We start from the raw sequence: 230799 nt of genomic DNA, 5'->3' as shown, positions 1-230799 counted from the left end.
CTGCCTAGAGCCCTGTAAGGTCTAACTTACATTTCCACACTGGCTTCAGATCTGTGCCTATTCTAAGTATCTTAGCAGAATTTACTACCCAGCTATGATGCTCCATTTAAGGTCAGTTGGATTTTTTTCTCTCTCTTTAATTATTGTATCTATTCCCCTATTCAGCTTGTAAGGGAAATCAGTGTGGGGAATAAATCTTGAATTGTGAAACAGTTTTATCTTTCCATGGGATGCTTGAGTATTTATTGCACATCTTTAAAGGCCCTGAATAGCATCTTTTTGAGCAGTTGCTATTTATCTGAGTAAGGAGCTCCTAAAGGGTTGATTAGGAGATAACTCCATAATTTTTTCCCAGTGATTATGAAGGAGCAGTAATATATTTCTGTATCATTATGATATAGGGTCTCAAGGTAGCAAGGTAGATCACATCTCTACCAAAGCAGGTACAAGGCACTCCTTCCCTCTGGTGGCCTGCAGGTCACCCTTGGGCAATGTGTAGCACCTGATTAGCCCCCGATCAGGGTCACATGAAGCCATGAGAGCAGGTGGTGCATAGCCATATGAGCAGCTGGTGCTCAAGTCCTTGTTATGCGACCACTGCCACCAACCAATTTCTGAAGAGTATCGATAATGGCTGTTGTCATTCATCTTGTCAAGACACTGCCCAGAAGATGACAATGGCAAACCAATTCTGTAGAAAAATTTGCCAGGACAATTATGGTCATGGAAAGACCATGATCGCCTAAATCATATGAGCCGGTACATAACAAAGGAATGAACGATAAGGTCTCACCCGAAATGACGTTTGTTTATTCCCCTCCATAGATGCTGCCTAACTTGATGAATTTTGTGTACGTTGCTCATGGTGTAAGACTTTCAGGTAGGGACAATTCCCATGTGTCTGCTGCTTTTCTGGATAGGGTTTGGGGCAGGTTTGAGAGGTGCTGCCCAGAAGACCCTCCTTGGTTACTGCAGTGCATCTCCATTGCAACCCATGAGCGCTGGAGAAGGTTCGGACATACAGCGAGCCAGTTGAGCAGGCTGTTGAAAGTGGGGGATGTTGATTTAGCCAAGTGACCATGAAGTTGCACTCATCCAGGCAACAGGAATATTTCAACATTCTCCTGAAATAAGTCTGGTCGGGGATGGTAAGGCTTTTGGGAGTAAGGTGATACTTCAAGTAATTTACTAAGGAGGTTTGTAGTTTTGTTAGAACACTTTAAAAATTAGCTTTATTTGTCACGTGCACTGTACATCTGAACATAGAGTGAAATGTGTTATTTGTGTCAATCACCAATGCAGTTCGAGGATGTGCTTGGGGCAGCCATTAAGTGTTGTCATGTGCTAACACAGCATGCCCACAACTTACTGACCCATACATCTTTGAGGAAACCAGAGCCCCCGGAGGAAACCCACGTGGTGACGTGGAGAAAATGCAAACTCCTTACAGACAGCGACGGGAATTGAAATCCGATCCCTGGTGTTGCAAAGCATTACACTAACCACTACACTACTGTGTCGCCCGTATGTCATACAAATAGTGTATTGAAGGCCATTTCCTCTGATTCAGCTCTTGTCCATGTTTGGGCCAAGTTGCAATGAGTGTTGGAACCAAACTGTCTCGATGGAATACATGATTATTATCGAAAATCATAAATCATTGTACTTCTGTACAGTAAATTTCTATTATAGGCCAGAATGATTTCTCCAGAACTTATGATAACTAACTTAATTGATATATTACTCACTGCAAGATCAGGCAATAACTAAGCATTGGACTCAAATCTGTGAACATCAAATTAATGTGAAGGTCTTCATCTGTGTGGCAGATGGCTGTAGGTTTTTTTTTTGTTGTACTCGAGGCTTCCCCAGTACCAGCTCCATCTATGGCTAATATGAGGGGACATAATTTTAAGCTCTTGGGAGGTATGTATAGGGGGTAATGTCAGAGGAAGACTTTTTACACTGAGTGGTAAGTGCGTGGAGCGTGCCACTAGGAATGGTTGTAGAGGTAGATACATCAAGGACATTTTAAAGGCAGGAGAAAAAGGGAGGGCTATCAATGTTCCCTCTCGTTTTTTTTTACAGCTGTACAGACCAACCATTGCTCTGAGCAGGAAATTTTTTACATGGCCTGAAAACTGCGTGGTACTTTAAATGTTTATTTTTGTAACAAGAATACTATGAATATTTAGAATGAAAATTCATAGGGTATTTCACAATTGTTACCATAGATTTCAAAATTATATTACCATAATTTCAAAATTACATTAACATTATATAAAAGAAAACTCCAGCTGTGCGGCAACAAAGACTATGTGCATGGGAGCATTGTAGTTACTGTGTGGCCGTGCACCTTAGAGAGAACGGTGGGATGTGGGATGGAAGGGTTAGATTGATCTTGATGTAAATTAAAGGTTCAACACAACATTGTGGGCTGAAGTGTCTGTATGTTCTCTGCAACAATCAGTTTAAATGAAGCTCACACATTTTGTGTTCTTTACATTTTATTTTTAGTTTCTCTTTGTACCCATGTGACATAATACACCCAAGCCATAAAGTATAAGTGAATAGTTGAGACTCCAACACAATGTTGTGCTGCAGTAGGGCAAATGTAATCCATCCTGGAAACTTTATTCAAGCCTTTACAGTCCACAGAAATGTCAATGTTCACTTTTTATAGTATCCTTAACATTGCTGTATGTTCCAAGGCACTTCACAAGAGTTTATTAAACAAGGTTTGATACTGAGTCACATGGATGTGCTGCTAATGAATTTCAGTGGTCAGAAGTGATAGAAGGTAACTGTCATCTCCAACTTTAATCACTTCAAGCACTCAGAGTTGGAGAACACACACCCCATCGGGTTTCAGGGATGAGGAGGGCTGAGGCCTGAGGCCTAAAAATCAGGAGCATTTAACAACCCATAATTCCAGACCTAGTGTCAATATAAATTGTTCAGTCTACATTTAATCATGGGAATTGACGAGTTACAATGATGGGCAATGCGTTTACAGTGAGCTAAAATCTTAGTAAATTGGAAGACAGAAACTAACCAGGGGAGAAGAATTGGTTCCAGGGACAACAAAGCTGAGGCAGGGCGGAGTCAGACAGTTACAATATTAGGCCATGCTGCAGCTACGTTGGCAGAAGCTTCTCCTCGGATCAAAGGTAACACCAAGGTTGTGAACAGACTGCTTCAGGCATAGACAGTTCCCAGGGAAAGGAATTCAATACTGTGTGTAGTTCAGAAAGAAATTGAACTGAACTTCAACAACTGTCACACTTTTTACAGTATATATTAGTGGTAAACATTTCCTACAAATATACCATCCTTCCCACTTAGAAAAAAGAATTTTAAATATATAAATCCAGTTTAAGAATCTTCAGAGAGCATGTAACATTTCATACAATGGCATAAAGCTAAGTGTCAAAGTTAAAGTTATTCTCAAAGGTGTTGTTCATTATCTCCCCACAAAGTGATACAGCAGCTCTTTGGAAACTTGATTAGAAACCACAGACATTCATACAGAAGCATATTCCCAATGAAAAGTAAAACTTGCACAGTGGTCAGTTTGTAAACCAGGACCTGCAAAGGAAGAAGGCGTGCCATTAAATTGAAATGACAAAAGTAAGTAAACACTAAGAGATTCCTGCTGTCCTGATGGTATATACAGGGATGCACCGAGGATTTATCATACCCTAACAATTCTACAGTTCCTTCTGAGCATTTTCTGGTCTTAGTATGAAAAGTATTAGAGTGAGAGAGACAGAGAGAGATGGGGAAGAAATGTCAAAAATAAGTTGATACGGTTTTGATCAGAGTAATGCAAATGTCAGTTTCATCCTTTCAAAATGTAGCTGTTGAATAGCCCTCAGAAGCACTACGCAAATATGTGAGAGAGCGGCAAACAGTTATGCTAAGTAAGCCATTAAACAGCATGGGACAGAGGATTAAGTAACAAATGCCTGGATAGAATTATCAGTGTTAGTTGCTGAATAAGCAAGGGTTAAAATGTATTACTTTAAATGTAAATTAACTTTTCATATTAAGTTGACAGATAAGAAATCATTATACAAGCAACAGAAAAGATAATTACAAGTTAGATCAACATCAGCATTTTTGGCTGAGATTAGAGAGATTAAAAAGGCCACAACCCAACAAACCCCCTTACAGCCGATATCGCAGGGTTCAAAATAGAGATGACTGCAGAGACGAAGATGTATTAATCATAATCTTCCATAATTCCCTAGATCCTGGAATATTCCCAGCAGATTGGTAGGAGTAAAAGTGACATTGCTAAAAAAGAATGAAGGGAGAGATGTATTAGCCTCACCTTAGTTATAGGGAAATTGCTGGATTCTATTGTTTAAGATCTTTGATAACAGGACACTTACGTATAATTAAAGCAGAATCAATATGATTTGACATTAGAAAATAGTATTTGGCAAGTGTAATGATATTTGTTTTAAGAATGCAGCCAGCAAAGTGGATAAATTGGAACAAATAGTTTTAATTACAGAAGGGGCTGTAAATCTCCATACCTCTGCTGGGTTATGATGTTCAGCTTGGGGGAGATTTCAGTAGATTTTTAGACATTGTCAATCATGGAATGGAGTCATTGGTTTGGAAACAGATGAACAACTTGACCTTGTTAAATGCCTGAGGCTAGCTTAATCTTGTCTCTATTCCGAATCCTCGATGTACTTACAAATCATATCCTTTCCCTCAAGGAAACCCACTTGCGCCCATTCCATCTACGTCTGTATTTCTTGTCTAGCTGCTCACAAAGTTCAAATTAGCCCAGCTAAGATGTGAATTGCTTTTGATTATTTGTACATTATTTTTCATTTTCGAACATGCAACCTTTAACATGTTCAATCCCATCCACCCACACTGGACATGCCTCCTTTTCCCCTCTCCCATTGGGTAGAAGCTACAAATACCACAAGGCTGAAGGATACCTTCTATCCTGCTGTTATAAGAACATTGAGTGCTTTACTAGTAGGGTAAGATGGACTCTCAACCTCACAATCCACCTTGTTCAGGTTGTGCATGTTCTCTATACTCCTCATTCTGTTGTTGTACTTTACTCTGCCTCAATGCACTGTGTAATGATCTGATTTGGATGAACAGTTCATTTGTGAGAGATCACGGTCTTTCCATGACCATGATTGTTCCTGGCACGTTTTTCTACAGAAGTGGTTTGCCATTGCCTTCTAGTGGGCAGCGCCATTGCAAGACGGGTGACCCCGGCCATTATCAATACTCTTCAGAGATTGTCTGCCTGGAGTCAGTGGTCGTGTAACCAGGACTTGTGATATGCACCAGCTGCTCATACGACCATCCACCACCTGCTCCCGTGGCTTCACCTGACCCTGATCAGGGGGATAATCAAGTGCTACACCTCGCCCAAGGGTGACCTGCAAGCTAATGGAGGGCAGGAGCGCCTTACACCTCCTTTGGTAGAGACTTACCCTCACCCCGCACTCAGTGTGTCAGTACATGTGACAATAATAAACCAATTCCTATTTCTTTTGCATTTAATTTTGTTTTATTATGTGGATTGATGCTGTTGTTCACATCTGGCTTCATTCTCACCCAATTCCTTCTTTTTCCAGTCCTATCAAGAACTCGTGCTTTATCCCTTGCTTATATGGGGGTCTCCCTTCCATACATATGCTGTCTTGTGTCTAAATCCCCTCACTGCATCTGTGCTTTTAGTCTGTTTATTCGGTGTTGTCCTCCAGTAGGCAGGATTTAAAGATAAGCTTCATTTGTCACGTGTACATTGAAACATACAGTGAAATGCCTCAGATCAAACAGTGACTATTGTGCTGGGCGGTCCACAAGTACTGGCATGCTTCCGGGGCCACGACTCGCTAACCCCAACCCCTAGGTCTTCGGCACGTGGGAGAAACCAGAGCATCCTGAGATCAGGGAAGGTGTGGGCTTCCCTGCAGAGCCTGGAGGGACGCTCCCTTTGCACTTAGGCCTATGGAGATATTTTGTTGAATGTTTTACTGAGATGTCACTGAACCTGAATGCCATCATACCATCCGGTGTACTTAATGAAATGCCTGATTAGACGGAAGGTTTAAGTCGGTCATTAAACAAACGAAAGAACCAAGCTAAAGCAGCAAGCAAGGCAAGGCAAGAATTCTGTCAGTAAATTTTATATCTCCCTCGTGACTGTAGGCTTGTCAAAAATATAACAACGGATAATAGCAATTAGCATGTTGTGTTCTCATTTACAGTTGCAGTTTAAAAGCATTGGGTTTGTAGGAAGTTGAAAACTCGAGATGCTGGGAAGTTTAATTTGTTTCTTGAACTCTCTGTTCTGGCCTTTTGCTGCTATTATGGAAAATATCAACATTCCTCTCTCTGCATGGATGTTGAGCTAACAGAAATGCACACACATTTAAAATTCATAGTTACCTGTTTTGATAGCTTTAGCGTTTATGAGCTTTCTTCGTGTCAGATTTAGCAGCAGTCTGTTTTAAAGAAGTAAAATAAATTTTACAGGAAGTTTGTTAAATGCAGCTGAGCAAAATACACAACTTAGTCACAGAACTCTACAGCACAGAAACTGGCCCTTCAGCCCATCTAGTCCATAATTTACATCTACTCCGATCATTCTGCTCCAAACACTGAAGCAGGAAGACACAGTTTGGATTGTACATCTATCCCAACTTCATTGTTTTATATGGACAGAAAGTTCAAGTTTACTGCAATTCAACCATACATATGTATACTTCCAAACGAAACATTCTTCTGCACAAAGCTGCACACCACACCACATCTAACTCACACACACAAAGTAATATTACCACTAGTAAATTCACAAATAATAAGGTGCATTTGTGACACGAACTGAAAAGTAAACAGCAAAACCCTACTGGTGTTTCATGTGTGATGCAACCTGAACAGTGGCAGGGAATTCAGTAGTCTGACGTCCTGCAAGAGAAAGCTGTTTCTTATCCTACCAGTTCTTGTCCAAATACTATGGTATCTCCTGTCTGATGGTAGAGTGTAAAAGGAGATTGTTGGACAGATGGGAGGGATCATTGACAATGCTAAGGGCCCTGCAGCACTCCTAATAAATACCTCTATTGGGTGAAAGAGGGACTCCAATGATCCTCTCAGTAGTCTTCACAATCCTTCGTAGAGATTTGTCTTCAGATGCTTACAATTCCCGTATCAGACGGTGATGCAGCTGGTCCGGACACTCTCGATGGTGCTCCCATAAAAATTGGTTAGGATGGGATGGGATGGGGTGGGGAAGCCTCACTCACCTCAGGAAGTGGAAAGCTGCCATGCTTTCTTCACCAAAAATTTGCTGTTGAGGGTGCAGGTAAGATCAACCAAAAGAGAATGGTTGTAAGACCACAGTCCCGGCCGTTTGCCATGTTTATGCAAACACCATCATCTGTCTAAAATCAATCAATATTTACTTCCTGTCTTCAGCTACTCTTCTCTGAGAGATGCATCAATGACCATTTAGTAACCTGGAAGCAGCTGATTTTATTGATCCTGGACAATGTTGAATTCTGAGGCAAGATGAACTCCAAGGAAAGTATTATCAATGATCCTCTATGGAACAATTAGCTCGAGTAAGTATGGTTAAGTCATTTTGACAAAATAACTGTAATGGAAATCCGAAGTTCAAAGTAAACGTTTTATCAAGGTACATAATGCCACCATATACAAACCTGCGATGCCTTTTGTTGCAGGCATTCATAGTAAATCCAGGACGCACAATAGAATCAATAAAAGACCGTACCCAACAGGATGGACAAACAACCAATGTGCAAAAGACAAAAACTGTGCAAGTATAAAATGAAAACAAAATAAATAATAATAAATAAGTAAGCAATAAATATGGAGAACATGAGATGAAGAGTCCTTGAAAGAGAGTCCATAGGTTGTAGGAACAGTTTGGTGAAAAGGCGAGTGAAGTTGAGTGAAGTTATCCTCACAGGCTCAAGAGCCTGATGGTTGAGGGGTAGTAACTGTTCCTGAAAGTAGTGGCACAGGTCCTGAGGGTCCTGTACCTTCTTCCTGATACAGCAGGAAGAAAAGAGCATGGCCTGGATGGTGGGGGGAGGGGGTTCCTTGATGATGGATGCTGCTTTCCTGCGATAGCACTCTACATAGTTGTGCTCAGACTTGGTTGGGCTTTACCCATGATGGACTGGGCTGTATTCACTACTTTTTTCGTTCAAAGACATTGGTGTTTCCATACCAGGCTGTGATGCAACCACTCAATATGCTCTCCATCACACACCTATAGAAATCTGTCAAAGTTTTAGGTGACATACCAAATATTTTCAAACTTCTAAGAATGTAGAGGTGCTGCCGTGCTCTCTTTGTAATAGCACTTACAGATTGGGCCCAGATCAGATCCTCTGAAATGACAACACTGAGGAGTTTACTGTTTCTGACCCTCTCCACCTCTCATGCCCAGATAAGGACTGGCTCATGAACATCTGCTTTTCTCCTTCTGAACTCAATAATCAACTCCCTGGTCTTGTTGATATTGAATGACAGGTTGTTGTTGTGGCACCATTCAGCCAGATTTTCAATCTCCTTCCTACATGCTGATTATTTTCACCACCTTTGATTCAGCCAATGACAGTAGTGTTTTCAGCAAACTTAAACATGGCACTGAGCTGTGCTTACAGTCTTAAACGTAAAGCAAGCAGAACAGAGGACTAAGCACACAGCTCCATGGGGAGCACCTGTGCTGATGGAGATTGTGGAGGAAATGTTGTTGCCCATCCAAACTGACCGGCATCTACAAGTGAGGAATCTAGGATCCAGTTGCACAAGGACGTACTGAGGTCCAGGTCTTGAAGCTTATTGATTAGTTTTGAAGGGATGATAGTATTGAATGCTGAGCTGTAGTCAGTGAAGCAGCACACATTGTAACAGCTTGAGCATGCGATGTATAACGTACTGAACCATCTCTGGATCAGGTTGCAAGGCTAACCAGATTTAGTACAAAAACAGATCTGTGATTAACCCAGTAATAAGTACACACTTAAAGAAATATCAACTGTTACAGCATTAATTGCTCTGTAGTTTGACGTTTACTTTGAACGGGTCTGTTTCTTTGTTTCACAGCTGTCTGCACAAAGAAGCTGGTCAGGGTTGTATACTGCATACGTACTTTGATAATAAATGTACTTTGAACTTTGATAAAGTCCTTACTTTTGATAAATACGTAGCACTTCAGCTACTTTTGCTGCTTTGAGCACAAATGACAGCTTCTCTGCAGGTCACGGCAGGGCTAATTATTCAGGGTATTTAGTCCAAGAGCTACAGTTCTAAAAAACCCTGTTTAGACCACACTTGGAGTATTGTGCTCAGTTCTAGTCACCTCATTATAGGAAAGGTGAGGTGGAGATTTACCAGGATGCTGCCTGCTTGAGAGAGCACACCAGAGGGATGTGTGCTTAGCCCACTGCTCTGCTCTCTCTACACTTACGACTGTGTGGCCAGGCAAAGGTCAAATCCCATCTATAAACTTGCTGATGATACAAACATGTTGGTAGAATCTCAGATGAAGATGAGAGGGTGTACAGGAGCGAGATATACCAGCTCGATGAGTGGTAATGCAGCACTCATTCTTACTTACTTACTGTTTTACTCACTTCACTGTCAGTAAAACCAATAAACTGATTGTGGACTTCAGCAAGGGTAAGACACGTGAACACGAACCAATCCTCACAGAGGGAGCAGAAGTGTGGAGAATGAGAAACTGCAAGTTCCTTGGCGTCAATATCTCTGAGGATCTAACCTGGTCCCTACGTATCTATGCAACTATAAAGAAGACAAGACAGTGACTGTATTTCACTCGGAGTTTGAGGAGATTTGATTTGTCACCTATAACACTCAAACTTCTAACAGATGTACCTTGGAGAGCATTCTGACGGGCTACATCACCGTCCGGTATGGGGGGAGGGGCTAATGCACAGATTTGAAAGAAGCTGCAAAAAGTTGTAAAATTAGTCAGCTCTATCATGGGTCGAGCTTCCATAGTACCCAAGACTTCTTCAAGGAGCGGTGCCTCAGAAAAGCAGCCTCCATTATTAAGGACATGCCCTCTTCTCACTGTTACCACCAGGAAGAAGGTACAGAAACCTGAAGGCACACACTCAGCGATTCGTGAACAGCTTCTTCCCCTCTGCCATCCGGTTTCTAAATGGACATTGAACCCATGAACACTACGTCACTTCTTAAAAAAAAAAATTCTGTTATTGCACAATTTTTAATTACACTACTTAATATACAAATACATTTAATGTAATTGATTTACTTTTTCTATATCATGCAATACATTGTTCTGCTGCCACAATTTTATGACATATGCCAGTAATATTAAACCTGATTCTGATCCTTTTGAGAAAAGGTTGAGCGAGCTAGGGCTTTTCTCTTTGGAGCGATGGAGGATGAGAGGTGTCTTGATAGAGATGTACAAGACGATGCGAGACACAGATAGAGTAGATAGCCAGCACCTTTTTCCCAGGGTGGAAATGGCGAATACAAAAGAGCATAATTTTAAAGTGATGGGAAGAATGTGCCGTGGGAATGTCAGAGGTAGTTTTTTTTTAAACAGAGATTGTTAGGTCCATGGAAAAACCTGCAGGGAGTGGTGGAAGAGACAAATACTTTAGGGTCAGTTGAGAAACTCTTAAATAGGCACATGGATGTAAAAGGATGGCTAAGTAGGATGGAAGGGGTAGATTGATATCGGAGTAGATTTAAAGGTCAACATGACATTGTGGGCTGAAGGGTCTGTATTATGCTGTTCTATGTTTTGTTCTGTTTGTAAAATGGACAGCTCACAAGTCTGAGATGCAGCTGTAAGCAGAGTTTCTGGATGGCAGATGCCCCACAGCTTCCAGCAAATCCATCCCGCCAGCCTCCAAAATGATCATCCCTCTGGGTCTTTCACAGGTTGGGTGTTCGTAACCTGGAGAGGCGCTGTATATTGCCCAAAAAGCTGACGATTTAAACCATGGAACACGCTAGAGGGAGGAGTGGAAACGAGCCCTACCTCTTTCTGTTGGGAGATCGGTGCCACAGAATGTGAGGCTGAAGAGGAAGTGTTGAAATCTGATGAAAGGCTATCTACCACTTCGGCCATTGTCTGTAACTGTCAATAGATGTGAACAGGTTAATGGCACCTCAGGCATTCCAGATCCAAGGTAAAATGTCAAAACGAATATAAAATCGTTCAGTTCCACCCTTCCTTGGCAACGTGCAAAGTGGCATGTCTGTGTGTGTGAGTGGGTGGGATAGGAAGGGGGTTTGCTTTCGTGTTGTTGTTGCTGCTGCTTGTGTTGTGGGCATGCTGTGGTGGCACCAGAATGTGTGGCAACACTCGCCCCCAGCACATAAAGACAGTAAGGCCATAAAATATAGGAGCAGAATTAGGCCATTTAGCCCACTGAGTCTGCTTTGCCATTTGATCATGGCTGATCCATTTCCCTCTCAACCTCACGTTCCTGCCTTCTCCCTGAAACTTTTCACACCCTGACTTATCAATAATCTATCAACCCCTGTTTTAAGTATACCAATTACTTGGCCTCCACAGCCACCTGTGGCAACGAATTCCACAGATTCACCACCTCTGGCTAAAGAAATGCCTTCTCATCTCCATTCTAAAATGACATCTCTCTATTCCGAGATTGTGCCCTATGATTCTAGACCCCCCCCACTATGGGAAATATCCTCTTTACATCCAATCAACCTAGGCCTTTCAACATTCAAACGGTTTCAATGAGAGCCCCCTTATTCGTCTAAATTCCAGTTAGCACAGGCCCCGAGCCATCAAACAGTTGTCATAAGACAAGCCTTTCATTCCCAGAATTATCATTGGGTTGTGTTGGTTGTTAATGCAAATGTTACACTTCACTGTATGTTTCGATGTACATGTGATAAATAAATCTGAATCTGAGGGAATGATGCCAACTTGTTAAAGCTAAGGCATTTTCCTCCACAATTTCAAGATTGAATGAAGTTGACATTGAATGGACAATTTACCTTTTCACTCTCTGATATTCTTTGGTTTGTTTCTTGTTTCATACCTCTCGATGTCTGGGCAAAACAACATAGTGTTCTCTTACCATTCTGTCTTCACTACAACTTAAAAGCCGCAAAAGTGGCGTTTTCCAGTCTTAAGTAACTGGAACATCATAACACGAGATTCTGCAGATGCTGGAAATCCAGAGCAATGCACACACACACACACACACACACACACACACACACACACACACACACACACACACACACACACACACACACACACACACACACACACACACACACACACACACACACACACACACACACACACATAAAATGCTAGAGGAACTCAGCAGGTCAGGCAGCATCAATGGAGATGAATAAAGAGTCGACATATCAGGCCGTGACCCTTCATCAGGACTGGAACATAATTTTTGACCCTGACCCTGGTACTAAGTGAGGTGAAACCTGGTATGGACTTCCAGTATTATCCCAAGCACAATGAGGTCATGAATGTAATCTAAACGGCAGAGTGGCAGAGAGGTGCAGCTTGTAACCCGGGTTCAATCCTGACCTCAAATGCTGTACGTGCAGAGCTTGCACCTTTTCCCTATAACAATGTGGATCTATCATTTCTCTGTATGGTGGTTGGTTGGATAAATGCTGCAATAAAATATACAGGTCAGTGGTAAAAATCTGAGGGGGAGAGGTAATGATAATTTGGGATTGGTGGAAGAGAATTCAATTCAAAGTACGTTTATTATCAAAGTATGTATGCAGCTTACAACCCTGAAATACCACTTCCCCGCAGGCAGCCACAAAACAACGAAGAACCATGGAACCAACCCGTTCCAAGTAAAACACCAAACATCAAACCCCCATTCATCCCCCACATGCAAAAAAAACACGAGAGGCAACAAAAAAAATGAGCGAAAATACAAAATATAAAATGCAAAATCAAAAGGCATATTTCAGTACAGTTCTGAAGAGATTTATTACAATGATTTAAACTCTCACTCAAGTGGAGAATAATTGAAACTTTTATGTTGTCCTTACCTTTGGCTTGGCGCCTGGACCTGTGGCTGAAGAGGCTGGTTTACCTTTATCCTGTTACAAGGAACAAAATAATCAGACACTTCTGGGGGTCTTCAGAGTAAGTTAGAATAGAAATCAGTTGGTAAAAAGGCGTTGGAAACTATTCTTTTAAAGAATACTTTTATAAGATTTGTACTTTTTAACAAACTCACATATAGGTCACACTCTCTGGCAGAAAGCGGTATAGCAGCTAAACTAACGGTTTATCACCTTTCTCATTTTTCATGGGCTAAGTATAAGCACATTACCCACATGATGTAATTGTTTTAATTATGTATCCTATTAACTAATCAATCCCTATCAAAGGAATTTCTTTTATCTTATCTATAAAAGTGATAGATTTTTCAGAAGTGCCATCTTTTACTACTTTTATTCCTTTGTCTATACACCTCTTAGCATCATTTCTCAGCTGATTATTTAGTTTGCTTAGTATTTGTATGTTAGCTTGTATTCTAAAATAATTCTTGGAATTAAGACTGCTTGCCTTATAGTAGGTGATTTTAACTTTTCACATATTGTCTGGGAATCCCATTCTGTAAAAGGACTAGATGGGATAGAGTTTGTCAAATGTGTTCAGGACAGCTTCCTTCATCTGTACATAGAAGTTCTTGTGAGAGTGTACGATACTGGAATGAGACAGGGCAGGTGACAGAAGTATATGTAGGGGAATGCTTTGCATCCAGGTGACCACAATGCCATTAGCTTCAAAGTAAATATGCAAAGGGATAGATCTGGTCTGTGGTTGAGATCCTAAATTGGTAAAAGGCCAATTTTGATGGTATCAGAGATTATCTGACAAGTGTGGATTGGGACAGGATGTTTTCTGGCAAAGGTGTACTTGGAAAGTGGGAGGCATTTGAAAAGGAAATTTTGGAAATACTCAGCTTGTATGTGCCTGTCACAATAAAAGGTAAAGATAATAAGTGTATGGAACCTTAGTTAAGAGAAAAAAGGTGTATAGCAGGTATAGGCAAGTAGGAACAATTGAGGTGCTTATGCCGTACAAGAAATACAAAAGAGAACACTTAAGAAAGAAATCAGAAAGGCAAATAGAAGGCATAAAGTTGGCCTAGCGGACAAGGTGAAGGATTCTACAGATATGCTAAGAGCAAAATGACTGCATGGGACAAAACTGGTCCTCTGGAAGACCAGAATTGTAATCCATGTGTGAAACGAAAACAAACGAGGGAGATCTTCAATGCATTCTTTGCACCTGGATTCACTCACGAGAGGGATGCATAATCTATGGAAGTGAGGCAAAGTGGCATCAACTTCATGGACAGGTTACAGAGAAGGAGGTGTTTGCTACTCTGAGGCAAAACAGGGTGCGTAAATCCCCAGGACTTGACAAGGTGTTCCCCGGACCCTACAGGAGCCAAGTGCAGAAATTGCAGGGGTCCGAGCAGGGATATTTCAGACATCCTTAGTGACAGTACAGAAGATTGGAGGATAGCCAATGTTGTTCCACTGTTTAAAAAAGCCTTTAAACAGAAACTGGGAAATTGTATGACGGTGAGTCTGACATCAGTCATGGGAATGTTTTTGGATGATATTCTAAGGGACTAGATATATAAGTACTTGGATGGACATGGACTGATTAAGGATAATCAGCATGGTCATGTATAACCAATCTTATAGAGTTTTTAAAGGAAGTTACCAGGAAAAGGGATGAAGGAAGGGCAGTGGATGTTGCCTACGTGGAAAAGGAACTGCATGTGAGGCTAGTCAAGAAGGTTCAGTCGGTTGGCATTCAGGATGAGGTAGAAAATTGCATTAAACATAGGCTTTGTTGGACAAGCCAGAGAATGGCAGTAGAGGGTTGCCTCTCCGACAGGAGTCCTGTGACTAGTGGTGTGCTACAGGGATCAGTGCTGGGTCCTTTGTTGCCTGGCATTGATATCAATAATCTGGATGATAATGTGGTTAATTGGATCAGCAAATTTGCAGATGGCACCAAGATTGGGGGTGCAGTGGACAGCGAGGAAGCCTATCATAGCTTGCAGAGAAATCTGTATCAGCTGGAAAAATTGGCTGAGAAATGGCTGATGGAATTTAATGCAGACAAGTGCGAGGTTTTGCACTTTGGTTGGACCAATCAGGGTAGGTCTTACACAGTGAACGGTAGGGCACTGAGGAGTGTGGTAGAACAATGGGATTTGAGAATACAGGTCCATAATTCATTGAAAGTAGGCTCACAGGTAGATAAAGTTGTAAAGAAAGCTTTTGGCCTATTGGCCTTCATAAATGAATGTATCGAGTACAGGAGATGGAATGTTATGTTGAAGTTGTATACGTTGTTGAGGCCTAATTTGGAGTACTGTGTGCAGCTTCGGTAACCTACCTCCAGGAAAGATGTGAACAAATTTGAAAGAATATGGAGAAAATTTACAAGGAGGACCTGAATTATAAGGAAAGATTGAATAGTTTAGAACTGTGATTCTTTAGAACATAGAAGATTGAGAGAAGATTTGATAGTGGTTTACAAGGTTATGGGGCTATAGATAGGGGAAATGAAAGGAGGCTTTTCCACTGAAATTGGATGGGACTACAACCAGAGGTTGTGGGTTAAGGGTGAAAGGTGAGAAGTTTAAAGGGAATATGAGGGAAACTTCTTCACTCAGAGGGTCATGAGAGTGTGGAATGAGCTGCCAGCACAAGTGGTCCATGCGAGCTCGATTTCAACGTTTAAAGAGAAGTTTGGATAGGTACATGGATAGTAGGGATATGGAAGGCTATGGTCCTGGTGCAGGTCGATGGGTGTAGGCTGTTTTAATGGTTTGGGCATAGACCAGATGGGTAGAATAGCCTGGTTCTGTGCCGTACCTCTCTATGACATTTCTAACTCCCAGACGAATCCTAGGGACCAGAAATTAAATAGAGATCTAAAAATAGCAGCACAATAAACCACTTTGGGTTTTGAAAAGAAAATCATTCCATTGAAAATATCAGTGTAAAATTCATTTGATAAGGATGTTGAATGTTTGGTTACTACAGTCCTGTGCAAAAGTCTTAGGCACAGACATATTGCTAGGATGCCTCAGACTTTTTGCACAGTACTGGGTTAAGTTTATGTATTACACTGTACTGCTGCTGCAAAAACAATTCCTGACAAATGTGAGTGATGATAAACCTGATTCTAATATGGGTCTCTATCGTGACTGAGAGTGGGAAAGGGACAGGGAAAGCAGAATCATGGCTGGGAAAAGGGAAAGGGAAAGAGTGGGATGCACCAGAGAGACATTCTGTAATGATCAATAAACCAACTGTTTGGAATCAAATGATTTGGGTGTGTCTGCAGCCACACCATCTCCTACCTCAGCACTCCTCTGCTCCCGCGGTGCTGCACTCCTGCCAGTCCCAACATCTTTTGTCATCTATTGTATCTAGTGATCCTCGACATTGGCGAGACCCAACACAGATCGTGGGACTGCTTTTTGGAGCACCTTCACTCTGTCTGCCACAAGATGCGGGATCTCCTGGTAACTACCCATTTCAATTTGACTTCAAATTCCCATTCTGATATGTCTGTCTATGACCTCTTCTACTGGCATGATGAGGCAAAATTCAGGTTCGAGGGACAACATCTCACATTCTGTCTGGTTAGCCTCCAACCTGATGGCATGAACATCAATTTCTCCCCTGACAAAACTGTTACGAGTTCGTCGAGGAAGTAACAAGCAGGGTGGACAAAGGGAGGCAGTGGATGTCATTTACTTGGATTTTTGGAAGCAGTTGATAAGGTGCCACACATGAGGCTGCTTAACAAGATAACATCTTATGGCGTTACAGGAAAGGTACTGGCATGGATAGAGGAATGGCTGACAGGCAGGAGGCAGAAAGTGGGAATAAAGGGGGCCTTTACTGGTTGGTCTTCAGTGACGAGTGGCATTCCTCAGGGGTCAGGATTGGGATCACTACTTTTCACTTGTTTGTCAATGATTTGGATAATGGTATTGATGGCTTTGTGGCAAAGTTTGCGGTTGATAGGAAGACAGGTGGAGGGATAGGTGGTGCTGAGGAAGCAATGCGATTGCAGCAGGACTTAGACAAATTAGAAGAATGGGCAAAAAAAAAGTGGCAGATAGAATAGAATGTTGGGAAATGTATGATAATGCATTTTGGTAAAAGGAACAATAGTGTGGACTATTATCTAAATGGAGAGAAGGTTCAAACTTCAGAGGTGCAGAGGGACCTGGGAGTCCTCGTGCAAGACTCCAGAAGGTTAATCCACAGGTTGGGTCTGTAGTAAAGAAGGCAAATGCAATGTTGGCATTTATTTCAAGTGGAATAGAATATAAAAGCAAGAAGATAATGCTGAGGCTTTAAAAGACACTCGTTAGGCTGCATTTGGAGTACTGTCAACAGTTTTGGGCCCCATATCTCAGAAGGATGTGTTGTCATTAGAGAGAGTCAAAAGGAGGTTAACAAGGATGATTCTGGGAATGTAGGGGTTAACATATGAGGAGCATTTTTGGTAGCTTTGGCCTGTACTCACTGGAATTTACAAGAACGTGAGTGAATCTCATTGACCTACCGAATGTTCAAAGCACTAGATAAGGTGGACATGGAGAGGATGTTTCCTATGGTTGGGGTATCCAGATCTATAGTGCACAGCCTCAAAATTGAGGAATGACCTTTTAGAACAGAAATAAGGAGGATTTTTTTTTAGCCAGAGAATAGTGTATCAGTGGAATGCTCTGCCACAGACTGCGGCGGAGGCCAAGTCCATGGGTATATTCAAGGCAGAAGTTGATAGTTTCCTGATCGGTCAGGGCATCAAAGGACAAGGTGAGAAGGCAGGTGTATGGGGTTGAGTGGAGTGGGATCCAGGATCAGCTACGATGGAATGGCGGAACAGCCTCGATGGGCTGAATGGCCTAATTCTGCTCCTATGTCTTATGGTCTTATGCTATTATTCACAGAGTTTCCCATCTCCACCACTGAAGCTTGTAACTCCTCCAGATTTGTCACAGTTCTCTTGCGGGCCTCCCTCACTAGTCTCCTTCTTGCACGGTCACTCCGTTTTTGAGAACGGCCTGCTCTAAGCAGATTTACAGCTGTGTCATATTCTTTCTATTTTTTGATGATTGACTTAATTGTACTCCAAGGGATATTCAGTGACTTAGAAATTTTGCAGAGTTGCTTGGAGTGTTCTTTTGTCTTCATGGTGTAGATTTTACAAGGATACTGATTCACCAGCAGTTGGACCTTCTAGATACAGGTGTATTTTTATTATGATCTACTGAAAAACCTAGACTGCACCCAGGTCTCCAAAAACAGATCTCTATTTAATTAATTATGTGACCTCTAAAACCAATTGGCCACAGTAGTGATGATTTGGTGTGTCAGGTGTGAATACTTATGCAATCAATTATTTTGTAATCTGTTTTTACTTTGACATGAATGTCCTCTGCGATTCAATGTTGTAAAACAATAAAACATGAAAAACGGGGGGTGGGGCAATACTTTGTATAGGCACTGTAGTTGGATGAACTAATGGAACACTTCTTGCAAGTAATTTTAAGATAATTTCTCCTGTTGTATTGTATGATTTTGTTAATAATCATTTTTCAAGCTGTGAACAGGAGGTCTTAAGAGTCACAGAGTACTACAGCACAGAAACAGTCCCTTTGGCCCATCTAGTCCATGCTGATCTATTATTGCGCCTAGTCCCATTGACCTGCACCTGGACCACAGCCCTACGTACCCCTCCCATCCACATACTTATCCAAACTTTCCTTAAATGTTGCAATTGCATGCCCTTCCACCACTTCCACAGGCAGCTAGTTTCACATTTACACCACCCTTTAAGTGAAGAATTTCTCCTCATGTTCCCCTTAAATATTTCACCTTTCACCTTTAACCTATCTTCTCTAGTTCCAGTCTTGTCCCATCTTAATGGAAAAAGCACCTAATGATACTCCTCAAAATTTTGTATACCTCATATCAAATCTCCCTTTTTCCTATGCTCCAGGGAATAAAGTCAACCATTCCCTATAACTCAGGTCCTCAAGTCCCAGCAACATCCTTGGAAAAAATCTCCCTGTACTCTTTTAATTTTATTGACATCTTTCCTATAGGTAGGTGACCAGAAATGCACCAACATCTTATACAACGTCAGCAAAGCATCCCAACTCCTGTACTCAGTACTCTGATTTATGAAGGCCAATGTGCCAAGAGCTTTCTTTATGACCCTCTCTATGTGTGACGCCACTTTCAAGGAATTATGGATCCCCATAGTTCCCAGATCCCTCTGTTTTACTGTACCCCTCAGAGCCCTTCCACTCACTGTGTAAGTCCTGGATTGTCCTTTCAAACACCTCACACTTAACTGCATTAAATTGCACCTGCCATTTCTCAGCCCATTCTTCTGGCTGTTCCAGATCCCACTGCAAGCTTCAATAGCCTTCCTCGCTCTCCACTATGCTGCCAATCTTGGTGTCATTTACAAATTCGCTGATCCATTAGCACCAAACCCAGACTGACAACAACAAAGGCTCCAGCACCGATCCCTGCAGCACACCACTAGTCACAGGCCTCCAGTGACCGAGGCAACCATCTACCACCACTCTCTGGCTTCTCCTGTGACGCCAATGTTGAATCCAGCTTACTTTTCAAATCTTTTTATTAGTTTTTTGAAAAAAAACAGAAGAAAAATATTGTTACAAGACATTTGAGAGTACATAATAGATTGATAAACATTCAAATATATATTGATCCATACATAGAATCTCTCAAACTCATATAATAATATAAATGATTAAGAAAAACCCCCCCCAAAACAAAAACAAAAAAAAAACAACAACTAAATAGAAAAAGAAAACTAACCAACATGGGCAATTGCATAATGTTATATATATACAGTAGTGCCTATGACTCCCAACCTCCATCCACACAATTCAGGATAGTGACAATAAGGTTCAGGATCAGACCGTATAATTCATATGAAAATGCTGAATAAATGGTCTCCAAGTTTCCTCAAATTTAACTGAAGGATCGAAAACCACACTTCTAATTTTTTCTAAACTTAAACAGGAAATAGTTTGGGAAAACCACTGAGATACTGTTGGAGGATTGGCTTCTTTCCAATTCAGTAAAATGGATCTTCTAGCCATTAGTGTAATAAATGCAATCATTCGTTGGAATGAAGCGGATAAACACTTATTATCCATCATTGGTAGGCCAAAAATTGCAGTAAAAGGGTGTGGTTGGAGATTAATATTTAAAACTCTTGAAATAATATTAAAAATATCTTTCCAATAGTTATGTAAGCAAGGACAGGACCAAAACATATGAGTCAACGAAGCTATATCAGAATGACATCTATCACAGGTTGGATTAACATACGAGTAAAATCGAGCAAGTTTATCTTTAGACATATGAGCTCTGTGTACGACCTTAAATTGTATTAGAGTATGTTTAGCACATATAGAGGATGAGTTTACCAATAATAAAATTTTTTCCCATTGCTCAGTAGAAATAGGGCAATGCAGTTCTTCCTGCCATTCCTTCTTAATTTTTTCAGATATATCTGGTTGTAGATTCATAATCATATTATAAATGATAGCAACAAGACCCTTTTGACAAGGATTAAGAGCTAAAATTCTTTCTGTAATGTCCAATGGACATTCTTTCGAAAAAGACTTTAGTTCATTATATAAAAAATTTCTAATTTGTAGATATCTAAAAAAATGGGTTTTAGATAAATTATATTTATTAGATAATTGTTCGAAGGACATAATGTTATCATCCAAAAACAGATCACGAAAACATGTTATACCTTTTGTTTTCCATAAATAAAAGGCTTGATCTATGGAAGATGGTCGAAAAAAGTAATTAGCTGTTATAGGGCTTGACAGTATAAACTTATTCAAACCAAAAAATTTACGAAATTGAAACCAGATTCGTAATGTATACTTGACTATAGGATTAGTTATCTGTTTATTCATTTTAAATAACGAAAAGGGAAGTGAAGATCCTAAGATTGAAATCAATGAGAAATCTTGCACAGATTTACATTCCAAATTTACCCATTGTGGGCCAGCAACTGTAGTCGATTCTTGTGTCCAAAATATCAAATACCGTATATTAACTGCCCAATAGTAAAATCTTAAGTTTGGTAGAGCCAAACCGCCCTCCTTCTTAGGCTTCTGTAAATATTTTTTAGCTAACCTAGGATTTTTGTTCTGCCACAAATACGACGATATTTTAGAATCAACTGTATCAAAAAAAGATTTAGGAATAAAAATTGGTAATGCTTGAAATAGGTATAAAAATTTAGGTAGTATCATCATCTTAATGGCATTAATTCTACCTACCAAAGACATAGATAGTGGGGACCACCTATTAGCAAGTTGCTTAATTTGATCTATTAAAGGCAAAAAATTAGTTTTAAATAAATCTTTATGTTTTTTAGTAATTTTAATACCTAAATAAGTAAAATAGTCTGTAACAATTCTATATGGTACCCGATTATAAATTGGAGTATGCATATTTAATGGAAAAAGTTCACTCTTATTAAAATTCAATTTATACCCAGAGAAGTTACTAAATTGAGCAAGCAAAGAAGAAATAGCAGGAATAGATCTTTCAGGATCAGATATATATAATAACAAATCATCTGCATATAATGATACCTTATACATCGTCTCCCCGCGGGTAATACCTAAAATATTGGGTGATTCACGAATAGCTATAGCCAAGGGTTCCAAAGCAATGTCAAATAATAAAGGGCTTAAAGGACAACCTTGCCTTGTACCCCGAAATAGTTGAAAAAAAGGGGATCTTTGATTATTAGTGAAAACCGAAGCTAAAGGTTTCTGATATATTAATTTAATCCATGATATAAATTTTGAACTAAAATTAAAATGTTGCAAAGTATTAAATAAATATGACCATTTGACTCTATCAAATGCTTTTTCGGCATCTAAGGAGATGACACATTCTGGGATTTTAGATGAAGAAGTATAAGCAATATTAATTAATTTTCTAATATTAAAAGATGAATAACGATTTTTAATAAATCCAGTCTGATCCTCAGAAATAATCCGAGGCAATATATTTTCTAATCTAACAGCCAGGATTTTACTAAAAATCTTAAAGTCCATATTCAGCAAAGATATAGGCCGATAAGATGCACATTCAGTGGGATCTTTATCTTTTTTAAGAATTAAAGAAATAGAAGCTTCATAAAAAGATTGTGGTAGTTTACCTATACTTAATGCATCTTTAAAAATTTTACAAAGCCAAGGAGAAAGTATAGAAGAAAAGGATTTAAAAAATTCTGCAGAAAAACCATCTGGGCCCGAAGCTTTACCCGAGTTCATTAAGAAAATGGCCTTTTCTATTTCAGACTCCGTAATAGGTGTATCCAAAATTACACTATCCTCAGCAGTTACTTTTGGAATATTCAATTTCCTTAAAAATTCACTCATTATAGAAGAGTCTTTAGTACATTCTGATTGATATAAAGAATTATAAAAATCTTGAAAGGCTGTATTTATCTCTTTGTGATCAATCGTCAGAGTACCATCTTGTTTACGAATCTTAGTAATTTGTCGCTTATCCGAAACAATTTTCAATTGGTTAGCTAGTAATTTACCAGACTTATCTCCATATGTATAAAATTGAGCTTTCGATTTAATTAACTGACTTTCAATCGAAGAGGTTAACAATAAACTATGCTCCATTTGAAGTTCCACCCTTTCTTTATAAAGTTCTTTACTAGGGGTCAATGCATAAATCTTATCAATTGCCTTAATTTTATCAACTAATGTTGATATTTTAGAGTTAGTTCGTTTCCTAACTCCGGCAGAATATGAAATAATCTGTCCACGAATATATGCCTTAAAAGTATCCCAGAGAGTTCCACTAGAGATGTCTGCTGTGGAATTTATTGAGAAAAACAAATCAATTTGCTGTTTAATAAAGTTAATAAAGTCAGAGTCCTGCAGTAAAACAGAATTAAACCTCCAACTTTTAGTACTAATATGTGAATCCGTCACCTTAATAGATAACTTCAAAGGTGCATGATCAGATATAACAATAGAGTCGTATTTGCAATCCATGACATCTGTAAGGAAGTACTGATCAATGAAAAAGTAGTCAATCCTTGAGTAATTATGATGCACATGGGAAAAGTATGAGAACTCTTTATCATTAGGGTGTAGAAAACGCCAGATTTCACAGATAGCTGAATCAATCATAAAAGAATTAATAAGAGAAGCCGATTTGTTCGGAAAAGTTTGAATGGGTTTGGATCTATCCATCAAAGGGTTTAAACAACAATTGAAATCCCCGCCCATTATCAATCTGTATTGATTCAAATTAGGAAAGGATGTAAATAAACATTTAAAAAATTCAGGACAGTCAGTATTTGGAGCATAAACATTAACTAAAACAACTTTTTGATTAAAAAGCAACCCAGTAATAAGCAAAAATCTACCTTGCGGGTCTGAAATTGTTTCATAATGTATAAAAGCAGTTGATGAGTCTATAAAAATAGAAACACCTCTCACTTTGGCTTGCGAATTTGAGTGATACTGTTGGCCCTTCCAAAACCTAAACAACCTCTGACTATCCACCTTCCTAACATGAGTCTCTTGTACAAAAATAACATTCGCATTCATTCTATGGAATACTTTGAATACTTTTTTCCGTTTAATCGGATGATTTAAACCATTAGTATTCCAAGAAACAAAGTTAATAGTCTTATCCATATTGACAATATATATTACAGTTAACATATAGGTTTAAAAGAAAAGTGAACTCATGAACTCGGAAGGGGAAAGTAAGTTCAAAGGGAAGCCGGAAGTCACAGCACCGCAGCCATTTTAGTAGTTTCATATAAGCCCATGAAGTAAAACTAAGCAAAAAGCAAGCAGAAAAAAGAAAAAAAAGAAAAATCTCCCTCCCACCACCCTCAAAACCCCAGGAAAAAAGCCAAACAGAGGCAAGCGAGCGATCTAATACTAAAATTACCCCCTTGTCTCAAGACGGCAACTCAGACGTAACAAAGTTAAAAAAAATACAAACAACCCACATTATAAAAAAAGGGTTGATATAGGAAAAATTAAAATATAAAATTAGTGTTATAAATGTATATTATCAAAAGGGTTAAAAAAATTAAAACAATAAATGAAGGTTTAACACTTTCGAACAGATCAAAACAGTTATGACGCTACAGACACTGGAGTCTGTCGGGAAGAAGAAACGCCATTTTATTCTTCCAAATCTTAATATTCAAATGCTAAAAATATAAAAAAAGAGCGTATATCGATTAAAAAAAAGAAAAAAAAAATAACCCTAATAGGTCATCTTCAACATTAATCGGTTAGTAATATATAAAAATATGAAATCGGAATAAACCCGGTAGAAAAAAGAGAGCTTTAATCGTATATAAGAAATATATATGAACCGTATCAAAAAAGAACCCAAACGTCAATCTATACCAGATCCAAATCTATAGGCTAGATTACATTGATCAGCCCGATCAAATGTCATTGTTCCAGGAAACCTTGAGCATCCGCTGGCGATTTAAACAGCCGAAAAGATCCATCTTGAAGGGTGACTCTCAGGTGTGCTGGAAACAGCAACGCTTGCTTGTAGCCTTTCTGGTGAAAATTCGACATAACCGATCTGAAAGCCAGCCTAGCCCATAGTACTTCGGGGCTATAGTCCTCCAGAATGCGAAAATTAAAATTTTGATAGGTTATCATACCTTTTTTACGAGCCGCACGAATCAGTCGTTCTTTGATGTGAGGATAATGGATCCTGAGAATTATGTGCCGTGGTTTCAGACTTGAATCTGCCCGATATCTAGAGACTCTGTGAGCCCGATCGATTAATGGGGGGTTATCCAGGACATCTTCGCCCAGGACATCCACTAGAAATTTGGAGAAGAAAACGGTCAGATCACCGCTTTCAAATTTTTCCGGGATTCCAATTAACCGAAGATTTTGTCTTCGAGAACGATTTTCCAAATCAGTAATTTTAGCTTTATAGCGTTCCATCTGTTGGGTCGTCGAAGTTTGCTCTTCTTGCATTTTTTCGATTATACGATCCTTCTTACGAGCAGCTTCTTCAAGAGCCAAAATGCTTGCTTGTTGTTCATTTGATTCCCGTGAAAAGGTCAGGAACTTTTCTTCGAGTGATCTCAAACGATTGTCATACTGTGCAAATCTTCCAAGTAATTTTTTCTCCAATTCATCAAATCTAGCGTCTATAAACTTCACAACAACTTCTAAAGTTAACGGTTCTTTCGTCTGTTTCGGTTCTTTTGCTCTAGACATTTCAGCGGGTTGAGAGTAATTCAAATAGTTTTTAAAAAAATTCTATATGTTTAGACCCCTTTAAAATAAGTTTAAGGGGTGTTTGTAGGTTAAAAAAAACGTATAAGGTTTGGAGCAAAGCCTAGATGCGGTTTACTCCATGAGCGCCATCTTGAGACTCGAATCCAGCTTACTAACCTCATCATGAATGCCAAATGACTGAATTTTCTTGACCAAACTGCATTGCAGGACTTTGCCCAGGGCCTTGCTAAGTACCATGTAGACAACACCCACTACCTTTCCTTCATCAACTTTCCTGGTAACCTCAAAAAAGCTCTATAAAATTGGTTAGACACAACCTATTGCGCGCAAAACCATGATGACTATCCCTGATCAGAAATTATAGGCTGGTGAGCCTGATGACTTCCAAAAATTTACCCAGTGCAGACATCAGGCTCACCAGCCTATAATTTCCCAATTCTTTATTCTTGGAGCCTTTCTTGAATAACATCAGCTATCTTCCAGTCCTCTGGCACCTCACCCAAGGTTAAGGACATCCTAGATATCTCTGCCAGGGTATTTTTAAACTAATTTTCTACTGAAGCAGTTTCTGACTTTAATGCAAGTTCTCCATGGACCAAACCTTTGGATCTGCTTTCTCAGTGAATCTGTAGTCAGGGGGTATGGATTCTTCAATTTCTCCCACACGCTCTGCCTTCTTCTTGGAAGCATCTGATTCCTGAAAGCATGACAAATTAATTAAAATAATCTAAATATGGCATACTGGGCTTTAAAAAAATTTGCTAAGGGCTAATCAAGTGCACTCAGATTTAGGTGATTACTGAATATTTCTATACATTTATTTATTGATATCAATATTAGTTGACATATTGCTACGAGCAGAATAAAACGGCAAGACTGTGAAAAAAGCCACAACAGGCCACGTCTTAAGTGGTTACATTTATTTCAACATGACTGAGGTTTACAATTTGACTCATTTGATGCCCTGATCAGAAGCCATTTTTCTTCTCTCCCTGATTAATCATTCCCTCTGATCTAATCTCATCTTCTCTCTGTAATCTAAAGGGTACAGTTTACACTTGGTTAATATACCAGCTTTACTTATCACTGACCAGAGCTAAAACAATGCTCGACCACTAAGGAGGCTCCCTTTACACAAAAAGCATCTCTCCAACTACCAGGTCACCCAGCACTCCCCTATTTATTTTATTTACAGATACTGGCCCTTCTGGCCCAACAACCCAGCTATTTAACACTAGCATAACTGCAGCACAATGTACAATGACCAATTAACCTACTACACAGAATGTCTTTGGACTGTGGGAGGAAACCCACGTGGTTACAGGGAGAACGCATAAACTCAGGACTCCAATGCCCTGTCCAGTGTCTCGCTGTTACATTATTGTGACGGCCCATCTTCTGCCCTGCTTCATTGTCCTGTCAGCGTCACCTCCAGCAAATCCAATAAGCTCATGACCAGACAGTCACCCTTCGCTCAGTGACGGCACCTATTCTAGTCAGTCAGGATATTGTGGCTTCAGCTTTTTACTAAGATGCAGCTTTCTGGATGCCAATGCAGATCTGCCCTTTTGGTTACTAAAGAATAGATGGTAATATTTGAAGACAGTGTAATTTATTCATTCCTCATCCATTTACAATAAACCAGAAATAAACCGATATCCATCCTCCTTTCTCCACGTTGCTTTTCCAAGTTCATCCTCTACAAGGTAATCCACCTCACGCCGAGTCCCATTAAACTGCTGACAACCCAAGTTTATTCTTGCTCTTGCATAACCTTCTACCAGTTCCTGCTGGCTAACAGGCACTAACTAGTTAATAACATAACTTATATTTCTGAAAATTACACTGATAAAAATTTATAATCACCGTCGACCCCCTTCAGCAAGCCATTGGGAAGAACCCTAGAGCCTGTCCTTACTCGAGACCAAATTAAAGGTGGTCACAGAGGTAAAAATCTGTCACAGCTGTGTACAGCCCGAATCACAATTGCATTGCATGAATAAAGTGTGACAACCTGCTGTGAAAGTGGCAAATTCAAGACATCACTCCACATCACTGTCAGTGTAAAACACAAATCACAAGTTCACAATCTGGTGCAAAATGCCATTTATGGGGTGTGTTGGTAATCTCTGTGTAACAGCACCCAACACTATTAAATGACAACTTAATAGTTTATTTATTTATTGAGATACAGTGCGGAATTGACCATTCCAACAATCCCTGATTTAACCCTAGCCTAATCACAGGACAACTTACAATGACCAATTAACCTACTAACTGGTGTGTCTTTGGACTGTGGGAAGAAACCAGAGCAGCAGGCAGAAGCTCATGTGGTCATGGGGAGAACGTACAAACTCCTTGCAGGCAGCAACGGGAATTAAACCAGGGTCACCTGCACTGTAAAGTGTTGTGCTAACCACTACACTACCGTGCACCCTAAAGTTCAACAGGCAATTTAATAGTTGGCAATCTCCATGCAACCGCACCCAAAACTATTAAATGACAATCTCAATTAAATAACAATTTCATAATTTGGTGCTAAATGGTGTCTATGGGAAGTGTTGATAATTTCCATGCAACATCGCCCAACACTATTCAGTGGTTCCCACACTTGATCCCTTGATTCCAAGATCCCCTATATTCCCCCCACCAGATACATATTTGATCTCTGCCCTACCACAAGCTAAAGGCAACCTTATTCAAACCCACAAAAAGCACAGAAACTATTTCGGATGAGGTGTCCATTCCTGGCCTCTCTGTAGCTTTTGACAAAGTTAAGAAGCATTCCTTTTGCCTGACCAGAATAGATGAACTCCCTCAGCTTTGTATCAATCATAGCCCATGTATCTTCTCTTGGTGGCTCTACATACCATCTCCACTTCATTTGGCTTGTGTTCCTAGTCTTGATAACCTCTCCATTTCCTCAACTTTCCCGTTGCATGTTCTGGCATTACTTCTCGAACCATACTTACTTATCACTCCTTATACTCTTTTAAGTATATTTCCCTGAATTGCAATGCTTTGACTATGTTTTTGTTCCCTTCTATTGTCCTTGCCTACATGTCATTTGATTTGCACTTTAAAGTTCAAGTTTATTGTCATTCAAACACATATATTGTATGTATCCCATCAACCAAATCAACATTCCTCTGGACCAGGGGCTCCCAACCTTTTTCATGCTGTGGACCCTACCATGAACCAAGAGGTCCGTGGACCACCAGATGGGAACACTTGCTCGGCACCAAGGTGCGTAACACAGTAAATATAACACCAACATCACAAAAAGTAATATTACCAGAAATAAAATTAACAAATAATAAAATATATTCCAGAAGATTGACATTTGGCATAAGGTACATTTACGGCACAAGTAAATAATATAACACTACTGGCACTTCGTATGAGATGAGGCCTGTGTGGTGGCCGGGAGTTCAGTAGTCTCACGGCCTGGGGGAAGAAGCCGTTTCCCATCCTAACGATGTCTGTCCTAATGCTCCAGTACCTCCTACCTGATGGTAGGATGTCAAAGCGATTGTGGGATAAATGGGAGGCATCTGAAATCAGCTTTAGAAGTTTAAAAGAGTTAAATGTTATTTATTGTTACTGTAGGATAATCAGGGAATATTTTTGCATCAACTTAGAAACAAGGGATGCTCACGAAAGTAATTAATGACAAAACAATTTGTGATACTAATAATAAGTTATAACATTATTATTAGTAATGAACCACTTGTCATCGGAGGATCAGAGGTGGAGAGGTTCAGCAACTTTAAATTCTGCAGTATTATTATTTCGGAGGACCTGCCCTGGGCCCAGCACTTAGGGGCAATTACGAAGTAACCACTGCTGGGCCTCTAATTCCTTAAGAGATGGCGGGGATTTGGAATGACATCTAAAACTCTGACAAATTTCTATAGATGCGTAGTAGAGATACATTGACTGGTTGCACCATGGCCTGGTATGGAAGCACCAATGCCCCTGAACAGCCCAGACCATCAGGGGTAAAGCCACCACAATGTCTACATGAAACACTGTCGCAGGAAAGCAGCATCCACCATCATGGACCCCCACCAACCAGGTTATGCTCCCTTCTCGCTGCTGCTATCAGGAAGGACGTACGGGAGTCTCAGGTCTCACATCACCAGGTTTGGAAATAGTTACTACTCCTCAATCATCACTCTTGAACTAAAGGGGATAACTACACTCAACTTCACTGAAATGTTCCCACAACCAATGGGCTCACTTTCAAGGACTCTTCATCTTATGTTCTCGATACCTATTGTTTATTTATTATTATTAATATTATTATTTTTCCTTTTTGTATTTGCACAGTTTGTTGTCGTTTCACTCTGGTTGAACGCCCAAGTTGGTTCAGTCTTTCATTGATTTTTTTAAGGTTATTATTCAATAGATTTATTGAGTTTGACCACAAGAAATTAATCTCAGGGTTGTATACGGTGAGATATATGTACTTTGACAATAAATTTACTTTGAATTTTAGCATTGCATTGACATCACTGGAATAAGGCAGACCATTGCTATCAACAGACTGACTTCATACACTCCTCCAAAAACAGGCCAATATACGATACAGGAAGAGGGAGATTATTCACAGATTGAAACTTCTGAGAGACATTTTATTCGTACCTTCACTTCTGGCCCAGTGTACTTGGGAGCTGAATTGTCCGGTGCTTCCGATGGGAGTGTTTCTGCGAGCAGGTCAAGTGCATCTTTATCCTTTCAAAGTAAAAGGCATTCATAACAAAACTCATTAGAAACATACTCTGACAGCAGGGAAATATGTTTGGGGGGGGGAGGGGAGGGTAAAAAAAAAATCTCAAATGCTTTTTACACTTGGGCAACGCGGCAGTTCTCCTTGTAACTGTGTGGATTTCCTCCGGGCGCTCCAGTTTCCCCCACATTCCAAAGACAGACGGGTTTTGGTTGGTAAGTTGTGACCATGCCATGTTGGCATCAGACGCACAGCAATATTTGTGGGTTGCCCCCAGCACAGCCTCAGACCATTTAGGTCCTTGACACAAGCAACACATTTCACTGTATGTTCAACGTACATGTGACAAATAAAGTTAAATAAATAAATCTTTAACTGGATTGCAAGACAAAGGCACATTTCCATTGGTATACGAAGGAGGAAAATTATTCACTGATCTGTGAATTCAGATCTTTTGTTGTGGATAAGATAGAAGTTTAACAAGGGCAGAATACCATATTAAACAATTTATCGATGACACAATGCTACAATGCAATAAGTTTTATTTCAAATAGACATGGTCTCTTTCACGGTTACGTTTTGCCTTTGATCTTGGTCTCAGACTCTCTTTACTGGAGTTAGCTAGAGCCTGCAAAAATGAAAGTTCACCATTCCTCCAAAAGCTGCCTGTACATAGGATTCTACAAGAAGCCCACAAGTAATAGGCATACACGTATGCCCCTGGAAAATCCAATGGGGATAAAGACAGAAGACACAAAGATAATGATAAAGATTGGCTTTATTTGTCACATGAACGTTAAAACATACAGTCAAATTCATTGTTTTGTGCCAGTGAGGATTATTCCGGGCAGTCTACAAGTATCGTCATGCTTCCCGTGCCAATATAGCATGCTCAGAACTTACTAACCCCTACCATACATCTTTGGAATGTGGCAGGAAACCGGAGAACCTGGAGGAAATCCACACAGTCACGGGGAGAACATACAAACTCCTTCCAGACAGCGGCAGGAATAGTACCCCCGATCTTACAGCTGGAGCTCTAAAGAGATATGCTAACCACTACACTACCATACTGCCGTGTAAAAGTGGGCATAAGTGAGCAGTTCCAGTGGAATTCCCACTACATGGTAAAATCTGGGCCAATCCTAGTCCTGATTGCAGTTCTTGCCATCAGTCAATGTTTAATGGCCCTGAATTCGGAAGTACTTTGTCCACAGTCTCTCCTTTCAATCCTCTAACTTACACTGAGGATCTCACTGATAAACTGGGCCATTTAGTTCTACATCTCAGTGTTGGGTGTGTTGAGGACAGCGTGTTGTAATCCAGTAATCTTACACAGAACTATCTTTTTCTGATGTCAATAAGATCGAAAGATTGAAGAAAATTTACAAGGTTGTTGCTGGAACTCGAGGATTTGGGTTTATTCCCTAGAGTGTCGAATAATGAGGGGAGATTTGCCAGAAATATATAAAATTATGAGGGATACAGCGAAGGTAAATCAAGCATTAACACAAGAAAGTTGGCAGATGCTGGAAATTCAAAGCAACACGCACAAAATGATAGAGGGACTCAGCAGACCAGGAAGTTTCTATGGAAATGAATAAATAGTTGACATCTGGGCTGAGAAGGGAAAAGATGCCAGAATAAAAGCATGAGGGTTAAGGGGTAAGCTGGAAGGTGAAGCCACATGGGTGGGGAGAGGGGGAATGATGTGAGAGGCTGGGAGAGGATAGGTGAGAAATGCAAAGGGCTGGAGAAAAAGGAATATGGTAAGAGAGGTGAGTGGACTGTGGGAGAAAGGAAACGAGGAGGGGCAGGTGAGGAGATGAGGTAAGAGACCAGAGTGGAGAATAGAAGAAAAGGGAAGGAGGAGGGGAAGACTTACTGAGTCAGACTCTGCTGGTTTGGTAATAATTGTCAGACTCTTGGACTATTGTGTAGGTGGCATGGTTTGTAAGTTTGCAAATAACATCAAAACTGGTGTGTTGGCTAGTGAAGAAGAATTCTCAGGTTACAACAGATTATGCATTATTTATTATTTTTATTTTTGTTTTATTTAAAGAAACAGCACAGTAACAGGCCCTACCAGACCAACCAGCCTGCATTGCCCAATTACACACGTGACTAATGAACCTACTAACTCAAATAATTTTGGAATGTTGGAGGAAACCACAGCGCCCGGAGGAAACCCCACAGTCATGGGGAGAGCATACAAACTCCTCACAGACAGCGGCGGATTGGAACCGGGTTGCTGGCACTTTGACAGCATTCTGCTAACTGTTACCCTATCGAGGCAGATCGAGTTCATTAGCCATGGTTGGCAGCTCATCTAGAAGGAAAACTCTGATCTCAAACCTCCGCTGTTTTGCGGCTATACTCACTCACGGAGAAGGTTTCGGGAGTAAACCCCCGAGGAAAAATCAGGAGCTGGAGTCCCATAGGCAGTCCTACGTTGAGTTCCATGCGGATTGGCAACTCCTGTAACTCTGCTGGTGCCAACCTGTATCGGTCTCAGTCGATCCTTTGGAGTAATCAGCTGTGTGGAGAAGGGGAGCCTGCTGCAGGGGCAACAGCTCACTCTTCATATCGTACTGCCTTAGCTTGTGTATCAAGTAGACAGCTAGGACACAGTATCTATGGCCGGCCTTGACCAATGGAGGCCTCACACTACTGTGTCACTCTAAATGACATTATCACTGACATATGTCCTGAAATTCCAGAAATTAACCTTTTGGTAAATTATTCTATTATTTACAGGTCTTGGTTCTGCAGTAAACAACAAATCCCACATCGCATGTTTCATCACTTACCTTAGCACCGGGTAGACTGGCAGAGACCGAGGCAGCTGTTGATGCTTGCAGTGGTGCCTTAGTGAAAAGAAAATTTCAATTACATTCATAGCTTTGCTACTTTTAGTTCATTTTCACAAGGTTAACAAAACCACTTCTAACATGTTAAATATAAAAGCAGTTGTCAAAAAGTGATACCCTTAGAAACAGAGAAGTATTATCATTATGAGTTGTTAGCCAGTATAAGACAAGTACTGGATGAACTCATTTACTGTAATCTCAGAATAAAGTGGCTTTCAACACAGAATTTCCTAACTTTGTTTGAGCTCTTACCAACATCTGTCTGCACAACCTCTCCACTAACTGTTCTGGCATTCTGGTTCCCATCACTCTGCAATTCTTGTTTAAAACCCAGAACACAGCATTAGCAAACCACCCCACTAGGATATTACTTCACCTCCAGTTTTGGAGCTTTTTGATCAGAACTGCAAAAATATATTTTTTAAATGCTGAGCTGTAGCCATTAAACAGCAGCCTGACATAAGTATTATTGTCCAACTGATCCAAGGCTACCTGAAGAGCCAATTCAATCATACGTCCTATCGCCTCCACTGTGACTATTTTGGTGATAGGCAAATTACATCGGGTTCAGGTCAATTTGTTCTCGTTAGCACACACTCATCAACAGGGGTTCCAATGAAACCAGTGACAACTACGGAGTTTTCATTCAGATCTGAAGATCAATCTTGGTATACTGACCAGTGCACCAACTCAAAGCAGTCCTGTGCCTTCCTTGTCCCAACTTCCTTGGTCCTCTTCACTGGTGCTTCAGTCTTCAGTCTCTGCCTATACTCAGGGAGATGTACAACCAGCAGATCAGACTTTCCAAAGTGTGGGTGTGGAATGGCACGGTAAGTGTTCTTGATGGTAATGGAACAACGGTCCAGTGTGTTGGCTCCGCTGGTTCCACAAGTGATAAATTGGTGATAATTATTTGGAGACTTTTCAAGCTGCCTTGGTTAAAATCCCCCAAAATGATAGGGAAGGCATCAGAGAGCACTCTTTTATACCTGGTGATTACGTTGCTCAGTTCATTCAGAGCCTGCCTGACATGAGGCAAAATCTGGAGCTGGAGTCCCTAAGACAATCCTAGGCTGACTGGTGCCAAACTGGTGTATCATTCGCTGCAATTCCTTTGGAGTAATCAACTGCATGGAGAGGAGGAGCCTGCTGCGTGGGCAACAGTATCGTACTGCTGTGGTCTGCATATCACGCAGACAGCTAGGACACAGCATCCATAGTTGACCGACCAATGGAGACCTCACTCTACTGTGTCACCCTAAATGACATTATCACTGACATATGTCCTGAAATTCCAGAAATTAATCTTCCAGAAACAGAGAAGTATTATCAGTATGAGTCGTTAGCCAGTATAAGACAAGTACTGGACTAACCCATTTACCGTAATCTCAAAATCAAAGTGGTTTACAACAAAGAATTTTAAAACATTCCACTGCAATCTAAGAACTAATTTGACTGATAATTTACAGTTTTACATGTTTTCTTTTTAAAGTAGTTACAATGTTTTTCACCTGAACTGGAAACAATTTAGAAGTGTTAGAATCAGGTTGATAATCACTGACATTTGTTGTGAAACTTCTTGTTTTACACCAGCAGTGCAGCACAATACATAAAATATACCACAAATTACAATTAGAAATGTAAATAAATATCATCATCATTATGTGCCCTGTCTGTATCACGTGGGTGATCACGTTCTTTGAACCTGATTGTTCTTGGAAACTTTTCAACATAACTGGTTTACCATTACCTTCTCCTGGGCAGTGTCTTTACAAGACGGGTGACCCCAGCCATTGTCAATGCTCTTCAGAGATTGTCTGCCTGGTGTCAGTGGTCGCATAACAACCATCCACCACCGGCTCCCATGGCTTCGCCTGACCCTGACTGAGGTGGGTGGGGGAGGGCTAAGCAGGTGCTACACCTCGCCCAGGGGAGATCGGCAGGCTAGCAGAGGGTAGGAGTGCCTTACACCGTCTCTTGGTGGAGGTGAATCTCCAAATCTCCACCCCACCACCCAAATAAATGAATAAGAAGTGCAAAAGGAGAGCAAAAATATCGAGGTGGTGTTCACTGTCCGTTCAGACTGTGCGGCTGTGACTTTCAGAACGTGATCTCGCAAAAGGAGTTGCAAAGATCACAGTCCTTTTCCTCTCTCTCTCTCTCTCTAATTCCTGTGTCTAGCCCCTGTTTTAGGGCAGAACACGTTCAATGTTATATGCATGCGCACATCTGTATCATGTAGAACAAACATGTCATATAATAGTCGACAAATAACAATCATTTTAGACTTACTCGTAGAAAAATAACAGTTTTCCCTCCTTTGTGCCTACTAACAGCCAATTTAAATGTTATTCATCACGTCGTCTGCGTGCTAGAGCTAAATGCAGCATCCACTTACCTCGGTAAAATCTAACATACAGTACACTAAACAGAATTGTCAGATTTATAAATGTGGATAGCATTGCTACTCTACTGATCTTGATTAAAACACAACTCTACTTGAGATTACAAAACTAGTAAGGGGAACTCTCCATCTTCAGTTCCCAACAGTAAACGGGAGTCATACCTGTTGCTGCAGAGAGGGCGGCGCTGCCGAGCATTTTGAAATAGTTGCTGGAGCACTTTGGACGAAGTCAGCTGACAGACACTCCAAGACATCACTTTCTGGCATAGTCTGTGACAGCAAGAAACACATATGTTTAAGCCAGACTGTTCAGAGAATACAGTATAGTGTTCAAATCCTCAGTACCGAAGTACTAATAAAGACAAGCTATAATGGTCAGAATTTACTTTAACCCTGGAATTTCACCTTTGTTCTCTTTAAATTTGAACATGTCATGTGACCTGGTGTTTTAAAATGGACAGAAATAACAGCCTGGAGGAACTTTTGTCACCCAGGTACCTAATCTGATCAGAATCAGAATCAGAATCAGGTTTAATATCACTGGCATATGTCATGAAATTTGTTATAGCAACAGTACATTAAAATGCATAATAATAAACTGTAAATTACAGTTAATATATATCTATTTTAAAAGTTAAATTAAATCGTGCAAAAAGAGAAAAAAATATAGTGAGGTAGTGTTCATGGGTTTAATATTCATTCAGAAATTTAATGGCAGAGGGGAAGGAGCTTTTCCTGAATCCTTATGTGTGTGCCTTCAGGTTCCTGTACCTCCTCCCTGATGGTAGCAATGAGAAGAGGGCATGGTCTGGGTGGTGGGAGTCCTTAATGATGAATGCAGACTTTTTGAGGCATCGCTCCTTGAAATGTCCTGGATACTGGGGAGGCTTGTGCTTATGATGGAGCCGACTGAGTTTACAACTTTCTATAGTTTATTTCGATCCTGTGCAGCACCCCTCCCCCCATACCAAACGGTGATGCAGCCTGTTAGAGTGCTCTCTCCTGTATACCTGTAGAAATTTGTGAATGTCTTTGGTGACATATCAAATCTCCTCAAACTCCTAATGAAATACAGCTGCTGAAATACTTTTTTTTTGTAACTAGACTGATATGTTGAGCCCAAGATAGATCCTGAGAGATGATGACAACTAGGAACTTGAAGTTGCTCACTCTTTCCACTTCCGATCCCTCGATGAGGACTGGTCTTACCCTTTCTGAAGTGCACAATCAATTCTTTGGTCTTACTGACGTTGAGTGCAAGGTTGTTGCTGTGACACCACTCAACCACTCAGAGTCCCACTCCTGTACACCTCCTCATCACTATCTGAAACTCTGCCAACAATAGTTGTGTTGTCAGCATAATTATAGATGGCATTTGATCTGTACCTAGCAACACAGTCTTGGGAGTACAGAGAGTAGAGCAGTGAACTAAGCACACATCCCTGAGGTGCACCAGAGTTGATTATCAGCAAGATAGAAATGTTATTTCCGATCCGCACCCAGTTACAGAGGGAGGCACAAAGCCCAAGTTTTGGAGCTTTTTGATCAGAACTGTAGGAATAATTTTGTTTAACACTGAGCTATAGTCAATAAACAGCAGTCTGACATAAGTATTAGTATTGTCCAGGTGATCCTAGGCTGTGTGAAGAGCCAATGAGATCGCATCTGCTATGCCAATTGTGGCTAGAGGCCAACTGCACTGGGTTCAAGTCCTTGCTCAGGCTGGACTTAATTCTAGCCATAAACAACCTCTCACAGCACTTCATCGCCGTAGATGCAAGTACTACTGGATGATGATTATTAAAGCAGCTCACCCTGCTTTTCTTGGGCACTAGCACCCATCTTGAAGCAGGTGGGAACAGCTGACTGCAGCAATGGGAGATTGAAAATGTTTTTGAACATTCTGGCAGTTGGCTGGCACAGGTTTTTGAGCCTGTATACCAGGCCCTCCATCAGGCCCTGTCACCTTGCAAGGGTTCACCCTCTTGAATGACATTCTGACGTCAAGGTCAGAAGATCCACCAGCTGCTGCAGGGATCCTCACAGATGTAGTTTTATTCTCCCTTTCACAGTGAACATAAAAGGTGTTGAGCTCACCTGGGAGTGAAGCATCACTGTCATTCATGATGCAAAACCTGCACTGAGATGCGTCCAATTCCGCCTCTAACCTCAATCGGAATTGTTCTTTTGCTCGAGATAGTCCTCTGTAAGTCGCACCTGGCCCTCTTGTATAGACCTGGATCACCAGACTTGAATGCCTCAGATCTAGCCCTGAGCAGACTGCGAATCTCCTGGTTCATCCACAGCTCTTGAGTCGGGTATGTACGGTGAGTTTGCGTAAGCACACACTCATTGACAGGGGTTCTAATGAAGTCAGTAACAACTATGGCATATTCATTCAGATTCGAAGATGAATCCCTAAACATCGTCCAGTGAACCAACTCAAATCAATCCTGTAAGCAGTCCTCCGCCTTCCTTGTCCATACCTTCTTGGTCCTGTTTACAGATACTGCAGTCTTCAGTCCCTGCCTATCCCCAGGGAGTAGAAGTACAACCATGTGATCAGGCTTTCCAACGTGTGGGTGTGAGATAGCCCAGTAAGTGTTCTTGGTGGTAGTGTAACAATGGTCCTGAGTGCTGGCTCCTCTGGTCCTACAAGTCAAATGTTGGTGATAATCATTTGGAGGTTGCTTCAAGCTGGCTTGATTAAAATCCCCCAAAATATTGGGTGCACTGTTCATGCCTGTTGGTTAGATCATCAGTTCATCTAGAGCCTGTTTGACATGGGCCTGAGGTGGGATGTACAAGATGATCACTGAAATCTCCCGTGGCAGATAAAAAGGATGATACTTGATCGCTAGATGTTCCAGGTCAATTGAGCAGGACTGGGACAAAAACGTTGTGTTTGTGCACCATGGGGAGTTAATCAGAAAGCATACGCCACCTCCTCTGCCTTGGAGAGACTTAGCAGTCCTATCTTGGCAGTGAATCGTGAATCCAACGAGCTGTATCGCTGTATCTCAAATGGCTGGGGATAACCAAGACTCTGTGAAACAAAAAGCACAACAGTCCCTGATGTCCCTCAGGTACAACAATCTCACTCGAAGATCTTCAATTTTATTTTCCAGGGACTTTTCATTTGCCAGCAGTAGTGGAAGTCAGAACCCTCTTCTCCTTAAATAAACTTTTAATCCAGTTCTCTTCCACTGTCTTAAAGGGTAACCACACTTCCATCCAAGATTCGTCGACTATGAGTAGTGATAGATTTTTTTTTAATGCCTTGAACTTTGACAAACTTCTATAGATGTGTAGTGGATAGTATTCTGACTGGCTGCATCACAGCTTGGTATGGAAACACCACTGCTCTTGAATGGATAATACTACAAAAAGTAGTGGATATGGCCTTGTCCACCCCAGATAAAACACTCCCTACCACTGAGCACATCTACACAGAGCGCTTTTGCAGGAAAACTGACACACATCACCAGTGACTGCCAGCACCCAGGTTAGGCACTCTTCCCACTGCTGTCATTAGGATGGTGGTTAAAGAACCTCACACCATCAGGAACAGTTATTACCCCTCAACTATCAGGCTCCTGAACCAGTGGGGATAACTTCACTTGTCCCATCATTGAAATGATGCCACAACCTATAGACTCACTTTCAAGGACTCTTCATCTTACGTTCTCAATTTTTACTGTTTATTTATTATTATTTCTTTTTGTATTTGCACAGTTTGTTATCTTTTTCACATTGGTTGAACACACAAGTTGGTGCAGGTCTTTCATTGATTCGATTATGGATTGATTGAGTATGCCCGCAAAAGAAATTCATGATTATATATGGTGACATATATGTATGTTGATAATAAATTTTCTTTGAACTGTTAGCCATTATCCTATCACTGAAAAAGGTAGAAATTAAAACAAATGCGCTAGTGATTACATTATGAGAACCACTGACTAATGCCATGTGATGCGTAAATTTTAACTGGAAGCAATGAAAGGTTTGAGCTTTATCTTCTCTGTTACCTTTGGTTTTGTTCCTGCACCAGTGGCAGAGGAGGGCAGTTTGCTTTTGCCTTTATCCTATTACAAAGAAAGAAATTTAATGAGACCCTTGCACAATTATACATTGACACAATCAAAGTATATACGTCATGCCAGTGGGAAACGGTTCCAGTGTGAACAGGGTGTTAACTGTAATGTACATGATTAGCCACAGCATTTAAAACACAGAGCACCACAGCACAATACACGCCCTTCAGCCCACAATATTGTGTTGACCTTTTAACCTACACAAAGATCCAACTAACTCTTCCCTCCCACATAGCCCCCCCACCATTTTTCTTCATCCTTATGCCTTTCTAAGAGTCTCTTAAATCTCCCGAATGTATCTGCTTCTACCACCACCCCTGGCAGGATGTTCCACACACCCCTCACTTTCTGTGTAAAAAAAAAACTCCCACTGATGTCATCCCCCTATACTTTCCTCCAATCACCTTAAAATTGTGCCCCTAATATTAGCCAAATCCACCCTGGGAAACAGTCTGGCTATCTGCTCGATTGAAGCCTCTTAACATCTTGTACAGCTCTATCAAGCCACCTCTCACCCTCCTTTGCTCCAAAGAGAAAAGCCCTGGCTCACTCAACTTATCATCATAAGACTCTCCAATCCAGGCAGGTAGTTTATTTGGTAATAAAGGGGGATAAATCAACGGAAAGTCTTAGAGAATACTGACTTTAGTTTGAGAAAAAGAACATTTCCAATTTATACTTCTGTATTGTAGCATTTTGTATTGTATTTTACATTATTATAGCAGAAATGAGCCTCAAACGAGAATAATTATAGAAGTATAAATAATAACACTAGTTTTGTTATACTAATAAGGTCCTATCTGCTCCATTCATAGAAGTAAATCTTCCTGCATCTTTGCCAGTACGCTAATGGGAGACACTGGTTTTAGAAAGGTCATTCTGAGACATGAACAAGCCCACAGTATGTCTGAGTCTTGGAGTTACAGATGGTGTCTTTGGTGTCTAAAAGTAGAGCCTAGTCTTTCTGGGATTCCCACCAATGAATCACATCTCAGCGTTTTTGTCTTGTGACCTCAACTTAGAATTGCTTTTCTGTGTCACTAACAGACAACTTACATTTAGAACAGAGATGAGGAAGAATTTCCTTAGCCAGAGGGTGACCAAACCTTGGGAGAAATTTCTTTAGGCAGAGGGTGACGAAGCCTTGGGAGGAATTTCTTTAGGCAGAGAGCGATGAGCCTATGGAATTCATTGCCACAGATGGCTGTGGAGGCCAAGTTATTGGATATATTTAAAATGTTGCTTGAAATGTTCTTGATTAGTGAGGGCATCAAAGGTTAGAGGGGGAAGGCAGGAAAATGGGGTTCAGGGGGAAAGTAAGCCATGGAACAAACTCGAAGGACCTAATTCTGTTTTATGTCTTAAGAACAATTTACATGCTTGTTCATAATATTATCTACAGTAGTTTTAGTAGCTTTTTGATAAAGCCGCTTTGTAATTGAAGGCTCTACTTCTACTGCATCTCCTCTCACTACCCATCGAGGACGTTAGATAGAGGAAGAGTTGCAGAGCCACAATATCTGAAGCCTTTTTGTCTCTGCAGCCTGCTGAGCTATTCCAGGGTCTGGAGGACCAGTGAGATTGTTCCCTCACATTTGGACCAGGAGGGCACGAAGCAGTGATCTAAGGTCGCAGGAAAACTCACCTCATGTTATCATTTCTAAAGCATTAAACGACTAATATTTTTCTTGACATAATGAAAAGCTAATTATTGTGTCAAACCTTTGGATCAACTTGCTCAGTGAATCTGTAATCAGGAGGTATGGATTCTTCCGTTTCGCCCACACGTTCAGCCTTCTTCTTGGAAGAGTCAGATTCCTAAAAATACGATAGTTTAAAAAAATCACTCAAACGCACATTTCATGCTTCATTTTCCATATTTTGTATCTCAGAGCAAGTGAAGCCAGCTCAATAAAATGATTATTTAGGCAAACAATTATGGTGACCTCTTCAAGCATCTGTTACCAATAGACATGGAAGGTAATATATACTGAAAGCAATGGAAGAAAGGTGACTTTTTAACAGGGTACCAACCTACGGTCAACCATGATGGCATAAAAAAAGTTTAGGAACTCCTGCCTTAGAAAATGAACTAAATTCCACCGTTACTTAGCTGAAAACACACAACATTCATGCACTACTATCAAGGTTCCTTCAAACCCCTCCATATCTCAGTCCTGACACAGTACTTCCTTTGATTTCTCTACACCCCACACTCTATGCCAGGGTTATCATGCATTGCATGTCCAGTCAATTACCTGGTTCCTATGTAAGTACAGATCACCTAACTTCCCTTATTAGCTAGATCCTTGCCCGGAGGAGTAGCTAGGAAAGATGGCACCAGAGGTTTCAGTAGATCCAGATCTTCCATGAAGCAGCTCATTCTTCCTTTCTTACATCTTTCTTTTCTTTTCAAGGTGGCTGGGGTTCCGTTGGAGTCCGTGATCTACAGTTCAAACTACGGTTCTCCATAAGTGGTGGGTTTTTGCACCAGCATTTCAATACCTCCGGGGGCAGCCTGGAAGACGTGCGCCTTCGGGGGGCGGCTCCACAGAAGACCTGATTCCTTGCTGATTTGTCGAGTGAAGCATCATGGGAGACTTAAACATCCGGACAGCAGGCGGTGTGTGCTGCGGTCAGAAGCAGGCCCCTGTGCTCAAACAATAACCCCTCTCTCTCTGGAGAGCACAAACCTGTTGGTCCCCGAGTTGGGGGATTTGGAGAAGCGACGTGGCAGATTACAACATTGGAACAGTGAGCCGCTGGTCACCTGCTCTCACTGATGCAGGAGTGATCTCCCTCTCCCTCGCTGGTGAACGAGGAGAGCCTGTCAGAGATAATGAAGTGCTGGGATGGACGCTAGATCCATGTCTTTTTGGGGGCTCTTGTTATTGTTTGCATGTGGGGCTGGTGCTTCTGATGGTGCAAGTGGGGGGAGGGTCAATGCTTCTGCTTGTGCATCGGAGGGGGAGGCTTTGGGGTTCTGATGTTACTATAATTTATTCTTTGGGGGTTTTTTTGTTTCGTAGATGTCTGTGAAGAGTAAGAATTTCAGGTTGTATACACTCTCTGATATTAAATTGAACCACTTGAATCCTCTAAGAACTCATTCTTCCAATGTCCAAATTTTTTTTAAATAACCATTCCTCTGGGTAGCAGGGTGGAGATAGGTGGTGTTAAACGCTGCTTCCCTCTGATAGTTTGCAGGTGGCCCTTGGGCTAAGGGTAGCATCTGCTTAGCTTCTACCCCCAAACCCATCCCTGCCGATCAGGGTCACGTGAAGCCAGCAGAGCAGGTGGTGGAATTTCATATTAGCAGATGGTGCACATCACAAACCGCGGTCATGCGACTACTCCCTTTAAGAGTATTGATAAGGAAGAATAAAAATCCTATTTATATAAAATACTAACACTATAATTACTGCGGAGGTAAGAATTTATTACAGTTACACACTGACATCACTGGAGTGGAGACAGAACAATGCAGTCTTCGGTACGGTATTGTAGCAGACCAGTTGGTGTGATGCTTTACAGCAACAGTGACTGCGATCGGCTATCAATTCCCACCACTATCAGTAAGATGTGTTCGAGGGAACAGACCTCACTGAGGGATCAGCAGTAGAAAGGGTGTGCAGCTTCAGGATTCTTGGTGTCAACATCTCTGAGGATCTATCCTGGGCCCAACATACGAATGCACGACCGAGGCTGTATTTCATTAGGAGTTTGAGGAGACTCTTGAAAATTTCTACAGATGTACTTGGGAGAACATTTGAATTGGCTGCTTCACCATCTGGCATGGAGGGGCAACTACACTGGACTGGAAAAAGCTTCAAAGGATTGTAAACTCAGCTGGGTTCAGCATGGGCACTAGCCTCCCCATAGTCGAGGACATCTTCAAAAGGCAATGTCTCAAGAAGACAGCACCCATCATTAAAGACCCGCACTACCTAGGACATCCTCTTCTCATTACTACCGTCAGAGAGGTGGGATAGAAGCTGGAAGGCACATCCTCAGTGTTTTAGAAATGGCTTCTTCCCCTCCATCATCAGATTTCTGAATGGACAATGAACCATGTACACTACCCTCACTATTATTTTTGCTCTCTTTATGTACTACTTATTTAATTTATTTATATATATACTTATTGTAATTTGTAGTTTTTTATTATTATGCATTGCAATATAGGCAGTCCCCGGGTTACGTACGAGTTCCGTTCCTGAGTCTGTCCTTAAGTCGGATTTGTATGTAAGTCGGAACAAGTACATCTGGTATTATTTAGCGTCAGTTAGTCAAACGTTTGTCTTAGTATATAGTACATATTTTATCTTTCTATGCATATAAAACACTTAAGAAACGTATGTATTCCAATAATTAAACCACTGCGTTGCTTAGGAATATTTGTAGCTTTCATTGGGGCAGGGCCTTTCACGTGCTCCATTATTCTCACTCTATCCGTTATCCTTTAAAATTGTTCCAATCATTGACCGACTGTAGCCTAACGCTTTTCCAATGACTGATGGCGTTTCACCTCTTTCCAAACACTTTATTAATTCCACTTTATTTTCAAACGCAATCGCTTCCCGTCAATGGAACCGAAACACTGCAGGCGATGGGTCCCGACCTGCGCCAGCTCCCTAGGTCCGCTGGGGACTGAATTGCCCAGGTCCTAAACAGCACTGCACTGAGACAGGTTAAATGAGACAAGTGGGGGCTGTGCTGGGTTTGGGTATTTGATCCTCCACAATATTCCACGTGGGAAGTTAAACTGGAGGTGGCAGTTTTTTTTTTTTACGAGGTCGAGTTGCAAGCTCAACATCAACCCGGCACGGGAGCAGTCTGTAACTAAATCTAACTAGGGAACCTCAGTTCCCTAGACCTGTACTGATCTGACTGCGCCACCAGCTGACCGGAACGGGGGTGGGGTCAGGGTGAATCTTACTAAGAAAAATATAAGCCAAATACAAAGTTAAACACTCAACACAGTGTCGACGGCGACTTAAAACGGCGGACGGTGTTCTCCTTCCTCGGTTCGTAAGTACGAGTTGTCCGTAAGTCGGACATTCGTAACTCGGGGACTACCCGTATACTGTTGCTGCAAGACAACTAATTGCACGACATATGCCAGTGATATTACACCTGATTCTGATTCTCCCCGAGACCACTTGAGCATTTCTGGGTTCCTTCCACATCCCAAACACGTACGTGTTAGGGTAAATAAGGACAGTTGCCAGAATGTCTGGTGACACTGCGGGACATCCCCAGTGGGTTGGTCACTGACGCAAACAGGCATTTCACTGTATGTTTTGAAGTACGTGTGACAAATAAAGCTAATCCAATTTTTACAGCCAATGGAACAACTTCAAGTGCAACAATATTTGCTTGGTAATAAATTCACAAACATAGAGTGTTGTGTCAGGAATATTATTCAGTTAGAAACTATCAGTAAATAAAAATAAATTACGGTTGTACCTTCACTTCCGGGCCAGTGTACTTGGGTGCAGAATTGTCTGGAGCTTCTGATGGAAGGGTTGCTGCAAGCAGATCTAATGGGTTTTTATCCTTTAAAAACAAAATACATTTTTCAAAATTGCTCTTCCTACTTCTGTTCGATCAACAAAGAAGTGCATTATTGAGAGTGTGGATGGATAACCATACACACGAAACAACCCCCTCAGTACATCTGCTAAGTGTACAGATGAAGGTGAAGGGTCTCGGCCAGAAATGTTAACTGTTTATTCCTCTCCATAGATGCTGCCTGACCTGCTGAGTTCCTCCAGCATTTTGTGGGTGTTACTTTGGACTTCCAGCATCTGCAGTCTCCTTTGTGTTTATACAGATAAACAGAAAATTTTGGCAGCTTGGAAATGCACCCTCGGGAAAGAAAACTTGCTGATGGATGTTGACCAAGTGGTGGCATCCACACTGGCCTTGTATAAACCCACTCACTGCGAGAGAGGAAGGGCTGGCAAAAACATCAAAACACAAAACGTGACCTAAATCTGACGTCAGAGTTATCACCATTCCCTCATTAAGTGGAATGCTAAATATTTGAATGTGAAATTGTCTGCCCTATAAGGTATTAATACTGCAACCGAGAGATCATGGGTCCATGTCCACAGATCTCTCAAAGTTCCAGTGCAATTTGATAAGGTTGTTAAGGAGCTGTATATGTTCATTAGATAGGGGAATTGAGTTCAAGAGCTGTGAAGTAATGTTGCAGCTCTATAAATCTCTGGTTAGACCATACTTGGAAAATAGTGTTCAGTTCTGTTTACTTCATTATAGGGAGGATGTGGAAGCTTTTGAGAAGGTGCAGAGGAGATTTACCAGGATGTTGCCTGGATTAGACAACATGTCTTAGGAGGATAGCCTGAGCAACATAGGTCTTTTTTCTGGAGTGACGGAGGATGAGAGGTGACTTGACAGAGGAGTACAAGATGATAAGAGGTATAGATCGAGTGGACAGCCAGAGACTTTTCCCGAGGGTTAATGCGAAGGGGCATAATTCTAACATGATTGGAAGGAAGTATGGGGGAATGTCAGAGGGAAGCTGTTTTAACACAGAGAGTGGCAGATGCAAGGATGCACTGCCAGGAGTGCCAGTACAGGCAGATCCATTAGCACATTGATAAGAATCTCAGATATGCAAGTGGATAAAAGAAAAATGGAGGGCTATATTGAAGGGAAAGGTAATCTTGATCTTGGAGAAGGTCAAAAGTTCATCACAGTATTGTGGGCTGAAGGGCCTGTACTCTGTTATGATCTCTGATGCCCTATTTTTCATTATATTCCAGCTTCGAAAACTGACATACAAAGATTTGAGTTCTGAATCAAGGCAGACACTTTCAGCGGAAAATATCACCGATGTCAAAAAATATGTGTACTGTATGTAAACATACCTCCCAACAATTTCTGGCAGCGTCTTTAAAGAACCCTTCTCACGAAGTACAAGCTCTGCCAACAACTTTACAAGTTGCTTAAGCAAAAACACTGACTGTGCTAAATGTTGTAGAAGCGAGGAGATTGGGAGGGAAAGGAGGAGGGTGGGTGGGAGGACAGAGAGAAAAGAGGAAGGAGGGCAGGGTGGTAGAGAGGAGAGTTGAAGCAGGAAAAATAACAGCGTAGTTTTGGATAGGTGCTCAATATTTAAATGGACAATTGGTTGCTCTTTATAACAGCAATACAGCATAATCATGATACCAGGATACTATGTGCAAATATCGAGCTCTGTGTCTGTGACAAACTGAATAATCTCAGAGCAATCCACCCAGCAGAGAGTTTCTGAGAGCTTTTCACAACCAGGCAAAGCAGATCTACCGTCAGTGAGCAGTGTCCATAACTGCTCCCTTAGTTTGAAACACTGCTAACGTACCCATGAGTATTTGTGTGAAGATGTGTCCTGCCGAGAAGAGCCAGAGAACTTTACAATTGCATTTCGGTCAGGGTCCCACTATGAATTTGGAAATCAGAATCAGCGTTTATCATTTCTCCCAGTTTTCCAAAGGTCTGGAAAGATGACAGATAAATGGAAGAGGGAGCTGCCAATTCCCAAAATAACTGCTTCTCATTAATCCACATGAAATGTGATATCTCCCCAGACCTGTCAGTGGGAGAGCTCCCCAGTCAGAGAACAACCCTCGACCCGACAGTGGGAGAGCTGCCCGGATCCGTCGGTGGGAGAGGTGCCCGGATCCGTCGGTGGGAAAGCCTGAAAACAAAATTCCCAGTGGAGATTTCTGGGATCTTTCAGGAAGAATCCTGCCCTGCAAGGTACAAGTTCTGTCTATAACTTCACTACTTGGTTAAGCAAAATCGTTGAATGAGCTAAATACTGTAGTAGGAGAGAGGGGATTGGGAGGGACAGGAAGGCATGTGGGTGAGTGGATGGGAGAAGAGAGAAAAAGAAAGGAGGAGAGACAGCAGGACCATGGAGAGTGGAAGGAGGAATAATAAAAACTTGGTTTTGGGTTGATGACCAATATTTAAATGGAAAAATTGCTCGCTCTTTACAACATCTGTACAGGGCAGGCGCAGAACTTTCTATACCAAAATACAATCTTCTGCTGAACATTCTGGACAAGCCATGCTGTCAATGGAATATGTGCCAGCACTTGCAGGCTGTCTCCAGCCCATCCTTGGGAATGTTGGTTGTTATCACAAATGATGCATTTCACTGTATGTTTCAATGTACAGTAAATAAACGTGAATCTGAGATAGCAGAAAAGCAAATATCTGTCAGCCTATGTTCTGATAAGAGCTCTGCCTAGCCCATACTGTGACCCTGCCCTGCACTCTGATCACTAAACATGCCAACCTTACTCCTGTTCTACATCATGCTCTTCTTCACAAAGCCCAAACTGAAGCTTGGCCCATGGTTCACCTATTCCACGCAATCAGCTCCATCCCACAACCCGTTTATGATTGCCCCCTGATGCTGACTTTCCCCACCTATTGTCTCGCAGGTCAATCGATCCAGCAAAAGGAAGAAAAGGGAATCTCTCTGCCTGGGTAAAACTCAGCAGAGACTCTAGAACTCCACCTGTACTTCTCTCTCATCCCAGTGAAGGTTATGTTGTGCAGGTGATCAGCCATCGTGGTTCAATTCCCACCGCTGTCGGTAAGGGGTTTGGACATTCTCCCTGTGACCACGTGGGTTTCCACCCACATTCCAAAGACGCATGGATTAGGGTTAGTAAGCTGCTAGCACGCTATGTTGGTTCCTGAAGCGTGGCCCAGCACATCTCGGACTGTGCTGCTCATTGATGGAAATGACACATTTCACTTTATGATTCTATAAGATATAGGAGCATAATTAGGCCATTTGGCCCATTGAGTCTGTTCCAACATTTCATGATGGCTGATCTATTTCCCCCTCAACCCAAGTTTCCTGCCTTCTCCCCTATTCCTTCATGCCCTACCAATCAAGAATCTATCAACCTCTGCCTTGGCCTCCACAGCCGTCTGTGGTAATGAATTTCACAGATTCACCACTCTCTGGCTGAAGAATTTCCTCCTTATCTCCATTCTAAATGGACACCCTCTACTCTGAGGCTATGTCCTCCAATCTTAGACTCACTCACCATAGGAAACATCCTCTCCATGTCCATTCTGTGTCTCAGTGTACACGTGGCAAATAAAGCTAATCTTTTGAACAAGGCTTGCAAAACAAAACTCTTCTAACTGGAAGATGCACCAGGAATGCACAACATCAGTTTTTGGGAATGGACTGACACTGGAGACTAAAAACTAATGGAAAACAGGATCCTTAAATTGCATATCGTGCACGTGAGCCTGTGGATGAGGAATCTGGATAAAACAACATCTCCTTTCACAGATTTAAAGCGTCACTTTTGGTTTCCACCTTTTCTGTGAAGATGAAACCACACCAAGATGACCCATTTCGGTTACCCCAGAAAACCACATATTTTGTATTTACCACTCACCTTAACAGCACTCTGACATGGAGATATTGAAGAAGCTTTCAGAGGTTCCTGTGTAGAAAAAGTAAAAGCACTTTCAACTGATGTTTCATTTTCAACTGTCTGATCTGTGTCAATCTGACTGATTTCTGGCAGAAGGAAAATTCAAAGTTCACAGTAGATATCAAAGAATGTATATGTCATGATATATTACCTTGAGTTTAATTATCTTGCAGACATTCACAGCAGAACAAAGAAATACTATAGAATCAATACCATATACACACAAGTACTGACAAAAGCAACACACAGAAAACGGTAGAGGAACTCAGAGAGTCAGGCAGTATCTGTGGAAATGAATAAATAGTCAATGTTTCAGGCTGAGACCCTTCATCAGGACTGGAAAGGAAGAGAGAAGGTGCTGGAATAAAAAGGTGGGGGGGGAGTGGAAGGAGCATAGCTGGAAGGTGGGCTGTGGTAGCGAGTCTGGGTGAGTACATGGTCGAAGAGTCGGAGGGCAACAGAGGTCGCAGAGGTGGAGCAGTGAGTGTCTCACTGAAATCCTGTTAAAAGGGAAGACTGAAACATTAAACTGACAAACAACCAATGTGCAAATATGCAAAGAAAGGAGAAAGAATCTGTCAGTCTTGTGGAGAAATTTAGCAGAGGCCTGTTTTTGACTAATTCACTGTCGTGAGGTTGCCATGCACCAATTCCTCTCAGTTTTAATTCACAATTCCCATGTAAAGACACCGGAGAAACTTTATTGGTCAATGCTTCCATTCATGTGAGTGTTCCAACAATGTGTTCTGCACACCTATCAGATCCAGCGATGTTAAAGCTACAGCACAGCTACAGGAGCAGTGTGCGTTCACATGCCAAGACAGAGACACAGGGTGGAAACAGGGCTCCCGTTATCAGACCATGATCAAACTATTCCTAATACTCCAAATGCGGGCTGAAAAATGCCTGATACAGCCTCAGCATTATACCCTTGCTTTTATATTTCAGATGGCAGAAAGTTTCTATCAAATTTCTGAATCGTCGTTGAACCCATGAACACTACTTCACTACAGTTTTTCTCCCTGTTTGCACTACTTATTAAATTTAACATTTTAATATATAGATACTCCTACTGTAATTTAGTTTTTATTATATATTGCAGTGTCCTGCTGGCACAAAACAACAAATTTCACAACATATGCCAGTGCTATTAAACATGATTCTGATATTTTATATAATCGCAGCATACTTAACCTTTGTCTAGGTGACAACCTTTGCCCCAACCTGCTATGTTTTCAGCCAGGTGTGCATGTATCACGTGACAATGTAATGACGTACACAATTTACGCATATATGTATATAATCCGTAATGGATTACTTAAAGGATCAAGAATGCTTAATCAGCCAATATATATCTAAGGCTATTCAAATATTAAATACACAACACACACAACCCAATGAACATTCTCTGAGCTCTCTCGGATGGAAGTATGTTACTCCACAAATATAAAGCAGAAAGGCTATTATGATGGGCTGGAAGTGCCAGTAATCTCAAACTTCTTGGGTGCCATTTACCACCATTTTCATGACTGAAGCTCTGACAGCGGACTCCATAGTGCAGTTGTAGAATGCAGAACAGTGACACAACGTTACGCTGGGGAATGCCATTGACAGCTGTGCATTTTCTATTTTGGCTTGCTTCGCACTACACATGACAGGATTTACATGCCTAAGGCCTTACAAATCTATATTGTTGCTTTACAAAATGAAATGTGTACTTTGCAGTGAATAAATGCACCTGGTAATGTAGGATCTTCCTTCTCTCTTCTCATGAAAGGGCCTATATTTGCTGGAGTTCTGAAAAACGAATGGGCTCTCACTGAAACCTACTGAATCTTGAAAGGCCTAGAGCGGACGTGGAGAGGATGGTTCCTACAGTGGAAGAGTCTAGGACCAGAGGGTGTAGCCTCAGTATAGAAGGGTGGCCCTTTAGAACAGAGGTGAGGAAGAATTTCTTTAGACAGAGGGTGCTGAATCTGTAGAATTCACCGCCACACTGACAGCTGTGAAGGCCAAGTCATTGAATATATTTAAAGCGGAGGTTGAGAGGTTCTTGATTAGTGGGGGCATCAAAGATCATGGGGAGAAGGCAGGAGAATGGCCTTGAGAAGGGAAATAAGTCAGCCATGAACAAATAGCAGAACAGAAGTCCTAACTCCTATATGTTTAATGGTCTTATGAAAGTTTGCTATTTGGGTAAACACAAGAGATTGTGCGGATGCTGGAAATCCAGAACGACACACAGAACAATGCTGCTGCTCTGCAGCACTTTGTGCATTTTGCTGTTTCGAGTCATGTGGTTAAATGTGAACAAACATACCGTAAAACCAAGAACGACAAAGTTCTAATTATTCCCACATGTTGCCGCTTTTTTCTGCAAAACATTAAGATTGGATTGATACCTGCTTCTTCACTGAAGGTGGGGGTGCAGTCTCACAAACTAAAGCCGGGCATTTTGAAACTGGAGCAGCAGAGCTTTGGACGAAGTCAGCCGACAGAGACTCCAAGACGTCACCCTCTGTCACACCCTGTTGTAACAAGATGGTTAATGCAGTCAAACCACAGTGACATCACTTTAACAATACAAGTACAAAGGTTCAAACTACTAATACCGCTGTAGACATTTAGGAACAACTTCTTTCGTTTGTTATGTGTCATGTTGTACGATGTGGGCAGTGTCAGTCCAAGATCGATGACCACAGCCATTATGAACACTCTTCAGAGATTGTCTGCCTGGCATCAGTGGTTGCATAACCAGGACTTGTGATATGCACCAGCTGCTCATATGACCTTCTACCACCTGCTCCCATGTCCTCACGTGACCCTGAATGGAGGCCAAGCCTTGCCCAAGGGCAACCTGCACACTAGCGGAGTGAAGGAGCCTCTTACATCTCTTTTGGTAGAGACGCATCTCCACCCTGCCACCCATAGGAACAACTACACCAGTTGTAATTGGATGTGACTGCACAAGGTCTCCATCCCCTACTCATATACACCATACCCATTGGAAAGGGTAGACTTTAACCCCAAGTCCTTATCAGTTGGAAAGGTAAAGTACATTTTCTTCACACTGAATCAAGTTTAACTATTAAAATTATTTTCATATGAAACATGAAGTACATATTTTAAACTATTTAATGCATTCACATTCAGTTTTGTTGTTGGGTTGCAGTGGGGAGAAGTCTAGGTGATGTGACCCTGTTTGAGGGTGAACTGAGTCTAGTGAGTGCCCTGCAACATCATTCCTATAGAAAACAAACACTGGTTTGGGACAAACAAACTGAACGACCTTCCTCACATTCCAAATCCTTTCATTTTCTTTGTGCGACCAAAGAAGGTCTGCAGATGTTTGTCTTTCGGCAGAAGAATGTAGAATCACTGACGTGATCACGCTGGGTACAGGTTGAGAAGCAGCGTTGCTTCTCTAGTGCAGGGGTTCCCAACCTGGGGTCCTTGGATCACTCAGTTAATAGTAGGAGTCCATGGCTTAAAAAAGGTTGGGAACAGCTGTTGTAGAGGAACTAAATAAATCGGAATCCTTCAGCAAGCTTCCGTACTGTTAACACAATGTGTTGACAATTGTCACTGATCAATGGGCTGGAAATGTAAAGAGTTTTATTAAAGGGATTTCAAAAGCCCTTCATGAAAGATCAAAGTGAATTTGATCAAAGTACATATATGTCACCACATCTGACCCTGAGATTAATTTTCTTGTGGGCATATGCAGCAAATCTGTAGAATAGTAACTATAACAGGATCAGTGAAGGATCGATCAGCGTGCAAAAGACAACAAACTAAATAAACAGCAATAATTAATGAGAACATCTAATAATGAGATACCGAGTTCTTAAAGTGAGATCATTGGTTGTGGGAATCATCTCAGTGGTGGGGCAAGTGAGTGTGGTTATCCCCTTTTGCTCAAGAGCCTGATGGTTGAGGGGCAGTAACTGTTCTTCAACCGGATGGTGTGAGTCCTGAAACTATTGTACTTTCTACCTGATGGTAGCAGTGGACTCAAAACCTAAAACTTATCTCTCTTTTACTCCCTCTCTCTCTCACCTTTGGTTGACTTCCTGGAGAAGTGATGGACGAGGCTGGTTTACCTTTGTCCTGTCATAAAGAACAAATATGAATCATCTTATTGATATTGGAATTAGAAATCTTCACAGAAGTAAAAGCAACCATCAAGCACCCATTACACCAGGGGTTCTCAACCTGTTGATGTATGGACCAGTACCACTGAATAAGGGAATCCATAGATCCCAGGGTGGGAATCCCTGCGTTACAGTAATATCACACCCACCCCAGTTATTGCGTGCCAAATTCCCATCACTTCATCCCGATTTTAATCGGACCTCAATACACTAGGAGCAATGTCATTAGTGGACATTGACCTTCGAAACCACAACCTTGAATGGGGGAGGAAGCCCACATGATCACAGAATATGTGCAATTGCCCCCTGAAATCAGAGTTTGACTCCCATCTGCAGTGGAAATTGTTTGAAATTGAAATCATTGGGTTTATTTGCAAGATCAATATGGCTAATCACTTTGAAAACTAAGAACATTTTTGCCCCAACATGAGGAAATCTGCAGATGCTGGAAATTCAAACAACACACACAAAATGCTGGTGGAACACAGCAGGCCAGGCAGCATCTATAGGGAGAAGCACTGTTGACGTTTCGGGCCGAGACCCTTTGTCCTGACGAAGGGTGTCGGCCCGAAACATCGACTGCGCTTCTCCTATAGATGCTGCCTGGCCTGCTGTGTTCCACCAGCATTTTCTGTGTGTTGTTGTTATCATTTTTGCCCCACTTGGCCAAGCAGCTGAACTGAAGAAGAGTTCATCAAAAGAACTCAGTGGTTTGACAAAGTGACTTACTAACAGTTTCTCAAGAGCAACTAGGCATGGAAAATTTAGCAGAATGTAGTGGTTAGCAGAATGCTTTACAGTGCCAGTGATCTGGGTTCAATTCTTGCCACTGTCTGAAAGGAGCTTGTATGTTCTCACTGTGATGGCACGGGTTTCCTCCGGGTGCTCTGGTTTCCTCCCACAGTCCGAACACATACGGGTTATTAGATTGTGAACATGCTTTGTTGGCACCAGGAGCCTGGCAACACTTACAGGTTGCTCCCAGGAACTCTTTGGACCATGTTGGCCATTGACGCAAACAATGAATTTTACTGTGTGTTTTGATGTAAGTGTGACAAATAAAGATAATCTTTACCTTTAATGTTTAAATGTTGGCCTTGTACTTGATGCCAGTATAAAGAACATTGATTTGTTTATATAATCTATTTTTAGCAGGATTAAACTCCTGAGGGTCTTGACATACTGTATATTGATTACATTTTATTTGTTCAGTAATGTGTCATTTGTGATTTTGCCACAAACTGTAAGTTATTTATATTAGATCAACACAACTACAGACTTCTAAAAAAAAAACAAGCTATTATGTAAGTGTTGCCAGGTGTTTCCTACATGGACATATTTTAAAGTATTCAAATAAGGTTTTGGCTCGGACTGCCTCCCTTCAAATTTAATTTTAGTCCAAACCTTTGAATCAGGCTCCTTCTTAAATCTATAATCAGGTGGTATTGTATCATCTCGTTCTCCCACACGTTCAATCAACTTCTTTGTTGCATCTGATTCCTAAAATTATGAAAAGTAAACATAAAACTGTAAATATCAAGGTTCAATATCCATACATTGTGTTTCAATAATTTTTTTTTAAAGTTAGGTGAATTATGTTATCCCTCGAGAATATGGTCAAGATCCTGAGAAAACCGGCTGTTAAGATCAGGAGCCATTGGCAGAGATGGGGCGAGTAGGCCAGGAAGTCCTATTGCTGAGTTTTCACCTGAAACTTCGGCCAAAAGAGAGGTGACCTCACAGAAGCCTTCAAAAGCAGGAAGGGGATGGACAAGGTGCTTGGGGACAGTCATTTCCCCAGGCATGGGGAGTCCAAAGCTAAAGGGTGCAATTACAAGAGGGAAAAGATTTATAAGACTCCTACGAGGTTAACTTCTTTACTTGGAGGTTGGGGGATGCTGGGAATGAGCTGTCGCAGCAAAGTGGCAGAGGCATGGAGAATCGCAACATTTGGGAGGCATTTGGATGGGTACACGAAGTCGAGGAGGTTGGAGGGTTATGGGCCAACTGGGACTAGCAGGGAAGATGTTGTGATCAGCATTGACCAGATGGGCTGAGTGGCCTATTACTGGGCTGTATAACTCTACAATACTCATACGAATTAGTTGCAGAGCTCATGTAAAAAACTTAATCCTTTATTTTCTTTCAGTGTCAGATAGTGGCTGTTCTCCCTTCCTTCAGCATTGCAGGCACAACTATGCCCAGTCTGTGCCAGTGAGTTCCTTATTACTTTATTCTGCAGTGTTATTGTTTTACCTTATTCTAGATGAGTAAATTATAATACAACTGTCAGTAAACAAAGAAAACTGACTACTGATATCACAAAGAGCAGTGCAATAAATATCATTTAGATGTGCTTTGACTAGTAAAATACACAGACATCATAACTGAGAAACAGGACCATTTGGCACATCCACCCACAATGCTCCCTTCACGTTTCAACCCCTTCAAAGTCTTGTCTGCACAACGCTTTAAAAATTTCACTTTTGTTTCCTCTCTCTTTAAATAGATCTACTTTATTGCTCTATCGATACTTTTTGCTGCCTCAAAGACCCCACCCACCCTGGGCATTCTCTTTTCTCCCCTCTTCCATTGGTCAGAAGGCACAAAAACCTGAAGACACGCACTAGGCTTAAGGGCAGCTTCTATCCCGCTGATATCAGACTCCTGGATGGAACTCTTGTACAATAGGATGGACTCTCACCCTCACAATCTACTTCATTATGAAGCTGCACTTTATCATTTACCTGCACTGCATTTTCTCTGTAACTGTTACACTTTATTCTGCATTATTATTGTTTTACCTCGTTCTACCTCAATGCAAAGATTTTATCTGTATAAATAGTGTGCAAGACAAGTTTTTCACGGAATCTTAGTACATGCGATAGTAGTAAACCAGCATCAATACTGACTGAAGAGAATTCCCCAGGCAAAGTCATTTATTGCAGCAACAATAAAAAGCTACCAAGGCTAACGTTTAGACTGTGCAGTGTGTAGTTGACCAAAGGCTCTTTGCAGAGACCTTCCAGTTTCATTCAGGTGTATCAGACGGACCGTTTTACACACAGAACAGCAATATGATTCACAGAATTTATACATCTGTGGAGCAGAATTATTTTTGAAGTGCAGGGAACATAAAAACATGTATTTGCTGCACTAACAGCACACTGGCAAAGGGTCAAAGATTATATAGAATAACCTTTACTGGCTTCCTCCTATACCTATGTTCGTACTCTTCTGCTGCTGTTGCCCATCTACCCCAGGGCTCGACGTGTTGTGTGTTCAGAGATGGTCATCTGCACACCACTGTTGTAGTGTGTGGCTAATTGTGTTGCTGTCGTCTTTCTGTCAGCCATTCTCCTCATTGACAAGGTGCTTCCACCCACAGAAATGCCACTCACAGGATGTTTGTTTTTTGTCTCTCACAATATTCTCTGCAAACCCTAGAGACTGTTGTGCATAAAAATCCCAGAGGATCAGCAGTTTCTGAGATACTCAAACCATCCCGTCTGGCACCAACAATCATTCCACGGTAAAAGTCACTTAGATCACATTTCTTCCCCATTCTGATGTTTGGTCTGAAGAACTGAACCTCTTGACCATGTCTGCGTGCTTTTATGCATTGAGTTGCTGCCACGTGATTGACTGATTAGATATTTGCATTAATAAGCAGGTGTACAGGTGTATCTAACAAAGTGGCCGCTGAATGTATTAGCAGAGCCTGGCAGCACACAGAGAGCTGACGGTGAAGAACATTGAAACACACGTAGAAGGGTCCGTCAATATTAATCCTTCGATTCAATTAACACCTCTCTACTTGCGAGCTTACTGTTCCAAATAACACTTGTCTGTAAATTTATACTTGCTTCTTTAAGCAAAATATACAATGCACTAACAAGGCAGTTACTCAAAGTTCCAAACATATTTCATTTGTACCTTCACTTCCGGGCCAGTGTATTTCGGAGCTGAATTGTCAGGAGCCTCGGATGGAAGAGTTTCTGCAAGTAGGTCGAATGCATCTTTATCCTTTGAAAACAAAATGCATTCCTTTAATTGTTGACCAACATCAGCTGGAACAGATTTTAACAGCAGCAAATGAGAAAATGCTGCATTTAATTTCTGTAATTTAACAGGTAAACAGATAAATCAGGTATTATGAAATTTTGCATAATAAGTATTCCAGGATAACACAGAATTCAGAGCAAATAATCCAGCAAGTGTTTTTTTTAAATATAATGCCTTAGTAATGATGAGGATCAGAAATATAATGCAAACAGTACTAACAGTATTGGGGCTGCTAACTGAATGCAATCAATTAAAAGTAATTGACCGCACTTGGCAAGTGTATCAATTATAAACTTTCATTTAAAATTGATCGCTTTTCACATCTGCCCTGGCCACAAGGCCCATAACCACAATGCTTGCCCAGTCTTCAGAATGGATTCAATTACTCCAAGAGAAATCTTCTCAAAGACATACAGGTTGCTTTAAGCTTGAAAAAATATCTGCACAATAAAAAGCAAAATCTCAGGTAAGCATTAAATCTTCTGTTACAGTTCTGTTAGGATTACTGCTGCAGAGGAAAACTTAAAGCCACCATTCAGGGACTTAATAACAATTCTTCCTACTGTTTAATCCAAACTGAAAGCACATTATTGCACTCCATAGAACAGACCCTTCAATCTGTCCTTTTATATTTCTTGCTGATGAATTTAATCAGGTTACCACAGGGCACAGAAAGCAGTCAAATTTGTTTGAATTATCTTGGAAACTAGGAGAAAACAATTCTCGGAGCAAGTTGAATCTTTTTAAGATTCAAGCAAAAAATTTCTGCCTCTTTGATAGAGTGAAATCTGGAGAAATGGCCACAACTCTACAGAGGGTACTGTAAAATTTCTACAATACAGTACATATATATAACGAGGGTGCCTAAAACTTTTTATGCATTGCACTCTACTGCTGCCATAAAATAAAACAATCATGACACGCTCCACCCTCACCAGTCCCAACATCCTTTGCTCCCGCCAGTTACAAACTCACTCACCGCTCCACATTGACAAATACAGTAATGTGCAAATGTCTTAGACACCTTAGCTATATATATTTATATATATACACCTAAAGTTTTTGCACAGTACTGTAGCTCTAGGAGTGCATTCGTGTTTGAAGATTAGAGCTGAAGAGAATAAAGTGTCCTTCCAGAGGTATCTAATATGCCCCCGCCCCTATCCACCTATCTTTGCCCTTACCTGGCTTCACCTATCACCTCTAGTTTGTACTTCTTCTCCTTCCTCCATCTTCCCCCTTCCCTTCCAGTCTTGGTGAAGGGTCTCAGCCTGAATTGTCGGTTATTTATTTCTCGCCGGATGCTGCCTGACCTGCTGAGTCCCTTCAGCATTTTGTGTTTGGATTTCCAGCATCGTGTGTTCCAGTGTACAACACTTTGCCCATGACAAGGAACTGCCATCCTTCACATACTGTTGTGAAAACATTCAGAATGGCAGAATAATTGGCTGGTATAGAGTCATAGTAGAAAACGTGGAAAAGAGGGCAAACTGCAGAAAAGGATTACAACTACATGAACAGCAGATGCCTCAAGGATCAACTTTATTCACCATATATATTTACATGTATTAGGAATTTCCTAATGCCCTTCCCTTGGACAACATCAGTGGCATGGAGAGGGGAGACCTGCAGCTTGGGCAACTGCCGGTCTTCCATTAAAAAAAACCCTGCCCAGGCTTGCGCCCTGGAAACTTTCCAAGGTGCAAATCCATGTCTATCGAGACTAACGGAGGCCTACATTAGGAATTTGCTGTGGTGTTGATCAGGCTGTGACATGCAACAAAAAACATTCAACAACTATAAAGAATAAAGAATGATATTAAAAAATAACATTTTCTTTCTGTTCTTGCACTACTTAATTTATTTAACTTTTCACATCCTTACTGTAAGTTACAGTTTTTATTAACATGCATTGCCAGTGCTGCTACTGCAAAACTACACATTTCACGATATATGCCAGTATTATTAAACTTAATTCTGAAGTTAAAGTAGAGATGTGGAATAAAATGGGCATAAATACATAAATATTAGCATGTATTTACAATGTAAACTGCATTATAAAAAGTGGTTTGAAGTGTCTACAGCTCAGTGCAGTGACAATCTGACTAGAATGGTTGGTCAGATTGACAGCCTGGAGGAAGAAACTGTTAAGGTGGCTTGAGGTTTTTGTTGTAGTAGCCCCATAGGGCTTCCCAGAAGGAGCTATTGGTAAAGGAAGTTCGCAAAGCAGGTAGTAACCACAATGATTTTCCCTGCTCGCTTCTTTGTCCTGGACACATACAAGCCCAGCAGTGATGGCAGAGTGCAGCCGATGACCATGCCTCAAATGGAAGACATGAAGAGCTGACCCTCTTTCTCTTCCCACAGATACAGACTGACCTGCTGAATATTTTCAGCATTTTCTTTTATTTTAGATTTCCAGCATCTTCAGGTTTTAGTTTTCACTTTGTGCTTCCCTCAAGTTTTAATTGGTTTGTATGAAAGATGACGAGGTCCAAAGTGTAAAGTGTCCTTTTACACAAACTATCCTGAATACTGGAGTTTTGTTTAAGTTGTCATTACTTCTATCCAATTGGGCACATGACCCATGTTTCTGTTCTGAAGAGGATCAACTGTTTGCTTGACACATCACCTACCTTAGCACCAGTTTGACTTGCAGACACTGAGGCAGCTGTAGAGGCTTTCAATGGGGCCTGAATAAAATAGAAATTGCAATGAGGCTTGCCGTTTCATTAGTTCACATTTGACTGAAACAGAGTTCCAGTAGCATTTCTACCATCTTGTTATATTGTTATTATATCAATTGTAGATGCACATCAAATCAGAGACTCCGCAGAAGCAAAGTGGTTCAGAATGACAGTATGTCACAGGAAATAGCTTCCCCCTCTAAGGAATCTGCCTCAGTAAAGCAGCCAGCACAACAAAGACCCCACCCACTCCAGACATTCTCTCTTCTCCCCTCTCACATTTGGCAGAAGATACAAAAGCTTGAAAGCACATACCAGAAGGCTCAAGGTCAGCTTCTAGCCCACTGTTATTGGACTATTGAATGGACCTCTTGTCAGAAAAGGGGATTCTTGGCCTCCCAATCGCACACTTATCACTTCCTGCACTGCACTTTTTCAGTGGTCCTTCACTTTATTCCTCATTTTTATTCTCGCTCAACACACTGTGTAATGATCTGATGTGCATAAACAGTTTGCAAGACAAGTTTTCACTGTATCTTGGTACAAGTTGACAATTATATACAAATACCAATACCAAAAAAGCAGCTTAATTCTGACTTTATCCTTCCCCTGAATGCAGTTACCTTCCACAGCTGTGATTGAACTCTTGGCCTCACCCTGCCTTTCACAGTGGTCAACAATGACCCACAGGCCACACACAAAGAAGACTGAGACCTTGCTCTCAAAGTTCAAAGTAAACTTATTATCAAAATGAGATTCATTTTCCTGCAGGCATTCACAGTAACCCAAAGACATACAACAAAATCAATGAAAAACTGACAATAGACAATAGGTGCAGGAGTAGGCCATTCGGGCCTTCTAGCCAGCACCACCATTCACTGTGATCATGGCTGATCATACACAATCAGTACCCCGTTCCTGCCCTCTCCCCATATCCCTTGACCCCGCTATCTATAAGAGTTCTATCTAACTCTTTCTTGAAAGCATCCAGAGAATTGGCCTCCACTGCCTTCTGAGGCGGAGTATTCCACAGATCCACAACTCTCTGAGTGAAAAAGTTTTTCCTCAACCCTGTTCTAAATGGCCTACCCCCTTATTCTTAAACTGTGGCCTCTGGTTCTGGACTCCCCCAACATCGGGAACATGTTTCCGGCCTCTAGCGTGTCCAATCCCTTAATAATCTTATCTGTTTCAATCAGATCCCCTCTCATCCTTCTAAATTCCAGTGTATACAAGACCCGTTGCTCCAATCTTTCAACATATGACAGTCCCACCATCCTGGGAATTAACCTTGTGAACCTACACTGCATTCCCTCAATAGCAAAAATGTCCATCCTCAAATTTGGAGACCAAAACTGAACACAATACTCCAGGTGTGGTCTCACCAGGGCCCTGTACAACTGCAGAAGGACCTCTTTGCTCCTATACTCAACTCCCCTTGTTATGAAGGCCAAAATGCCATTAGCTTTCTTTACTGCCTGCTGTGCCTGCATGCTTACTTTCAGTGACTGATGAACAAGGACACCTAGATCTCGTTGTACTTCCCATTTTCCTCACTTGACACCATTCAGATAGTAATCTGCCTTCTTGTTCTTGCCGCCAAAGTGGATAACCTCACATTTATCCACATTAAACTGCATCTGCCATGCATCTGCCCACTCACCCAACCTGTCCAACTCACCCTGCATTCTCATAACATCCTCCTGACATTTCACACTGCAACCCAACAACTGTACACAACATAGATGAACAAGCAATCAATGTGCAAAAGTAGACAAATTCTGGAAATATGTTTGTACAAAAAAATGCTCTCAGGCATTCTTGCTCTCAATAGCTTTTTCAAACTTATACCAATGTCTCTAGTAATCAGAGACCTTTATAAACAGTTGAAATAATCTTGTAGTTAAAAATGATTATTCAAACCAAATATTTAAGTGTTAGAAATTATTGAACACAGTATAATTAAGTAAAATATAGATTCACCTCTGTTTATCTTTCCATCCGTAGTTGGTGACCCCTATCAAGATCAACACAGCTGCACTATTTACAAGGGCTGGAGATTTTGTGCTGTTGTGGTGGAGGGGGTTGGGTTGTGGGAGGAAACACAGATACTCCTGGTTCCTCAGTTTATATGTCTGAGCTCTACACTTGTATATGGCGGGTGTCTAACAGAGCAGCAGGAGGGCAAATACACCTATTCAGCTTCAGAGGGCAGGCTCTGATAATTACATGCCTGACAACAGCTTCGTTCCCTGCTTTGGCAGAGCAGGATAGCAAGATTTTGGGTGGTACGGCCATGTAGTATTTAGCATAATGCTACTACAGCGTCCCGGGTTCAATTCCCGCCTTGTATCCCCGCGACCGGATGGATTTCCCCCAGGTGCTCTGGCTTCTTCCCACATTCCAAAGATGTATGGGTTAGTAGTTTAACTAAGTATAATTGGATGGTGGGGGGCTCATTGGACCTTACGGCCTGTTACCATATTGTATGTCTAAACATATAAATCAAGAATAAATACTATATAAGGTGAGAGTCATACCTCCTTCCGCACGGAGGGCGGTGCTGCAGACTGTGATGTTGTAGCCGAGCATTTTGAAATTGGAGCAACAGAGCTTTGGACAAAATCTGCAGACAGAGACTCCAAGACATCGTTTTCAGACAAAACCTATAACGATATTATCAACATTGTCAAACCAGCTGAAGTCAACGGCCTTTCTTCCTCAATTTTTTTTTTTTAAAATCTTAACTTACAGGAATTGCCATTAACCACAATTTCTCCTTTTTCAAGTTATGGAAATGATAGAATCAGAAACAGGACCACAATCGGGCTTAAAATCACTGACGTATGACATGGAATTTGTTGTTTTTCAGCCACAGTACAGTGCAGTACATAAAATGTATGATAAATTACAATAAATATATATAAAGCATTGAATAAGTGTTGCAAAAAGAGAGCCAAATAGTGAGGTAGTGTTCATGGGTTCACTGTCTGTTCAGAAATTTGATGGTGGAGGGGAGGAAGCTGTTCCTGAAATGTTGAACTTGCGTAATAATGAAGTAATACGAACGAGAGCATGCCCTGAGTGGTGGGGTCCTTAATGATGGTTGCCACCTTTTTGAGGCATCCCTTCTGTAGATTCCTCGATGTTGGGGAGGTTACTGCCCCTGAGGAAGGTGGCTGAGTTTGATATCCTCTGCAGTTTTTTCCGGTCCTGGGCTGTGATCTCTCCATACCAGATGGTGATACAACCAGTTAAAATGCTCTTCATGGTAGTTACCTCAGTCAATGGCATTTAGTGCAAGGAAAGTGTGGGCACTCACTCACAGTTCTACACTTCTGATGGGTTCAGCTAAACCCATGTTCCTAGGAGACACTGCCGCAGATATTCGAGTTCATAGCGAAGGTCACTGTAACAGGAGGTGCCCACGTTACAACTGGGCTTCAATCATGAGCTCTCTTTATAAGCCAAACTGTTTGAAAATGAGCAAAATGTCTGTAGGTGAGAATCGTAGAAACAGCTGTGAGCAATTGTCAGCCGCTAAACTGTCTCATTGCCAGCGAGTCAGGCCCCAGCTCTGTTCGACTCAGCCCAGTCCCTGGGGATGGTGGGAAGAGGAAGCACCATTGACTTAAGCACTCAGTCATATAATCATGTGTTTGAAACCCGAGGGATACCTCAAGTAAGTCTAACAAGCCATTTCTTGGTATATTGACCCAAACAATGCATTTCACCATACATTTTGATTTACATGTGACAAATGTAGCTAATCTTTATAGGAATATAAAATGAGATGTAATTTTCTCTAGATGGTAATGCACTCTATTTAATCAATAAATTTACCAAAAACAGAACTTGTCAATAAATCTTAACATTTTTTATTTTTAATGTTTTTGATACCTACGGTAATAGAAAGAAACTTTCCACAAATAGAATAGTGCAGATGCTGCAAAGCCGTAATTAAAAACAGGAAATGCTCGAAAACTTTTCCAGGCTGAATATTGCAGGCATTTTGGATGAAAGAGAAATGCAGAAATGGAGGGCTGCATGGGAGGGAAGGGTTAGATTGATCTGGAAGTAGGTTAAAAGAATATTATGGGCCAAAGAACCTGAACTGCTGTGTACTGTTCTATAGTCCATATGTTCTGTTTGTATTATTAAGATTTTTGTTGGTATAGAAAGCATGGGGTTTTCATAGAGGAAAATTTATTTTTCTCATCTTGTCAGTACAACTGTTCCAGATACATTTACAATGCTCTCACCTTCAACTTGTGAAGGATGAAAAAAATGCCAATCATTTCCAGTTTTAGAAAAATTATCTCGGCCCAAAACATCAACTATCTATTCATTTCCATGGATATCAGCTGACCTGCTGAGTTGCTCCAGCATTTTGTCTGTGTTGTTCTGGAGTACAAATTCAGAAAATGGGTGGCTGAGCAATGCAAAGGGGGCTGGAAATGAGCACTTTTAACCTACATCTACCCCTTCCTTTGGCCTTGCAATGGGACAAAAGAGGACAAAAGTTCTCCCAGCCACTTGGGGCAGAAAGTCCGTTTTGGAAGGTTTTGTATCAAACATGCAGACATTGCAAGGATTAGATCCCACAAGGTTTTAGGTGAATGTGTTTCGTTAAGAAAAATAATTATAACTTTTCTCATTACCTTTGGTTTTGCTTTTGCATCAGTGATGGAAGGGCCCGAGCTGGCTTTACCCTGTTTCAAATAAACAGACACAATCAGATTGGTTTTGGATGAGTCAGTATTTATCAGACAATAAAATAGCAACAAATATGACAAGACAAGTCAACATTCATTGATGGACAACGGTACCATGAACCACTGTAGAAGAAGAATTAATCAACGATGTGTACTGATTTTAGTTTTAATCATTCAGCAAACTTTGTCTTTTGTCATGTGTGACAGCAAGAGAGTTTCTACTATTGCAAGAGAATTTCATATCTCTTTTGGAATATAGACCTTGTTGGGTTTTTTTTGTATGTGCTTTATGTGGAACACTTTTAAAATACAAAGTTATTAAAACATTGGGTGGTGGGGTGGAGATACGTCTCTACCAAAGGAGGTGTAAGGCGCTCCTTCCCTGTGCTGGCCTGCAGGTCATCCTTGGGCAAGGTGTAGCGCCAGCTTCGCCACCACCCCACACCCCGCCGCCCCCCCCCCCCCCCCCCGGCACCCGATCAGGGTCACATGAAGGTATGGGAGCAGGTGGTGGATGGTCTATGAGCAGTTGGTGCATATCACAAGTCCTGGTTATGTGACCACTGACGCCAGGCAGACAATCTCTGAAGAGTATTGATAATGGCTGGGGTCACCCCTCTTGTAAAGACACTGCTCAGAAAAAGACAATGGCAAACCACTTCTGTAGGATTTGCCAAGAGCAATCACGGTCACAGATAATGATGTCCTATGTCATATTAAAATAAGTTTGTAACTTTTCGCAGCGTGATTGCTGGACCAACCTTAGGATCAGGCTGCTCTTTAAATCGGTAATCAGGTGGTATGGTGTCTTCACGCTCTCCCACTCGTTCACCCTTCTTCTTAGTAACAACTGCTTCCTGAAATCATGAGAAACAAAAATAATGCAGACTGAATCTGCAACAATATGATGATTCATGCCCTCTGTTTCATTGGAATGTTTACAAAGATAAATGAATCGAGCCAGCCCTCCAAAGTTATTCATGGCAGTGAAAAAGCTTTCTGTGCTTGATAGAAAATGCTGTCGATTTCCCCCTCCTTACCCTTCTTGCCAAGTTGAAATGCCCCGTAATGAAAGATCCTAATATCTTTGAAACCCATCCCCCCAGCAAACTCAGTTCCCAAGCCACTAAATTCCCTATCTGCCTGACATCTGTCTCAATGTGAATCCAGACTGTTCATAAACTTGGTGATAAAGATCAGCTTTATTTGTTACATGAACAGTGAAAAGCATTGTTCATTTCAAACCAAATCAGTGAGGATTGTGCTGAAAAAGTGTCACAACACTTCCACCATCAACATAGTATGCCCACAACCTACTAACCCTAACCCGTACATCTTTGGAATGGGGGATGAAACCGGAGCACCTGGAAGAAACACATGGCCATAGGCAGAACGTAGAAACCGCTACGCTATCGTGTCGCTGCCCACCCCATCTCCAGTTGAAGAATGTTTGTCTTAGTCGGTGGGCATTAACTGCACTATCATTAAATCCGCAGAGTTCTATCTCCACAAAACCTCTTGATTTTTCTCCTTCGCCAGTTAATCTGATGCCTTCATTACAGTGCTTGTAAAGTAATACTGTCTACCAAAAATGAGGATTTCTAAAGTGACATTACAGGAGCAAAACATCCCAAGAAACTTCAATAAGGTACAATTACAGAGCATTTCAGAGTCACAGAAGGTAGTATGAAAACAAAGCTGATAGTTTTATATCTCTGTTCCTCCCCAACCCCGACAATTGAATATTCAAACTCATTTGCAGATGACATTACCACGAGCACAATGAAATAGAGTTATCAACTCAAGCTTCTCCAACCGGAAGCTGTCCTTAATGATCAAATTTTCAGTATGTTTGTACATGTTGCACTTATGTGACTCAGTAAGAAATTCTCTGCATTAAAACTGTTACACACTGTCTTTGGATGTTTTACATAGATCATAGAGCACAGTATCAAGCCTTCAGCCCACAAGGTTGTGCTGGCCCTTTAACCTACTCCAAGATCATTCCAACCCTTCTCTCCTACATGGCATTCCATCTTTTTCCTACATCCATGTTCCTATCTAATAGTCTCTTAAATGACCTTAATGTATCTATCTCTATCCCCACCCTGGCAGCACGTTCTACATACCCACCACTCTCTGTGTAAAAAAAAACTACGCCTAACATACCGCCTTTACTCTCCTCCCAACATCTTAGTGTTATACCCCTTGTATGAGCCTTTTCCACACTGGGAAATAGTCTCTGGCTGTCCACTCGATCTACACCTCTCATCACCCTGTACACCTCCATCATGTCACCTCTCATCCCCTTCACTCCAAAGAGTGAAGCCCAAGCTCACTTAACCTTTCCTCAAGAGACATGCTCTCCAATCCAAGCAGGTAAATCTTTTCGACAAACTCTCCAAAGCTTCCACATCCTTCCTATAATGCGGTGACTAGAACTGAACACAATAACCCAAGTGTGGTCTAAGCAATGCTTATAGAGCTGCAACATCACCTCATGACTCTTGAACTCAAACACTGCACAAAGGAGATGGTGATGGACTTTAAGCCTGCACTGGGCCCTGTTAACTTTTGATGGTGATGATGAGGATGTGGTGAGGCCCTACAAGTTCAGACTTGAGTGGAGCACCAACACAGGGGCTGGGTACAAGAAGGGCCAGAGACGCCTTTACTTCCTGAGGAGACTGAGGTCCTGTGGAGTATGCAGGCCCCTCCTTCACACGTTCTATCATTCTGTGTTGCCAGCACAATCTTCTACACAGTGATGTGCTGGGGCAAAGGCATCAACACGAGAGATGCCAAGAGGCTCAATAAACTGATTAGAAAGGCTGGCTCTGTTATAGGAGTCAAACTGGACACACTGGAGGCTGTATTAGAACGAAGGACCCTACGGAAAATCCTGGCAATTGTGGACAAGGTTTCTCACCCTCTGCGTGCAGAACAGAGGAACAGAGGAGCACTTTTAGTGATAGACTAAGACAACTGTGCTGATTCAAAGAGCGCTATGAGGTCATTCTTACCCTTGGCCATTAGGCTCTATAATGAGTCAACCTATACCCGGGGAAGTGATGACCCCCTCCTGTTAGACTGTTCGAGGTAACTTTGTTTTTTAATTCTTTCTTATTTCTCTTCTAATATTTGTATATCTGTGCACTTGTAATGCTACTGTGACACTAATCTCCTTTGTGATCAATAAAGTATCTGTCTATTTACTGAAGGCCAACATGACAACCCCTATCAACTTGAGCTGGTATTTTAACATTTTAAAGTCAGAAGAGAACTGCCTGCTTGTTATAGTTAGTGTAGAATATTGCAAAAATGAATTCATGGCATGTTGCTGTTGTATGGAGCCTGTTTATTGGAGTAGGGTGTAGGTAGAATAGTGTTAACAATAGATCAGTACCTGCCCAGAGATTCCAGTACATCTTAGTGTGTTTGCCCTGTGGGGCAACAACAGCCATTCTTTCACTACCAGCGGGCAGTAAACATCACTGATACTTGGCTAGGGCAGCACAATTGGCTTCAGGGACAGTGGTCATCTTGTTGGATTTGGCTCCAAACCGGTCATTTATTTTCAAAGTCCTCTTCTCAAAGGTAGCCAAGGCTGTGCTGTAGATGTGCCACCGAAGTTCCCATTTGTCTGTGACTGAGTTTCCAGGCTGCTGGGCACTCAGTTCTTTCTCAAAGGACTTAGCAAACTGGTCCAGCGGGTCCGCGTGAGACAACTAGCTGACATCATTGTGAGGGTTCCCTTCTTGTTTAGTGCGATGGAATTTCTTTGACTACACCAGCATGCGGTCTGTGTCGCAGTCTACACTATTGTAACCATCATGTATGTAAACATCACAGCTCAATGCATCAGGTACAAGTGACAGGGTGTGCCGTGCTGTGGGTGGAGTGACAGTAGGAGTATGGGGGTGGGGTTAGCAATAGAGTCCAAGGAGACGTGAATGGATGGATGCAGGTGGACAATTAAAAAGTGAGGGTAAAGGAAAAATTCAAAGTTCAAAGTAAATTTGTTCTCAAAGTATGCACTGTATATGCCTCCAAATACTACCCTGAGAATCAGAGTAATAGAGCGTGTATTGCAATGCTTTTTTGTAATTAGGACAATAGTTTGGCTGGCCATTTTATCCTGCAATGACAGCAGGAAACCTGTGTGGGAGAATTTCTAAAGCTGAAAAGCCCTGGGACAGTTCCAGTCTCTCAACTCTGGAAGTCCAGGACCAGTGGTATGAGTAGTCAGCACAACTGGGGTCTTGAAGTGGATGACCATGATTTCTTCTGTGCCTTGTCATACACTTCGCTCTCCACAAAGCATCGCAGAACCACCTTCCTGGCCATTGGATCTCACTGTTGATCTCATCTGCTCAGACCGTTGGAGCTAGAGCAGGCCAGTCACAATCTCACCAGGGTATGAGGCCAGCCGGCTACCCTCACCCGGTTTAGCCTGCCTGTCGAAGGGGTGTGTCCACTGTTGCATGCAAACAGCTACCTGGAGCTACAGGTAAGAGCTGAGCGTCTAGTGGGGACCAATGGAGAGTGAGCACCCACAGAATGGCCCCTACACAAGAGGTGTTACCCCTCCCTGGATACCCGATAACTGGGACGCAGTCAGGGTATTGGATGATTTATGTAGGGAGTGGCTGACTGAGCTCAGGAGAAGGTCCTGGGATGAGAACATTGATCATGGCAGTAGATCAGCAGAATGTTACAGTGTGGGATCTTGGATTATGGTTTAATTACTGGCCCAGTCTGGTGCTGTGTTCAGAACACCACAGTGTCTCAGAAATGCCCCAACAATATGGGCTCGAGGGACTACATGGTGCAAATTCTTCTTCTGTCCTCCAGGAGGACGTCAGGCAGAACTCTGACATGGAAATCACACTTCGGGTGCAAGACTGACTCATGCCTAGAAGTGGCATGTTGAATTTCTGTAATGACAACACCTTATTACGATGCTTCAGTTTGGCACAAGTGGATTGTTCATCACACAGTTGAAAAGAAGCAGGGTTATGCAAGAAAAACTCTTACTCAATCATGAACAGACAATAGTTAGTTTCCCCAAGAGAAGCAGGCAGACTTAATTTGCGGAAAAGTGATCTAATACAAGAAATGGTACCAAGAAAAGGTTTTTATTTGTACCTTTACTTCAGGGCCAGTGTACTTGGGAGCCGAATTGTCCGGTGCTTCCGATGGAAGAGTATCCGCAAGGAGGTCGAAAGCATCTTTACCCTTAAAATTAAAGAAAAATATTTATCTGAATAAATATATTCAAATTTAATACTTTAAATTGATGACAAATTTAAACATTGTAATCTCAATGATCACAAAACTAGGTTTAGGAACAGTTATTACCCCTCAACCATCAGGCTCTTGAACCAAAGGCAGTAACTTCACTTACCCCATTATTGAAATGTTCCCACAACCAATGGACTCAGTTTCAAGGACTCTTCACCTCATGTTCTCAATGTGTATTGCTTATTTATTTATTTATTATCATTATTTTTTTCCTTTTGCATTTGCAATTTGTTGCATATGGGTTCATACCCAATTTGGTGCAGTCTTTCATTGATTCTATTATGGTCATTACTCTATTATTGATTTATTGAGTATGCATGCAAGAAAATTAATCTCAGGGTTTACATGGTAACATATATGTACTTTGATAATAAATTTACTTTGAACTTTAAAGGATACTGCTGTAAATAACCTAAGCAAGGATGAATTAGATAGGTACATACATTATTGATCCCAAAGGAAATTACAATGCCACAGTAGCATTACAAGTGCACAGATAGAAAAATTAGAAGAGAAGCGGAAAGAATAAAAAAAATGTCACCACAAACAGTCTAACAGGATGTGGTCATCACTTCCCTCGCTATATAGAGTCAAGAATTACCTCATAGAGCACTCTTTGGAGCAAAGCAGTTATCTTCATCTTCTGTATTACAAAAAGTGCTCCTCTGTTCAACCAAGGTGGCATGAAGAGGGTGAGAAACATTGTCCAGAATTACATTTAGACTGCAATTTCAAAGCTTTCTCTTCACAGAGAACAGCATTAGAAATGAGGGGAAATAATTACCACTGTTGAGTTGAGAATCCGATTTTGTGCGTTAGTTTACTTCACGTGTGAAGGAGAACAGTGCAAATAAAAAGATGATGACAGGGTTTGAGTATCCAGTTTATTTCTGGCAGTGGGTGTTGGAATTACCCTTGTGAAATAATTTTATAGGATTGAAGGCTGGGAACAATGGAAACACAGGTGGCAATGCTGGAGCTGGACTTTTGCAATCATATCTGTAAGGGGATAGATGAAACGTCTTTGTGTCCTAAATCAGTTGACTTGCACTATTTTCCTCTCATTAACTGCTGCTATGAATTTCACATTTTAGTCTTCATTTTCACTCACCGTGGAACCGGCTTGGCTCGAAGAAACTGGGGCAGCTGTCGAAGCCTTCAGGGGTGCCTTTGCAAAAACAAAATATTTCAACTGTTATTTCAGATTCATATGTTAGATGAACAGCATCAAGATTTTCTGCCTTCAGTGATATAGTACTAATGGTAAGACTCTTGGCAATGTGGAGGATCTGAGGGTTCTTGGGGTCCGTGTCCGTAGGACACTCGAAGCTGCTGCGCAGGTTGACAGTGTCATTAAGGTGGCGTAAGGTGCGTTGGCCTTCATCAACCATGGGATTGAGGTCAAGAGCCATGAGGTAATGTTACAGCTATAGTTAGACCTCAGTTGGAGTCCTGTGCTCAGTTCTGGTCACCTCACTACAGGAAGGATGTGCAAACTGTAGAGAGAATGCAGAGGAGATTTACAAGGATGTTGCCTGGATTGGAGGGCATATCTTATGAGAATAGTTTGAGTGAACTTGGCCTTTTCTCCTTGCAGTGACGGAGAATGTGAGGTGACCTGATAGAGGTGTATAAAATGATGAGAGGCATTGATTGTGGATAGCCAGAGGCTTTTTCTCAGGGCTGAAATGGCTATCATGACGGGGCATAGTTTTAAGGTGCTTCGAAGTAGGTAAAAGGGGTAAGTAGGTACAAGAGGTAAGTTTTTCACCCAGAGAGTGGTGTGTGCGTGGAATGCACTGCCAGCGATGGTGGTAGAGGCGGATACAATAGGGTCTTTTAAGAGACTTTTAGGTAGGTAAATGGAGCTTAGAAACATACAGAGCTATGTGGTAGGATATTTCTAGGCAGTTTCCAAAGTTACATGGTCGGCACAATGTAATGTGCTGTAGATTTCTATGTTCTATGTCCTATAAGAGGCTTCAGGCCTGTCGAAGGAGATGGCATCAAGCCAGACAGAGAAGTGGATGTGTCATCTAAAGATGTCAATGCAGGATAAGCAGCATTTTTGCATTTTCCACTGGCTCTTTTATTTGTGTTGAGAGGCTCGGCACTACAGGGTTGGTTATTACTTAACACCTAGCCAAGTTGATGCAGCCAAATGCAAGCAGGTGGCAGGCTGGAGATACGTCTCTACTAAGGGAGGTGTAAGGCACCCACTCCCTCCTTCACCCTTGGGCAAGGTGGAGCACCTGCTTAGGGTCACGTGAAGCCATGATGCAGGTGGTGGATGGTCGTATGAGCTGCTGGTGCATATCACAAGTCCTAGTGACACCAGGCAATCTCTGAAGAGTATTGATAATGGTTGGAGTCACCCATCTTGTAAAGACACTGGCTGGAAAAAGTTAATGGCAAACCACTTCTGAAGGAAAATTTGCCAAGACCATGATTGCCTACATCATCCGAGAGTGATAATAATGATGATGAAATGTAAGCTCAGTACTCAATGCACTCCCTCCCCTGAATCTGCACTCGAGCTAGATCTGGAGAGTGGTCCATTGAGTCCACTGGGGAAGGCGGAGACCCATAGTCTGTGATAGGCTCTTAGACAGGCACATGGATGATAGAAAGACAGAGAACTACAGGCTTTTGAACGCTCACTTTGCGACAGCTCGCTCTTATGAAAGACCTACATTAGTACCTGTTTTTACTAACCACAGAGCATTTTCACTTTTACAAAAAAAAAAGACACCCGCTTTATACATGTGTTTACCCCAGGAAAAACTACCATGACCGTGAAGCCTTGAGCAGGCAGTTGTTTGCACATGTGTGTGTGTGCATATGTGTGTACATGTGTAGGCATGTATGTGTGCATGCATGTACGTGCCGATTTTTCCTCCAAATCGATTTTTGCTCGCTGTCTTCCCGATTCTCTTAAGTGTAACTACACCGTACATACAATATTTCTACTTTATATAGGCTGTATATTTATCAGATCATTCCTGCTTTTACTATATGTTAGTGTTGAGCAAGGCACTTAACAACACATTGCTCTGCGACGTCACTGGTGCCAAGCTGCATGGGTCCTAGTGCCCTTCCCTTGGACAACATCGGTGGCGTGGAGAGGGGAAGGCCTGCAGCCTGGACAACTGCTGGTCTCCCATACAACCCTGCCCAGGCCTGCGCCCTGGAAACTCCAGGCACAGATCCATGGTCTCTCGAGACCGACGGATGCCACCACCAGTGTTATTTTAGGTTTTATGTGTTACTTGCCGTGATTTGGTAGGTTATTTTTTGGGTCTGGGAATGCTCAAAAAATTTTCCCATATAAATTAATGATAATTGCTTCTTTGCTTTACGACATTCCGGCTTACAAACGGTTTCACAGGAACACTCTACCTTTGGATAGCTGGGGAAACCTGTACGTGGGAGGGAAGGGGTAGATTGATCGTAGAGTAGGTTAAAAGAGTAGGTCGGCATTACATCATGAGCTGAAGGGTCCACTGGGGAAGGTGGTGAACCATTGTCTGTGAGTCCACAAGTCACCTACTGACTAGAGGCCCAGAATCCGGTCCTGGGCTTGGGGGGACTGTGTGTGTGTAGGTGGGTGGGTGGGATGGAGGAAAGGGGCTTGCTTTGCTGTTGCTGTGTGGTTGCTTGCTAGCTTCCATTTTGCTGTGCTTGTTGTTCTGCTAACCACTGTGGGCATGCTATGTTGGTGCTGGAATACCATAGGCTGGGGGCAGCGCGCAAGTATCGCCATGCTTTCGACACCAACATAGCGCCCACAGCATACTAATCCTAACCCATACAACTCTGGAATGTGGGAGGAAACCCACGCAGTCGTGGGGAGAGCGTACAATCTCCTTACAGACAGCGGCAGGAATTGAACCCTGATCTTACAGCCGGCGCTAACGGCTACACTGCCATGCTATCCAGTACGCCATTTACCCCAACTTTGTTAATTGTGATCATTGAGAATGCAAAACCAGGAACAGGACGTGGCCACCCTCTGCCTTCATTCTCCCAATCTTCACACTCGGACTCCTACCTCTTTCTGCACGGAGGGTGGTGCTGCAGCGTGAGCTGTTGGGGCTGAGCATTTTGAAATTTGAGCTGGAGAACTTTGGACAAAGTCTGCCGACAGAGAGTCCAGGACATCACCTTCTGTCATGGCCTGTGAACAACAACAGTTAATGTCAGTTCCTTGCAGCACAGAGGCAACACATTCAACGCTGAGTCAATGCTAGTTCTGAGAACTTTAGGAAAGTTCTATCACTCTTTGTCAGAGGTTCCCAACTGTCTTTATGTCATGGACCAATACCATTAAGCAAGAGTTCTGTGGACCCCAGGTTGGGAACCCCCTGCTCTATGTAAATGATTCCCACTCACAAACCCATCAATTCCCAAATTCTCTCACCACCCAGTTACACTTGGGTTAAGCTGGCAGCAGGGATTTGGAATGCAGGAGGAAATCATGTCCAGGAGGAAACTCAAACGCCACAGGGCAACCATAACAGAGCTCAGGATCAAACTATGGGACACTGAAGGTAGGTGACAGCAAGGCTAACTGTTGTCCCACTTAGTCACCCTAATGAATGCAAAACAATCCAGTAATTTCCTTTAAATGGAACAGTCCCATTATTAAAATTGCAAAATCTGAAAATAGCAACTGGGGATAAAACAGTTGTTTTAACATCTTTCATTAGGATGGCTATAGAATAAAGAAACTGCTTTGGCATTTAAGTGAATGAGGTGTTATGATGAGCCATGATGAACGAAAAATGGTGGTCAAAAGACCACGATCACCCACCCACAACATTTGCTCCAAACTCCTTTAAATGGCCATTCTACCATTTACATGACTAACCAAAAGGATTACATGAACAGGGATCAGTAATGTGAAAAGAAAACCTTCACTCACTTCTAAAGCTTTTTAATTTAGAAAATTATATTAGAAATTTTTATTTCTATTACCTTTGGTTTTGCTCCTGTACCAGTGGAGGAAGAAGCCAGTTTATCCTATTGCACAAAACAAAATTATCAGATCCTTATTAGAGATAATAAGAGTTATTCAAATTTGAAAGCAACTCATAAATCAGTAAAACAAATAAAGCAAGATTGAACGACATAAATATTTATTATGTTGCAGTATTAATTACTAGAGTATAAATACGCACACTGATTTATGTTTTAACAGTTGTGGAACTTCATTATGATTCATAACTTCAGGAACGTATTTCTACTGCAAATAAATTATATAAGTATCACATGTTTTTTTGAATTTAGAGTGTTGCATTTTTTTTGTTTTAGCTGTGTCTTATATGGCAATTAGAACAATTCTGAAGCATCTCAAAGGGATTGTTCAAAGCTTACCTTAGAGCCAGGCTGCTCTTTGAACCTGTAATCAGGTGGAATTGTGTCGTCTCGCTCGCCAACTCGTTCACCCTTCTTCTTAGTTACATCCGATTCCTGAAAGTAGAAGAAATAAAACGTATTTATTTATTGAGCTACAGCACGGTCCTTTGAGCAATCCCCCAATTTAATTCTCGCCTAATTTACAATGATCAATTAACCTACCAACAAGTATATCTTTGGCCTGTGGGAGAAAACCCAAGCACTCGAAAGAAACCTACGCAATCACACAGAGAACGTACAAACATTGGTGGGAATTGAACCAATTCCTATACTGTAAAGCATATACTGTACTTTATACAGTGTCGCCTATACTGTAAAGCACTTTGCCAACCAGACCAAATTTAACATAAATGCAAGGATTCAAAACAGATATAAGGTGCTTTGGTGCATCCGCTGTTTAAATCAAGACGTAATTCAAGCCTGAAAATGTTGTCCGCAGGTGTCATTAGAAGCTCAGTCTGCAGGAGGTCTGTAATTCTCTCTTGGGGAAATGTTCAACAGGTCAGACAGTATCTTCATGGATCTGTAGCGGCTGCCTGGCCTGCTACACATACCCAGCAACTTTTGCTTCTCCATCATCTGCAGTTCTTTTCTTAATTTCATGCATTTTCTGTGTCTAAATCTTCAAGTAAGACTCATTTCTAAACTAATTCTTTGAATACTTTTTTTGTAATAGGAAGGGTGAGTGTTAAGTCTGTGGCCTAAGGTAGAAGGAGTCAATTTTATAAAACCTAGCACATTTATTTTTCAACATAGTTCCCTCCTACATTTAAACATCTAGTCCAGCAGTCGTGTAGTATACGGATCTTGGACCTCCAGAAAGTGTCCACAGCAGGGGCGATTGATAAGTTCGTGGCCTAAGGTAGAAGGAGATGAGTTATACAGCTCTCGTTACGTGCACGTGCAGGTCAACTCTTTGAGTGATTATGTAGAAAGTTTGAAGTTAATAACTCATCTCCTTCTACCCCAGGCCACGATCTTATCAATCTCCCCTGATGAGTTATTATAAATCACTCAAAGAGTTGATCTGCATGTGCATGTAACAAGAGCTGTATAACTCACCTCCTTCCACCTTAGGCCACGAACTTATCAATCACCCCTCATATACAGAATTAGTGAGCATACTTGAAGAGGATGGGTTAGGTGAACTAGGGCTTTACTCTGCAAGGAGGAGGATGGGAGGTGACCTGATAGAAGTGTACAAGATGCTAAGACTGGACAGTCAGAGACATATTCCCAGGGGTAGTGAGAGGGGGCATCATTTTAAGGTGATTGGAGAAAAGTATTAATGGATTATCAGAGGTAGTTTTTCTTATATACAGGAAGCGGTGAATACATGGAATGTATTATCAGGGGTGGTGGTAGAGGCAGATGCATTAGGGACAGTTAAGATACTTTTAGATGGGCGCATGGACAATAGAAAAATGGAAACTTGTGTATGAGGGAAGGATTAGATTGATCTTAGAGTAGGTTAAAAGATTGACACAACATTATGGACTGAAGGGCTGTTATGTTCTGTGTCCTATTTCTTAAATGACTCATTGTCAAATTCTATTTTAGTACTGGTGTTGATATATTACCATAAGACCATAAGACAAAGGAGCAGAAGTCGGCCATTCGGCCCATTGAGTCTGCTCCGCCATTTCATCATGAGCTGATCCAATCTCCCCTTTAGTCCCATTCCCCGCCTTCTCACCATAACCTTTGATGCCCTGACTGCTCAGATACCTATCAATCTCTGCCTTAAATACACCCAATGACTTGGCCTCCACTGCCGCCCGTGGCAACAAATTCCATAGATTCACCACCCTCTGGCTAAACTACCATCACATGTACGAAGATAAAGTGAAAAGCTTTGACAGATCATGCAACGAAGAACTAAAAAGTAAACTGAATGGAGAATTTTGTGTTGCCTTTACAGAGAAAGTGCAGTGCAGATAGACAGATCCAGTTTGTTATGTGTTCCAGTGAAACCACATGGGATACTACTCTTTAGCTTGTGCACTGGATGGAGAACACTGCCATGGTTCGATGTTTATACCCATCTAGCATCCCGATCCAGGTTCCCGCTCTCAGCAACAGCACCCTCTGTATTTCAATCTATCCCCTTCATCTTCTCGAAGTTTATCTTCTCCACCATTTGCAGGTTTGTCATTCAGCTGCTAAGACACAAATATCTGAAATCCCTCCCTCCCTCTTTTCACTTCCTTACACCACAGGAGCCCCAGTGGCGTAGCGGTTAGTGCAACGCTATTAGAGCTCAGAGCATTCTGAGTTCAGAGTTCAAGTCCTCCTCACGGAATGCCAGGGTTTTCTTTGGGTTCTCTGGCTTCCTCCCAAAGTCCAAAGACCTACAGGGAAGGTAAATAGTCCCGTGGTTAGGATTGGGTTAATCGGGTAAGTCAGGGGGTGCTGCGACAGCACATCTCAAAGAGCCGGTAGGGCCCACTCTGCACTGATTCACTAAATAAATAAACGTTCCACCTTCATCAAGCTTTTACTGACCAATCAGGGCATCTTCTATTTAATGTGACTTATTGACAATCTTTCTGTGAAACAGCATGTCATGCTAAAATTACTTTAAAATTATAAGCTGTTTTTTCCTCTGTTCTTGCACTGGGAACAGAGCGGCATTATCAACAAAGCGACTTTATCTTATTGTCATTTATTCTTCAGCAAGAAAGAAACAATGCAGTAATAACAATGTTCATACACACTAGAAGTTTCAGCAGATCAACCTAATCTGTTCTAACCCAAAGGCATGAATATAAAATTCTCTAGCTTTCACTAATTTCTCCCCCCTTGCCTTCTGTATCTTTCGAATCTCATTTCAGGTGTCCCTCCCATCACTTCTCTTCTCACTTGCTTATCACCTCCATCTGAATCCCCTCCTTCTTCCTGTTCTTCCATGGTCCTTTGTTCTCACCTATCAGATTCCTTCCTCTTCAGCCCTTTAGCTCTTCCACCTATCACCTCCCAGCATCTCACTTCATCACCCACCCATCCATGTACCTTCCCTTTCACTCAACATCACCTATCACCTTCTATCTAGTACTCCTTCCCCTCCCCCAACTTCTTATTCTGGCTTCTTCCACCCCCCACCCTTTCCTGATGAAAGATCTCGGCCTTATTCCTCTCCGTAGATGCTGCCTGACCTGCTGAGTTCCTCTAACAAACTGTGCAGGTTGCTCATCAGATGCATTGACGTACCTTCACTTCCGGGCCAGTATATTTCGGAGCTGAATCATCGGGAGCCTCGGATGGAAGAGTTGCTGCAAGTAGGTCAAGTGGATCTTTACCCTTTAAAAAAAAGACCACTTTTTTCAACAGGTGAAAAGCCTTTGCAGAATATAACATGACAACAATGAAATATGTTACTGTGAACAACCCTAGTCATAGACATTTACAGTTAAACTTTAATTTCCTATTCCTCCTTCATGTACAACTGCCCTGTCAAGGTGTGAAGGTGAATAATTACTACTTTAAACTCCACTATTAATAATGACTATTATTAAAACTCACCTTTATTACTTGTGGGAAAGCAGTCACATAATAACAATCAGAGAGCTTTAACAATGTTAGCAATAAACTAAACACCTATTTGATGTTTGCGATGTTTTTGTAAGAGTGGGTTAGAGTTATCCATGTGAGTGTGATTTGGTTAAAACGGGAGAAGATTTTGCTACATTACAGGATGAATTCTGCAATTCTGGGTAACAGAGTTTTTAAGAGCTCTGTCATTATACTTGATGAATAATCCACAAAGATTTCTTGTACAGTACATGCATGAAAGAAAAATTGAGGGCTATGTGGGAGGGAAGGGTTAAATTGACCTTGTAGTAGGTTTAAGAGTCAGCACAACATTATGGGCTGAAGGGCCTATATTATTCTACATTAGATTTTATTTGCACATTTTAGGATTCTTACCTTACCACCAGGAAGACTTGCAGAGACTGAGGCAGCTGTTGAAGCTTGCAGAGGTGCCTTTGCAAGAAAAGAAAGAGCACTGCAATTAATATTTAGGATTTTCAGGCTAACATTAACAACTTCAAGTTTCCAGTACAATTTTGACTATTTTTATAAGACTTTAAAGGTGAATTCTGGCTGGCATATGTACAGGATAATTCTTACTGGGGAAACCTGAGAGGTTGACGAGCTCTGTTTCCATGTCTGATTCCTCAGGGTTTCCTTCCACAGAACAAAAAGGTGCATGCTGATAGGTTAATTAGACACTACAGATCAGGAGTTCCCAACCTGGGGTCCGTGGTTCCCTTACTAACGGTATTGGCCCATGGCAGAAAACAGGTTGGGAATGCTTGCTGTAGATTGATCCCGGTGTATAGGTGAGTCTTAAAAACCTGGGAGGAGTTGATGAGCACAAAAATTGGATGAATGAAAGATTAAGGAAACTTTATTCACCATTTAATTTCCATGTATTAAGAATTTGCTCTGTGCGTTGAAGCAACATGCAGCCAAAAATAACTTACAACAGTAATAAAGAACAAAAAAAAATTACATCAAGTAAAATACATAAAAATAAAGTTAAAAGTACAGATAAGGAATAATTAATGTAAACGTGTGGTGATTGTCTGGACAGACCAAGTACAGTGAATAGTCTGTTTTTATGTTTTATCTCTATGTCTCCAGGAAAAAGCCAGTGTTTCCATAAGGTTGCCCTCACTGAAGTATGACAACTGAGGAACTGGAATTGGTTTATTATTGTAGCGAGATACCATGAAGAGCTGTCTTTCATACTGTTTGCACACATCAGATCAATGCACGGTGCATTGAGACAGGTAGTGAGAGAATGTGGAGGGAGCCCTTTGCAGTGAGCCGCTGAGTTCCAGTGCCACAACTGCCAACCCTGGAGCGGGACTAGGATATCACCACCTGTGGTTTGCAGGATGACTAAATTTTATAGAACTGTCTCAGTCCAGGGAGGGGGGTGGAGATTTTTTTTACCACCTTCCATTTGCTAGCAATGCCGTAAAAGAGAGATCACTGATGATTTCTAGCCAATTGGCGGGGGGGAGGGCTAAATTTTCTTCCATCTTTCTAGATGCTCATAGGTAACAAGAACATGCGGTCCTGTTAGGTTTGGTGGCCTACACATGGGACTGTGGAAGCTGATGTAATTGATAGATCCACAGGAACAACGGAGGACCATGGGTAGATGGTCTGGGTTTGCCTGAGTGAAGGAGAAAGATGAGGAGACAATCGCACGTGGTGGAGAGTAAACAGACGGTAAAATGAATCCCATGCTACACAGCCATGTTTCAGTCTGCGATAGGAGTGATACCTGTTTCTGCAGAGAGGACGGCGCTGCAGAGTGGGAAACTGCAGCCGAACACTTTGAAATTGTTGCCGGAGAGCTTTGACCAAAGTCAGCTGACAACGACTCCAGGACATCGCTTTCTGTCATAGTCTGAGACAATAAGAAACAATAGTTAAAACACGTCAACGGTATCTCAGTAACATAAATCCAAAGATGTCCATTTTTATTTGACAAACAACTGAGAAAACACTTCACAAGTAGTACATAGAACACTGAAAATTGTACATGACAGCACAGTACAGGCCCTTCGGCCCACAATGCTGTGCCAAACTTTTAGCTTATTCTAGGATCAATCTGGCCCTTTCCTCCTATATAGAACTCCATTTTCTATCATCTGTGTGCCTATCTAAAATGTTTCTGTCTCTACCTCTGGCAAGTCATTCCATGCACCCACCATTTTCTGTGTAAAAAAAAATTACCCAAGTAATTTCCATTAGTCGCACAAAAATTCCTTCCTTCCCTTTGGATTCATTGTACACAACAAGAGGGGCCTGAAAGCCTGCCATTGCTGTCCATTACACATCCTGAGCAGCTGCATCACTGCCTGGTTCGGAAATTGCACCGTCTCGGATCGCAAGACCCTGCAGCGGATAGTGAGGTCAGCTGAGAAGATCATCGGGGTCTCTCTTCCCGCCATTACAGACATTTACACTACATGCTGCACCCGCAAAGCTAACAGCATTATGAAGAACCCCACGCACCCCTCATACAAACTCTTCTCCCTCCTGCCATCTGGCAAAAGTTACCGAAGCATTCCGGCTCTCACGACCAGACCGTGCAACAGTTTCTTTCCCCAAGCCATAGCCATCAGACTCCTCAATACCCAGAGTCTAGACTGACATCTACATCATTTATTATTATATTTAAATTTGTCCTCTACTGTGCCTATTGTCTCGTTTATTATTTATTTATTTATTAATCATTGTACTGCCCTGCACTGTTTTGTGCACTTTATGTAGTCCTGTGTAGGCCTGTAGTCTAGTGTAGTTTTTGTGTTGTTTTACATAGTCTAGTGTGGCCTTGAGTTGTCTCACATAGTCTAGTGTAGTTTTGTGTTGTTTCATGTAGCACCAGGGTCCTGGAGGAACATTGCTTCTTTTTTACTGTGTACTGTTTATGTTTGTGGTTGAAATGACAATAAAAAGTGACTTGACTTGTCTTGACTTGACTTACAGCCAAACCAGTGCCAGTTCCCAAGCTGGCCCTTAGGTCCCAGATGGAGCATCTGGGATCATTAACATGGAGATGAAATTTCCAAGTAAGGAGACCTGGATCACATCAGGTCCTGCACGAGTACTTATCCACCTAGACTCAGGTGTTTGCAATTGGTAGGCACATCTCTATCACTATAACATGGGTACAGTACTGACTGGGTACAGGTCTGTCGATCATATATAGAAAGGAAGTAGTAGAGGTAGGTAATGTGGCACGCTCCCAAAAGAGTAAAGTATTAATTGGTACAGGCTTGCCACAATATATCACTAGGGTACAGAATTGTTGAACACAGATCTGGCAAGATTTAAAAAACATTGAAGTTCTAGCAAACGATGCATTAAGAAGACAGCAAGTAGCTAGTAAATGATGCAGAGAGAACTATGGCATGTGTGCCTTCACAGATGCCAATACGTATCAGTATCAGATCACTTGCAATGTTCTTAGTGAATGTATCTGGAAAGTGACTTGGCTTTGGAAATCTGGCACCCTGACAACCAGCTGTGAACCACTCCTTCAGGTCACGTGTGACTGCTGTCCAATGGAGAGGAGGAAGTGATCTCTGTCAGTCTTGCTTCTGGAATCCCAAAGAATATCTCTTTCACATGTATATAGCTAGGGTGCCTAAGACTTCTACGCAGTACTGGAACAATTTAATATATTACACTGTACTGCTGCCATAAAAATGTATTTCATGAAATATGTGAGTGATGATAAACCTGATTTTGATACGGGTCTCTACTGTGGACTGAGAGTGGGAGGGGGCAGGAAGATGGGAATCATGGTTGGAAAAAGGGGAAAGGAGAGGGGAGGGAGTGGAAAGCACAAGATAGAAATTCTGTAATGATCAATAAATCAATAGTTTGGAATCAAACAACCTTGCCTAGTGTCTCAGGCTGGGTGTGTCACTATCTGTGCCACCACTCCCTGCCCCAGCCTTCATGCTGCAATTCAGTTTTCATTTCTATATATTACAAAGTGCTGCTGCCATACAACAACAAATGCCAATGATATTAAACCAGATTCTGATTCAGAAAATAAACTTCATTCTGCTTCCAGATTTTGGCAATAACTGAAATACTAATGCTGATCCTAAGAACATAAGAAATAGGAGCAGGAGTAGACCATCTGGCCCATCGAGCCTGCTCCACGCTGCACTTTGTCCTGTTCAAAGAAACAGACTTCATCAGATTCGTCTTACACTCATCAGAATTATTTGGAATTGAAATCAAGAATTAAGCTGCAACACAAAATGTCAAAGTAATAAGACCATGGCTGATCTGGCCATGGACTCATCTCCACCCACCTGCCTTTTCCTCATAACCCTTAATTGCCCTACTGTGCAGAAGTTTACCCAACCTTGTCTTAAATATATTTACTGAGGTAACCTCCACTGCTTCATTGGGCAGAGAATTCCACAGATTCACCAACATCTGGGAAAAGCAGTTCCTCCTCATCTGCAACCTAAATCTACTCCCCCGAATCTTGAGGCTATTTCCCCCAGTTCTAGTCTCACCTATCAGTGGAAACAACTCTACCTTATCTATCCCTTTCATAATTTTATGTTTCTATAAGATCCCCTCTCATCCTTCTGAATTCCAGCAAGTACTGTTCCAGGCAACTCGATCTCTCCTCATAGTCTAACACCCTAATCCTGACTTGGAGATGAGACAAAATAGGAACATTCATCAATACAGTCTATAAGGCAATTGTGGCTTAAATGGCAGTGCTTTCACATGCGTTAATGTCCACATACAGAACCGTATCCGAATGAACTTTACCGCGGGGAACGTATTTGCACTATTGCTACCAGTTACCTTTGGTTTTGCTGCTGGACTATCAGAAGACGCAGGTTGCACTTTGCCCTGTTCAAAGAAACAGACTTCATCAGATTCATCTTACACCTACCAGAATTATTTGGAATTGAAATCAAGAATTAAGTTGCAACACAAAATGTCAAAGTAATTCAGAATTCGAAGCACATTAATGCACTACTACCATTAATCACATCACATCAGTGTTCAACAGAAAATGTATCTCAGTTGGATAGAATTAATTAAAGGAATTTTAATTAAAATTATTCAGTGAGTTGTTCTTTGATAACTTTCCATCAAATTCCATAACCTGGAATATTTGTTTTCCACTGGAAAACTACAGAATTTTCCCTAGTTGTTCCATGCATAGATAGAATTTTAAAATTCAAACTGTAGAAGATTATTGACTTAGTTCAAAGCAGTTGTTAGACCAGACCTTCATATCCGGCTGCTCTTTAAATCTGTACTCAGGCGGTATAGAGTCTTCTCGTTCTCCCACTCGTTCACCCTTCTTCTTAGTTGAATCTGATTCCTAAAAATTTGAAAAAACAATCAGATGAAAGCAAAATTCACTTGATTGTAAATATACATTGACAAATATTTGTGCTTTAGTAGATTATTTTTGGAATTAAAATGGTAAAACTAGCATTTAGGAAATTAGTGAGGAACTGAAAAGACTGCCCAGCAGATTAACAGTTAAAGTTCAGCAATTCCTTCATCAGACCGTGCTGCTTTAATGCCTCTATCTTAGACTCTAAGAAGACAAGACACAGAAGCAGAATTAGGTCAATCAAGTATGCTCCGCCATTCAATCATGGCTCATTTATCTTCCCCGTCAACCCATTCTGCTGCCTTCTCCCCGTAACCTTGACAACTTACTAATCCAGAACCTATCAACCTCTGCTTTAAATATACTCATTGACTTAGCCTCCACAGCTGACTCCACAGATTCACCACCCTCTGGCTAAACAAATTCGACCTCATCTCTGTTCTTAAGGGATCCTTGTATTCGGAGGCTGTGCCCTCTGGTTGTCATGCTCTTTATTGCTGTGTAATGAACCAGGTTTGATTATGGAGCTTAAGGTCAAGGAACCCTTGGGAGGCAGTGATCATAATCACTCAACTTCTCTCAACTTCACTATCACCATCAGTGATCTGTTCCCACAATCTACAGACTCACTTTCAAGGACCTTTCATCTTACATTCTGAGTATTTAGTGCTTATCTATTTATTGTTTTTTTTCTCTTTCTTTTTGTAATTACACAGTTTGTTTTTTATGCACATTGGTTGTTGTCTGTCCTGTTGGGTGCATTCTTTCATTGATTCTATTGTGTTTCTGGTATTAACTGTGATTGTCCACAAGAAAATGAACTGCAAGGTTGTTTATGGTGATACGTATGTACTTTAATAATAAATTTCCTGTGATCTTTGATAGAATTCACCCTGCAGTCTGAGAGGGAGAAGATAAGAGTCAGATGTATTAGTATTACGGCGGAATAAAAGGAATTACAGAGACCTTAAAGAGAAGCTGGTTGAAGATAATTGGAAGGAGACACTAACAGAGATGACAGCAGAGCAGCAATGGATGAGTTTCTGGGGGAAATTTGGAAGACGCAGAATAAAAACTTCCTATAGATGAAGAAGTATTCTAATGGGAGCATGAGACAACTGTGGCTGACAAGGGAAGTCACAAAAGGGGAAAAAAGGACATATAATACATCAAAAATTAGTGGGAAGTTAGAGGATTGGGAGGCTTTTAAAAACCAACAGAAGGCAACTAAAAATCCACAAGGAGAGAAAAGATGAAATTTAAAAGCTTTTTCAGATATACATATAAAGAATAAAAGAGGGGTGACAGTGGATACCGGACCACTAGAAAATTATGCGATAGAAGTAGTAAGGGGGACAAAAACTTAATACGTATTTTACATCAGTTTTCACTGTGGAAGACATTAGCAGTATGCCAGAAATTCAAGAGTGTCAGGGGGCAGAAGTGAGTGTAGTTGTTATTAATAAGGACAAGGTGTTTGGGAAGCTGAGAAGTCTTAAGGTAAAGTCACCTGGATCAGATGCACTTCACCCTAGCAATCTGAAAAGGTAGCTGGAGAGATTGTGGAGGCATTGTTGATAAGTTCTATGTCAATGATTTGGATGACAGAATTAATGTCTTTGTGGCCGAGTTTGTGCGTGGTACAAAGACAGCTAGAGGGACAGGTAGTGTTGAGGAAGCAGGGTGTCTGCAGAAGGACTTTAGCAGATTGGGAGAACGGGCAAAGCAGTGGCAGATGGAATACAGCATAGGGAAATGCACAGTCATGCACTGTGGTAGAAGGAATTAATGGTGACTATTTTCTAAACGGGGAGAAAATTCAAAAATCAGAGGTGCAAAGGGACTTGAGAGTCCTTGTACAGGACTTCCTACAGGATAACTTGAAGATTGAGTCGGTGGTTATGAAGGCAAATGCAATGTTAGCACTCATTTCTAGATGACTCTCAAGAGCAAGGATGTAATGCTGAGGCTTTATAATGCACTGGTGAGACCACACGGAGTACTGAGAGCAGTTTTTGGCCCCTTATCTAAGAAGATGTGCTGGCATTGGAAAGGGTTCAGAGAAAGTTGACAAGAATGAAAGGGTTAATGTATGAGGAGTGTTTGACAGCTCCGAGTCTGCACTCGCTGAAGTTTTTAAACATGAGAGGGGAATCTCATTGAAACCTATTGAATACTGAAAGGCCTAGACGTTGTGTATTGTCGACAGGTTGTTTCTTATTGTGGGTGAGTCTGAAACCAGAAGGCACACCATTGGAATAGAGGGGCGTCAATTTAGAACAGAAACATGAGGAATGTCTTTAGCCAGAGGGTGGTGAATCTGTGAAATTCATTGCCATGGCTGGCTGTGGAAGCCAAATCACTGGGATATTTAAAGTGGATGTCGATAGGTTCTTGATTAGTCATGACGTCAATGGTTAGGGAGAGAAGGCAGGATAATGGGATTGGGAGGAATAATAAACGAGCCATGATGGAATGGTGGAGCAGACTCGATGGGCCAAATGGCCTAATTCTGCTCCTATGTCTTACGGTCTTAATAAAATAAGTTATTACTGATAGGTCTACATGAACAGATGAATAGCGACTTCACCATAAAACAGACCAATATATGATGCTGTGATACAAAGCATTTACAAGGACAGCAGATATCTGGAAATACATTACATTTGTACCTTCACTGGAGGACCAGTGTACTTGGGAGCTGACTGGTCTGGTGCTTCTGATGGGAGGGTCTGTGCAAGCAGGTTGAGTGCATCTTTATCCTTTCCAAGCAAAAATATAATTTCAGTTCATGAAAAACTTCGAACTACACACCAGTGAAAAAAAATAAAAGCAACAATAGTATAACTTCAGATTCTCGCGGGTGTTATTGGAAATTTTAATTTTTATTTCCATTAACAAATTTAAGCCTGTTCTGTGGGTTTGTGACTGTGAAAAACCAGAGGAAAATGTTATTTCCCAACTTCCTTCTTCTGTAGCACCCACTCTGCACCAGGTCTCCCAAGAAGAATATGAATGTCTAGTCAATTAAAACCTATGCTTGTGAACTTTCCCATGTATCAAGAAGCACAGTGAGATGTCTGACAATGCTTAGTGTAAAATATAAAACCAATCTCTGAGTGTTTAGTCTGCATCTGGAAGAGTACGCTGGATTCGTAGATGCAAATCGAAGATGATTTTGCTGATCAACAGAGGAGGAACAGAGATGTAGACATTAGACTGGCATGGAAGCACCAATATATTTGAGTGGAAAATGCTACAAAAAGTAATGGATACACCCCAGTCCGTCATAAGTAAAGCCCTCCCCACCACTGAGCACATCTACATGAAACATTGTCACAGGAAAAACAGCATCCAACATCAGGGAAACCCATCATCCAGGACACAGTCTCTTTTCGATACTGCCATTGGGAAAAAGGTACAGGAGTCTCAGGACTAATGGAATGTTGGCCTTTATTACAAAGGGAATTGAGTACAAGAGCAAGGAAATCCTTTTGCATTTGTATGGGGCCCTGGTGAGACCACACCTGGAGTACTGTGTACAGTTTTGGTCTCCAGGGTTAAGGAAGGACATCCTGGCTGTAGAGGAAGTGCAGCGTAGATTCACGAGGTTAATTCCTGGGATGTCTGGACTGTCTTACGCAGAGAGGTTAGAGAGACTGGGTTTGTACATGCTGGAATTAAGGAGATTGAGAGGGGATCTGATTGCAACATATAAGATTATTAAGGGATTGGACAAGATAGAGGCAGGAAATATGTTCCAGATGCTGGGAGAGTCCAGTACCAGAGGGCATGGTTTGAGAATAAGGGTTAGGTCATTTAGGACAGAGTTAAGGAAAAACTTCTTCTCCCAGAGAGTTGCGGGGGTCTGGAATGCACTGCCTCGGAAGGTAGTGGAGGCCAATTCTCTGGATGCTTTCAAGAAGGAGCTAGATAGGTATCTTATGGATAGGGGAATCAAGGGATATGGGGACAAGGCAGGAACCGGGTATTGATAGTAGATGATCAGCCATGATCTCAGAATGGCGGTGCAGGCTCGAAGGGCCGAATGGTCTACTTCTGCATCTATTGTCTATTGACTCACACCACTTTTGAACCAAAGGTGATATCTTCACTCAACTTCACGTGTCCCATCACTGAAATGTACCCACAGCCTATGGACTCAATTTCAAGAACTCTTCATCTCATGTTTTCAATATTTATTGCTTATTTATTTATTATTATTATTATTCCTTTCTTTTTGCATTTGGACAGTTTGTTGTCTTTTGCACACTGGTTGAACGCCCAAGTTGGTGCCGTCTTTCATTGATACTATTATGGTTATTATTCTATTATGGATTGAGTGAGTATGTCTACAAGAAAACGAATCTCAGGGCTGCATGTGGTGACGTATTTGTACTTTGATGATAAATTTACTTTGAACTTTACTTTGAAGAAGACTCTCATGGTTTTCGAATGGGATTTGATGAATGGTCTCCAAAGGCATCCTCAGTCAATCTGCTTCTGCAGTGTTACTGACAACTGTTGTACACTTCCCATTTAATTCTCTTCCACTTACCTTCTTACCAGGTTGACTCGCAGAAACCGAAGCTGCCGTTGAAGCTTGCAGAGGTGCCTTTTGCAAGAAAGAAAACAATATTTCCATTATTACTTTGAATTCACTGGGTGGGATGGCACAGTTTGCGTGCCAGTGGTCGGAAGATCGGGGTTCAATTCCCGCCACTGTCTGTAAGGAGACTCTACAGTTTCCCTGTGACCACATGGGTTTTCTCCGGCTGCTCCGGTGTCTTCCCACATTCCCAAAAGGTGTTACAGGTTAGTGTTAATAAGCTTTGGCATGCTACATTGGCAGCAGAAGCATGGCAACACTTGCGAGCTGCCCCCTAGCACATCGCAAACGATTACACAAATGATGCATATCACTGTATGCTTTGATGTTTTAAAGCAGAAGTGACAAATGAAACTAATCTTTAATCATTTCTCTTTAATCATAAGTTCTCATTAGTAATTTCATGCTGCTGAAACTATTTTTGCCCATATTCATAAGAACTCATTGTGATAAACTCAATCATATGAGGTGCTCTGGCCAGTAGAGAGACATGATTTCTATCAATAGGGGGAAATGAACCAGGGTAAATGTGGGAGATGTTTCTAAACATCTTAAAGTATTATTTTGATGTACCTACCATTGGGCTCATTTTATTTTTCTGTGGATCTGGTGAATGCTTGAGGTCAAACTACACAAGTGTAATGAATGATGTGAGTCTGCAGGAAGATATGGAAAGCGAGTGGGCAAGGGTCTGCCAGGGGGCATACGACATTCGTAAGTGCAAGGGCTTCCACTTTTGAAGAAAGTGTAGCAGATCAGATTATTATGTAAAAGGTGAAAGAATGCAACGTGCTGTTATGCAGAGGGAACTGGGCATGCTCAAGCATGAATTACATAAGGGCGGATTGCTGGTACAACAGGTTTTCAGGAAGGCAAATGGAATGTTGGCCGTCATTGCAATGGGGATTGAATTTAAGAGCAGAGAGATTATGCTACAACTGTACAAAGTACTGGTGAGGTAGGACCTGGAATAATGCATACAGTTCTGGTCTCCTTACTTGAGGAAAGGTAAAGTTGCTTTGGAGGTAGTGCAGAGGAGGTTCACCAAGTTGATTTCGGAAATGAGGGCATTAGCTTATGAGGAGAGATTGAGTCACCTGGAATTATACTCACTGGAATTCAAAAGAATGAGAGGGGAACTTATAGAAACATAGAAAATTATGAAAGGGATAGATAAGATCAAGGCAGGAATATTTTTTCAATGGTAGGTGAAAATAGAACTCGGAGACATAGCCTCAAGATTTGGGGGAATACACTGCAAAGTTCAAAAAGTTCAAAGTAAATTTATTATCAAAGAGTGAGTGAGTGTGTGTGTGTGTGTGTGTGTGTGTGTGTGTGTGTGTGTGTGTGTGTGTGTGTGTGTGTGTGTGTGTGTGTGTGTGTGTGTGTGTGTGTGTGTGTGTGTGTGTGTGTGTGTGTGTGTGTGTGTGTGTGTGTGTGTGTGTACAAAGAAAGAAGAAATAAAATAATAATAATAAATAATTAAGCAATAAGTCTTCAGAACAATGAGATGAAGAGTCCTTGAAAGTGAGAGCTGTATATTATTGTAGATTGTGGGAACTGTTCTGTGATGGGAAAGTGAAGTTATCCCCACTGGTTCAACAGCCTGATAGTCAAAGATGAGAAGAGGCTGGTTTTCTCAGAGAGTAATGAATCTATGGAATTCTCAGCCCAGAGAAACAGTAGAGCAGGGGTTTCCAACCTGCCGTCTATGGACTCCTCAGTTAATGGTAGAGTCCACTGTATAAAAAAGGTTGGGAACTCCTGTCATCGAGGCTTCCTATGAAATAATGCTTAAGACACTGTTGGATTGATTTTGCACAGCAGTGGAATGAAGGGTGACAGGGAAAAGGCTGGTAGATGGAGCTGAGTCTACAACCAGACCAGCCATGATCTTACTGAATGGCGGAGCAGGCTTGACAGGTCAGATTGCCAACTCCTGCTCCTATTTCTTATGTTCTTACATTTGACCTAAAGCGATACAGGCACAAATGATGAGTAATGTGAAGATTACATTCTTCCATCCCTATCACATCTGGCTAGATTAGGATTGGAATCTAGCTAGTAGGTACAACCTCAAGTTGTATTCAGCAAAATAAAGGAAATAATAAGCAGGTCTTCATTTACCCCCACCCTTTGCCCTGTTCACCAAGAGTGTCTGTGGTAGGAATCAGGATGAGAATGTTCTACTTCAGTTCTGACCTCAACATTTTGTGAAGGCAGTAAAATAGAACTTATTGAGACAAAAATCTGTTTTGTTGTGACTAAAGAACAGATACGTTTTACTGCAATCCATCTTCACTTATTGATCCCTACAAACTACAACTATTATTGGTCACATATATTTCTCTGACTAATTGAAAGGCAGAGTATCCCCAAGGGTCCCTACTTTATCCCGGATATTGTATAGGTATTTCACTGATTTTGTTTTATGAATCGCCAGGCAGGGTATAAACCAATAACTGGTTTTTGTTGTTTTGTTTACCAGATAGATTAAAATTGGCTCTTAAAAAAATAAAATTCACACCTTGTTCATTAGGAAGGGCAATTCAAAGTTTTGAAACCTATCTCTGACCAACCTTTGTAGAACAGGTAGAAATGGGAGCAGTTTATAAAGGAAGTCACTGAGCCAAGAGCCTGGACATTTGAAGATACAGCAACTCACAGTGGAGTGATTAAGATCGGGACTGCACAGGAGACCAGAAATCTGGGGCAGTTCTGTTGCTGGGAAGATTATAGGGATGGAGACGATTAAAACCATGGAGAGATCCAAAACAAGGAAGAGGTGTAAAACCAATGTGCTGGTGGTTGAGAGTCTATGCAGGTCAGTGAGCTCAGTGGTAACTGATTAAGGGGAACTGGTATAAGTTAAGATAGGTGGTGGTGAGCTCCTAGGTAATGATGGTTCAAGATGAGAGTCAGGTCTTAAGAGTGATGAGGTAGTTCAGAACAACAAAATAATGGCTGAGGGATTAATCAGGCAGCCGTTGGAGCTGTGTGAAGATATAAAAGCAGGAAAATTAATCTTCGTGAGTGTAGATCGGTGAGCAGTCACTAAATTACAGGTCAATCAAATTTTCATATCACCTGGTTCAGTTTTGGAAATCGAACTGAACTGAAAATGCCAGAACTGGTTGCATGATTTGTAGTTTGGTGTTTCTCTACTCTGTGTTTTTCACTCATTTATTTTTGCTATTTACGCGATTCGTTCTTTTTCTTGCACATTGGGGACTTAATGTTTTTTCTTTGAACAGTTTCTTTCTTTGTTTCATGGCTGTACGTGGGAAGAGTTGTATACAACATACATACTTTGATAGTAAGTGCACTTTGAATCTTTAGGGAGAGGGTTGGATTCAAAAGCTAGGGATCAACCTTTCTGCACGGAATCTCAAAAACTAATACTTTTGCCTTTGATATGGATTTTGATAAGTTTTCCGTTCATTCAGCACATTAATGCAGCAAATACACAGAGCTTATGGATTGGCAGAGGTAGTGACAATGGAGAACAGAATAACAACAATACTATAGAGAACCTTACATGTTTTTCAAATGCTAGTGCAATGGGGCAGTTTGTAGTGAAAACTAGGAGATACTGAATATTTAATAAGCCAGAAGAGGTGACACTCTCTGCCAGTGACACAAAAATGAAGCTATCATATGTAAAATGGAACCAGGCCAATAGAGCCAAGCAGTTGGATAACGAGGTGAGCATTTTACTTTCCGTCCCCGACGGTAAGGTACGAGCCATACCTGCTGCTGCAGAGAGGGCGGCGCAGCCGAACATTTTGAAATTGTTGCCGGAGAGCTTTGACCAAAGTCAGCTGACAACGACTCCAGGACATCACTTTCTGTCAAAGTCTGTGACAACAATAAACAATTGTAGTCAAAATACCTCAGAGTTATTTCAAGAACATAAAGATATTAAATCACTGCTATCAGTGGGAAGCATAATAAAGTCCTGTGCCCAAAAGTGTAGCACATGACAGTACCTGAGCACAGCATGTGAATGAGATATTGATTTAAACAGAGCACGTTCAATCAATATACTTACAAGACCTGTAGATGACGGCATTAAGAGTCAGCCATAGAACACTACAGCACAGAAACAGGCCCTTCCGCTCATCCATGCCAAACTATTATTCTTTCTAGTTTATCAACCTGCACCTGAACCATAGCCCTTCATACCCATCCCATCCATGTATTTATCCAAATTTCTCTTAAATACTGAAATTGAACCTGCACCCACTTCTGTTGGCAGCTTGTTCCATACTCACACCAGCCTCAGAGTGGAGAAGTTGCCCCTCATGTCCCCCTTAAATATTGCACCTTTCACCCTTAACCCAAGGAGTTTGTATGTTCTCCTTGTGACTGTGTGGGTTTTCTCTGGGTCTTCCAGTTTCCTCCCACAGTTTAAAGACATATCAGTTGGTAGGTTAATTGGTCATTGTAAATTGTCCTGTGATTAGGCTAGATATAAGTTGCAGGAATGCTGGGTGGTGCAGCTTGAACAGCTGCACGAACCTATTCTGCACTATATCTCATAGGAAATAAAATATATAACATTGCATTTTAAAGCACAGGGGCCTAGTGGCATTGATGTATTCAAGTACAGCTTGAAGAAGTTAACTTTAGGAAAACGCTTACGAAGAAGAGAAAATTTGCCTTGTACTTTCTCTGTTACCTTTGATTTTGGATCAGTAGAAGGAGGCAGCTGTCCTTTATCCTGTTACAAAAAACAAACTTCATCAGATCCCTCTTACAAACGTCAATAATTATTACGTTTAAATCAGATGAGTAGACACAAAACTATGGCAAAACATGTCAATATTCAGAAGCAAGTTGACACACAATAATTGTGCCAGCCTTATTGTGGGAATGAGCTGAATAGCAAATATATTTACCTATCATGGACAAATCATTGTTTTGTGTTTTGTAGCTTCAAAACATTAAACTAAATCAAAGGAAGTCACGGGAATCCGATATGTGAGCCTAACTTTAGGTTTACTTTAAGTGAAGCACACACATATCAGGTGGTAGTGAAATGACCTGTGCAATTCACATACAGTGCCTATAAAAATTATTCACCCTTCTTAGAAGTTTTCATAATTCATTGTTTTACAACATTGAATCACAGTGGCTTTAATATGGCTTTTTTGACACTCATCAACAGTAAAAGACTCCTTTGTGTCAAAGTGAAAACAGATTTCTACAAAGTGATATAATTTCAAATATAAAACACAAAATAATTGATTGCATAAGCATTCACCCCCTTTAATATGACACACCAAATCATCAGTGGTGCAGCCAATTGGTTTTAGCAGTCACATAATTAGTTAACCGGAGATCATCCTGTGAAATCAATTGATTGTGGTAAAAATACACCTGTATCTGGAAGATCCAACTGCTGGTGAGTCAGTATCCTGGCAAAAACTACACCATGAAGACAAAAGAACACTCCAAGCAACTCCGCAAAAAGGCTGTTGAAAAGCACAAGTCAGGAGATAGATACAAGATAACTTCCAAGTCACTTGGAGTACAGTTAAGTCAATTATCAAGAAATGGAAAGAATATGGCACAGCCGCAGATCTGCCTAGAGCAGGGCGTCCTCAAAACTGAGTGACTGTGCAAGAAGGGGACTAGTGAGGGAGGCCACCAAGAGACCTATGACAGCCATGGAGGAGTTACAAACTTCAGTAGCTGAGTAGGGAGAGACTGCTCATACAACAACTGTTGCCCGGGTGCTTTATGGGAGAGTAGCAAAGAGGGAGCCACTGTTGAAAAAAACTCACATGAAATCTCCAGGCATCATCAGATTTTCTCTTGTTCATGAAATCTCAGCTAGAGTTTGCCAGAAGTCATGTGGGAGACTGGAGTCAGCTGAAAGAAGGTTCTATGGTCAGATGAAACCAAAACTGGCCTTTTTGGCTATCAGACTAAACACTATGTTTGGCATAAGTCAGCAGCGCATATCTGCAATAACGCATCATCCCTACCATGAAGCATGGTGGTGGCTGTATCGTGCTTCGGGATGCTTCACTGCAGCAGGCCCTGGAAGGCGTGTGAAGGTAGAGGGTAAAATGAATGCAGCAAAATACAGGGAAATCCTGAAGGAAAACCTAATGCAATCTGCAAGAGAACTGTGACTTGGGAGAAAAATTGTTTTCTAGCAAGTCAATGATCCCAAGCATAAAGCCAAAGCTACATAGGAATGGCTTAAAAACAACAAAGTTAATGTCCTGGAGTAGCCAAGTCAGAGACCAGACTTAATCCCATTGAGAGTTTGTGGCTGGACTTGAAAAGGGCTGTTCACTCACGATCCCCATGCAATCCGACAGAGCTTGAGCAATATTGTAAAGTAGAATTGGGAAAAATTGCAGTGTCCAGATGTGCAAAGCTGATAGAGACCTATCCACACACGCACACGGATTTAATTGCTACCAAAGGTGCATCTACTGAATACTGACTTAAAGGGCGTGAATATTTATGCAATAAATTATTTTGTGTTTTATATTTGTAATTAATTTAGATCACTTTGTAGAGATCTGTTATCACTTTGACACGAAGAATGGTTTTCAGTTGATCAGTGTCAATAAAGCTGAATTAAATTCACAGTGATTCGATGTTGTAAAACAATAAAACATGAAAACTTCCGGGGGGGGGGGGGGTGAATACTTCTTATAGACACTGTATTTTTAAATATAACCTGTAGTTAATTATTTAAATGAAAAAGAACGCTCAATCAATAACATCTTTATGAGATCTCCGAAATACTACTGAAATATTAAATACACACTGTGGAAGATGATATTATTAAGTAGTTAACAACTTCCATTTTTTAATATTCTATCAGATTCTTTGATCTGAGGTATTAGTATAATTTGTACATTCCAATAAGAGCACTTTCTATTTAATAGGGAACAATTAGAGAATCTCCCTTGGATGTTCCACACACAGACAGATTTTGAATTTCAAATACATGCTTCAAAGTGATTGCTAGACCATACCTTCCCATCAGGCTGGTCTTTAAATCTGTAATCAGGTGGCAGTGTGTCATCTCGATCTCCCATTCGTTCAACATGTTGCTTGGTTACATCCGATTCCTTAAAAATTAGATCAAAGTAGAATTTATGTAAATGCTCCGTGCTTCTGTTAAATGGGTACCCCAGTAAAACAAATCAAGTAATCATTTAACAAGCTGTTAAAGCCTGGAAAAGCTGTCTATAGATGACACCACTGGACTATGTTGGTTGTCAGCGCAGAACGACGCATTTTACTGTATGTTTTGATGTACATGTGACAAATGAAGCTTAACTTTAATCTTTAACATTATCATTTAGTGGGTAAGGCTCAAGATTTCCTCCCTAAACCTATCTTCATCATTATATCTTTCTCTTGTACCTCACCACCCCAGTATTTCTGACCACTGATACTTGTGTACCAGTATGTTTAGCATGCTGCTCCAAAATGATCCTAATTAAATTCTGTATATCTTCTTCTTTATCACTCCTTATGAAATAAGTTTACCTACCCTGTCAATCACTCTCTGTACCAAATGCATTATGTGGGTTTATATCAAACTCCATTTGATAAAACCTGTGGTGAGACTTTCATTATTAAAATGTATCCTTCAAATATACTTGCTGTCCACTTTACTAGGTACACCTGTAGTTGATGTAAATATCTAATCAGCCAATCATGTGGCAGCAACTCAATGCATAAAAGCAGGCAGACATGGTCAAGATGTTCAGTTGTTGTTCAAACATCAGAATGGGGAAGAAACGTGATCTAAGTGACTTTGACTTTGGAATGATTGTTGTTGACAGATGGAGTGGTTTGAGTATCTCAGGAAGTGCTAATCTACTGGGATTTTCACATGCAACAGTCTCAGTTATGTAAAGAACAAAAACATCCAGTGAGTGGCAGTTCTGTGGGCAGAAATGCCTTGTTAAGAAGAGGGAGGTCGGAGGAGAATGGCTAGACCAGTTCAAACTGACAGACAGGCAGGCAACCGTAACTCAAATAACCACGTGTAACAACAGTGATGTGACTTCTTAACCAGAAGACCAGTCTGTGCAGATTGGTGATAACATATCCTCCTCGCTGACAATCAACACTGGCGTACCTCAGGGTTGTGTGTTTAGCCTACTACTCTACTCCCTATATCCACATGACTGTGTGGATAGGCATAGCTCGAATATGATCTACAAATTTGCTGGCAATACAACCATTGTTAGTAGAATCTCAGGTGGTGACGAGAGGTCGTACCGGAGTGAGATATGCCAACTAGTGGAATGGCGCCGTAGCAACAACCTGGCACTCAATGTCAGTAAGACGAAAGAGCCGATTGTGGACTTCAGGAAGGGTAAGACAAAGGAACACATACCAATCCTCATAGAGGAATCAGAAGTGGAGAGAGTGAGCAGCTTCAATTTCCTGGGTGTCAAGATCTCTGAGGATCTAACCTGATCTCAACATATCAGTGTAGTCATAAAGAAGGCAAGACAGCGGCTATACTTTATTAGGAGTTTGAAGAGATTTGGCATGTCAACGAATACACTCAAAAACTTCTATAGTTGTACTGTGGAGAGCATTCTGACAGGCTGCATCACTGTCTCATATGGAGGGGCTACTGCACAGGACTGAAAGAAGCTGCAGAAGGTTGTAAATCTAGTCAGCTCCATCTTGGGCACTAGCCTACAAAGTACCTAGGACATCTTTAGGGAGTGGTGTCTCAGAAGGCAGCGTCTATTATTAAGGACCTCCAGCACCCAGGGCCTGCCCTTTTCTCACTGTTACCATCAGGTAGGAGATACAGAAGCCTGAAGACACACACTCAGCGATTCAGGAACAGCTTCTTCCCCTCTGCCATCCGATTCCTAAATGGACATTGAAGCTTTGGGCACTACCTCACTTTTTTAATATACAGTACTTCTGTTTTTGCACATTTTTAAAAATCTATTCAATATACGTAATTGATTTACTTGTTTATTTATTATTATGTTTTATTTTATTATTATTATTTTTTTCTCTCTCTCTGCTATATTATGTATTGCATTGAACTGCTGCTGCTAAGTTAACAAATTTCACGTCACATGCCAGCGATAATAAACCTGATTCTGTTTCAGATTCTGAAGAGCATCTCTTAGATACAGAAGGTACCTAATATAATGGCCACTGCATGTATAACAAGGTATTTTTGATTCTTTTGCCCAAGACAGCACTCACAAAAACTTTGTTGACAAGCAGCTTGCAGTGTCACCCATACCCATAATGACGATACTTTACAGCCAAATGAAGCAGTGACTGATATTTTTACAATCCAAGAGCAGTGAGATGTTTTCACAGGAAACGTCTCACACTGGCTTGGCGCCAGCTAGACGGATGCAAGAACGTGTCAGTAGATGATAAGCTTTGAAATCCTTACAGACCAGTATTTGGACAGTTAACAGCTACAGTAACACTGCTATTTAGAAATATGTTATTTTTTTCAATTCTCTTTCTAAAAGATAAATACTAATCATTTTTGAACAGGTTTTCTAAATTGTTCCATTTACTTCAATCTGTCTTGGAAATACTTTTATTAATAGCGAAACAGTGAATACTGCAACTAAGCAACAGGGCTCATTCTTTTCCCTTTAAAGTCCATAATAATTGTTACTAAATCTTTAATTAATGATATGCTGCTACCATGAGAAGTTTTTAGAACGTTATGGCCAATTTGAGCACGCCTTCTCAAAAAGGTTCGCTTCTGCTGTACGAGCAGCAGAGCCATGTTACCAACAGGCAGGTTTCACATGATCAGATGCATATCCACTGCCAGGAACAGACCATGATGGAAAGCGACGATGAAATGATCTGTACCTTCACTTCTGGCCCAGTGTACTTGGGAGCTGACTGGTCTGGAGCTTCACATGGGAGTGTTTCTGCGAGCAGGTCAAATGCATCTTTATCCTTTCAAAAACAAAAGACATATTCAATTTGTGGGAAGCTTGTATCTGCAAACCTGTATAAAAGCAGAAGTAACAACAGTGTAACTTCATTTTTTGATTTTATTTCTATTAATGAGTTGAAACATATTCCTTCAAAATGGAATAAGCAAAGTGGGTGCAATCTGTAATTTCTCAGGACACTTTTTTCTGGAAGGTTCCCTCAGCACTTGCACAGGAAGAAAGATAATAGTGATTGCAAAGCCAAGAGATTCTGCAGGTGCTGGAAATCCAGAGCAACACACACAAAATACTGGAGGAATTCAGCAGGTCAGACAGCATCTCAAGAAAGGAATAAAGTGTCAATGTTTCTGGCCGAGTCCCTTCATCAGGCCTGAAAAGCAAGATGGAAGAAGCCAGAATAAGAAGGTGGCAAGAGTGGAAGGAGTACAAGCTGGCAGTTGTGAGGTAAGGCCAGGCAAGGGTAAAGGTGGATGGGAGGGGGAGAGGGGGATGAAGTGAGAAGCTGGGATGTGATAGATGAAATTGCAGCCTCCTGTTCTTGTGATTTAGCTTGTTTTCCTCACAATCAGGTTGGAGGAGCAACATGTCATAATCTGTCTGGATAGCCTCCAACCTGATGGCATGAACATAGGTTTCTCTAACTTCCAATAATTTTGCCCCCCCCCCCCTTTTCCCATTCGTCATTCTGGTTCCCCTTCTCTTCTCCTCACTTGCCCATCACTTCCTGCTAGTACCCATCCTCCTTCCTTTTTTCATGGTCCACTGCCCTTTCCTATCAGATCCCTTCTTCCTCAACCCTTTTCTTCTTCCACCAATCACCTTTCAGCTTCTTACTTCATCCCTCCACTTCCACCAGCTGCCCAGCATCGCCCTCAACTGGCTTCACCAATCAGCCGCTGGTTTGTACTCTTTCCCCTCACCAACATCATCTTACTCTCGCTTCTGGACCCTCCTACTGCAGTCCTGATGCAGGGTCTCAGCCCGAAACGTTGACCGTTTATTCCCCTCCATAGGTGGTGCCTCACTTGCAACTCCAGCATTTTGTGCGTGCCACTCAAGATTCCCAGCACCTGCAGAATCTTATGCGCATTTTGGATGAATCTGATCATCATTAGAATAAATGATAAGAAAAGCTTTGTATATTTGCTCTGCCTGTGATAGGCTGGGTTGAGGTTAATCTTTTGCCATAAATTTGACTGAAATTTGAGATGATCTTGCTGAAATAGAAGATAGGATATCAGAAAACTAGATACAGTTAACTAAAATAAGAAGAAGGGCCAGGATTACAGTTTTGTGAAAAAGCCTTTGGCACATTTGTACAGCCAGTGCACAGTACTGTAGTAATTTTATGTATTGCACTGTACCACTTCCTCAATTAAAAAACAGAATTCAGGACATTTGCGATAAACCTGATTCTGATACGGGTCTCTATTGTGGACTGCGAGTGGGAAGGGGGCGGGAGAGGGGAATCATGGTTGGGAAAAAGGGAACGGGGGGGGGGGAGCGGGAAGCATCAGAGAGACATTCTGTAATGATCAATAAACCAATAGTTTGAAATCAATGACCCTGCCTGGTGTCTCAGGGCTGGATGTGTCTGCATCTGCACCACCCCCTGCCCCTGGCACTCCTTCTCTGCCACCTGTCCCACACCCCTCCTGCGGTGATCACCCTCACCATTCCCAACATCCTTAGCTCCCACAACATGCAAACTCATTCTCTGCTCCACATTGACAAGTACAGTAGTGCACAAACGGCTGAAGTGGCTACATATATGTGCCTAAGACTTCTGCACAGTTCTGTATATCTGAAAAGGATCTATTGTAAATATTCATTTGTGAATTTGGATGTGTACGGACGTTCTTGGTGATCACTGAACATTAAGCACTAGCTCTCCTTTTATTTACCTTTGCACCAGGTTGACTTGCTGAGACAGATGCAGCCGTCGAAGCTTGCAAGGGTGCCTTCAGAAGAAAGAATATTTCAAAGTTAATTGGGATTCAGATGTGTTTTTGATGTTTCTCGAACTAGTTTAACCAGCTTTAAAAGAGCATAAAAATAATTTTAAAACATTAAATATGAGAGGGCATAATTTTATTGTGATTGGAGGAAAGTATGGGAGGGTGTCAGAGGTAGGTTTATTTTTACACAGAGTGGTGGTAAAACAGGGTTGGTGGTGGAGGCAGATATATTAGGGTCATTTAAGAAACTCTTAGATAGGCACATGGATGATAGTAAAATGGAGCACTATACAGGAGGGAAGGGTTAGACTGATGTCAGAGTAGGTTAAAGTGTCGGCACAACATTGTGGGTTGAAGAGCCTGTATTGTTCCATGTTCTGTCATAAACTTTCTCCTTTCTGGAAGCAGGATGCCCTTTTGACCCGAAAGTAATCCCCAATACCCTAAAGAAACGTTCAGTGTCAGGTCTATTGCACCTCAGACTTTACAAATGAACTTAGCGCATTTCTCAGACAATCACTATTCTCTCATATGTGAAGTTTGGAGTTATACCTGCTTCTGTGGAGGTGTCGCGGAGTGAGAAACCTCAGCCGAGCATTTTGAAACTGGAGCAGCAGAGCTCTGGGCAAAATCAGCCGACAGAGACTCCAGGACGTCACCCTCTGTCATACCCTGGGATAAATAAAGTTGAACCACCTCAGAGATATTTCAAAGTTACAGATAACAACCCTAAGTTTCAACTGAGAACAAGGCAAAAACAGCATTTTCCAGCAGCAGGAACATTTCTCTTTATTGTGTTTAGGTTAACGGGGATAAGCCTGCCACCACTCACAATTTCTGCAATAAATAAGGGAATTTGGTGGATTCAGCTACTCAACCAATCTGATGTGTTTTGGCAAACTTATCCTTCATACTTTTACGTAAAGCACATTAATAAGAGCAGTAAAAATAAAAAAAATACTGTATATCAAGGGAATGCTGATGCCTTAATATATCCATATAGGATTGACATAGTATAATAACTTCCTCCAAAAGGAACCCAATTTAATCAATAGACTTACAAAATTTGGCAAACTGTGATTTGGAATGAAGTTTGCTGGAAGTGAGGTTTCATGCTAAGCCAAGCCTCAGTTCCTACATCCACTGCAACTGCTTGGGTCTCTTATACTCTCCCCCACCACAAAGCTGGAAACCATTCACTCTACGACACACTTTTTCCTTTCTCCGTTCTGGCTACCATCTTACCCCTTCTCTTCCCACTTGCTCATCACCTCCCTCTAGTTCCCTCCCTCCTTCCCATGGTCCACCATCCTCATCCGTCATTGAGGACCCCCATCACCCAGGACTCGCCATCAATATGAAGGGGGAACAGAAGTCTGAAGGCACACACTGAGTGATTCAGGAACAGCTTCTTCCCCTCTGCCAACCGACTTCTGAATGGATATTAAATACATGAACATTACCTCTCTACTTTTTGCACTACTTATTTAATTTAATTAATAATTTTATATTTATATATAAAATTTTAAAATGTGAATTGCAATAAATAAAAATATATATATTACTGTAATTCAGCTTTTTTATGTATTTCATTGTACTGCTGCTGCAAAAACAACAGATTTCTTGATATATAACAGTGATATTGAACCTGATTCTGGTTTTATTTAACTCCTTCAGCCCTTTATTTTATTCAGCCATCACCTCCCAGCTTTTGATTTCATCCCCTCCCCCACCCACCTACCTTCCCCCTCACCTGGTCTCACCTATCACCTACCAGTTTGTGCTCCTTCCCTTCCTCCCCCCCACCCACCTTCTTAGTCAGGCTTCTGCCCCCTTCTTTCCAGACTTGATGAAGGGTCTTGGCCCGAAACTTCAACTGGTTATTCCACAGAAGCTTCCTGGCCTGCTGAGCAATTTGTGTAGTAGAAACGATGGTACTTTAATACACCTATATCAGGGTGACACATCATTATAACTTCCTGCAAATGGAATGCAAGTGAATCATTAAACTTACGAATTTGGGAGCTGCATAAAAAAAGTTTTTGGAAGTGAGGTTCATGCTGAGCCAGGTTTACCTTTCTCAATTCCTACATTCCTTACATTGTAGCTGCCTGTTTCTCTCATCCTCTTTTCCAAAACAAATTGGAGATGATAAACACTGCTACATGGGTTTGCTCCAAGCCAAATGATATAGAATTGTTGAAAATCACAATGAAATCTTTATCCTGGCGCAAACTTAAATGGAGCCTTTTCACAAACTGCCCCCACTGTCTTTAAAATAAACAAATTTCACTGACTGTTCAAAGGCATCCTTTGTAAAAGGGATGAAATAGAGCTTTCAAAAATGAGGCTTTACCTTCTCTGTTACCTTTGGTTTAGCTCCTGGACCAGCAGAGGAAGATGCCGGTTTACCTTTATCCTATTGCAAAAAAAAACCACATAATTCTAATAAACTTAAGTAAATTCTTCAGAACTGAAATCATCTGATGAAGGAATGCGATAATTGGGTGGTGGAACCGGAATCTCTCATACCATTTAAAAAGTAGTCAAAACACGATTATTATTAGCTACAACACACGGAGGGCCCGCCCTTGCCAGAAATCTCCCGATGTCCCCATGGATAATGTGTGCTCCTTCTCCAGGAACAATGGACATGGACGTAACCTGAAAGAGGTGTAGGCAGTCGGGTTAGGCAGACTGCCCGCCGTCTGGACACACGAATGGCCACCTTGGCCAGACACAGGAGCAGACACCCAGCAGACAATCTGAGCGTCCCTCTCCCTTCTGCATCGCGTGACCACAGATTAGGAGCTTGGGGCTAAAATACAACCAGAACTTGAGGGGCTGCCCCTTTAAATGTTCAAATAGAGGCTGCAACATCTCACATTCCTTATACAAGTGGTACACTGATTCCTCTCGGCCACAGAAATGACAGGTGGCTGGAGAGTCAGTGAACTGACTCAAAAAACTATTACAAGGCATTGCTCTACATAACATTGTCAGACTGAATAGGTTATGACTATATTCCTGGGAACATAGAAGACTGAGAGGAGATTTGATGGAGGTACACAGAATTATGAGGGGTATAGAATGAATAAATGCAAGCAGACTTTTTCCACTGAGGTTGGGTAGGACTGTAGCTAGAGGTCATGGGCTCAAGGTGAAAGGTTTAAAGGAAATGTGAAGGCAAACTTCTTCACTCAGAGGGTTGTGAGTGTGTGGAACGAGCTGCCAATGCAAGTGGTGAGGATGAGTTTGATTTCAATATTTAGGAGAAGTTTGTATATGTAGGGGTATGGAGGGCTATGGTCCAGATGCAGATCGATAGGCATAGGCAGCTTAATTGATTTAGCATGGGCTAGATGGGCCAAATGGCCTTTTCTATGCTGTATTTTTCTATATCTCTATGATAACCAGGTCCCCATGGTATAAAAGCCTACAAGCCAAGTGTTGACAATAGCATTCACACAGACAGGTGTTTAAAGGCTGGCCGAAGAGTCTGTCCTGCGCAATCAGAGAGCTGAACTGCAATGGTGTTATGATAAACAGCAACAATGTCTTCAACATTAGATGGTCATAGAATTTAACTCATAGTTTTTCTAATGTGAATAATATTCTAATGAAATATTATCGATTGATCTCAAAATATTTGTTTGTCTAAACCTTAGGATCAGACTGCTCCTTAAATCTGTAATCAGGTGGTATCGTGTCTTCACGTTCTCCTACTCGTTCGCCTTTCTTCTTCTTCACATCGGATTCCTGAAATCACGTGAAGTAAGCGGAGTCAAGCGCAAGTTCACATATATATTAAGATTCAATGCATATGCAGTCTGCATCTCTGAACTTATTACTGAATTGAAATTAATGCATGATTTAAAACCCTTTCCTCCAAGAGAACAACAACATTGTCATAGGGTTTGGAGGCTTGAGTGCCTCAATGACCTGAGAGAGTGATGTTGGCTGGAGTCCAACCAGGTCAAAGGATAGAGGCCAGATCGGTCCTCCAGTTTGAGGCATCAGCTCAGAACCAACAACTCTGATATTAAAAAAATACTCTTACAGAAACAACAATGAAGAATCCTTCTACATCTGTAAGCGACAGGATGCACCGCATCTGGGGCACAATAGAGAAAATGGCCAAGGACAGACAAAGATGGAGGACCTTCATCGTTGCCCTAAGTGCGAGCGGTGAATGGGCAAGTAAGTTAAAAGCCTTTTGGTCCCTTATCCTTCTCGTTCTTGTGTCAAATTATTTGTGAAAGTATTCCTCTACATTGTTGTGATTATTTTACTGTCATAACCTGCATTAGCCTTTGATGCAGCACACTATCCTATTCCCTTTCAGGACTGATGCTTGATAGTTGGGACCTGATGAATGGTCTTAGCTAGAAATGTTGACTGTTTATTCCTTTCCATAGATGCTGCCTGACTTGCTGAGTTTTTTCCAGTTTGGTTGTTTCACTCATGTTTTCCGCAGTCAGCACGTGAGGTTGTGGAATTCCCACACTAAACTTTTCAATCTTGCCTCATTTTTAAACTTACCACACTGGTTATGCTTCTGGTCATCTTGCTTTACAGATTAAAGATGAAAAGGTTAGCTTTATTTGGCACGTGTATATCAATACATCAAAACATACAGTGAAACATGTCATTTGCATCAATGACCAACGCTGACCGAGGATGCCGCCTGCAAATAACGCCATGCTTCTGGCACCAACGTAGTATGCCCACAAATTACTAACCCTAACGCATACGTGTATGGAATATGGGAGGAAACCGGAACACCCAGACGAAGTCCACACAGTCAAGGACAGAATGTACAAACTCCTCACCACAGCGGCAGGAATCAAACCCCAATCATTGGCACTGTAATGTGTTACACTAACCACTACACCACCATGCTGTGTAATGTAAATCATCTTGCGTGGTTTGGCACCAAACTGAGAAATTGCTTTGGCCGTTTGTAATACTATAGCTGCGGCGTCAATATAATAACTTCATTATAGAACCCACGAAACCAGACAGGAAGCGAGTCATCTTCAATCTCAAGGGACAATCTAAGATTGCTGTCAGCTTGCTGTTGTTATGTAAGAGACAGAGAAGCAACACAAGCAGACGGAGTTCACGTTACAAGAGATACAAATTTCACCAAGAAAGAGACCAACTAAAGGTATGTTAACACAATTCTTATCTGAAGACCACAGACATTGATTATTACCTTCACTTCCGGGCCAGTGTATTTCGGAGCTGAATCATCGGGAGCCTCGGATGGAAGAGTTGCTGCAAGTAGGTCAAGTGGATCTTTATCCTTTAAAAATACAAAAAAAGACACATTTCACCACATGGTAAGGCTCAACAGAACACATTCTGATGGTAACAGATCTTTTCCCTGTCAACAATCTAAGCAACTGACTCTAATTGCCCAGTAGGCCTCTGCTGGACAACAACCTCAGAGTTGAAAGGGTGGCAGTTATGACATAAGATTTTTAAATTTGCTCTTCTATTTCTCCAACCCCCAGAGATGTTTGTCTTCCTTAGAGCAGGGGTTCAAAGTTCAAACTAAATTTATTATCAAAGTACATATACTGTATGTCTCCACACTGAGATTCATTTTCCTGTGGGCATACTTAGCAAATCTATAGAATAGTAACTATAACAGGATCAGCGAAAGATCGGCCAATGTGTAGAAAACAAATATAAATAAACAGCAATAAACACTGAGAATATGAGACGATGAGATAAAGAGTCCTTAAAGTGAGATCACGGGTTGCAGGAATATTTCAATTATAGGCCAGGTGAGTGTAGTTATCCCCTTTTCATGCCATGGACCAATACCATTAAACAAGGAGTCCTTGAATCTCAGGTTGAGAATTCCTGTTTTAGGGGATTTCCAGTTCCATTCTTTTCTGAAGGGCAACATATGGAGAACCACAATTCCAGAGTCCAGCTGATCCACTGATTGGAATCATTTGGTTAACTCTTGGCCCATTTCTGTGCATGTCTGAATGGTTACAATGAAAGGGTTTTCTGAATTTCTTGCAGCTATCCTAGTCTATCCAGGGATATCAGCCTTGGAAGGATAGATATCTCTTGTTAACTACAAGAACTTTTGCTAAACAATATTGTTGTAAAAGAGGGTTGGGGGACAGCCCTGCAACAAACTAGAGAGTCATTAACACAAGAGATTCTGCAGATGCCGGAAATCCACAGCAACACACTCAAAATGCTGGAGGAACTCAGCAGGTCAGTCAGCATCTATGGAAATGAATAATCATACGATGTTTCAGCCCAAGACCCTTCAGCAGGACTGGAAAGAAAAGCAAAAGGAATGAAATTTGTAAGTAAGTGGGAAGCAGAGAAGGAGTACAAGCAAGCGGGATCATAGCAAGTTGTATTATGGTTGATCCAATACATGCCTTGAGTATGTTCCCCCTCTAATTCTCACATATTGGCTCTATCCCTTACAGCTCCTAAGACCTCAACAAACCTTGGTGATCACTTAGCTATCAAAAATCTCTTTAACCATATCTGAAAAATTTAAAAGCTGTTGAAATAACTTGAAAGAAATTCTTTTTTTTTAAATTTTCAATTTTAAATGCTTAAATCTCCTATGAATTACATTTTAAAAACTCATTAATAATGAATAGAACAAATTACGTACGTTTTCAAACCACTGGGACTAAACAGAAACTGCATCTTCCCCTCAGCTCATGTTGATCAACCCCAAAATCAGAGACAACTATGAGGTGGCGAACAAGAGATCAAATGCAGCTGCATCTTGCCTTTATCACAAACACAAGAAAATCTGCAGATGCTGGAAATCCAAAGCAACACACAGAGTGCTGGAGGAAACAGTGTAAAAAAGTAAACAGTCGACATTTCGGGCTGAGGCCTTCCATCAGGACTGGGGGGAAGGGCCAAGTTGCCTGAGAAAACAAGTTGGAGGGAGGGAAGGAGGTTAGGTGGAAGGTGATGGGTGAAGCCAGATGTGTGGAAAGGGCAAGGATTGGAGAGGAAGGAATCTGATAGGAGAGGAGCGTGGACCATAGGGGATAGGGAAGGAGGAGGGGATCCAGGGGGAAGTAAAGGGAGGTAAGAAGAAGTAAAAGGTCAAAGAAGGGAATAGTTGGGGGGGGGGATATTTTTGTTCACCGGAAGGAGAAATCAATCCATGCCATCAGGTTGGAGGCTACCCAGACAGAATATAAGGTGTTGCTCCTCCACACTGAGTGTGGCCTAATCTTAGCACAAGAGGAGGCCATGGATCAACACGTCTTGCTGAAGGGTCTCGGCCCAAAACGTCGACCGTACTCTTTTCCATCGATGCTGCCTGGCCTGCTAGCATTTTGTGTGTGTGTCGCTTGAATTCCCAGCATCTGCAGGTTTTCTCTTGCTTGTGAAGGAGACACTTCATGTCAGCCAGTGGTGGAGATTTTTTTTTTAGTTCATGCACCCATAAAAAGTATAGAAAATAATTTCTGAATAATTTACCTACCATCGAAGCAATGGCCACACTTGGAAAACTATTCACTTCAGGATGTCAGGGAGGAATGTGCCAAGTTGCTGGATATGCTTAACTCCTCCTCTCTAAACATAATCCATAGCACTCCTGTTAACAGACTTCACTATTCAATTCAGTCTTTGATGCATACCTTCGCTTCGGGCCCAGTGCACTTGGCAACTGGAGCATCTGGTCCCTGAGATGGAAATGGCTCCAAGAGCTGTTCCATGGCACTCAACATTGGTTTGCCATCCTTTTAAAGATAAAACAAGACACGTTTCACCATTTACCTAAAGTGTGCTGGCACTCACAAAGCGCACAACCTCTCGTGTGGAAATGCCATGTGGTGCAGTCCGCTTTAGCTAAGATTGGCTGATTTGGGGGTTGATTTGGAAACACTGGGTGGTGCAGCTCACTATACATCTTGAGGGCACAACGGCAAGTTCAGCTCAGGTTAGTGTTACAGTCTTTCAGCCCGTGCTGAGCGTGTTAGGCAGAGTAAGCTTTACATTTGAATTTCCTAGCAGGTTAGTTCCTTAAGCAAAACAGGATCAGAGATCAACCCACCACCTGATAAGAGCTGAATGGTATTGTCCATACTCACTTGGCTTAAGGCTCGGCAGGCTGTTACAAAAGAGGAGTTATCGACAAATCCAGATCACTTATCTGACAACTACTTAAATATTTTTATCTGAAAGTCACCTAGGTTAACCCACAAAGTAATCATTCTCCAACAAGTTAATAAATATGATCTCAAGGTATGCCACCGTTGCTATTGACAAAGCTTGCACATTTATCAGAATTTAATCATTGAACACTTGAGTTGTATGACAGTCCTGGATGCTCCTCTATACAGACAAAACATAATCAATAAGAACATAAGAAATAGGAGCAGGAGTAGGTTATCTGGCCCATCGAGCCTGCCCTACCATTCAATAAGATCATGGCTGATCTGTCTGTAAACTCAGCTCCATCTACCTGCCTTTTCCCCATAACCCTTAATTCCCTTACTATGTAAAAAACTATCTAACTGTTTCTTAAAATATATTTAGTTTAGAAGCTTCAACTGTTTCCCTGGGCAGAGAATTCCACAGATTCACCACTCTCTGGGAAAAACAGTTTCTCATCTCCGCCCTAAATCCTCTCCTCTGAGGCAATGTCCCCTACTTCTAGTCTCACCTACCAATGGAAACAACTTTCCTACTTCTATCTTATCTATCCCTTTCAAAATGTTCTATGTTTCAATAAGATCCCCTCTCATTCTTCTGAACTTCAGAGAGTATAGCCCCAGGAGACTCAATCGCTCCTCACAGGTTAACCCCTTCATCCCTGGAATGAACCTGGTGAACCTCCTCTGCACTGCCTTCAGAGCCAGTATATCCTTCCTCAAGTATGGAGACCAGAACTGCACACAGTACTCCAGGTGTGGCCTCACCAGTACCCTGTATAGTTGCAGCATGACCTCCCTGCTCTTGAATTCAATCCCTCTAGCAATGAAGGCCAACATTCTGTTTACCTTCTTAATAACCTGCTGTACCTGTAAGCCAACTTTTTGCGATTCATGAACAAGCACTCCCAAGTCCCTCTGCACAACAGCATGCTGCAATCTTTCACCATTTAAATAATAATCTGCTCTTCTATTATCCCTTCCAAAGTGGATGATCTCGCATTTACCAACGTTGTATTCCATCTGCCAGACCTTGGCCCACTCACTTAACCTATCTATATCCCTCTGCAGACTCTCCACATCCTCTGTACAATTTGCTTTTCCACTCAGTTTAGTGTCATCAGCAAATTTTGCTACGCTACACTCAGTCCCCTCTTCCAAATCATCAATGTAAAAGGCAAACCATAGTAGACCGAGATGACAAATCCTAGTCCTATCGGAAACTTTCTTCTACCCCAGTGCTGCAGTTTTTGGGTCAAAGAGGAAGCTCCAAGTTTATAGATTATTTTATAGTTATCAGAGCCAGTTGAGATAAGGCAGGTCCATGGAGCTGTGGAGCAGATTAGGCATGACATAACTGTATGGCGCAACAAGCCTATTGCTCCCCGCCCTCCCCGCCCATTGACTGAGAGATTTCAATTTGATGGAGTTAGGTGTTACTATTATGTAATGCTTCAACATCTCTTCTACTTTTAAATCCTTCTTTTCTCATAAATTAGTAGATAAATCTTAAGTATGTTTTTGTAATTGTACGAATCCCACAGTGCACATTGAGCCTGCAGTAACTTCCTGCTTTCAGAAATGCTGCTGACATTTTAACAAATAACCATCATCAGGATTATCCTAGGCCATTTGTAAGACTAATCCAGATAGTTCTGCTTGCCTGCCCTTGCTCTGCATCTCTGCAAGTTCACATACTCCTTTTTGAACCTGCACCCACACCTGTCCTTGGTACTGTATTACAACCCCTAATCATTCATCGCAGAGGGAATAAATTAATTATTTCGTGACAAAATAAATTGCTGAATATGTTCATCATCTAACAAAAGATTGTTTTATCTGTAATGCCAACCGAATAAGTCAGATGTCTACATCTTTAGATATGCCTCTAAATGATTAGTTTTGTACCAGTTTCATGCCCAGATCCTAAAGTTTTAACTGCAAGAAGTAAGTGTAAACTTCTTACATTTTTTTGCCTACTGTCAGCACCTGATGCATACACAGAATAAGATCATTCCCTTTTCAACTGGCCCAGCACCTTGGGTCAATTCAGCTCAAAACCAAAGCACCAGTGATACGTCTCCACTTTGGATACAAAGCAAATCCTGCAGCCCGAGACTTCCGATTCAGTGGGAACTGAAGGTAGACTTGTCGTGTACAGTTATACCCACAAGGCACTGAACATCATTTACAATCCTTGCAGCCATGAAAAGGATACCAAAAAAAATCCAACTACTTTGGGATAAATTCAAAGTTAGGAACTAATTTACAGGACAATGCCATCCACTTTATTGCATCAAATTTCAGCTTAAAGAAGCTGCTCTCATTATCAGTAATTATGAAAGATTATTTTACAGAAGTCAACCGTCTTCTTATATAAGAAAAAACCACTAGACAATGCCATGCACAACTGCATTTTATACATATATGCTTTCTATAGTGAAATGTAAAGCAGTCATTAGATTCAGTTTAACGATGCTGCTTTCCTGGTGATCTTGCTAGCACATTCTATATGAGCTCGTGAAAGGCTGTGTTAAGAGAAGGTCTCATTTATAATCAATGCTGTGAAGAACCATGCTGGAAAGTGACAGTGAATCACACAAGCCATTGTATCTTTAATGCAGAAAATGATCAGCCATTTGAATGGACTGAGAGATATTTGTGACCACATTTTGTTGTGCTCAAACAAGATCTCACCTGCAGAATCCTCTGTAAGCTCACAACAGAAAGCAAGATTTGGTAATTACCATTTACAACTCTGGCCCAGAACAGAAACAATTAATATGTAAACTCATTTACCCATGCAACAAATTGTACATGGATATATCTAAAATATCTTTTTTCCATTCCCCATTCTGGTTGCCCTTGTACCCCATCTCTTTTCCTCACTGGCCCATCATCTCTCTGTGGTTTCCCTCCTCCTTCTCTTTCTTCCAAGGTCCACTGTCCTCTCCTATCAGATTCCTGCTTCCTTAGCCTTTTACCTCTTCTCCCTAGTACCTCCCAGGTTCTTACCTCATCCTCACTCCACTCACAAACCTTCCCCCTCACCTGGCTTCAGCTATCCCCCGCCAGCTTGTACTCCTCTCCTACCTTCTTATTCTGGATTCTTCCCCCCTTCCTTTGCTGTCCTGACATACGGTCTTGGCCAGAAATATGGACTGCTTATTCTCCTCCGTAGATGCTGCCTGACCTGCTGAGTTCCTCTAGCATTTTGTGTTTATTGCTCAAGATTTCCAATATTTGCAAACTCCCTAGTGTTAAAAAATTACATTTAAAACACCTTCCACAGTTCATTTTCCTGATCCCTCTCTTTCTTAACATTTATTTATAACCTATTAATTTCTCCCACTTTCTTTCTTTATATCTGATCAGATCCTTTATCATCCCCTTTCTCCTCCTCCCTATCCAATCTTTCTTAATGCTTAAATCTCACCAGAGGTCCCATTGCCCAATGCAACCTCAGATGGCCCACTGCTGTCATGTTGCTAGTATTCACTTACACTTCCAGCTCATTGAAGTCGGGGAAAAATATAGCCATCATCCTCTGCGAGATTTGGTCCGATATTGTTTCAACGCAACTTCTTTTCAACCATTACACTTGATAGTCCACCACTCTTCACACATTACCCACAACAGTCCATTCAATAGGCAAGTTCTTTGTGGGAGGGTCAGAATTGATGGTAAAGCCAGATTCCTCCAATTGTTTGTTCTGTTGATCCTCCTGTTCAAATTCAGCTGCATTTCTCTCTGCCCTACTCCTCCCTCCTGCAGCACTGCCCCGTCAACTTTTGGCAGCTCAAAACCAGATTAATACAGTGTTCCTAAACTAGTTCAAGAATTCCAGCCGGCATGTCCTGAGTCAACTTTGTTGGACACTGTGTTTTGCAAGGATTTGGGACTGGCCTTTTTTAAATCCCATTTTTTAGAGGGAGACTGACTAATCAACTCAGTTAGGATCTTACAGTGCCAGAATCATAGTTTCCATTAGTTGGAACTAAAAACTACAATAAGTTTAAATTATTGGCAAAATATTTTACATTTTAAAGCTTATTTAGCAAAGCTACTCCTCATAGTACAATCCAGGTTAAAATCAATGCTTCGTGGTTTTCCACAGGACCAGAGAAAACCTAGTATATTGTCTTTCTTCTCTTCATTAATTCAGTAGGCAGGTATATGTTTTCCATTGAACCCATTAAAGATTGACATAAAATAAATCACCTAGTAACACATTCCAAAACATTTCATACTCAACAAAGAAAATCTGAAGTAGGTTTAGCATAAAGCTTTCAAATTCTTCGCCTATCACCAAATGAACTGTTTGATTTACCTCACCAACTTAATCACATTCTTCTGCAAAATTCCTGCAATTTACTAAAATATTACTTTTCAAGATAAGAGAGTATGATTCAGGGTACTGCAGATATTGCCTCAAAGTGCAGTTAAACCCTTGCTCATCCACCAGCAATGCTCCTCGGGTAGTAATGACTCACCTCAATCTCTGATACCATTTTCAGTGGTGCAATTACTGCTTGCTTCTGCTCAAGGCTTGCATTTTCCAAAGACTTGACAATGGTTGCTTTTAGGCGGCTTATCTGTTCTTCAATCATGAAGGTCACTTCACTCACAATCTGACTTTTCATCTCTCTTATTATCTTCATTACATCTTCTAAGTGCTTCTGCAGTAAGTCCTCTCTGAAAGGCAGACTGGTGGCATTTTCTGGATCTGTCCTGCAGGATTGCTTAGTTTTCTGAGGAGTTAGAGCAAGACTGGACAGTGACAAGTCCATAACCGGCCCTTTTGGTTGTACAGATTCAGTGGGCAACAGGAAAAACTGATACCAGGAACTAGGTACTAAATGGTCCAACTCTCAGGAAAGATGCTATCTAGGTGTGCAATTGGTTACCTCAACATCCAATAGTGAAAAATACAATCTCACTACGCCCCAGTCGTTAGGTCGTTTATTATTTTCTTCATACAAGCATCATATTATCAAACCAATTTATCTTGATTCTTAATCCCATCGCTAGGCTGATGGATTAGAATCATATACCACAGTAAAAGGCCATTCAGCCTTTTTTGCTCATGCTAGTTATTTGAAAATGCGATGCAATTATGTGCCCTTTCCTTTTGGTCTGGTTTTCTTTGTAAATTCTTTTTCATCTACATATCCAATTTCCTTTCCAGGGTCCCCACTAAACTTGGTTCTATCAGTTTTACAGCCACTGCATCTCAGATTATGAGTGGAAGGGGTGTTGTTGTACAATAATATACTGTTCAAAGTTGCCCATTTGTTCATACTGTAGTTCATGCTCAAGGATGAAACCTTTCTGTATAAACTTGGCTTTTTGGAAACGAAGCTAAAAAACAAAGTGGGAGCCACAGTAATGTAGCAATTAGCGCAACACTATTACAGATCGGGGTGTCAGGAGTTTGGAGTTCAATCCCCGTGGGATGAGTGAGTGCTTTCTGGGTGCTCTGGTTTCCTCCCAGTCCAAAGGCCTACCAGTTATTAGGTTACTTGGTGATTGTAAATTGTCTTGCAAGTAGGCTGGGGTTAAATCAGTGTTTTGCTGGCAGAGCAACTCGAAGGGCCAGAAGGGCCAATTCAGCACTGTATCTCTAAATAAATAAATCATCATAAATTATATGCAACGAAAATTCTCTTCCTAATTCCTATAATTACTGATTAATATAAACCTGTGAACGCTCACAAACCCGATTGCTTACAGATATAATTTTGCCTTTCAGATTGTTTCAAAATTTTGAACACATTAAAATCTCTCTGTTTCTTATTATTTTATTGGATCTTCTTGAGAAGTTATGTTGTTCAGAGCAAGATCCTTAACAGTGTTGATGAGCAGAGGGATTTTGGGGTCCAAGTTCATACCTCCCTGAAAGTGGCTACACAGGTTGGCAGGGTGGTTAAGAAGGCATATGGCATGCTTGCCTTTATTAGTCAAGGCAGTGAGTTCAAAAGTCAGGAAGTTATGCTGCAGCTTTATAAAACTCTAGTCAGACCACATGTGGAGTACAGCATACAGTTCTGATCACCCTATCAATGAAAGGATGTCAAGGCTTTGGAGAGGGTGCAGAAGAGGTTTAACCGGCCACATGCTTGGCCGGGAGGGCCTATTCCATGAGGTATCTTAATAAAAAATATAAATAATGAAACTTCGGTAGTTTTCTCTAGAGCAGTAGAGACTGAGGGGAGATCTGATAGAAGTTTATAAGATTATGAGAGGCATAGATAGAATAGGCAGACAGCATCTTTTTCCCCAGGGTGAAATATCCAGCACAAAAGGGAATGCATTTAAGGTGAGAGGGAGTAATTTCAAAGGAGATGTGAGGGGCAAGTACTTTACACAGAGAGTGGTGGGTGCCTGGGATGGTGAGATACGTTAGGGATTTAAAAAGACATTTCGATAGGCACAGGAATGTGAAGAAAATGGAAAGATAAGGACATTGGACATAAGAGATTAGCTTAGTTTGCCATTTGATTACTAATTTATTTGACCTGTTTCTTTGCTGTATTATTCCATGTTCCATAGAAATAATGGTGTTGATTGAAAATTGCATTCATTGACCAATTCACCAGTAGCGAAACCTAAAGTTATACTTATTTTTGGTTATTTAACGCAGCAATGGACTTGACATGTCCAAGTTTAAAATCACAGCAAACAATAGCTTTTCTGGTGGACTGAAATTTTGGAAATGCAACTTTGTGTCAAAAAACATTCACAAAAAACACAATTACAATGTTTGCATTCAAATAGACAGATCACCCATTCATTCTCATAACTCTAGATCAGTGGTTCCCACTGTATTTTCCACAGCACCAGTGTTTTCATTTTGAGTGAAAAATATGTTTTGCCAGAATTTAGGACTGTAGTAATGACTAATTGCTGTCTAACTGGATACTCCTATAGATTTTCAGTTCCACGCTCCACATTACACCTCTCGTCAAGCTCAATTCCATTAAACTTTAGAGTAAATCATGTCAAAACTTCCCTTCCTGACCCACAGGACATTGTGCATCTTATAAACCTTTGCAAATCCAATACTTCAACATGTGAGACGATATTTTCAAACATGCAGGATCAAGTTAAGTAATGAAACATTGGTGACTCCATCCAATTGCACAGACACTCCCAACACAGCCAAGACAATGGATGCAGAAATATCAAGTAACTGAGCTGCAGATAAACAATCTTCAACTGGATATCACTCCACGTACATTGCTGAAAAGCTAATTTGGGAGATAATTTTCTCATTTTTTTTACATTCACTTAAGCAGTTATTTTTATCCTAGTACAATGAACATTGGTAAAAAGATCTGAAAATCATCAGTACCTGAATCTTTGAGTCATTGTTTTTGTGAAGTGAAGTGCCTGCCACTTTTGCTGGAAGTGTTCTTTCCTTTGTGTCCTTAGAAAATGGAGAATTCTTGTTCAAAATGTTTAGATTCTACCCTGCAAGTACAGAGTCATACAGTACAGGAGACTATGCGGCCCAACATGCATATACTGGCCCCTTGCAGGAGTTACTTGTTTGGCCCTTCTACCTGCTCTCTCTTGCAATGTGGTATCCTTTGATGATAACAAAACTTAGCTTGTCAACAGGTATAGCTTATTGGGAAAAATAGCACATGATAGACTAATGGACTAATTTACTTCTTTCAATCACTCCATGCCTCCAATTAATCACATGTTTCAAGACCAATTCGTCTTGGTAGGTAATCAAGCCTTATGAACGTATAGCATTACCTCTCATGTTGCTGACATGACCTGAGTGTTTGACGGCTCTGGGACTGTATTCAATGAAGTTTAGAAGAAAGTGTTGTGGTGTGTCCTTTCAGAACAGAGATGAGAAGGAATTCCTTTAGCCCGAAGGTGCAGAATCTGCCACAGAAGGCTCTGAAGGCCAGGTCATTGAGTATATTTAAGTGGAGTTTGATAGGTTCTCGATTAGTAAGGGCATCAAAGGTTACAAGAAGGTGGCAGGAGAATGGGGCTAAGAGGGTTTACAAATCAGCCATCATGGAATGGCAGAGAAGACTCAATGGGCTGAAGGAGCAATCTTTATTTGAATTTCTACATAATTCAACATCATTCTCATGATCTCAAGTTCAAAAAGATAAATACGAGGTGCAGTCCCACAATAGCCATTCCCAAATGATGTATACTTATTGTGTGTGGAAATGCAAGCTGTAGTCAAATCTGTCGCATGAATCATTATTGTTGGGATGGTGATGTCATCAATGTTTTGCTCAGTAATGGACACAATCTGAACATATAAGATTGGCATGAATTCCATTTCAAGTAGGCTGAACATTGAGCCTCAACAATAATAGGCCAATTCCAAAGAAACTTCTATGGCAACAACTTTGGAGCCAAATTAATCTTTCATCCCAGTCCAATGAGAGAGTTAGAAAGCCAAGTAAACTGCTGAGTTATGAAAAGCCTGATTTCAGAATTACTAGGGAGCATTTAGTAAAAACTGAATTTTGAGTCATATTGCATGTCTAATCGTTCAGGATATCCCACAGCTTTTCTCAGGAAAACAGTATCTTGCATAAGGAAATGTGGCACTAATTTGCAATGAGCAAACAACAATGTGATCTACACTCAGTGGCCACTTGATTACGTACATGAACTACACCGTAAAGTGGCTGCGAAGTTTATGTTTGTGGACTTCTGATGCATTCGCCCATCCACTCAAAGTTTCATACGTGCATATTGAGATGCGCTTCTGCATATCACTGCTGTAACACATGATTACTTCAGTTACTGTTTTCAGTATATTCTCTCTGTAAACTCTGGAAATGGTTGTGAGTGAAAGTCCCAGGAGATCAGCAGTTTCTGAGATATCAAATCACCCTGTCTGGCACCAACAATCATTCCCTGGTCAAAGTCTCTTAGATTATACGTATGTTTTTCCCATCCTGATGTTTGGTCTGAACAAATGAACCTCTCGACCATGTCTGCATGCCTTTGTACATTGAGTTACTGCCATTGGATTGGCTGATTAGGTATTTGCATTAATGAGCAGGTGTATAGGTGTACCTAATAAAACGGCTGCTAAGTGTAAGATTAGCATGAACGCCAGTTTAAGTAGGCTGGATGTTGACCCTATTTTCCCTATGAACAATTTACAGGAATCCTGGTGACTGCTCTCTGAGTTAAGGTCTAGCATGTCAGCAGGCCAAAATCAAAGAAACTTCTATGGCAACAACTTAGGCCCCTAAAAAATCTTTCATCCCACTCCAATCACAGTTAAAGCAGCTGATTGGCTGAATTATGAAAAGCCTGATTTCAGAATTACTAGGCAGCATTTAGTAAAAAGTGAACTTGGAGTCATACTGCATGTCTAATCATTCAGGACATCCCACAGCTTCTCACAGGAAAACAGTATCTTGTATAATGAAATATGTCACTAATTTGCAAAAAGCAGAAGTTGCAAAAAGCCATGTGAAGTGCACTCAGTGACCACATTATTAGGTTAATCCTGTACCTCATAAAATCGCCACTGAGTGTATGTTCATGGTCTTCTGCTGCTGCAGCCCATCCAGAATGAGGATCAGGTTTAATATCACCGGCATTTGTTGTGAAATTTGTAAACTTAGCAGTAGCAATTCAATGCAATACACAATAATAACGAAGACAAACTAAATAAGTAAATCAATCACAGTAAGTATATATGTATGTATATTAAATAGTTAAATTTAAAATAGTGCAAAACAGAGATAATATTTTTAAAAGTGAGGTAATGTTCACGGGTTCAATTTAGGAATCGGATGGCTGAGGGGAAGAAGCTGTTCCTGAATCGCTGAGTGTGTGCCTTCAGGCTTCTGTATCTCCTACCTGATGGTAACAATGAGAAGGGGGCATGTGCAGGGTGATGGAGGTCTTTAATGATCGATGCCACCTTTCTAAGGCACCACTCCTTGAAGATGTCTTGAATACTACGTAGGCTAGTACCCGTTGGAGCTGACTAATTTTACAATGTTCTGTAGCTTCTTCCAATCCTATGTCGTAGCTCCTCTATACTAGACAGTGACACAGCCTGTCAGAATGCTCTCCGTTGTACATCTGTAGATGTTTTCGAGTGTTTTTGGTGACAAACCAAATCTCTTCAAACTCCCAAGGAAATAAAGCCGCTGTCTTGCCTTCTTTATAGCTGCATCGATATGTTGGGACCAGGTTAGATCCTCAGAGATCTTGACACCCAGGAACTTGAAACTGCTCACTCTCTCACTTCTGATCCCTCTATGAGGATTGTTTTGTGCTCCCTTGGCTTACCCTTCCTGAAGTCCACAATCAGCTCTTCGGTCTTACTGACATTGAGTGCAAGGTTGTTGCCATGACACCACTCAACTAGCTGGTGTGTTTTGCCTCTGCACCCCCTCTCATCTCCATCTGAGATTCTGCCAACACATGTTCTATCATCAGCAAATTTATAGATGGCATTTGAGCTATACCTCTTATGGTTATTTTTCCAATTCAAGATGCGACATGTTGTGTGTTCAGAGATGCTCGTCAATTCATCACTGTTGTAACATGTGGTTATTTGAGTTAGTGTTACCTTCCTGTCAGCTTGAATAAGTCTGGCCATTCCCCTCTGACCTGCTTTATTAACAAGGTTTTTTTTTCCCCTACAGAAATGATGTCCACTGGATATTTATTTTTTGCACCATTCTCTGTAAACTCTAGAGACTGTTGTGCCTGGAAATCCTAGGAGATCAGCAGCTTCAGACATCAACAATCATTCCACTGTCAAAGTCACTTAGGTCACATTTCTTCCCCATTCTGCTACTTGGTCTGAACAACAACTGAACCTCTTGACCATGTCTGCATACTTTTCCGCATTCAGTGGCTGCCACATGATTGGCTGATTAAATATTTGCATAAACGAGCATGTACAAGTATACTTAAAAAACTGGCCATAGAGTGTACAATCAGATTTTTTTTTAAGGTGATAATAAACGTTATCAAAAATATGAGAACAACTCGGGTGCCCTTTGAACATTTCCACAGGGTTTATTTCAAAGAGACCCTGAGCTTAATATCTCATTTAAATAATACAGACAGCGCAGAAAAGGCTTTGGTATCGCACTCAAAAGTCTTCTAGATTGGGTGCTCAATTCTGTGATGTGGGATTACTTCCACAGATTTACAAATCTGAAACATATTTTCCAATTTGAAGCAACGACTGCCACATAGCTAAACAGACGAATGTCACTTAGAGCAGACCATGGTGACCCTGCTTGTTGACTAGTCTGTACAGAAATTCAGTTTAAATCATGCTGCAGCAAGCTGGCTGTTTGGTCATCTGAGGCAATATTCCATCAGCATCTGCGTACAAACAAACGTGAGGATATAAAATTATTACTACCCTCCATCTTCCTTAATTTCCTTGGGGTTGCTATGTTCCCCTCTTCACCTTGTTTCATGCCTTCATTTAACTGTGACGTTCAGAGTTGTTAATATACAGAAAGCGGCAGACATGAGAAGCTTTGTAAGTTGCATTGCAAGATACAACAGAACTATTCAAACATCAAAATTCAAAGCAACTTTATTATTAAGGTATGTATATGTCACCACCATATACTATCTTGAGATTCATTTTGGCATTCACAGTAGAACAGAGAAAAAAATAGAATCAATGAAAAACTACACACAAACCAAGCCTGACAACCAATGTGAGAAAGAAAGGGGGAGAGAGAAAAGAGAGAGAGAGACAGAAGAGAGAAGAGAGGAAAGAGAGAGGGGGAGAGGGAGAGGGGGAGGGAGAGGGAGAGGGAGAGGGAGAGGGAGAGGGGGAGAGGGGGAGAGGGAGAGAGGGAGAGAGGGAGAGGGGGAGAGGGAGAGGGAGAGGGAGAGGGAGAGGGAGAGGGAGAGGGAGAGGGAGAGGGAGAGGGAGAGGGAGAGGGAGAGGGAGAGGGAGAGGGAGAGGGAGAGGGAGGGAAGAGAGAGAGAAGAGAGGAGAGATGGGGAGAGGGGGAGAGGGAGAGGGGGAGGGGGAGAGAGAGAGAGAGGGGAGAGGGGGAGGGGGGAGGAGAGAGAGAGAGAGAGAGAATGAATGAATGAGAATGAGAGAATGAGTTGTAGAATCCTTGAAAGTGAGTCCACAGGTTGTGGAATCAGTTCAGTGATGAGGTGAGTGAAGTGCAGTTATCCACTCTGATACGAAAGCCTCATGTTTGAGAGGTAATAACTGTTCCTGAGCCTGGTGGTGTGGGACCCAAGGACCCTGTACTTGATGGCAGCATCAAGAAGAGATCATAGCCTGGATGTTGGGGGTTCACGATGATCAATGCTGCTTTCTCGTGCAGCGCTCCTTGTAGATGTGCTCGGTGGTGAGGACGGCTTTTGCTGGGATGGACTGGGTTGTATTCACCACCTTTGTAGTGGTACAGCCCAGTGACAATATAAAGTAACCAATGATGCGATTAATATTTGGTCTTCCTGAGTCACAGATCCGTATAGTGTTTTTTAAAGCACCTTGCAGTGTTGTGGCAAAATGTGGGCAAATCTGCAAGTTCAGTAGTTGACTGTCAAAATAATGAAGTTCTAGCAATGACCTGAAAAGCTGGCATGATACACTGCTTGTAGTGACACACCAGCTTGCAGTCCATGAAGGCAAGGGATCATACAGCAGGAGAAGAAGTGGTACCTTGTTTTTGGAAGGAGCTCCCTCCAGTTATCCCTAATGGCCAGATGATTGTAGCTAGAGATGCAGACTATGAAAATCCCAGTTCCGACTCTGGTGTTTCAACAAGAAATTCTGCAGAAGTTGAAAACCACGACCTTGATATCTCCTATGTGTTGCTGTCTTAGATTGATACATGTGCTGGCGATCTTATATTGATATCTTCAAATATTCAAAGGATTCAGAGTATATTTATTACCAAAGTATGTGTGCTGTATACAACACTGAGATTCATCTTCCCACAGATGGTTTGGAGACCTAGAAGCATGGAAACAGGGTGCGAGCCCATGATTGACTCCATTTCTTGTCGAACATCAATTTTTTATCTTCTCCCTTCTGCCGTCTGGGAAAAGGCACCGAAGCATTCGGGCTCTCACGACCAGACTATGTAACAGTTTCTTCCCCCAAGCTATCAAACTCCTCAATACCCAGAGCCTGGACTGACACCTTACTGCCCTATTGTCTTGTTTATTATTTATTGTAATGCCTGCACTGTTTTGTGCACTTTATGCAGTCCTGCGTAGGTTTGTAGTCCAGTGTAGTTTTTTTTTCTCTGTGTTGTTTTTTCCGTAGTTCAGTCTAGTTTTTGTACTGTGTCATGTAACACCATGGTCCTGAAAAATTGTTGTCTCATTTTCACTATGTACTGTACCAGCAGTTATGGTCAAAATGACAATAAAAGTGACTGTACTTGACTTGTATGCTGGCTATCCCATTTGTACTATGTGTGCTTTGTGCTGCATATGACTGTTGGTACTGTGCTTTGCACATTGCCCCGGAGTAACGCTGTTTTGTTTGGCTGTATTCATGGGCATTCTTGCATAGCTCAGTAACAATTACATTCGAACTTGAGCTTGGACAAACACAAAGTGTTGAAGGAACTCAGCAAGTCATGCATATTCTACGAAGGGGAATAAACAGTCGACATTTTCGGCTGAGACCCTTTATCAGGACTGGAATGGAAGGGGACAGAAACCAGAATAAGAAGATGGGGGGAGGGGAAGGAGATGAAGGGTCTCAGACTGTAACATCAACTGTTTATTGCCCTACACAGACGCTGCCAGACTTGCTGAGTTCCTCCAGCATTTCCTGTGTGATTTTCCAGTTAACAAGGAATGAATCATGGAATGTCTCTACAGAGAGTTATGCAAAGGTCTGCTCCACAAACAACAGTTCATTACTGGTTAACGTATGCCTGGGCTGCGAACCGCCTGGTTGTACCGAAATCTGCTCCAGCAATATGGAAGTGGGAAAGTAGTACAAGAATAATTTCAACAGGAAGAGCTGACATAGCTTCAAATGAGAAAGGAAACTGCTGCAAGAACTCAGCATATCCGCCATCAATTGTGGAGAACAAAAACCTGAGTTATGATGCTCAGGTCAATGCCCCTTCTTCATCCGAAATGTTGACTTGCCTTCTCTCTCTCCATGAATGTTGTCTGAGTTTCAAATTTCCAGAAACTGGTATGTCTTGCATTTCATGGTACCAACACAAATTGCTCTCCTCTCTGCCTTCATTCATCTCCTATTTTACTCCCTCCCCCATAGAGATCAGCTGGAAATATAGCATTAAGTCAGTAGTTCCATTTCTTACCCTATTTTGATCAAGCTGACATGAAAAATATCATCACGATATTGTGCTCAATTATCGGTACATATGGTCATAAAACACAGAACACAGGACATTATAAAACATTACAGGTCATTCGTCCCATGATATTATGCTGAGTTTCTAATCCACTCCAAGCTCAATCTAACCCTTCCCTCCGACATAGCCCTCCAATTTTCTATCATCTAAGGATATCTTAAAAGTCACTAATGTATATGCCTCGCCCACGGTGCATTTCACGCACTCACTACTGTCTGTGACAACCCTTGTGTCATCTGCAAACTTGCTAACCCACCCTTCCACTTGCTCATCCAAGTCATTATAAAATTCATAAAGAACAGGGGTCCCAGAACAGATCCCTGAGGAGCACCACTAGTTATCGTCCTCCACGCGGAATACACTCTGCCTTCTACGAACAAGCTAATTCTGAGTCCACAGATCCAAGTGTTTCTGGATCCCAATGTCTCCTGACTTGCTGAACGAGCCTACCATGAGAAACCTTATAAAACACCTTCACTAATGGACTAGTTTGCTAAAGTTAGCATTTCTTAGCATGGCACATGTAATAATGACTTTATTTCAATTTCAATCTATGAACATGGATGTGAATTACCAGCTTAGAAGTAGTGGTCGCCTTCTGACCCATTTTGCTCTGATGGGTAGCTGTGGACTGTGGCTGTTTCTGCTTTGCTCCACTAGATGCAGCCAAGGAACCAGATGTAGTCTTGGACTGAAGAGAAGAAATCATAGAACTTAGCAAATTTAAGTGATTCAGATCACAAGAAAATTCACATTTAAATTTCTCATTTAAATCTCTCCCCTCTCACCTTAAACCCATGCTTCTAATTTTACACTCCCTACCCTGGGAAATAAAGCCTCGGGCAAGAGGTAGCGCCTGATTAGCCCCCCAGTCAGGGTCACGTACAGCCATGGGAGCAAGCGGTGGACAGTTGTATGAGCAGCTGGTGCATAACACAAGTCCTGGTTATGTGACCACTGGTGCCAAACAGACAATCACTGAAAAGTATTAATAATAGCTTGGGTCATCCGTCTTGTAAAGACACTGCCCAGAAGGAGGGAACGGCAGACCATTTATGTACAAAAAAATTTGCCAAGAACAATCATGGTCATGGGAAAGACCATGTTTACCCACATCATGTGACATAGCACATAATGATGATAATGATATCTCAGCCTCCTTCACATCAGGGCGAACAGACCCAGCCTTTCCTTTCTCTCCTCATAACTTAAATCCTTTTGTCTCAACAATGTCATTGTGAATCTTATCTGCATCTTTTCCAGCTTAATTACATCTTTACTCAAATTAAAATGATGTGTCCACTTGCTGGCATTGGTACACCTCACTGGCGAAAAGAGCCCTAAGCAGACTTGCAAAATTAACAGGCAACCCACCAGTCTGTTCATCATATGTAGAAAGATGAAGATGAACCTACAGTTATTTTTCCTTTACAACAAGGAATATTTTTAATTTTATTTAGAGATTCCACACGGAATAGGCTCTCCCACCCCAACGAGCTGCACTACCCCAGCGACACACCTATTTAACATTAGGCTAATCACAGAACAACTTATAATGACCAACTAACCTACTAACCAGTATGTCTTTTGACTGTGGGAGGAAACTGGAGCACCCAGAGGAAACCCACACAGTCGAAGGGAGAATGCACAAAATCCTTACAGATTGCACTGGAATTGAACTCTGAACTCTGGAGTGCCCTGAGTCTACTGGATGGCGTTTGTGTAGGTGGGCATAAAGGTTGGTATGAACATGGTAAGTGAAGAACCCATTTCTCTGTGTACAACTGATGTTATTCAAACCCATGGAGTTGTTGTTCATGGAATCACAAATTAATTGCTGGGAAGCAAGTTTGCTTTAATGCTTCATTAGAGTCAACGTTATACAGCATGGAAACAGGCCATTCAACCCAACTCATTCATGCCAACCAAAGTGCCTTTTTGAAGTTTTCCATCTGTATCCTGAAAGGCAAGTTTTTCCACACAGATTGTGGGACTGGGGGTGGGAGGGATAAGGAATGAATTCTAAATCCAGGAACCTCTACTGAACAGTGTGGTGATGGCACCTTCACCGGAATGGCTGCAGTGGTTCAAGAGGATGACCTACCAGTACCTTCATAAAGAAACTAGAAGTAGGTGGTAAATGCTGGCCTGGCCACTAATGCATGGATTCCTTAAAAAAGCAGATTGCTGATTGGTTGGATTTTTTCATCACCACCCAAAACAAATTCGTAGCCATTTGATGGAAAGGTACATTTTGTCAATTCTAGACAGGCATAGGGTAGCAGGGTGGAGATAAGTTTCTACCAAAGGTGTAAAAAAATGCTTCCCTCGCTAGCCTGCAGGTCACCCTTGGGCACCTGCTTAACCTCCCCCCAACACCCTGATCAGGGTCACGTGAACCATGGGAGCAGGTGGTGGATGGTCGGATGAGTCGCTGTTGCATATCACAAGTCCCGGTTACGCAACCACTGATGCCAGGCAGACAAACTCTGAAGTGGATTGATAATGGCTGGGGTCACCCGTCTTATGATGACACTGCCCAGAAGAAGGCAATGAATGGCACACCACATCTGCAGATAAATTTGCCAAGAACAGAGGATGGTGGGGAAGAAGGAATGAGCTGCCAGAGGAAGTGGTACAGGTGGGTATAACAACATTTAGAAGACACTTGAACAGGTATATTGATGGGAAAATTTGAGGGATATGGACCAAAAGCTGGCTGCCATATGATCATTGAGGAGTCCCAGGATTTAGACCCAACAACAGTGAGCTGACGTTTCCATACAGCAACGTTGTTGGTCTTGGATTTGAGACATCCAGCCTCAGGTGATCGACTGCCTCCTTTATTCTCGCCTCCACAATTCATGGATCGTATCAGTTCACGATATCGCTGGGTTTTTCCTTGCGCCTCTCTGTACATACGTCCTTGGTGGTGGGTAGGCTGGTGCCGGTGAAGTGTTGAGCAGTTTTGACTACCAGTTGTAGAGCCTTCCTGTCTGCCACAATGCAGTTTCTGTACTACACAGTGATACAACATGCTGGGATACACGCCACTGCTCATCTGTAGAAGGGTGTGAGTATTGGTGTATGTAGACCAGCTCATTTCAGCAGGCTGTACAGGTTCAGTCACCAAATCACCTTTCCATCAAGGTGCTGCAGAAGTATTAATTATGCATTGCAATTACTGCTGAATGTTCTCACCTTGCATGAGTCTGCCGATTTGTGTGTTCCTGCAGCTCCTGGCTTTCCCGATGTCTAGAATGGAGATAAACGGAGAGTTATTAATTAGGTGGAAGAAAATATGTATCTAACTTGGATAACTGTGTATACTGGCTGAGAAGTTAGCCATGGGATTATGATTGACTGCTGTCAGTCACAATACCACCTAAACGTAATGAGGGTTCCTTGCTCTTGGTAAAGGTAGGAAATGTGAAACAAATTTTAAGGTGTATACTGGAAGGGGAACTTGAGGCAACACACACCAGTCCTCATTAAGGGATCAGAGTGAAAAGGGTAAGCACTTTCAAGTCCCCAGCTATCAATATCTCTGTGGATCTATCTTGGGCCCAACATATTGATGCTGCTACAAAGAAGGAACGACAGTGGCTATATTTTACTTGGAGTTTAAAAAGAATTGGTATATCACCAAAGACACTTGTAAGTCTCTACAGATATAGTGTGGCGAGCATTCTATGTGGTTGTATTACTCTCTGTTATGTGGCAAGGGGTGGAGTGAGGGGGCACTGCACAAGGTTGGAAAAAGCTGCAGGTAGTTGTAAACTCTGCCAGCTCCATCATGGGGCATTAGCCTCCCCATCATCCAGGACAACTTCAAGAGGTGATGCCTCAAAAAAGCACCATCCATCATTAAGGACTCCCATCATCCAGGACATGTCCTCTTCTCTTCTTATTCGTACTGTCAAAGACAAGGTACAGGAGTTTGAAAACACACAAACATTTCAGGAACAGCCTCTTCCCCTATGCCATCAGATTTCTGAATGAACAATGAACCCATGAATACTACCTCAGTATTTTTCCCTCTCGTTTTACACTAGTTACTAATTTAATTTCTTTTTTAATATATAATTATGGTAATTTATAGATTCTATTATCATGTATTGCAATGTACTGCTGCCACATAGCAACAAATTTCACAATATATGCCAGTGGTATTAAGTCTGATTCTGATTGTTAATTATTCAATGTTAACCAGTAACACTAGCTGATTAATCATCTTTCACATCCACCTGCCAATCTTGGCAATGACCAACCACAATTTCTTACCCAATTTCATTATTTCTACTTTTCCTCAAAATGGAAGGCTCAGGAATAACCTTACCTGATTGTACCTCAGTAACACAAGATTTCACAATTTGCCGGTGTATATGCTACAGAGGCGAGAAGCCTGTCCAGTACCCCTTCGATCAAGATAAAATTATTCAGAAGAATTCAATCTGCAGATGGACAGCAGCACTGCAAAAGTTTGCTGAGAACTGAGAAGTCAAAACCAACCTTGGATCTCCTTGACCAACATGATTAAAGGACTGACGAGCAATCAGAAGAGGGACTAGAAGTGGCAGTGAACCCTATGTCACATACATAGGCTAAACACTCAGTGGCTACTTTTTAAAGTACCCCTTGTACCTAATAGGTAGCTACTGAGTGTATGTTCATGGTCTTCTGCTGCTGTAACCCATCCACTTCCAGGTTTGACGTGTTGTGCATTCAGAGATGCTCTTCTGCACCTCACTGTTGTAATGTTATTTCAGTTACTGTTGTCTTCCTGTCAGCTTGACCCAGACAGGCCATTCTCCTCTGACCTCTCTCATTAACAAGGCATTTTCACCCACAGAGTTGCCACTCACGTGTTGTGCATGAAAATCCCAGGAGATCAGTAATTTCTGAGATACTCAAACCATCCTGTCTGGCATCATGGTCGAAGTCATTTAGATCACATTTTTTCCCTATTCTGATGTTTGGTCTGAATAACAACTGAGCCTCTTGACCATGTCTGCATGCTTTTATGCAGTGAGTTGCTGCCACGTGCGGGGTTTTCTTTAGCTTCTTTATTAGGAGCTCCCCTTCCTTTTTTGTTCTCCAGAATAGGCAGACAAGCTCTCAGCCCTATTGTTAAACATACTTTAAAAATCTGGTTTCAGTTTCGTAGATTTTTTGAATTAAATAATTTTCTACTCTCTAGTAATATTTATTCTAATTTTTTTTTTAAACCATCAACTCTGGATAAGGCTTTTTTAACATGGAAAACTAAGGGAATAAATACCTCTTTAGATTTGTTCTTACAGGATTGTTTGATGTCTTTTTCGCAGTTAATGGACAAATATGACATCTCTAATACACATTTTTTTTAGATACTTACAGGTTAGGAATTTTTTACGTGATTTTCTACGGAATGATCCCTTGGCCTATCCTTCAAATTTGGTTTAGGCTATTTTTCAGTTTAAACCATTTCAAAAATGATTAATAGCTATAATTTATGAACAGTTAATGAATGCTCGCATGTCGCCTAATGATAGGGTTTAACGCACTTGAGAAATAGAACTTCAACATTCACTTTCAGATGATCAATAGAGTAAAATTTATTATCTAGTTAATAATTCATCTATCTGTGCACGCCATTCCCTAATCCAGTTTAAGATAGTACACAGAGCCCATATGTCCAAAGATAAATTGGTGCATATTTTTTCTAATATAAGCCCTATTTGTGACAGATGCCACGCAGAGGTGGCTACTTTGACTCATATGTTTTGGTCCTGTGTAAAGTTAAATGATTTTTGGAGGGATGTGTTTAGAATATTATCAAAAGTTATAGGTGTGGATTTACAACCCAATTCACTTACGGCAATTCTTGGGATTATTCCAGAGGAAGCAGGTAGAATTTCTGCTTCCGCTCAACATGTGATAGCCTTTTCAACTTTACTGGCTAGGAGAGCTATCTTGTTATACTGGAAAGATTCTAATCCGCCTACTGTTTTTTATTGGCTCTCCTCCATTATGTCATGTTTAAGTTTGGAGAAAATTAGAAGCCAGACGTTTGATACATCTTTTAATTTTGAGCAAATCTGGCGATCCTTTATTCAATATTTTAATATGATCGATCTACCTATCTATCTATCTTTATTCGCTTTAAGGAAAATCCTTATCCGCGAAGGTTCAGAGGTGACTGGAAGGATGTTTTCTCGCTTTCTTTTTCTTCTAATTTTATCCTCAAGTGGACTGCCCAATCTTTCTTTTCTTCTCTTTTTTTTTGTTCCAGTTTAGTTCAGTGGGGTTTTTTCCCCCTTTATTAAATAAAATTTCCAATCCTTTTCCTTTTATGATTTGTTAAAAGGAGTTGTGGTTTCTTGATCATATTGTGTATATATAACAGCGTAACATTATACCTATTCGATTTTGACAATATATACTTTTTTGCCATTTATACGGCTTTTGTATTATCCGTTTGCTAAACTCCTCTGATTTGTATATGTTTTTACTGGAAAATCAATAAAAAGATTGAAAAATGAAAATGAAATGCTGCCACGTGATTGGTTGATTAGATATTTGCATTAGCGAGCGGGTGCACAGGTGTACTGACTACCCCTGTATGTATAGAAATCTATACAAGAGATTATATACAACCTGTACAAAGCAGCTACACAGGTTGACTCTGTAGTTAAGAAAGCATACAGTGCACTGGCCTTCACTCGTGGAATTGAATTTAGGAGCTGAGAGGTAATTTTGCAGCTATATAGGACCCTGGTCGGACCCCACATGGAGTACTGTGCTCAGTTCTGGTCGTCTCACTACAGGAAGGATGTGGAAGCCATAGAAAGGGTGCAGAGGAGTTTACAAGGACGTTGCCTGGATTGAGGGTCATGCCTTGTGAAGATAGGTTGAGTGAACTTGGCCTTTTCTCCTTGGAGCGACAGAGATAGAGGTGTATAAGATGATGAGAGACATTGATCGTGTGGATAGTCAGAGGCTTTTTCCCAGGGCTGAAATGGTTGCCACAAGAGGACACAAGTTTAAGGTGCTGGGGAGCAGGTACAGAGGAGATGTCAGGGGTAAGTTTTTTACTCAGAGAGTGGTGAGTGCATGGAATGGGCTGCCGGCAATGGTGGTGGAAGCGGATATGATAGGGTCTTTTGTTACGCCTGTGCCCAACTCTGAGGGGCCGAAGGGTCCAAAGTAGCCCCCTCCTTTTTGAGAATCACAAGATCACTATTAATTCAGGTCAGGAGACCCAGGAAATGAGAGAGAGACGTTTGGAATGCCCTGGCCCTCAGCGATACAAAGCCACGGGAAACGGCCATTGTCTCTTGGAGACGGAATTGTGTATTGAGTACTATACTTCATGGAAGCCCTCAGGGAATGATCAGCAGGGGTTGGTTGAGGGATTGCATCATCCCGACCTGATTGACATCTGAGACCCTGTGAGTCAGGATAAAAGAGGGTCTGGGGAACAGCCCCTTTAGACGCACCCGGAGAAACGCTAGAAGTCCCGTGACAGTGTTTAATAGCGACAGCCGGTGGGGCTCGCGTGCGTCCTTTTCCTTGGCCTAGGAATTGGCGGGCGTCCACGGAACGGCTTAGCTAAAAGGACCGACTACAAAAAACAGAACTCTCGAAGGATCGACATCATAAAAAGGAAAAGCTGGCAAGTTTAAACATCTGTCTCTCTCGACTCCAACCAAAGGCTGCAGCCTGAATGAGCTAATGACTTATATTTCCATTGGACAATACGTTATCCCCTAGACAACGATAGAGCTTTTTGCTTATTGATTATTATCATACCCGCACTGTTAGAGTTAGTATTGACGACGTATATTATCTGTATGTTTGCATTGATATTATTTTTGTGTATTTTTACCAATAAATACTGTTAAAAATAGTACCATCAGACTTCAACGGACCTCTCTATCTTTGCTGGTAAGTGACCCAGTTACGGGGTACGTAACACTTTTAAGAGACTTTTAGATAAGTACATGGTGCTTAGAAAAATAGAGGACTATCAGTAAGCCTAGTCATTTCTAAGGTAGGGTCATGTTCAGCACAACTTTGTGGGCTGAAGGGCCTGTACTGTGCTGCAGGTTTTCTAAGCTTCTATGTTATATATGAGAGAGAAAAGCTGGATTAAGAGAAAGGAAAAAAGAAAAAGGTAAGAAGAGTTTAAGTTTATTACTTGGCATTTTTAAATGGTAATAAACTTTCAATTTAACACTTTATTGAAAGGGCAAGAGATGTTGATTAATGATTTTCACATCAGTAGAGTACTTTTACTTTAGTAATTACATGAGCTGATGTTCTACTCTGATTCAATGAGTAACTAATGTGCAAAACATGTAAATCTCAGGAAGATAAAAGACTGAGGGAGATGCTTTGCACAAGATAACAGGCAAGCAGCACTAAGTGGCAGTCTATTTGTGCTTATTCACAAGCCAAGCCGTTGGCAGCTGTTGGACTGGTCTGTAGAATTGTTATTTTTCTGGTAGTTATAGAGTTTCTTATGCTCGTTTGTGTTTGTATAGAACTAGACAACAGGGTGACCTGTTGGGGCACCCTTTGAGAGAAGGGTAGTGCAGTCTGAAGTGACCAGAGTGAACATTACATTTTCCTGAATGCCATTGGCATCACTTTGCTTTGGAAATTGAAGGGAAAAACCTCAGTTTATTAAAGAACGACACGTAGCAAGGCAAATATAGCTCCTCCTCGTTTAACAAGGACACTTTTGATGGCACCATTTCTGGTTGATCTGCCACCCTTGTGCCTCTCGTTGTCATTCTGGAGATGTTCAGTCCTTTCATCCGCCGTCTCTTCATCTCTTCTGCTGTTTATTCACTGTCGCTGATTCTGGAGACGTGGATTTCTTTGCTCCTTTGTCTCTTCCTCTCTCCTCCTCCTGTTCCTGGTTTTCTCATTCTGGAGACATGTATGCCTCTCCTCTTCTGTCTCTTCTTCTCTCATCTTTTTTGTCCTGATTCTTTGATACTGGAATCGTGCGGACCTGGCCTCATCCGATTCTTATTCTCTCCCTCTCCTTGCTGCTTCCCGAAGACGTTTGGCGTCATCTCTTGACCATAATGTCCCACTTCTCTTTCCACGCAGCATAATTAGGCTGACCATATTTTTTTTTACCCTAATGCTGGATAGAAGATATGAAGCAGTAACACCAAAGCTTCCAGGATGCTGATTATTCCTGATGTTGTTAGTGCTCTCCTAAGTGGACGTGATATAGTCACCGCTGTCCTTTGACTGCAGCAAAGGGTTTGATGGGTGTCTTGAAGTACGTCATTACAGTAAGATTTAATTATCTCTAATTGATGGGTGGCAGTTAGACCTGTCCCAATCCTGCACATGCTGATGGTGATTAGCAGAATGTGACTGCACGAAATATAGCTGCCCTGCCCTTTTGCTCCAGCTGGTGTCACTACTGTGAGCATCGTGAGTCGCTGCTGAGGCTGGCCGTGAGCATGCGTTGAGGTGTCGCGTCACGGTTTCCATCATGGCTGACATTGGATCTCGGGTGAAAGTGGGGCTGTAGATTTTGGGCGAGTAAGCAATTTTATACGAATATATAACCCTGAACATTGCCTGCACTCTGTAAGTTAGCGCATTTTAAGTCGATTTAGCCAAAAATAGTGCTGCTGTAATGCACCGTTTGCACTAATTGGCGGTCACAAACAGCATGAGAGTTTTAGTAGTATATAGATTACCCATATACATGTGAACATTCTAGTGGTCACAGTTACCTCAGTATCTTTCTGGAAACTTCTTTGTTTCAGTGGTGGGTGTCACATTACTTGGATCTGGCTATTTCATTGGTTAACTGCTGTCTGTTGGAATTTCAATGGGATTTACTGTTATCAGTGGTCAGTTATAAAACCAGCTAACCTTTGTTCTGTCTTCTTGTTCTCTCTCACCGCTCCTTCTCCCTTCGACTTCTTTGCTCTTGTAACACTTAATAAAACGATTGTAAGCAACAAGTTTTATGCCTCAGTCTTGATCACAAAAGCATCAGGATCCAACAAGCAAATAAGAAAGTTCATCACACGAGGAAGTCTGCAGATGCTGGAAATTCAAACAACACACACAAAATGCTGGTGGAACACAGCAGGCCAGGCAGCATCTATAGGGAGAAGCGCTGTCGATGTTTCGGGCCGAGACCCTTCGTCAGGACGTCAAGGAAGTTCATCGGTCACGTTATTGTTCAGCAAATCCTGGACCAAAGTGTGTTGATAATTTAAAATGGTGGCACCCAGGTGAAATAATCTTATTGCATGCTTCAGATGTTAACTCATGACAATGCTCATGTGGAATGCTGCAAGTCCAATTCACTGACATTGGCAGGCGGGAAGGGCCGTGGCCTTAGTCATAGCAAGGACTAGGCTTCAAGCTACGGTGTTGCCTGTTTACAGCCACCCAGGAGACAGGCATCAGAGTCAGTGCACTCCGCCGGAGGTGGGGTGGTGCAGCGTCCAAGTGCACCCTCCCCCACCCCACCATCTTCTTCACTCGGCAGAAGACAAGTCAAACTGGTTTGGCGGCAGACTTCTGCAATGTTCATGAACTCAGGATCTTGGACCTTATTTTTTGTGTGACTGTATGTTACTGATATCTTATAGGTGGCTTACTATCCTATATGTGCCTTGTGTTGTGTGTGACTGTTGGTACTGTGTTTTGCACCCTGATCCCAGAGTAGCACTGTCCTGGTTGGCTGTATTCATGAGTATTCATATATGGTTGAATGACACTTAAATGTGAATTATTTGAACTATTATTGTTGCTCATTGTGGTCCTCATCCTGATTCACGACATGACCTTTTGTTCTGATCACTCAATTTCAATTTTTTTTAAATTTTCCTCTTCTGATATTTGTTTTCCCTCATACAGTCTTATATTTTTAATAGTCCAACATCCTTCATTAAGATTGCTGATCTCTGAAATACTTGGAGTGAGGAAGCAAGTGAGCCTATGGACCAAGAACTTGAGACCGGACGGCATAACGAGCGAACAAAACAGGAGGCTGGGTGTATTAGTGGGTTGCATTCTGGAGCGGTAAGGTGAGCAATGAGCTCTTCGGTTGAGTGTGGTAGAGCTAGCTGGCTGCAACTACAGGTTGTCTGGTCAAACAAAGCATGACATTTGCGGTACAGTTATGCCTTCTGATTAGGTAGATCAGAAATCAGTCAAATCTGACGAAGAGGAGAGTAACCTTATTCAATCTTAAAACCACAGATATAGGAGCAGAATTAGGTCATTTGGCCCATCGAGTGTGTTTCTTCACCACTACCCCCTACCCCTCCACTTACCATCATCCATAAACTTAAACTCATCCAAATCATTGACATTCAACTAAAAAAGCAGTGGTCCCACTTAGAACACCACTAGTCACCAGCAGCCAACCGGATAAGGCTCCCTTTAACCCACTATCTGCCTCCTACTAATCAACTAATGCTCTATCCATGCTAGAATCTTCCCTGTAATACCATAGGCTCTTAATTTGTTAAGCAGTCTCTTGTGTGGCACCTTGTCAAAGGCCTTCAGGAAATCCAAGTACACAACATCCACTGATTCTCCTCTGTCTATCCTGCTTGTTACTTCTTCAAAGAATTCCAACAGATTTGTGAGGCAAGATTTTCCGTTGAGGAAACCATACTGACTATAGCCTATTTTATCATGTGTCTCCAAGTACCACAAAACCACATCCTTAACAATTGACTCCAGTATCTTCCCAAACACTGAGGTCAGACTAACTGTCCTATAGTAACCTTTCTTCTGCCTCTCTCCCTTCTTGAAGAGTGGAGTAACATTTGCAATTTTCCAGTCTTACGGAACCATGCCAGAATCTAGTGATTCTTGAAAGATCAATTAAACCATTTGTCTCATTTGAAGATCTTGCTGTAGTGGGGTCTCTAGCAAGCTTGCTGACAAGGCTAGTAGTCCCTTTCAGTCACAAAATCAAAATACTGTAATCAAACAACTTCTCACTCAATGTCAGCAAGACCAAGAAACTGATTATTGATTTCAGCAGGAGGAAACCAGAGATCCATGAGCCAGTCCTCATCAGGGGATCAGGGGCTGAGAGGGTCAGCAACTTTAAATTCCTCAGTGTTATCATTTCAGAAGATCTGTCCTGAGCCTAGCACATACGTGCAATTACAAATAAAGTACAGCACCACCTCTACTTCCTTAGAATTTTGCGAAGATTCAGCATGTCATCTAATACTTTGACAAACTTCAATAGATGTGTGGTGGAGAGTATATTGTCTGATTCCTTCACAGCTAGGTATGGAAAACCAATGCCCTTGAGCAGAATCTGCTACAAAACGTGATGGATGCAGCCAAGACCATCATGGTAAAGTCCTCCCCTCCACTGAGCATATCTATATGGACAGTTGTCACAGGAAAGCAGCATCCATCTTCAGGGACTCCCACCACCTAGATGATGCTCTCTTCGTGCTGCTGCTATCACAACAAAGGTACAGGCGCCTCATGACTCACACTACCAGGTTCAGAAACAGTTATTACCCCTCACCATCAGGCTCTTGAACCAGTGGGGATAACTTCACTGGCCCCATCATTGAACTGTTCCCACAGTCTAGGGACTCACTTTCAAAGACTCCTCATCTCATGTTTTATATATATATATATATATAAATATATATATATATATATATAGAAATATATATATATATATATCTGTCTTCTGTATTCGCACATTTTGTAGCCTTTTACACATTAGTTTGTTCTGTTCTTTTGGGCATGGTCCTTCACTGTTTCTATCATGGTGCTTGGATTTACTGAGTAGGCCCATTAGAAAACAAATCTCAGGGTTAATGGTGTCATTCTGTATATGTGCTTTGAAGTGAAACAAAACTTCTGCAGAAGCAACGTCAATAATTAGGTAAGGATTGAGGGTGGATCTGTCATGTTACGAGGTGGGCCAGAGGAAACTGAAATGGGTGATTCAGTGCAGGTTCGAGAAAAGAATGCAAGGAATAGGTGAGGTCGAGATGGGAAGGGTTGTTAAAGATGGTGCAGGAGTCAGAAGAGCCGGGAGCAAGTTTCAGAAACATAGCACTGGCAGGAAAACAGTACAGTTAAAATTTTTATGCTATGCCATCAATCTCAAAATGGGTATAATGAATTGCTTGCTTTGTCTAGACATTTCCCGAACAAAGATACTTCACAGACTAAGCTCAGTAAATAATCACATTTACCTGCTCTTGATGCAAATTGGTAACTTGACAACAGAATTCAAATCTTTCCTTGTAAAATAAAATCCTGCATCTTTCTACACAGTTTTTTTCAGATTTTGTATGATTCATACATCTTGAATTGATAAAGATTTCTAAATAGCTAAAGATTAGCTTTATTTGTCACATGTACATCAACCATCTGAACACACAATGCAATGTGCCATTTGCACTGTCAATAACCAACACGGTCTGAGTTACCAATCCTCTGGCACAAACATAGCATGCCGACAACTTACTAACCCTAACCTGTACGTCTTTGGAATGTTGGAGGAAACTCACGAGGTCATGGGGGGAGCATGCAAACTCCTCACAGACAGACAGTGGCAGAACTGAACCTGGGTCACTGGCGCTGTAATAGTACCACACTAACTACTGTGCTTGTGTGCTGCCTCTGTCTTGGTATTTGCGAGAGCTGATAACTTATTAAGCAACAATAATCAACTGTTTTCAGGAAATGGTACTCTAACAATAAATTTCTCTTATCTACAAACCATTTTAATGAACAAACTTACACAATTTCCAGCAGTGATTTTTTTTGTGTATTGCACTCTAGCGGTAAGCATATCACGCATGTTACTAGTCACAAACTGCTTGCGAATTAAGTATTTTTACAAACATGCCTAGACAGTAGAAAGTCAGCTTCTACAACGTACCACATCCTGTTACTATGATGACAAACCTCCAGTAATATAGGTGCGATCCCTCTGGTTGTTTAACTTACCAAACAAGCCTTTTTGATTTGTAATTGGGCAGATCAATTGTTCTAGAATTATTGATAAGAACAATAGTCCTGAGATGACTGCAAGAATAACACACACAAAATGCTGGTAGAACTTGGCAGATTGGGCAGCATCTACAGAGAGAAATAAAGAGTCAACCAGAAGGTCCCAGCCCAAAACGTCAACTATTTATTCGTTTCCATAGATGCTACCTGACCTGCTGAGTTCCTCCAGCTTCTTGTGTGTGTTGCTCTGGATTTCCAGCATCTACAAAATCACTTGTGTTTATGACTGTAACAATGATGGGTTTACACCTAGGACTGGCAATTCACCAACTATTTAATATACAAAACGCATAAGCAGTAGAATATATTCTCCCCAGAGGTAAAGGTCTTGAAATTTAAAGTGAGTATAAAAATTTTTTAAAATCTTCCTACCTTTAAGTCTGATATGAATAGCTTCTTTTCCAAACAATAAACCACATGCTCCGAGACGATGGGGAATCATTGAATCATAGAACTAGACCCCTTTCAAAAAATAAACTTACTATCCAAAACTATTTGCAGCATTAACTTCCATACTCTTGGGAGTGCAACTAATGCGCTCAGCTTCCAGACTCAGAAGGTGCCACACCCTGACCCAACAAGTGGGTGCAGAACTCTCTTTGACAGAGCACTTAATGCACCACTGATGATCAGCACCACCTCCTCTTGTTCCGCCCACACCCATGCAAACACTTTGCTCGTGTTTAATAGTTCACATCCACGAGACTCTGAGAAACGCGTATAGCTTATGAACAAGCTTGAAGAAGCAATCGATCTTATTGCTTGGCCTATTATTCTATTGTCAAAGGTACAAAAATCTTTCACAAAAATAATCAAAGATTAATAAAAACAAGCACCATTTTTCCTCTCTCTCAAGTTGGAGGAGCAACATCTCATATTCCGAAGAAAAAACACAACATGCTGGAGGAGCTATGGAAATGAATAGACAGTCGACATTTCAGGCCAAGACCCTTCTTCAGGACTGGAAAGGAAGGGGGAAGATGCCAGAATAAAAAGACAGGGGAGGGAAGGAGGATAGCTGGAGGGTGATGGGTGAAGCCAGGTGGGTGGGAAAGGTAAAGGGCTGGAGAAGAAGGAATCTGATAGGAGAGGAGAGTGGACCATTGGAGAAAGGGAAGGAGGAGGGACCCGGGGGGGGGGGGAGGTAAATTATAAGCAGATGAGGAGAGGTAAAAGGTCAGAGTGGGGAATAGAAGAAGGGGGTGGAATTTGTTTTCCCTAAGGTGAAATCGATATTCATGCCATGAGGGTTGCTGGCTATACAGATGGAATATAAGATGTTGCTCTTCCACCCTGAAGGTGGCCTCATCTTGAGACAAGAGAAGGCCGTAGACCTCATATTCCATCTATGTAGCCTCCAACCGGGTGGCATAAATGTCAGTTTCTCTAACTTCTGGTAATTTCTCCCCCTCTCTCTTCTCTCATCTTCAATTCCCCACTCTAACCCCTTCTCGTCTCCTCCACTGCTAATCACCTCCTGCAGTGTCCCTCAAACTTCGTTTTCTCCCATGGTCCACTCTCCTATCAGATTCCTTCTTCTCCAGACATTCACCTTTTCCACCTATCACCTCACAACTTCTTACCTCATCGCCCCTCCACCACCTACCTGGCTTCACCTATCACCTTCTAAGCTTGTACTCCTTCCCTTTCTCCCAACCTTTCAATTCTGCCATCTTCCCCCTTTCTTTTCCAGTCCTGAAGAAGGGTCTTGGCCCGAAATAACAACCGTTCATTCATTTCCATAGACGTTGCCTCCAGCGTTCTGTGTGTGTCGTGTCAATTTTCCTCTGCCCCTTTAAGGAGAGTGCTCCTGCCAGTTTCTGTTTTGGCAGGGTGGATGTAGCCAGATATTTAAGAATAATTACAAGAGCAATTCACCCTTCTATAAAACAAGTGCAATTTTTCACCCTGTGCACATCTGAATTAGAATCAAATTTCTTATCACTGATGTATGATGTGAAATTTGTTGTTTTGCAGCATTAGTACAGTGTAAAAACATTTTAAAAAATCATCAAGTAAAAAAAAAGTAGAACAAAAGAAAAGATTAATGAAGTAGCAATCACAGTTCACGAACTGTTCAGAAATCTAATGGCAGATATGATTGCACTGCTCCTGGGAAACACTGTCTCATTCTGCCCTGCAGAGCTGATGTACGGTTAGAATGACAATAAAGTTTTTGAATCTTGAATCTTGAAATAAGCTGCTCCTAAATCATTGGGTGTTGATCTTCAGACTCCTGTACTTCCACTCCGATGAAGTACATGCCTCAGATGATGAGGGACCGCAGTGATAAACGCCGACCTCTTGCGGCACTGCCTCTTGACGATGACCCTGAGTGTAGGGAAGGTAATGCCTGTGATGGATTTCACTGAGCCAATAACTCTCTGTAGCCCCTTGTGATCCTGAGCATTCGAGCCTCCATGCCAGGTGGGGATGCAACCAGTCAGGGCGCTCTCCACTGCACGTTTATAGAAATTCGTAGGAGTCTTTGGTGACGTAGAAATCTCCTCAAACTCCTAATGAAACAGAGCTGCTGGTGTGCCTTCTTCATGACTGTATCAAAGTTTTTGGCCCAAGATAATCCCTCTGAGAAATTGACACCTATGAGCTTGAAAGTAATCACTCTTTCTACCACTGAGGGGTAGGCAGTGCTGAGGAAGCAACGCGATTTCAGCAGGACCTCGATAAACTGGAAGGATGGGCGAAAAAGTGGCAGGTGGAATACAATGTTGGGAAATGTATGATAATCTATTTTGGTAAAAGGAACAATAGTGCAGACAATTATCTAAATGGGGAGAAGGTTCAAACACCAGAGGTGCAGAGGGACTTGGGAGTGAAACTCCCAGAAGGTCAATTGACAGGATGAGTCTGTGATAAAGAAGGCAACTGCAAAGTTGGCATTTATTTCAAGGGGAATAGAATATAAAAGCAAGGAGATAATGCTGAGGCTTTATAAGACACTAGTCAGGCCTCACTTAGAGTACTATTAACAATTTAGTGCCCCATATCTCAGAAAGGATGTGCTGTCTTTGGGGAGAGTACAGAGGAGGTTCAAAAGGGTGATTTTGGGGATGAAACAGTTAACATCTGAGGAGCGTCTGGCAGCTTTGGGCCTGTACTCATTGGAATTTAGTAGAATGCGTGAAACCTACTGAATGTTGAAAGGACTAGATAGGGTGGATGTGGAGGGGATGCTTCCTCTGGTAGAATATCCAGAACTAGAGGGCACAGCCTCAAAACTGAGAAGCGGCTCTTTAGAATAGAGGTAAGGAGGATTTTTTTTAGCCAGAGAGTAGTGAATCTGTGGAATGCTCTGCCACAGACTGAGGTGGAGGCCAAGTCCGTGGGTATATTTAAAGCAGAAGTTGATAGTTTCCTGAGGGGTCAGGGCATCAAAGAATATGGCGAGAAGGCAGGTGCAAGGGGTTGAGTGGGATCTGGGATCAGCCGTAATGAATTGGCGGAGCAGACTCGACGGGCTGAATGGCCTAATTCTGCTCCTGAGTCTTATGGTCTTTGGTCTCCATATACTATTCTTAAGAATCATTGTCTTGCAGTCATTCACAGTAGAACAAAGAAATACATTAGAATCAACGGAAGAACTATACACAAACAAAGACTGACAAACGAAAAGCTTCAGCCAAAGAAACAGACAACTTCCAGAGACAATGGACTGAAAACCTGGCAGATTTGGATTAGCAATTTAAAAAGGTATTAAAACGTCATGGTTATGTGATCACTGATACCAGACAGACAATCTCTGAAGAGTATTGATAATGGCTGGGGTCAGTATAAAGATACTGCCCAGAAGAAGGTAATGGCAAACCACCTCTATATAAATATTTGCCAAGAACGATCATGGTGATGTTAAGACCATGATCACCTACATCATGCGACAAGGCACATAACAAATGAATGAACAGTAAGCTGAATTTGAAATAAGCTGCCTATCACCTCCCTCTGGTACCCTTCTTCCTTCCCTTTTTCCTGTGGTTGAATATATCCAAAATAACTCCTTTTCCTTCCCCTCTTACACCTTCTCTTCTCACCTGCCCATCACCTTCCTCAGGTGCATTTCTCCTTTCCCTTTCTCCCATGATCCACTCTCCCATCCAGTCAGATTCCTTCTTACTTAGCACTTTACCTCTTCCACCTATCACTTCCCAGCTTCTCACTTCAAACCCCTCCCCCACCCACCAACTTCCCCCTCACCAGGATTCACCCATCACTTGTCAGCTTTTATTAGATCCCCCCCCCCCTTTCTTATTCTGGCTTCTTCCCCTTTCCTTTCCAACCCTGATGAAGGGTCTTGGCCCAAATTGATGACTGTTTATTCCAGTCTGTAGGTGAGTTCCTCCAGCATTTCGTATGTGTTGCTCTTGATTTGTAGCACCTGCAGAGTCTCTTCTGTTTCTGAAATAATTAACATCATAACATATTTGTCTTATAAAAACTCTTTTTAACGCACTTTAGTTTAGGGAATGATTTTTGCACCTGATATCGTATTTAATATCAAATAAAGGTTAAAAGTTTTATTAATGCACTGATTTTGCTGATGGTTTGGTTAATTCTTAAGGCGACGCAGATTCCTAGCTTTAATATATTTTTCAATGGCATTGGGAGTGTAGCTTTCAAAGATTAAAGATTAGCTGTATTTGTCGCACGTACATCGAAACATCCAGTGAAGTGTATATTTGCATCAACGACAAAGGCAGTGCATGGGTACCCGCAAGGGTCACCACGCTTCCAGTGCCAATAAGGCATCCTACAACTTACTAACCCTAACCCGTACGTCTTTGTTCTTATGGAAACTGAAGCACCACATGGTCACAGGGAGAACATACAAGCTCCTTATAGATAGCAGCAGGTATTGAACCTCGGTCGGTGATCTCTGGTGCTATAAAGCATTGAACTAAACAGTATGCTACCATGCCACCATCCGACGCAACGGAGTAACGTCGAGAGGTGTCTTGCCAAACCTCAGAAGAAATAATTTTATAATATGGAGTACAAAATGTTATTAGACGTACACAAAGAGATCGACAGCCACTAATTGTGGACACCCATGGGGAATCTCGCAGTTCTTTGTGGTATTTGTTCCTTGGGCAGTTTGCAGAATCAGTGGAAAGTTGAATATAACAAGTCAACTACATTCCTTCAATAGTTAATGCAGCAATATTTTCAAAAGAAAAATAAAAGTCAGATAGAAACAAACAGCATCCGAAATAAAACTTTATTTTCATTTTCTCCATGCCGATGTGTTTAAAAGAAATTAAGACACCCTTTGGGTGAGTGTGCATGTATAAACATGTTTCATGAACCAAGAAAACTAAATAATATGTTCTACTGTTTCTGAAGACACATTGGGGTGTGATCTACTGACTTATGATCTCACAGCCGCACAAACAACCACTGATCTGATTTGTGTAGAATTCCAGAAATTCTGCCGCAGTTGCTTTTTAATGAAGCTTTTCAAGGTATGGAAAATAAAATCTGCTTCTTGCTTAATAGACACAAAATATTCTCTCTAACTCTATGATCAATCAAAATGGGCAGAGTTAGTACAGAGTGCTCTATTTGTGTGTAAATATGCAAAAACTATTAACACTTTAAGTACACATAACTAAACACACATAAAATTGTGAGGAACTCAGCAGATCAAGCAGTATCTGTGGCTGAGGCCCTTCTTCAGGACTCGTGTTAATACTTTGTCTATTAAATGGCCACCCCAGCACTAAAGGAGTGAAATCTGTCAAGGAAGAACAATTAGATTACGTTATAAAGTCATAGAGTGAACTACAGTTCAGAAACAGGCCCTTTGGCCCATCTAGTCAGTGTAGAATTGCCTAGTCCACCAACCTACACCTGGGCGCTAGACCTCCATACCCATCCCATCCATGTACTTGTCCAAACTTCTCTTAAATGTTGCAATTGAACCTGCATCCACTACTGCTGGCAGCTCATTCCACACTCTCACCACCCTCTCAGGTTCCCCTTAAACATTTCACCCTTCACCCTAAACCCATGACCTCTAGTTCTAGTCTCACCCAATGTCAGTGGAAAAAGCCTGTTTGGATTTACCCTCTCTATACCCCTCATAATTGTGTATACCTCTATCAAATCTCCCTCATTCTCCTACACTCCAGGGAATAAAACCCTAACCTACTCAACCTTTCCCTCAAGTCCCGTTTGCAAAATTTCTCTGTACTCTTTCACCATGCTAGCTCCATCTGTGGAATTCTTTTCATTTTTACTTAGACTTTGTGAGCTGGAAAAGATTTCATGAACTCTGGATGTTTAAATATCCTCGCTATATCTATGCAGAGTGCACAGGCAAACTACCAATGACCAAAGAATTAATAGTCTCAATTCTACAAAGGCTCTCAACAGTTCTACATTCGCTAGATGGGCCAAGGGCCTGTTCCTCTGTTGTAGTGCACTATGACTCAATGACCCGAAACCTAATTGTTCTTCCCTGCACCGATTTTATTTCTTTGACACTGCGGTGGCCATTTAATAGATAAAGGAAGTAATTACTTTATTAACTAGTATATCATATCCAACTGTAATGCTTTTGACAGGAAAATTATAGAATATATAAAAATGCAGTATTGTTCAAAAGTCTTTGGTGCATTTATATACTGTAGCTAGACTTCTGCAAAGTACTGTAGTAATTTTATGTATTGCACTTTACTGCTGTCGCAAGAAAAATCACATTTCATGACATATGTGAGTGATGATAAACCTGATTCTGATACGAGTATCTATTGTGGACTGAGAGTGGGAAGGGCAGAGGGAGAGGAGAATCATGGTTGGGAAAGGGGGTAAGAAGTGAGGAAGGAGCAGGATGCATGCACCAGAGAGACATTCTGTGATTATCAATGTCAGTTGTTTGGAATCAAATCACCTTTCCTGGTGTCTCAGGGCTGGGTGTGTCTGTACCGGTGCCACCCATCCCTGGCACATTCTCTACCCCCTGTCCCACACAGCTCCACTCTCATCAATCCCAAAATCCTTTGCTTCTGCAAACTTTACAAACTTGCTCTCTGCAATACGGACTAAATATGCATCTTCCTTTAGTCTAGTCCCCTTTCAGTTTCCTCATAACTCCTATTCCAACATCGCAGCAGGTCTCCTCCAGATCCCCTCACCAAAGGGCTGAAGTCCAACCTCATCTTCAACAATGCCCACAACAGATCCTCTGTACAACCTCAACAACTCCATATCTGAGGTCCCAAACCAAACCTGGAGATTCCAACCAATCCTTCATCCACACCCCTGGCTTCCTTTGCCAAGAAACTAGAATTTCAAGCCCCCTCCCCCGCCTCCTTTCAGGATTATGTACAGCCTACATTCTGCAACCTCCTCTGTCCAAGGAAAGTCTTGTCTTACCGCACAGTGCCTTGGGAATGGTGTGATATTTCTGTCTGAAAACTAATGCACCAAAATGAATATTTGTATCTCACAAATGCCATTTCACTGATGATACAACCAGTGATACAAAACTATGGTAACAACATAAACATTCCTTTCAAAATATATTAGATTTTAAAACACTAGAGCCGCTTCCACCTACACCTCATTTAATCACACACACAACAGTTAAGGGAAAGGACATTTACCATTAATGGAGCATTAAACAGAATGAGGAAGGTAACCTCAAAAAAAATCTCTCAGTTTTTGTCTTAACATTTTAAAACAAATATCTGTTACAATCCTCTTAAGAGATCAGTCATTAATCAAACACAGTAAAACCCAATAACTGAGCTTTGGTGATGCGAGCTTGACTGACTGTCTGGAATACTGGATATTTTTCCTGTTAGTATATCCACACACAGTTAATTCTTTTTTTTCCTAATATTATACTGTATTATTCATGTGGTAGAGTTGTGGTGAACTACATATACCTGTCTGGACACGCCCCCTGCTGACCGCTCCTGTGGCTCCTCCCACAGACCCCTGTATAAAGGCGATTGAGGTCTGAGCCCGGCCTCATTCTCCAGGATGTAGTATGGTGGTCAACCACTGCTTGTTCCTTCTTCCAGTCAATAAAAGCCGATATCTCGCCTTTACATCTCAGAGAGAGTTATTGATGGTGCATCAAGAGTGGAGGTACATCTCTAGCAAAAGAGATGTAAGGCGTTCCTTCTCTCTGCTGGCCTGCAGGTCACCCATGGGCAAGGTGTATTACCTGCTTAGCCCACTGATCAAGGTCACATGAAGCCAAGGGAGCAGGTGGTGGATGGTCACATGAGCATGTCAAAGTCCTGGTTATGCGACCACTGACGCCAGACAGACAATCTCTGAAGAGTATTGATGATGGCTGGGATCACCTGTCTTGTAAAGACACTGCCCCGAAGAAGGCAACGGCAAACCATTTCTGTAGAAAATATTGCCAAGAACAATCATGGTCATGGGAAGACCATTATCACTTACATCATATGACATGGCACATAATGATGATGAGTACTGCGGTAAAAAGCTTTTCTTTGGACCTTGGGAGCTCAAAGGGAGGGTGGAAACAGTGTCCTGGGTAGTTTAGCGAGGTGTGGGAACGGCATGCCAGTAAACTTATAGGGAGCAAAACACACGAAATGTTGGAGCAACTCTGCAAATCAGGCAGCATTCATGTATGGAAACAAACAGTTGACATTTTGAGACATTTTGAGACCAGGACCTTAAAAGGAATGTGGGATCAGGCTTCATCGATGATAGAATGAGATGGAAACTGAGGCCTAGTGTGTTTAAACTGAGTGCGAGAAAAAAGGTCTGAGAGAACATAAAGATTGTGCGGGAAGTTCAAAGTAACTCTGTTAACAAAGTACATATATGTCACTGATATTCGTTTTCTTGCGGGCATTCACAGTAACATGATAAAATCAATGAAAGACCACACCCAATAGGACAGAAAACCAATCAGTGTGCAAAAGACATCACACTGTGTAAATACCAAAGAGAAATGATAAAAAGAAATAAATATATATATCAAAAACATGAGATGATGAGTCCTTGAAAGTGAATCCATAGGCTGGGGGATCAATTCAGTGATGAGACAAGTGAAGTTGAGTGAAGTTATTCCCACTGGTTCAGGGATAATAACTGTTCTGCCTCAACTATAATAACAAGTTGATGATAATAATAATAATAATAATAATAAGTTGAGTTTATTATTGTCAGGTAAGGACAGGTATAGAGAGGTACGGGTACAATGAAGGACAGGTATAGAGAGGTACGGGTACTATGAAGGACAGGTATAGAGAGGTACGGGTACTATGAAGGACAGGTATAGAGAGGTACGGGTACTATGAAAGACTTTCTTACATCAGCATCACAGGCATGTAGGTTCAGACAGCACACAAAACATAAATTAATACAACAGAGTGAAAAGATTTAAAAAAGAAGACAGTGGTGCATAAATACTTAGGGACAAGTCCATGATGGTACAGGAGTTAGTTCAAGGTGTTCCATTGCTTAGGAAGGATTAGGGTTGTGCTGGTCAGTTTAAAAACCTATGGCTGTGGGAAACTCGCTGTCCCTGAACCTGGATGTGGTGAGTCAGGACGGCCAGCATCTTTGATGATAGATTCTGCCTTCTTGAGGCTCCACCTCCTGCAAATGCGTTCAGTGGTGAGGAGGGCTTTGCCCGTGTGGACCTGGATATGCCCCTACTCTCTGTAGTCCCTACTCTGTGTTCCTGTGCATTGGAATTGCCACACCAGGAAATGACGCAACCAGTCAGATACGTTCAACAGCGCATCCACACAAATTCGTAAGAGTCTTTGGTGACTTGCCAAGTCTCCTTAAACTTCCAAGAAAGTAGAGGGACAGGCATGGCTTCATGATTAAACCTATGTACTGGGCACGGCGCAGGTAATCTGAGATATTAATTCCCAGGAACAGGGGCCAGATGCTGAGCCATCAGGATTTCCAACCAATGGGTTATCAAAGTTTTACTGTGCTGTTGTCAGACAATCCTTGCCACAGCTCTAACGTGAATACTAACAACATAGCTAAACTCACCTTGGCAGTCGAGCTCATTGGTTTAGAACTGTCAACTTTAACAGGTTCACTGGCTTTTGTTTTTCCTTGCTGTGGAGGAAATAAAACAACTTTTAGATCACACATCTAACAATGATATTCAATACTCAGTTTTTATTTTTTGTTCAAATAAACTAGCTACATTTATTTTCAAACATAGAACACTGAACACTCGAGCACAGCGCAGGCCCTTTGGCCCACAATGCTCTGCCGAATTTTTAACCTACTCGAACATCAGTCCCTCCCACGTAGCACTCCATTTTTCTGTTCAGCCATTTGTCTCAGGAGTTGCTCACTTCCCAGTGAAAAAACCATTGATATAAAGCTTTTGTCTTTCCCTCTCTCTCCACAAATGCAGCCAAACCAGCTGGATATTCTTTGTGTTTGCCATTTCAGTTTCAAATTTCCTTCAACTGCAGAATTTTGGATCTGTTCCAATTAGACACATTCGATTATTAACTAAATGTAAATGAATCATGTAGATGTGGAAGGGTGTTTCTGAAACACCTAAAATATTATCAGTATTTTAGAGAATGTTTTGGCATGCATTTTACACTTGAATGTAGACAGTGAAGCTATTATTCGTGACTTTGGTTTAAGGATGTGCAGACCAATAACAGAGCAATAAGATATAGGAACAGAATTAGGCCATTCAGCCCATCAAATCGGACTATTTGAAACAAAATAAAGGATTAATAGCTGAAGAATATAAGAGGTGGGCTTTATGTTAGGACCAAAGCAAACAGAAACAAGGAGGCTTCAGCCTTAAGCTAAGATTTCAGTGTAACCAAAAATATCGCTAGCAATGGCAGAGTAAAACAGCAAAAGCTTTAATGCTGAGAATTTGAAATACAGACTGCAGATCAGGCAGCATCCATACAACTAGGAGTAACAGTAATCTTCTGCCATCAGAGATTATGTGAACACCCGTAACACATTGAATTTACCATTCTCAAACACCTCAATGTAGTGATTTTGTTCACTATCAGCTGCTAAAGCTCATCATGTACTAGGCATTGCTGGATTGGGTTACGACCACTGCTCTCCTGGCCAGCCTACACTTCTCCAACTCAGTTAGCTTCAGACCATCAAATAAGTGCTGATCATTCACATCTTTCATGATATCCCAGTCTTCCATCATCTCATTTTAGTTGAATTCTATTTTCAATTACCCAATGATCCAAATTTTAAAGATTTTTGTGTATCTGACTTCATACCCCTCCCCCACTGCTGTTTGCGACCTATTTTTGCCAACTTTGCCCTTGTTTGTGAACCTTTTTTAACCTACCATTGCCAACAATGTCTTCAGCTGGTCTGTTAGCTTGGCCTACAGCAAGGGTTCCCAAACTTTTTTATGCCATGGACCAGTACCGTTAAACAAGAGGTCTGTGGACTCCAGGTTGGGACCCCCTGGCCTAAAGACCTCTCCCAATCTTCTTTGCACCTTCCATTAAATCCCTCCTCTCTGACTAAGATTTCAGTCAATATTTGATAAAGCATTCATCTTTTCTCCCTCATTGATTCTCTGTTTTGGAAACATCATTCAAAGTGACGCTATAAATACAAGCTGTTGTTGTCGTTGACGGTTAGCACTTCACTTTACCGTGCCAGCAATTACTGAGCACTTGCTGTCCGTAAGGAGTCTGTACATTCTCTCTGTGATCACGTCTCATTTCCTCCCGCATTCCAAAGGCGTACAGTGAGAGTTAGTGAGTTGGGGGTTGGCGCTGGAAACATGGCAGCCTCCAGCCCAGTTCTCAGATGGTGTTGGCTACTGATGCAAACTTTTTCCCTCTGCTAGCCTTGGGCAAGGTGAGGCAACTACTCAGCCTGTCAAACAGGGTCCCTTTCGTTCCTGGGATCATTCTCCTCTGGACACTCTTCAATGGCAGCATATCCTATACGTAAAGGGCCTAAAACTGCTCACGATGCTCTAACTGCAGTCAGACCAAGGTCTTATAAAGCCTCAGCATTGGATTCCTTATTGCTTGTTTATAAAACGTTAAACAAGTTACAGAGTTGAAACCTTTCAAAGTTTAAGGTATCATTCTGCCCCTCTTTTAGATAATATTCTATGATTGCCACCAAATTCGTATCAAGTGTGGGAATACAGGAAGAAAGTGTAGAGAAAAGGAATGCAGGACCAACTGTTGGGCTAAAAATCTTTCAGCATGTATAGAAGCAATTCAGACACACCCCAAAGGATGACATACAGTGGATTACGTTATGATCCAAAGCCTTCCTCATCAAATTATATTTAATATCTACAAGAGATGCTGTAAATCCAGAGCAGCACACATAAAATGCTGGTGGAATTCAGCAGGTCAGACAGCATCTAAGGAGAAAATTGAATAGTTGATGTTTCAGGCTGAGATCCTTCACTGGGACGTGAAAGGAAGAGGCAGGATGCCAGAATGAGTCGGTAGGAGGAGGAGAAGGGGCATAAGCTGGCAAGACTCATTTAACATTTCTATGTGAACACCATTAGGGTCATAAAGCTAAGTAAATTAAACAACTGAGAGCAGAGTAGAGTCATCAAGAGAGAAGCTGTTTTGGACATTTGACAAAAATGCAACTCAAATAATGTCTTGGGTCTGATTCACATTTTTGTGTGGCAGTCTCAGCTGTAATAATGACACAAAACACAAGGTTTTATCAAGCAACAGTCATCTCTACTCCTCAATGTACTTTTACGAACAATACAAACAACAGTTTAAGTTTTAGCAAATTTTATACAATGTGGTCATATTGTAAATCATAAAGCCCGGTCAAGGCAAAACACGTTTTTCATCCTGGCATGTTGCTAAAGATTGCATAACTCTCTCAATGCAGCCTTGTGCAAAAGCCTCAGTTGCCCTGCCTATACACCTGAGCCTAGACTTTCACACAGTACCGTATGCTGGGGAGGCAGACATCAGCGTATCTGAGGGATCTTGTGGGAACAATATTTGCAGTGTCTTCCCAGTGCTTGAGGTGCCTGCAGTCAGTTGTCTAGCTTTCAGAAGCATAATGAAGAGTAGAGATGGCGGTTGCTTGATAAAACCTTGTGCTTCGTCTCAGATCTGAGGTACTGATCCTGGAATGTATTGCATTTCAATCGACCAGCTGCTCTGCCGGTGCATTGATAGCTGGGGCGAATTTCATCACTGATGTCAAACTTCCAAGTTAGGGGAAGTGGTGATGTTTTGCAAAATCTCACTGAGACTTTTATTGTCAGAGGACAGTGTGGTGCAGCTGGTGCTGGTGGAGGTTAGAGGCCTTGATCTTGTGTAAGAGCCACCTGCCCACGTGTTGCAGTGAATGTCAACAAAGCATCACATCCGGTGCTGAGGTCAAGAGGGTTGAGAGCTTCAAGTTTTAGCCTGACCTGGTCCAACCACATCACTGTCACAGTCAAGAAAGCTCACTAGCACTTCTTCACCAATTCTCTCACCAATTTTCATCACGCACCATAGATAGCAGCATGCATCAGTATGCATGACATTAAAAACTAGAGTTCTGGACACAGATCAGCTCATTGAGGAAACCAGCTTACCTTCCATGGACAATGTCCACATTTCTCACTGTCTTGGACAAAACAGCCAAAAGGCAAACAGCCCAACCACCCCGGACATTATCTCTTCTCCCCCTCCCACTGGGCAGACGATTTAAAAAAACCCTGAAAACACGCACCACTAGGCTCAAGGACAGCTTCTACCCCACTGTTATAAGATGGCTGAACAATCTCCTGGTACAATAAAATAGACTTTTGACCTCACAACCTATCTCATTATGATCTTGTACAGTGGTGCTAGAAGGTCTGTGAACACCGGTAGAAATTTCTCCATTTTTGCACAAATATGACCTAAACTGTGATCAGATTTTCATGTCAGTCCTTAAACTAGATAAAGAGAACCCAATTAAATAAATATCACAAAAATATTACATTTGTTCATTTATTTATTGAGAAAAATGATCCAATGTTACATGCATTTGTTGCAAACAGTATGTGAACCTCTGGGGTAATGACTCCTACAAAAGTTATTTGGAGTCAGGTGTTCCAATTGATGAGATGCCATTGGAGATATTGGGTTGTAGAGGTGCTCTGCCCTATGAAAAAGACATACAAAATCAGGTTACTGACAGAGCCTGCTCTTCTCAAGAATTATCTCTTTAGGCGCATCATGCCTCAATCAAAACAACTCTCAGAGGACTTCAGATGTAGAATTGTAGAGATGCATGAAGCTGGAAAAGGTTACAAAAGCATTTCTAAAGGAAACTCAGTACTGTTGCTACTTTCCCTAGGAGTGGACATCCTGCAAAGATCACACCAAGAGCACAATGTGCAATGCTGAAGGAGGTGATAAGGAACTCAAGGGTAACAGCAAAAGATCTGCAGAAAGCTCCAGAATTTGCTAAATTCACTGTTCATTAAAACACTGAACTAGAATGGTGTTTGTGGAAGGACACCACAGAGGTAACCACTGCTCTACAAAAAAATCATTGATGCACGTCTCAAGTTTACAAAAGACCACCTGGATATTCTACAATGCCTCTAGGACAACGTTCTGTAGACAGATGAGACAAAAGTTGAACTTTCAGGCAGAAATGCACACTGCTGTTTGGAGGAAAAAGGGCAATGCACACCAACACCAAATCCTCATCCCAACTGTGAAGCATGGTGGAAGGAGCATCATGGTTTGGGGCTGCTTTGCCACCTCAGGGCCTGGGGCAGCTTGCAATCGTTGAGGGAACAATGAATTCAAAATTGTATCAAGACAATTTACGGGAGAATGTCAGTGCAGCAGTCTATCATCGGTAGCTTAATAGAAGTTGGAAAATGCAACAAGACGATGATCCAAAAATGTTTGGTTGAAATTATTGCTGTGCCATGGGGTCACACCTTTACTGAAAGCAAAGGTTCACATACTTTTTCCAACAAATACATGTAATATTGGATCATTTTTTCCCAATAAATAAATGAACAAGTGTAATGCTTCTTGTGATTTTTTTAAAATTGGGTTTTAGGATTTCCATGAAGATCTGATTTTAGGTCATATGTATGCAGAAATAGAGAAACTTTTACAAGGTTCACAAACTTTTGAGCACCACTGTTGGTAGAATCTCAGACGGAGATGAGAGGGTGTACAGGAGTGAGATATACCAGCTAGTGGAGTGATGTCATGGCAATAACCTTGCACTCAACATCAGTAAGACAAAAGAGCTGATTGTGGACTTCAGGAAGGGTAAGACAAAATAACACAAGCCAATCTTCATAGACTGATCGGAAATGGAGAGAGTGAGCAGCTTCAAGTGCCTGGGTGTCAAGATCTCTGAGGATCTAACCTGGTCCCAACATAGAAAGACAGCGACTATACTTCATTGAAGAGATTTGGCATGTCAACAAATACACTCAAAAACTTCTACAGATGTACCGTGGAGAGCATTCTGACAGGCTGCATCACTGTCTGGTATGGAAGGAGGGGGTTACTGCACAGGACCAAAAGAAGCTGCGGAGGTTTGTAAATTTAGTCAGCTCCATCTTGGGTATTAGCTTACAATGTACCCAGGAAATCTTCAAGGACCAGTGATTCAGAAAGGCAGCATCCATTATTAAGGACCCCCAGCACCCAGGGCATGCCCTTTTCTCATAGTTACCATCAGGTAGGAGGTACAGAAGCCTGAAGGCACACACTCAGCGATTCAGGGACAGCTTCTTCCCTTCTGCCATCCGATTCCTAAATGGACATTGAACCCGTGAACACTACCTTACTCTTTTTTAATACATATTATTTCTGTTTTTGCATTATTTTAATCTATTCAATATAAATATACTGTAATTTATTTATTTCAAGTCAAGTCACTTTTATTGTCATTTCGACCATAACTGCTGGTACAGTACATAGTAAAAATGAGACTTTTTCAGGACCATGGTGTTACATGACACAGTACAAAAACTAGACTGAACTATGTAAAAAACAACAAAGAGAAAAAAAAACAACTACACTGGACTACAGACCTACCCAGGACTGCATAAAGTGCACAAAACAGTGCAGGCATTACAATAAATAATAAACAAGACAATAGGGCAGTAAGGAGTCAGTCCAGGCTCTGGGTATTGAGGAGTCTGATAGCTTGGGGGAAGAAACTGTTACATAGTCTGGTCGTGAGAGCCCGAATGCTTCGGTGTCTTTTCCCAGACAGCAAGAGGGAGAAGAGTTTGTATGTGGGGTGCGTGGGGTCCTTCATAATGCTGTTTGCTTTGCAGATGCAGCGTGTCAGTGATGGCGGGAAGAGAGACCCCGATGATCTTCTCAGCTGACCTCACTATCCGCTGCAGGGTCTTGCGATCCGAGATGGCGCAATTTCCGAACCAGGCAGTGATGCAGCTGCTCAGGATGCTCTCAATACAACGGGTTGTATCTTCTATATCATGTATTGCATTAAACTGCTGCTGCTAAGTTAACAAATTTCTCAACACATGCCGATGACAATAAACCTCATTCTGACTTTATGTTCGGAAGATCAATTCACACAAATTTGATTGAGCTTTTTTTGGGGAGTTAACAAAAATGATAGATGATGTTGACAACATTGACTTCAGTAAAGTATATGGGAAGGTCCCTCATGGTGAAGATGAAGTCCATGGAATGCACATGGTGACTAGATAAGTTAGACTCAATGTTGGCTTGGCTTTAGAAAAAATGAGGACCATGGTGGAGGGATGCTTTTCTGACTGGAGATCCATAACCAATGGTGTTCCACAGGGATTTGTGCCAGGACTTCTGCTGTTTGCGATATGTATGTAAATAATTTAGCCAGAGGGAATAGTAAGCTCACAGACAAATGGTCATATGGTGGATTTGCAAACAGTGAAGAAAGTTGTCAAAGGACTTAGCAGGATATAATCAGTTGGAAATTCAGGTGGGGAAATGGCATTTGATCTAATCAAGTGTGAGGTGTTGCATTTTGGAGTTCAGATCTAAGAGGAAAGTATACAGTAAATGGCAGGACCATTGGGAGCAGTAGCATACAGAGTGACCTAGAGGTCCAGGTCCATAGCTCACTGAAAGCAGCAACACGTGGATAGTCCTGAGATGAAGACAAGTGGTACGCATGCCTTCATTGCTTCAGGCACTCAGAGCACAATCTTGCAAGTCATGTTGGCAAGCTGTATAAAACTTTGGTTAGGCCACATCCAGTTAAGGACAGTGCGGAAGCTTTGGAGAGGATGCAGAAGAAATTTACCAGGAATTTACCTGGACTGGAGTTATTAGTTAAAGGAGAGGTTAGACACACCCAGTTGGTTTTCACTTGCATGTCAGCAGCTGAGGGGTGAATGGCAGATTTATACAAATTTATGGTAATTACAGGCAGGCTAGATGGTCAGAGTCTTTACCTCGGATAGAAATACCAAATACTAAAGAGCATAGGTTTACAGTAAGTGGGTGAAAGTTTAAAGACTTACAAGGAAAGTGTTATTTTGTTTAATCAGAGGGTAGTAGATATCTGCAACACGCTGTCAAGGGAGGAGATGGAAGCAGATACAATAGCAACATTTTAGAAGCAGGGATTAGATCATGTACAAGTTAGTGGACTTAGTTTAGATTGGCACCTTACTTGGCACAGATATGTTTGGCTGAGGGAGTGTTGTTCAGGCAAATTTTATTCCTGTTGATACAGGTACTAAATTACCTCACTGAATATTGTTCACCGGCTGATCCCATGATCTGATTAATTTTACTCGATGAGATAAAAATCCTCTGATTACAGTTGTAATATCACAAAATAGCATTCAGCTAAAACTAATTTAAACAATGATTTTTTTCTAAAGTTGTATGGTGGGAGAGTCCAGGACCAGAGTGCCCTGTCTCAGAAGAGAAGGATGTCACTTTAGGACAGAGATGAGAGGAAATTCTTTAGCCAGAGGATGGTGGAACTCTGGCACAGATGGCTGTGAAGGCCAAATCATTTGATATATTTAAAGCAGGGTTGATAGGTTCTTGATTAGTCAGGGCATCAAATGTTATGTGGAGAAGGCAGGAGAATGGAGTTGAGAGGGATAATAAATCAACCATGATAGAATAACAAATCAAACTCGATGGGCTGAATGGCCTAATTCTGCTCCAATGTCTTATGGTCTTATAAGTAGATTTGTGTGGAGAACTCGGAAGTCTGATATTCATTCCACCAGAATCTGATTGTATGCATAGTCAAGAAAGGAGTTAAAATTGAGGAAAACAAGCCCGCCACACCCATCATAAATTATTCTCGGGAGTGAACCAGCAAGCCCCACCTATCAACAGTTTTAATTTACATAACTACATTCAAACCAAAGACTAAAAATAACTCTGGAAATCTACATTGAACTGAGAAAGATTAACAGCTACAGACTACGTAAATGATAAAAGCGCAGATGCTGGAGAACAGGACATTTTGGAAATAGCAGATCTAGTTGCGTATGTGAAAAGGGAGACAGGGGAGGATACAGCAAAAACAGTTTTGGTATACATTGCAGAGGTTAGATAAGAACAAAGGAGACTCTCTCTGAGAAGAGGAAGCTAGTGTTGCCATGGGGATAAACTGGAGGTGTAGTCATCTCGTTGATATGTTAACAAGGTAACTTGTAAAGACCAAATGCAGAAGTATTGAGGCCATGATCACTCAGTGTCAGCTGCAGTGGCTGGGGCATGTGATAAGGATGTCCCCATGTCAGCTACCCCGCAGAGTGTTATACGGCCAGCTACATCATGGTCGATGCTCAGCTGGAGGGCTGAAGAAGCGCTATAAGGATCAGATGAAGAATGCTTTAAGGAAGTGCAAGATCAGACCCGAGGACCTGGAGGATGTTGCTGCCGACCGTATCACTTGGCGACAGCTGTGTAGGGACGGGGTTCGTATTCTGGAGATGGAAAGAACGACCAGAAGACAGCAGAAGAGAGCCAGAAGAAATGCAGCCATGGTTGCCATCACTACCACTACCACATATACATGTCCCACCTGCAATAAAGCTTGTGGGTCCAGGATAGGACTGTATAGTCATCAAAGATCTCACCGTTAAAGGAGTGGATGTCGTTATCAGATTTTGATGGACAACCGAAGAAGAATGTTACTAAGGTAGATGAAGACAGAGAGAGACAGGGTGGGCTTATACAAAGAAACACAACAACAGTGAAGTGCTGTGTGACAGTTGAGCTGTAATGGAGGATAATAAAAAATACACCCAGTGGCCACTTTATTAGGCAGCTCCTGTAGTTAATAACGTGGCCACTGAGTGCATGTTCGTGGTCTTCTGATGCTGTAGCCCTTCCACTTCAAGGTTTGGCGTATTGTGCATTCAGAGATGCTCTTCTACACACCACTGTTGTAACACGTGGTTATTTGAGTTACTGTCACCTTCCTGTCAGCTTGAACCAGTCTGGCCATTCTCCTCTGACCTCTCTCACTAATAAGCTGTTTTCTCCCTCAGAACTGTTGCTCACCGAAAGTTTACTGTTTTTCACACCATTCTCAGAAAACTCTAGCAACTGCTGTGGGTGAAAATCCCAGGAGACCAGCAGATTCTGAGATACTCAAACCACCCTGTTTGGCACCAAAAATCATTCCTCAGTCAGTCACTTAGATCACATTTCTTCCCCATTCTGATGTTTGGTCTGAACATCTGAACCTCCTGACCATGTCTGCATGCTTTTAGGCACTGAGTTGCTGCCACATGATTGGCTGATTAGACATTGGCATTAACAAGCAGGTGGAGGTGTACTGAACAAAGAGGCCACTGACTGTACTTCCCTACTATAATAAGATGAACTCTTGACATTACAGTCTAACTAATTATGAACTTGAACCTTAATGTCTACCTGCACTGCAGTTACTCGGGAGCTGTTAAACTTTATTCACCATTTTGTTAACACACACAAAATGCTGGTGGAACACTGCAGGTCAGGCAGCATCTATAAGGAGAAGCATTGTCGACGTTTCCGGCCGAAACCCTTCGTCAGGACTCACCATTTTGTTATTGTTTTACCTCAATGCACAGTGTAATATTCTGATGTGGATGAGCAGTGTTTAAGATAAACTTTTCACTGTACGTTGGTATGCGTGACAATAATAAACCATTTCAAAAGTGAGGCAATATAGACAGATGATCAACCAATATGGACCAGTTTTGATGTAAAGAGAAAGAGTAGAGTATATTGCCTCAGTTTTTATCTGTCAGTGGCACGATTTAACCCACTGGGCATTTAGAAGAATTCTCTCCCCCCCTGCCCTGGCTCTCCTTCTTTGCCACCCGTCCCACACCCCTCCCATGGCACTCGACCCTCACCATTCCCAACATCCTTTACTCCCACCAGATTTACAAACTCACTCCCCTCTCCATGTTGAGAAATACAGTACTGTGCAAAAGTCTTAAGGACCCTCATTATATGTATCTGCCCAAGACTTCTGCACAATACTGTAGCATATGACAGCATGGAAACAGGTCCTTTGGCCCATCTAGTTCAAGCCAAACTATTATTCTGCCTAGTACCTTCAACCTGCACCTGAACCATATCCAGTTGCCCTGGTAATGTTTCTCCATGACCACAACATCCTGGTGAAACGTTTCACCTTGATCATCACTGACAGCACCAAGATTTGAAGGGAAGACATCTAAATGTGAATGGAGAAAGTGAATCTTTGGTGACATGATGAACTTCATTGGTTTGTATGGATGAAGCACAGTGTCAACCAGCTGCATGTCGTTTGGTGCTCTGTGGTAGCCAAAATCTTAGGAGTTTCAAAAGATCTGGTATGTCACCAAAGAGACTCTTGCAAATTTCTACAAATGTACTGAGGAGAACATTCCAACTGGTTGCACCACTGTCTGGTATGGGGGGCACTGTCTAGGACTGTAAAAAGCTGCAGAGGGCTGAAAACTGTGTCAGCTCCATCATGGGCCCTAGCTTCTCCAGCACCTAGGACACCTTCAAAAAGCAATAACTCAAAAGGGATGTATCCATCATTGAGGACACTGATCACCCAGGACATGTTCTCCGCTTATTACTATCATCAATCATAATAACTACTATCAGGAGGTACAGGAAACTAAAGGCACACACACTCAAGATTTTAGGAACAGCTTCTTCCCCTCAGCCATTAGATTTCTGGAAAATGAACCAACCAACAAACCTTATGCTCTTTCTTTGCACTACTATATAATGTATATGTATATATAGTATACTTATGTAACTTATAGTATTTTCATGTATTGCACTGTAATGTTGCCGCAAAACAACAAATTTCATGACATATGTCACAGATATTAAAGCTGAATCTGATTTCTTAACAACAATATAGTGAATCTTTGGGAATTTTCTACCGAAGAAGTCTAAAGTTCAAAGTAAATTTATTATTAAAGTACATTTATGTCACCATATACAACCCTGAGACTCATTTTCTTGCACCAGTAAATCCAAAAAACATAAAAGAATCAATGAAAAACCATGCCCAACAATACAGAAAAGCAGCCAGTGTGCAAAAGACAACAAACTGTGCAAATACAAGAGAAAAAAACAATAATAAATAAATAAACAAACAATATATATCAGGAACATGAGATGAAGAATTCTTACAGTCAATCCATAGTTTGTGGGAACAATTCAGTGATGGGGCAAGTGAAGTTGAGTGACATTACTTCCTTTGGTTCAGGAACCTGATAGTTGAGGGGTATTAACTGTTCCTGAACCCAGTGGTTGAGTCCTGAGGTTTCTGTACCTTCTTCATGATGGTAGTAGTGAGAGGAAGCCATAGCCAGGTTGGTGGGGGTCCTTGATATTGCACGCTGCTTTCCTGCAAGAACACTTGGTGTAGCTGTGTTCAATAGTGGGAAGGGCTTTATCCATGATGGACTTGGCTGTATCTACTATTTTTGTAGAATTTTCTGTTCGAGGACATCCATACCAGGCCATGATGCAAGCAGTCAATAAATATACTTTCCACCACACAGCTACAGAAGTTTGTCAAAGTTTTAGTTGTCATGTCAAATCTTCGCAACTTCTAAGGAAGTAGATATGCTGCCATGCTTTCTTTGTTATTACACTTACGTCCTGGACCCTGGACAGATCCTCTGAAATGATAATAACTGAGAAATTTCAAGCTGCTGACCCTCTCCACCTCTGATCCCCCAATGAGGACTGGCTCATGGACCTCAGGTTTCCACCACCTGAAGTTAATGATCAGCCAACAATGCTGACATTGAGTGAGATGTTGTTGTTGTGGCACCACTCAACCAATCTGCCTACTATGTGCTGATTTGTCACCACCTTTGATTCGGCCTGCGCCAGTGGCATCTTCAGCAAACTTAAATATGACATTGGAGCTGTACTTAGCCTCACACTCAAAAGTATAAAGAGAGTAGAGCAGGGGGTGAAGCACACAACCTGGTGATGCACTTGAGCTGATGGATATTGTGGAGGAGATGTTGTTGCCAATCTGAACTGATTGGCATCTACAAGTGAGGAAATTGATGATCCAATTGCACAAGGAGATATTGAGGCCGAGGTCTTGATTAGGTTTGAGGGGATGATGATATTAAATGCTGGGCTGTAGTCAATAAAGAGCATCCTGATGATTGCACCTTTGCAGTCCAGATGTTCCAGGGTTGAGTGAAGAACCAACAAAATAGCATCTGCTATGGACCTGATCAGCCAAGAGGCAAATTAGAGCGGATCCATGTCGCAGGCAGGAGTTGATGTGCTTCATCACCAACCTCCCAAAGCACTCCATCACTGGGGATGTAAATGCTATTGAGGCATATTACCACATTCTCCTTAGATCTGTGGAGCTTCAGTACATTTGAGAACTTAAGAGAAATAAAGAACAGGAAAGTGGTTGTGGTAAGTGGTAAAACTTCAGCTATGACCTGACTGACCTTTAATGCCAGTCTTCTGTTTATGCAAATTTATTGTTTTTATATTGTTACAGCTATCATTTATCTTTTAGCTGAACACAATGAGATCTTCCAGCACCATTTAGCCACCTACATACATAACGTTATAAATCATGCTGTTGATTGTGATAACAAGCTGAAATTTTACTGTCAATTAGCATTTACAAGTGTCTTCACCTTGGCCTTGTATTGAATAAACAAATCTGCTTCCAGACTCCCTTGTTAAATTCTTACACAATTTGAGACTAGTTGTCTCAGCAGTGAACTGCCCACATTATCTGGGGATGTGTCATGAACAGCAAAGAAATCACAATGAGTCATATTAATTAAAGGTACAACCCATTCCACATTTTTGACTTTGGAATGAAGTTTATTAAACAATCTTCAGTAACACACAGAATTGGAAGGTGTTATTTGAGATTTTATCACTAGCACAGAAGTTGACAATTGCATAAGGCAGTTTACTGAGTAAATATTGTGCTTTTGAGAAGTGTTGCTGACATACTGTACGTTTCAGTGGCATCAGAATCACTCCTCAACTCAACAGATTCAGCTAAATACTCGAATAAATCCAAATTTAACCAAGGGTAGAAAAATAAGATGGAAGATGGAAAGTATCAAAGAGAGAGATCCCAGTGCTACAGAATAAGCAATTCTGATGAATAACATAATCAACGTAATTACATTTTGCTCGGGTATCTCCACCAAACCACCCTCTGGCATAAAACTGAGGCATCAGCGTTCTCACGCAAAGAGAAACCACTGACACGTCAGCTTGCAGGAATTCTCATCATCTTCGGCGATCCTTTCCATCAACAAATGCCAGTTAGACCTTGTTCTGTTCCTACCAGCAAATTCATTGCATCAATTTTCATCATTTATTTAGTGCTGATAAACCTCTTCACAACCACATTTATTAAAAAATCTATTGGAATGTCATTTGTGTTTCAATATTTTCCAGAGAAAACTTTTCAACTCAAAACTCCCCCTCTCCTAGCCACCCACATACCTTCCCTTTCACCTGGCTTCACCTATCACCTTTTAGCTTCCCCACCCCCAACCTTCTTATTCTGGCTTCTTCCCCCTTCCTTTCCAATCGGGATGAAGGGCCTCAGCCTGAATCGTCAACTGTTTATCCCTCTCCATAGATGCCACCTGATCCGCTGAATTCCTTCAGCAATTTGTGTGTGTTACTCTGGGTTTCCAGCATCTGCAAAATCTCTTGTGTTAATGGAATATGTAATTGGTATTCAGTTCATTAGATTTGCCCTAAGTCAGTCACAACTCACTAAGTGGGCAGATATGATGCACACAAATCTTACTAAGAGCATTATTCAACATAAATAGCTATGCTCACTTTAATAAATAGAAGCTAAATGCCATGTTACTATTTGTACCTTCCTGCCATGACAGCAGCTCACTTCTATGCCTTCTATCCTTCCAGTCTTTACCACAGGTAAAACAAATACATCAAATACTTCAAAGAAAATAAATCCTTTTTTGCTTCACAAAAACCTCCACAAACTAACACAAAATATAAATGCATAAGCCAGCCGGGGATGTAATAGCATCCTCACCAGATTTCGAGGCGAGTGGTCCTGGGTTCAAATCCAGCCAGCTCCTTGCACGCTTTCCATCCGTGCTGGGTTGAGCACTGAGCTAGCACCTCGGCCTCGTAAGAAACAGACGCTAAATGACAAGATTGCTGCCATATACACCACAAGGCATGGAAAGTAATAAGAATAAAATGTATAAAGAAACATTATAATGGTTTAAAGTGGCCAATAAAACATGCTTACATCCTGGGCAATTGATGCCAATTTCATTAATCCTATTAGCGAGTAGAAGTATTAGGATTACAGAGCTGCACAGTAGCGTAATGGTTAGTGTAATGGTGGGTCCAGTTTCCATTCCCACCACTGTCCATTTGGAAATTCTACATTCTCCCCGTGACCACAAGGATTACCTAATAAAATGAGTGTACAACACTTTGCAACAGATATCCACAATGGCTCACGCGAAGTTCGTCTGTAGCTACAAACTATAAATTCAAAAGTTCTTCCCTAAATCAAAAATAAAATTGTATCAGATCAGTGCAAAAAAAGCCGAACAACTCACCAGAAAACCTGGAGATGTACTCGATTAGTGAAATGGTATAAATCCTTGATTGTTTGAGCACTGAATGAAATAATTATTGGGAGTTCTTAAAATATGTAATGTTGGGTGGAGTTTCAATATTCAAACAAAAGGGATGTCAGATCAGCTTGCAAATCTGGAAGGTCCCCTCCATTCAAAGAAATGCACACGTCCTGCAGCAGTGATCAAACCCTTAACAACAGAAAGCCACGGTCAAAGAATCTCAATTAACACCAACACTAAATAGTAAACTGCACACAAGCAAAACAATGCCACCCTCACTAGCAGACTACGCCCATATATTTTCCAAAATCCTACATCCCGAATAAGGGTCATAGAGCACTACAGCACAGAAACAGGCTCTCCAGTCCATCTAGTCCGTGCCAAACTATTATTCTGCCGAGTCCAATTGACCTGGACCTGGGCCATAGCCCTCCATATATCTTCCATCCATGTACTTATCCAAACTTCGAATCCACGTCCACCACATTTGCTGGCAGCTCATTCCACATTCTTACCCCCGAGTGAAGGAGCTCCCCCTCATTGTCTCCTTAAACATTTCACCCTTCACCCTAAACCCATGACCTCTCATTCTAGTCTCAGCCGACCTCAGTGGAAAGCCTCCTTGCATGTACCCTGTCACCTTGTAATTTTGTACACCGAATAGTTCTGCAAATCTAAAAATCACATACAAAATCGAGTCCTGATAAAGGGTCACAGGCCGAAATGTCGACTGTTTACACTTTTCCATAGATGCTGCCCGGCCTGCTGAGTTCCTCCAGCAATTTTGTGTGTGTTGCATTCTCTTCCTTTGTCTCAGCTGAGATGTTTATGTTGTTTTGTGAATTTAACCAGCTTGATGCACATCCTTGGACACAACTTTGACCGGCAAATCTCGTAAAAACCTGTCGCAATCCAAGGTTATGTCCTGGGTCACTGCAATACACTGACAATTTCCTACAGCGGCTGAGCAAAAGGAATGTGTGCAGACTAAAGCTGACCTCTCAAGAGGTCATGAACCTTGAAGTCCAGAGCTTGGCGATTCCAGAAGTAGAAACACGATGGTTGAAGCCTGCTGGGCTGGCTTGTCCGGAGGCCCTGAGGCCACCTGTCCTGGGTGACAGAGTGAGAATGTGAGAGTGTGTGAGAAATTGAGAGAGAGAGTGTGTGAGAGAGAGAGAGAGAGAGAGAGAGAGAGAGAGAGAGAGAGAGAGAGAGAGAGAGAGAGAGAGAGAGAGAGGGAGGGAGGGATGATGGGAGGGAAGGTAAGGCCTTGTTTTGTCCCCCTTTCCTCATCTTTTAATTCTGGCCCCTCTCCCCTCCTTTTTATCCTGGCTTCTTCCCCCTTTCCTTTCCAATCCTGAAAAAGGGTCTTGTCCAGAAACATCAACTGTTTCCATTGACCTGCTGAGTTCCTCCAGCAGTTTGTGTGTGTTGTTGTGCTGATGGTGTCTTGTCGTTGCTGTTGCTTGAGTTGTTCTGCTGAATACTCTAGGCATACTCTGTTGGTGTGAAGATGTATGATGACACTTGCAGGCTGCCACCAGCTCTTCCTCAGGTGTGCTGGTTACTAACGCAGGTGATTTCTCTCTATGTTTAGACGCACAGGCAATAAACAAATCTCAATCCGAATTTAATGCTACACTTTTCATATTCATCCAAAATTGTTCCCCCAAAATCAAATCACATCGAGCTCAGTTAAATGTTGCACAACTTTCCAAACTTAAAAGATAAATAAAGAAGTAATGTCCTTCACTGGAGTTAATTTGAAATAAATATTTCATCAGTTTTGGAACGAATCATCACAATGCCATTAATCCATTAAGTGCTAAATGCATTAGCAATCTCTCACCAAAGTTCAGCACTGCAGTTTGAAATTCAGAACACCGAACATGACCAAAATTCAGAATATTCTGAGAAAAAGATAGTAGTAAAGACTTTTAAAAAAGTAAGGCTCTTTCACTGGAATTAATTTTTAGTACATATTCAGGAGTACAGACCCAGAGCCACTCAATAGTCCTTGTATGTTAACCCTTTCATTCCCGGGGTCAGTTTTGTGAACTTCCTCTCCACCCTCTCCAATAGCCGCACATCCTTTCTTAAATAACAGTTCAAAACTCCTCACAATACCAAGTGCGGCCTGACAAATGACTTGTAAAGCCTTCGCATGACATCCTTGCTTTTATATTCCAGCCCTCTTGACATACGAATACTGACACTGCATTTGCCTTCCTTACCACCAATTCAACCTGCAAGTTAATCATCGGGGAATCCTGGCCCCTCCCAAGTCCCTTTGCACCTTGGGTTTCCAAATTTCCTCCCTGTTTAGCTAATAATCTACACTTTTATCTCTTCTACCAAAGTATAAACAATTCCCAACACTATATTTCATCTGTCACTTTTGCGCCATTTCTCCTAATCTGTCTAAACCCTTCTGAAGACTCCCTGTTTCCCCAACACTATCTACCACAGCCACAAATCTTTGTACAAGGGACATGGACCATGTGCACGTAGAAAGGATTTGCTTGATGAGGTGTCATGGGCCAAAGTGCCTGCTCTTGTACCGTACCATTCTCTTCTCTCTTCTTCTCTCTCTTCGGCTGTCCATCGATTTTGATGTTGACTGAGGCCTGGGCAGGGTTGTATGGAAGACCGGCAGTTGCCCATGCTACAAGTCTTCCCTCTCCACACCACCAATGTTGTCCAAGGGAAGGGCACTAGGCCGATACAGCTTGTCACCAGTGTCATCACAGAGCAATGTGTGGTTAAGTGCCTTGCTCAAGGACACAACACGCTGCCTCAGCTGAGGCTCGAACCAGTGACCTTCAGATCACTAGACCAACGCCTTAGCCACTTACATTCTAATCAAATCTCTCTGAGCTTAATGCCAATGTTCATTGTCAAACTCCAACTGAAAAAGTACTTTCACCAGGCAGTCTGCACTGGATGGAGAAAAACGCTTCTCAAGGCCAATCAGAGACACACAGTGAAATGTGATCATTACCACTGATGCCCACATCCTCTAAATGGTTTACTACAAAATCACTGATACTAATGGAAAGACAAAATATAACGCATGGTTGCATAGTGGCCTATTTCTAATGATGCCTTACACATTGTTCAGAGAATGAAATAGGTTTGTGTCGACATGCAACAACACTGAGGCTTTATGGAAACAATTTGCCCCACAGCTGGGAAGGAGGTAATTGTCTGGGAAGTTGTGTTCTGCTTCCATCACTTGCTCCTATTTCAGAGACTTTTTTCCTTCAGTGCCTAAACAAGACACTTTCTCTCCATTTTTGGATGACCATAGGCTGAGGATTTCCATGAGTCAGTGAAGATTTAAGAAGGATATTTTTGCAAACGTTGTTGAACCACTTTCAGAATTTTGGAAAATACCCCAAAATGGAGCTCGGAGTAGAGATTCTGCTTCAGTGTCAGACTGGCCACTTGTCTAATACTCTAGAGGCAATGGACTATCATCGGAGTTTCAGTTGGTATGGTCTTGGAAAGCACTTATCCTACCATGGACTGGGAGAATTTTGCAGATACAGCACTGATGGTATCCCACAGAATAAATCAGGGCAAACTGCCCATATTTTTGAGCATCTGCCAGTCTTGTAATATATTGGAACAGCTTGGCTACAACGTAACTAATTCTAGCAAGTAGTCCCTGTTAGTACAGCCGAGATACTACAGCCATTGCTGTATCCAGTGCTCTCAGCTGTTTCTTCATATCATGTAGAAAAAAAACTGGCTCAAAACTGACTTCTATAATCGTCAGGGTCTTAGGTTTTGAAAAGAATTTCCGTTTTATGGGTGGCAAGTCTCTACCAAAGCAGGTATGAGACACTCCTTCCCTCCACTAGCTTGCATGTCACCTTTGGGCAAGTGGTAGCCCCTGTTTACTGCCCCCCCACCCCCGATCAGGGACACATGAAGCCACGGGAGGAGGTGGTGGATAGTCGTATGAACAGCTGGTGCATATCACAAGTCCTGGTTACGCAACCATGACGCCAGGCAGACGATCTCTGAAGAGTTTTGATAATGACTGGGGTCACCCGTGTTGTAAAGACACTGACCAAAAGAAGACAACGGCAAACCACTTCTGTAGAAAAGTTTGCCAAGAACAATCAAGGTCACGGAAAGACCGTGATCGCCTACATTATACAATATGGCACATAACGAATGAACAAATGAATAGATAGAGGAGAGTAGTGGGGGGGGGGGGGGGGGGGGGGGGCTATCTAGATTGATTAATCAGATTAACTGCCTGAGGGAAGAAACTTCTAAGATGGCGTGAGATTTTTATTTCAATGGCCCTAAAGTGCCTTCCAGAAGGCAGACTTTGAAAGAAATAGTTTGCAGGGTGGGGTAGTATCCACAATGCTTTTGCCTGCCCGCTACTTTATCCTAGACGCATACTAGCCCTGTAATGACAGGAGACTGCAATCAATTACCTTGTTTTTCACATTTTGAGTTCTGATATCATTGGCTCATTGCCAATATTTTCAGATTTGGCAAATGATTTCATGTTGTGGCCATCCACAGTAATGTGCAAAAGTCTTGGGCATATGTATATAGCTGTGGTGCCTAAGATTTTTGCACAGTACCGTATCTGTCAACATGAAACCGAGAGCAAGTCTGTAAATCTGGTGGGAGCCAAGGATGTTAGGAATGGCGATGGTGGAATACTGCAGGAGGGGTCTGAGGCGTGGCAGAGAAGGAGTGCCAGGGATAGGGGAGTAGTGTGGGTGCAGACACACCCAGCCCTGAGACACCAGGCAAGGTCATTTAATCCCAAACAACTGTTTTATTGATCATTACAGAATGTCTCTCTGGCACTTCCCACTCCTTCCCCTCCCCTCTCCCTTCCCCTTTTTTAAACCATGATTCCCCTCTCCCTGCCCCCTTCTCACTCTGTCAAAATAGAGACCCATATCAGAATCAGGCTTATCATCACTCACATATGTCATGAAGTTTTTTTTTGCTGCAGCAGTACAGTGCAATACATAAAATGATTACAGTGCTGTGTAAGTCTTCGGCATCCTAGATATATATACTGTATACGTACCTCAGACTTTTGCACTGTACTGTGTAAAAAGTCTTTACAGGTCATACCCGAGCAATCCGATATCACACTGGTTTCTCATATAATCCACATGCAGCATTGATGCAAAAAAGCAACTGCACTGAACAAGGATAGGACAGGGTGCCAGTGGAGAGAGAAACTGGCACAGGAGGGAAACAGAAGCTGGCTGGGTGATGTTGAGGCTGGGAGGGGAAAGGTGAAATAAATAAGGTGGGAGGTGGGGAAGACTAAGGGAAACCCAGCAGTGGTGAGGTGATACGAACACAACGCTGGAAGAACTCAGCAGGTCAGGCAGCATCCGTGAGAAAAGAGTAGCCAATGTTTCGGGCCGAGACCCTTCATCAGGAATGGGGGGGAAGAGAGGACCGAAGCCCAGTAATAGAGATAGGGGAGGGAGTAGGGCCTAGAGGTGCCAGGTGGAAAACCAATCAGAGGAAAGATAAAGGGGGGAGGGGGAGGTGATAAGCACGAAAGAACTGTAGAGATAAAGAAGCAGAAAGTTGAAAGGGGAGAGAGGCAGAGAGGGACCTGGGATAGGGGAAAGGGGAGGGAATTACCGGAAACTGGAGAATTCAATGTTCATACCACCAGGCTGGAGGCTACCCAGACGGTAGATGAGGTGAGGTGATAGTGGGGGGGTGGGGGCGAGGTGTTCGGTGTGTTCTTAGTTGGCCAGAAAAAAAACAGCAATAATGAGGGGGCAGTTGAGTGGCAAAAAAACAGGAGTGAGAGGAGGGAAACCAATGTGGAGTGGGTGGGAGAACGTAAATGAAAAGAGTTTTAAAATTTAGAATGAAAGCAAGAGTTTCCAGTCTGGATTTTGCAATTCCTCTCCACCAACCCTTGATTTTCAAATATCATTGCCCAGAAATGGAAAATATTCCCCTTGTTGAATCCCAGCCATCTATCCGCTCTTTTTTTTAAATGAAACATGAATCAATATATTTTTTGTTGTAAATGTATACTTTTAATGATTATGAGCTAGATTTGCAATCAATTTTTAGCTGGTTGGGGCCAGCATTCCTTCCAAATACTTTGCTTTCCTTGTTCTGGTTTAAGTGCAGATTTAAACCCTGTCTCTATGTTGTGTGTTATGTATCAGAGCCAGCACTTGACAGCAGCGTGGCCTCAGTCCATCGTCCCTACTGATTACTGAGTCATTACGACTGTATTTTTCCACAGAGCTGTTTTACTCAAGTGTACAAAGCAACTCACGGTCCCTCAATACCAAACATCCAAATACTGCCTACACTCCCCGCCCTTGCCCCTCCCAAACCACCTCACATTCCAACCTGCCACCACGGCCCCACCCGACCCAACCCTGACGTGGCCAGCATTATCCATTCTAACATTCAGACCTTCACAATTGTTTGGGCCACCCACATTATTGAAGTAACTTTGCTTTATCACAGTGATATACTCCCTTGTTACAGTGCAGAAGGTGGCCATTCAGCCCATATGGACAGGTTGGCTCCTACACGCTCTCTCTTTTGTAATTGTGCAACTTATTTTCTCTTACATGCTCCTTTTGGTTCCTTTGCCATTTACCTGCATCTGGAGCATGGCGTTTCTATACCATGGAGCCTTAACATTAATTGAGGGGTCTGTGGACCCCAGGTTGGGAACCCTGATCTGGAGGGATCTAATTAATCTATCAACACATCTTCATGGTCTGGGAGGCATCTGGTGCAACCAAAAACCCACAAGGTCAGGGGAAACCCTACAGATCACCGGACCTTATGCATTATGAAATATAAAGTCTAGTTTCCTCTTTGGCCCTCTTCAGTTTTGATCACTGCACCATGGAAAGCATCTTGTCCCTGTGCAACACAGCTTGGGATGACAACTGTTCTGCCTGTGACCGCAAGAAACTTGAGAGAGTTGTGGACGGAGCTCTGCACATCACAGAATCCAGCCTCTTCCTAAGGAACACTGTCTACACTTCTCACAACACACACAAAATGCTGGTGGAACACAGCAGGCCAGGCAGCATCTATAAGGAAAAGCACTGTTGATGTTTCGGGCCGAGACCCTTCATCAGATTTCCATCTACAGACCCCAGAGCATGGACTTCGTATCGCGGCCCCGGGCCCGGCCGTCGATCTCGGCTGCCCCAGCTACTCAGGACATATTGAAAACTTTTTTTTTGTGTGATGCCTACACTTCTCACTGTTGGTAAAGGAACAACTACACTCACTTGCCCATCCATTGAGATGTTCCCACAACCAATGATCTCACTTTAAGGACTCTTTATCTCATTACTTCAGGTTCTTGTTTTTTTATTGTTATTCATTTATATTTGCATTTGCACAGTTTGTGGTCTTCTGCACTCTGGTTGATGTTTCATTCATCCTGTTACTGATAGATAGATAGATAGATAGATAGATAGATAGATAGATAGATAGATAGATAGATACTTCATTGCTCCCAAAGGAAATTACGTCACAGTAACATTGCAAGTGCACAGATATGCAAATATACAAATATTAGAAGGGAAATAAGAAAGAATAAAAATCAAGTTACCTCAAATAGTCTAAAGGGGTGGTGGGGGGTATCACTTCCCCAGCTATAGGTTGACTCATTACAAAGCCTGATGGCTGAGGGCAAGGATGACCTCATATAGCGCTCTTTGACACAGCACAGTTATCTTAGTCTGTTACTGAAAGTGCTCCTCTGTTCAGCCAGGGTGGCATGCAGAGGATGAGAAATATTGTCCAGAGTTGCTAGGATTTTCCGCAGGGTGCTTTGTTCTACCACAGGCTCCAGTGTGTTCAGTTTGTCTCCTATAACAGAGCTAGCCTTTCTAATCAGTTTATTGAGCCTGTTGGCATCACCCATGTTGACGCCATTGCCCCAGCACACCACCACACAAAAGATTGTACTGGTGACAACAGACTGGTAGAACATGTGAAGGAGAGGCCTACATACTCCAAAGGACCTCAGTCTCCTCAGGAAGTAGAGGTGTTTCTGGCCCTTCTTGTACACAGCCTCTGTGTTGGTGCACCCCTGGTACTTCTAGATCCTCACCACATCCACGTCCTCAACATCAATAGTAACAAGGAACAGTGCAGGCTTAGTCTTCCTAAAGTCCATCACCGTCTCCTCTGTTTTACTGATGTTGAGCTGCAGATGATTCAATTTGCACCATTTGACAAAGTCCTCCACCAGGGCCTGTATTCACCCTCCCGTCCTCCCTTTATATACCCAGCTATTGCTGAGTCATCAGATAATTTCTGCCGATGACATGACTCAGTGTTGTATCTAAAGTCCAAGGTTATACAGGGTAAACAGGAAGGGAGCCCATACAGTCCCCTGTGGGGTCTCAATGCTGCTTAAAGCCATGTCTGACACACAACTCTGAAGCCACACAAACTGTGGTCTGTCAGTCAGTCCAGGATACAATGGAAGTGCCGACCTGCATTGAATGGAGCTTTTCTCTCAACAGTGAGGGCTGTATACTATTGAAGGCACTTGAGAAATCAAAAAGCAGGATCTTGGCAGTGCTGCTCTGCTTATCCAAACAGGAACTGGCTCTGTTCAGTAGGTAGATGACAGCATTGTCGACTCCAACGTGCTTCTGGTAGGCAAACTCTAGGGCATATATGTCAAACTCAAGGCCCGCGGGCCAAATCCGGCCTGCGGTGGAATTATCTTTGGCCCGCGAGATAATATCTAATTACTATTAAAGCTGGCCCCAGTAATCGAAGCGCCTATGGCGTATGATATGGCTAATGCTGAGTTTATTCAGGTACCAGGTTTTCAGGGTTTTTAGTGTTTATTCGGCAGTCTTCTTCATAAGAAACGGAATTTGTAAAGTGAAACACTTTGTAGTTATAGCAGAGACTGAGACACATGAGAGCAGGCTGAAAAAACGGAGGCAACGAAAGCTGCGTTCGCACGCGTCCGACTGATCCGGCCCGCATGAAGCTGCATTTTGCTCAATCCGGCCCGTGACCTAAAATGAGTTTGACACCCCTGCTCTAGGGGATGGAGGGCTGATCTGTCCAGGGGTCAGAGGTGAGCCAAGACCAACTTCGCTAGGGTCTTCATGATGTGTGAGGTCAGGGCCACTGGTCAGCAGTCATTCAAGACTTTCCGTTGGCCCTTCTCGGGTACTGCGACCACACGCAATGTTTTCCACACAGTCGGGACCCTTTCCAGGCTGAGACTCAGACTGAAAGTGTGCTGGAGAACTCCACACAGCTGCTCGGCACACTCCTTCAGGACCCTGGGGTTCACACCATCCGGTCCCAATGCTCTGCCGTGTCTGAGTTTCCCCAGAGCCCTTCTCGCCTGCTCAGTAGTGAAGGTGTGTCCATGGTGACTGGGGAGTTGGTGGAAGGTGGGGGCTGGGGGCTGGGGCCTGGGGGAGGTGAAGATCAGGATGATAGTTGGTATGTGGAGGTGTGGTTGGTAGGTGCAGGGAAAGGAGGGGATGTAGACAGTGATAGCCTGTGTTGTTCATCCACGTGTTGAACTGGAGGGAGGAGGAGGCAAGAAGAAAGGGAGCATTGGTACTGAGGGAGCACTGGGTCCCTTGGCAACTGAACTGGTATGCTGAGGGGGGTGTGAACAGGAGGGCAATTGTTAAACCTATTGAAGAATTGATTTAACTCATTAGCCCATTCACGACTGCATTCCAAGGCTCTACAGCCAGGCTGATTGAAGCCAGTGATGTTCTTCATGCCTCTCCACACCTCCCGTGTGCTACTCTGCCCAAGCTTGTTCTCCTGCCTCTCCTGTATTCCTCTTTAGCCACCTTGATCTTCTCCTTTAGCTATTCTATAGACTTGCTGAGTATGCCTGTAGGAAAATGAAACTCAGGGTTCTATGTGGTGACATATATATAGAAGGATAATAAAATTTACTCTGAACTATAAAACAGTCAGCATTATGAAAGACCTCACCCACACCGGACATTCGCTCTTCTCCCCCCTTCCATCAGGCAGGGGATACAACAGCCAGAAAGCACAATCATCAGGCTCAAGGACAGCTTACATCCCATTGTTAAGACTATTGAGTAGTTCCCTAGTATGATAGATAGATACTCCTTTGATCCCAAAGGAAATTACATTACAAGTGCACAGATACACAAACAGTGGAAGAGAAGTAAGAAAGAATAAAAATAAGTTACCTTAAAAATAGGATGTACAATATTTATAAGTCAAAGATTAAAAGATCACTTCCCCAGCTCTAGGTTGACTCATTTTAGAGCCTGGTAGCAGAGGGTAAGAATGAACTCACGTAATGCTGTTTGGAGCAGCACAGTTGTCAAGATAGACTCTTGTCCTCACAATCTATCTTATGATCTTGCAACTTATTGTCTCCCTGAACTATATCTGTAATCGTAATACTTTATTTTGCACTCTGTTACGGTTTTACATTGTGCTACCCGTGCTATTGTAAAATGAACTGATCTCTCTTCTGCTTCTCAACGACTCAGAATGATCTGCTGTACATTTCCAACATTTCCTGCATTTTCATTTTAGCTGCCTTTTATTTTCAATGTATTTAATGGTGCTGCTAAAAGTCTGAAGGTTAAAATACATTTAACCCAACATAAACAGATTTTTTAAAAATTTCTCAATACATTTAAAGAAAGGAAACACACATAGAGCATCCCTTTCACGATATCAAAGTCACTTTGGATTGCTTCAATGGAATGGTTTCACGCATACTTGCTGTAAACAAGGTGGCACATCAGATAGAGATTAGCTTTACTGTCACATTTGTATCAGGACATACAGTGAAATGCATCCTTTTGTGCCAACAAACAACACAGTCCAAGAATTGCGCTGGGAACAAGTGTCATCAAGCTTCCAGTGCCACAGAGCGTGCCCACAACTTACTAACCTAACCCTAACATGGGAGGGAACTGGAGGGAGCCAGAGGAAACCCATACAGTCACAGGGAGAGGTACCAACTGGAATTGTACACCGACTGGTGATCGCCAGTGCTATAAGGCGATTGCGCTAACCTCTATGCTACCGGTGTTAACTTTAAGTTATCCAGTCAAGTCTAAATTCCTGGATCTTCATCAATCCATCTGATGTCTCTTAAAGAGTTACTGAGAATCACTCTTCCTCAAAGCTCGACTATCTTTGATGAGACAGTCTTTAATATTTTAAATGCTACAGGGACACCCTCTCATCACAAAAAGTACATAACCTCTTTTCACAAGCTTCACAAACTGGGCCAGACACATTTAATAGAATGTGTGCACATGCATCATTAAGGTAACAAATGCACATGCATCATTAATATCAAAGTAATCACTTTAAAAAAATTACTCAACCACACTTGCAAAAATGAACTACTTTCTCCAAAGAACGGTAGACAGCCTTTTTTAAGATTTCAAACACTTCAGAGTCTCAATACAGAACAAAAACTTCAGATTTTATAAGATCATGTTAAATAAGTACTTTGCATTTCAATCACACAAAAACAAAATTTAAAGGGTCCTGAAATAAAAACGGAATGTGGAAAAGGTCATACTAGGTCACTGGAGAAGAAAGAGCCAACATTTCTCATCAATTCGACGCTTTCAGTGATCACCAAATTTAAACATTAACCACATTTTCTCTCCCCCCTACACGCTGCCTGAACAGCTGAGTATTTCCAGTGCATCAAATTTCATATCAGTCCAGCTGGTTCCCCACTCTGTGCATGAAACATGGGGAACATGAACACTCACCTCCTAGTGTTCAAGTTAAACATTTTGCCTTCACTTCCTAATATATCTGCTAGAGAGAGACAGAGTACTACAGCACAGAAACAGGCCCTTGGGCCCATCTAGTCCAAGCCAAGCTCTCTTCCTGTCTAGTCCATGCCAGGCTCTTTTCCTGCCTAGTCCCATCTACCCGGATCTGGACCATAGCTCTCCATACTCCTCACATCGATGTACCTATCCAAACTTCTCTTAAGTGTTGCAACTAAACCCACATCCACCACTTCTGCTGGCAGCTTAGTCCACACTCACGCCACTTCCCGTCGCTGCCTGTAAGGAGTTTGTACGTTCCCCATGTGACCATGTGGCTTTCCTCTGGGTGCTCCAGTTTTCTCCCCCCCCCCCCCCCACAGTCCAAAGGCGCACTGGCTGGTAGGTCAATTGGTCATTGCCTGTGAATAGGCTAGGGTTAAATCAGAGGTTACTGGGTGGCATGCCTCGACGGACCAGAAGGACCTACTCCATGCTGTATCTCAGTAAATAAAAAATCTCTGAGTGAAGAAATTGCCCTTTAGTTTCTCCTTAAGTATTTCCCCTTAAACTATGACCTCTAGTTCTAATCTCACCCAACCTCAGGGAGAAAAAGCCTGCTTGTATTTACCCTATCTATACACCTCAATTTTGTGTACCTCTACAAGATCTCCCTTCATTCTCCTGCATTCTAGGGAATAAAGCCCCAACCTATTCAACTTTTCCCTACAACACAGGTCCTCAAGACACAGCAACGTCCCCACAGATCTTCCCTGTACTCTTTCAATCTTACTGATATCTTTCCTGTAGGTAGGTGACTTGAACTGTACACAGTACTCCAAATTTGGCCTCACCGACAACTTGTACAACTTCAACATAAAATCCCACTCCGGGGTTCAGTGCTCTCCACTGATTTGTGATAGTCAATATGCAATCCTATCCATCTGTGACGCAGGACTTTAAAGTTTATTGGTTCCTTTACCTCTGTTGATCGCGTAGTCATGCTGGCTCCTGGTTTTGATTTAGCCGAATCAGACTTAGTACCCTCCTTTTGGAAAAAACAAATCATAAAGTTCAAAGTAAATTTATTATCTAAGTACGTAAATAATAACCATAATAGTATCAATGAAAGACGGCACCAACTTGGGTGTTCAACCAGTGTGCAGAAGACAACAAACTGTGTAAATACAAAAAGAAATAAATACTAACAATAAATAAATAAGCAATTAATTTTGAGAACATGAGATAAAGAGTCCTTGAAATTGAGCCCCTAGGTTCTGGGGACATTTCAATGATGGGGCAAGTGAAGTTGGGTGACATTATCCCATTTGGTTCAAGAGCCTGATGACTGAGGGGTAATAATATTCCTGAATCTGGTGGTGTGTGTCCTGTGTCTTCTTCTTGATGGCAGCAGCTAGAAGAGAGCATGACCTGGATGGTGGGGGTTCCTGATATAAGTTTACTTAAACCATCTTCAGGGAGATATTTTAGGTTACAGAGAATTCAATACACTGAATTCCAATTCATTGGGACACATGGGGACCAGTATACATTGACCCAATTAATCTGCAGTCCCAGTTAGCTGAAGTTTCATTTACATAGTTAAGAAAGTATAAAAAAACAAACTACCATTTAACTGAGTAACAAACTATCTATTTAAATGAAACAAACGCTTTTGATACCACTACAATATGATAAGACTGCGTATTAGTTTCTAATGGTTACCAACGGTGACATTTATCTAGTGAATGCTGCTGTTTGGTCCAGTAGGGTAAGTCTTTCAGCAAGTGTTAAATCTTTTTTGTGCCACCTTGACAAGATTCTGTATTTTTTTTAACAAAATAAAAAATAAAATGATAAAAAAAACCACTGCTTTTTGAATTGGGGTGCGTGGGTCCAATTGGATAACATAACACAAGCATAAGCAACTGACGCTATTTGAAAGCTGTTTGCTCCAAGGATGGTGTGGTGTGTAATAGCCGCACATGTGCACAAGACTGGTGCTGGTTAGAAGCTATTCAGCGACAGTCTCCTGCCTCAGTTAAGTGGCAACAGTGTTAAAAATAACCAAAGGGAATTCTGTCTATTTTCTTGATTAGTTTTTGTTCGTTAAACAGTTGCCCCAATTAACTAGAATAAATTGTGTATGAAAATGTTGTACAATATCACTGAATCATACAGCACATAAATCGACCCTTCCAAGGCCAAGCATAATCCCCAAGTACACTGCATGATGTTCATATACTCAGTGGCCATTTTGTTAGGTACCATTAAAGTGGTCACTCAGTACGTGTTCATGGTCTTCCGTTGCTATGGACTGTCCACTTCAAGGTTCAATGTCTCATCCAAATAGAGAAAAAAATCAAAGCTGAATGCAGACAATCTTGAGTATGTATATATCGTGCATTAGTCCAATTAAATAGGGGGCAACTAAATACAACCATTTGCCTAAGTGTCTCCACTGACTTGAAGAATTAGTAACTAAACCAGAGATATAATGAAATTGTCAAAAAGATGAAAAACTCTGTGTCAGCATGATTTGAAGTGTGCTGTGTGAAAAATTGTTGGAATTACCCTTTAAAATAATTAATTTAAAATATAGATTAAATTATATAAATAATTGAAAAGGAGAAGTATACAAGTCTAAAGGGAAAGGATTTTATTTATTTATTTAGAAATACTGTGTGGAATAGGCCCTTCTGGCCCCTTGAGCCATGCCACCAGCCTAATCGCTGAACAACTTAGAGTGACCAATTAACCTACTAACCAGTACATCTGTGAACTGGGAAGGAAACTGTAGCACCCAGAGGATACCCACATGTCCCACGGGGATGATGTACTGTACAAACTCCTTTGGGAGGACGCCAGGACTGAACTCTGCACTCCACTGTAAGAGTGTCATGCCAACTACTATGCTACCATGATTTAGTCAAGGACTAGAACTTAATGGACTGGTGTCTCCAGGAGTTGACATAATATAGTAGCTTTTTTCCGTGTAGTTTAGTTTAGTGATTTATGATACAGAGGCATTGGGATATGAGATTTCATTTCACCTCACAAGGCCTTTTAAATCTTTACAAAAGTCAGAAGTCTTGATGCCGTGTGAAGTTCTGTTTTGCATTGTGCTAGGACTTTTCTTTTTAGAGTGAAGAAGGGGGAGAGATGTTTTGACAGAGATGTAAAAGGTGATGAGGCATAGATCGAGTGGACAGCCAGTGACTTTTTCCCAGATGGCTAATATGAGGGGCTATAGTTTTAAGGTGATTGGAGGAAAGTATGGGGGGGATATCAGAGGTAAGATTTTTTAGACAGGAAGTGGTAAGTGCGTAGAACATGCTGTCAGGGTTTGTGATAGAGGCATTGAAGAAACTTGTAAATAGGCACATGAATGACAGAAAATGGAGGGCTGTGTGGAAGGGAGAGCATAGATTGATTTTAGAGTAACTTTAAAGGTCGACACGTCATTATGGGCCAAGGGGACTGTACTGTGCTGTAATGTCCTATGTTTGAAATGGTGTATTGAAGAATTATCATCGCCTTCAGTACCAGAGGTCCCAACACCCTCAAGCACAATTAAGAATGCCTACCATTCGATGCCTAGACTCCATTTCAGGAAATCTGATCACTTGTCTGTACTTCTGACTACATACAGGCAGAATCCAAATGGCAAGGCTCCAGAAATAAGGACAACAAAGAGGTAGTCATGGGAGGAAGAGGAGCTTCTGCTGGATTGCTTTACTGGGGCGTGTTCAATGAGTCATCAGAGGATCTGAACGAATACACCATGGTTGTCATGGAGACACAGGCGAGTGTGTCCCACAAAATCGTTCAGAGTCTTCCCCAACCAGAAGCCCTCGTTGAACCATGAGATCTACAATCTGCTGAGGGCCAAATCCATGTCATTCAGATCTGGTGGCCAAGTTAAATACAAGATCTCCAGAAAAGCAATCACATGTGCAAAGTGGCAATTCCAGACCAAACCTGAAGCTCCGAAGGATGCTCAACGATTATGGCAGGGCTTGAATGTTATCACCTCCTACAAAGTAAAACCAAGCGATATACAGTGCCTATAAAAAGTATTCACCACCCTTGGAAGTTTTCATGTGTTAATGTTTTTCAACTTCGAATCACAGTGGATTTAATTTGGACTTTTGGCACCAATCAATAAAAAAAAGACTCTTTCGTGTCAAAGTGAAAACAAATTTCTACAAATTGTTCTAAATTTCTTACAATTATTAAAAACAAAATAATTGATTGCATAATTACACACCCCCTTCAAGTCAATATTTAGTAGATGCACCTTTGGCAGCAATTACAGGCTCGAATCTGTGTGGATAGGTCTCTATCAGCTTTGCACATCTGGACACTGCAATTTTTCCCCACTCTTCTTTACAAAACTGCTCAAACTCTGTCAGATTGCCTGGGGATCATGAGTGAACAGTCCTTTTCAAATCCAGCCACATATTCTCAATGGGATTGAGATCTGGACTCTGACTTGGCCACTCCAGGACATTAACTTTGCTGTTTTTAAGCCATTCCTGCATAGCTTTGCTTTATGCTTGGGGTCATTGTCTTGCTGGAAAACAAATCTTCTCCCAAGTCGCAGTTCTCTTGCAGACTGCATCAGGTTTTTCGCAAAGATTTCCCTGTATTTTGCTGCATTCATTTTACCCTCTACCTTCCCAAGCCTTCCAGGGCCTGCTGCAGTGAAGCATCCCCACAGCACGATGCAGCCAGCACCAAGCTTCACAGTAGGGATGGTGTGTTTTTGATTCTGTGTGGTATTTGGCTTTCACCAAACATAGCGTGTAATCTGATGGTCAAAAAGCTCAGTTTTGGTTTCAGCAGACTGTAGAACCTTCTTCCACCTAACTTCAGAGTCTCCCACATGCATTCTGACAAACTCTAGCCAAGATTTCATGTTTTTTTTCCAAAAGTAACTTTCCCTTTGCCACTCTCCCATAAAGCTGTGACTGGTGAAGCATCCATGCAACAGTTGTTGTATGCGCAGTCTCCCCCATCTCAGCGACTGAAGCTTGTAACTCCTCCAGAGTTGTGATAGGTCTCTTGCTGGGCTCCCTCACTAGTCCCCTTCCTGTATAGTCACTCAGTTTTTGAGGATGGCCTGCTCTAGGCAGATTTACAGCTGTGCCATATTCTTTCCATTTCTTTATGATTGATTTAACTGTACTCCAAGGGATATTCAGTGACTTGAAAATTTTCTTGTATCCATTTCCTGACTTGTGCTTTTCAATAACCTTTTTGCGGAGTTGCTTGGAGTGTCCTTTTGTCTTCATGAGGTAGTTTTTGCCAGGATACTGACTCACCAGCAGTTGGACCTTCCAGATACAGGTGTATTTTTACTACAATCAATTGAAACACCTTGACTGCACACAGTGATCTCAATTTAACTAATATGTGACTTCTAAAACCAATTGGTTGCACCAATGATGATTTGGTGTGTCATATTAAAGAGGGTAAATACTTATGCAATCGATTAATTTATGTTTTATATTTGTAATTAATTTAGATCACTTTGGAGAGATCTGTTTTCACTTTACATGAAAGACTTTTTTTTCTGTTGATCAGTGTCAAAAAAGCCAAATTAAGTCCACTGTGATTCAATGTTGTAAAATAATAAAACATGAAAACTTACAAGGGGGTGAATACTTTTTATAGTCACTGTATGTGAAAAAAGGCTTCCCTCTCAGATGAGCTCAATGCCTTCTATGCTTGCTTTAACTGTCAAAACAGGGAGGCACCTTCACGAACTCCCGCAGCCCCCAATGACTGTAATTTCAGTCTTTGAGGCTGACGTGAGAGCATTCTTCAGAAGGGTGAACCTAAGGAAAGGATGTGGCCAAGAAGGGGTACCTCACCAAGAACTAAAGACCTATGTTGATCAACTGGCTGCAGTATCCACTAATATCTTTAACCTCTCGCTTCTGCAGCCTGAGGTACCCACCTGCTTCAAGCAGGCTTCAGTTATACCGGTGACTAAGAAGAAAGCGTGATAACCTGCCTCAATGACTATCACCTAGTAGACCTTCATCCACAGTGATGAATTATTTTGAGAAGTTGCTGATGAAACACATCAACTTCTTTCTGAGAAGTGACTTGGATCTGCTCCAATTTGTCTAGCAAAGCAACAGCTCCACAGTAGATGCCATCTCATTGGCTCCTTACTCAACCTTAGAACATCTGGACAGCAAAGATGCTTACATCAGGATGGTTTTCATTGGGACTACAGTTCTGCATTCAACAGTATCATCTCCTCAAAACTAATCAGTAAGCTTCAAGACCTTGGTCTCAATACCTCTTTATGCAATTCAAACTTAATTTCCAAACTTGTAGACACTTCCAGTGAACATCTCCATTACAATCTCCATCAGCACAGGTGCACCAGGAACCTGGGTGCTTAACCCCCTGCTCTACTCACTTTAAGCTTATGACTGTGCGGCTAAGCACAGCTCCAATGCCATATTCAACTTTGCTGACGACACTGCTGTCATTGGCTGATTTAAAGGTGGTGATGAATCAGCATATAAGGGAGAGATTGAAAATCCGGCTGAGTGGTGCCACAACAACAACCTTTTACTCAATGTCAGCAAGACCAAGGAGCTGAGTATTGATCATTATTGCCGATTATTATTCAGAAGCAGGAAACCAGATGCCCATGGGCCAGTTCTCATCATGAGGTGGAGAGGGTCAGCAACTTGAAATTCCTTGGTGTCATCACTTCTGTCCTGAGCCCAGCACTTAAGTGCAATTATGAAGAAATCACAGCAGTGTCTTTAACTCCTTAGTAGTTTGCAAAGATTCAGCATGACACTGAAAACTTTGACAGACTTCTATAGATGTGTGGTGGAGAGTATATTAAGTGGCTGCATCACAGCCTGGTATGCAAACACCAATGCCCTAGAACAGAAAATCTGACAAACTGTAGTGGATATGGCCCAGTCCATCACGGGTATAGCCCTTAGTACCAACCAGCAGGTCTGCATGCACATTGTTGCAGAAAAACAACATCCATCATCAGGGACCATCGCCACTCAGGCCGTGTTCTCTTCCCATTGTTGTCACCAGGATGAAGCCTCCAGACTCACACCACCAGGTTCAGGAACAGTTACTACCCCTCAACCATCAGGCTCTTGACCAGAGGGGATAACTTAACTTGACTTGCCCTATCACTGAACTGTTATCACAACCTACAAACTTACTTTCAAAGACTCTTCATCTCATCCTCAATATTTATTGCCTGTTTATTATCACAGCTGTCCCCCCCCCCCCCCTTTACAAAGGTAGAGTGTTCCCATGGAACCTTTCTTAAGCCGAAATGGCAAAAAGAGAAGAACCATTAATTTTTATGGGAAAAATTTTCATAAAAGCATAAATCCTCTTTGTAATGCGAAAACAGGTTACTAATGCAGGTCTTTTGTAAAAGCAAAGTGGCGTAAAGTAAACATTCTTAAAGCGGGGGGGCACCTATATTTATTTACACTTTATTTTTTTCTCTCAGCTCAAGTTGGTAAAACCTGAGCTACGGGCATAGCCAAGCACACTCAATTGTCAATTGCTAGGAAATTTACATAAGAAAATAAGACCAGAATTAGGCCATTCAGTCCATCAAGGCTGATACCAGATCCCACTCAACCACATACACCTGCCTTTTCACCATAACCTTTGATGCCCTGACCGATCGGGAAACTATCAAATTCCACTTTAAATATACCCATGAACTTGGCTTTCACCACCGTCTGTGGCATAACATTCCAGAGATTCACCATTTTCTAGCTGAAGAAAATCTTCCTTATCTCTGTTCTAAAAGGTCGCCTCTCAATTTTGAGGCTGTGCCATCTAGTTCTGGATACCTCCAACATAAGAAGCATCCTCTCTGCATGCACCTTTCTAGTCCTTTCAACACTTGGTAGGTTTCAAGGAGATCCTCACACATTCTTCCAAATTCCAGTGAGTACAGGCCCAAAGCTGCCAAACTCTCCTCATCCCTTCATTCCCAGAATCATCCTTGTGAACCTCCTCTGGACTCTCTCCAATGTCAACAGATCCTTTCTGAGATGTGGGGCCCAAAACTGTTGATAATACTCCAACTGCAGCCTGACAAGTGCCTTGTAAAGCCTCAGTATTATCTCCTTGCTTTTATATTCTTTTTCCCTTGAAATAAATGCCAATGTTGCATGTGCCTTCTTCACCATAGCCTCAACCTGTAAATTAACCCTAAGGGAGGCTTACATGAGGACTCCTAAGTCCCTCTGCACTTCTGATGTTTGAATTTTCTCCCCATTCAGATAATTGTCTGCACCACTGTTCCTTTTTACCAAAATGTATTATCATACATTTCCAAACACTGTGTTCCATCTGCCACTTTTTTGCCCATTCTTCCAATTTGTCTAAATATTGCTGAAATTGCATTGCTTTCTCAGCACTACCTATCCCTCCACCTATCTTCATATAATCCACAAACATAATATTCGTACAATACCGACCCCTGAGGAACACTATTAGTCACCGGCAGCCAACCAGAAAAGGCCCTCTTTATTCCCACTCGTTGCATCTAGCCTGTCAGCCATTCCTCTATCCATGCCAACATCTTTTCTGTAACACCATAGGATTTTACCTTGTTAAGCAGCCTCATGTGTGGCACCTTATTTGCACATTTACACAACACCCAATCTAAGATAGCCTTTCCCTCAGCAGGCTCAAGCACAAGCTGCTCTAAAATGCCATCTCGCAGACATTCAACAAATTCTCTCTCTTGCAATCCGACACCAACCTGACTTTCCCAATTCCCTTGCATTCTGAAATCCCCCATTACAATTGTGACATTACCCTTATTACATACACTTTCCAGCTCCCTTTGCAATCTCACCCTCACATCTTGTCTACTATTTGTATACGATTCCTCATAATAGTTTTGCAATTTGTTAACTCCACCTACAAAGATTCAACATTCTCTGATTTTATGTCACCACTTTCTTTCCTTTTTCAATCTTTTTATTAAATTTCAAATTAATAAACATATCAATATTGATAGCGGTACATAAAGATCAGTATTACATTAACAACGGTTAACATGTAAAAATACATATTTCAAATAGCAAATGGAGTTTAGCCTCCCAATCTCTTAGTAATTGACCATGAAAAAGATATTTATAAGACAGGAAAAAAACACCCTAAACTAAGAAAAATTAAACTAAAAAAAAACAAAGAAATTATAATTTGTTGTTAAGACCGCTCCTCTATACATGAACAAAAAAAATTACTAAAAAAGGATTCAGAAAGGGTCGACTTACATCAAATGAAAATATTGAATAAATGGCCTCCAAGTTTCTTCAAATTTAACCGAAGGGCCCATAGTACAGCTCCTAATTTTTTCCAAATTTAGACATGCTATCGCTTGGGAAAACCATTGAAATGTGGTGGAGGGGTTGGAATCTTTCCATTTAAGTAGAATGGATCTTCTGGCTATTAGTGTCACAAATGCAATTAAACAACAAGCTGATGGGGATAGATGACATTGAAGATGATTCTTCAATGTGTGCCAGACACGCTTTGATACAATTTAAGGTGGTTCATAGAGCTCATATGTCCAAGGATAAGTTAGCTCGTTTTTACCATCATATAAATCCTGTTTGTGATTGATGTAATTCTGAAGTAGCTTCCTTGACACATATGTTCTGGTCTTGCCCTCTTCTAGGAAAATATTGGAAAGATATTTTTGATATTATTTCAGTAGTTCTGCATGTTGATTTACAACCTCATCCTATTACGGCAATTTTTGGACTACTAGTGATAGACTCCAGTCATGTCACTACTTTCTAAAGATGTAATTCCATCTCTTATCAACAAAGCCACACCAATGCCTATGTCTTCCTGCCTGTCCTTTAGATACAAAGTATATCCTTTGATTTTAAGTTCCCAACTATGGCCTTTTGTCAGCCATGTCTCAGTGATACCCACAATGTCATACTGACCAATCTCTGATTGTACCATGAGTTTGTCCACCTTATCCCGAATGCTACCCACATTTAAATACAGCACCTTCAATGCTGCATTCTTCGCCCTTTTGAATTTTGCCTCTGTGGTACAATTTAACTCTTTGTTCTGCCTGCATTTGTACCCAGTCATTGGCTTCTCCTTCCTTACATTCATGTTACACCATCATCTACTAGTAAACCTGCTGGCTCCTCCTCAGCTCTATCTACTGGTTCCCATCATAGTTCTTCCAGAGTATTCTAGTGGAGTTTAGTATTGTGGCTTTCTGAAGATTTACATAGATATTACTGTGTAGCCTTAATTGTTTAATGCTATTGTGCAGTGCCTCTGGAGTGACACCATTTGTAGATATTACAATCAGGACATCGTATACCTTGGTCATGTTACAAAGTCTTTCAATTTCTTCTTTCAATTCAACATATTTCTGGTGTTTTTCACTTACTGATTTCAAAAGGTTATGTGTGTTTGCAAGGGCTATATCTATTAAATAAGTTGCCCTTGCTTGATTATCCGATATTATATCTGCATGGTTGTCATGGAATGTCCTATCTGTAATAACAGATCATTCATAATATAATCTGTGGTATTCTGATTCTAAAACTGGATCAGGCTGGCATTTATAGTAAGGTGCAATTTCATTTATGGGTTTGTATTTTAAAGCATGCTTTTGATGAATGATTTTTAAAAGTTCATTGATGGGATGTGGGCTTCGCCAGTTAAGCCAGCATTTATTGCCCATCCCTAGTTGCCCTTGTGAAGGTGGTGATGAGCTGCCTTCTTGAACCGCAGCAATCGCTGAGGTGTAGATACACACACAGTGCTGTTAGGGAGGGACACTTGATTGTGCCTGTGCAAGTAATCAGATTTGTGTTAACATGTTACAGGATCCTGTAATGTGTTGGATTGTTTCTGGCTTTTCTCAGCACTTTCTGCATTCTTGAATTTTTTGGCTCTTATTATGTATTTTTGATCATTTTTTGTGTTCGCCACCTGGTCATGTATTGCATCTGTTTCTGGGAAGAGATTTCCAACTCCGAGCCAGTTGTTCGATGCTTCCTTGTCAACATCTAAGTCTGCACCTTTCCTTATGTTTAATGTTCTGCATTTGTCCAGTCCAAGGTTTATGTTTTATCTTTTGAGAATAGTTCTACTATTTTCATTAATTGCTTTAGCTTGACTGATGAAGGAGCATATAATCTCAAATCATCCATGTATAAGAGGTGTGTTCAGGTATAGTTGATTTTACTGTTTCTGATTTGATACCCAATTTTCATCCAATTCAGTAAATTAGAGAGTGGTTTAAAGCTGGATGGAAACATAGTGGACGTAGAGAGTCGCCTTGGAAAATGCTCCAGTTTATTTTGATAAAGCGAGTTGTTCTTTTTTGGTAGTTTATAGATAGGGTGATTACAGTATGCCAATGCTTCATTAGATGTTCCAGAGATTTCACAAGTATTGGGTGTAGTTTATATATATATTAAGAACTTCTAATAACCATGAGTATGGGAGTCAAATTCCTTTTGCAGTCAATATAGCAATATGAAAGATTTCTGCATTCCACCGGGTTTGATTTAGAACTACAAAATCTATTATCAGTTGTTCTATACATCCTTTCACACTTCTGCAGTATCCTTTCTGCTCGTCTGTAAGTATGTTGTGGCTATCAGCTGAGAGATACGCAATGTTACAATTTTATATATAGTTTGTAAACAATAAGATGATACTTTGATGGATCTTTTATGATTTCCTTTTAGGTAAATGATAAATTTTACCTTCTATCAGAAATTTCAGGCACTTTTTCAGGCTTTTTAAGAAAATTGTTGATATGCAATAATAGGTACAATGAAGGCAAGTAACTTTTTATACCAATAATTATGAATATTATCACTTCCAGTACTTTTTCCAGTTGTGGGTATTTTCATAACCTCTTTCAACCTCTTTGTTGGTAATTCTATGCTGGGGTTGCTGACACTTTGGTGTTGAATTTAGTTTCAATATCCTATATGAAAGTTTTTTCTATTGTTTCTGAACTGATAATTCTATTTTGTCCTAGTCTGGTGCACTTCATCCACCTATTTAGTCTGACTTTGTATTATTTTTACTTTCTCTTTGTATTTGCAGTTTGTAGTCTTTTGCACACTGGCTTCATGCCCAGATGCCGTAGTACTTCCACTGATCCTTTTATGATTATTGGATTTACTGAATATGCCCACAAGAAAATGATTCTCAGGGAATATGGTGGCATTTATGTACTTAAAAAATAAATTTATTTTCAACTTTGAGCCACGGCACTCCAGCAACCTCTGACAACTCCAATTAACCCTAATCACGGGAACATTTACAATGACCAATTGTTCTACCCGGTACGTCTTTGGACTGTGGGAGGAAACCGGAGCACCCAGGAAAAACTCACACCCTCCCCGGGGAGGGCATACAGATACTCCTTACAGATGACACCGGAATTGAACTCCGAACTCTGACACCCCGAGCTGTAATTGCAGGGCACCGGAGTTCGGAGTTCAAGGGCAGGGCTGGGTACTGTTTCTCAAAGGCAATGGGCTTAACTGATACAAAACAACAGAATTCACCCCAGTGATAGGATGATCTCAATGAACCTTGTAGATTACAAACAGTTGCTAGACTGCTGAGGAGGCCAAGTCAATGGCATATTTAAAGCAGAGGTTGATAGATTCGTGATTAGTCAGGGCGTCAAAGGCTATAGGGAGATTGCAGGAGAAGAGGGTTGAGAGGGATAATAAATCAGCCATGATGGAATGGTGGAGCAGACTCAATGGACCAAATGGCCTAATTCTGCTGCTTTATCTTATGGTCTAAAAACTACACACAAAGACTGACAAGCAAACAATGTCCAAAAGACAAACTGCGAATATAAAAAATAAGTAATACTGAGAACATGAGTTGTCGAGTCCTTGAAAGTGAATTTATCGGCTGTGTCTAGTGATCAGCTGAGTGCTGTGGTGAGTGAAGTTATCCACACTGGTTAAAATTTGACAATTAAAATCCCTCTCTATTAATAAAGAGGAAGTAGTCCAAATAGCATCGACTGGCCTTGGATTTTGAGATCTCCTTTCCATCCTCCATTCCTCTCGTCACACATCTCACTCAGTGTATCTGATAAAAGCAGGTGACCTTTGGAACATGGCCACTAACCCCTGACGGTTGCATCCTTGCACTGCATGGTCCATAAACATGCCAGGCATTTCCTCTTGCATTTCAGATGGAAAAAGTTCCAAGTACAGAGTAAATTTATTATCAAAGTACAAGGGGTGATTAATAAGTTCATGGCCTAAGGTAGAAGGAGTCAGTTTTAGAAAACCTAGCACGTTTATTTTTCAGCATAGTCCCCTCCTACATTTACACACTCAGTCCAGTGGTCGTGGAGCATATGGATCTTGGACCTCCAGAAAGTGTCCACAGATGGCTGATTGATAAGCTTGTGGCCTAAGGTAGATGGAGATGAGTTATACAGCTCTCCTTACATGCACATGCAGTTCAACTCTTTGAGTGATTACGCAGAAAGGTTGAAGTTAATAGCTCATCTCCTAGCTTAGGCCACGAACTTATCAATCACCCCGATTAGTTATTAACTGATGAGTTATTAACTTCAAACTTTCTGCATAATCACTCAAAGAGTTGACCTGCATGTGCACGTAATGAGAGCTGTATAACTCATCTCCGTCTACCTTAGGCACGAACTTATCAATCACCCCTGCTGTGGACCACTTCTACAAAGAAGGGATCCGTATGCTCCACGACCGCTGGTCTAAGTGTGTAAATGTAGGAGGGGACTATGTTGAAACATAAATGTGCAAGGTTCTCTAAAACTGACTCCTTCTACCTTAGGCCACAAACTTATCAATCACCCCTCGTACGTATATATTACCATATATTCCTTTGTTGGGTGGCAAGGTAGACACACATCTCTAGCAAAGGAGGTGCAAGGAGCTCCTTCCCTCCACTAGTCTGCAAGGTGCTGCACCTGCTTAGCAGCAGGCTCTCATGAAACCACAGGAGCAGGTGGTGGATGGTCTATGAGCAGCTGGTACACATAACTCCTGGTTACACAACCACTGACACCAAGCAGACAATTTCCGAGGAGTATTGCTAATGACTGGGGGTCACCTGTCTAGAAGAAGGCAAACCACTTCAGTAGAAAAATTTGCCATGAACAATCATGGTCATAAAGACCATAATCGACAACCTCATCAACATGGCATGTAATGATAATGATGATGATACTAGCTTGAGGTTCATCTTCTTGCTGACATTTACAGGAATTTTTTTTTTAATGGAATTTACAAACACTATATATGAAAAAGCCTATCAAACAATCAATGTGTAAATGAAGGCCATCGAATAAAAAATAATATTGAGAAAATGAGTTGTAAAGAGTCTTTGAAAGTGAGTTCCGAGTTGTGGGGAGTGAAGTTATCCACACCAGGTCCAGAACCTGATGGTTGTAGGGTAGACGTTGTTCCTGAACCTGGTGGTGGTGTGCCTGCTGACTGATGGGAGTCACCTTCTCCATTGCTGGTGAAGATGATAGTGGTAGCATTATCTTTAGAACAGGCGTTCCCAAACTGGGGTCCATGGATTCCTTGCTTAATGGTATTGGTCCATGGCATAAAAACAATTGTGAAGAAAGCTCTGAAACTATCTCCTGGAGAGGCTGCATTGTCTGGCCTATGCACCCAAGGTAAATTCCAACACTGTGCTCTCATAAACCTGCTGGACATGTCATCATATGGGTTCACAGACTCACCCTGGGATAGTTAGTTAGTTAAAATCCGCTGCAAGACAGAATTACAGAAATAAACCTTCTAAAAAAATTATCAGATTGATTTGCCACTCCAAAGAGAGAATGGAATATAAATTCAAAAGGGTTTAAAACTCCAAAAGAAAATAAAAATGAAGAGTGACCAATTCAGAATAAAGTGAGAAGTTTACGTATTGAATCTCCAGCCTACGTGTTTAAGAGATTAGTTTTATTTGTCACAAGTACATCGAAACATGCAGTGAACTGCGTTGTTTTGTATCAAATCAAACCAGCAAATATTCTGTTGGGAGCTTCCCACAAGTGTCACCATTCTTCCGGCGCCAACGCAGTAAGCCTACAACTCACCAACCCCAATTGCACGTCTTTGGAATGTGAGAGGAAACTAAAGAACCCAGAGGAAACCCACGCGGGCACGGGGAGAACACATAAACTCCGTACAGGCAGTGGCAGGAATTGAACCCCAGTCTTACAGCTGGCTGCTATAAAGCAACCACTAGGCTATCATACTTATTTGACACAGCAGGCCAAGTTTATGCCAATGGCATAAAGGAAGTCTTGCATCGAAGCTCCAAGTCACACTACAGGATGCTTACCATGACAAATATATTTACACAAGCATCAATCGCTCTCCAGTGCAAAACTCTGGCAGGGGTTATCTACCCCCTCCAAAATTGGAATGAAACACAACTGCTTGCCACTTTGCTAACACTCTTCTCAGATGTCAGCTCTAGTGCAAATGAAAATCAAAACAAAAACTGCAGATGCTGGAAATCTGAAGTAAAAATGGAAAATGCCGGAAAACTTCCCCTGTGTTTCAACATATCCCTTGTTCCATCATCCTCCACTTCCTTCCCTACATCCTAGACTAAATTGTTCCTTTCTTTTTCAGTTCTTGTGGTGAATCAGTGAAATTCATTGCCACAGACGGCTGTGGAGGCCAAGTCACTGGGTATAATTAAAGAAGAGGTTGATAGGTTCTTGATTAGTGAGGACACAAAGGTTACAAGAAGGCAAAAGCATAGGGTTGAGGGAGATAATAAATCAGCCATGATAGAAAGGTGGCGAAAACTCGATGGGCCGAAATGGTTAATTCTGCTCCTATGGCTTCTGAAACATTAACAAGACTTAAGACATTAACTGTTCCTCATATCCTTTCTACAGCTGCTGTCTGATTCGTTGAGTTTCTCAAATATTTTCTCTTTTCATGGCAGCACTCTAACACCGGGAATGCACACTGATCACTGACTGCTCACCGATCACTGGCTAATTTTCTGACAATTATGTAACAAACTGAAATAAAAGGGTCTGGGCCCAAAACATCGACTGTACTTCTTCCTATAGATGCTGCCTGGCCTGCTGCGTTCCACCAGCATTTTGTGTGTGTTGCATAAAATCCATCCTCACAACTTTCAAGCCATTTTCTTTGAGCCACTCCTGACCTGAAGAGGTGGATTCTTAGTCTTGCTGGCAGTTCTTGGCACCTTGCAAAATTTCTTTGTGTTCAAGTCCGAGCAGTTGGAGTGATTTCGAAGTTCAAAGTGCAAAGTAAATTTATTTTCGAAGTACGTACACAATATACTGTAACTCTGACATGGATGGCTCCAAGCCCAGCTGCAAAAAGATGTGGGGTGGGCACAGGGTTCGCAACCCATTGCATCAAAACCCAGAGCTACTGAATTGCCAGAAGCTCCAAGCACATCATCCCTGGGAGAGGAAGGAGCTACACCAGGGGACAACTTGAAAGATTGGCCAACTGGCCCAGAACAGATAACGCTGGTGAGCTGCTGTCAGTGGCCTATGTCCCAGTACAGGGTAATGGGCTGAGAAAACAGACAGACAGACTTTATTGATCCCGAGGGGAAATTGGGTTTCGTTACAGCCGCACCAACCAAGAGTAGGGAAGAAATATAGCAATATAAAACCATAAATAATTAAATAATAATAAGTTAATCATGCCAAGTGGAAAAATAAGTACAGGACCAGCCTATTGGCTCAGGGTGTCTGACACTCCGAGGGAGGAGTTGTAAAGTTTGTTGGCCACAGGCAGGAATGACTTCCTATGACGCTCAGTGTTACATCTCGATGGAATGAGTCTCTGGCTGAATGTACTCCTGTGCCTAACCAGTACATTATGGAGTGGACGGGAGACATTGTCCAAGATGGCATGCAACTTGGACAGTACCCTCTTTTCAGACACCACCGTCAGAGAGTCCAGTTCCACCCCCACAACATCACTGGCCTTACGAATGAGTTTGTTGATTCTGTTGGTGTCTGCTACCCTCAGCCTGCTGCCCCAGCACACAACAGCAAACATGATAGCACTAGCCACCACAGACTCGTAGAACATCCTCAGCACAGCCTTGACATTGATCCTGCAGGCACCCGCAGAACAAAGAAACACAATGAAGTCCATGAAAAGCCACACACAACGAACATCCAATGTGCAAAAGAGGACAAATCCTGGAAATAATTGAAAATATTTATAATATTCAAAATCAGGTTTTATATCACCATGTCATGAAATTTGTTGTTTTTGCGGCAGCAGTACAATGCAATACAGTAAATATATATATATATATATATACACACACACATATATATATATACATATATAATACATATAACAATCACAGCACGGAAACAGGCCATCTCGGCCCTCCTAGTCCGTGCCGAACTCTTAATCTCACCTAGTCCCGCCTACCCGCACTCAGTCCATAACCCTCCACTCCCTTCCTGTCCATATACCTATCCAATTTTACCTTAAATGACACAACTGAACTGGCCTCTACTACTTCTACAGGAAGCTCATTCCACACAGCTATCACTCTCTGAGTAAAGAAATACCCCCCCCGTGTTTCCCTTAAACTTTTGCCCCCTAACTCTCAAATCATGTCCTCTCGTTGGAATCTCCCCTACTCTCAATGGAAACAGCCTATTCACATTAACTCTATCTATCCCTCTCAAAATTTTAAATACCTCGATCAAATCCCCCCTCAACCTTCTACGCTCCAATGAATAGAGACCTAACTTGTTCAACCTTTCTCTGTAACTTAAGTGCTGAAACCCAGGTAACATCCTAGTAAATCGTCTCTGCACTCTCTCTAATTTTTGATATCTTTCCTATAATTCGGTGACCAGAACTGTACACAATATTCCAAATTTGGCCTTACCAATGCCTTGTACAATATATATATTAAATAGATAAATAAGTAGTGAGTTAGTGTTCATGGTTCAATGCCAATTGAGAAATCGGATGGCAGAAGGGAAGAAGCGGTGTGTGAATCGCTGAGTATGTGCCTTCAGTGTTCTGTATCTCTTTCCTGATGGTAGTAATGAGAAGAGGGCACGTTCTAGGTGATGAGGATCCTTCATGACAAATGCTGCCTTTTTGAGGCATCGCTCCTTGAAAATGTCCAGGATGATACAGAGGTTAGTGCCCATGGTGGGGCTGACTGAATTCACGGCTGTCTGCAGCTTCTTTTGATCCTGTGTAGCGGCTTCCCCCCCACCCCCGCCAACCACACCAGACGTTGATGCAGCCAGTTACAATACTCTCCATGGTGCATCTGTTCCTCCTCTGCATTACTTAGACAGAATACAACCTTGAATTGTTCAGTTTTTATCTTTTGGCAAATGCAACAAATTTTGATATCCTTAATAGACAAAGTAAACTGGCAATGACAATATTTGAGATGGCACATTTAGAATTGCATTATTATACTTCAGTTTCATAAATCTGGATTTATTCCAAGCAATGCAATCACTTCACTAATTAATAGACTCTAACAAGTGTCCATAAGTGAATGTTTATTCATCTGATACTCTCTTCAAAACATCTGCATTTTCAAAGCTGAATTCATGGAACAAAATGAATGGTTTATATTACAACCCAATAGCAAGCTGGAGCTTTTTTCAAGTATAAAAAGCTTTTTTAAAAAAAAATTAGCTTTGTGGGAGTTATTTTATAAACCAAAAATTTCAATGCTGCAGTAAAATTAACATTGCAACAAAATTTGCTAATGTGTTTCAGGTTCAAGATTTTTTTTGTGTTTGCATTGAGGGCTAAAAGTGACAGCCCCCCCCCCCCCCCCCCCGAATAATGTTTCTATTATTCTTCTATGATAATCTTCCCAAGCACAGGCAAAGAAGCTTTCTAGCATTCTGTAAGAGAAAGGATTCAAAAGTAGTTGCTTAAAAGACCATCAAAAAGAAAGAATTATATTTTACTTAAAACTTTTGCTCCACTTTTCAAACCGGAATATTTCTTGGACAAAAAGTGCATCAAGGACATACGTTTTTTCGGCAAATATGACTCAGAGGTCAAGAACAATCTGGAATTAGTACAGGGTCAGGATTCTATTCTGAGCATTTTCACTGAAGCTCATTTAAATATAACGGCGACACTACCGTAGAAAATACAACAATACATTATCTAATTACCTCTATCTTTTGTACAATCAATCAATTCATTACAAATTCAGCTTTTTGCAGGCAAGATCTACAATGAAAGGTTATCGAATCTATTAGATTTTAATGATTTGATTGCCTGGAAAACCATGGAATGGTGCCTGGAGAAACAGCAGCTGTAGAGTCCAATCATGTGTCTCACTTTCAAACAGATTTTTGAAAAAAATATGTATTTAATTTGTAGTTGCCAAGAAAAATGAGTGGTTCAACACTGTTAAGAGTTAGCCTCTTGTTTTTTGGGGAAAAAAACCATGAATGCCTTTGAATTCGAGTCATTGAGTCAGAACACAACAACACAGAAACAGGCCACTCAGCCCATCTAGTGCATACTGTAGAGTCCCATCGACTTGCACCCCGATCATAGCCTTCCATACCCATCCCATCCACATATCTAATCAAAGGCAACATTCACTGCTTTGTTTTAATCAAGATTCCTTATAACTTCCTCGAAAATCTCTACAAGATTGGTCAGACACGTCTTACCAAGTACAAAGCCATGTTGACTATCTCTAATCAGTCTGTGTTTATCCAAATACTTATATAACCAGTCCTATAACTTTCCCACTACTGATGTCAAGCTCATTGGCCTATAATTTCCTAGTTTAGTTTTTAGAGCCTTTCTTCAGTAACAGAACAACATTAGCTATCTTCCAGTCGTCCAGTGGAAAAAGGATGCTTTAAATATTTCTGCTAGGGCCCCTGCAATTTCTGCACCAGCTTCCCACAGGGTTTGAAGGAACACCTTGTCAGGTCCTGTGGATTTATCCACCCTGACTTTCCTCAGGACAGCAAACACCTCCTCCCCTGCCATCTGCATATAGTCGATGAATGTTGATGCCACTTCTTTTGACTCCCATGCCCATTTCCCGAGTAAATACAGACGCAAAAAATCCATTTAAGATCTTCCCCACCTCTTTCAAATCCACACATAGAATACAACTCTGATCTTCCAGAAGACCAATTTTGTCCCTTACAATCCTTTCCTCTTGATATATTTGTAGAAACCCTTGGGATTCTCCTTCACCTTGTCTGCTAGAGCAACCTCTAGACCTCTTGATTTCCTTCTCAGGTGTTCTCTTGTATTTCTTAGACTCGGGTACCTTCACCTGTTCCTATCTGCCTATACATACTACATACCTCCTTCTTTTTATTAACCAGGTCTTCAATCTCTTTCGAAAAACAAAGTTCCCTAAACCTGTTATTCTTGCCTTTTATTCTGAAAGGAACATACAATTTCAATTTCAAGTACATTTATTACCAAAGAATGTATAAATTATACAACCTGAGGTCTGCTTGCTCACAGGCAGCCACAACGCAAGTAACCTGAAAGAACCCAACTTAAAGAAATAAAAGAATAAAAATAAAAAGACCAACAGCCAATGTGCAAGAGAAGAAAAAAAAGCAAGTCATTCAAACAAATTAAGTGAACGACAACATCCCGAATCAAAAATTAGTCCTCAGATCCAAACCCCAGAGAAGACTCAAAGCCTCGCTTATCAGTGCATCATACCAGAGGGCCCGGAACACAGCATCCCGGGCAGTCTTCACAGCCTCAGCACCGTCATCACAACTCACACCCTGTCATTTCACCCTATCGTGGGCAGCATTTAAACGGACCCCACGGAACAATGAAAGGCTCTGCACCCTGGAAAGAGGTGTGAACATCGCGAAGAGCGAGTGAAATCGGCTCTCGCCTCCGATCTGGGCCAGCATTCAAATTGTCTAACCAGCGCATGGTACCTCGCACTATGACCCAGACACCAAATTTATTTTAACTATATAGTTTAACAAGTTTAACTATATCTTTCTCTTCACGACACTCCTTAACAAAATTTTTGATCTTCCAAACGAATACTTTTATAGTGGCTTAGAGTAAAATGCTGTTTGATAGCATTCCTATTATTCATTTTGACATTGTTTCTTTGGTTCAGAGATATAGAAACCCGCATGATTGTTGTTCCAAACCAGCTGATAGTGTACCACAATGAGGGACGACTGCATTGTCCGAGACATCATGCACTGAATACCAAAAACGACAAGAAGATAAATGATTAGATTGCTAGTCTTGGTTGAAAAATTTACAATGTCTTAGAAGTGAGAACTCTCCTGCCCTTGTTCATACTGTGCCGTACAGCACTCAGTTCAATATCCCCAAAGTTTGAAACATTCGATCTTAAGGATGCCCTTTTAATTTTCTTATTTATTATTCTTCCTTTTTGCATTTGCACGGTCTTTTGGCACATTGGTTGTTTGTCTGTCCTGTTGGGCGTGGCCTTTCATTGATTCTACTGTGTTTCTTGTGCTTCAGAATCAGAATCAGCTTTATTATCAGCAAGTGTCATGAAATATATTAAGTTAGCCACAGCAGTTCAATATAATACATGATAATACAGAAAGAAGATGAAAAATAATGATTCAACGTCTATTTAGGAATCAGAAGACAGAGGGGAAGGAGCTGTTCCTGAATCACTGAGACGTACCTTCAGGCTTCTGTACCTCCTACCTGACAGTAACAATGAGAAGAGGGCATGTCCTGGGTGATGAGGGTCCTTAATAATGGACACCACCTTCCTGAGGCATTGCTCCTTGAAGATGTCTTGGAGGCTAGTACCCATGATGGCGTTGACTAATTTTACAACTTTCTGTAGCTTCTTTCAATCCTGTGCAGTAGCACACCAGACAGTGATACAGCCTGACAGAACGCTCTCCACGATACATATACAGACATTTTGTCTATATATGTACCGTGGAGACGTACCGTGGTGAGAAGCTGACAGTGATGCAGGTGGATGCTTCCCTGGTGTCATGGATTATTGATTACCTGACTGGCAGACCACAGAACATGCGCCTGCAACACTGGATGTCAGACAGAGTGGTCAGCAGCACTGGGGCTCCACAGGGGACTGTCCTGTCTCCCTTTCTCTTCACCATCTACACCTCGGACTTCAACTACTGCACAGAGTCTTCTCATCTTCAGAAGTTTTCTGATGACTCGGCCATAGTTGGATGCATTAGAAAGGGAGATGAGTCGGAGTATGGGGCTATAGTGGGAAACTTCGTAACGTGGTGTGAGCAGAATCTCTGCAGCTTAATGTCAAAAAGACTAAGGAGCTGGTGGTGGACCTGAGGAGGGCTAAGGCACCAGTGACCCCTGTTTCCATCCAAGGGGTCAGTGTGGACATGGTGGAGGATTACAAATACCTGGGGATAAGAATTGACAATAAACTGGACTGGTCAAAGAACACTGAGGCTGTCTACAAGAAGGGTCAGAGCCATCTCTACTTCCTGAGGAGACTGAGGTCGTTTAACATCTGCCGGATGATGCTGAGGATGTTCTATGAGTCTGTGGTGGCCAGTGCTATCATGCTTGCTGTTGTGTGCTGGGGCAGCAGGCTGAGGGTAGCAGACACCAACAAAATCAACAAACTCATTCATAAGGCCAGTGATGTTGTGGGGGTGGAACTGGACTCTCTGACGGTGGTGTCTGAAAAGAGGATGCTGTCCAAGTTGCATGCCATCTTGGACAATGTCTCCCATCCACTCCATAATGTACTGGTTAGGCACAGGAGTACATTCAGCCAGAGACTCATTCCACCGAGATATAACACTGAGCGTCATAGGAAGTCATTCCTACCTGTGGCCAACAAACTTTACAACTCCTCCCTCGGAGTGTCAGACACCCTGAGCCAATAGGCTGGTCCTGGACTTATTTTTCCACTTGGCATGATTAACTTATTATTATTTAATTATTTATGGTTTTATATTGCTATATTTCTACACTATTCTTGGTTGGTGCGACTGTAACGAAACTCAATTTCCCTCGGGATCAATAAAGTATGTCTGTCTGTCTGTTTCAAGTGTTTAAGGTGACAAACCAAATCTATGAGGATTGGTTCTTGTTCCCTCATCTGACCCTTCCTGAAATCCACATTCAGCTCTTTGGTCTTACTGACATTGAGTGCAAGGTTGTTGTTGTGACACCAGTCCACTAGTTGGCATATGTCACTTCTGTACACTCTCTGATCTCCATCTGAGATTCTACCAGCAATGGTTGTATCATCTGCAAATTTATATATTGTATTTGAGCTATGCCTAGCCACACAGTCATGGGTATAGAGAGAGTAGAGCAGTGGGCTAAGCACACACTCCTGAGGGGCGACACCACTGATCGTCAGCGAGGAGGAGATATTACTACCAGTCACCACAGACTGCGGTCTTCTGGTTAGGAAGTGAAGGATCCAATTGCAGAGGAGGTACAGAGGCCCGATCAAGACTGTGGGAATGATAGTGTTAGATGCTGAGCTATGGTCAACGAACAGCATCCTGACATATGTCCAGGTGATCTGGTGTGAAGAGCCATTGAGATTGCATCTGCCATAGACCTATTGTGGTGATTGGCAAATTGCAGTGGGTCCAGGTCCTTGCTGAGGCAGGTGTTGATTCTAGCCATGACCAATCTCTCAAAGTGTTTCATCACCATAGTTGTGAGTGCTGGACAATAGTCTTTAAGGCAGTCCACATGACTCTTCTCAAGCTGTGGTATAATTGTTGCCTTTTTGAAGCAAGTGAAAACTTCCAACTGTAGAGCAAGAGGTTGAAAACCTTAAATATTCCCGCCAGTTAGTTGTCACAAGCTTTCAGAAGCTTAGCAGATACTCTGTTGGGGCTTGCTGCCTTTCAAGGGTTCACCATTCTGAAAAACAGTCGAACATTAGAGATCACAGGGCCAGCAGGCACAGCAGGGGCCTTTGAGGAATCCGGCGAGAAGTACGGACACAATCGGCATTGCTTCTATTAGTTTTAAGCGGAGATTCTTTACTCAATTGCTCAGGACATTTTTATTAACTGTACAGACCTTGAAAGCAGTTGTGATTCTTCAGCTGTAACAGGCTCAAACAGAAATATTTAATCATTTCCATCAAGCACAAGATCACTGACTTCAAGACACCCCAGAAGCATATTTACTGATATTGCCAACAAGAAAATGAATCTCAGGGTTGTACATGTTGATACATTGTACTTTGATAACAAATTTACTTTGAACTTTTTCAATTTTGAATCTTAACCATGAAGGAAGTAACAGTGGAAAGCTAAAGGTACAAGTTTTGGCTTGTGTTTTTGCCACAAAGATACAAATGTTGAACCTTATAAGAAGATAAACTGGTTCAAGAGAAAAAAAACAGCAAAAAACAACAAAGTCTGACAATCTTCCTAAATACAAATCTAGATTTATCCAAAATAACTTACACAGCAATAAATCTAATTAGATTATGGTGGAAATATTTACCCAAGTAACAGCATCCATGGAGACAAAAACCAGAAGTGATGTTCCAATTTGAGTACCTTTCACCCAAACTTGGAAAACATTAAAGGTGTTTAATCGTAAACATCAGGAAGTCTGCAGATGCTGGTAATCCAAAGCAACAGACAAAATGCTGGATGAACTCAGCAAGTCAGACAGCATCTACGGAAATGCATAGACAGTCGACGTTTCGGGCTGAGACCCTTCATCGGGACTGAGAAGGAAGGGGAATAAAAAGGTGGAGGGAGGGGAAGGAGGATAGCTAGCTGGTGATAGGTAAAGCCAAATGGGTGGGAAAGGTCATGGGCTGGAGAACAAAGAATCTGATAAAGAGGAGAGTGGACCATAGGAGAAGGGAAGGAGGAGGGGACCCAGGGTGAACTAACAGGCAGGTGAGGAGAGGTAAAAGGTCAGAGTGGACAATAGAGGAAGGTGGAATGGGGGGGGGGGGGGGGGAGAGAGGGAACTTGTTTGCCATAAGGAAATATCGATATTCATGCCATCAGGTTGGAGGCTACCCAGACAGAATACAAGGTGTTGCTCCTCCACCCTGAGGGTGGCCTCATCTTGGCACAAGGCCATTGATTGACATGTTAGAATAGCAATGGGAATCCAAATTAAAATGTTTGGCCAATGGGACGGAGTAGGGGTGCTCAATGAAGTGGCCCCCCAGTTTACAACAGGTGCTTCAGGAGCACTGGACCCAATGGCTAACCCCAGCAGATCCGCAGGTGAAGTGTTGCCTCGCCTGGAAGGATCTGCCTGGGGCCCTGTTTCAGAGAAGAGAGAGAAGAATGGAAACAAAAAAAAAAAGAGACTGTTTGTTCATGGGTGGAAAGCAAAAGAGACTGAGTGACAAGCGATGATGGGACCAGATCGCAGCAGGGAGTGAACATATGTTAATCACCGCCGATGTCTGGGGAGAATGAGATGGGTTGCCTTCTGATAAAAGGTTGTGTAGACTAGGTTGATAACCGCTGGTTTAGAAGAGCAAGAGAGGGCAAATAAAAGTTAAGGTCTCAATAGGTGGATGTGGATAGGATGTTTACACAGCTCCCCTAGGAGGGTATCTAGAGAGAGTCACAGTTTAAAAATACGGAAATACTTATTTAGGGCAGATGGGATGACACATTTTTCTCCTCAGAGCCATTGTCTATACTACAGTGAAAGCACAGAATAGGCCCTTCTGGCCTTTTGAGCCACACAGCCCAGCAATACCCCAATTTAATCCGAGCCTAATCAAGGGGCAATTTACAATGACCAATTAACCTACCAACCGGTGTGACTTTGGACTGTAGGAGGAAACCGGAGCACCTGGAGGGAAGCATGTGTTCATGGGCAGAACATACAAACTCCTTACAGGCAGCTATGGGAATTGAACCCAGATCGCCTGCACTGTGAAGTGTTGTGTTAACCGCTACGCTATCACGCTGTGATTACAAGAGCACAAGGAAACTGGAGCAGGAATAGGCCACCTGGTTGCACATGGCTGATCTGCCCAAAGCCACACAGCTTGTTCTTTACCAGCTCTCATGACCCTTAATTCCCCAAGGTTGGAAAATTTTATAACTATATAAAATTATATAGCTATGACAACCTATTCGGGCAGAGAATTCCACAGCTTCACCAGCATGTACAACAAGAATAGTATTAAGGAGAAGTAGAGAAATAAGTGATAAGCTAACACAGTTTGAAAGGTTATTCTGGGAAGACAGGAATGCAGAGACAAAGTCAAATTCACATTATCAATGACCCGATTAAATGGCAGGACAAATTCAAGGAGCTGAATGGCCAAGCGCTGATTCTTCTGTAATTCATTCATGTATTGAAATGAATAAAGGCAGGAAAGAGAGGAAAAAGGAATCATGCTAGAACAGCGAGATACAAAACACAGCGGCTGCTGGAAATCAGAAATAAGATTACGAGCAAGCTAGGCAGCATTTGAGTAGAACAGGCCGTTCCAAACTTTTTATGTCATGGACCCCTACCATTAACCCACAGGTTCGTGGACCTCTGTTGATGTAGAGAAAAAACTCCTCCTAACCTTAGATCTAGCTGATCAAACTGTGAGCATTAACCCCCAGTTGCTCCATCATTACTTAGGCACTGCTTAACCTCCTGAATAGTTTCTGTAATAAGTACTCAATAACACAAGAGGCTTTTCAAATGCTGGAGATCCAGAGCAACACACACCAAATGCTGGAGGAACTCAGCAGGTCAGACAGCATCTATAGAGGGGAACAGTCTCCAGATGGAGAGGAAACAGTTCAAGACTGGAAAGGAAGGAAGATGAAGTGGGGGATGGTGGTGGAAGAAGTACAACCAGGTGGGAGGCCTCAGTGTTTAACTTGTAATTTATAGTAATTTTGTCTTCACGCTATAGGTATGTCGCATCCGGAATTACTTCCAGGTAGCCGACGATTTACTTCCACGCTGTTCTGACGTATTGGGAAATGGCGTACTTGGCAAGTTACAGCAGTAGCTTGCTGTTGCCTTCTGCCAGGTGAGTTTTTTTTTAAAAAGAGATCACCAGCTCTTAATGATCACCGGCTGGATTTGAACCCAGGACCTCTCACCCCGAAGTCCAGCACTGATGCCACTACACCACCAGCTAGTCCACTACACTGCTGCACTAAACAATAAATTTGATATTATATAAGACAGTGATAATAAACCTGATTTTGATTTCAAGATAGTTTAATGTCATTTCCAGCACACAAGTGTAAAGCAGAATGAAATACTCTGAATCCAATGCAGCACAAAAAACACAGTAAGATTAAGAAGAAATAATAAAAAGCACAATAAATATAAATACATAAGATAGCTTATATATATATATATATATATATGAGGAATGCTGCCTCATTCAGCTGTACCTATGCATGGTTGAATGAAAATTAAACTTGATTTCATTTGAATTGAATTGATTGTAGATATTCTAATCATATTTTGAAGCTTTATTATCTACAGCATGTTTCTTAGCTCATTTATGTAGGAGTACTCGTAAATTCAGAGGCAAGGTGGAGATACATCTCTACCAAGGGAGGTGTAAAGCACTCTCTCCCTCCACTTGCCTGCAGGTCAACCTTGGGCAAGGTGTAACACCTGCTTAGCCACCCAACAACACCCCCCCCCCCCCACCGATCAGGGTCACATGAAGCCACTGGACCAGGTGGAGGATGGTCGTATGGGCAATTGGGGCACATCACAAGACCTGGTTATGCAACCACTGACACCAGGCAGACAATCTCTGAAGAATACTGATAACCACTGGGGTTACCCTTCTTGGAAAGACCCTGCCCAGAAGGCGGCATGGCAAACCATTTCTGTAGAAAAATTTGCCAAGAACAAACATGGTCATGGTAAGACCATGATTACCCATGTCATGCAGCACATAATAAAAACAATGGTGACTGGTAAAACAAGTCTTCAGGTACTAAAGCTTTCTCATTTAAACAGGAATAATCCTTGGATGAGGCAAGTTGTACTTGTGAGCACAGGAAAGGCCTAATGTTATACCGTACATAACTTCACAATGTTTGCATGTATTTTATTGCATGTACTTTAATACAATAGCCATTACTAGTCCCTCCGCACCTCTGATGTTTGAATTTTCTCCCCATTTAGATAATAGTCTGCACATATTGTTCCTTTTCCCAACACTGTATTCCATCAGCCACTTTTTTCCCCTATTCTTTCAATTTGTCTGTTTTGCTGCAATCAACACTACTTATCCCTCCACCTATCTTCCTTATAGACTTTGCCACAAAGTCATTAATTTCACTATCTAAACCACTGACAAACAATTTGAAATGTAGTGGTCCCAATACTAACCCCTGAGGAACACCAATAAACACTGGCAGCCAACCAGAAAAGGCCCACTTTATTTCCACTCTCTGCTCCTGCCTGTCAGCCATTCCTCTATCTATGCCAGTATCTTTCCTGTAACACCACAGGACGCTGTCTTGTTAAGCAATCTCATGTGAGGCACATTATTGAATGCCTTTTGAAAATCCAAGAAAATTACATCCCCTGCCTCTCCTTTGTCCACCCTGCTTGTTACTTCCTCGAAGAATTCTAATAATTTTTCAGGAAGGATTTCCCTTTACAGGAACCATGCTGACTTCAACTTATTTTATCATTAGTCTCCAAGTACCCCAAAACCTCATCCTTAATAATGGACTCCAACACTTTCCCAACTACTGGCCTATAATTTTCTCTTTTCTCTTTCTCACTTCTTAAAGAGTGGAGGGACATTTGCAATTTTCCTGTCCTGCCGAACAATGCCAAAATCAAGTGATTCTTGAAAGATTGTGACCAATGCATCCGTTATCTCTCCAGCAACCTCTCTCAGGGTTCTGGAATGTAGTCCATCTGGTCCAGGTGACTTATCCATCTTCAGACCTTTCAGCTTGCCTGGCACATTTTCCTTTGTAATAACAATGACACTCAGTCCTGCTCCCTGACATGCACGGACTGCTGGCACACAGCTTGCATCCTCCACAGTAAAGCCTGAAGCAAAGTTCATCTCCCATTTCGTTATTCCCCCATTACTACATTATCAGTATCATTTTCCAGTGGTCCAATATCACCTCTCACCTCCCTTTTACTCTTTATATAACTGAAAAACTTTTAGTATCCTGCTTTATATTATCAGCTTTATATTATTTGCCCTCATGTTTCACCTTCTTAAAGCTTTTTTAGTTGCCTTTTGTTGGATTTTAAAAGCTTCCAAATCATCCAAATTCTACTCACTTTTGCTACCTTATGTGCCCCTTTTCCTGGCTTTTATACAGTCCTTAACTCCCCTTGTCAGCCACAGTTGCCTAGTCCTGCCATTGGAGAACAACTTCTTCTGTGGGATATATCTATGCTGCAGCTTGTAAACTACTCCCAGAAACTTCAGCCATCTCTGCTCTGACGTCATCCCCGCCAGTATCCTCCTCCCGTCTACCTGGGCAAGCTCCTCTCTCATGCCTCTGTAATTCCCTTTATTCCATTGCGATACTGATACATGTGACTTATGCCTCTCCCTCTCAAATTGCAGTATGAATTCAATCATATTATGATCACTGTTTCCTAAGGGTTGAGCTCCCTAATAAGATCTGGGTTATTACACAACACAAGACAGCCTTTCCCCAAGTAGTCTCAAGCACACGCTGTTCTAAAGAAGCCATCTCATAGGCATTCAACAAATTCCCTCTTCCGCAATCTGACACCAACCTGGTTTTCCCAATCCCCTTGCATATTGAAGTCCACCATTACAATTGTGACATCACCCTTATTACGTGCCTTTTCCAGCTCCCTTTGCAATCTCAACTCCACATCTGGGCAACCATTTGGAGGCCTATATATGATTCCCATAATGGATTTTTAACCCTGCAGTTAGTTAACTCCACCTACAAAGATTCAACTTTCTCTGACCCTGTGTCACCTCTTTCTAAAGATGTAATTCTATCTCTTACTAACAAAGCCACACGAGAAGATATGCCTTCCTGCCTGTCCTTTCCTGACAAGGTATATCATTTGATGTTAAGCTCCCAACTATGACCTTTTTTCAGCCATGACTCAGTGATCCCCAAGTCATACCGACCAATCTCGAATTGCACCATGAGTTCGTCCACCTTATTGCGAATGCTACTTGCACTGAAATACGGCATCTTCAGTTCTGCTTTCTTCGCCCTTATGAATTTTGCCTCTGCGGTACAACTTAACTGTTTGATCTGTCTACTGTCTACTGTTGTACCCAATCATTGGCTTGGCCTCCCTTACCTTGATATGACATATTATATCATCTACTTGCAAACCTGCTGGCTCATCCTCAGCTCTATCACGCTGGTTCCCTTCTTGACCAACCTCCCTCCCATGGACCTTGTCAAATACCTTCCTAACATCCATGTAGACAACATCCATTGCTTTGCCTTCATCCACTTTCCTGGTAACTTCCTCAAAAAACTCTAAGATTGGTTAGACATGACCTACTATGCACAAACCCATGCCGACTATCTACCTTGAATCCCTACTGATCGATGACTTGGTATACATACTCAAACATGCTACAATTATCAACTGTTGTCTTATTCAATTGCTTATAGATTTACTTTTTCAAATGTGAGGCACGATCCCTAAAGTTTCACTGTGTTTGAATAAATTCAGTGGTAACAGAGCTCAGCTTTCAATTTTCAATGACATATCTAGTATACTGTCATCAGCTCAGCATAATTAACTCAAGAATTTTAAAATTATTTCTGATTTGTCATCTGAGTGTCGCTAGAATTCCTTGTGGGTATTCTAGAACAAAGTACGGAAAACTAAAGCAGATATTACTAATAGGGTAGGAAGTAGAGCTGTAACTTATTGAAAACAGATGCAGGGATCTCAAGCAATTCTATCGCAGGCCTGAAACTTCCTCTACTATTAGGCAACATCAAGATAGAAAGAGTCAGAGGACAGAAAATGTTGATGAAAATAATAGGATCTCTTTCACGAAGCAACATATTGACCAAATGTCATATAATTCACATCATTTGCTTATTTCTTGTATTTCCAAAGGAAAATTGTGTGTTTGCCTTCTGAGCAGTCTGTCTAAATAGAATGACAAAGGTGTCACATCAGCAAATACTTCAACAATATAGTCCTTCCTTATTATTACACAGGCATATTAGCCTATATGCATGCCTGTGCAGTGGATTAGGAGTTTAAAACCTTTTTAAACTGGAAACAAGCAAGCTACCCCAGCTCAGCATCATAAAATACACACACCAGGATTCTGCAAATTGATACGAGGGGTGATCGATAAGTTTGTGGCCTAAGGTAGAAGAATTCAATTTTAGAAAGCCTAGCATGTTTAATTTTCAGCATAGTCCCCTCCTACATTTACACACTTAGTCCAGCGGTCATGAAACATACGGATCTTGAACCTCCGGAAAGTGTCCACAGCAGGGGTGATTGATAAGTTCGTGGCCTAATGTAGAAGGAGATGAGTTATACAGCTCTGATTACGTGCACATGCCGGTCAACTCTTTGAGTGATTAGGCAGAAAGTTTGAAGTTAATAACTCTTCTCCTTCTACCTTAGGCCACAAACTTATCAATCACCCCTTGTACTATGGCTGTTAGCAATAAGAGCAGAAGTAAAAATGCTTCAACCCTGGAAAGTAGAATAAGCATCAATAACTGACCACACTTTAAGGGTCAGAGTCAGACAGCATTGAAACAAGCAGCTTGGCCCAAATCATCCATGTCGTCCAGCAAACTAGCCCTACCTGCCTGTGTTTGGCCTGTAGTCCTCCAAACCTTGCATTCCCATGTACTTATCAATGTGGCAGTTAAGCAACTCAACCACTGTATCAATCAATCATTTCAAATATGCACCACCCTTTGCATGAAGATGCTGTTCTTGATGGTCCTTTTTCAATCTCTCAGCTCTCAAACTGAACTTCTGCCCTCTTGTTTTAGCACCATCCCTGGGGAAGAGACTGTGTGCTTTCACCCTGTCTCTGTCCCGCGTGATCACATATACCTCTCTCAGGTCACCCTCTCCAACTCCAACACTCCAGAGAATAAAGTTCTACGCAACCTCTCCTTGTAACTCAGGCCCTCAAGTCCAGGCAACATCCTGGTAAATGTTTTCTGCGCCTTTCTAGTTTAATAACATCTCTTTCTATAAAAGGGTGACCAAAACTGTCACAGTACTTCAAGTAGGGCCTCTCCAACTTCTTATATAACTGGAATATAACTTCCCAACTCCTGTAATCAGTGCCCTGACTACTGAAGGCCAACATGCTGAACAGCTTCTTCACCATCTTATCTAGCTGTGTCAGCGCTTTCAGCACACTGGCATTCCCAGATCCCTCTGTTCCATACGCTCCCTCAGCCCGTTGGCTTCATCTCCCAGAATGCAACACACACTTATCTGGATTGAAACCTATTTGCCAGTTCTCAACCCACATACCTTTACCTATTCCCCTGTAATTTTTTCATAACCTTTTTATTTATTTATTGAGAAACGCACAAAGTAGGCCCTTCCACCCTTCGAGCCACACCACCCAGTGACCCCCAATTTAGCCGTCACCTAATCACGGGACAATTTACAATGTTCAATCAGCCTTCCAACCGGTATGTCTTCAGAAGCTCATGCAGTCACGGGGAGAATATAGAAAACCCCTTCGAGGCAGTGGCAGGAATTAAGCCCAGGTCGCTGGTACTGTAAAGTGTTGTGCTAAACACTACACTACCCTACTAGATAGATAGATAGATAGATAGATAGATAGATAGATAGATAGATAGATAGATAGATAGATAGATAGATAGATAGATAGATAGATAGATAGATAGATAGATAGATAGATAGATAGATAGATAGATAGATAGATAGATAGATAGATAGATAGATAGATAGATAGATAGATAGATAGATAGATACTTTATTCATCCCCATGGGGAAATTCAACTTTTTTCCAATGTCCCATACACTTGTTGTAGCAAAACTAATTACATACAATACTTAACTCAGTAAAAAAATATGATATGCATCTAAATCACTATCTCAAAAAGCATTAATAATAGCTTTTAAAAAGTTCTTAAGTCCTGGCGGTTGAATTGTAAAGCCTAATGGCATTGGGGAGTATTGACCTCTTCATCCTGTCTGAGGAGCATTGCATCGATAGTAACCTGTCGCTGAAACTGCTTCTCTGTCTCTGGATGGTGCTATGTAGAGGATGTTCAGAGTTATTCATAATTGACCGTAGCCTACTCAGCGCCCTTCGCTCAGCTACCGATGTTAAACTCTCCAGTACTTTGCCCACGACAGAGCCCGCCTTCCTTACCAGCTTATTAAGACGTGAGGTGTCCCTCTTCTTAATGCTTCCCCCCCAACACGCCACCACAAAGAAGAGGGCGCTCTCCACAACTGACCTATAGAACATCTTCAGCATCTCACTACAGACATTGAATGAGGCCAACCTTCTTAGGAAGTACAGTCGGCTCTGTGCCTTCCTGCACAAGGCATCTGTGTTGGCAGTCCAGTCTAGCTTCTCGTCTAACTGTACTCCCAGATACTTGTAGGTCTTAACCTGCTCCACACATTCTCCATTAATGATCACTGGCTCCATATGAGGCCTAGATCTCCTAAAGTCCACCACCATCTCCTTGGTCTTGGTGATTTCACAGCATCTACACCACTACCTATTTTAGGCGTCATCCACAAATTTACAAACAATTTGGACGTGAATACACAAGTTACATACAATAAGGGTCCCAGCCCCAGTACTTCTGACACACCAACTGGACACAGGCCCCCTGTCTGAGAAACAACTCTCGACCATCACCCTCTGCTCCCTATCACTGAGCCAATTAAGAATCCAATCTGCTATCTGCCCTGGGCCCCATGCAATCTAACCTTTCAGATTAACCTGTCATGAGGGACCTTGTCAAAGCCCTTGCTGAAGTCCACATAGACAACATCCACTACCCTACCCTCATCTACCTTCTTGGTTTCCTCCTCATTTCTCAGATACTACTTCCTATCAAACTATAGTCGCAAATGATTCTGCTGTGTTCATCTCTCCGTGTTTGGGTGGCAGGGTAGAGGAACATCTCTACCAAAGGCAATCTCTGAAGAGTATTGATAATGGCTGGAGTCACCAATGTTGTAAAGACACTGCCCAGAAGAAGTCAATGGCAAACCACTTCTGTTGACAAATTTGCCAAGAGCAATCATGGTGATGGATGGAAGACCATGATCATACATTTTACACGACACCACACATAATGATAATGATGCTGAATACCAAACACTATTTAAACTGGAAATAAGAGGGAATACCAGCTCTACTCTGCTTTTAGATTGGAACAGAGCCTGTGTTAACACATGAAAGCTGGAATTCTACACTGAATGACTTGGTATTTATTCTCCAATCTAAGTGGTAACATGTACAACAAATATCAATTGGCGTCCTATTTAAGTTGTTCATAGATTTATTTTGAGGTGCAATCACTTAAGGCTGTCACAGTGCATGAATAAATTATCAAGTAACAGAGCTTGGGTTTTACTCTTCTGTGACATGCCTGGTACAGTGCCATCAGAGCAATCATGTCCAACTTTGCAAAGTTCATCCTCTATCAAACCTTCTAACGTAAACCAGCTGTTAAAAAGAACAGATGAAAATCGAGTCCTTGCTTGCGGAGCTTGAACTGGTAAAGCGAGACCGAGAGACTGACTGACAGTGGGGCTGGTGTCAAACTACACGCCGTGCCTCTACGGGAAGCAACACGGCACCAAGTTACTGATCGAATCACGCTCAAAAACCAATGGCACCGAACCAACATACTTGGAAGCGATCGGCTCAGAGCAGTGGCCCGAAAGGGCGAGACAACTTGGCGGAAGCGTTTCGCAGCGAGTTAGAAAAAATGAGTCAGTCAGTCGTTGTCGGCGGAGGAGCGGGACTCTGTCTGCCAGAACAGGGGAAGGGAGTTGCGGTTACTCGGTGCGGCGAAGATCCTGGGTGCGTGTCTCCACCCCCACCCACCCTTCTCTCTCTGCCCCGCCAAACACACCACAACTAGATTTCAGAGTTGCCTCGGCCTCGATTACCTGGGTAGAAGTTACTACTCGGTCCTTACAGAAGGGCGTCGATGGCGCAGTGAACGCCCTGGGACGGGAGGGGGTCACTCCGTCACTCACACCCGCCGCCCCGGCCGCATCGGTCAGCCGCCCTGAGCGGGGGCACTGCCCTGTGTCATCCGCCCAACCGCGCTGGGCCACAGGGAAGCGCCCACCGATAGAGATCAGCGGGAAAGAAAGCTGGACGATTCCGCCAACGGAACGGGGGTTCGGCTAGACTGAGCAACCCAGACCGAGACCGGGCGGGTTTAATCAAACGGCAGCGCCCCGACCCTGTCGCCTTTACCTTTCTGGGCTCTTTGGGTTTCCTCTTGTGTGACTGCGACATGTTTCGGAGTTGGCGCTGAAACTGGACTGCTTGCTCGAACGGGCAAACCCAGACTAAACTTATCCCAGAGTTACTGGCTCTTCCCTCTCCAAACTTGTGTTGCAGAGGATTCGAGTCGAGGGCGTGTCCTCTTTCACTCCCTCTGCGTTTTTGTGCCCTGAAACACCCAGTAACAGGTTAAACAGACTCTACAGCATTTCACACACAGCAAGCAAGCCATGCACATCTTCGGCACCACTGCCTTTAAGGCGATCTCACTGCTGTTCAGAATTAGCTAGCACACCACATTAGTAACCGCAATGAGAATATCTCAGACTTCCTCAGAATGTAGACAGAAGCCACTTGGCCCATCGAGTCTATGCCAACGCAAACCTATTACACATCTGATTCCTTGCAGCCTATTCTCTCTTGCGGGAACATTAATTCTCCCTGATTTTCCCACCAGAGAATGAGCTGGATGTGAGAGGAAAGCCCCTGCTGCATCCAGCGGAATCCCAAAGGGAGGAGACGCACATTCCACAGACGGTGCCCGGAGTAGGATCAACCGGCTGTGGATCATGGGCACTTAACCTGCTTTGACTGTGTCGCCCCTTTTCTATTAATCACCCCTTACAGTATCTTTTTCTGAAAAAAAAACTTCATCGGTCTCAACGATGATTTTCTTTTAGCTTCTGTTTCTCTAGTGTAACATAGACCGGAAATTAAAACTTATTTGCTGGAAAGCACGGGTGGGAACCTCTTGAGCCACTGTTTCGAAGTTCTGCAGAATCATTGCTCTGATTGTCTGAACATTGTGACAATCCATCCAGATATTCTACCCCGCTTTCTAAAAGCGTTTCCCTAACCTCAACCAGGCAAGTGAGTAAACAACGTGCAGTATTGGTACCTGTGCAAATCAGATTAATTGGCAAGAAGTTGGCAAATGATTGAACACCTGAGGGTGTTTCCCGGAGCATTGTGTCTCAAAACCACATCAAGAAAATTCAAGGTGGAGAATATATTTGAAGGTATATCTAAAAGGGGAGAGAACTAGGAAAGGTGATCTAGGACCTAGGGCATAGATAGCTGAAGGCTCTTTACTGTTGACTGAGAAACAATGAGAATCAGAAGACATACAGATCAGGGAAAGTTACAAATAAGATATAGGAGCAGAATTAAGCTATTTGGCCCATCGAGTCTGCTCTGCCATTTCATCATGGCCGATCCAATTTTCATTTCAGCTCCAGTCTCTTGCCTTCTCCCCATATCCCGTCATGCCCTGACCAATCAAGTATCTATCAACCTCAACCTTAAATATACATTAAGACTTGGCCTCCACAGATTTCTTTGCCCATTCTCCTTCTGTCGCCTCTCTACTTCCTCAAAACTATCTCGCCCTCCATCTTTCTTCATATTACCTGCAAACTTTGCAACAAAGCCATCAATTCCGTTATCCAAATCATTGACATATAACATAAAAAGAATCATTCCCAACACAGACCCCTGTGGAACGTCACTGGCAGCCAACCAAAATAGGCTCCCTTTATTCCCACTCTTTGCCTCCTGCCAACCAGCCACTGTTTTATCCATGCTAGAATCTTTCCTGTAACACCATGGGCTTCATAGCTTGTGAAGCAGCCTCATGTGTGGCACCTTGTCAAAGACCTTCTGAAATCCAAGTACATGACATCAATTGATTCTCTTTTGTTAATCCTCCATGTTATTTCCTCAAAAAATTCCAACAGATTTGTCAGGCAAGATTTTTCCTTGAGGGAACCATGCTGACTATGGCCTATTTTTTCATGTGCCTCCAAGTACCCTGAGACCTCATCCTTAATAATCAATTTGAATATCTTCCCAACCACTGATAATCGGACTAACTAGCCTATAGTTTCCTTTCATCTGCCTCTCTCCCTTCTTGAAGAGTGGAGTGACATTTGCAATTTTCCAGTCTTCCAGAACCATCCAGAATCTAGAGATTCTTGAAAAATCGTTACTAATTCCTCCACAATCTCTTCAGCCACCTCTTTCGGAGTCCTGGGCTGTTTACCATCTGATCCATGTAACTTATCTACTTTTCAGTTTCCCAAGAACCTTCTGTCTAGTTGTGGTAACTTCAAGCACTTCATGCCCCCTGACACCTGGAACTTCCACCAAACTGCTAGTGTTTTCCACAGTGAAGACTGATGCAAAATATTTATTCAGTTCATCCACCATTTACTTGTCTCCAATTACTACCTCTCCAGCATAATTTTCCAGCAGTCCAATATCCACTCTCACCTCTATTTTACACTTACTGTATCTGAAGAAACTTTTGGTATCCTCTTTAATATTATTAACTAACTTAGTTTCGTATTGACTTTACCTTCTTTATGACGTTTTAGTTGCTTTCCATTGGTTCTGTAACTTCCCACTAATAATTGCTCTATTATATGCCCTCTCTTTGGCTTTTATGTTGGTTTTGACTTCTGTTGATACCCACGGTTGTGTCATCTTTCCTTTGAAATACTTCTTCCTCTTTCAGATGTATATATCCTGTGCCTTCCAAAATGGCTTCAGAAATTCCAGCCATTGGTGCTCTCATCATCCTTGTCAGTACTCTTTTCCAATCAGTCCTGGTCGACTCCTCTCTCATGCCTCCGTAATTCCCTTTACTCTACTGTAATACTGATAGCCGGCTGGTGGCACAGTGACATCAGTGCCGGACTCCGGAGCGAAGGTTCCCGAGTTCGAAACCAGTCGGGCCGCTCCCGGGCACGCTTTCCATCCGTGCCAGGTTGAGTGTTGAGTTCACAACACGGCCTCGTTAAAAAAAAATCAACTGCACTGTGAAAAGGACATAGGGAACCACTCACAGAATCTTTCCTCCAAGACAACCACTTGAAAAAAAAGTGGCCGTCGAGGCTCTGGCAGAGTATGGCATGCAAAAAAAAAAATACTGATACATCTGTCTTTAGCTTCTCCTCCCCAAATCTCAGGGTGAATGTTATGATCACCTCCCCTAAGGGACCTTAAGCTCTGTTCTGGTTCATTGCACAACACCCAATCCAGAATAGCTGAACCCTTTGTGGGCTCAACCATGAGCTGCTCTAAAAAGCCATTTCGTAGACACTCTAAAAACTCCCCCTCCCGGAATCCAGCACTAAATAAAAACAGAAAAATAAAACTGCAAACGCAAGACAGGTGACTTCTGTGGAAAGAAGGAGTTAACATTTCATGAATGGGACTCTTCACTGAGAAAGAGAGAAACATGTTAGTACAGGTAACAGAGAAAATGGGGAGGGGAATGGGTAGAACAGAGGCAATTGCTCTGATAGGGTGAAACAACGGGCAGTTATGGTGAAAATTAAGATCAGATTAAGTTCCTTTGGTCTCAGAAATATGTATGAACCTGGACCAGTTAGACTGTGCCTCAAGGTTCTGAAAGAGGAAGCTGAAGAGATTGTGGAGATATTAGTACAGTAGTGATCTTTCAAGTATCACTAGATTCTCAAATGGTTCTGGAGAATGGAAAATTGCAAATGTCACTCCACTTTTCAAGAAGAAAGGGAAACAGGGAAAAAAAAGAAATTATAGGCCAGTTAAACAACACACACAAAATGCTGGTGGAACACAGCTGGCCAGGCAGCATCTATAAGGAGAAGCACTGTCGACGATTCGGGCCGAGACCCTTCGTCTCATAGGCCAGTTAGCCTGACTTCAGTGGTTGGGAAAATGTTGTCCAATAAGGTTTTGGGGTACTTGGAGGCACACTATGAAATAGGCCAAAATCAGCCTTAATTCCTTAAGGGGAAACATGCTTGATAAGCAGGTTCAAAGGTCAAATTTAATGTCAGAGAAATGTACACAATATACATCCTGAAAATGCTGTTGTATTTCTTTGAGGAAAGATAGACAAAGGAGAGTCAGTGGACATTGTTTACTTGGATTTTCAGAAGGCCTTTGACAAGGTGCCACACATGAAGCTGCTTAATAAGATAAGAGCCCATTGGTTACAGGAAATATATCAGCATGGATAGAAGATAATGGACTCCAATACCTTCCCACCCATTGAAATTAGGCTAACTGGTCTTTATTTTCTTTTGCCTCCCTCCCTTCTTAAAAAGTGGAGTGACAGTTGCAATTTTCCAGTGCTGCTGAACCATTCCAGAGTCTAGTGATTCTTGAAAGTTCATTAATAATGCATCTACGATCTCTCCAGCTACTTCTTTCAGAAACCTGAGCTGTAGTCCATCCAGTCAAGTTGATTTATCTACCTTTAGCTTCACAAGCACCTTATCCTTAGTAATAGCAACAGCATTCACTTATGGCCTGTGACACTCTCGAATTTCTGGTACACTGCCAGTGCCTTCCATAGTGAAGACTGACGCAAAATACTTATTAAGTTCAACTGCCATTTTCTTGTCTCCAATTACTATCCTTCCAGCATCATTCCAATATCAACTCTCACTTCTCTTTCACTCTTTATATATTTGGAAAAACTTTTGGCACCCTCTTTTATATTATTGGCTACTTTCCATTCATATTTCATCTTTTCTCTCCTTATGGCTTTTCTGTTGTCTTCTTTGATTCCTCCAGCCCCACCCACCCCCCCCCCAAACCCAACTCTGATCAGGGTCACGTGAAGCCATGGGAGCAGGTGGTGGATGGTCGTCTGAGCAACTGGTGCATATCATGTCTTGGTTATGCGACCACTAATGCCAGACAATCTCTGAAGAGTATTGATAATGGCTGGGGTCATTTGTCTTGGTTGCAGTGAATAACCATGACGTCTTCAGTGCCCTTCGCACTCCATGGAGTATTGCAGTACCACTTTCCTGGCCGTTGAATCTCACTGTAGGTCTCATCCTCCTAGTCTGCTGGATCAGACTTCACGTGCTGGGACATGCATACCCCTAACACACCAGGGATACAAGTCTGCCAGCTACCCTCAGCTGGCTTAGCCCGCCTGTCGAAGTGGTGTACTGGGCTGTAGTCGCTGTCACATGCAAACAGCTACTTGAAGCCACGGATGAGAGCTGAGTGTCCGATAGGGCCCAAATCTGAGTGAGCGACCCAGAATGGACACAACACCAGAGGTGCTACCCCTCCCTGGACACCCCATACACCCCAGCCTCCAAGGAATATGCACATGTTAACACACTTTTTCTAATATTCTTCATTTTGAATTTTACACAGGTGATCATTCTTTCTCCAAATCCCCGTCATTTGCTTTTTTTCAAGAATTTATCAGCTGTTTGTCAGCATCTGTTCCTTTTTTGGGGCACTGAAAAGATTAAGGTTAAGTAAAGTAGGTTAAGTTCTCTCCAGTGGATGATGGTTTTAATGATGGAAGATTGTCACCCAAAACATTATCTTGACTTTCATGTCAAAATAGTTTTACCTTGAAGATCAACAGGTGTGATGATGGGTTGGTACAGGCAATCTTATCCTTCCAAAACATACAGACAAAACTTTATTTTTGATATATCATTGAAGTTCTGGTGACTGTAAACACAGGTGCTGGTGATTCAGTTTTATTCCAGTAAAAGAAATCAATTGCCAGAAATCACACATAAGGAGAACATGTTTTTCATAAACTGTATTTAATTTATTTACTTTTCTGTAAATACCTGCAAAAAAAAAAGAATTTCAGGGTCATATCATAACATGTACAGACTTTAATAATAAATTTACTTTGAACTTTGAATTACAAAATGAAGATTTCCCGTTTAGAAAAAACTCCATGAATAAGAAAGAAAAAATATTGTTCTGGAAAACAGCCTCAGAAACCACACTTTCTTATCACAACACGCTCACAATCATTGTGTAATGTGTGCTTTCAATGTATCTTTCTGTTTCATGTTCAATGCTTCGACATGTTCCCTAATTAGAATTGGAACTTTATGTCCAAACTGCTGTTTCTGTACTTGGAAACAGCGTGCTTACAAAACTTTGGCTGTTGCTAGAGTGGACTTGAAGCCAATTTGAAGCGGCAGATCTGAGGCGAGGCAGGGTCAAGGTGGCAGGGCCTGGGCTTGAGAGCATATCGAAGTGGCAGGGCCTGGGCTTGAGAGCATATCGAAGTGGCAGGACCCGCGTCAGAGAGTACGGAATGGGCTGATGTCTGGCCAATTTAAGCGCTTGGCCAGATTGAAATGGCTAGGGTGTTGGGGCTGGAGTCGAGGGATAGGCCAGTGTTCAGCTCGCTGCTCGGCAAGGTTTACTCATCTTTGCACTGAGCTAAGGCTGTGGCCTGCAACTAACTGGGCTCCTGGACCTGCTGCAGTGACAACTGGCTTCGTGGCTGTGAACTCACTTCCATGAACTTAAATTCTGAATATCATTTGCTTACGTTTTATTGTTTGCATGCTTTGGTAATTTTTTTCTGTGCATTGTGTGTTGTTTGGTCTTTTTTAATGGGCTCTTTGGGTTTCTTTGTTTTGTTTTGCCTGTAAGGAGATGAGTCTCGAGGTTATATGTAATATACATAATCCGATAATGGAGATACTTTGAACTTGAACTTTACAGTGAGTAGCATTTTTTGGTACATTTATACACTTTTACATAGTTTTGGGATAGTTTTTACTCTGAGGTAAATTTTATTCAGCTCTGCTTTTAAAGTGGTTTTTAAAAATGTAATAGTGCAAATCCCAGACAGCCCAAGACATATGTCTTAGCAATTGAGTCATGGATGATCCAAAACTTCAAGGTTCAAAGTAAATTTATATCCAAGTACATACATGTCACCGTATACAACTGCTAGATACATTATATGGTGGGCGTCCTCAATAAATCCATAGGAAGATAACCATAACAGAATTAATGAAAGACCGCACCTACCTGGGCATTCAACCACTGTGCAAAAATCAACAAACTGTGCAAATACAAAAAGAAAGAAATAGTAATAAGACATAAATATCGCGAACACGAGATGAAGAGTCATTGAAAGCTAGTCCATTGGTTGTGGGAACATTTCAATGATGGGGCAAGTGAAGTTTAGTTTAAGAGCCTGATGATTGAGGGGTAATAACTATTCCTGAACCTGGTAGTGCGAGTCCTGAGACCTTAACAGACCTTAAAACAAAAGCCAGGGGAAATGGAAGGCATGTCACCTTACAGAAAAGTAACTGCATTAAATGTAAAAGTGCTGAGAGGGGTCACTCATTTCTCCTTCTCTCATCCAATTCCCTCTCAGCCAGTACCACAGGTAGAGCAGAATGCACCTACATATGTGCCAATGCGTATTGTATTTTGTGTCCATTTGTACAAATATGGTGGTTTTGACAGGCATAAAGGCGGAGAAGCTCTATAGCTGATTTGTCACCCAGTAAGGTGTGGTCACTAACACAGTCGAGGAAAACAACAATTTGTTTTTACCGAGGATCTGCAAATGAGATTAAAACATGTGATGAATCTTTCTTTTATTGATTACTTAGGTTGAATGCAGATCCAGAATAAACAGAGTGTGGTGAACTACATATACCTGTCTGGACTGCTCCTGTGGCTCCTCCCAACGACCCCTGCTGACTGCTCCTGTGGCTCCTCCCACAGACCCCTGTATAAAGGCGATTGAGGCCTGATGCCCGGCCTCATTCTCCAGGATGTAGTGTTGTTCATTCTTCCAGTCAATAAAAGCCAATATCTCGCTTCTTACGTCTCAGAGTGAGTTATTGATGGTGCATCACAGTGGTCAGGATACCAGGAAACTACAATACCGGTGGATATGGCTCAGTCCATCACAGATAAAGCCCTCCCCGCCATTGAACACATCTACAAAGAGCGTTGTTGCGGGAAAGCAGCATCCTCCATCAAGGACCATCACCCTCTGGCCATGTTCTCTTGCTGCTGCCCTCAGTAAGAAGGTACAGGAGCCTTAGCAACACCACCAGGTTCAGGAACAGTTACTACCTCTCAACCATCAGGCTCTTGAACCAGCATGGATAACTTTTATCACCCCAACAATGAACTGAATTCTATAATCTGTGGACTCACTTTCAAGGACTCTACAATTCATGTCAATATTATTTATTACATATTTATCCATTATTATAATTATTTAATTTTACTTTGTATTTGCACTATTTGTTGTCTTTTTCACGTTGGCTGTTTGTCCATCTTTGTGTGTAGTTCTTCATAAATTCTATTGTATTTCTTTGTTCTACTGTGAATGCCTGCAAGAAAATGAATCTCAGGGTAGTATGTGGTGACATGTTTGTTTTGATAATACATTTACTTTAAACACTGAACTTTGAAACTCTCCAGCTATTTCACATCCTCCTGCATGGACCATGGTTCATTTTCTCTGTCAGTAGAAATCTAACCCCGTTCTGTACTGCACCGAAGGGTCAGTCTGGATTATGTGCTCTGTGTGGATCTTAAACCCATAGTTATTTAATTCAGAGGCAAATGCTCTACTTCAGTCCATATAACAATGGAAAGGGTGCAAAGGCGATTCACCTGGAATGGAGAATTTTAATTACAGTCATAGAGTATTACATCACGCCAGCCGGTGGTGAAGTGGCATCAACACCGGACTTTGAGACGAGTGGTCCCAGGTTCAAATCCAGCCGGCTCCTTGCACTCTTCGTCTGTGTTGGGTTGAGCATCAAGCGAGTAACTCAGCCTGCTAAAAAAAACAGACAAATGCTGCCCAATGAACCACAAAACGTGGAGAGGAACAACAAAAGTATTATCTCATGAAAAATGGCCCTTTGACCCAAATAGATCATTATGACAAACCATCTCAGACCTATCACAGGCATATGTCGATATGTCGTGTCATTTGTTGTTACACAGCAGCATACATTGCAATAAATAACAATAAAAACAGTAAATTACAATCTGTATAAAATATATTCACCCCCCCCATTGATTCATAATGGATTTAATTTGATGTTTTTGAATCTGATCAACAGAAAAAGGCCCTTTTGTGTTAAAGTGAAGACAGATCTCTACAAAGTGATCTAAATTAATTACAAATATAAAAAAATAATTGATTGATAACAATTGATTGCACAAGTATTCATCCCCTCCCAGTTAGCATTTAGTAGATGCACCTTTTGTAGCTATTACATTGTTTGAGCCTGTGTGGATAGATCTCTATCAGCTTTGCACATCTGGGCATTGCATTTTTCCACATTCCTCTTTACAAAACTCCTCAAGCTTTATCGGATTGCATGGGGAATGTGAGTGAACAGCCCTTTTCAAGACCAGCCACAAACTCTCAATGGGATTAAGTCTGGACTCTGACTTGGCCACTTCAGGACATTAACTTTGTTGTTTTTAAGCCATTCCTGTGTAGCTTTGGCTTTATGCTTGGGGTCATTGTCTTGCTGGAAAACAAATCTTCTCCCAAGTCGCAGTTCTCTTGCAGACTGCATCAGGTTTTCCTCCAGGATTTCCCTGTAATTTGCTACATTCATTTTACCCTCTACCTTCACAAGCCTTCCAGGGCCTGCTGCAGTGAATCATCCCCACAGCATGATGTAGCCGCCACCATGCTTCACAGTAGGGATGGTGTGTTTTAAATGATGTGCAGTGTTTGGCTTACACCAAACATAGCATTTAATCTGATGGCCAAAAAGCTCAATTTTGGTTTCATCAGACTGTAGAACCTTTTTCCAGCTGACTTCAGAGTCTCTCACATGCATTCTGGTAAACTCTAGCAGAGATTTATGTTTAATTTTTTTCTTTGCCACTCTCCCATAAAGCTGCAACTGGTGAAGCACCCGGGCAACAGTTGTTGTATGTGCAGTCTCTCCCATCTCAGCCTGTGAAGCTTCTAACTCCTCCAGTGTGATAGGTCATGGTGGCCTCACTCTCTAGTTCCCTTCTTGCACGATTCTTGTGCTTTTCAATAACCTTTTCACTATGTTGCTTGGAGTGTTCTTTTGTCTTCATTCTACAGGGGTTGTATTGAGAGCATCCTGAGCAGCTGCATCATGGCCTGGTTCGGAAATTGCACCATCTCAGATCGCAAGACCCTGCAGCGGATAGTGAGGTCAGCTGAGCAGATCATCAGGGTCTCTCTTCCCGCCATTACGGACATTTACACTACACGCTGCATCCGCAAAGGAAACAGCATTATGAAGGACCCCACACAATCCTCATACAAACTCTTCTCCCTCCTGCCGTCTGGGAAAAGGCACGGAAGCATTCAGGCTCTCACGACCAAACTATGTAACAGTTTCTTTCCCCAAGCTATCAGACTCCTCAATACCCAGAGCCTGGACTGACACCTTACTGCCCTATTGTCTTGTTAATTATTTATTGTAATGCCTGCACTGTATTGTGCACTTTATGCAGTCCAGGGTAGGTCTGTAGTCTAGTGTAGTTTTTTTCTGTGTTGTTTTTTACGTAGTTCAGTCTAGTTTTTGTACTGTGTCATGTAACACCATGGTCCTGGAGGAACGTTGTTTTGTTTTTACTGTGTACTGTACCAGCAGTTATGGTCGAAATGACAATAAAAGTGACTTGACTTGACTTCATGGTGTAGTTTTTGCCAGGACACAGACTCACCAGCAGTTGGACCTTCCAGGTACAGCTGTATTTTTACTACAATCAATTGAAACACCTTGACTGCAGACATGTCTCCAAAATCAAGATCTCCATTTAACTAATTATGTGACTTCTAAAACCAATTGGCTGCACCAGTGATGATTTTGTGTGTCATATTAAAGGGGGTGAATACTTACGCAATCAATCATTTTGTGTTTTATATAATTAATTTAGATCACTTTGTAGAGATCTGTTTTCACTTTGACACAGAAGAGTCTTTTTTCAATATTAAAAAAAAGCCAAGTTACAATGACCAATTAACCTACCAACTGGTCTGTCTTTGGTCTGTGGGAGCAAACTAGAACATCCAGAGGAAATGCAAGTGGTCATGGGAATAACATACAAACTCCTAATAGGCAGCAGGGGGAATTGAACCTGTGTCGCCTGTACTGCAAAGCGTTGTGCTAACCACTATGCTACCATGCAACCCCATGGTCCACGGTGTTGTGGATAAACCAAACACAGACTGGGGGGTGGGGGGGGGGAGGGGGTCACTTAGCAGAACATCTTTCTTCAAAACACAAGGTGACAGATTGCTTGTCACTTTCAGTTTCCACTGGACTTTTTAAACCCGTGGTTCTTCCTCTCTTCTACCCATTTTGTCAAATCTACTCTTTGTCAAATATTTTGAGAGATTAAAATACTTAGTGTCCCAACTTTACAATCTGAATCCATTGGCCTTGAGCATAAAGTGTCACAAAACCTATCTGATTAGTGTTTGAAGATTGTCTTGAGTAGCACACACAAAATGCTGGAGGAACTCAGCAGGTCAGGCAGCATATACAGAAGGGGACAAACAGTCAAATTTTTGGGCCAAGACCCTTCATCAGGACTGGAAAGAAAGGGGCAGAGGCCAGAATAAGGTGGTGGGGAGGAGGGGAAGGTGAACAAGCTGGCAGGTGATAGGTGAAAAGAGGTGGATGGGTGGCTGGGGAAAGGGGGAATGAAGCAAGAAGCTGGGAACCAAGAAGAGGTAAAGAAGTGAAGAAGGAGGAATCTGATAGGAGAGCACAGAGGACCATGGGAGACAGAAGAAAGAGAGCTGATGAGCAAGTGAACAGAAGAGAAGGGGCAAGAGTGTAGCCAGAATGGGCAATGGAAAGGTGGGAGGGGGAGAAATGTATCTGAAGTTAGATAAATCAATGTGTTGAGGATTATCTTATCTGACTGGTTAACACCAGCAAATAAATTTCCGAGGATTACAAATGCTTAGATATTTTCTTTCTCTTCTGTCTATTACATGGAAGAAAAATGGCTTTGAAATATAGCAGAGGTTCCCAGTCTAGGATTCACGGGTCCCTTGCTTAACAGTATTTGTCCATGCATAAAGAAGTTTTATGTACAGTATTGAATGATGATAACAGGACTGGCATTCAAAGAGATTCCCAGGGCTGTCTTGTGCAGGGCTCTCAATATTTAATTGAACGAGGCTTGTGGTACGTGGAGGGATAGAAAGTTACCTGCAGTAGAACGGTAACAATGTAACATCTCTAACTTAGGGTTAAAACTTCCAAAAGGAACAAAGAAAAAAAAACTGGCAACAGTTCAAGTGACCACATACATCAAGGACAAAATCCACCAGACAACTCAGTAAAGTGATAACTCCCTCTTAATATACCTGAGGAAATAGAACACCATATCAACACTCAGTGGCCACTTTATTAGGTAGAAGCAGTACCTAATAATGTGGCCACTCAGTATACGTTCACAGACTTTTGCTGCTGTGGCCCATTAACATGAAGGTTCAACATATTGTGAATTCAACTTGCATCATACATTAGGGTGCTCTCTTCAGTTACCTGATGAGGTAACCGTGGCTCTTCCGCACACCATTGTTGTAACACGTGGTTATCTGAGTTACTGTTGTCTTCCTGTCAGCTTGAACCAGTCAGGCCATTCTCCTCTGGCCTCTCTCATTAACAAGCCAATCTCACCCACAGAACTGCCGCTCACTGGATGATTTTGTTTTGTTTTTTCACGCCATTCTCTGTAAACTCTAGAGACTGGTGTAGACAGAAATCCCAGCAGATCAGCAGTTTCTAAGACACTCAAGCCACCCGCCTGTCACCAACAATCAGTCCACAGTCAAAGTCACCTAATCACATTTCTCCCCCATTCTGATGTTTGGTCTAAACAACTGAACCTTTTGATTATTATGCATTGAGTTGCTGCCACGTGATTGGCTGATTAGATATTTGCATTAACGAGCAGCTGTACAGGTGCACCCAATAACGTGGCTACTATGTATTCACTCTGCAAACACCTGAGCATTTGCAAAGTGAAGCCTTTACTTCAAATGCACTGCAAATTACGTGTTTGTTTTTAAACTACAGCTCTGTTTTACTGCTAGCTTTCCATCTGCTTTACTGATATTAATACTCAATTGCCAAAACTGGTTTGTTTAAAACAAAAACTTACATTTGTATAATTCTACTGGGCAATTTATAACAATATTAACTAGCAAGACTTACACTGAAATGCTTGAGACTTGAGGATGCTTCACCCTAAAGCTGGACAAGGAAGTAACCTTCACACCTTCACTCTGTCCTCCACAACAGGCAGGGTTTCCAGAGGCCGACCATTTTAATTCCTGTGGTGAACTACATATACCTGTCTGGACACGCCCCCTGATGACGGCTCCTGTGGCTCCTCCCACAGACCCCTGTATAAAGGTGATGGAGGTCTGAGCCCGGCCTCTCTGTCTCCAGGATGTAGTATAGTGGTCACTCACTGCTTGTTCCTTCTTCCAGTCAATAAAAGCCAATACCTTGCCTTTACGTCTCAGAGTGAGTTATTGATGGTGCATCAATTCCACTCACCATTCCCACTCTGGCATATCAGTCCATGGTCTCCTCAGCAGCTGCGATGAAGTTACTTTCACGTTGGAGGTGTTACACCTCATTTTTCACCTGGGTACCCTTCAACCTGATGACTTGAACTTCGATTTCACTACTTTCCAGTAATTTCTCACCCTCCCCTTCTCTCTTTTTCCGTTTCCCATTCCGGCTCCTCTCTTACTCCTCCTCTTCTCCTTCCACCTCTACTGATTCCCCTCCTCTTTCCTTTTCTCCTATGGTCCACCCTCCTTTCTTATCAGATTCCTTCTTCTTCAGCCCTTAACCTCTTCCACCTATCAGCTCCTGGCTTCTCACTTCACCCCACCTTCCCCCATCAACCTGCCTTCCCCTTCACCTGGCTTCATCAATCACCTGCCAGCTTGTGCTCCTTCCCCTCTCCCACGCTCTTAGTTTGGCTTCGTCCCCCTTCCTTTCCAGAAGAGGGTAGTGTCTTGGCCTACAACATTAACTGTTTATTCTCCTCTAGATGCTGCCTGACCTGCCAAGTTACTCCAGTTGCTCTGGATTTCCAACATCAGCAGAATCTCTACTGTTTATCCTTTTAAATGAGGCAAAAGAAGCAGAGTAGAAAGGTTTAGGAACAGGAAATCCAGAGCTTCAGATCTTGGCATCTAAAGAAACAGTCAGCAAAGTTGGGGAAATCAAATTTGTGGATATTGAAGGGGCCAAAGTTGGTAGAATGTGGATATCTTGAAGGAAAATATACTGTATTATTCATCATCTGCAAAAAGAAATCGATAAGTAAATCCACAAATCCTCCTGGTAGAGTTTATCGCAAAAACGAGAAAATCTTCGGATGCTGGAAATGCAAAGCAACACGCACAAAATGCTGGAGAAAATCAGTGGGTCAGGCAGCTTCTACGGAAAAGAATGGATCATCGATGTTCAGGCTGAGACCCTGCTCAGGATGGAGGGAAGGGAGAGATGCCTGAATTCAAAGGTAGGAGGAGGAGAAAGAGGTTAGCTGGAAGGCAATAGGTGAAGTTGAGTGGGCGGGAAAGGTCAAGGGCTAGAGAAAAAATAAACTGATAAGAGAGGAGAGTGGACAATAGGAGAAAGGGAAGGAGGAAGGGACCCAGGTGAGAATAAGTTAAAGGTCAGAGTGGGGAATAAGACCATAAAACCATAAGACATTAGGAGCAGAATTAGGCCATTCAGCCCATTGAGTCTGCTCTGCTATTCCATCATGGCTGATCCTGGAAGCCACTAAATCCCATACACCTGCCTTCTCGCCATAATCTTTGATGCCCTGACCAATCAGGAAACTATCAACTTCTGCCTTTTATAGACCCACAGACATGGCCTCCACCAGAGTCTGTGGCAAAGCATTCTCCAGATTCCCTACTCTCTGGCTAAGAAAATACCTCCTTACTTCTGTTATAAAAGGTCACCTCTGAATTTTGAGGCTGTGCCCTCTAGTTCTGGATAACCCCACCATAGGACACACCTCTCCACATCCACCCTATCTAGTCCTTTCAACGTTCGGTAGGTTTCAATCTGATTCCCCCCTCCCACATTCTTCTAAATTCCAGTGAGTACAGGTCCAAAGGTGCCAAATGCTCCTCATTTGCTAAACCCTTTATTCTGGAATCATCCTTGTGAACCTCCCCTGGACTGTCTCCAATGACAACATATCCTTTCTGAGATACGGGACCCAAAACTGTTGACAATACTTCAAATGTGGCCTGACTAGTGTCTTATAAAGCCTTAGCATTATCTATTTTATATTCTATTCTCCTTGAAACAAATGCCAATGCTGCATTTGCTTACTTTACCACAGACTCAACCTGTGAAATAACCTTCTGGGATCCTTGCACAAGGACTCCTAAGTCTTTTTCTTCCCATTAACATAATAGTCTGCACGATTGTTTCTTTTACCAAAATGCATTATTGTACATTTCCCAACACTGTATTCTATCTGCCACTTTTTTCCCACTCTTCCATTTTGTCTAAGTCCTGCTGCAATCACATTGCTTCCTCAGCACCACCTACCCCTCCACCTATCTTCGTATCATCCACAAACTTTGACACAAAGCCATCAATTCCATTATCTAAATCATTGACAAATAATGTGAAGGTTAGCTGTCCCAATACCAACCCCTGAGGAACACCACTAGTCACTGCCAGCCAGCTGGAAAAGGCCCCCTTTATTCCCAATCACTGCCTCCTGCCTTTCCTCTATCCATGCCAGTATCTTTCCTGTTACACCATAGGATTTTATCCTGTCAAGCAGCCTCATGTGTGGCACCTTATCAAAGGCCTTCTGAAAATCCAAATAAATGGCATCCACTGCCTCTCCTTTGTCCTCCCTGCTTGTAACTTCCCCAAAAAACTCTAACAGATTTGTCAGGCAAGATCTCCCTTTACAGAAAGCCATGCTGACTTTGACTTATTTTATCACTAGTCTCCAAGTATCCAAAAACCTCATCCTTAATAATCAACTCCAACATTTTGCCAACCACTGAGGTTAGGCTAACTGCCCTATAATTTCCTTTCTTTTGGCTTCCTCCCTTATTAAAGAGTGGAGTGACATTTGGCATCTTCCAGTCCTCTGGGACCATGCCAGAATCAAGTGATTCTTGAAAGATCATGACCAATGCATCTGTTATCACTTCAGCAACTTCTCTCAGGACTCTGGGATGTAGCCCATCTGGCCCACATGACTTATCCACCTTAAGACCTTTGAGTTTGCCGAGCACTCTTCCCTTTGTAATAGCAATGGCACTCACTCTTGTTCCCTGACACTCACGGACCTCTGGCACACTGCTAGTGTCTTCCACAGTGAAGACTGGTGCAAAGTACCCATTAAGTTTATCTGCCATTTTCTTGTCCCCCATTACTACATCACCAGCATCATTTTCCAATGGTCCAATATCAACTTTCAGCCCCATTTTACTCTTTTTATAACTGAAAAAACTTCTAGTATCCTGCTTTATATTATTGGCTAGTTTGCCCTCATAATTCATCTTTTCCCTTCTTATAGCTTTTTTAGTTGCCTTTTGTTGGATTTTAAAAGCTTCTCAATCATCTAAGTTCCCACTCACTTTTGCCCTTTCCTCAGCTTTTTTGCAATCCTCATCTTCCTTTGTTAGCTATGGTTGCCTACCCCTGCCTTTTGAGAACTTCTTCCTCTGTGGGATGTATCTATCATGCACCTTGTGAATAATCCCAGAAACTTCAGCCACCTCTGCTCTACGGTCATCCAGGCCAGTATAATCCTGGGCAAGCTCCTCTCTCATGCCTCTGTAATTCCCTTTATTCCATTGCGATACTGATTTACGTGACTGTCAAATTGCAGTATGAATTTAATCATATTATGATCACTGTCTCCTAAGGGTTAATATACTTTAAGCTCTGTAATAAGATCTGGGTTATTACACAACACCCAATCTAAGATAGCCTTTTCCCTTGTAGGCTCAAGCGCAAGCTGCTCTAAAAAGCCATCTCATAAGCATTCAACAAATTCCTCTCTTGCAATCCGACACCAACCTGATATTCCCAATCCCCTTGCATATTGAAGTCCCCAATCACAATTGTGACATTACCCTTATTACATGCCCTTTCCAGCTCCCTTTGCAAACTTAACCCCACATCTTGGCTACAATTTGGAAGCCAATATATGATTCCCATAATGTTTTTTTCACCCTTACAGTTTTTTTTAACTCCACCCAAAAAGATTCAACATTCTTTGACTCTATGACTGTGATAGCCTCAAGACTTGGGGGAGTAGATTTAGGATGGAGATGAGGAGGAACTGCTTTTCCCAGAGAGTGGTGGAATTCTTTGCCCAATGAAGCAGTGGAGGCTACCTCAGTAAATATATTTAAGACAAGGTTGGATAGATTTTTGCAGGGGAATTAAGGGTTTTGGGAAAAAGGCAGGTAGGTGGAGATGAGTCCATAGCCAGATCAGCCATGATCTGATTGAATGGCGGAGCAGACTTGACAGGCCAGAAGGCCTACTCATGCTCCTATTTCTTACGTTCTTTTGTCACATCTTTCTAAAGATGTAATTCCATCTCTCTCCAACAGGGCCACACCATCAGCTATACCTTCCTGCTTGTCCTTTTGATACAAAGTATATCCATTGATGTTTAGCTCCCAACCATGTCCTTCTTTCAGCCATGACTCAGTGATGCCCACAATGTCATACCGACTAATCTCTAATTGCATCACAAGTTCATCCATCTAATTCTGAATGTTATGTCTATTTAAATACATCAATTTCAACCCTGCATTCTTCGCCCTTTTGAATTTTGCCTCTTTGGTGCAATTTAACTTTTTGTTCTGTCTGCATTTCTACCCAATCATTGGCTTGTCCTTCCTTACATTCATGTTACACCCATCATCTGCTTGTAAACCTGCTGGCTCATCCTCAGCACTATCTACTGGTTCCCGTCCCTCTGCCGTATTAGTTTAAACTACTCCCAACAGCTCTAGTAAACTTGCACGCAAGAATATTGGTCCCCCTTGGATTCAAGTGCAACCTGTCCCTTTTGTACAGCTCACACCTGCCCCAGAAGGAGCCCCAAATATTCAGTCCCTGCCCCCTGCTCCTATTCTGCAACCACACATTTATCTACCACCTCATTCTGTTCCTATCTTCATTGTCATGTGGCACAGGCAGCAATCCCTGGATTACCACCCCTGAGGTCCTGTTTCTCAGCCTCCTTCCTAACTCCCTGTATTCTGTTTTTAGGATCTCTCCCCCTGTTATTGGTACCAGTATGTACTATGACATCTGGCTGCTCACCCTCACTTTTCAGCATATTGTGGACACGTTCAGAAACATCACAGACCCTGGCACCTGGGAGGCAAACTACCATCCATAATAGAGAAAGGGGGGGGTGAAATTTTGGTCACCAGAAGGGGAAATCAATATTCCTACCATCAGGTTGGATGGTACCCAGATGGAACATAAGGTGACAGTCCACCCTCAGTGTGGCCTCGTCTTGGCAGAAGAGGAGGCCTTGGATTGAGAAGGAATGGGAATGGGAATCAGAATTAAAATGTTTGGCCACCAGGAAATTCCGCTTGCGGCGGATGGAGCAGAGGTGCTCGACGAGGCGGTCCCCCAATTTACAACAGGTCTGATCAATGTAGGGGAGGCCGCATTGTGTGCACCAGACACAATCGACGACCCCAGCAGATTTGCAGGTGAAGTGTTACCTCACCTGGAAGGACTCACTGGTGCCTTGCGTGGAGATGAGGGAGGAGGGTTGTGGGCAGGTGTAGCACTTAGCCCGCTTGTGGAGCTGAAGAATGCCTTTCTGATCGTTAACTGCTAGCGCCCAGGAATTGTTAGCTATTGGCATCCAGGGAACTGTACACCAGCAAACGGCCCTTCGTGATTCAGTGCATAGAATATCAAACACAGTACAGGGCCTTTGGCTCACGTTGATGTGCCAACCTTTTGACTTATCCCAAGATTAATCCCACGCATCCTTCCCGCGTAGGAGAGGGGAAAATATAAAATCAGGTTTCACATCAAATTAGACTTTGTTATGATAATTACACTAATAGATGAAAGTACCCACTGCACAGTTAACAATACTTTCTAAAATAAGCAATTTTTGTAAAGTTAGTAATTCAGATTTATTTGTACAGCTCCCTACATTGGCTTCTAATGTTCATGACTAAATACTCAAATCAAAAGGAGTTTCTGTAATTTATTGCAGCTGTACTTTATAAACACAAGAGATTCTGCAGATGCTGGAAATATGGAGCAACACACACAAAGTGCTGGAGGTTCTGACAAAGGATCTCAGGCCTAAATTTTGACTGTTTATTCCCCTCCATAGACACTGCCTGGCTGGCTAAGTTCCTCCAGCACTTTGTGTGTGTGGCAGCTGTGCACTAGCCATAACCACACCTTGCTGAAAAAAAAGAGCCTCACCCAACAAAATGCCAGAAATGTTCGTTCACTTCATTTTCTCCAAAGGGAATTTCTGTGGCCATCTGCTGGCAACTTGCGGCACTGCGAGCTGTGCAGACGCTCAGCTTGCCAAAAACAAATCAATGAGCTCAAAGTAAAGTTATTTCATCAAAGTAAAGTACATATATATCCCCATATACAGCCCTGAGGTTCATCTTCCTGTGGGTGTACTCAATAACTCCACAATAGAATAATAACCATAACAGACTTAAAGAAAGACCACGCCAACTTGGGCATTCAACCAGTGTGCAAAAGACAACAAACTGTGCAAGTACAGAAATAAATAATAATAATAATAATAATAATAAATAACCAATACATATTGAGAACATGAGATGAAGAATTCTTGAAAGTGAGTCCATACATTGTGAGAACATTTTAATGAGGGGGCGTGAAGATGCGTGGTTACCCCTTTGGTTCAGAGCCTGATGGTTGAGGGGTAATAACTGTTCCTGAACTAGGTGGTGTGAATCCTGAGGCCCCTGTACCTTCTTCCTGATGGCGGCAGTGAGAAGAGATCATATTCCGGGTGATGGATGCTGCTTTTCTACAACGTTTCGTATGAATGTGCTCTGTGGTGGGGAGGGCTTTACCTGTGATGGACTGGGCTGTATCCGCTGCTTTTTGTAGGATTTTCCATTCAAGGGCATTAGTATTTGCTTACCAGACTGTGATGCAATTCAAATACCTTATTGATCCATGTACACAAATGTCACTCCGTCAAAATGTAATCAGCCTCAAAACATTCAGGAACTACTGGAAGTCCTCGTGCAGGCTGCTGAAGATTAATTTTCAGGTTGAGCCAGTGGTAAGGAAGGCAAATGAAATGTTAGCATTTGTTCTGAGAGGACTAACATATAAAAGCAAGGATGTAGTGCTAAGGCTTATAGGGCACTGACCACACCTCACTTCAAGTATTTTGAGCAGTTTTGGGTCCCATATCTGAGAAAGGATGTGCTAGTGTTGGAGAGGGTCCAGAGGTGGTTCATGAGAATGATTCTAGGAATGAAAGGATTAACATATGAGGAGCATTTGATGGCTCTGGGCCTATACTCACTGGAGCTTTGAAGAATGAGGGGGGAATCTCATTCCCCCTGTCAAATATTGGAAGGCCTGGATAGAGTGGACATGGACAGGATATTTCCATCAGTGGGAGAGCCCAGGACCCAAGGGCACAGCCTCAGAATACAGGGATGTTTCTTCAATTTTAATATTCAAGTCACTTTCCCATTTTTGTCTTGACTTATGGACTCCTTGTTTAATTGCCTGTTTTTGAATCAAGTTATACATACAAGAGATGAATTTTTTAATCTTTCCTTTTTGAATTAAAGTTTCTATTTCATTAGATTTTGGCAATAACATTATTTGACCTAATTTTTCTCTTAAATAAGCCCTTAGTTGAAAGTAACAAAAAAGAGTGTTGTTTGATACTTTATATTTATTCTTTAATTGATCAAATGACATTAATATACCTCCTTCAAAACAATCTCCTATATATCTAATCCCTTTTTGAAACCAATTATATAAAAGTTGATTATCCATTGTAAAAGGAATAAGTCTATTTTGAATTAAAGTTCTCTTTGCTAATAAGGATTTCTTTGTTTCATCAAATTGGTCAAGACTATGTCTTGATAGTATGACAAATACAATAAATGTCCGGTTAAGATTAGTGCAATATAATTTTTTACATCAATTATATATTACACCACAAAAAATAA

At 41.8% G+C, this 230799-nt stretch overlaps 1 protein-coding gene across 1 annotated transcript; it reads right to left on the bottom strand.

Annotated features, from left to right (window-relative positions):
* Positions 1-2489: 2489 nt before the first annotated feature.
* On the bottom strand, positions 2490-209640 carry cast (calpastatin). Its single transcript, XM_073067621.1, has 49 exons — positions 209414-209640; positions 175222-175287; positions 147390-147458; positions 126528-126581; positions 123901-124017; positions 116321-116395; positions 108451-108552; positions 106017-106106; positions 104462-104557; positions 103155-103217; positions 101351-101470; positions 100745-100801; positions 98752-98841; positions 95895-95990; positions 93572-93613; positions 92641-92748; positions 88840-88896; positions 86954-87043; positions 84168-84263; positions 83735-83782; positions 80670-80795; positions 79298-79354; positions 78581-78670; positions 75329-75424; positions 74930-74974; positions 74004-74129; positions 71064-71120; positions 69797-69886; positions 65410-65505; positions 64595-64645; positions 62474-62599; positions 59883-59939; positions 57118-57207; positions 54586-54681; positions 53087-53137; positions 51430-51555; positions 48989-49036; positions 45015-45104; positions 41268-41363; positions 39480-39536; positions 35611-35718; positions 32985-33041; positions 30090-30179; positions 26044-26139; positions 13093-13143; positions 12052-12105; positions 11063-11161; positions 6439-6494; positions 2490-3588 (listed from the first exon to the last, which is right to left on the bottom strand). Exons 2-48 carry the CDS (start codon positions 175240-175242, stop codon positions 6453-6455), a joined length of 3759 nt encoding a protein of 1252 aa, XP_072923722.1. The 5' UTR covers positions 175243-175287; positions 209414-209640; the 3' UTR covers positions 2490-3588; positions 6439-6452.
* Positions 209641-230799: the final 21159 nt, after the last annotated feature.

Source organism: Hemitrygon akajei, chromosome 2, assembly GCF_048418815.1.
Source record: "Hemitrygon akajei chromosome 2, sHemAka1.3, whole genome shotgun sequence".
Classification (NCBI taxonomy): domain Eukaryota; kingdom Metazoa; phylum Chordata; class Chondrichthyes; order Myliobatiformes; family Dasyatidae; genus Hemitrygon; species Hemitrygon akajei.
Note: the sequence above shows the minus strand (reverse complement) of the source record. Positions and strands in the feature narration are given on the sequence as shown.

Coding starts and splice junctions, on each gene's coding strand:
- cast (XM_073067621.1), bottom strand. CDS start 175,242: ATGACTACGCGATCAACAGAG. Junction 124,018..126,527: donor AATCGGCAGACTCATGCAAG/GTGAGAACATTC, acceptor TCTTCTCTTCAG/TCCAAGACTACATCTGGTTC. Junction 30,180..32,984: donor CCAGTCTACCCGGTGCTAAG/GTAAGTGATGAA, acceptor TTACTTTGAAAG/GATAAAGATGCACTTGACCT.